The 287,403-nt window shown below is 38.8% G+C and overlaps 15 protein-coding genes across 25 annotated transcripts in view; 7 read left to right on the forward strand and 8 right to left on the reverse strand.

Moving 5' to 3' along the window:
• Positions 1-7,114: 7,114 nt before the first annotated feature.
• Positions 7,115-17,914, reverse strand: chst3a (carbohydrate (chondroitin 6) sulfotransferase 3a). Of its 2 annotated transcripts, XM_014969151.2 has the most exons (4): positions 17,684-17,914; positions 15,888-16,053; positions 13,607-14,158; positions 7,115-13,265 (listed from the first exon to the last, which is right to left on the reverse strand). In XM_014969151.2, the coding sequence occupies exons 2-4, from the start codon at positions 15,965-15,967 to the stop codon at positions 12,569-12,571; spliced, it is 1,329 nt and encodes a 442-aa protein (XP_014824637.1). In that variant the 5' UTR covers positions 15,968-16,053; positions 17,684-17,914; the 3' UTR covers positions 7,115-12,568. The 2 variants fall into 2 exon arrangements, with proteins under 2 accessions (XP_014824637.1, XP_087869240.1); XM_088013114.1 differs by lacking the exon at positions 17,684-17,914 and having other exon boundaries at positions 15,888-16,339.
• A 7,689-nt stretch (positions 17,915-25,603) lies between these two features.
• Positions 25,604-39,166, forward strand: cdhr1a (cadherin-related family member 1a). The gene is made up of 17 exons (XM_014969141.2): positions 25,604-25,852; positions 26,405-26,500; positions 26,747-26,892; positions 26,973-27,023; positions 27,722-27,811; positions 27,911-27,997; positions 28,550-28,666; positions 28,947-29,090; positions 29,438-29,516; positions 29,625-29,725; positions 29,933-30,136; positions 30,757-30,909; positions 31,695-31,859; positions 32,696-32,763; positions 35,415-35,643; positions 35,740-35,997; positions 36,938-39,166. Exons 1-17 carry the CDS (start codon positions 25,792-25,794, stop codon positions 37,496-37,498), a joined length of 2,610 nt encoding a protein of 869 aa, XP_014824627.2. The 5' UTR covers positions 25,604-25,791; the 3' UTR covers positions 37,499-39,166.
• A 3,735-nt stretch (positions 39,167-42,901) lies between these two features.
• Positions 42,902-46,462, reverse strand: lrit2 (leucine-rich repeat, immunoglobulin-like and transmembrane domains 2). Its single transcript, XM_014969147.2, has 3 exons — positions 46,198-46,462; positions 45,183-45,973; positions 42,902-43,716 (listed from the first exon to the last, which is right to left on the reverse strand). Exons 1-3 carry the CDS (start codon positions 46,305-46,307, stop codon positions 42,902-42,904), a joined length of 1,716 nt encoding a protein of 571 aa, XP_014824633.1. The 5' UTR covers positions 46,308-46,462.
• A 749-nt stretch (positions 46,463-47,211) lies between these two features.
• On the reverse strand, positions 47,212-52,660 carry lrit1a (leucine-rich repeat, immunoglobulin-like and transmembrane domains 1a). Its single transcript, XM_014969144.2, has 4 exons — positions 52,240-52,660; positions 51,386-51,846; positions 50,172-50,477; positions 47,212-49,246 (listed from the first exon to the last, which is right to left on the reverse strand). Exons 1-4 carry the CDS (start codon positions 52,359-52,361, stop codon positions 48,189-48,191), a joined length of 1,947 nt encoding a protein of 648 aa, XP_014824630.2. The 5' UTR covers positions 52,362-52,660; the 3' UTR covers positions 47,212-48,188.
• Positions 52,661-54,421: 1,761 nt separating this feature from the next.
• rgra (retinal G protein coupled receptor a) lies at positions 54,422-64,272 on the forward strand. The gene is made up of 7 exons (XM_014969150.2): positions 54,422-54,770; positions 55,059-55,215; positions 58,407-58,528; positions 58,882-59,035; positions 59,264-59,381; positions 61,591-61,704; positions 62,505-64,272. The coding sequence occupies exons 1-7, from the start codon at positions 54,692-54,694 to the stop codon at positions 62,646-62,648; spliced, it is 888 nt and encodes a 295-aa protein (XP_014824636.1). The 5' UTR covers positions 54,422-54,691; the 3' UTR covers positions 62,649-64,272.
• Positions 64,273-70,338: 6,066 nt separating this feature from the next.
• Positions 70,339-72,928, forward strand: slc18a3a (solute carrier family 18 member 3a). The gene has a single exon (XM_014969149.2). The coding sequence runs from the start codon at positions 70,825-70,827 to the stop codon at positions 72,385-72,387; it is 1,563 nt and encodes a 520-aa protein (XP_014824635.1). The 5' UTR covers positions 70,339-70,824; the 3' UTR covers positions 72,388-72,928.
• A 1,369-nt stretch (positions 72,929-74,297) lies between these two features.
• Positions 74,298-85,547, forward strand: chata (choline O-acetyltransferase a). Its single transcript, XM_088013447.1, has 14 exons — positions 74,298-74,345; positions 74,598-74,789; positions 75,803-75,921; positions 76,009-76,062; positions 76,139-76,319; positions 77,102-77,279; positions 77,611-77,780; positions 78,631-78,731; positions 78,820-78,948; positions 79,041-79,163; positions 79,248-79,389; positions 80,612-80,674; positions 80,764-80,901; positions 84,122-85,547. Exons 1-14 carry the CDS (start codon positions 74,298-74,300, stop codon positions 84,494-84,496), a joined length of 2,013 nt encoding a protein of 670 aa, XP_087869573.1. The 3' UTR covers positions 84,497-85,547.
• Positions 85,548-96,229: 10,682 nt separating this feature from the next.
• parga (poly (ADP-ribose) glycohydrolase a) lies at positions 96,230-121,102 on the reverse strand. 3 transcript variants are annotated; one of them, XM_088012816.1, is made up of 19 exons: positions 121,026-121,102; positions 120,910-120,932; positions 120,333-120,384; positions 118,862-119,503; positions 118,638-118,761; positions 117,275-117,397; positions 117,099-117,179; positions 116,568-116,642; positions 112,208-112,300; positions 110,649-110,803; positions 107,080-107,159; positions 106,930-106,990; positions 106,732-106,807; positions 103,525-103,672; positions 100,809-100,887; positions 100,559-100,667; positions 100,295-100,400; positions 98,521-98,649; positions 96,230-97,431 (listed from the first exon to the last, which is right to left on the reverse strand). In XM_088012816.1, exons 3-19 carry the CDS (start codon positions 120,347-120,349, stop codon positions 97,259-97,261), a joined length of 2,271 nt encoding a protein of 756 aa, XP_087868942.1. In that variant the 5' UTR covers positions 120,350-120,384; positions 120,910-120,932; positions 121,026-121,102; the 3' UTR covers positions 96,230-97,258. The 3 variants fall into 3 exon arrangements, with proteins under 3 accessions (XP_087868942.1, XP_087868941.1, XP_087868943.1); XM_088012815.1 differs by having other exon boundaries at positions 120,910-121,091; XM_088012817.1 differs by lacking the exon at positions 120,910-120,932 and having other exon boundaries at positions 121,026-121,066.
• A 1,407-nt stretch (positions 121,103-122,509) lies between these two features.
• LOC106918091 (myoferlin-like) lies at positions 122,510-145,482 on the reverse strand. Its single transcript, XM_014987566.2, has 54 exons — positions 144,997-145,482; positions 144,508-144,563; positions 144,327-144,418; positions 142,118-142,226; positions 141,834-141,924; positions 141,202-141,371; positions 140,721-140,849; positions 139,593-139,655; positions 138,687-138,737; positions 138,512-138,542; positions 138,287-138,402; positions 138,071-138,197; positions 137,888-137,991; positions 137,747-137,815; positions 137,618-137,661; positions 137,452-137,534; positions 137,338-137,373; positions 136,620-136,744; positions 136,415-136,528; positions 136,059-136,236; positions 135,810-135,934; positions 135,614-135,723; positions 135,291-135,483; positions 135,043-135,198; positions 134,106-134,237; positions 133,850-134,013; positions 132,822-132,936; positions 132,501-132,603; positions 132,279-132,418; positions 132,037-132,201; positions 131,708-131,795; positions 130,986-131,063; positions 130,726-130,907; positions 130,460-130,627; positions 130,283-130,384; positions 130,018-130,179; positions 129,562-129,727; positions 129,398-129,468; positions 128,598-128,612; positions 128,418-128,516; positions 127,967-128,095; positions 127,433-127,585; positions 127,192-127,283; positions 126,928-127,098; positions 126,659-126,807; positions 125,390-125,529; positions 125,027-125,115; positions 124,842-124,937; positions 124,596-124,737; positions 124,407-124,506; positions 123,647-123,822; positions 123,415-123,524; positions 123,178-123,325; positions 122,510-123,022 (listed from the first exon to the last, which is right to left on the reverse strand). The coding sequence occupies exons 1-54, from the start codon at positions 145,082-145,084 to the stop codon at positions 122,984-122,986; spliced, it is 6,144 nt and encodes a 2,047-aa protein (XP_014843052.2). The 5' UTR covers positions 145,085-145,482; the 3' UTR covers positions 122,510-122,983.
• Positions 145,483-146,304: 822 nt separating this feature from the next.
• LOC106918090 (centrosomal protein of 55 kDa-like) lies at positions 146,305-151,199 on the forward strand. The gene is made up of 10 exons (XM_014987564.2): positions 146,305-146,444; positions 148,150-148,311; positions 148,446-148,529; positions 148,929-148,988; positions 149,150-149,300; positions 149,533-149,656; positions 149,750-149,939; positions 150,102-150,176; positions 150,404-150,526; positions 150,823-151,199. Exons 2-10 carry the CDS (start codon positions 148,159-148,161, stop codon positions 151,012-151,014), a joined length of 1,152 nt encoding a protein of 383 aa, XP_014843050.1. The 5' UTR covers positions 146,305-146,444; positions 148,150-148,158; the 3' UTR covers positions 151,015-151,199.
• A 1,974-nt stretch (positions 151,200-153,173) lies between these two features.
• Positions 153,174-161,503, forward strand: LOC106918089 (leucine-rich glioma-inactivated protein 1-like). The gene is made up of 8 exons (XM_088012823.1): positions 153,174-154,226; positions 154,433-154,504; positions 155,004-155,075; positions 155,163-155,234; positions 158,188-158,259; positions 158,660-158,829; positions 158,913-159,077; positions 159,160-161,503. The coding sequence occupies exons 1-8, from the start codon at positions 154,030-154,032 to the stop codon at positions 159,975-159,977; spliced, it is 1,638 nt and encodes a 545-aa protein (XP_087868949.1). The 5' UTR covers positions 153,174-154,029; the 3' UTR covers positions 159,978-161,503.
• A 115-nt stretch (positions 161,504-161,618) lies between these two features.
• mark1 (MAP/microtubule affinity-regulating kinase 1) lies at positions 161,619-200,711 on the reverse strand. Of its 2 annotated transcripts, XM_088012822.1 has the most exons (19): positions 199,669-200,711; positions 194,590-194,790; positions 187,585-187,638; positions 175,165-175,213; positions 174,277-174,342; positions 174,057-174,127; positions 172,902-172,958; positions 172,537-172,773; positions 170,259-170,378; positions 169,530-169,629; positions 169,325-169,437; positions 169,079-169,232; positions 168,152-168,333; positions 166,248-166,339; positions 165,961-166,101; positions 165,622-165,873; positions 164,146-164,190; positions 162,959-163,334; positions 161,619-162,702 (listed from the first exon to the last, which is right to left on the reverse strand). In XM_088012822.1, the coding sequence occupies exons 1-18, from the start codon at positions 199,717-199,719 to the stop codon at positions 162,989-162,991; spliced, it is 2,331 nt and encodes a 776-aa protein (XP_087868948.1). In that variant the 5' UTR covers positions 199,720-200,711; the 3' UTR covers positions 161,619-162,702; positions 162,959-162,988. The 2 variants fall into 2 exon arrangements, with proteins under 2 accessions (XP_087868948.1, XP_014843046.1); XM_014987560.2 differs by having other exon boundaries at positions 161,619-163,334.
• A 7,672-nt stretch (positions 200,712-208,383) lies between these two features.
• LOC106918085 (EGF containing fibulin extracellular matrix protein 1) lies at positions 208,384-236,229 on the reverse strand. 3 transcript variants are annotated; one of them, XM_014987553.2, is made up of 11 exons: positions 235,962-236,229; positions 235,277-235,385; positions 235,110-235,155; positions 234,749-235,027; positions 216,942-217,064; positions 216,680-216,799; positions 214,141-214,260; positions 213,903-214,022; positions 213,081-213,207; positions 212,780-212,972; positions 208,384-210,175 (listed from the first exon to the last, which is right to left on the reverse strand). In XM_014987553.2, the coding sequence occupies exons 2-11, from the start codon at positions 235,355-235,357 to the stop codon at positions 210,014-210,016; spliced, it is 1,371 nt and encodes a 456-aa protein (XP_014843039.1). In that variant the 5' UTR covers positions 235,358-235,385; positions 235,962-236,229; the 3' UTR covers positions 208,384-210,013. The 3 variants fall into 3 exon arrangements, with proteins under 3 accessions (XP_014843039.1, XP_014843038.1, XP_014843041.1); XM_014987552.2 differs by having other exon boundaries at positions 235,952-236,228; XM_014987555.2 differs by lacking the exons at positions 216,680-216,799; positions 216,942-217,064 and having other exon boundaries at positions 235,952-236,229.
• A 26,579-nt stretch (positions 236,230-262,808) lies between these two features.
• On the reverse strand, positions 262,809-275,610 carry xpo5 (exportin 5). The gene is made up of 33 exons (XM_014987551.2): positions 274,984-275,610; positions 274,366-274,487; positions 274,214-274,286; positions 273,977-274,114; positions 272,828-273,010; positions 272,724-272,750; positions 272,438-272,623; positions 271,316-271,392; positions 271,183-271,227; positions 270,955-271,045; positions 270,758-270,841; positions 270,473-270,598; positions 270,233-270,323; positions 270,018-270,146; positions 269,686-269,801; positions 269,444-269,599; positions 269,179-269,220; positions 268,987-269,076; positions 268,687-268,886; positions 268,476-268,578; positions 268,174-268,355; positions 267,824-267,924; positions 267,615-267,711; positions 267,392-267,528; positions 267,181-267,278; positions 267,008-267,054; positions 266,699-266,808; positions 266,262-266,321; positions 266,086-266,180; positions 265,880-265,987; positions 265,108-265,245; positions 263,987-264,151; positions 262,809-263,745 (listed from the first exon to the last, which is right to left on the reverse strand). The coding sequence occupies exons 1-33, from the start codon at positions 275,083-275,085 to the stop codon at positions 263,599-263,601; spliced, it is 3,666 nt and encodes a 1,221-aa protein (XP_014843037.1). The 5' UTR covers positions 275,086-275,610; the 3' UTR covers positions 262,809-263,598.
• Positions 275,611-276,280: 670 nt separating this feature from the next.
• tp53bp2a (tumor protein p53 binding protein, 2a) overlaps positions 276,281-287,403 on the forward strand; it is a 25,804-nt gene continuing 14,681 nt past the window's right edge. For 3 of the 5 annotated variants that reach the window (XM_014987545.2, XM_014987548.2, XM_014987549.2), the window contains exons 1-4: positions 276,329-276,426; positions 276,715-276,877; positions 286,216-286,363; positions 287,225-287,338. In XM_014987545.2, the coding sequence (XP_014843031.2) occupies positions 276,851-276,877; positions 286,216-286,363; positions 287,225-287,338 (289 nt within the window). In that variant the 5' untranslated portion in view covers positions 276,329-276,426; positions 276,715-276,850. Of the gene's footprint in view, positions 276,431-276,714; positions 276,878-286,215; positions 286,364-287,224; positions 287,339-287,403 lie in introns of all 5 variants that reach the window. The other 2 variants (XM_014987547.2, XM_014987546.2) reach the window with 2 other exon arrangements.

Genomic DNA, 287,403 nt, shown 5'->3' on the forward strand with positions numbered 1-287,403 from the left:
TCTACTGGATTTTCAGTTGTATCAAGAAATAATTTATGAGACAGGTTACAAGAGATTAACCTCCAATTAGGTGCGAGGCTACAGTAATTTGAGTGACATGTCACAGACAGATTTGTCTCCTCGTATTTTGTAATGGGATAAGACGCCGAGGCCTTCTCTGCCATCTTCTCTGCCTTCTTTTAGGCAGAAATGGAAGGTCAAGAGGGAGTATTTGCAGTGTCATATGCATGGTGTTAAGTTCCTTTTTTGCGAGGATTAGTACATGCACTTAACCTTCAGTCCCATGCCACGGCCCCTTCCCCTTCGGGCTTCTGACCTGAGAAATATGTCTCCTCTTTTCTCTTCCTCTGGAACTTGTCAGCAGGACAATGTGGAAGGAAGGAAGAGATAAAGTTGCGAGGCTCTCCTTCTGTGCAGTGTTTATTTGCTGTGTCAAGAATTGAGAGATTACACCGTTTCTATGCAGCAAGGGAAGAATCTGGTCAAGCATTTCCTCGGGCTAAAGCCGTCATCTGAAGAGGCTGAGAAGGATTACTGACACCTGCATTAGGAGCAAAAATCCCAACTCAGGCCCATTTGCTGGGAGTATAGCGGCTGATCATCAATCATGTATTTAAAGTGTGGAGAAGCCGTTCAGAAGCTTTAGTTTGGGCTGGTAGACAGAAAACTGTGTACAGTATCAAGTTGCTTTTCCCTTCTTTTTTTTTTTTCTTTTTTTTGCCCGTTCCAATTCAGAAATTAAAGTGTTTTTTTTTTTCATTTCTTTCATTGTTTAGAATTTATTAAGTTTCTATACATTAAAATAGCTTAAAAAGTTTAAACTTTGTAATTCTTCAAAATATAGAATCATGAAAAAATATTTCCTTCAAACAATCCTTTAAAGCAAAAAAATAAATGAGGAAATGCTTTTTTCTAGATGGATCATATTTACATAATTGATCATAAAGTGCAGCATGCTTAATTAAGACTCCGACTCTTATTCGTTTTTACCCGTCCTCTGTGTTCAGCCTGCAGACAGCCAGTCACAGGCAGCGAGGATGGTAACACTAACCCTCGTGCTGTCAGCGGTGTGATTGATCATCAGCAGATAAACATCAGATTGGCAAAGAGAACAGGACAGACATTGATCCCCAGAGGAAGAGAGGACTTGTCACACATCACCATACACAAACCTCATGTGAAGCGTCTGTCAGAAGACAGAGACAACAGAGAACTGTACCTGTGTGACTAACATGGGAACCCAGAGACAGCTGTCAGCTGTTTTAGATGCAGACCGGTGACCAAAGAGTACAATTCTGTCTGATTCAACTTAGAAATGAATGTCCAAACTTCCCCCTTAACATCCTCCGAGTCTCTGAAGATGATGAGACAATAAGATTTAATCTATGCGGTGCCTTGCAAAAGTATTCACACTCCTCGAATGTTTCCAGATTCGGCCACAGCAGAACAATCAACTTTACTGGATTTCATTTAGGTTTTATGTGAGAGCAGTGCATATTTGTAAAGCGAAATAAAAATGGCCTGTGACTGTCAAAATGTCTTACAAGTGGAAATTTGAAAAGTTAGTCGTAATGTTTATATTCTCCACAGTTTATTCTGACAACCTGGCGCCTTCAGGTTATCAGATGTGTAGGTAATTTAATATGAGTAAAAATACAGTTGTTCTTTGAAGCCCTCGGAGGTTTGTTAGGCAATATTGGAGAACAAAGCATCAGGAAAACCAAGCAGGTCAGGGGAAACTTTGTGGAGAAGTTTAAAGGACTGTTAGACTATAGAAAAATAACTTAATCTTTGAAAATCTCACACAGCACTGGTCAACCTCAGAAAGAGGACTGCACATTCGCTCTTCTGTACAGACATTATGGTCCACCTGAACTGACACAATGGGAAAGATCTATAAAAGAAAGACACAGCACAACAGGCCCATAGCTACAACAGAGGAGCTACTGTAATCCACAGCTCAGGTGAGAAAGTCACTTGATGGTAACTATATTTATTAAAAAAAAAAAAAAAAAGTTGTTTTATGTTTCAAGACACAGTCAATATGGTGAAAAAGTCAGATTAGCTCCAAATTGAATTACTGTAGGAACGTGGACAAATATATGTAAAACTAGCACTGTGAGCACTCCACAACCTCTGTGACAAACGGTGGTAGCAGAATTAAGCTGTGGGCTTTTCTTCAGCAGCTACAGAGCAGCTAGTCAAATGAATGAGAAGAAGAAAACCTTCCAGGATTGCCCTGCAGAAGACCAGAGACTTGGACAGAGGGTCACAGCAGGTCAACGCCCCCAAGCCTACAGTGGACTGAAGACTTTAGCGAAACACTGTAACTGATTGAGGAGCCATCCCAAGTGAGACACAACGAGCAGATTTAGATGTCCTGAAGTTAACACCACCCTAAAACCATATTTTTACAGAGAATACATTTGAACTGAATTCATAATGATGTCTCACCTGGCTGGGTCCAAAATATATATTTTATTCTGTTTTGTAGCAACAGACCTCAGCAATGAAATGTTAAAGAAAAAAGGAAGGGGGCAAAGAAAATGAACTGAAGTGAATGGTTTTACTGAGAAAAAGAGGCCAACCTTGTGTCGACAGGAAGAAAAGCATTAGCACCCCTTTATGTCCGCATGCTACGCTGTCACTGTACTTTCCCTTTAATTAAAACAGTCACAAGTTTCATTGAGCGGCGATTCAAAGGGTGCCTACACCATAAAGCAGACACAACCCTGGAACCCCATCAAGTGTGTTTGTGTGTGTGTCCACATGTGCCATTTGAGAATCAGACTTGCAGCCACACAGGGACCAGGATGGAGGGAGTTTGAGCTGTAACGATTCCCATGGTCAGTGACTCAGAATGAGTGAAAACATGGCGATTAAGACAAAGAGGAAAGCACAGACATTTAGAAATACTGCATTCAAAGAAGATTTTTTGGGGGGTTTCTTGTTTGAATAAATGTAGAGTCCTGATGTTTGGTACGTTTCTGCCTATTTGGGATTTTTCTAAATGCTTCTACAAACGAAGTCTATATTTCAAAAGTTACCTTAGAGTTACACCATCTCCACTACAGCCTTGCATATAAACATCTACAATAGACTTGCATCTGGACAGTCATTTTTAACCTTCAGATCATAAGAATATTTAGGAGCTAAAGACCCAACAGCTTCCATGGTTAATCATTGATCATAGTGGGGCAATCCTTGCCAGTAACATTCCTATTGTCAATTTAAAAATTCTTCAATGGTTGCATGGCGCTGCATTACTATTATTCTAGCTCTCCCCTTGGTAAGTTATCTGGGTTTGTCTTAACAGGTGGGGATTCCTTTTTTGGGCCACTTTTTCCTTTTAGCCAGAGGAACAAAGAGCATGAATTATGCATGGAGTGTACATAATGGTTGAAATTGCTAATCATAGCTCATGTAACTTGAGAGGAGGTCGGTGAGACTGATCAACAAAAGGGAGCAGCAGAGACAACGCAGGATAAGCTAACAGTGAGGACTGCCCATAATGTGAGCTGAGATGGAGGTCCACATATTATTCAGGATAGAGGTGTACCGAAAGCAACATTATTTTCTTCTTATAAAACTAATTATAATAAGCTACAAATAATCCCATAGTGAAATGATAGAGAAGTAACTTTTTTTTTCATTACATTCCCAACATTTATATTGGAAAAAAAAATCTAAATGGATTTAAATTAAGCAGTTGAGTTCTGTGTAGCTCGGTAAACTTTACAGATTATTGTGTCGGCATTAGGACGGCTTTATCTGACAAAGCTGACATTCCCAGAGCGAGCTTTAATCCACAACTCTGACATCTCAAATAGACTTCTCTGATGGGGCTTTCACGTCAAGCACACATTCAACTGAACACTGTTATATGTTGTTGTCAACAAACATAACCTGACTGTGGACATGGCGTTTAACATATTTAGGAGTGGATGGATGGGCTATTAAAGCTAACCATCTGATACGTTATGTACAAAATGTCTGTCTCTGCAGAAGACGCTGCAGCCAAAGGTTGTGATGTTTGAGTTATATTGGTTATAGATCCTGGCTAATACCCCAAAAATATTTGGGAAATCATCATTATGTGTATTTGTTTGTAACACATGCATAGTTCTTAAAACAGAGCATTGTACATCAGTAATCTATGAGATTGTTGTAAAAGACAACTCAAAATCTATAGGTGGAATGTATTTTTGAAATTCTTGCAAATTAAGACTTTTGTTGTTTGTTTTGTATTGTTATAATTTCTTAGCTTCACTTTTTGCTGCCATTGCATAGAGTGACATTTTGTCTGTTTGTAAAGACACAAACAAACAAAAATAAATCACAAAATGAGTTATATTTGAAACTAGCTGAGACCAGCTTCACATTTGTAAATCTTTGAAGTCATTCAAAAACACATTAGAATCATTAAAATGCCCTCCAGTAAACATGTACCATTCCAACACCATTTCCCCTATTGGATGAAATCTGGGAACAAAGTCTTTGAGTAATACCTCACTATGCTATAAATAAAGACTGAAAACATTTGGAGACAATTGGAGTCAAGTTCTGTGATGTTTAACAAAATTTTGTAAAATTGAAAATTAAAAAAAAGAAGGAGAGAAACAGCTTGGTTGTTTTCAAATTTGCTTTTGTTAAAGTTGTCAGACTTTTGTCTTTTTTTTAGTTTAACTAAATTCTCATTTAAAACTGAAACATATAGTTATCCTGTTTTGTAATTCACTCAGGTTTTGTTGTGTGTATATTCTGGACAACTACAATGGCAGGTGTAATTATGAAATTTAAAATACAGAGTACAGAAACAGTTCCTCACTTAGGATATCCACTAACATATTAGTATTGAACACATTGTACACATTTTTGTCTGTTTTGCAAAAGGAACTGTTTGGCAGTGAGCCTTTGCAGTGTTTCTAGCCAGTCGTCTCTGTCACAATGATGGAGTGTCTGTCTGATGGGAGCTGTGATTTCCCTGACCCCATTGTATTCAAACAACATGGGCTCCTCACACAGGAAGAGCAGCTGAAACAATGGTGCAGGTGAGTCTGGAACAATTTCCCCTGAAGGGTTCTCCACCTGTCATTTAAAAAGAGAGAGAGAGAGAGAGATGTTTGTGTGTTGAGGCTGGTGCTTTTAAATGAATCCAAAACTGAGTGATGTCATTTCTGACTTCTAGCCTGCATGAAAGCGACTCGTTTGGGCCTTGCATATCAAGAGACTGTACATTTAACCCCCCATAATACCTTGCAAAAGAGCTCAAGTTCAATTGAATAGAACGGTAACACATTTTCAAGTTTGCCTGAAACTATTAGTTTGACTTTAAAGTTGGTATTTACTGGGCCATTTTAATGCATGATTATGATTTTGATCTACACCATGCCATGGTCGCTCTGGGTGTGTGTTAAGGGTTCTTGTCCTGCTGGAAGATCAACCTTTACTCCAGTCTTTTGCAGCCTCTAGCAGGTTTTCTCCAGGACTGACCTGCATTTAACGCAACCATATTTTGCGTGAACTCTAATTCCCTCTTGCTGCTGAAGAAAAGCAAACCCACAGCATGACGATGTAACCATCATGTCCACACTGGGGATGGCGTTTTGGGTGATCTGCAGTGTTGGTTTTTCACCAACCATTGCATTCTACATTTAGGCCAAAATGTTCAGCTTTGGTTTCATTTGACCAAAGCAAGTTTTTTTTTTCTTTTGCTGTTTCCCCAACATGCTTGATGTCTTTCAGCTTTCCTTCAACATCCGTTTTCTTTCACCACACTGCCATCAAGGCCAGACATGTGGAGAGCATGACTAATAGTTTTCCTGTCAACAGATTATCCCACCTGAGCGCTGGCTGGCTTTTTCATTTAAAATCATATAAAATGTTTCCTAATCGTTTGTTCAGCTTTCTTTCAGAAAAGCTGAGATTGTAATGTTACAAAACATAAAATTCAAGTGTTTTGAGTACTTTTGCAAGACACCATGTGTTTTAAATTAGCACTCTCTTTCCTCTCCCAATTTTTGTCCACTTGAAAATGGAAAACATCGACATTTGAAAACAAGATGTAAATGGTCAAAACATAATGTTGAGTCTTTAGACCAAATAACAAGACACAGTGTACATCAAGGACAAATCAAGATGTAAGTGAGCTTTGTGCTCCGTGCAAACATACTGCGTCATATTTACACATAAAAAGGCGCATGGAGGAAACAACAAATCTTATTAATATTTAAGCATCTGCTGCCCTCTACAGGACTCAAGTGAGATAACTGTAGCGTAGCAACAGCTTTGCATTTCGTCTTTCAAATATCAGAAACGTGTTTTGAAGATCATTGTAAACCTTCATGAACACCCATGAAACTTCATGGTTTCAGATTTAAATCATGTTAAATCACATGCAGCCTGGCTGAACATGCCGACTGACACAACTAATAGAAGCACAAACAAGGACTCATTGATCATCTGAGCCATATGAGGGCGCTCAGTGTTCCACACCATCCACAGGATTTATTTACCTTCTGACAGGCACGAACAAAGAGTAAATTTAGTGTGCAATGAAAGAGGTACCAAGAGTGTGTGTTTGTCTTTAAAAGGGGAGTGGAAAGCTGAAGTAGAGCATCGTGATGGTGTGACTGGAAAGTGACTGTCATCATCCCAAAGAGCACGAGGCAGAAAAAAATACCTTGTTGATACAGCAACACAATGAAAAAATTCAGTTTTTTTTTTGTTATTCAGAACATTTTTTAATTGACCTTAGTTCGGGTCATACATAAGGGTTTTAGAGAAGACGTTTACGAAAGGCAGAACATGAATTGAAGCCACAGAAGCTGAACAAGGGAGGGTGGGTTTCCTGTTTTCTCAGCTCTTTTTCCTCTCCCTTCTGGAGCACAAGCAGCATCATTGAATCCATGTGTGTTTAAAGCACACTGTGCATCTAAATGTCATAGTGTGCCCAAAGCCAGTGTCACTCAGTGCAAAGAAAGCTGAATGTTGTAAATAATGCTTGAAAATCATCTGAAAAAAGGTTTTTTTTGTTTTTTTTGTAAATACTGAGATGACTGTGGACAAATTTACATATATATGAAACATATTTACTCCTTAAAGATTCCTACCATTGTTTTTTTTTTTTTTTCAGATCATAAAACTAATCTTAACATCAGATGAGAGAAAACCTGAATAATTAACAATATTGAACGAAAAATGCTGAACAAACTTACCCGGTCTTGTGTGAAAAAAAATCTGTGATTAACTGTGATTGATTCAATTTCGCTTACTGATTATTGGCACAAAAGTAAAAATGAGACTTCACTTAAATATAACCCGACTGACAACCAGACGCTCACTTAAATATCACACAAAGTAACACCTCATACCCCAATGCAAAGAAATTCTAGTTATTTAGTGATATCTGTCCGTCAGATCCTTGAAAACTTCTTCTATTTCCAAAGTGCCCAAAAAATATGCCAGAAAATTTTAAGGAATAAATTTCACATGACATTGCTGGAGAATTATCGTGATGGTTTGGATTTGCTTAAATGTTTAATCAAGTAAAATAAAATGAAACAAGACTCTCAAACTCATGTTAGTGTTCCCTTAAATTGATCGACTTAGCAAATGACTTATGTTGCCCTGGTGAAAATGAATTTGCTTTAATTTTTATCATAATATTTTAAAATCTTTTGAAAAAAATCAAGATCTTAGTGTTGTGTAATGTGAAATCTGGGGATAGGTTTTATGATAAAACCAGTCTGACACATTTAGGACACATCCAATACAAATCTGCTGCTGTCCACTACTTTTGATTTTATCCTATTTGCCCACAGGCAGTGGCAGAGAAAAAACTAAATATTGAGTGATACTGAAATTAGGCTGATATATCTGTCAATCCCTACTGAAAACAACCCTTTACCTTAGGTGTATAACAAACTCAGACACACTGACAACTGGTCGCAAATTTAACAATATCTTTGTTTTTGTTGTTGTTGGCTATTCTCTGCACAGATATGACAAAAATTTATTTACATTATCCCCCTTAACTTTTATCTCAAACTTTTTGTTTTGTGTGTTAATGTCAGAAGAGGATCCCAACAGTTTCCGTTTAGCTGGGCAGCTACGGAGTCATGTTTCTAGCCCTTATTAAATAGCAACACTTATAAAGAAAAGAGATGTGCTTGTAGTTATTTGTTGTTTTCTCAATTTAGCAATTTTTACTGGCCCAAAAGCAACTTAAACATTAAAATCTGTGAATGTATTACAGTGGTTATCACATGTAATATAGCCGTAATAGTTGAATAATTAATGTATGAATATCTTCTTTGATACTGACAATCTTTCTCCATAAACAACTTTCTTAAACTCGATTTTTAGTCTCAAAAAAGGAAAACCTATATAATGCCTTACTTGATGTATACTTAGCTGGAGTTATGACATTTTTCTTCCTTAACAAGATTTAAAACACATAATTAAAGGCTGAAATTTGCTTTTGGGCTGGAAGCCGTTTTTGTGACATGCATAAATGGGATCCTGCCATACCCTCATGATTCTGCATGTTTTAATCACAACTTCACTTTAGATCTTTACTCTCACCTCATACATTTCAACTCACTTTCAAACCATGGCAGCTCCCACTTGTGGTAAACAAACTTATCACTGTAACAACTTGCTACGACAAGCAGTTTCAATAAATATCTTCAAAGAACTTTAGATATTTTTAAGCTTTAAAACTGTTGCGATGGCCACCACATGGCTCAGAGGTAGAGCAGGCGCACCATATACAGTCATCAATGCAGATGTCCCTGGTTAGATTCCCGAAAAGGAAACTACTGCCAAAAAAAAAACAAAAAAAAAACACTACTTGTGCTGATACAGAAACATCTTAAGCAGAATGATCTCCTTGACCAGCAGCTGTCGTAACTCCAAAGTGCTTTGCAGCAGCTGGGACGTTAACGACGAGGAATGTGGAGCTGAATGGGTTCCCTGTCTCAGCGTAATTCACACACTGCCAAATGGGGATCGCAGGCAACATTTAAACAATTCTACATTCGTCCTCATTTGATCAATGCAGGCCTCATCCACTGTGCATTTAAAGACTTTTATATGACACAAAGTCAGAAGTTCTGTTATGAAATGCTACATTGTGCAATAATATGTGGATATTTTTCTCTTCTCTGGTCTGGACTGCAAACAGATTTGCAAACAGTTATAAAAATATAGCACGGCTAAGCCACTTCCAAGTATAGGCAGTAAATATAAGTAGGATCACACCATTTTGTCATACTGCGACAACAAACTTCAGATTATTTTTTTATACAACAGATCAACACAGCAGCACACAGGCCAGAGATAAAGTTGTGGGGAATTATAGGGTTAGGTTATGAGAAAACATCCCTTAATGGGGGCTGAATCTGATTTCACAGCACATTTTTATTATCACTCAAAACCCTAATAAAATAATTTGAAATTTGTGGCTGTTAGATGGCAAAATGTGAAAATGTTCAAGGGGTATGAACAGTCTTATGAATATAACAAATAAATGTAGCATTCTCTGAACAGTAGCTCATCATGTGTGACAGAATATTTCTCAAATAGGAAAACATTTCTTCATTGGTACAAACCGCTCACATTGAAAAGGAATTTAATCATCATTTCAGCAGAATAATATTTGCACTTGTGTGATACAGCTCTAATAAATTAGGTGTAATCTATTACTATGCATCTAGGTTCATCTGTAAACAATAAATATGGCAGCAAAAAAGGATAGGCAGTAGTCCAATGCAATGAAAACCAACCCTAGAAAATGATACTCCATCCTCGTCACTTCTAGTGATCACGCAAATAAATATACAAAAAAAAATCTAACAACTTAAAGCAAACATTCAGCAAAAAAATAGGTCCAGGTATAGAAAATGAGAATTAAACTGTTGAGAAATTTTGTAGAAAATGTAAGGCTCGTTAAATATGATGATAACGGAGGAAAACAGGTTTTGCATGAGAGGCTGATTGGTATTAGGTTGGAGTTAGAATGAATCCTGTGTGCATAACCTGAGACAAAATGTGAAAGGCTGGAATTTGGATAAATCAAACAAATATTTGTGTGTTCTTAAGTAAAAAAAAAAAAAAGTGTCATTTTAACAGTCCGCATACGAAACCTGAAATACTTACTTTTGGATTTCAGAAAAGAAGATATAAACTGAGACTTGTTACAGAAAAAAAATATATATTATGGATTATATTAACCCCAAACGAAACTCCCAACAACACTGACAGTTTTAAAGTCAGGTATTTGTGTATCCTTGGCAACCTGGTATGTTAAAGTATTGATTTTAGATTTTTTTTTAGGTGAAAATAATCTGCTCTATATGAATCTCTACAGCAAACGCCTTTCCTTAAGCAGCGTGGCAGCATTCTGGGGTCTCAGCCAAGCTGAACACAAAGATGTCATTGAATCATAGCCACAGTAGTTACCTTTATACAACACCACCTGTGTTTTACAGAGAGATATGGTCTGAGGCATGCACACACATATAGCATTCTGCAAAAAAACACCCCCACATATATTTCTGAAGATTGAATAAATGTTGGTTCTAAATTTTCGTGAAAAATATGATGACCTTAATTTTGCCAGCAAATACAAACCAAACTTAGATAGACAAAATTTCTCAAAGAGCTCATAATGTAGTTTAACAGCTTAATCTCTTGTTTAGGCAGCATGGTGACAAAAATAACATGTTATTAGAAAAGAGGCTTCAACTAAAGCCTCTCATTCACCAGGAGGTAGGAAAACTTTGGCTGGTGCGAGGAAAATAACACTGAACTACTGAAAAGCCATCTGAGGTAAGTGATGTTTCATAGTGTTTCCTATAAACATAATACATGATTATATTTTGTCATTTATAGATCAAGTTCACATGTATTTTCATAAATTACTGCAAAACCCTTAAAAGTAACATTTTTAAAGTTCTGAGTATTATCATATACATACACCTGGGAGCATACTGTATGAATCCTCCTCATAGACGCAAGGAACTGCTGTTTCACTTTACCTGAGTAAGATTTCTAAACTACTAAAACACGCCCCATCTGATCAAATGAGACCTTAGCTGTCTACTCTAGTTTTAATTATAATATTAGTAAATATTTGTGAATATATGATGAATGTCCCAATCTGATTCTAAATATCAATAATCAGGATAGGAGCCCGAGACTGAACTCTGATAGACATATTGATGTAATTTTATGTCAGTTGCACCCCCAGCAAAATGTGCAGATGTGTTTGCATGGGTTCATTTTTAAACATTTTTGTCTGTTTTGTATTGCCTGCAAAATTGTTGTACATTATACATTAATCTGTCCAGCAAATTAATTTGTTAAATGTTTTACAATTATATTAACGATTAAAGAGAAGCTGAGTTGGCTGCAGTGGCTCTCCGTCTGTGTCATTATGGGCCATGTTTATGAAGGATGTCGGTTTGTATGTTTTAATTTCAAACAAAACGCAGTTCACTGGAACTGCACAAAATTATTATCCTCAAGCCATATAATAAAAAAAACAGAGGAATCATGTTAAGATAATCTTATCGCTACAGAAAGGATGTCAGCATAAAAACATTATCATCAGAAGCAAGATTTCAATTTATCGAATTATGTTAGATTTTTAAAAACATGAGATGAAAGCTACTAGATAAAACTATTTCAAAAACATTGAAGCAATTTTCCAATTTAAGCCTTTGTTCAGGTTGCTGTAGGATCCAGAACATTTGTGGTACATGAGTTAAGTTAAACACAATCATTTCAATGGATTGTTTACATTCACTTTGAAAGGGGAGTTGACAGTCATTTATGCTGATTTTATTAAAAGTAATGACGCTTCAGATTGGGACCCTGTAGTGGCAATTGACTACTTAGATTGGTATTTGTGACATCCTAGCAATGTAAGGATGTCCCAGCCACAGTTGCCAGTATTTTACTGTAAATTAGTTGTTGGGGTTTTTTTGTTGTTTTTTTACAGTGTACTGCAGAGGCTATTCCAATATTATCACACTTTTGTTTATCTCTGAAAATGTTATCATCTTAACCTAAAACCATATATCCCATACAGTGACCACTAAAAAATGCTGACTTATCTGATATTTGACTAAAAAAATACCATGCCACAAAGCTTGAGAAACTGGCATCTGAGTGAATACAGCGTGCATATAAAGTATTCCCTTCAAATTGTTGGTAAGATTAGGCACATGGTTAACATGGTGCTTGGTGTTTTGGTTTATATGTATGTATTTGTTATATATTTTTTTTATTGGAGCTGTGCAAAATTTTTTCAATCCTGACCAGCTTCTTTCTACATGTAGCTTGAATGTTCTCCTTATGAATGTACAGGTTCTCCCTAGTTTCCTCTCAGAGGACAAAGCCATGCAAACTAAGTTGTTTGGTCTCAAGAATTGCCTTTCAGGTATGAGTTTCTCTGTGAACGATATTGTTTGTCTCTGTCTTCCTGTGATGAACTGCCAAGCTTTGCAGGATGCACCCCCACCTCATTCCATGTACCAGTCTTTGTAGAAACTCCACTTGATTATGAAAATTGTTTATCCTCAAGCAAACTGGTGGACTTATTACTCAGTGTCTTTTCATCATCCACAAATCTGTACCCAAACAGCTTCATGGCGGGACCGCACACCTTCTGCACAACCTGAACCAGCGTAAAGGGAATGCTAGTCCTCCATTTCTCCGCCTGCTCCGAAGAGTTCTTCTGTGTGGAATATATTCCGCTGGCTTCCTCTGTAGTCTGTGTGTTCCTGAGGATCCACTCCCTTGCTCGGGAGCTGAAAGGTATCCCTGCAAACTTGTACATCTCCTCGGCCTTCTGCATTGGGTACCGAGCAATATCCTCATAACGCACCAACATGTAGCGTCCCTTTAGCCATTGGGGCTTGCTAAGTCCCAATTCTGCAGATGTCATAACTTGATCACAGTTTCCTTTTAGCCTCTTCACCTCCTCGTCGTTTTCAGGCACCTGTCCGTCCTGCGCCCAGGCTTTCCATGTCTGGTATTTTGAGGGAAAGGCCACCATGCGTGAAACTAAGATGGCCCGTGGATCTCGAACCAGCTGGATAATGGCGACGTTCAGGTGGGGGTCCTCCACCAAGGGCTGCAGTGTGTCCAACTGTCGCACACGGACAGCCTTGATGGCATGGTGTTGCTTGGAGAGGCAGGACTCAGATGCGAGAGTCAAGTTCAGTGGTCCACACTGGCGAATCTTGCAGTGATACCTAAAACAATACATACTTTCATCAGACAAATGTGTTTCAGAGAGTTGGTTCTGAGTTTTTACAGGCCATTTAAGCCATAAAAAAGAAATTTACTAAATGTAACCAAAAAGTGTTTGTTAGTTTAAGACCATCTTGAAAGAATAAGTTCAAGGAAAGTATTGCTTTTGTAAAGCACTGTAAATAGATTGATCCATCCATCCATCCACAGTGCAGCCTATAAGATTACTAGAACCTTTGTAAAATTCAATTTAAAAAGAGGCATTAACAACACAAAATATTTCAGATCCCTTGTTCTCCCATTCTGTAGCTTCAAAGTTGGTTTGGTAGTATTTGGACAGTACCTCTCAAAAACATCTTTGAGCACGGGAGTACAAACAGGTTCTTCGCAGAGAGCTAAACTTGACTCTCTGCGGAAAAGATCAGGGGTGACGTGGTTCTGCGGTGATGGAGAGATGAACTTTTCAAGGGGAGAGAAATCACAGAGGAACAGCGCCTGGAGGACGTCCCCGTAGATTCCTGGCAAAGCCGTCGAATTGTTCACCTCTGCTGCTGTGGCCAACAGGCGCTCAACGTGCCACAGAGGCTCAAACAAATAAAACATGGTCTCTCCGTGTTGATTGAAAAACTCCCCCACGAACGATGATCCTGTCCGTGTGCTAGCCATGAGCAACACATGCTTGCGACCACTGCTGCTTCTTTTTACATTTATGTCGCCCGTTTCATCCACTTCGTTCTTTTCTGGGAGATTTGTTTGGTTGTTTTTTGAGGCGGGTTGTTGGCCGAGCAGCACTTTTAGAACATCCACATAATCTTTGGACTCTGTATTGTTGTCATTCTGAGGAGTCTTTGGAGTTTGCTGTGGTATCTGCCTCTGGATCAGCTTATCCGAGACCCTGGTAAAGAAAATAGTTAATTGAGCATGAAATATTAAAATTTATGAAACATTATTTGTCTCAATATAACCACAAACGTCCATGTAATTTAATTTTTAATAGGAATTTAGTCGGATAAACCAACAACCAATGCAAAGCAGTAAGAAGTAACGCATGACCCTAGACAGTTAGCTTCTGATAAATACTCTCCTTGCCACACTTATCAGTTTAGCCCCATGATGATAGTTGTGGTTGTTTCTCTTAAATGAATCATCAGATAACAGCTACTTTGGAGTTGCACCCATCAATCAGCCGAAGATGAAGATTAAGCAATTTTCCCTTCATCAACTTCCATTGGTGATTAGTTGTTCGATTACTGAAAAATTGTTTTCTCCAATTCATTAAATGCATCAAAACTAAGAACCTCCATCTTTTATTGCATGTTTCTTTATGCATTTTTTAGAATTTAGTAAAACTCAGTTAAAGTTAGAGGCATGTTCTTGAACCAATAAGGACAGTCTTCTCGGAATCAGCCAAAAGCTAAATTGACAGCAAAGATATCAAAACAGTTAAGATTTGTAAGAGCTAGTAAAAACCTGATTTCTGCATCTCTAAACTTTCTACATGTAATTAAACACAAAGTTCAACAATGGGGTGTTGACAACATAAGTGGCAGATCAACAGCAAACCTGAAAAATCCAGACTTTTCAAAACTGCGGCAACCCTGACAAATGGCTTTTTCAGCATGCGATGCTGCAGTGTGTAGTAAGAATTACAAAAGAGTAAAAATATATTTTAACTTCCAGGCCAGATTTGAATGGGTTAAGTAATACTCAGCAGTCACTGGACCCTGATAGTGTGGTATGCTGGTATGCAGACATGGCTGCACAACCCAGCAGGAGTTATAAAAAGGGGGGTAGATTCAGATCTAAGAGCTAGGTACTAACTTTTATATAAAAAAAAAAGTTTAAATTTTTCTAGCATGGAATATTAGAGATGACAAATACCAACCAGCACTGTTATCAAACCAGGTAGGCCTTACAAAAATAACAAATAATGGTTTCATTTTAAAAAAAAAGTAGTTGACACAATGCAATAAAGGAGGATATCATTCATAGAATCACAGGGATAAACATTGCAGTGTTTTAGTTTACAGTAATTTCATAATAATGGTGAAAATAATTTGAATCTTTACTGAGATCTGCACATTTGACACCACTGTACTTTGTGTGTAGATATTCTGGTTGTAATGTAATAGGATTCTGACAAAATTACTATCTTGCAGATATCTAAGGGATGTGTACGTGTACAAACATGTGATTTACCGCCACAGTTCAGACGATTGAGAAATAAGGCACACCTGTTTTCTGTTTCGGTCACAGTTTCTTGGTTTGAGGAGGATATTAAATTCTCACGCACATGGCACTTCTAACTGATGGCATCGTGTGCAGATTTCACAGAGGCCCTGATGCATTTAGATTTATGTAGAAAACTTAAGCTTTATCTGCTTAAAGACAACGTAAAACAGTCCAATAATGTGGAAACAAGAGAAGCTGTGGTTGATGGTTACAAAATGTCAAAAGGAAAAGATATGAAGGGGGAGAAATGGGCCTTTTATTAATGAAGGTAAAAACTCAAAATGACTTTTTGGAGAAGTAAAAATGGAATTGTATTTTTTATCTTACTAGACTCAACCATTTTTCTTGAAATTATGAAATTGCAGTAGGTTGTTGATTTTTTTTTTTTTTACCTTGATAGGATATTGCTTTCTTTTTCGATGATGACCAGGGCCACAATGCAGATGAAGATGACTGCATACTTAGTCCTCATTCTTGAGTCCTGGTTTTGGAACTGGAGCTCGAGAGTCTAGTCCTTGTTTTGGTTGTAGGCCGTCATGTAGCGACTAGTGATTCATTCTGCAACATATTGAAGATATGCTCATTAATCGGACAAAGATCATAACTGTCTTATATTCCCTTGATCTGTTTTGATTAGTAATTAACAGACTAAATGCAAAAAAAAGAAAATCTTTTTTTTAAATTCAATAAATGCACTAAGAAATCCAAGCATTTATGGTTTATGTTTATATTAACTGACAAACATTTGGGACATACTACTGGTTTTATAATCTTATTAAACTGTCTGATACTGCAATGTGCCATATTTCAATCATATGATTGTTTTTTTATTAGTGTACATTTGATTTACTGTGTATTTCTAGAATTTAATTGAAAACATGCTTCTTGAAATCGGATTTGTTGTGAATTGGTGCACTATGCATAAGCTGAATTTAATAACTGCAAAATGGCATCTTTTGCTCCAAATCCATTGCATCGTTCCAATGAATACCTATACTATGTTTCTTTTCTGTGAAAAATGGTCTAAAATGTCTAGGTAGTTACCTCCAACATTTTTTAAGTAAAGACTAAACCCAGGCTGTAATAAAGACATGACTCAACAACCTTGCAGGTAGTTGATTTTGTTCAAATCTTGAAGAACCAGTTGTTTTGAATAATGTTCCCACGGTTGAGAAATGTTATCTTCTGACAGGAAAATTATGCCCTGAATCTAAAAGTAGTCCAACCTTTGTAGTAAATCATTTCTATTGCCGTATAAAAACATATTGACAGACTTAGTCCTGCCAAGACAGCTAATAAGACACCCACAATTTTCCAGTAGTTTCTTAGTAGCTGAGAGGTCTTTAACTCTGTTACCCAATATCCCTAAATGAGTTAACCTCAGCCGTCAGAGTGCCGGTGAAACGTTTGAGCAGACACTTCTACATGAGTCACTGGAGTGCATCTGAGTATCTGTTCAAGCAGAAACGCGTATTACTGTTTCTTCTCTCTCTACAAATTGCATCAATGGCTGCCTTCTGAGCTGCTGTCAATTATCATTTCTGAAAGCTTTCAGTTCAAAGGGTTTTTGAAGACTTTGAGTGACTGTTTCAAATTGTATACATGAAATAAAGAATGTGATTTTATTTAAAACCTCTTGATTCATTTTGGATGTTATGGCACTGCTATATTGACCAGCAACCACCATGTGAATGTGGCGTCTGTGTTGCTCAATATCATGCAGTCGTCGAGGGGGAGGGGGCGTCCGCTATGTAAATGCGGGTTGATGACTGACTACTTTTTATACGGTGCTGTCTGGGAAGAAAAAAAAAAAAAAAAAAAGAAAAGATTAAAACTGAATCTAGTTTAGTCTATGTGAAATACTGGTTTGTTGTAAAAAAAAAAAAAAATCCTTCTGCTTTCCCTTAACCATATCTGTATTCAGTACATTAAGATGAGTATACATTCCACTCATGACTGCTACAGAAGAAGTAGAAGTTATGCAGGTTTTATCAATATTTAACATCTCAAACGCTTGATATGCGAACTATTTTTTATTACAAGCTTTCCGTCCCAGGCTGTCGCGCTTCGTGTTTTATTTTCGACCAGCTCTCTCATTCATTTCCTGTCAGAAAAAAAAAAAAAAAACACACACACAAGGGACTTTTTTTTTCTCTTTCTGTTTTTTTAGGTAGCGCATTTAACAAACCTTCAGTAGTGCTGTCCGCGGCAGTCGAGTAACACGTCACTGGTCCTGCGCAAATTCCCGTCTCCTCGACGCATCCTGCAGCTTTGTCTTCTCTGTGGCGGACACACTGCCTCATTGTACTGCATGTGTTGGTGGGACGCGGGCTGCTCTCCTCTGCCGGATGCAGAGCGTCGGCACCGACAAGAATCTACCACCAGGCCAAATAAAGAGAGAGGAAGGTGGAGCGATGAAGCCAAAAATACCTCTGATTTTCACCTGAAGTATTAGGCAAAACGCGGCAATGCCTCCGAGAGCTTGCTTGCACATTTATGTGTCTAGAAATATATTTAAATAATCATTTTAATTTCTAAACGTAAAGAATCGTAGAGCCGAAATCAGATTTTTACTTACGCTGTATAAAAGCACGTGACTTTTATTTCACTGCCTTGTCGAACTAAATTTTGGGTATGTTTAGAATTGCCTATAAATTATAAAATACAGCACAATGGATGAAAGAATAGTGAACTTACCTAATTTATTCTTGAGTATGTTTCTTTTTTTCCTGGCCAAAGAAAATGTTAAAAATACTTTTTTCCCCTAACTTCTGAGGAGTCAAATGGTGAGGTTCCTCCCTGTGAAGAGGTCTGTAGAAAAGGGTGTCAAACTTCCCCCCCAGAAAATCATGTGACAAATTTAAATACTGCTCTTGCTTCTCTTGGGGTCTCATCTCTCTTTCAGTGCACTACATTGTAAAATTGGAGGTACTGTATGTGTGTGGAAGGGCTTCGAGTGATTTGTTGCCAAATGGCAACATTATACCATAGAGGGTTAAAGCAAGGCTGTTTATTCATTTGCTTCAACAATAGCATGATGATATTTTTGACCCACTTTATGACAGAAGGTGTTACCGAGGATGGCTTGTATAGGTCTTGCTCTGATATCCGCTCACATTTCAGGGTTTTGTAATAGCAACTCTTAGATGTGTTGCTGAGCCTTTTCTTGTTGCTGGCTTTTATTTGCTACTTGCCTTAATTGGTATGCATTATGAAGTTTCTCTTTTGTGTTTAGGTTCCTGTTTCAGTTAGGCAGACAGACACCATAGTTAAGTTGTTTGAGGTCGAAACCACACAAAGAATTTTTCATAAAGCACATCTCAGCAACAAAGCAGTTCAAAGTGCTATTGTGTAATAGTGCTGTAGTTGGTTTCTTTCTTTAAAAGGGGTCCATTTCTCTTCAGGTGTTGTTTTGTTTATCACAAGGGCTTGCAATAAGCTAATGGGGTGATTTAATCAATTAGTTTAACTGGCATTAACCATAATGTTTGGAATGGCTTTAAAGTGTATCAAATTGATCTGTTTGCTACATGAATGAATGTGAATAAGATTGTTGGCAGTAGATATGATAATTTGTTTTTCTATAAAGTGGAATGTTATATCTCCATAGATTGTCACAACATAAGCCAAGCACACATCCTGAAAGTGACTCAGAGTCTTCACTTACTTAATGTAGCACAAACGTCTCCAGTCTGTTGAAAGCGGCAATATTACTGTGTTTACAGATTACTAACTACCAAGCTTGTTATTAGAAATACCTTTAAACCAATAGCAAGAAATTACCTTCATAGTGCATAAACAACCTTGGACCACTTGGAGGCAGCAGAGTAAAGTAAAATTATTCAGAGACAACTTGAGCCTTATTTGAACCCTAGAAGGCTTTGCTGTATGCCTGTGTAAGGGAGTGTAGAGCAACTGTGCTTCTTAGCGATGAGTCAGTATTCTGAGTCATCACAAATAGGAAAGATTATGTTATTCTTAACTGACCTGCTTGTAGGTGTGAAAGGAAACTTTTGCCTTCTTTTTCCCTTTCCTTGAATAGAAAACTTTATTTTATCAATTTATACACTATATATAAACTGATGTATGCAATTACTTTTGAATATATCTGTATGGTTGGATTTACTCTTTTTGTAAAGTGCGCGAAGGTGATATTTGTTGGCCCTCCAGCAAGTTGTGGGTCTTTCTCATGACCCCTTTCTAATGGGACATGCCCAGAAAACTGCCAAAGGGAGACCCTGAATGCATCCTGATTAGGTGCCCAATTAACTCAACTGACTCCTTCTCATACAGAGTCGGAGCACGAGCCCACAAAATTCTTGTGTTTGGCATTCAGGTATCCTTCTTAACCTGTCATTCACGAGAGGACCCAAATTTGGGTCCTCTCGTGACAGGGGTGTCAAACTCCAGTCCTCAAGGGCCGCTGTCCTGCAACTTTTAGATGTGCTTCTGCTGCACCACACCTGAAAAGAATAATTAGGTCATTAGCAAGGCTCAGGAGAACCGATCTACACAGGGAGGAGGTAATTAAGCCATTTCATTCCACTGTTTTTTACCTGTGGCACATCTAAATACTGCAGGACAGCGGCCCTTGAGGACTGGAGTTTGACACCCCTGTCATTGTGAATGACAACCTGTGAATGACAGGTTAAAAGCCGCTAAGATACCCCACACTCCCACAATACCCCCCCACGCCAAAGGACACAGGTGTAAGTCCTCTCCAGATCCACAAACCACATATAAACTGGAGAAGCGTTTTCACTTCACTGCATCCAACATCTTCAGGAATTACACAAGGGCAAAGATGTGGCCCACTATTTCACAGCGATGGTCTTTCCAGGCTCAACAATTTAGATAATCTGTTCTTTTTTTTTTTTTTTTTTAAATCAGCAATGCATTCCTTGTGGTTTCATTGCTCAGGGTGATGTCAGCCTACCCATGGCCTACCATCTTGTCTTGTCTCGGTTAAATTCCACTAATCTTATTGTAGTTTTGCCTGGAATGACAATGCAATACTCACTGGAGTCTTCTTGGAAGATAATAAATGTAGACAAGGGTTGTGACATTTCACTGTCATGACCAATATGGATAAAAACACTATACCAATTACACTATACCTGTTTTTATGCCTTTTTTTGTAATTGCATGATGAGGTTGAGGCATAAACTGAAGAACTGAAGGGCTGTGTAATCAAGGTTAGTCAGGAGGAACATTCCAAAAAACTAAAAACTAAAACTGTGTTTAATTCGTTTTAAACAGAGTTTAAAACGAATTTGCATCAAATCCATAAGAAATCGAAGTAAACTTATAAATTTGAAAGAAAAAAAAGTATTTAAGCTATCATCTCCCTCTTTGCTCTGGTTTTTGTCTCATCAAAATTATTTTTGTTAGTGCCAGTACATTTAAAGATGTCTTAAAATGCAAGAAAACTCTCTTTTACATCCCTTCAAAAGTGATATGCCAACGCACTGTCAACACAATCCCACTCTAGGTTTGCACTGATATTTTTACAACACAATACGGCTTCAAAAATACTCATATCTAAAATCATCACTTGATCGTTGTGTGACAGAAAAATGTATTTGAACTTTTACTACAGTGGATTGCCACAATTTTTTCACTAGGGGGCAGCAGCGTAACTCAATCACAACTTGAATTTGAATATCTGCAAGCAATGCAATTTACCTTAGTAATTATTCCAATTCACTCACCAATATTTTTACCTCTCTCCTATAAACTAACATATTATACTACTTTTTCAAATGGAAAAATTTAAGTGTGACGCTATGTTGAAGAAGACATGAAGAACAAATTAACAAATTGGATAGAGATGGGTAGTGATGGGAGCTAGTGCTGAGAACTCCTGCAATCTGGTGCATGTTTTTGCAATTTGTGTACAGGGAAGTTCCTGTATGGAACTAGCGGGAAAACGTTTTGCCACGGCACAAATCCGACCCCGGTGATAATTTAGCTGTCCAACTTACTCCTCCTGGGCTGATTTTTGTCAGCCTGTTGTTAATTTTCTGAAATATTATTTTGCAGAATATTTTCTCCAATATATATGGAGATGACTATTGGAAAATGCAAGAAGACTTTCGTGTCCTTTTCAGTCAGTAATGGGTTTGGAAGCCATTTATGGCATTTATGCTCACTCACTTTCTTTGTTTTGAATCAAGAAAACTAATCTTAATTGAGGCCTACTCTGCTTCAGATGTTGTAGGTTACTCTGTGACCTCTACAAAAAGTAATGGAGTAACTTCGGTGGGCTTCTTACTTATTTCATTGTTTTCTTCATTTGTAGATAATGGTTCATACTGTGGCTAACTGCAGTCCCAAAGCTTTCAAAATAAATGACTGAATGTCAATAACTTTATTGTATGTTTTCAAATATCCTTGAATTGTGGCATTAACGTGTTCCTTTTTGAGGTCGTTTACCCACTTAATATTTTTAGGTGGGTTTCATTCAAGTGATTTCATGAGATTACAGGTCTCCCCATTGGGTGTTGTGAAATTGAACTGATTGATTACAGTCAAATTTATGATTGAATAATTGCTTTTTCCCATAGGAGCCAGATTGAGCTGCATAGCAGTTTCTATTAATAACTGAAGTTATCATTTGAAAGCTGTGGCTCGTGTTGAGCATGTTGTTTTCGTCCCATCAGACATTTACATTACGATCTGAATTATGTGAGCGTGAGAAAAAACTGTGAAAATATTTTTTACTGCATCTTTATTTGGCAAAACGAAACAGTTTAAACCTGCTGCAAATGGATTGTATCTTTTCATTTGTGTAAATCACCATGCTGCTACACTATTTGCTGAGATTCTAGAGATAAAAGTACACATCTGTAAAAAAACAAAAAAACATGGTCAAAGCAGATAAAATACTACAAGAGTGAGTGCGATGGACTTGGATCATATTAGCTCTTCATTGGACAGCTGCTAATAATCATCTCTGTTCATCTGAGTTGATGATGACTTGTCCTGAAGTGGTTTGTCATATCTTTTAGGATTTTGTATGATTTAAAACTGTGTATTCACTCTGCTTTAGCACTCTGGGATTTATGAACATAAAAGGCTGCTAACCTACAGTGTGTTCTGCATGCAGAGATTAAAGACATGACCTAGTTTTAGAGTGAACCGGGACTAAAAGCGGACTTCTGCCCTTGGCAAAATGCACAAGAGATTATCAATAATAATCCAAAATGCTGAAGCTGAATTGGGCGTCTTGCAAACAGGTGCTCATACAAACAGAGGGATTCAATACCAAGACTGGCACGATTCATATGATCTGATGTGTTTTCTGTGCATGCTTGGTAAATCGTGTTCTGCCAGGTAAACTCTATTCAAACAGCAATGATAAACAATAATTCATTTTTCAATATGTTTTTATTCACTCCTAAAATCTCTATACTAAAGACAAGCCAGAACAAATATCTCTTTTTCTTTCTTTAACATACCATGATATCACAAGTCTGGCATTCCTTATGAAATGAAAATCCTTCCTTTAAAGCGTGTGTTTAGGATAGTTTTATTTTTATCTTTGGGAAACTTGTTGCCTAAAATGTCTTTCATGTCTTATAAACTGCTTAGTTGTAATTTACGTGATTACATCAACTTTTTTTTTTTTTTTTTTTTTTTTTGCCCTCATGTTTTAGAGGCACATAAACAACTTTGAGCCAAACTAGTGCAACTTGAAGCTCTTCTTGTTAACATAGCTTCCTGATGAGCAGCCAGGAACGGATAATGTAATCTTACACGGCACACCAAAATAGGAAAAGATATTTTCCCATATGTTTTTTTTTTTTTTTCTATGCAAGAAATTGAATCTGCTTGGGCTTCTTTGGTTACTTTAGTTTTAGTTACCCAGCTCTATTTGTGTAAAGGTGTGTATTTTTTGTTTCATTTTTGTAAAATTATTAATTATGTTCAAAAAAGCTCAAAACCAAGTTCATGCCTTATAACATCATATGATTTCATTTAATCTCTTTGCATTTACCTCATTGTGAATGAAAAGTGCTCTATAGGTAAAGACTGGCTGACTGATGTTTCCTCAGCTGTTCACATGTGAAGGAAAATCCCATTACAATCCATTGCTTCCTCCTCTGGTACTTTTGATTTCTTGAAATTTGTTTGTTTCCATGTTGCATCTAAACCTTTTAAAGTTAGCATATCCTTAAGGTCCATCTGGTGAATTGTGCTATCAGCCAGTGGATGAACACAAATCCTTCAGCGTACACTGCATCTAGGGAAAGACCGTGTTAGCCAATCTCTATCAAGGACATTAATCTAAATCTAGTGTTTCACATGCAGCCATATGCTGCAAAGATAAATATCACTCTTAAGTTTCTCTTCAGGGCAGGGTAATGACTCCGTCACCAAGAGGACAAGAGATCAGCATGTGCTGCACTGATTCCAGTCACAGGATTAGAAACTAAGAAGATGACTAAAGACGAGCAGCGACCTTTCTTTTAAACATTTATTTGAACTCATCCTTGAAAATACATTATAAATATTTGTGTCCATTTACTGTCACATTTTATATTTATTTATTTTTTTATTTTTTTAGTTTAATCATTTTTATAATTTAAATATAAAAGTTTAGCTGAGTTTAAAAACAGTTAGGAAGAGATCTGAAAAGAAAAAAAGTTCACTACTTGCTTGGGAAAATAAACAGTTGCACACACTTGCTGCATTTCCACCAATGTTGTTCACATGACCATACTTTGTATGCTAATTGGGCTCTGCGTTCACGTTTGATGGAGTCTGTTTTCAACATGGAGGGTCTGTGCATTACAAGATGAAGAGAGATTAGAGCACAGTGGGTTAATCTTCAGGCTTGCCATCTGCCGATACCAGGAGAGCAAAACCTGAAGGTGCAGCCTCAACGTTACCAGCGGCACACAGATGCAGGTTAACAGGTGATTGGTTTTGTCAAAGCTGTTAGAGGTCTTGGTGAGCAGGTGTTTGAAAACGCTGTCAAAATGTGAGAACTGTGAACAACTTGGTGGGGATTTGCGAGCTTACAGAAGTTCAGATCATTTTCAAAAATTCTTATTTCGGTCTCCGTGTTTTTTTCTTTTTCTGCACTCAAACTATATGCAGTACACTTACTAAATGGTTTGCCTCTTTTTAACATTGTGAGGTATTTCCTGTTGTCCTCAGGTTGCGGTGTAGATTTAAAATCTTCATGGTAAGTGATAGAATAATGGAGGCAGACCTGCTGATGTATTTTAAGGCAATACAACCACATTGTTTTGTTTGATGAAACTGAATCAGGCAAGAAAATGTCGCTTTCATCTTGTGTAAATATTTGCTGATTAGTATATTGATCATGGAAATGTCCAATCATCTTACTGTTCAGGAGGGAGATTCAATGTTCTAGAAATGGACAGGTTTCGGTGTGAAGAAAGGCAATGTGAACTAAAACCCCAAAATATTTTATTTATTTATTGATTGATTTTGTAAAATTTAGAATCTGTGGGAAGCTAGAGAAAATCTTTAAAAGCTTATCTACTCCACTGACATAAATATTTTCCTTTCTTACCAACAGAATTACATTAATATTATTTTTAACACAAAACAAAGAAAGAAATGTATCCACGTCACCCTATGTATTTTAAATAATACTGTGTGAGGCAAACTATGCAAAGCGACCAATAGAACAAGAGCCAAAGACCGTGTGAAGATGCTGGCAAGAAGCCATTATCCACAGTGAAATGTATTTTGTACCAATATGGCCTGAAAAGCCACTCAAGGAGGAGGAAGCTATTATTCCAAAAGAATCAAAACACCCAGACGACGGCCTACAAATGCAGACACGGACAAAGACCTTCAATTTCGAAGGTGTGTCTGTTGTCTGATGAAACTAAATCAGAACTGTTTGGCCATAATAACCATCATAAAAGAGCAACCAAGACCAAGACCATGATTACGCAAATAACTTTTGTCCATCAAGTCCTTTTCCCTTTACAACTTTATGACTGAAGAATAAAATCATTTCTGAAAATCAAAAAACATGTTTCTGAGCAAAACATGTCCATAAGAAAAATAAATAAACGACCTACTAGCAGAGTTGTTGACATTACCTAATATTTGCCGACAGAGGTATGCTGTGGCTTTCTGCATGATGAAGCCCAGTTGGACTGAGTAAGTCTTAGCAGTCATTGGATTACAAGGTAAGCATCTGCTTTTAGCTTTTTGCAGCCGTTGGAAAACACCTTGCGACTTGCTGCGCCTGCATGACTCTCAACAGAGCTGTATTCATGGTGCGGCCTCGTTACTTCATTTTGTAGAATGAAGAATGTGGAGATTTCTAATTTGCCTCTGCTTTTTGTGTTTGTGCAAACCTGTTTAGGTAAGTTTTCTTCAATATTAGTCAATATGCAGGTGATTAGATAAGATGAGATTGTTGAAGCTTTCAAGAGTCCCTGGTATGATTATTTTGTGGATTTTTTTCATTCAAATAGATTTGTTTTGTATTTACGAATTTATAATTATAAGTTTTGTATGTTTTTTGTTTATAAATGTCAAGCTTATTTCAATATAGTAATTAATTAATTTGTCAAATTAAAATATAGGGGGTCCAGCTATGATTACTTTTGTAGATATATGCTAAATAAATTTTGTAAAAATGTATTGACTGTGTTTAGATGAGGTAGCTAAGCAGGGTGACGTAACCCAGCTGTAATCCCAGCCAACAGGACTTAAAAACAAATGTGTATATTTATGTATATCACATAAGTTTAGCTGCAAAATTAACGAATGAAAGAAAGAAAAAAAAAACATTCAAGAGTTTAAGGAGCTTCAGTTTCTGACTAAGGCTAAATCCAAAAAAAAAAAAAAAAAAAAAAGTTTTGCAATGCATTTTTTTTCACAAACTTCGGTTGAATAATGCTTCCATCCTCAGCTCAGGCAGACTTTGCTCCCTATTTCTACGACAATGGCCCATCCAGCAACAACGGGAATCTGGCCCTGTTCAGCCTCTCTGAGGATACCCCTGTTGGTGAGACAGACCCCACTCATCCACCGCTCTAAAATGATGACAGTCCAGTTTGAGGCTTTGGTAACTTTGGAGTCTGAGAGTTCAGAATGCTAGATAACCTTTGATAGTTGGACAGCTCGTTAAATGCCCTGTCCGTCACCATCTGTTGATGTGAGAAACTGCTTGATCATAGTGAATGTGGTTCACCTTCTATCAGTCAGAAAACTTTATCACTGTGATTTATGATGTAGTGTTTTCTTCCTTTAGGTACACAAATCTATCAACTTAACGGCACAGACCCTGAAGGCCAGGAGGTGAGGTATGGTCTTTCCTTTGACCCTGGGTCACAGGAGTACTTCAGGGTAGACCCAAAATCGGGAAATATTACATTAGTGGAAACAATGGATAGAGAGGTAAGCTCAAAACTGAAACATAAATTCACACAGGCATTGTTGAACCTTCACAAAAGGTCTTTTTCTTTCTTTTTATGTAGAAACAAGATTCAGTTGATGTTAATATCAGCATCACCGATGGAAGAAGCAAGGTATTTAAAGAAAAATAACTAATCAAGCAAACAAACTATTTGCCAGAAATGTCGTTGATATAAGAAACTTGGAGGATTTTTAGACACCTTGTGTAGCTATTTGGAATAAATGCAGCTTTTCAACAATGACATTTTTATCAGGCATGTGTACTCTGTAAATCTTAGAGGTGCACTGATCAGTTTTCTGCATGATTTCAGATCTCTATCGTTTTAGTGCTCTGATTTTATTAATATACCTTAATACCACAATTAACAGCATTCAATATTTGTTTTTCTTCAATATATTAAACACCTCAGTGACAATAAAAATATCAAACTTTTTTCTACAATTGCATATCCCACATCCAAAAACATACTAGAAGCATTATTAGTGTGACTTGGAAAGTCTTGGGTAAAGTTCACAAATTGGAAAAACAACCAGGTTTATGATTTCCCAACATCCAGTTCACGTTCAAGGCCAGTCAAACTGAAAATTAACCAATTCCATCATGTATCTTTTGTAATTATGTTAGAAGACTTGAATCACAGTAAAAATCTACATGTTTGTGACAATTATATATCAGCAGAATACCTGAGTAACCCAAGATATTAAGTGTTGCTTAATTCACCCTTCCGTAGGTTTAATGTTGTGGATGGTTTTCAGGATGAAGTATGGTTGTTTAAATAAATCAGACATCCTTTCATTTTATTCTTTCCAGGTTGTTGAACGAGTCACAATATTTGTGACGGATGCAAATGATGAAAAGCCTGAATTCCAAAACTTGCCTGCAATAATAGATGTGTTGGAAGTAAGATAAACTGATGTCTGAGTTGTAGTTTCACAACCAAAAGGGATTCTTGTCTCATAATGTGATCACATAAATGTGAACATGTCTTTGTCCACTTAGACAACTGAATCTGGTAGAAGTATCTACAAAGTGGAGGCCGTGGACAGAGACACGGGCTCTGGAGGCTCAGTTACCTACCATCTCCAGGTATGACTCATGAACTAAGTAATGTTGATTTGCATGACCAACTCTATGTGTAGATGAAGCTCTTTTCTGGTTAGTATCAATCAGATTTTGTTGTACATTCACATTTGTCCATTTGCTTGCATGTGGTGGTGTTATTTTGAAGGCAGGGATTACATCACAATCACATTAGAGTCAGGTACTGAAAGATTAGAGGGCTGCTTTGGCAGTGGGTGGTGGGCAGTGCTAGTTTGCACTTTGGGCTATTGGGACTACAGAACAGCTGGCCTTAACGTGACAGACAGAGATGAATGCAAAGCGTTCACATTTGGTTATAGCAACCTTCTACAGTCTGCTGCGTCTATAATCACATGAGGTTTAGTACATTCAAATCGACAGATACAGAGATGTTGAGTAATTCAGACAGCTGCGGAGAATTTATATTATTCTTCCATCTGACCACCTCCGCGTGTGTTATAGTTTCTAAGGGTTTTCAGTAACAGGCTTGTATGACTAGATTTCATTCTTGTTTTTGTTGTTGTTGTTGTTTTGTTTATGCTCTTTCCTGTGTTACAGTCACCACACTCCAGTTTGTTTGCGATTGACATAAACAGCGGAGTCCTCCGTATCAAATCTGGACAAATGTTGGATTATGAGAAAACAAAGACACACTTTGTTACTGTCATTGCAAAGGTACAAGTTTTATCAAAATTTATTATTTCTGACTTGCACTCCAACACTCTCCTCACTGGATGAAGCAGTTTTGACTGCGAGTAGTTTTGAATAAGTTAAACCTTCAGCTCCAGGATGTTTTACGACATGTCATCGTTTCAAGTTTCTATTAAAGTGGGTTCTTAGTGCCATGCAATAGAAAGGAACGAAGCATTATTTGACGAAACTATTATTTAAAAATCTCTTAGATGAATTTTAGGAAATAAATAGTTGTTTGAATATCTCAATGTGTTTGTTTCAGGACGGGGGAGGCAACTTGAATGGCAAGGAACAATTCATGTCATCCACCGCGACGCTCACTGTCAATGTGATTGATGCACAAGACACTCCACCTTTTTTTATTGGAACCCCCTACTTTGGCTATGTTTACGAAATCTCGGTGCCGGTGAGTGTCAAAACATCTCCCAAAAACTTTGAATGAAACATATAATCGCACCACATTCTTATTATTAATTTGTCGTTATAACACTATGCATAGAGCACTTATATCTTTTCTAAAGTTTTGACATATAAAAGTGCTAATTAACTCAATTGAAAATGTGAAACTAATTTGTTAAATAAATTCATTACACACATTGTGATGTATTTAAAATATATTTGTTTATTTACAAAACTAATTTCATTATGTCAATTCTTAAAGTACCATAGTTCATTAGATATCAAAATATAATTTTAAACTTGTATATTTCTAAATGATTCTCAGTTGTTGTTGTTTTTTTTTTTCTTTGACAGGGATCTGAAATATTTACAGTTAGTGCAGAAGATGGAGATGTGGGAAACCCAAATCCAGTCAGTTATTCATTCGAAGAGGGTGAGCATTCACAGCAAAAATTTGCAGGGGAACTTACAGCTAAATAAGTAAGAATTATAAATAAATAAGTGTTTATCTGCCTTCCCTCCCCTCCCCCCATCTCTGTAGGTGATGACGGTGTTTTTGGCATTAATAAGACGAGCGGTTGCATCTCCCTGCTGGTTGCTCCCATTCATCTGAAGAGAGAAATCTTCAACATTAAAGTCAGGGTAATGCAAGTTCCAACCAACCCATTTTTCTTAACTTATAAAGAAAGCAAACATTTAAGCTCTTTGAATTACAATATTGCTGTTTGCTTTTGCTTTTATTGAGCATTTTGCTCCTTTGTGACTTGAGATAGCAACTCAGATGACAAATAGATGGTTCTATGTTTATGTTGTGCAAACAAAATCACCCAATATTGTCACCTTGGACAGGCAACAGAAATAAGTCCAGAAGCCAAAGATTTGGACTACGGAGTGACCACAGTGGTGATACGTGTGGTGGATTTAAATAATAATCCCCCAACCTTTTATGGGGAGAATGGCCCACAGAATATGTTTGAGTTGACCATGTACGAGCATCCACCAGAGGGAGAAATACTCCGGGGGCTGAAAATCACAGTTAATGACTCTGATAAGGTAGGAGATCTCTTCTAGAAAACTGTTATAGAAATATTACCACAGCAGATATTATTATGCAGCATTAGCAATAAAACACCATCATCACTCCAGGCTGCCTGGTCTGATTTGTTACATGATGATACTAATTTTGTGAAAGTATTATGTTGTTATCTAATCAGAAGCAGGTTTAATCAACAATGACTGTGTGCTTAGGAGAGTGCCATGCTGTCAAGAAAGAGCTGAAAGCCTACCATTATCAAAAGCCATCCCCATTAATATCCCATGCGCTTGAAATCAAGTCGATAGAAACGGAAAGGTGCACGCTGTGCCATTTGTCAACTTACGCAAGCGCCTTTTGTTTTTAAAAGCTGCATCACTGGATGATGCTGGATGGATTTTCCATGATAATGCTCTCACAAGAGCAGACTCTTTATGTCCACTAACATCATGTTTCACTCAGGGTATTATTACTTAAGCTGTTATCCGAGTGGATTAACTCTTATTACTATAGCAATTAAGGACAAAAAGCTTTTACTTGAACAGGAATGACAGCATGCAACTCAGACTTTTTCGTCTGTCGAGCATAAAAAGTGTTGGATTTTTGAATGGCATGTTGATGTATGTTCATGCTCCTGCAGGGTGCAAATGCCAAATTTAATCTAAGATTGATTGGACCAGGACGAATGCTGCGAGCCGTCCCCCAGACTGTACTCAATGAGGCCCAAGTAACAATCTTAGTGGAGGACTCTGCTGCGATGGACTATGAGAAGCATCACTTTCTAACATACAAGGTAACCTCTTGACAACAAAGTATGGTGGGAAAAGTAAAAATGTTTTCTTAAATAGACATTTTTTTTTCTGACAAGACCACAGACATAAATTTATATAATTGATAACCCAAGTGATCAACACACAATAGAAGCAAACATGTGCATAAATGAGATTAGACATAATCAAGTTAAATAACAGCAGGGAATAATTGTACAGGAAGCAAAGAAGATATAAAAATGCATCAAAAGAAAAGAAGACGCCTGAATCTATCAGGATTTAGAAGAGAGTCCTTTTCCCTGCCAGTGTAAACAATGTCTGCTGGTTATTACCTATTTGATGGGCTATAAAAAGGTTAATCTGGACTTTTCAGAAAAGTCATCCATGAGTCAAAGACCACTCACAAAGAACTTTGAAAAGATCTGAAGTTAGCAGAAACAGCTTTTTATGAAAACAAAAAGCAACATAGTTAAACCTAATAGTTCTCAATGAAATACTGTGAACCTGTAGTCTGATTGGGTGAGACCAAAATGAATGCCTTGGATGTGACTGCACACACCACGTTTGGAGGAGGTCCATGCTTCTTATCTGTGTCATTCCACTTTACTGAACAAAATTATGAGCTGCTGGTGTTTGCAGATTACAAGCCCTGTCATCGACATCTTGTGAGAATTTTATGTACACCCCTCTATTACGATATATTCACTTATAAAACTTTAACATATTCAATAAAATTTTCTTCCCTTCATAGCCCAAAACAACTGTTTTGAAGTTGAAAACATTTCTTAGCTGTTTTTGTCTTTTTCAGCTGCTCGCAGTTGAGATTGACACTCCAGAGAGATTCAGCGCCACAGCGCACATCATCATTCACCTTCTGGACACCAACGACAACGCTCCCAAATTTTCCTCGGACTATTACATCGCCAGAATTCCCGAAAACTCACCCGGCGGCTCAAATGTGGTGTCGGTCACGGTGAGCGACTTCTCGCCTTGTCTAAAAATACATGCCAGCACGGACATACGTCACTCAGAGCTATAACGCAGTGGTGATTTGGACAAAATGCTCAACAGGGCCCTTTAATTCTCTAAATGTAGACTCTTTGGGCCTGTGGGGGTTGGGATAATATGTGAAATCATGTAGATAAAAGCTAGGCGAGGTAAGCTGCCAGATGGCTATCACTTTCATTTTGTTGTGTAACAGCAAATTCCCTGGCTTCACCCCACCCCTCCCCTACTCACCCCCCAACATGTAGCAGGACATACAGCTGCAAAGATATGCCCATGTGTAAGACAAAAAACTTTAAAGGACACACTGAAATGATTGATGTTTGCCGAAACACATCCTCTGCCCTTGTCGGTTCATATCAGATCAAAAGCCACAGGGAGTCCGACTAATAAGTCCTGGCCTTGAGCAAACACCACACAGGCTCTTTGCCTTGATCCCTGGCAATTTCAATCAGATAAAAGAACAGCCAACAAGTGACCTTGGACACATGGAGACACTGAACAGACCTCCCAGCAGCTGCAGACAGACAGATTAGCCGAAGCCCAGGATAATATTCCGTCATCAAACAGGCACTCTTTTCAGGCCTAACCCCTGCAACATCATGTACGTCATACGTATGACTGGTTTATCCAGCAAACTGAGTTGAGTTTTCACGATTCAAAACATAAATATAATGAGATTCTCTTTTTTATAAAAAACTTAACTATTGAGTGTAAGGAATTTCTTCCGCTAATATCATCAGTGCAAGCACACCATTTTTTTTTTCTTCCACTTGCTAATGTGTCACTGGTGATTGTTTTCAGGCTTTAGACCCAGACTCAGGACCCTGGGGGGAAGTCAAATACTCCATCTACGGATCGGGGGCTGACATGTGAGTACTGCCAAGATTTGTAAGAAATTTACATGCTGAAGTCAACATGCTGTATTATTACAGCATGTAGACTTTTTTTATAGCATATTCATCACATTATCAATGCAGTAGTCACCTTGCGCAAGTAAGAAGTTCAACTTTTTCATGTTTTTAAGATAAATAAAACTTAATTAAATGGGAGCGCAGAGCATAATTGTAAAGTAGAATTAAAAGGACACATGGTTTTCAGAAAAATGTAACAAAATTCCAAAAATGTGACGTGTTTATATATAAATCCAGCCATCCACCACTCCATCTCATCCCCTACGCTCTCTCTGAGTCCACACATTTTTGAAGCACTTTCCTATAATCACAGCTGAACACTTTGGGGAGTTGTCTCCACTAGTTTTGCAGACCTGGACATTAAAATATTTGCCCGCTTTTGCAAAATAGCTCAAACCTGGCCCAGTTAAGCATCCGCTTTCAAGTATTACCACATATTTTCAAATAGATTTGGATCTCGACTTGCTTGTGTAACGCCTGCACGTGCTTCAATCTAAACAATTTTGTTGTAGTTCTGGTTGCATGTTTAAGGCTGTTCTCCTGTTGCTCCATCCATCTTCCTATCAAACCTATCAGACCAGCTTTCCTGTCCCTGCTAAAGAAAGAAAATCCCCTCAGCAGGAAGCTGCCACCACCATGTTTCACCTTGTAGATGTTGTGTTCAGGGTAATTATATGGATAATATAATTATTATCCATATAATTATATATGTTTTGCATGTTGACCATACGACCATGGGTAGTACATTAAATCACAACAGAATAAATTGAAGTTTGTGGTGGTAACTTCACAAAATGTGACAAAACTTACGGAGAATAAATACCTTTGCAAGGGAATAAATATTCACATCAATTGCTACTTAGCCAGTCTTATTTGGCAAACAAATTAAGAGTTTTTTAATTGAGATGAATTTTGTAAAAATAATTATATACATTATGTTATGTACTCAAACATCTAAGCACTTTAAAAATTACATTTTGTGGCTTTTTTGTGTGTATTTTGTCTATGTGTGATGAAGTAAGAGATAATTTGTTTTCACAACAAAAACAATTGGCCTTTGTTGCCAATGTCATGATTTTGCAACTGAATAACACAAACTTTTAAACTGATGTGAACCTGGAAATTTCTAGAACAAACACAAGAAACAGCAAAGATATCTGTTGTCATAGAAACATGAAAAAATTACATATTTTATTTCTATTTGTTGTTTTCAAATTTCTTTCCTTTCAATGCCTCTTAGTGCTGTAGCCTGGGGAATCCGCTGATGTTTTCTTGCCTCAATTAGATTTTCATTGATCTAGTTTTAGTTTTCTACTTCCAGGAAAACATCTGAAGGGTCTTTGTTCTTCCTTTGTGAACAGAAGAAAGTCCACCAAATTTCTATTTACTTTAAAATCCCTTCACATGAAGAACCAGGAATCACTTTTCAAAGTGAAAATATGTCCTTTTGTTTGTTTGGATTTTTTTTTATATAAAATACAAATTAAAATAAACTCACATTACGACACATGAGCTCTGTTAACAAGGGCTGCTCTCCATAACCCTCTCATGTGGTTCTTTTTTTTTTTTTTTGAATATTTGATGCAGATTTTGAGCTCTGCAGTAATGAGTTTAAGCCGATATGTGATGTCACATGGCAGAGCAAAGGATTTCCAAAATAAGCATCAGCGAGAGATTTGGAACACTTACGCTTACATGTTTGTTTAATCAAAAAACACTTGACATCTATCCTGTGTTATACTGTTAACAAACTGTTCCTTCAAGGCTAAAACGCCGTGGTTTAGAACAATGGTTACATATTTTCACAGAAGGTTGTGGATGGTTTGGATGTCAGAGAGCAACGCAGTACGTATCAGCCTTGGTCTGCTTTAATCCCTTAATGGGATTGGAGGAGAAAATAGACTGCTCTTTGCTTCTGCATATACCTTGCACTCCAGCAAAATTCACTGTTAGTCAAGCAAACAAGTCAGTAAATAAGACCTAATTGCAAACTGACTGTAATTTCTATGAAAAACAACATTGCTATTTCAGAAAAAAACATAAGCTAAAATGTTTTTTTTGGTTTTGAAGATGGGTGTTTCATATCAACACAAAGCTCACTTAGACTGTGACTCTCAAGTAAATTGATGATAATCTCTAAAATTTTGAGGTTGACTTATCTGCATACATTTTAATAGTTCAACAAAATGAATGTTTAATTTTCTCAAATGGATTTTTTGCAGATTTACAGATCTACAAAGTGTTTTGAATTGCTAGGAAGCAGTATTCTTAATTGGCTGCGCTTACCCATGTGCTTTTTCACAATAAATCACAAACTTCTCTGAGTTAACGTTTAGTTGTTGTCTTTTAATTCACGGTTACATCATGGAGATGGGGAATCATTATATATTTTTTTGCAAAGTTCTAGTTATATTTGACTAGAACTTTATTAAATTTATAAAGAAATGACATGGGGATGTCCCAATTATGGCATTTTTTTTGTTTCCAATACCAATCCAGGTTATTTAAGATTACCTGGTCATACTGTAATAATCTATTAGAGTAACATGTTTGCTTGAAACACTCAGGGAAAGTAAGGAATAATTCTATTTGACTCTATTTATTTGCAGGTTTCTGATCCAGCCTACATCCGGGATCATTTACACCCAGCCCTGGGCGAGTCTGGATGCTGAGGTGAGATCTAAGTATAACTTCTACGTGAAGGCAGAGGACGGTGAGGGAAAGTACAGCCTGGCTGAAGTTTTTGTGACCGTGTTGGATCTGAATGACCATCCACCTGCTTTCAATGATAACTTCCTGGAGAAGACCATGGTGATTGGAGCGCCAGTGAAAATAGAGGTATGCACTGTTGTGTTACTGGACGTAGATAAATTAACATTCAATCAAACGTACGTTTTGGAACAACTGCCGTGTGTAAGAACGGCTTCCCTGCAGGCTGTGGACGACGACGCAGAAATACCCAACAATGTCATCGAGTACGCCATCATGAAGGCCGAGCCAGACAACAACATCTTTGACATAGACGCTGACACGGGAGAAATCAAGTTAAAGTCCTACATCAAGTCAATGGCTATCATTCAGAATATTACCAAGAAGACAGATTGCAGTTGGTCCCTGGTAGTCCAGGCTCGTGACCGGGGTCAGCCGTCATTCAGCACCACTGCCGTTGTCAAGATTGACATCACTGAAGCTGTAAGTCAAGTAATAGTTTGTCTGTAGTTTGCAAACATTTATTTTTTTTTCCTTATTCATAGTTTTCCTCAAAGTTCGACTCTCTTAGAGTGAATCATACATTTAGAAATGATCTGTGTTTGATTTACTTGAAATATATATTTTTGAAAAGTTACAGCTACAATTGTCTCATAGATGCAATTGTGATGTTTTCAGATCAAATCCAGATTTGTCTCATACTTCCTGGGTCTAAGGAAACGTCCCGGGGCAGTGTTTGGGATTTGTTTGACCCTCGTGAGCTTCGCTGTCTGCCTAACAATCGCCATTTCAACCGCTATGTACTGGAAATCTGTGAAAAAGACCCGTGTACAACCTCAGGGCAAGATCAGAAAGATTGCACGGAGGCCTGTGCCATAAACGAAGCTTGCCTTGAGATCATCAGCACAGCAGCGCTGTTGTTTTTACTCTGTGGTTCCAAGAATCTGCAGCTGTTCGTTTTCAGAGGACTTTGTAGTACAGCAAGACTGTGTCTGTAAAAGAGTACACGAGGGAGCACAATCTTTCAAAATGTGCAAATTTGTCGCCTATATTTTGATTTATCTCTCTAATTATGGCACAACAAGGAATTGTTCTTTTTAAGTTTTTGGATTGGATTTTTCAAAGTATATTTTTAAGCTTTTTTTTTCTGTTATTCTAATGTTGTTCCCTTCAAATGCTGAATGGTCTATTGGTTCCTCCATGAACCTCTCTGATCTTGTCTTGTCAAAACCTAAAAAAAGTTAAAGAAAAACTCAACTTGACACTTTGAAGAAACATATTAACCAAAGCCAAAAGTACAGAGCTATAACCAATTCATGGCTTCGAACATATCACCAATCAATCAGTACCAGCACTACAGAACAGTAAATCTTTGTGTGATTTCAGTCCCGTGGATTTGAATTCTCCTTGTGCTCTTTTACAGACTCAACTGAAAGGGGGGCCTTTGGGATCATTTATAGAGCTGAATAGAAACAACTCATTACAAATCATAGGTATGCTCGTTGGCATCATTAGCCTTGTGGTCATAGTCACAGTCATCATCTCCACCGCCACGTTCCTGCGTAACAAAAAGTCCAATCGGATCCTGCCCACCCGCAGAGTCCGGAGAAGGCCACCGAAGCAGCCGTTCTGGAACTTCAAAAGCCCATTTAAGTCATCAGAGACCCCAAGAGAGGATTTCATAGTTCAAGAGGAACAGCAAGAGCCAGAGGTGACTGTGAAGAACGCCAACTACAACAACAATTTCAGTACTGTTGTAAGACACTGGCCTCCACCGCCCTGCGCACCTTCTTTGCCCCCTCCGCCGCCCACCTATGTACCAGGAGAGCGACACTGGACCGTACCCACAGTCTCTGCAGTCGTGGTCCCCAAACCCAGACAGAGGCCGACGATAGACAGTAGGGACACGGTGAACAAAGCACTAGTTTCAGAACTGAAGATGAGATTGGAGCAGAAGAAGATGGCATCACTTTATAACACGTAAAGAGATTGTTAAGATTTTCTTTATTGGTAATAGTTCCTCTATCTGCCATAGACAGATGGAAAGTTTGTAGAACAGCACGTAGGGATCCTAGCACCCAGCTAGATGGACTCCCAGCTTTAGTTCATTTTAGCAAATCAGCTTATAGTGAAACTGTTCATACCTGTGGAAATAAATGCAACAGCAGAGGTTGAAAATATGACCAGCTGTTTAAGCCTTTAACATATACAAACTTGTCATTACAGCCTCAATAGCAAGCTCACGGTGTTTGTATCACCGTGAGCTAAGAGAGATATAAATGATCCAAATGAGGAAACCAGCTGATTTGCATTTGTTGAAAACAAGCATTGTCTTTCTTCTTCTGCCTGAAGTTTTAATTACAGTTTTCTTTATCTGCCATGTGTTTGGTTATGTCACTAGAGTAGGCACAATCACAGTAAAAAAGTTACTGGTGGGCCTCTGTTGGCAAGTTCTTACGTAGAAATTAATGCCACAATGCTTTGCAGATAAGCAGGTTTTGAAGTGGATCAGGAGGTATAAATTGGGCCAATACCATCACATCTATATAAGGAGTGTTTTTTTTTTTTTTTCTATTTTCTACAAATTCACTAATGTGGTAGCTTTCAGATACAGGTATAAAGGAACTATTACAGTTAATAACATCACTACAAAAAGTCTGAACTATTCTTTAGGATTTGACTAAGCAATCTCAACACAATGTCCTGTTGGCAGGTTTTCTGACAAAAATGTATTTTATTGTTTAATCATCACCAGACCATCACTGCTGCTATTTAATCCAGCCAGATGAGAACAAGCTGCTGCTCTTTAAACCTTGTGATGAGATCGCTAATAAAACTGGCACAGATAGAAAGATGAACTCAATCATTAACAGAGCTGTGTGTGTACATGTGTGCACGTTGTTCTGTGTGCATGAATGCAAGCTCTTATAAGTTTAACTAAAATATGAACCTGTTTCATTTCATGTGTATAATGTAATTTTTATAAGTGGAAAAAAACTGCCATGTGTATCATTGTTCTTATTGAAATCCTAATTCTAAATGAATAATCTTTTTTTTTTGTTGTGGTTGATCAAACAATCACACAACTGAGCTCTTCTTTCTTGAATGATGTGTTAACTCTGACATGACATATTTGACACAGCTTTTTTGTTGGCAATATTTTGTTTGCTTAGCATGCAAACAATATACTATATTTTATATCAAGAGATTTTATAGTCCTTCAACTCATAGGGATCAGGCAGAGGGAAGAAAACCAAAGTGGTCAAACAAAGAAGGTCTTGAACATTTTGTGCAGATGTGAAGCACTGCATTAAAATTAATATTCACATTTGATGTATTTACCATTTTAAAGTATAAAAATTCCCTTCTCACCCTCTGTGGGTGGTCTCTTTCATCCTCTGAGCTCGGGTCCTCTACCAGAGGCCTGGGAGCTTGAGGGTTCTGCGCAGTATCTTGGCTGTGCCTAGAACTGCACATTTCTGGACTGAGATGTCTGATGTTGTTCCTGGGATCTGTTTGAGCCACTGCTCCAGTTTGGGGGTGACTGCCCCGAGGGCCCTGATGACCACAGGCACCACTGTGGTCTTCACCTTCCAGGCCTTCTCCAGTTCCTCTCTGAGGCCCTGGTATTTCTCCAGTTTCTCGTGCTCCTTTTTTCCTGATGTTGTAGTCACTTGGTATATATATATATATATATATATATATATATATATATATATATATATATATATATATATATATATATATATATATATTTCAGTAAGTATTTTTTTGTTATTGCTCAAACATTTATGCTTTCAATAAAAAATAAAAAATATTCCTTACACTTAATGTGGAAACATCTTATTTATTTGCATTGTCCATCAGAATTATATCCTTAATGAAACATTTTAACCGTTAAAGGTGAATATGAAGTAAGAGATTAACATTTTACCTTTTATACTCTAGTACTTAGAGAATGTCTAAATCTAATATGCTAAACTGGAAAGATAACATTTTTATAACGGGTCATCAACGATTTAAGGGAGCAAAAGTATTGAAAAATGTGGGAGAAGTGTTTATTACTCAAGTAATAAGGATGAAATGTTAATGTCTTATTTCATGTTAATCGCGTGATGTCAGGCTCAAATGCTTTTGAGCTTGACAAAAAGCTCAAAAGTTATCAAACATAACTTTTGAGCCTTGTCCTTCTTAGACTTAGATAAGAAAGATGAACTCAATCATTAACAGAGCTGTGTGTGTGTGTGTGTGTGCGCGTTGTTCTGTGTGCATGAAAGCAAGCTCTTATAAGTTTATCTTAGATACTGGTGATTGTACTGGAGATCAGTAGGAGGGCAAATAATGTTTACATCATTACATACATCTAACTACTAAGCTAAAAGTAATTTTTTAGAGTAAATGTTGAATAATAAAGTCAACAATACATGAATTTGTTGTAGTAGCAGCTACAACAAATTAAACTGGGGAATAATAAAAGTGACATTTTCTTCTGTCATATGGAGACCAAGGATTTTACAGCAAAAGGCTGCAACCTTACACCACCCTCAAAATCACATAACCACATATGAACAATAACAAAACATCTGCCTAGCAGAAAATGAGAGCCGCCAATCTCAGTCAGCTGTTTTGAGCCTTGATCCTAAATGAATCCATGCGCAGCTGAACTGATCTCTTTACGTCACTGAAGAGAGGAGAGGAAAATGCAAGAGACAGGGGGGGTTGGTTTGTCTGATCTGATCATAAAGTGACGGTGGGAGGGATGTTAGAGAGGATGCAAGTGTTTGGGTATTATGTCAAATGAACAATGCCATTGGCTGCTGCATATCCGAAGTGCCATCTGTCCCAGCCGGTCAGTGCAAATGTAGCTGCAATTTGGAGTTAAGAGAGAGAGAGCTGGTGGAAGTATGCAAAGTAACATTCAATAATTTACATTATTATTGAAAAGTACATTTTATTTAGTACATCGGTTCTCTATGTTAGACACATATGCACAATTTTAAAGCCTTCATTTATGTCACTTATAATTTTCTGTTTACAGCTACATCAGACCAAATTACAGAATCAGGGGTTTAATGAAAACCATACCTGACTTAAAGTTGCTTTGACAAATGAACCTCATGATATTTAGTTTTTTTTTTTTTTTTTTTTTTTTTATAACTGTACATGTACAGTTTTCTTTTATAGACAAACATCATTAGATTAGCTCAGAAATCTGAAAAGTTGTTAGTGTGAGAAAGTAAGCTTGTAGCTGAAATAAGTTATTTTATTTCAGTCAGTCTGTGTTTATAGCATTGTAATGAGCTGCAAACAGTTGTGTTTTTCCTGCCAATAATGGGTCTACTAAATTACATCTTTAAAAGTGAGAAATAGTCTCTCCCCATACAATAAATCCTCATGTTTGTTGTGTTCTTTCTCAAATTAAGCAGAGGTCCATTAATGGAAAAAGCTTGAAAGTAGTTTTTTACTCAAGAAAAGAACATTTTACACACATTTTGTACAAGTCACAAGTGATAAATCAAACTAAATTTTACTTAAAAATCATTCCATACTTGTTTTACTGCAATAGCATGGGAGGTTTTGGCAAAAGGAAGACAAACATAAAATGTTTCAATAAAACCACAGCTAGAAGTTTTATGTATACGTTCTATGAGACAAATATCTAGAGAAATACTACACTATATGAAAAGAACACGTACACACCCTAGTCAAGACATTCATTTAAAATCATTTTTATGAAGCTGGCTTTCTTCTATCAATATGTCTAAAAACTGAAACCAGCTAACAGAACCCCACAGTAGAAGTTTATTCCCATCCATGTCAATCATCGTCAAAGAAGCAAATTCATCATTCAAATTAAACCGGCTCATAAATGATGATGAGCGATATATACACACATTAGAATATACACACGCGTACATTTTCTATACTATTGCAAATCCTTGAAATACACTGGTGACCCAACAGTCATCTTTCACATCTTTCCAACAACCTCCTTGGCCTAGAATGGAGAAAGAAAGAATTAAAACCAAACCATGAAACAGTTTTATTATTTGCTTGTTTGTTTCTACATTACTAGCCTGAATTAAAGATGTGATTAAAATAGTAAATAAAATTACCCAAGGTAATGCGGTATTAATTTACTATTATTATTATTATTATTATTATTATTATTATTATTATTATTATTATTATTATTGTGAAGAATGTTGTAGCTTTTCAAAATGAATAAAGGAAGAAATAAAAGTTGGCTTTTTGAAAAACCAAAGGACTTTATTTATATTTTAAAAATTTAAATTCTTCATATAAACAGAAGCTTATATGAAGATCCTATTTCATTGAGTTCCAGAAAAAGCCATAACATTATGACCGCCAACAGGTAAACAGTAAAGAGAAAGTGAAATATTATACTATATTCACTGAAGAGAGCAGAGGAAAATGCCATCTTGTGGCTTTTGGAGATGGTAATTGGACATTGATCCCCAACTAAAGTATTTGAAAATGTTTTCTGAAGAGCAACCTAATCACATTAGTTATCATGTCCTAAACATGTCCTTACTTTGACTCATCAGTAGAGAGATATGCTGGAAACTAATCAAGGAAAACTGGAGTTGCTAAACTTAAATTTTGCAAAACTTAAATATACTTAAAACACATTAAAATTCAAAGTTTCTTCTGACTCCATTTTTAGCTTGACAGGTATACAGCTCTGGGGAAAAAAATAAGAGACCACTTAAAATGATCAGTTTCTTGATTTTACTTATTTATAGGTACATGTTTGAGTAAAACAAGCATTTTTCTTTTATTCCATGAACTACAAACAACATGTCTCAGAAATTCAAATTTAGTATTTATTTGCAGAAAATGAGAAATGGTCAAACTAACAAAAATGATGTGGTGCTTTCAGACCTAAAATAATGCAAAGAAAACAAGTTCATGTTCTTTTAGAAACAAAAATACTAATGTTTTAACTCAGGAAGAGTTCAGTATTCAATCTTTGGTGGAATAACCAGGAGGTTTTCAGTGGGATTCAGTGCAGTGGACTCTCCATTTTTTTTCCAGAGCTGTATTCAGACTAGTGAAAATTTAATTTTTACCCGTGAATAGAATAGCCTGACCTAAACAATTTCAGAATTGCATAATTGAATTGTGAAATATTGCAGCTGCCCATAAAAGATTTCAACTTAATACTTAATCAGTTTCCTAAATAAAAGCATGATTTAATATAATTTATTTGACTTTGTTCCTTTTTTTTACATCTGATGCTTTTGAAAATCTTATCATTTTTTTGCAATGCTTTTGCAAAAATTCTAACTTCACAAACATCTAAATCATACATCTGGATTTTGGTTACAAGTTGACATGTTTAATGTCAACTTGTATGTTTAATTCAATATAGTTCAGCGGTAAGTCTGCTCTGATCAGCTCTGCCTTTACGCAATCTGTCTTCAGACCTCCTCCTCACCTTTCTGTCTTCATTGAAATCTTTATTGACCAGCTCCTCATCACTGGCGGCCTGCAGGCTGTCAAAAGTGCCATGTCTTTCCCGTTCCATCCCAGACGAGTTGCTTTCTCTCTGCCGTCTCTTCCACGACTCTACGATGACCTCATAGCAGGGAATTCGAGTGTCGGTGGTGCAGACGTACATGCCTATCGGCACGGCCAGCACCATTGCTAAAACTATCACCACTATGTGGATTAGCTTCTCCCTCTGCTCCATCTCTGTGATGTCAGTTCCTGTCACAAACACAATGCACTGGCCTGGACGTGGCATCTGGTTCTTTAGAGTTACACAGATCTCGTATTTGGTGGCAGGCATCAGATCTGAGATGGAGTAGGAGTGAATTCCAGGTCCAATGTAGGTAATTTCTTTTTTGTCATCACCAGCTTGACCAAAGTGAATGGTGAACCATGTTTCGGAGGGCCGTTCTAGGGCGGCGAACCACTCAATAGAGATGCCACGCACTGTCTGCTTGGCGATGCGAATGTCAATGAAGACATTTTGATCAGCAACCCCCGATGCAGCTGGGAAGCCTGCGATGTCATCTCTGCTGTCAGCAGAGATGACATCCAGGAGGACGCTCGCCGAGGAGTTCCCAATGAAGTTCACGGCAGTGCAGGTGTAGACCCCACGGTCTGCTGCACTAAGGGAAGGAATCACCAGATGGGATCTGATGGTGTCATCGGAAACTCTTTCTTGGGACTCTGAGAAAACAACAAAATAATATATATGTGTAGTTACTTAACATTACTGCAGGGCAAAAATATTCTATAATACATTCAAAATAATTTAAAGATTTATTTGAAAATTCATGAAGCGATCTTCTTCTCTAGGATTTCATTAAAGTGAAAGGCCCAAATTTAAAAATCAATTGGAAATTATATTAAATAATGTAGCTGAATTTTAAACTCTCAAAATTCTTGAAGATAGCTTGTGCAACAAAAATATACTTTTCCACATTTCATCTGTATCAGATGTAGTTTTAAATTTGTATTTGTGCCTTCCTATAATTACTCGCGTGAAATGTAAATGGATTGATGGTGATGCTATTCATCATTTGCTTGACCATCATGAAAACGGCTGCAAATGACAACAGGTATGTTATAATTTGATTAATAAACAATAGCTTTATTCCTAATGAAGATAAGATATGCTTTAAATGTTTTTAGCAATATTTCCCTTTGCTTGGGGAGGGCAACTAGGCAACTAAGGCAGGGTTAGTTGCTTATTGGATGCAGAACATGCTGCTGCTCAGCTCTTGTCTTATGTTGAGGGTCTGATTTTCTTTTGGTAGGTTAGTTTAAATAAAGCAACATGGCCAAATAATGCTACTGCAGATACTTATGTTGATACTGTATGAGTGTTTATGTTGTGTCAGTAAAATTGATAAACTAAGAAACCTTTATAGTTAAAGAAAATTAATGTGAAATTCTAATTTTCATGTTTGACACCATTTTAGAAAAGTCAACAGCATCTATAATTAAAAATCTACAATCTTCTATTATTATGCTAAAAGTTATGAATATGAGGTCACCCAGGGAACTTAGACTGCAACCACCTATTATAGTCATCACATTTTCTATGTAACACAGCAAAATTTCATGCTATCGCAATTGTTTAAGTAGTAGTGCTTAGAATCAAATGTTGGGAGGGGCATCCACTCATAATCTCAGCTGGCGGACCAAAGTGGCAAGGATCAGCTCATCGAATAAAGATGTGTGAGTTCCTCATAGTAAATGTATCTCTTGTGGTAGTTGCATAATTTGTTACATTGGAGAATGTTGCAGTTCTCCAGCAGAGAGCTTTGGAGATCAGCCAATCAAACAATGAAAATATAACAATGCACTGGACGCAGATTCTTATTTAAAGTCTTGGACAGCAGGAATCTTTCCATTCTAAAGGTCAAGTGAAATGAGCTTTACTCTGTAACACCATGACCCGACATTATTATGTAAACAGCTGTACTTCAATCTCCAACATTTTAAATGAATGGCGATGTAGAGCGGTCTCACAGCATGGCGCTTATTATTATAAATAGCAAATATCCAGATGTAACTCTTCCTGGCATAAACATGATATGTTTGCGATTAAAATGTAAGTTTAAGTATCTAATTTCACACAATTTTATCGCCTTAGCTGCAGTGTAGCTGACAGTCCATCACACTCTTACCATGAAATCCTCTGATTATCTTCAGACCATATGTCCACCACACAGCAGGGTCCGGCCTCGCCTTGGCGTAGCAGTGCAGGGTGAGGTTGGATCCCAGAGGCAGGCTCATGTTCGCCTTCGGCGTGCTGACCACTGGCTTCGTGCACGCCTGCAGCTCGATCTCGTGGAAGAACTTGCCCGCCCTAAAGTCCGGCCCTGAGCAGGTCAGGTAAGAGTTCATCAGTATGATTGGAGGACTCAAGGAAGCGATGAACTCCACGAGGCCCTTCAGGCGGCAGTCGCAAAGCCAGGCGTTGTCGTGCAGCGCCAGGACGACGTTCGTCCTGGACGCGGTGACGTCCCGCTCCTCTGCATTTTGTATTTTCTGGTAAAGAGGCCAATTCTGGAAGACTTCCTTCGATATGACCGTGAGCTGGTTGAACGATAAATCTAAATATGTGAGCCCTGGTAGAAATTTGAGGGCGTGCTCCGGGAGGACGTCCAGCTGGTTGTGCTTCAGGTCCAGGATCTTGAGGTTCGGCGTGTCCTCGAACGCTGTCCATGGTACTGATCGCAGTTTGTTCCCCTGCAGACGGAGCTCGGTTAGGTTCCCCAAACCCTCCAGACCTTTTGAGTTTATAACTGTGATGTCGTTAAAGTTCAGCCACAGGTTTTCCACTGCGGGTGTTTTGGAAAAAGCTCCCCTGGGGATTTCAGTGAAGTGAGATTTTTCTATCCGTATTTTCGTCAAATCGTCTGGAAGGTTGTCGGGAATGGCCCCGAAGGCGCTTTCTTCCATACATATGAGTGACCTGCGGAAAAGCGTATTTGATCAACTAAAATTGGTTTTAAATGACTGAATGTCACTAGATTACCACTGGTAGAGCATTCCTATTCATCTCTGACTTTCTTTTTTTTTTTTTTTTTTTGGCAAAACTCGTCTAGAAATCCCAGACCCACTTACGGAGACAGATAAGCACATCAAAAAAAATAAAAATAAAATAGCAAGACGGCGCCAAATGAAATCCGGTCTTACCTTCCATGACGGTCATCAATACAGCTGCACCCACTTAAACATCGAGGATAACTTCTACATGGTTCAGCTTTTATTAACATTACAACCAGAAGGTAAATCATTGTGTCCATAGTCCGTGACGAAGTCTGAGGTTTGTATGCGTGGTAAAGAGATGCCCATGGCAGTAGACAACAGAAGCCTATTAAACTTAATCCCTGACATGTTCAGGAAGAAGGAAGGTCTAATTCTTGGGTATCGGCTTTGGCATCAGCTCAGTCTTGTAGGTCAGGGAAAGTACAACTGCAAGGAATTGTATAGAAATTAGCTATACTCCATAGTACAGAGATATAATTGTTTGTTGATAAGTGCGCAAGCCTATTTTTCTCTAAAGCTACATTGGAACTTTCATTAAAGTATTGGGGAATATTGGTTGCTATCTTCTTTTATGGAAGGATGATCACTTTCAGACATTTTTATAAATAAAATGTCGAAAAATGAGGCATTCTTTTCAGTTTCACCACTTTTCCTCTGATTCCCCTAAATAAAATTCAATGGAACCAACTGCCTATGGATTTCACCAAATAATGTGTGATTTATTTTTTGTATAATTTCACCTGTTCTGTAAAGGCCTCTGCTTAAGAACATTTGTGAGTAAACACCAACGTGAAGATCAAGAAATACAATAAAAAGTCCAGGGATAACATTTGGTGACATTTAAAGCCAGACTAAGTTATAAAAACAATAACAAAAACCTCATGTACCATCATGAGATATGGGTTACAACCAAAAGAAAAAAGAAATCTTTTTAGTAAAAAGTGGTAGCAGCGTGATCTGGGTATGCTTTTCTTCATCAGAGTTGATGGAAAAATTAATTCAGGTCACCACTAAAAGGAAATCTGAGGGTCAAAAATTGGTACATTTTGAGCAATGAGAACACACAAGACAGTATAAAAATATGCTGAGCTGAAATATGTTTAAAATATAATATAATTGTACTGAGGTTAAGTAACTCACTAGTATGAACACACAATATCAGGTAAATATATATATAAAAGTTTATTTAATCATCTTTAAATGTGCGGTATGATCGGAATGAAAAGATCTACATTAAATGAGGGTAGTGATGCCTCTAGCTGGCATTGAATGGATACATAGATTTTTTTTATTATTATTTTTTATTACATTTCTCATTGCTGGGGAATAAAAGTGATTTAACTTTTCATTTCCATCTTATTTACATTGTGTCATAGTTCAGTCCTTTCTGTACTTCTCTCCAGCTCCAGCTGCCCTCCATTCACCAGTGTTGAACCATGCCTATGTGTATATCTTCTCTGAACTAATGACAGATATATACAGAGGCACAGAATTAACTGTATATGTAAGTGTGCACGGTTCAGTCGATATTTACAAATCATACACATACATATATTATGTACAATGGAGTGTGTACCATTGTGTTCCCTTTAAATCAGGTTAGATTGAGAAGGTTTTATCACTGGGTCGTGCAAGTAGCTTTAAATGTTACGTCTTTTTTTTTTTCTTACAGTCTTTATGATGCGAACATTCTTCTACACGTAAAAGCAAGTCTTGCCAGTAATGGATGTTTGGATGCACAGCAGAGCATCTGCAAGAAGGACAGGCTTTTCCAGAACGTTCCAATTTTTTTTTCTTTTTTAAACTGAGATTTCCATTATTGTGCAACGTGCAAAAGTCCTTTGATAGAAGTTGGGTCTCTGTGGCGGTGGAGTTGGTGGCAGTATCCAGCGAGGAGGGACCGGTGGAGGGGAATCCCATGGTGTGGGCGTATGGGAGCGTGTGGGAGGAGGACTGACGTCAGGATGTTGTGTGGGGTGAGAGTAAGGATTGTGCTGGGGATATGGATGGGGGTGAAAGTGTGGGCGGTGATGAGAATGGTGCAGATGGGCATTGGGCTTCAGATTGCTATGCGGATGCGGGTGTGGGTGAGTGCGCGGAAGATGGCGTGGAGCGGGAGCCAGAGCTGGAGCATGACGTCAGCAGAAGTACTCATTAGGTTGTCCCTCGATCTTTGCCGTTGACTCGGAGTCCAGGCTGGAGCGGGCTGACAGCAGTCTGTTGGACTCCTCTTGATTCAGTCTGTTTAAGTACTCACCCTCAAGCCCTTTGGCCTTTGTGCCAGGGGACAGTGTTTCAAAAGTCACATATGAGTCTTGAATGTCTTTGGATTTCTTCCCCCAGTACTTTTTAATGCGCCTCTTCAGCGCCCCACAGCACACAATGACGGTGAGGGGCACCGCAATGACACAGGCCACAGTGATCACAATCACATTGATCAGCTTCTGGGTGCCAGTTGCACTAGCTGCTTCATCAGTGGAAAATATCACACACTGTTCTTTCTTGGGAATCAGCCCCTTCACGCACACACAGGCAATATACTTGGTCCTGGGCACCAACCCGTCTATAGTTACACGGGTTTGTCCCGCTCCAACGTTGATCTTTCTCATGTCCCGCTCCCCAAACACAGCATACAGCACACTGAAGGCAGTCGTGTTCTTTGCTTTAGGTGCTCTCCAGTTCAGAGATATTGTATTGTCTGTGTCACCCACCACCTTCACAGAGCGGACCACCCTGTCTGGGTCCTGCTGCAGGGATGAAGTGTTCGCCGCCAGGTTGCTGAGATTTGTCTTCTCCAGATCCAGTAGTGCATCTGAGTTAGGGGAGGCGGAGGGATCCTGGGTGGCTCCATCAGTTAGGCTGTAGCTGACCTGTTCGGAGTCAGCAGGTAACATGTCAGAATCCATAGCAGCCAAAGCTGATGAGGTGGAAGTTGGAACTACGTATCTGGCCACCAGTTTCTCCTGGTAGGCTGCTTTACCCACTGGATTTGGCTTCTTGACTTTGACCTTCTTGTCGGTGTTTGTCTGGTTCCCTTCTGGTCTTGGTGTGTTAGAGACAACCAGGGAAATGACAGCCTCTGCGTTCCCTGCATAGTTTGATGCCTTGCAGATGAATTTCCCTGAATCGCGGTAGGACACAGCTGGGACGCTGAGGATGGACCAGGTGATTCCTTCTTTAGATGTTTCTTGTTGTACTGTGGTAGAAGAGATATATGAATATACTTTATTATTGCAATTATGAATGCAAAACGACATTTTAGAATTGCAACAAATCTAATAGGAACCTGAATCTGAGAGAAGATCTCTGCTAATAAAAAGAAAATAATGCCAGGCAGCTGATTACACAATATTTATTCATCAATTGCCATCTATGTTGTGTAACTGCCTGTAAAGACTGCAGCTGTCAATCAGACTAACAATCCAACTGGATCTAGTAGTAGCTCTTTGTTTAATTAACAACAAGACCACAGAGTATAAAAAATCCTCCTAACGCATGTACAATGCACAGAGAGACCCTGTGGTGGTAGCAGGGTTGCCTGTCCAGGAATACCTGTAGCTGGGCGACATAAACCAAATGCAAAAAAAAAAATAAAATAAAAATAAAGGTATCGCTCAGTTCCGAATCAGAAACTGTTTATTGGTTTATACTTCTGAATGGTTTTTCTGTTGCTTTTTTTCATGACCAGCTGGTAGAGAATGGGAAAGCTCTGTATTGTCTGCAGTGTAAACACTATAAGAACATGTAAGATGAAGTAACATGTCAGAATCCATAGCAGCCATGAGTCTTGAATGTCTTTGGCTTTCTTTCCCCAGTGCTTTTTATTGAGCCTCTTCAATGTCCCACAGCGCAAAATGGCGGTTGATATCAAGTTTGAAACTGGAAATTAAAAGGGCTATCTGAAACACTTTGATCAAACTTGGACCAGGTTATTGAGATTCATTGCAACTATTGTGATACATTAAATCTCCAACCCGTGTATGAAGTACTGTAGATTAATTGGTGATTTGTAAAACCTTTACTCTATTTGTAAATTATAGAATTAGTGGTGAAAAGGAAGAGTTCGATCTGGGCACTGTTGATGCAAGAGTTGCCTCTAATAAGACTAAAGACTAGCTAACCTGTTCCATTAAGCATTTGTCCATCAGCCCTGCGCCATGTCAGATCTGGCACCGGTACTCCAATGGTCCCACAGCGAAGGAGAACATTGTTCCCAACCGCACTCCGGACTCGTGCCACTGCCGTGTGGATGCGTGGGAGCTGACACTGACGCAGCTCTGCATCGCTAAACAAGACCCCTGAGAAACTCTCTGGTGCCGAACAGCGGAGTCTTGTGTCAATAAATGCCACGGAAAGCGTGGGGGACTTCTGGAACTGGACCAGGTCATAGAGTCGGCAATCGCACACCCAGGGGTTGTCATGGAGACCTGTGGATGGAGAGAAACAGGCAAAACTTGAGGAGGAGACAGAAAAGTGCGGCTGTGTGCAAAGTGAAAGAGCGGCCTGCAGATGGCTGATTGTGATGCTATGATGATAATCCTGTAAGAGGATTTACATTTAATTCAGAAACTACATGATTATGGCAATAATGACGATGACGATGATGGTGATGATGATGATGATGATGTGTAAGATATTGAAACAGTAAAGTGTACTAACATTTTGTTGCTCTAATTTCTTTTACGGTCTGTATATTTTTGAGTTTTAAGTTTAAACTCTCAGTACAGATCATGGGCTGTTATGCATGCATGTATTTGAAGAAGTATTTTCACCTTTTCATTTAGTAAGCAAACTGATGGTGCCACAAAAGATGTTAAAACAGTTGAACGATTCTTAAAAATGCCTTATTTGTCAATACACGGTTTGCACCGGCTAAAGTGAAAGACTAACCTTTTTGTTAGATAGGTGTATTTAAGTGTTACTGCAGTCTTAAAGCAGCACATTTTACAAAAAAAAATAAAATAAATAAAAAATACAGAAAGAGATTATTCAGAATTAAGCAGGATATTTTTTTTTTAAATAAATCAAGGTCAGGACTGAGATTATGTGCCGCTTAAAAATATTTTTGTTTGGCCAGCCGCCATCAAAGAGCAACTCTCCATTATGCACAGCAGATAAAATGAAGTGAGCAAAATACACTACTGAGGTATGAGTGTGTCGGAGGGTGGGCATGCACATGTGACATTTACTTATATCCTTGTTTGCATCTTTTAATGGTAGTAAATGAGATCCTATTACTCCCAAAAAATTGTATTATGGTTTTTAAATTGGATGTTCCACCCCAGGACCATCGAGCTCATAAACCTCCTGGAGATGCCCGTGTGTCCCTTCTTACCAAGTATCATCTTGGAGCTCTCGGGGCCCTGCACGGGCTTCGCAGCCAGCCAGTTGGTCAGCACCTCGATCGGCAGGGTCAACAAACTGTTGCTGGACAGGTCCAGGTAGGTGAGGTTCTTGATGTACGTGGTGGCTTCCGCGGGCAGCGAGGTGAGCTGGTTGTTGTGCAAATCGAGAAGTCTGAGGCTGGGCATGTCCAGGAGAGACTCCCAGGGAAAGGCAGTGAGGGCATTCCCGTCCAGACGAAGCTCTTCCAGGTTGAACAGTCCCCGAAAGCTTTCCGGGCTCAGATCCGACAGGGTGTTGAAAGACATCCAGAGGAATTCCAGACTGGAGAGGTAGCTGAAGGCTTCGCTTGGGATTTGCTGGATGGCTGTTTTCTCGATCCGCAGTTTGGATGCGTCAACAGGGAACCCGACTGGCACAAGCGATATGTCGGGATCATTGCATATCACGCTTCTGAAAAGGGCAAACCAATATTCATAAATTATATGACAGGCAGGATAAAAATGTTTTATTAATTGTTAATCTAATAAAACTGGATGACAGCATATGAATTCAGTCACGTCCAAAGGACGCACTCAGAAGAGGTAAGAAAAACAAACAAAAAAAGAAAACAACGTGGAAAATATTGTCGAGAAATATTGCAAAGAATGCTTTTAACAGATAATCTTGTGAAAGATCAAATTTGATTGAGATGAAGTCTAATTTTTCACCGTTTGTACACGTGTTCACAGTTCACCTCTATTGAAGCATCTGTCCTCAGTTTTAGCTCTAATCATCCGAAGAGATGCACCCGTGCGCATAAACCACGCGGGGTCGTTTACATAGTTTGTTCTGTAGTTTCCTTACCTAGCCTTGGATCCGTCACTCAAGTTATGGTAAAAACAGCTGCACTGCGAAGGGCAGGAGCTCACTGGGGAGGGAAGCTCCAGCGTGGCCACGCAGAGCCCCAGGAGCAGGACGCGGAACATCTTGGCCCACTTTTACGCATACGCAGTGTGCCTGTGCGCCCACTTTGCGCCTCACTCAAATTTAAACAGACTTATTTTTTCTCTCTCTCATGTAAAGGACTATCGCCTGCATGGCTTTGTTCCACCGCTTTGCTGTCCCATAGTGATCTGACTGCTGTGAGTCCCGAGATAAAAAGGATAGAGTGGGATTAGAGGAAGAACTGGCGTTCGTTTCATTTTGATGCGTATAGCATCCCGGAATCTGATAGGCTGCGCGGAGACGTCCCTATTTATCATCAGTGGAAAAAAAAAAAAAACACTTCCGAAACGGTCATAATCCACTGGGATGCTTTTTTTTTCTCTCCACTGAATTGTTGGCTGTTCATTTCAGCTTTACTGTGACAGCTAAGATGTGAGCGAACATCTCTTTGTTTTACCACAAGGTGGCTCTGCTGTTGAACGGTTTTTAAAACACGTTCACTGGTCCTGCCAGGAGACCTGAAGGCTTTCGTATGAGAGTTTTAAGGTATGTGTAAATGTATATAAAATGTGCTGTACCAAAAATTCCCATGGATCAAATAAAATCACAATTAGTATAATGTGAATCCATAGAAACTTTTTTCTGATAATTCCATTATGAGAAGAGTAAAACATAATTACAAGAAGAGAGAAAGGAAGATTGGCAGACCTTTTTTTCCTGGAGTCAAAGCTTTGATTGTTATATGATATTTTTTGTGATTCACTTTGACTTAGTAAAATTTTATGAAAAGAGTCGAGTTTGCAACTCTGCACACGAACCGACATTGGCATATTTGTGAATAATCCTGAGTCAAACTGACATAAGTTGGAGCATTATGACCCAAATTCTAGCTGAGAGGCTTATGGAAGAGAAGAGATCAAGCTGCAAACAAACTAAATTATTAAACTGTAAAGGTTCTGCAATTGCTGGACAGAAAAAAAAAACTGTTATTTAGTGACACACAATTACTTCAAGAAGCTCAAAGGATCCTCTGAAGAGCACCAACGCAGCCCACATAACATGTTTTGTAATTTATCAGCATGATGCAGATCTACCATATTCATCATGAAGCATCACTTTTACCGTTTACAGTTTACAGTTTACAGTAAAATGTGCTAGCAGATTAACGTCTTATAGGGTTTGTGCAACTCAAGTTTAAAACATTTTTTTTAAATAGATTTGTCCTAATCTTTTGTATTAATCTTTGTTGGTATCATGTGATTTATAATATCATGTGACTGAACACTTCATATTTCCACCTATACTTCACCAGCATTTTTTTCATGTAATCCTCAGAGCAGCACAATGTCATGCTTGTTTCCCCTCAGCCCATTGGCACGAAAATCTGCAGATGCTTTTAACAGCTAACAAATTGTAAGCTATTTGCTCTCTTGTAGGTTTGGGATGATTCGAACACTTTATGCAATTTACACTGTTTTTAACCAGCTATTTTTTGAGCCATGTTTTAGTCACAGCTACAATGCATCCTGTCTTCCTGTCTGCCGGGGTCACAGCAGAGGAATTTCAGCTTGAGTAAAGCTTTGGTTAAAACATCTGCGGGTTCAAAAAAATCATTTAGTTTTATCCTCTAACATTGTAAACAAATACACGGCGGGCTTAATCCCTCAAAGGTCAATGTGTCTGTCAAAAGTTGAAGCTGCACGAAAAGATGGCTGACCGTTTCAGAGGGCCCTGCAAGTCAGATCAAGGATTAAGGAGGATACAAAACGGCATCTCCAGTGTACTCTGTTGCTAGTTCACTGAAATTACTTTGGGTCAATAATGTTCAAAAATTGTTTGGACGTGCAAACTTGATAGACACAAACCTCAACGGTTTGGCAGCTGTTACCGCAGAGGAAGGATCTGCAAAGTATTGGCTAAGGGAAGTCAAATGCAAATACTCTCGGAATCGTTGCTTTAAACGTGCAGATTTGACTTTGATTGGTGACCGCATCCTCACGGACACCTGTCGAGAACGGCCGACATCAAACCCATTTTCTCAGCGGCAGCGGCTGCATCATCATCGGGACAGCACAAAAGGCTTGTTGTGTAACTCACTGAGGGCTTTATTGTTGCGACGGGAGCAAACGCGCATTAAGCGCTACGGTTTGCGCGGTTATGTTCATTAAGACATTCCTGTGCGGATTGGGGCGACAGACCGAGAGCGAGAGGGAGTGAGAAAGGGAGAGGGTGGGGGGCTTTACATAATAAACGGCATGCTTTTCACTTGAAATGTCCCTTTATAAGCGGACCCTGTACAGTCACACCGAGGCGAACTGTAAACGAGCGGATTGAGCGGACAGGAAACATCCAGCGTCAAATCGCAGCCAGGATGGTCACGCCGTACCCTTTGCCGGAGGGTTTCTCCGAGTTCGATGTGTTCTCGCTGGGATCTTGTCTGCTGGTGGAGGGTGAGTGTTTTCTCTGGGAATCCGTCCAGACGTCAAAAGTGCCCACGATGCTCCACATTAACCTACGCCAGGACCTGTCACCTCTCGGACACTGATCCCATGTAGTGTCAGCGCGTTATTTCTGTCATTTCTGAAAGCTACAACCTCTGGTGGTGTGTAAACAAACAAATGGATGCAATTCATCTGACATGGTGCCGCTGTGTTTGCCTGTGTCGTAATAACCGACGATGTGCGCACTGGCTTTAAATACATACGGCTGTGAACATTTCTTTTCCGCTCTGTCAAAAGGTCTGCTGGGCTTCCTTCTAAACGCGGTGACAATCGTGGCTTTCCTCAAAGTGAGAGAGCTCAGGACCCCCAGCAATTTCCTGGTGTTCAGTTTAGCCATGGCTGACATCGGCATCTGCATGAACGCCACCATCGCAGCTTTTTCCAGCTTTCTGAGGTAAGTTATGTAAGCCTGGTTCTCATAATTGCAAGGGTTGGGCCTCTTGTGGCTATATGTGGAGCGGTGAAATGAGAAAACAATGCTGATTAAAATTAAGAGCTGAGAGAGTTGTTGTCAGTAGACTTCCTCCTGAGATAGATAGATAGATAGATAGATAGATAGATAGATAGATAGATAGATAGATAGATAGATAGATAGATAGATAGATAGATAGATAGATAGATAGATAGATAGATAGATAGATAGATAGATAGATAGATAGATAGATAGATAGAACAACCTACAATTTGCTAAAGCCCTGAGAAAAAAAGTTTGTTTTCAAAAAACATCAACTGAGTTATTAGCTTGCCTTATGTACAGAGCCATCTCATTCCAGAGCGTTGGAGCCACAAGAGAAAAAGTTCAATCACATCTCAATTTCCTCCTTGGCTTAGGAAGCACCTGCAGCATCTGGTCAGCTGGCCTGAGGGGAAATGGAGCATAAGGCTGCAGCCAGCTGAACAAATATGCTGATTTAATGACTTTAAGAGACTTAAAAACAAATAAAAGAACAATAAAATTGACCCTGAAATAATTTTTTTTTTTAAAAAGCCAGTGCAAAGATTGTAACACAGGAGAGAAGTCTCATTGCTCCTCTGTCAAAAATCATATCACCATAGTTTGGACTAGTTGAAGGTGTGACAGAGTGAACTTGGTATGTCTGTTAAAGAGAATTGCAATAATCTAGCCGAGAGACGATGAAAGCATGGATTAATGACTCCAAATCCCTGCTGGAAAAAGAAGAGGTTTAATCTTTGAGAGAGAAGCTGTGCATTTAGTGATTAATGTTACAACATGTCTAGGAAGTCTATGTTCGTCCAGGAGGTCTATGTTCTTTCTACAATAAGAAGACAAAAGGAAACTCCAAGTAACTCAGACCTTGTTGGAGTTTAAAGATTCAGTGGCTCCGATGGAGCAGACTCTAAATGCAACAGCTCTCACATGGGTTCTTCACAAATTAATGCTGGCAACAAGGTCTTAGGATATATAATCTGCAATTCTTTTTGGGGTTATAAGAGAGAAACTTTGCCTTTTGGTAATTAGCTGCACACTATGCTTGGCGAACAGTAAACACTGCATATCACCACAACCATGAAGCATGGTTGCACCACCATCATGTTCTGGGGATATTTCTCAGCAGCTGGCCCTGCAAGGTTTGAAAAGGAAAAGGAAAATCAATGGAGAAAAATATTGCTTTTTTCTCTTTGATTCAGTCTGTCTGATCTACAACTTGGGAAGGGAGTTATTTTTTCCAGAAAAACACTGATTCCTTCCAAGCAGAAGCAAAAATCTAAACAGCAACAGTTTGAAGACAACCAGGTGAATTGTCCTGGAGTGGCCAAGTCAAAGGTCAATGTTGCTGATCATTTGTGGCTGCCTGAAAACATCTATTCACCATAATCTCTGAGCAACTTAAAACAAACTGATCCATTTTGTATCAAGAATAAAGAAAAACTATTGCTTCCCAGATGCTTAATATTAACTTATTTGATAACATCCTGTAAGTATCTGTTTTTGTTTATTCAAATTCTTGTCGAAACAAAAACAAAGAAACAAATAATTCTGACCGTGAGCGTAAAACCTCCAGAGAAGGGAAAAACCTTGGATGAGATTCAAATTAATTGACATGCATTCCAGTTCAATGAAAACAAAGCAGCCAAGTTCAGTTTAACAAGCCACTTGGCAGAGATGGGTAGTAACTCATTTATTCAGTTTCATTTCATTGACTAACTCTTTGAACAAAATGTTCTTCCAGCTATAGTTGTTGCACCAAGCTTTTCGCCTCTACTTGGGTAGTAATATTTTGAGGTAACATTACCCTTACCTTGAGCAACTTTACTAAATGAGAAATAAATATGTTCTAATCAAAAAGTGCATTTGATACAAAGCTAACCGTCAATATTCATATTAAAGTGAGACTATTTGTGTGAGCACAAGTTTCATTGTCATGTTATTCTCTATCTGCTTAGCTTGCTGTGTCATTATCAAGTTGATATGCAGTAAATGATGTATATTGTCACCAGTAGCACTTTATATTGCTCTAGGATATGAACATCGCCTTCTTTAGCCACTGGTTTCAAAAACTGTATGCTTTAAAAACAACTTGTTGGGAAAGTTTGTTTTCTTTCTTGCCTGCCTGCCTGTTTATTTCTAGTCATTCTTTATTTTATTCTTATACCAGAATTGTGACTTTTTTCTGCCTGATTATAAACTTTTATAAATTAAATCAGATGTTATGTTCAAAGAGTTATTCAATAGTTGAGTCACCTTCTGCATTTAGTCGTTGATTGAAGCAATCACCCTCCACTGAGCAAACATGAGTAAAGTGCCTCATAGCAAGAAAACACTTTGGGCAGAACCCAGTTCAGGTGGTCATCCACAGATTAGGAGGTCAAAGGGCAGAGCAGATTGACAAAAAAAAGACAGTGGCACTGATTCAATTTTCATATTAAAGAAAAATTGATTACACAAAGATAGACGTTCCATTATCTGCGTCATGATGAAGCACAGCTATCTGGAGTTTTGAGAAGAAGGATATGAAGTCCCGCTTTCAAAATAAAAATGTAGGCAAAAGTATTAAAAGTTTTGAGAACAAAAGACATGAAATCCTGCTTTCAGACTGGAAGTGTGTGCTCTTGGATTATGGAAGAAAAATTCCTCCATACAATTAAAAATATAAACGCTTAGCCAGTAGTGCATCCTACAGAAAAAAATAAGACAATGGTACTGTCACAGTAGTAGCTCCTTCTATGGGTTTGTCAGTAAAAAGAGATATAGCTAAACCCAGAAGAACAAAGTGTTACGTTCACAAATACAGTCTGAGGTTAATGAAAGTAACACCTCAGAGTCTGGCAATCCGGCCTTAATGTCTTAAAAGCTATTTTTCCTGATCCCTTCCTGTGTTTTTCAGTTCAAAGCTGTGAATCAGTGGCTTATGTTGCCCAAGGCCAACAATCGCTAAAGTGCACAGACTAGATGCATAGCAAGTGATAATTCCTTAACTTTGCCACAGTTTTAAAAGCCTTAATAAGGCTTTCAAAAGCAACCCCAGTTTCAGTAATGTGAGATCAAGTTTAATAAAGCCACAAGGGACACATCTTCTTGCTATAAATTCAAGCTTTTATAACAACTTCACCTCCTCCACGCAGGTACTGGCCTTATGGCTCAGACGGCTGCCAGACTCATGGTTTTCAGGGCTTCATGACAGCTCTTGCCAGCCTTCACTTCATAGCAGCTATCGCTTGGGACAGATACCATCAATACTGTACGAGTAAGTTGACTCCTGGAGGCAATGATCAGTGTCAAAACCTCGCCCGTTTCTTCTCCTGTCCTACACAGAGTCAAACAGAGCTCTGGGAAGCTAGCTTGAGATTTGTCTCAGATTGCTGTTGATAACCACGATGGTAAAGAAGCAGAAAGTTTGTTGCCTTGTTCTTCTCTAAAATGTGATATATTTCACACAAGGATGACTATCATCTTTTTACCTACATCAGTTAGTTCCTCTGGTATAACAGTCTCTAAAAAATCAGTAGCCAATCAAGGGAAGTTTAAAAAGCTCAAGTCTTAAAGCATTCACAGGTTTGATGTACTTAAAACAGACGAGCTGAATCTTTCTTCATCCAGGGACGAAGCTGCAGTGGAGCACCGCCATCTCTCTGGCTGTATTTATCTGGATGTTTGCCGCGTTCTGGGCAGCCATGCCCCTCATCGGCTGGGGAGAGTATGACTACGAGCCTCTCAGGACTTGCTGCACACTAGATTACAGTAAAGGAGACAGGTGCTGGCAATGCACAACCCTTTTTTAATTTTCTGAAGAGAAATGTGCCTCGACCATTTTTTTAACGTGATGTACATTTAAGCAAAGACAGACTTGAGGTTCTGTACAATGAAAGTGCAGAATTGCTTAATAAGTGATAATATATGCATATAAATGATATTGAAATGTATTATTAGATTACACAGAAGTCTTTATTTCCCTGACTGATATTTATTTCTCTTTCAACAGGAACTATGTTTCATACTTGATCCCTATGAGCATTTTCAACATGGGCATTCAGGTGTTTGTTGTCCTGTCTTCCTACCAGTCCATCGCACAAAGATTCAAAAAGACTGGAAACCCCAGGGTGAGTAATGTAATAAAACATGATCCACCTGCACTATTAGAACGTGGAGTCTTCAGTGAGAATTTAACATGCTCTGCAAGAGAAAGGATGGGGACATACACACAGAAAAGTCATATTTAAAGAGGTAGGCCAGGATTTTAGAAGTTAGATTCTGCTACAAAGAAAAAATAAAAGCAATTAGCTGCAAACATATTTTACCTTTATAGTTGTAACTGATGGGTAAATAACTCTGAATTAGCTGGAATGGATATATACCATCCATTAAAGCAAAACATCAAAAACATCACAGAGGTTTATAATTTCTGATGCTTCTTTTCTTTTTAAAGAGCATTTTTAGCACTTTTTTTCATAAATTTTAATTTATATTAGATGGTTACACTTTGAAGAAATGCCTTACCTGTTCCATTCTCAGTAAATGTTCCACACAGGAAAATTGTTTGTTGGAGCCCGATCTCCTACATATGTTTACCTTGTCGTCATCAGCTTCTGTGTAAATAATTGCTCATTGCAGATGTGATAATCATACTAAGGTTGACAAAATAACATTCACATAAACCACCTCTGATGCCTTTGAGATTGGAATTGATGTTCTTGGCTTCCTTTGGATTAGCTGTTAGCTTCATGCCCAACTAATCTGGATTTATTCTAAGTAAGGAAGAATGTAATCTACCACAGCTAAAATATTAATCAAGAAATCTATCTTCATCAGCACAGACAGAGAAGAAAGAGCATAAAATGACTTAAATCCAAAAGTCGTTTTGCAAGTAATGAAACAATAGCAACTGCTAAGTAAATCTTCACAAACAGGCACTACAGAGCTTATGTCTGTCTGCTTTGAAAAGAAATCAGAGTAATCCTCAATGTCAGGCATTTTCCTCACATGGACTCTAGTCAGAGTAACAAGCTATGAAAGGCATGCAGTGTAACATATAAGGGTTGTTGCCTCAAGGGGAGATCGGGGCTTCACTGACACAAACTCTGAATATACCAGGTTGAGTAGAAGAGATCTGCATGGGTTGAATCAGGTTGCCCCAGGTTATATTGCATAAGCCCGTTACTCACAGTTGCCTGAACTGGCAGCGGACACTCTCACTGCAATGTGCTAGGAGTAAAAATGAGCAAAGTCATTTTTCATCACATGCTTACTATTGTAAATGGTAACACTTTATTTGAAGGGGGGGTGAATAAGACTGTCATGACACTTTCATTAACATGACATAACACCTGTCATGAACATGAATAAGCCTTCATGAATATTTATGACTGTTGTCATAAAGTGTCATTCGGTAAATTATGACACTTTTAATACAAAGTTGACATTATTCAAAATGTCGTTGTTATGACATCTTGACATTAACCAAGAAATCATTACTGATATAAATTTGTTATAAAATAATTACTGATTTCACTTTAAAAATCAGGTAACTTTATGTTATTAAAGGTAAAGTTAAACAGTAATGATTTCTTGGTTAATGTCAAGTTGTCATAACAACGACATTTTGAATAATGTCAACTTTGTATTAAAAGTGTCATAATTTACCGAATGACGCTTTATGACAACAGTCATAAATATTCATGAAGGCTTATTCATGTTCATGACAGGTGTTATGTCATGTTTATGAAAGTGTCATGACAGTCTTATTCACCCCCCTTCAAATAAAGTGTTACCTTGTAAATTAACTTGCAACTATGACTATGGCATAGGTCTCACAAGGTTCAAAAGATCACATGTTTCTAATTCATCCATAAGAGAAACTTATTTTGAAATGCCAAATGCAACTTTAAACCACAGAACTTTATTAAAGTCTCATGTTTAGGATTTTTGCACTGTGGAAAAAAATGCATTAAACGAAGCAAAACGTTTAATTAGAACCATTAGATAAAGTGGAGCTGAGAATAACATCTCCATTGACACATTGACACTAGTATTACAGCAACCTCTCCCTTCACTCATTGGCTTCTTCTGATTTGTTTGGTACAATGATCTTAGCACATGCTTTTGTTCTCTCAGACATTATTCCAGGCATGTGATTATTCCAGCCTGCTAGGAGGAAAATCTCATGATGAATAGCATTCTTGTCTGCATCCCTCCCCCCCTGACCCCCCCCCAACCCCTCCTCGGCCCCTCTAGCCAAATGGCTCACAAATCACTCTTCAACTGAGGCTTTGAGTTCTCCATTTTTATGCTTTTGTTACTATTGACCTGCAGTTTAACCCCAACACTCCTCTGAAGACTTTGCTATTCTGCTGGGGGCCATACGGTGTTCTGGCTTTCTATGCTGCCGTGGAGAATGCAACCCTCGTCTCACCAAAGCTGAGGATGGTAAGATGGTGTGAGTTGTTTTGTATTTCAAATGGGATGTACTCACCAAGTAGACTTTTAATCTGAAAAGTCATAATTCTAATTCAGGGGTCTTGATGAGCCTTTTTTTTTTTTTTTGTACCCTGAAACTTGTTTAGAACCACCAAAATTGCCTGGCCTTTTGAAAAAACAAAACAAAACAAAACAAAACAAAAAAAAGACGACAACTTACAGTTTTTGATAAATATCTACCATAGGAAATTGTAGTCATTAAAACACGTACAGCACACAATTTAAGTTTTGGTTTTTAATTTTTAATGCAAAGAGAAACAGATTTTTTTTTTTTTTATTGTTTTTGCAGAAAGAGGATGAATACATTTTCAAGGGGATGTTGATGTTTGGGAAAAATTGTGTAAAAAAAACACACAAAAAAAAACACTTGTAGTCTTCAACCTGGAGACAAGAAAAATATAACTAAAAATATACTTTCAGTGTCATTCTGTTGTAGAAATTCAGTGATGTTATTCCATGAAAAAAGCTGACACATTGCTAAAATTTGCATTTGTTTTTGTGTCTATATTCAAAACTTTAGTTTGCTCCAATGCTATTAAGACCAATACCCAAAGAGCCACCTGCAACCTAATCCATGGAATCAACCTAAAATATAGAATCTTAGTGAATTCTATATTTTTTCTTGAATTATTTCTTCATCTAAAGCATCTATGAAATCCAAGCAATTACATTTTTTTGCACATATGCACAACAAATTATCACACGACATCTCCTCGGCTCTGATATTCGTGTTCCGTTTGTCTCCACAGATCGCTCCTATCCTGGCTAAGACCTCGCCCACCTTTAATCCTCTTCTGTACGCTCTGGGAAATGAGAACTACAGAGGAGGCATTTGGCAGCTTCTAACCGGGGAAAAGATTGCTGTGCCTCAAATTGATAATAAGTCCAAATAAACTGCTTACTGTTGTAGATGTTTCTGTCTGTGGGAGTCTGTACTGTAACAATGTGTCGTAAGCAGCGTGAACGTCTGCGTCTCGTACGCTTTACATCTGCTCTGGGTTTGCTCCTGCATCACCTCTGCCACTGTGTTTATGTGAAGCTGGCAATGTTCTAAAAATATATCATATATATATATATATATATATATATATATATTGTTTTTCAGCAAAACAGTGAATATGTCTCATTTTGTATCATGACGTTTGTGTTTTATTGGTTTAATTTAATTTCAACAGTTCATGCATGGCTTTAATTTTACCTCATTCTATTTATTTTTGGTACGAGTTTCACCCAAATGTTCAAAATGTGGTTGTTGCACGACAAAATAAATAATACAAAAAAAAAAAAAAATACAGTTAAGCAAAGCATAGTTACAAACCCCTTTATGCAAAATGGATTACCAATGTGCATCACTTCACCACACACAACATAAACAAGCAAACATTTCAGCACAGACACTCGTTCTGGATCTTTTCTTCATTGTGGAAGAACTACTGTGTTGGAAAAAGTAGATCAAGTTGTCTGTGGCCAAGGAGGAAATCTCCCCAAAATAATCTAATTTTAGCTAAATAAGTTTTATCTTGACGTCAGGGAGTCAAAAGAGATCCAAAATGGTACTTTATTTAATTTTTTTTGGTAAACATAAAAATGTGTGCAAAAGCCACAGTTATTTCTTTCCACAATGTGACTGATCTCTGTATTCAGGATGAAAATGCAATAGTCCTCTAAACAAAATCTCAATTTTTCAATGCCTACACACACACACACATTTGCACACACACACACACACACACACACACACACACACACACTCACAGATAAGATCAGAAATTATTAAGAACCATTAGATTAACTGGGAAGGTTTCTTAGTTTGACATTCACATACTTATTTTAAAGACAGAGTTCAGTCAAGCAGCAAAACCAATTTGAAAGAATTTATTACATTAGCTGAGCCAGTGTATTGTTGCACATTATACCTAATGGTTGTTCTTTTGTGCTTTAATTTTCTCCAGTGTGTCATACGATTAATTGCCATGTTTACCATTTTGACCTTCAAACATCAATAAATAGTTTTTTTATTTTTTTTCTCACTTTTGTTTCTGCACACAAATTCTAGTTTGCAAAGTTGTCCAAGTGCAATGTTATAAAAACACACTGTTATTTACTGGTTATTACATAATCAAAACTCATACAGTAGGTTTTAAAAACCAAGTATTCAGATCATTTCGATATATTTAGTGTTACAAAGTATGCACAGCTTTGTAAATGCGTCAATGGAAGTCATTGACCTTGAATAAAAGATGGATATTTTTTAACATAGATACATTTTAAGTAAATTCTATTTATAGCTTGTGTTGCACATGCAATTGGTGACCAAAAGCAAATATTGAACAGTCCAACAGACCCATTCAGACAATAAAGTCACATCTTATGAAATCTTTACTTATCGTGTTGCTTTCATGTGCATCTGATGATAAAAGCAGACAATGATAACAGTCTGTATGATGGGATTTGAATGTACACTGGATGTTGTCTGTACAAAATGCTCTAATAAAGTACCGCAGTCACTGGCAAAAAGGAGACATTTTGTGTCTTATGCTTATGGGTGAATAATTATTTCTATGCTTCTATTTCTCTTGTTATACAGTTGAGGTGTATCTTACAAACATTCGCTACTAAGGTGAAAATAGGTTTGCTCCAGTATTGTATATTTGTATGGGTGCAGGAGTCAGTGTGGGTCATTAAGTTATTGATTCTAGTAAGGTGAATATTTTTGAAACTATTAGTGTTTTCATTGTGCCCTTTTTAAGTGGCTTAGAGGTGCTTGTGTATTCAAATAAGGGCTCACATTGAGTTTGTCTTCAAATTTTAGACTTTTTAAAAGATATATATATTGATTTTCCTCAAGTATTATGTTTTTTCTTTTTTTATATATATATATTTAATAACTATCAGACTTGTTAAAACCAAACTCTTCTCTAAAAGTCATATGAACATGCCATGGAAGTAAAAATGCTTTGAGATATGACGCAAAGGTTTCCAAAAGGTCACAAGTCTTCTTTCCTGATGAAGAAGTCGAACTAGAACTAGAAGCTGGAAAAAAAATGTTGCTTATGTAAAATAAAAACCACAAAGGTCTCTCTGTAGAATATATCCAGTAAGTATTTACCAACTAACAAGAAGGAGTGTTTTTTTTTTAAGAGATTTTGTGGAACAAGTGGCCTTTACTCATTAGCAAGTCGACTGGGAGAAGGGCAGAGAGAGAAGGGAAAGAAATGTAGCAAATATCCTGGAGCTGAGAGTCAAACTCAGCAGCTGCTTTGAGGTCTGTAGTTTCCATATATGGCGCTCCTGCTCTACCACTGTGTCTCTTGGCACCCTGATTTTATTTTGAATGTTCTTCTCCATATATTATGACTTCCAAATCAATTCACCGTTAGTTGGGGAGACAGGACTTTGACCTTTTTGTTCAGTGTCACTATTCACTGGATATTCAATTCCTAACCCTGGAATTGAAGAACATTTTGCAAGTAATAATAATAATAATAATAATAACAATAACAATGATAATAAAAGACCTGCAATATCAGTTTATTTTTTTAAAGGCATGCCTACTCTATTATATGAAATAAAAAAATAACATGCAAATGAAAAAAAAAACTGAACAAATTAGTGATTTTTTTTTACAAACTCTAAACTCTAGTTATATAATGAATTAAGATTTTGAAACTAGACACTTTATTAAGTTATTGCTAAAACCTTTTGAAAAAACAATCTAATTTAAGGAGATTATTAGTAGCTAATATTAATGTGTCGTCATACATGATGCGCAGAGATTAATTATTTAAAACATACAGGCTTAACATTTTACATCACATAACTGCTGGATTATGTTATACTTTGAATCCGAATGTCTGGCGGGAGAGCAGGGTTTGCTTTTTTTTTTTTTTTTTTTTTCATCCGCTTTCCCTCTCTTACAATCAAACATATTCAGGTACTTAGAGTTCACTGAGGATTATGTCTGGTCAACCAATGAAGATTTCATATGGGCTTTTTGAGAGGATTACATAGCAATATGAGCACAAGTGCTGCAGAAAAGGGGGAATCTGAGGGAGGCAGGGAGGACTGTTCGAGAAGGAAAAATGAAGCAGCATGAATGAGAGCCATTTTCTGGGCAATGAACAGAGAAAACAGCATTCCATCATCAGCCCAATCAATGTGGAGGTCATGTTGTGGTATTAGCATAGATTGCATTGAGTTATTGATATTGTTTTGCTCGTCAAACACCATGTCAGAGTAACCCAGCTCTGCCATTAAACACCACAATAAAGAAATAATTTGTTGCATATGCTGAAAATCACATTTCCCCCAAAACTGCAATGGAGCCTGCTCCTTTGCAATAAAGAAAAAAAAAAAGAAAACAGTTTTTAAACTGAGTTGCAAAATCTTTTTTGTAAAAGAAAAAAAAATCTGATTTTATCTGGAACACCTCATGACAAGCTTGAAACGGTCATGATGAAATGAGGTGAAATGTCAAACTGACGCATCAGGTTTACCAAAGTCTCCTTCTGTGATAGGGACTGTTTGATGTGAAGCTGATTATATAACAGCAGATACATGCACAGTCATTCAGTATCTTAAACATACTGCTTTGCAGTATCTCTTACAAAGCAAGAGATACTGAATGACTGTATCTCTTGTGCTCAGCTTTAGAAAATCAATTCTAAAGCTGAGCACAGCTGATCTCAAGTCAGTCCAGAGAATCTGCAAAGTCCCACTAGTTTTATGTGTACAGTGAGTACTTTATTTTAATTAATATATCACATTATTTTATTTTTACTGAAAAGCATTCTAAAATCTATGGACTTTGAGCTAGCATTTTTGATTCTGCTTGCAAAAGTACAAATTTATTTATTTGTTTTTTGATGTACTAAGCAATATTCTAATCCTCTCTCTTTAAAACTGTTCAGTTAAACATCCCAGGCCATTAAAAAGCAACCAAACACTGTGATCCCTCGGCTAGTCAGTTAATATTTGATGACATGTCCATGCTGCATGTTGGCTGCTGTGGGTCGGGGATTTTTGCCTGGCTGCTAGAAATTAATACTTTGGCAAATGCTCATGATTACATGGTTATCTTGAATCTCCTCGAACAAGCTTCAAATCACGTCAGGGCAGATTCATTAAAACTAAAAAAAACAAAACATAAAAAAAAAAAAAATCTAAGAGAGCGAGGTTTATAAACTGAATGCCTTTCTTTATCTGTCTCGTTTCTGAGTGTATGCGTGCATGTGTTTGAGATACAAAGAGATTAAGTCCAGGGCAGCCTCCTGGGTGAACCAGCAGCCAATGCTGGAGTTTGGACCTTCATGGCTCTGCCTGTAAGCTTTCCAGCTGCAGTACGTTCACCGAGGGAAACAAAATGTGATTATCAAAGCTGCTCGCCATCTGACGTAACATTTCATCTAAAAATAAAACAGGAACCTGTTGAGCCTCCTTTTTGGTTTGAATCCCAGGATTTATTAGCCGGGTCTTAACTTGTGCACGTCACACAACGTTTTATGTGGGGAAAACAACGATCTGAATTGTGGTTTGTTTTTTGTGGATGCCAACAAACATAGTCGGGGAAGTTTCTGGCTTACTCCTTTCCGCTACTGCTTTTTTTTTTTTATTTTTTTTTTTATAAGTCTACCATTTTCCAAATACCGTCCACTGAGCTAAATGGGACAGAAACTTAGAGGAAGGATAGTGTGTGAAAATGAAATCTAATTTTGTCACAAAGTCAAAATATTTTCCAGGCCCACTTAGGATAAGCTGATTACAGTTTAGAAAACATTCATTTTGCTCAGGTCGAATGCAAATGTTTTATTCCAGAAGTTTAAATATCACTAAGTAATAAGGCATGAGGTCAATGTCAATAACAACGTTACATGTGTGTTTGCGTTGCACTGTGATAGACTTGTGACCTGTCCAGAAAAAAACTCACCCACTGACCAACGTAAATAAGTGCCAGATGACAGAAAGCCTTCCACTCCCCAACCGGTCCCCTCACTATGCCACACCCCTCAACTCTGCATGCTTTACTCAACTCAAAAACTGAATAACTTGATGACTGGAAATAAAAGGGGTATGAGGACATCTGGTGGCTGAACAATAAAATAGTTTCTTTTATCAAGTGGATCTGCAAGATAACAAAATAGGTGTTGAAACCTATTTGTTTACTCCTTGGTGTGTCAGAAAATATGTGCACACAAATCCCTGCTGCAACTCCTTTTGCTTCAAACGAGGCTGATGCTAAATTCAATTAACATATAGAAACTGAATAATTCCTAGATTGATATAAACATTTTTTTTGTACATTGTCTTCTCTACTCAGCTGTACAGTTTTTTAAAACCTTATGTTGTAAATTTGTCTTTAAGATGCATTAATCTATTCTTATTTTCCATTTTCTTTTACCTTTGTCTGAATATTAATTTATCCTAACGAACTGCTGTGACACCCACATTTCCGCAATAAAATATGTTTCTATTCTATCCCATTCTATGCTATTTTTGCCCTTATGATAAGAAAATGCTCCTGCCTCTCTTTATCTGGTTTCCATGGTTTTATGTGCATAATTCACCTCTCACATTTATATGATCTTTTTGAATGTCTTCAAAAAGATCATGTCAATCCCAGCCTGTTCCTTTCTTGTCCAAAGACCAATAAATTACTCAGAATTTACTATGAAGGCGAGTTATTTATGAATGAAAAGCATCTGTGAACATCAATCTTTTTCAGTTCTTGTCACAGACCATCCCAACACATGGATGTGATTTGGCCTAAACTATTTCACTTTATCTATGTTTGTGTGCTAATGCTGTTTAAGTTGCTGGAATGTTTTTCTGCTAGGATCGTTTCTCTTGATTTGTCTGTCATCACCACAGTCTCAGGATTTCTTCCTTGTCTCTAATAAAAAGGAAGACACAAATTGTGTAATCAACACATTCCTCCACCCAATGAAACGCTCTCATCTGACCAGTGTCTTTCTTGTGTGACAAGGTAAGTTTACATGGATTGAATAGAGCTGCAGAGAAGTTCGGATAGTATTTTTGATTTAATGGTGCTTTAAACTCTGCAGCTTTTATCTGTCTACTGAGCTCCTTTGTCTTCAATATGCTGTTTTTGTCCCCCAATGTTCTCTAAAGCAACCTCTGAAACCTCCGAAGTACAACTGGATTCATAGTGAGACTAAATTTACTAATAAGTGACTCCTGCACCGGATTTAAAGTATTTTTAATTAAGCAAATAAAGTCATTTCCTATCCAAAAAGTCAACCCCAAAAACGGAGACCGTAAAAGCTTGCAAAATTCGTCACTACGCGCTCAGAGAATCATTCAGAAAATAAGATTCAGCAACAGCTGCATAGACCTGTTTGTGTCAGTAGATGGCAGTGTCGAAAAGCATTTAAACTCGTCTGTGAGCGGAGTATTCAAGAATACACATGGATGGATGGATGGATGAAAACAGTGTTTTGTGCATCATACATTACGCTTGAACCTCAGAAAAGAACATATTTTTTTTTCATTAGTTGGAGCGGTTATTTTGTTTATTACAAAATGGACGGTGTTTGGAAAATGGTAGAGGTTTCATGTTGAACCTCTTTGACTCACCCCCGCTCTCTACCCTAAATGATACCGAGTTTGCATATTTCTGTTTCAAACAAAGGCTATATTTTTTTTAAACCATGAACACCACGCTACTACTTTTCTGAAGCTAACAAAAGGGTGTTCTTATCAAATCTGTGGATTTCTGGTATGCTGAAAACAAAATATCCTAAGGAAGATTAAGATATTTCAACTTTAGCATCATATCTAATTCAACTCCTAAAATTCTGCTGTGGCTTTTGGTCAGTTATCTTAAAATGAACCCAATCTCAAGCCAAAGCTTTCCAGAACCTTGGAAAACGTTCTGTTAGGGCCTTTGCGAAAGGCGCAGACTAAAAAGTAACAGACTTTTCGAGAAAAATACGTGTAAAAAGGCAGCCAAGAAGAATGTGTAAGATTTAAATAATTACATTTTCAGATGTGGGAGATATTTGATTGGTCATAATTCACAAACGGAATAAAAATCCAAGAGTTTATAGGCTTTTTTATTATTATGTTTTTTTTTTTTGTTTTGTTTTGTTTTTTTCTTCTTTTTTTGTTAATAAAGTTACGACAGACTGATGCCCTAAGTGAGTTCTGCACAAACTGGAATCCCTCTTGTCCGGCAGGAGAACGGGAGAAGAAAAAAATAACTCTGGAGCTGTCCACTCGCGTGTGGTGCTGAAAAGATACGTTTCCATAATTAATCTGTGTACATTTCGCTTACGTTTTGTTGTTATATTCTTAACTACAAGTTTGTTTTTATCTCGTATATATCCATTAAAAGTTACCTCAAATAATCAATTATGTTTGCTGCTGTATAAGATGTTTTAACTTCTTAACGAAAAAAATATATATATAAGAAAAACAAATGCTCCTGAAAACGCATCTGCAGCTCTGCTTTGATGCGACTGACTGGACAGCAGTGCGCACTCGGGATTTTGTGTTTAATTAGCATAAAAGATCTGCTGGAGAGCAGCAGGACGGTGCGTCACAGCCATGGACCAAGATGGGAGGGGGCGGGGGGATACCTATGGGAGTCAACAAGCAGCTGTGTGTATTCCTTCCATCAGCCGACAAAAGCCGAACCCGGATGATGTGAAATGATGACTTAGCTCAGCGTGTTACAGGTGGCTGGAGACAGCTGGGTGCGACCGGGAGCCGGCGAGGCGCAGCAGTAAAAAAACGGACCGCCGATAGAGCCACTGCGCTCCGGATGAAACCCTCAACTTGTGAGTCTTGGAGTCCGGATCCCGCGCGTCACCTGACGGGATGTGAGGCTATGAAGCAACAAGAGGGAATGGTGATAAAACGAGTCCAAGTCACGGAAGTGGAAGAAGGCGTCCGAGGAAAGGACAGCGCAAGGGGAAGAGAACAGGTAAAGGAGCGGAAAGTTATTTAGTTCATCGGGGAAGCAGAGGCAGAGCAGATGTGCGTAATTCTGTAAAAACGAACTTGGGGAGAAGAATTAATACATCCAAAAAAGAGAAGAAGAAAAAAATCATGGAGCCAGAGGGGATCACGGAGGAGCAAGCTACTAATGTGGCACAATCTGCCGCCTCAAAACTGTCCCAGATGGGCGAAAGAACTAAACAGCTGGGCAACGTTATCCAAGACCCAGAACGACAGAAACGCGTAATTCTCGTAATAGTGTGTGTTGCACTTTTATTAGACAACATGCTTTACATGGTAATTGTGCCAATTATACCCGATTATCTGGAGGGGTTGCAAAAAGCAGCGGATCAGGAACAGCTAGCTGCTGCGCCGCACACCAACTCCACCAACAGCACCATCCACAGAGCGGCCGAGGGGAACTTCGACCTGCAGATAGGCGTCCTGTTCGCCTCCAAGGCCATCCTGCAGCTGCTGGTGAACCCGCTGAGCGGCACCTTCATAGACAGGGTGGGCTACGACATCCCGCTGTTCATTGGGCTCAACATAATGTTCCTCTCCACCCTCACGTTTGCCTTCGCCGAGAACTACGCGACCCTGTTCCTGGCGCGCAGCATCCAGGGCCTCGGCTCGGCTTTCGCGGACACCTCAGGCATCGCTCTCATCGCGGACAAGTTCACGGAGGAGTCTGAGAGAAGCAAAGCCCTGGGCATCGCCTTGGCTTTCATCTCTTTCGGAAGTTTGGTCGCACCGCCCTTCGGAGGGGTCCTGTATGAGTTTGCGGGAAAGCAGGCGCCTTTTCTGATCCTGGCCTGCATCTGCCTCACCGATGGAGTCCTGTGTCTGGCTGTGCTCAAGCCCTTCTCCAACAGGGAGAGGGAAAACATGCCCGTGGGGACCCCGATCTACAAGCTGATGATTGACCCATACATAGCTGTGGTGGCGGGAGCTCTGATCGTCTGCAACATACCACTCGCCTTCCTGGAGCCAACCATCGCAAACTGGATGGAGGAAAACATGAACGCCAGCGAGTGGGAGATCGGCATGACTTGGTTCCCTGCGTTCTTCCCGCATGTGTTAGGGGTGTATCTCACCGTGAAACTTGCAGCCAAGTACCCTCACCTGCAGTGGTTCTACGGGGCCATAGGTATGGTGTTCATAGGGGCCAGCTCCTGCACGGTGCCGGCCTGCAAGAACTTCGGGCAGCTCATGATCCCGCTGTGCGGCATCTGCTTCGGCATCGCCTTCGTGGACACGGCGCTCCTGCCCACGCTGGGCTTCCTCGTAGATGTGCGCCACGTCTCGGTGTACGGCAGCGTGTACGCCATAGCGGACATCTCCTACTGCGTCGCCTACGCCCTGGGGCCCGTCGTAGCCGGTCAGATCGTGCACGACTTGGGCTTCGTTCAGCTGAACTTGGGCATGGGGCTCGCCAACGTCCTTTACGCGCCGGCGCTTCTTCTGCTGAAGAACGTGACGCAGATGAAGACTTCTTTCTCAGAGCGCAACATGCTGCTGGAGGACGGCCCCACGGGTCTGTACGACACGATTAAGATGGAACAACGGGAGAAGAAGAGAAAAGGTCTGTGCACAACTATTGATGAGAGCGGCATCGAGACTTTTGTCCAGCGCTCGCACTCGGAGGAGGAATCATCAGGAGGAGAGTACGCGTAAAAAAAAAAAAAAAGAAATACATTAATTAATATAAAAAAAATAAAGACCTTTAAGCTGTATGTGAAATTAAAAAAAAGTGCCAATGTGTGTATATGTTTTGATTAAGATTGTGAAAATATATCAGCGTGCGACAATACCTGTGGGTTTTGTCCAATCAAGTGGTCGCAACTTTGTTTTACAATGGGAATTTAGTAAAAATGAAAAAAATACAAAATGATGAGATTAATGTCTGTTCATCTTCTGATCACTGTAACAGAATCTGACTCTTCAGGGAATATAGTGCAAACGTGTTTTAAGGAAATGTAATGTATGCGTCTTTTAAATGCCATCTGTAATCATGTTGCTTATGAATGAAATATGCAAACTAACGTGTTGAAGGGCAGAAGTACGGGAATTACCTGGAAATCTGCCTCTTGTGGAGTATTTACACTCTAATTTTAAATGAATTATGTGCTTCTGGAATGCAAAGCCTGAAATGATCTGTGACTGTACATACATGTATATTCATGTACATAATTAAAAGAACAATATGCGAACAATACCGATGTTTTATGTCGTTTATTTGTGCAGTAACCTCGATTATTATACAGTGTGCTATATTATCAATTCCTTCAAGTCAAGAGGTAGCAGATGTTTTTCTAAAAAACATACAAAAAAATGTAAAACATGAAGGCATTTAAGGGTTGTATTTTTGCAGACATTTCAAAAAATATATAAACTATAATCATACAGTAAAATAAAAATTCCTCTTATAAAAATGACTAATTGAAGTTTTTAGTAATTTAAGAAATTTTAATTTTTGATGTTGAAAATGCAAATCTTTTCTTAGTAAGAAACAGTTCCATGCAAATAGTGAGGGAAAAAACTGGGAAGTGTCTGATGAAAAGGTGTTAAGATCTCAGTTCCTGGCTGTTGCCTAAATAAGGTGGAGTGACAATCAGAGTTGCCAAACAAAGTTCTCGGCGAATAGCAGGACTTCTGGGAGGAGCCAGGCTGCCTGGAGGCTGAGGGATCCTCTCAGCATCTCTCTTGAGCCAGCAACGGAGTTGTACTGATGCCGTGAAAGGGAGGAGAAAAGATGCTCAAATTGACAAAGGACAGAAATTGAGAAATTTGGAGGATTTTTTCTTCTTCTTCTTCTTCTATTCCACAAAAGACTTCTAGTTATGATGCATCGTCATGAATTCACTGTCTCAGCCTCAGGAAGAGTAAAATTTTCTTACTGTATGTGAGGTGAGTAAAATATTTTATCTCTTTTGATTGATTGTTCTGGTTTCACATGTATTTTAGTTGAAAGAAAACAAATATTAACGATTAAGATTTTGTTGATTTAATTTATTTTTATTAGTTAATTTTTCATTTCACAATTCACCTTATTCAGGTGATATTTTTTAACATTTCTGTGAAAAGGCCAATGTTTTATAAAGGAAAATTACACTATTTAATAGATATATATACATTACTTTACATTGTGTGACAAAATTGTTTGTGTGTTGCTCTACTTTCGTAAAACTAAGACTTAGGTAAATCTCAAAGACCTTCAACCTCTCGATGACCCTTCTTGGTTTTACACACAAAAGGTGTAAAACAATTCAACATATGTGTTACTTCTTCCTTCTACTTTAAAGACTGACACCTGAAATGCAGTCTGCTGAACATTTTTGGTTGCTTATTTACACAGAAGCACCATGATAAAGAAAAAAGAAGTGTTTTAAAAAGCCAAATGAAAGAATAGAAATCCAAATAAGATAATTTACATTAAAACAATGGACGCAATAAAGGTTTTCTCCCTGCAATAGTATTGTTTTATAAAAGCATCATTACATACTAGACCTTCAAAATGTAGTCATAAATGGAAAATTTAAACTCTCATGTCTCTACCTTCTTGACAGTCACAGCGTGTCACCAAGATGCCAATCCGGAACCAGGAGTCTTTCAAAGATTCTGCTAGCGGAGATGTAAATATGGCTTTTAGTTCCATTTAAATGTGAATGAAACAAAAAACTTGCAAAATAACATGTTGACTAATGCCTGAGAAATCTCAGAGTTATTGAAGTTAAATAAGGAAAAGAAAAAAATGTGAATTGTGTTGTCAGACAGAACAAACTAGGGATTTTCTTGATGAAATGAGTGATTGGTTGAGCTATTTAGTTTCAAGTTTTTATGGGTAATGTGTTGCTAAAGCTCACTGACTCAAATATATTGCCCAGGATCTGCCAAAGCTGCCGTTGCCCAGCCTCAGTGAGACTCTGGACACATACCTGAGATGCATGAAGCACCTGCTCACTGAAGAACAATTCAACAAGACCCAGAACATCGTGAAGCAATTTGGAGCTCCTGGAGGAGTGGGAGAGCTGCTGCAGAGCAAACTTGTGGAGAGGAGGGAGAAAAAGGCAAACTGGGTAAATACAACTTTTTATATATATATATATATATATATATATATATATATATATATATATATATATATATATATATAAAGAATTGGAAGTAATGTACTTAAAGATTTAGAAATCTAAAAAGATTTACTGAAAGATTCGTTTATCGACACAACAGCACTTGAATAACTTATAGCCAACTCAAAAGAAGTTTTAACCAAATTTTTATGATAATTGAAGGCACATCTCTGTAAATTCCAATCTGATTATTTCAATAATCCAGATTAAAAAAGGATCATGTTTTATGAGCAGAGAGATAGATTTCAAGTGTTATATTTCTGTTGAAATTCAACATTTAAGGTTTATTTTGAGTAAGGTTATTTGATATTAGACCAATGAAAACTTATTTTCAATACAAAAATGTCAGTCTACTGAAAAGCAGAGCGACTTGATTCAAAACTTATTCTGAGCTCATTTTGTACGAATTACAGCAATAATGGAGAGTAGAGGAGATCAACCTGTGACTCTGCTCAAGGTCTTATGGAAGCACAGGTTGCCTTTGACGTTGCCTGCATTTCTTCCTTCCACTCAACTTTAGTTGTCCTTGTCCACAGTCTTCTGTGAACAGATTGCTTCATCAGAAATTAACATTTGTTCCTTAAACTCCTTTTGGAAGACATCATTTACCATCTGCTGGACAACAGTCACAGCAATTAGTGTTCCTCTTGATTGTATGGCCACATTTCCACGTTTTCTGTATTAAAAATGAAGTTTTGTTGCTCTTATGTAATCCAATAAATTTCATTATTTTTCTTAGCTGACATCAATTATCAACAAAAAAAATGGTCAGAAATAAGAAATATTGAAATATTTTACTGTGTGTTTTGCATTGATGCATCTTCTTTCACTTCTTTAATTTCTGAACTAAATTAATGTTCCGCTTTGAGATGCAACTGTGCTTCTATTCACATTTAGATGTCTTTTTTGTACTTTCTTCTTTTGTTTGTTTGTTGTTTATTTCATGCAAAACTTTCCAGGTTTATGATTACTGGCTGAACGACATGTACCTGAACAACAGACTGGCTCTGCCCGTCAACTCGAGTCCTGCAATGGTTTTTCCCCAACAGAACTTCAAAGCTCCCATCGACTCTTTAAGGTTTGAAACAAATGAAACCGTTTTAAGGACAGGATTTAATGTGCATGCGGTCTGAGCTTTGAAGCAAAGCATGGTTTCTGTTTCTAGGTTTGCTGCACACTTGATTTCAGGGGTTTTGGAGTACAAGACTCTTCTTGATGCGTAAGTCACCATGAAATTATCCTGTTCAGAAAAAAAATACTGAATGACAGTCATAGGCATGCGTTCCCATGTGTAGTCGTGCCCTGCCTGTGGATTACGCCCGGGGCCAGTTGTCTGGTAAACCCCTGTGCATGGAGCAGTACTACCGCCTCTTTACATCATATCGCCTACCGGGGCCTGACAGGGACACACTGGTGGCCCAGGAGAGCAGCGTGATGCCAGAGCCTGAACACATCATTGTGGCTTGTAAGAACCAGGTGAGACACAAAGAAACACATAAGTACATTTATTAAACAGCAATTGCATTAAACCTAATCCAAAGAAAGTATCTTGGTGGTCTGAGTGGAGAAGCAGGACAGAAGCTTGATAAAATTGATTTAGAGTAAAACAAGATCTATTAATATTATTATTGTATCTAGTGTGATAGTCGTTGGGTTATCAGCTTACAGGTTCAGGTTTAATAATGTCAGAAACCCAAAAGATCTGTTTGCTACCTAACTGAGCATCTCCAAGGACCAACAAGGTTTCTTTCATCTTGATGGCAGAATTACAAGATGAAATTTAAAGATTGGTTTAGGGCAGAGGTGTCAAACTCCAGTCCTGGAGAAGGAGGTAATTAAGTCATTTGATTCCGGTGTTTTGTACCTGTGGCACATCTCAAAACTGCAGGACATTGGCCCTTGAGGACTGGAGTTTGACACCTCTGGTTTAGGGAATAAAATTGATCATTTTTATCTGTGGATTGGCTGCAGCCTCTAGCCTTAAAGTTCAGAGAGTCTTTGAGATGTAGAAAATACTTTTTGAGAGAAACAAGAACAGACAAACAGCTGGGGTGTTTGATATAAATATATTCAACACATAATTTCTTGAAAGAATAATGTCACCAAATAGATTCAATAAAATTACTTGGATTTTGCACTCTTTTAATTGTGTGTTGTGTTCATGATACAGAAACCCATCAGCTTGATATGAAGGAGACTGCAGATGAGCCAGTGAGTTAAAAAAAAATCTTCTTATGTCTTATCTGAACCTCTTGCAGTTCTTCGTTCTGGATGTGGTGATCAATTTTAGGAGACTGAACGAAAAAGATCTGCTGACTCAGCTGGAAAAGATATCCAAGATGGCTAGCAGTGAGGATGAGCCTGTTCCACCTATTGGTCTTCTCACGTCAGATGGACGGACAGAGTGGGCGGAGGCTCGCAGTGTACTAATGAGAGGTGCATTTTTTTTTTATTTTTTACAGAATCTGAACTTTCTTATATAAAAATGTTTCTTCCAGCAATGACTGTGTAGGACTGGAGACAGTCAGAAATATGGCCGCTCTCGCGCGCGCACGCACACACACACACACACACACACACACACACACACACACACACACACACACACACACACACACACACACACACACACACACACACACACACACACACACACACACACACACACACACACACACACACACACACACGAGACTGGGGGGAACTTTTATTCAAAAACAAAACTTTAGAAGATCAAATTATAGCTATAACATTTTTCTTCCAACAGAATCAACCAACCGAGACTCCCTGGACATGATAGAGCGATGTTTGTGCCTGGTTTGTTTGGATGACGCAAGTGGATCTGAGCAAAGCGATACGACACGCGCCGCAATGATGCTGCACGGTGGCGGACCGAGCAAGAACGGAGGCAACCGCTGGTACGACAAGCCGATGCAGGTCAGTGAGCAGAATCCCTTTAGTATTCGATATTGTGTGTCCGAGAGCTTTGAGTTAACATGATAGCCCAATGCAAAGGAGCCAGTGTTGATGTGAAGGCAGATGAAGACATGTAAACGCAATCCTGAATGAAAAGCTGTTAGAGACTGAAGGCCTTGAAACTAGAGCAAGGTTCACATAAACATTCAGCCAGAGTTATGTTGGAATGAATTTGGATCAAAGCATGTTTATAGCTAAAGTTCAAGAAAAAGCTCAACGTTAACTGATTAAAAAATGAAACCATACATCCGTTTTGTTTTTTTTTGTCTGTGTTCTGCTACTTTGTGTTGGTCAAGCACAAGCACACACCAATTTTAAAAAAAACAAACTTATGAGTAATTTCAGTGTGACAGGGTTCAAGGAGTATGACAATTTTTGCAAGACACTGTTGTTTAGAAAGCCATGTGTTATTTAAACATGAATTACTGCTTTTTTTAATGAAAAGGAAAATTAAACGATCAAAGATTATTTTGTACTTCAGCAACGGCATTCAATTTATTTTGCAAATCAGTGTAAAAGTTTCATTCTTGAAAGAATGAAATTGGAGAACAAAAGTCTGAATGAGAAATTTTATATTCAGTTTGCAACAGATCTACAGTTTTATCTTGACATAAATGCTTATAAAAGACGTTCAGACATTGATAAATGACATTTACAGGAGAAGTTCAAGGCTTCCTTTTAAATGACTGTCCTTACTGTGCAGTGTGCATATGATACCCACCTAAAGAATCAAACAACGCACCTACACTGAACTGAAGTGTCAAATAATCTTAAGCACATGATGAATCCCACTAAAATGCTTCTTTTTCAGTTTATTGTAGGAGCTGACGGCTGCTGTGGAGTCGTGTGTGAACACTCTCCGTTTGAAGGAATTGTTCTTGTGCAGTGCTCAGAGTATCTCCTTAAATACATGTAAGAAATTATTTTTTATGATGCATAACAGATACCAAATTCTTATTAAAGCAATGCTATTTTTTTTTCTCTCCCCATGTGACATCAGGATTGGCAGCCCATCAAAGCTGGTCAGGGCTGCGAGTGTGAGCGAACTGCCTGCGCCACGCAGACTGCGCTGGAAATGTTCTCCAGAGATGCAAAAACTTCTCACCTCCTCTGCTGACGAGCTCCACAGGTTCACATTCCCTCTGGAACGGCGGAATTCAAAATGTGTTTTGTGGATATTTGTTTTCAATGCGCTGCAAAGTTTATTCCCCTTTTAATCAGACTGGTGAAGAACCTGGACATGAACGTCCACACATTCTCTGACTACGGGAAAGAGTTCATCAAGAAGCAGAAAATGAGTCCGGATGCCTACATCCAGGTCGCTCTGCAGTTAGTATACTATCGGTAAGAAAAAGATGAAAGGTTGTCATTTCTTATGTCGTTTAAACTCAGAAATTAGGATTTTCTTCCTCTGGTTTTTAACTACAGGTGTCACGGCAGAGCGGTGTCAACATACGAGAGCGCTTCCACGCGTCGCTTTCAGCAGGGCAGAGTTGACAACATTCGCTCGGCCACACCTGAAGCTTTGGCCTTTGTTAGAGCAATGACTGATAGGAAGCTCACCTCAAGAGTAAGATGCTTCAAAGTGTTGAAACTAGATACTTAACTATACTCATAATTTGTTTACAGCCTGACATTAAATTAGGCAATCATTTCCTGTGTTTGGAAAAGTGAAAAGTAAATTTTACTTGGTAAATTCCAGATTAATAAACAAGGGGGAAGGTTTTTAAGGATTTTTTTTTTTTTTTTTAGTTTCCATACACTGAGATTAACATTTTCTGAGAGGTTAATCCACAACACTTGAGTCTAATGGAGGCATCTTTGTGGCCTCACCATAAACACACCACTTTCTCGAGTGACAGTAAGGAAAAATTGAAAGAAACCCTGTAAGATGTCACAAAGAGCATTGTGGACCAAAAAAGTGTTACATTCATTTGTTAGGTTATATTAAAGTATCAACCACATGAGAATGTCCAACCTGAATTTTTACAAGTGTGACCTTTAACCTTGATCAAAAGCAAAAGACCTCATGAAAGACGCTGACTGACGCAGATATTTGGCAAAAGGCTTTTTTTCCCCACCACTCAGAGAAGAAGAAGCCATTATTCAAAAGCAACACAAAAAAAGCCAGAAAAACCTTAAGACACAAGCCAGGAAGATAAGCCTTGGATACAACAAGCTTTTCCAAATGGACAAAAATCATATGGCTAGATCAATAACTCCAGCCGAAGGACAACAAAGTCACTGTCTTGGATTGGCCACCACAAAGTACCATTGAAAAGGTGTGTGTGAGCAAGGCGACCTACAAACTTGACTCGGCAACATCAGGAGTAATTCACCAAAATTACAGTAAACTCATCCAAGAAGCTTGTGGAAGGATACACATACACACACACACACACACACATACGTTTTTCAAAATCAAACAGTTCATAAGGCAGTTATAGTAAAATGAAAATAAATATAAAATTCTGAACTAGAAAATAAGAAAAAAAACAAACATTTATTCAGAAATGTATCTCACCCATTGTTCTTGTATTTGGCAAAAACATAATAATGGTGAAAATCCTAACTGATCAAAAACGGCAACGTTTAATCTTATTAGTGAGAAAAAAGTTTGTTTGATTTTGTTCGGTGTGTATCAATGAATGGTTTCAAATGTGTTTAATATTTCTGGTAAATGAATATTGCTGCATAATCAGTCTTGCTCTCATTTGCATTATTATTTTTAGGACACTGTAAAGTTTACTGTAAAATAGCAAAATATCAATTGCTACCCTCTGCACTGGCAGGAAATGGAGAAGATGGAGTTGTTGCGATGTGCCATAAATGTGCAGACAAAGTATACCGTCATGGTAACCTTCTTCTATCATAGCATTTCTACGACAACATTGAATTATTGAATAACTGCAATAACATACCTTTTTTGTGTGCATTCTTATAGGCGATTACTGGGATGGCAATAGACAATCACCTGCTGGGTCTGCGTGAGGCGGCTCGCGAAATGAAAATGGAGAAACCCGAGATCTTCAAAGACGACGCTTATCTCATCAGTAATCACTTTATTCTCTCAACAAGTCAGGTGATTTCAAAAACAATTTTACGATGCAATACACTTTCAGGAGCATAAGTTTATTGTTGGCAATCTGCCAAGGAGTGAGTGTTGTGAAGTGGCTGTTGCCTAAGACCATTTAGTATAGCCATGTAGCTGACCATGTATGAGCAGCCACAACCAGCACTTACATCACTAAGTAAAAGGCAAAACATCAGATTCAGTGCTAGGTTCTAGAGTAGTGGAGATGTTTTTTATTATTATTTGTATTTTATTTATTTTTCTTCAGAGAGCTTAACCATACATGTCTGTCTGGCAAATTAATTCAGACTTGTCTTGGATTGGCCACCACAAAGTACAGTGGCCAATCCACCGTACCACAGGACTCAAATCCTGGCTCCCTTTTACCGGGGGAGATTGGACGGGGGGGACATTACTGTATCAGCAAACCAAAACAGTTTGAATAATTTCAGTAATTTGAGGACGGTCTTTTTCTGCTGGCCCACGCGACTGCACATTGTGCACGAAACGGCATCCATGAAGAAATGGATGAGCAAGTTTGGTTTGAACTTGTCTCCACATAGTCCTGACCTAAACTCAGTAAAACGCCTTTGGAGTGAGGAAGAGCAGAGATTCACCAGTTCACACATGCGCTTCAAGATGAATGGTCAAATTCCCCAAAATGAACTCCTGTAGCTCGAGGACAGTGTTTCCAGTAGAGCCCCAGCTGTAAATCCTGCTGCAGAACACACACACACACACACACACACCGTGCGTCATCACCACTTCCCTCCCCTGACCTGAAAAGCTGACTCACCTCTATAAAAGTCAGCCAGTCTGGGGCTGTGGCTACCTCACCATGTGAAGTCATAGCAGGACCAGACTGACTTGGACCACACTCATCTCATCAATCCCTTCACAAAATACATGCAGAGGGCAAAAAGGCGTTTTAATCCCACCCCGAAGTGTTTTGTGTAGATGGCATTAGACTTTTAAACCTGAGCTAGATAATCCTACACTGGGCAGAGAGTCTTTAAAACACAGCTTGAGTTGTATTATTTGATTTACTGGTGAAAATACCAAAAGGACATTTTTAGTCCTTTTTGAGATTCTTTGCACAGGTACACCTGACCCCCTCACCTTACTTCTCCCTTGGATAGGGTTAATACCTGAACCAGCTACGTGCCCCTCTGGTACTTGGATCCATGGGCGTAGGTTTGGGTAGGGACGGTAGGGACATGTCCCGACCAATATTCACGGGATATGAAAAAGTCCCGACCAATTTTTGCCATATTGGCTCAAAGAACGTGGATCTACGATCTTTGATTAGCAGCAACAGGCGGTGCGCGGAACGGAAGCTTCTTAGTTTGACATTTATTATGAGCCTCCGAGACCGTGTCGGAACGGTGCTGTCGGGGGGGTGGGGGGAGGGGGAGTCAGTTGAATCGTCGGACGTTCTTTGATTAGCTGCAAAAGGCGGCGGCTAGCTGGGCACACGCGTCTCCTTCTGAGTCTCGAGACCATGTCGCCACCAAAAAAGAAAAGGACAGACATTAGAAGTTATTTCGCTACGTCGGCTGTAAGTACAGTGAGTGGACCCATAAGTTAGATATCTATCACGCAACGCATTTGTTGTAAAGTCCGGTGTTTAGTAAGGTCAGCACTGAATGTGAGGTAGAATAGGTCTGTTAATTATGTAATATTTTTTCTTTTTTATTTTATTATTGATTTCTCCTTATCTGCAATTGTGTTTGCTGTATCCAGAGGATATTTCTTTTGATCTTACTTGTAACGTTTGCTGAATTTTGTAAAGGAAAAAGTAAAGTGTTCTTGAACTGATCTGCTGAGTATGACTATATCTGGTTGTATACACAAGATGTATGATATGGTTATGGTTGGGGGGAGGGGGTTATTAAGCCAATGTGGTTTCCCCCCCCTTCTCAAAAATGTTCGGTGCTCTTGGGCATTTCACTGTGCTGCCGGGGGGAGGGGGGGGGGGGGGGTGTCAAGGTCCCCACCAAAACTTAGACCGAACCTACGCCCTTGCTTGGATCCCTGATCTGCCGGGTATAACCCACTGCAGAACTCAGAGAACCTATCTAGCCGGTTTTTTAGAGAAGATTCGCCTGGATTCTGACGGCCTACGTCTGAATGCCTCACCCGGCTTCCTCCCATGTGTTAAATAACCAGCAACCCGAGTTCGATAATTCCCACAGAACACATTCACTAAACGACTGCTCTTCTCACTTCGCCACTGGCTCTTGGAACAGATCCAGCTTTAGTTTAGTGACTTTGTCAAGTCCCAGGAATGTTGTTCTATTTTACAATATTTGGACTAAAAGCAACCTATAAACACCTTTCTTATTTCTTCTAGGATCATGCACCATAGCTATTTTACTGCCATCCACAAACATTACAGTGACACATTCATTGAATGTCCACAACTTCTGAATAATTTTGTATGCTTCTTTTATTAGTAATGCTTTGCAGGAGTCAGTAACATCTTAATTCAGCAGCAGCAATCAGGTGCTAACAATACATCAAAGGAATATGGTAAAATCAACTTTAATCTAACACACCTTCCCCTCACCGCTGAAACTGAGAGACACACTCCTTTCCTTGGTTCCATGCCTCTTGTGCTCTGGCTGATCACCCTTGTTCTCCTTTCAGTTCCTCTTTTTCCTAGTCAGTGCCCTAGACTCTGACAGTTCACGTCACTACAAGTCAACAACCTTCATTAGACTCTGATCAACTTTAACTGTGGTTACATCATTGTTATTTCGCCTTTAGATCCCCCGTGGGAGTAAGGTCAACTCCACTTCCCTTTACACATACCTTGGATTGAGACAAGCATAAACAGCAGCATATAGACTGGAAAAACCTCAATTGAATTATTTTTTTACATTTACAAAGCATTCAAAGCATTTGGAGATTTGAAAAACTATTACTTAAAAAAAATAAATAAATAATCTTACCTTTACCCAAAATGTTATGAAAATGCCATCACTTTCTTGTGAACCCAAGATTATATATTGCCTTTTTGCATAAAGCGAACATATTTTCACACCTCCAGCATGCGTGATGAGGGAATTGGTATCACTTACATACTATTTACTTATCAAATTATAAAAATGATTGGGCTGCGTTGAAAATCTGTGATTAGCACTTGTAAGTCTTTTCCAAACTGTTCTTTATCATAGAAGTGCTTAACTGTCTGTAGTTCAGTTGTAAGTAGTAACTCTTCTCTCAGGTCCCAACAACTGTAGAGATGTTCTGCTGCTACGGACCAGTGGTGCCCGATGGATACGGCGCTTGCTACAACCCTCAGTCAGACCACATCATCTTCTCAGTGTCCAGTTTCCACGAGAACCCGCAGACGTGTTCAGTGAAATTTGTCAAGTGCTTGGTGCAGGGACTTCAGGACATGATGGATCTGTGCAACAGGTGCAACGGTGGCCCCAACCCGGCCGAGCAAAGACGAAACAATGAGACGACGGAAACAAAGGGTAAAACATCACAAGACTCGACCAAGAGTCAACCAACAAATCCACAGGTTCTGGTGAAAAGTCCAGAGCCATCTTTTACAGAGGCCCGAACCCGGACTTCTGCAAAAGGAAAGTTCTAAAGAAAAAAAAAACAAAAAAAACAAAAATCAATCTGAGAAAACTGTGCCACTAACATTACCTGTGGTGTGTGTTGAAGTGTATTATCAATTAATAAATCAAATTGTATTTCTGTAGCACATTTCAGCATCAAGGCATTTCAAAGTGCTTTACATAATTAAAAAAATAAACAGTAAGAAAGAGATTTTGAAAAAAAAAAACTACTGCTAAATAAGAGTCAAAATTATGGTGCAATACTGTATTGCACCATAATTGCACAGTTTTATGGTGCAATGCTGTATTTTTCCACAAAGTAAATGTGATGAAAAATGTTACATTGATGTGTAATAATTTCTGCTGTACTGTGAACTATTATTAGATTTTGAAATAATTATTTTTTTATGGGTGAAGCTTTACATGTGTTGTCAAAAGTATCAGTAGAATAAATAAGTTCAAATGACCAATATATACATATGCATATCTATCTCTAGATATATGTAGATGGGAAAGAGAACCATATTTAAAAACAATTCATATTTTGCACAACCAGATATACTCTAGCCAAAGAAGAATTATGATGTGTTTTAGTTTACACGTTAGCATCATCTTTTAAATGAAGCTTGACTACAGCTGTGAGTTATTGCACCCGTCTGCTTGATGTGATCTAATTGTTCACTGATGTCTAATTATTTACTTTGCTGACTGCAGCCTTCAGTGCAATATATTTTTGCAGTTTTTTACCATTTGTATTGTACCAGCATTGTGCCCTGTTCTGGAGTTTCCCAAATAAGACATAATTTGATGAAATCATTTGTTTTAAATTCACTATGTATCAACTGTGTGCCACACACTGGGACTGACACTGTGCTTATGTACAAATAAAATCAAAGTTTACAGTATTTTAGAAGAGACACTACTAGTATCTACGAGCAGAAGACACAATTTAAGTGCTTTATTTAAATGCAGCAAGCTAGGAGTTGAAGTTAAAAACGTGCAAATGAGAAATTATTGTTGTTCTTTAATGTTGATGTATTGTTATTGTAAAATCTAAGACATTAAAAAAAAGATTGAAACCAGAGCAGTTTTTAGTGACCTTTTATCGAACAAAGAAAGGACTGCTGATAAGATCAGCATTATTTTTGTTATAAAAGTTTCTCAGTAGCACCAAGTTGGTAATAATACCTAATAAAAGTAATAAAAGCTATACAACATCATGACAGTGTTTACTTTCCCTTGGAATAGTTATTGTGCCCTCAATGTTTATGATTTTTAATTAAAAACCACAAACATACTCTATTGGCTCTTTATGTGACACAGAGTGGCACAAAATATTCAAGTGGACGGAAAATAATACTTGGTGAACTGCTTGGTTAGATGTGTTTTCAGGCTGCTTTATAATGATACAACTGGATGCAATCCTGTGCAAACACCTGACTTCCGGAGTCAAATCATCTGAGTGAAAGTTATTCTCGCCGTCAATTCAATAGTTCTGTGAAAGCCTCAGAGGTTTGTAAGAAACAGCAGGAAACAAACAGCAAGTTTTAAAAGTCTCATCTGGCTCTGTTCAGTGGATGAGCTACAGCAACATGGCCGCCTTCTTACGCCGAATGCCAGGACAACATCAGTCAGTCAAACAGTTAAAAAGCATGCTGCATCTTTGAAGGAACTCAGGTGGGGAGAATCTGTTCAAATCACAACTGTTTAAGGACTCCACAAATCTGTCCTTTATGGAAAAACGACAAGATGATAGATTTTTGAAAGCAAGCAATAAGAGAGAGGGAAACTGAAAACATTTAGGCTGTCAGATTAGACCAAAAATCCAACTTCCTGGGCAACTTGCAAAATACAATGTGTGGTATAAAACTACTCAAGCATATCACCTTTAACAAACCATTTGGTGAAACATGGTGGTGGCAGCATCATGCTGGTGAGACTTAATAGGTTATTAGACGGAGGTAAATACAGGGTAATCCTGCAAGAAAATTTACTGCAAAAAGATTAAACATGGGGGTAATTGCACCTTATAGGTGGACAATGAAGCCGAACACAAAGCCAAAGCTGTAATGTAATGGTTTACTTCAAAGCATATGTATGTGTTAGAATGGCCTAGTCAAAGCCCAGACCTAAATCCCATTTAGGAATTTGTGACAAGGCTTGTAAGCTGATGTTTACACACTTTCTGTCTGATCAAAAATGAGCTTGGGGGATTTTGTTGGTAAGTAAAACTACATAAAACCAGACAAAATACATGAAAACTGATATTCACAGACACCTCGACGGGATGGAAAGCTGATGGAAACATAGCATAACTGACCTTAAACTGTAACTGCAGGAACGTGTGGCTTCACAAAGCATCGTTTCTCTGGGTTAAACAGAAAACCACACCAAATTTCATTGGTTTTACTTGTGCAGCCCTTTGAAATCCATGGATAATTTTCAATCCACTTAACAACTACAAACTTTCTGTTGGTTTATAAGGAAAAATCCCAATAATATACACTGAGCTTTGTGACTGTAGTGTGGCAAAGTGTGAAAAATTCAAGAGGTGTGATTACTTTTGAAAGGCATTGTACAGTACATTATCTAGTATAAATATATTTTTACAAGGTTTACATAAGGAAAATTACGGTGCATTTAAAAAAAAAAAAACATGAAAATGTTTAGCAAAAAATCTGAAAAAAAATTAAAAATTGGAACACAAATTAAAAAGTGACTCTTTCACTAACCACAAACTACAGCCTGAGCGTGCCATCTGAACATTTAGAGCTTGTACTCAAAATTTCCAGAGATTATTATTTTTTTTTTTTTTAACTACTCCTCAGTCTCATCTGCTTGTAACGTATAGCAATCCCCATCAGCACTGGGACAACAAAACATTCCTTTAACTATCAAAAAAATAAAGCTCTTCATGCTTAGTCAACCAAGTCCAAACTTTTGGGGGTTCATATAAAAAAAATGAAAGAAAAACAATATCATTCCCTTTAGACGTTATCACTAATTTGCTCTGGAAGAAATTCTCTCATGCTTGGCTAAGCATTGCATTCACAGGCAACAGGGGATCACTTAGAACTGGCAGAAAACTGTAAGAGACCAAAATAGAGTTGTGCATACGCCAAAATAAATCTTCACATCTCTAAACTTTATTTCCAAACTAGAATTTGTATACTAATTAGGAACACACTCAGCAGATCTTAAACATGGGTGTCTGCAAATCTGAGAATCTTTGTGAAATATATTGTAGCTGTAATATGATGAAAAACAATTTTACACGAGTATCCCTGTCACTATGAAACAAGGCAAATGGCACAAAATCAGTTTTCACATTTTTGACAAAAATACCTGTTCTAGCAATTAAATAAAGTCATTTTTAGCCACTAAAAATACTAAACTTTGAAAATGCTAAACTTATTGGGTTAAAAAAAATCTTCAAAGATATCTAATCAAGACTGTACATCACAAATATGAAAACAGAAAGCACTGGCACACTTATCCAGGGAAAACATAGGCAGAGCTCACTCCAGTAATTATGCTGCTACACTTCTCTAGTTTTGTGAATGGCAGCAGAATCTGTCTGAGCACATAACAGTAGTGAGCAGGCGTGGAGAAGATGATAAAAAGCCAGTTACAGTAATACAGTCACTGGACTTTAAAGTCTTCCCTCAAGTGCTTTAGAAAAACGTTAAATAGACATCGAGGCTGTTCTGTTAGAAGCAGTGCTTATGTTTGATTAAACAACGTCAGGTAAATTCAAGGACTCGTTTTTATTATTGCTTTGCTGCACATTGAGGACTATTTTAATCACTGAGTGGATCTTCTGATAGTTTGATCAGCGGCTCACTTAAAGATGGTACAGTAAATGGATTGAATTTACATAGAGTCACATTCAAAGTGAATGCACGAGGCTACTTATGTTCCACCCTTAAATCTTCCCACATAACTTCCAGACGCCTAAATTAGTCTTGAACACTTTCAACACAATGAAGAGGCTTATTGAGAATCAGGAAAAGAGGCAACCATGGCAGCACTTGGCAACACTGTACTGGTTGTAAACAGTTGACTATGGCACCACAACAGATAATAATATTTCTAACAATCATAAGAAAATATTGGTATTCTATAAATTCTTTATGTAGATATTCAATAATATGATCATCTTTACACATATGCAGCAGGCGCTCAGATGGAGCCGATGCCATGAAATCTGAGGACAGATGGACACGTGCAAAGCAACTAATTAAAAAAGCATAGCAAACTGGACAATATCAAGATACGTCTCTAAAGCTTTAATGTCATGCCTGCATTTTGAAGACCATGTTAATTCTCATCATTCCCTCCACTCCCACTGCTCAGTGAAGAAGCAGTAGGATAATACCATTGTGTGGCCTTTTGACCCGACCAGAGCAGTTTTACTGGGCTGCATTGTGAATGTCTCCAGCATAACCATCAGAAAGGACCAGAGCAGCTACATTATTGAATTAAGTGTAGCTCAGTCGCTGGAGGTTAGACTCTTAATTTAATTTTGGTTCCTTTCCTTCACATTTCTCAAACTCCTATGAGTGCAATCAGTGTAACTTACTTTTAACGGCCACTAACCAGTGGCGGTTTCTGATTCTGGGCGACACGGGCAGGAGCCCAGGGCGGCATTAGAGGATTGAGGTCAAAACCACCAAATAAAAAGGCAGACAGGTTATTTCTAAGCTCTGCCATGAATGAGTTTTGTGTTGCAGAACATGCCTGTGCCGTTTGTACCTTCAGTCATGGGGAGTGGTGTCTCACTGCGTTGAGCTGTCACCGTGTTTGCTGCCAAGCAAGGGAAGAGCCGACTTCCTTTCAAACGAGGCTGCACAGATTCCCCCCCCTCCCCCCTCCCCCGAGATCACATCATGACCTGAAAAAACACATACCTGTCCAGGAAAGAATTTTACCTTATTGAAGCACTAATTAAGGCTTTTGGTAAGACATTTAAAAACAACAAAAAAAATGAAAAATAATAATACCCTACTTGTAACTCACAAGAGGTTGCCTGTCAGCACAGACGAGCATTAAAGAATAAGAACCATTCTTGCTGCTCTCCACCAGCTGGTTTTTATGGTACACTTACCAGAGAAAAGCTTTCCTTGGATGAGATGACAGCCCCAGCCTTAAACTGAGCTCACCCTGGTGGCAGTAAACAATGTTACAAGTCAGAGTGAACGGCTGCTGTAAAAACATTTGTTTTACACGCCGTGGCAGTGGAAAAACCATATCTGTTTTGTAAGCAGTTCTCCTTTTTGGAGTATTTGGAGCCTGCATGTGTGGCAGAAAGATGGAGCGTACAAGGGATTACTTCAGTAAAAACTGACACCGTGTCATTACGATTCTTTATTTTTGACGCTAGATGTATCATTAGGCAATACATAACCAGAGATTATATCGTCCATTTGTGTCGATCAAATGATGTGCTTAAATAAAACGATGCTGCTATTGAAGTACAAAAAAAAACCAAAAAAAACTTTAAAGTCATGAAGCTTAACAGGTTGGATTTTCATCATAATTTATTAATGTTTTTTTATATGAAAAGAAATGTTCTTTGTCATTTATCTCTGGAAATGAAAACAAATATTTAACTACAGATAAACACCAACATTTTTGCCTTGGTTTAAAACAAAAGACATCAGTAAATATGTTGGCTAGAAAGTTCAGTTATGAGAGCATCTTGTTCCACATTTTCAAAAAGTTTCCCCTATGTGCAGGACATCTTATGGCTTTTTCTTTTTGGTTCTCTTTTATAAAAGGCCAGATTGTGCTTTGCTTTCTTGCCAAAGGAGCGTTGATGGTAAAGCTTGAAGTTGCAATGTGAAATATTGGGGTATAAATACTTTTGCAAGGCACTGTAATGATTAGCTACGGCAGTTTTGTTCCTCTTAAAGGATTGCACCCTGAAACTTATAATTTTCTCTTTCCATTTATCCTATGTACACACACACACATTCACACGCTTCTGCTCTGCCCCGGGGGCCCCATTAGTCAGGAAAAAGGGGTGCAAGGTGCAACAGAAGCACCTCATCCAAATACAGCTACTGCATCCGTTCGACCATGCCGTTAACGTACATCGCGAAACGCGAGCAGGCTCGCTCATCTGTAACGTGCCAATATGCTCAGCTTCTGAGAACTGCAAGGGGAATCGGCGCTGTGGAGGATGAGGGAAGAGTAGCTTTACAAAAAAAACTTAAGGAAAAGCAGACTTGGAATAAATTCGTAAACAGAGAGATGCGTCCATGCGTCATATTGCAGCGGACATGGAAAGGTAGATGTCAGAGCTAAATGTGAGACAAGAGAAAAGGCCCTGAAAGCTCTGGTTAGTTACTATGATGTATGTCGCTGTGAGCCGGGGGGGTTGGTTGTTGTCAGTAAAGATGGGCCGGTGGAGAAATGATAGGGGACAGATGAGACAGGCACAGTGAAAAGGGGGCTGGTTTTGTTCATGTGTCATTCGTTGCCTCCATACCATGACAACACCATGTGGGCTCTGCAGCTCCCTGGGGACGCGGCGCTGACGTCTTCAGTCTGTTAGACTCACAGAGACTCTCCACACAACCAGTTACTTAATTCATCATGTTTAAGACACTGTCAGTTTGCCCCTAAATCTGGTAGGGTGTAGAGACAGTGGGATTATCAACAGTTTGCTTTTAAATGGCACATTTGGGAATACATTGAATTCATGAAAAAACTCTTAGTTGGCTCCATGATATACATAAGTAATAAGGTGATTAAGTATTATAAAAAAATATATACACCACAAGGTACTTGCTTCAGGTATTTTTGCGTCATCAAATAAATTTCAATATCAGAAAAAGTCTGTTAAATTCTTTAAAGATATATTTTTGTTCATTAAGGAGGGAAAAAACCGATCCAACCAGGATTTATGGTACAAAGTCCTCCAATGTCTCCATATAGTTATTGAACTATATGAACTATAAAGTCAAGTTTATTCTCACTATCCCAAACAAGGCCAGAATATTACCAAACTTATAAAACCAAAAAAAAAGCACCACAAAGCAACACATCATACGTCAATCGGTTAAAATTCAAGAACAGACGAAAAACAAAATTACTGACAGTCTGGAGAAAAGACTCTAAGACTCTGAGCCTCTAAGACTCTGAGGCATTGTACACAAAGAGAAAACAAGGAACATGGATCAACCTTCCCACTTGCTTCAGTTCAGGTCAGTGTTTGTAATTCAGCAATAAGACAAAATGCTAGTCTGAACTTAAATCCAACTGAGATTTTCTGCCACCAAGTTTGACACAACCAGCTAAGTTTAGGGGCCAAATGTTTTCTTTTCTTTCCCACAGGTTCGATCAGCTCGTTTTAAATTGTTTTTTTTATTTTTTTTTTTATCATTGCCTGTTTGACAATCTGAATCATTCAACTGTAAACAAAAGCCCAGAGAAAAAAATCCCCCAGAGAAGTATAGCAATAAGCACAGTGGTCTGAGTGAGCTTCAGTGATAAGTTTATCAGAACTAGAATATTAACTTCTTTTACGCACATTTGACAATGTACAAATATGCGTGTAAGTGAAAATACTTGTTATAATTTTGGAGATCGCTAATGGTTGTTCTAGTGAAAGTGGGAAACTGAAAAGGCAATTTTTCACATTCTACACACTAAATGGTTAATGAATTTATGAAAATTATATGAACTAAAAGATTAATTAATAATCTAAATTACCATTAGTCGCCCTAGAATGCCTCAAAATCCGGAGCATGCGTTACAATTAATTGACTTCAACAATGCAATCTGGGCTGATAGGTTGACGGATGATAAAATGGAGATGGTTTAAAAAACAAAATAAGAGATTCAGAGAATTGAACAGCCAGCATTGTGCATTGTGAAGGTTCATTTTCAGTATTGGTGGACAGACATTTAGCAGGTTCCTGTTCAAACAAAAGCCCACCTGATAGAACTGGTGAGGCTCAAGATCACTGTCTGTATAAGAGGAGACAGGTGCAAACCATATTATAAACTGTGGAGAAGACAAAGAGGGATGAGAATAGATTTGTAGAACAAATAAGGAACCATGACGTCCATCATTAGCTTTCATTAGGGAGCTGCGGGTCTTTGTGATAATAGATAATGCGACGCTACGCCCTGACATATACTGATCTCTGATAACAGCAGCCAGCAGTAACTAGGACTCTGCGCTCACTATTACCGTACACTTCGATCGCCTTCTCTGGTCATCCTGCGTCCTCCGGCCCGCTGTCCACTAAACGAAACGGGGAATAACGAGAGCCGAGTCCGAGATTAATGGCAGCATTACACTGCCCAACACAGGCTTGGTGAAGATTGTGGGAGGGGAGACGCTTTATTCTGAAATTCTTTCACTCGTTCTGAAGAGATACATGGATACGGCAGGTAAAGCTTGGATTCTTTATTTTTTTTAAATCTACTAATCCTCAAGAAGACAAAAGGTTTGAAGCCATTTTTGGTCAGCAAGATTGTGAATGGAAATCTGATCCTGGACAATACAATCAAACATTTTTGCTGCGCATTTCCTTCTTAATTCTAGGTCAAGAAAGATATCCAGAACTGCAAATAAACAATCATCTTCTTTAAGGTCCTAAAACAATTGCAGCTTGGCCTAACTTTCCTTAAAGAAATAATGCAATGAGATAAGCATTGTGTTTAAATAATAATAAAAAAAAAACCTGACAAATTATATGTCATGTTCCACTTTGCTGTAAAACTGAAAGCACCTTTATTTCAATGATACCTCATTGATCAAGGAGTCAAAGCTCTCCTAAGGTTTACTTTAGTGTGATAAAAGCTAATTAATACATGCACTTACAAATTCATACAAGGAGATGAAAAGAATGTAAAGAAAAATAAGGAAGTCTGGCTTTTATCTAATGTTAATAGTTTTTAGCACTACTACAGATTAACTGCGTGCTAACACTGCATTGCACTTACATTTTTATGTGAGCACACACATTTCCGTAAGTACTGCAAACTAGTTGAGAATGAAAAAGACGCCGTTGCCAAAAGACAGAATTTAATAAATCCCTCAGATAGATCCTGGAATTAATTTGAGGCTGCGGAGAAATGTTACCACCTGTTTTGTTTGAGTAGTCTCTTTGATATTCCCCTTTAAAAGAAAAAGGACTTGGATAAAGTTTAATATTGTAATTTGCTAAACCCCTTGCAGTGACAAACAAAATTGCATATTTATTTTAATACAAGTACAGACATCCTATAAGCAGAACAAAGTCCCAGTCGGATCAAGTTGCCAAGTGGAAGTGGATTTTGTGGCAAACGCTTGTAATTGCTTGCAGCTTAAAGAGGTAGATTGTGATTCTGCAGACAGACAGAACTTTAAAAGTGCGTTTTCATTAGTAAATATCAAAACCACTTTGCATCAAACGCTGATGTGAACGCGTGAGTCTTACAGCTGGCCTGGGAGAGCGCGACGCATTTGATCTGATGCGAGTAAACATCCAGGTTGTCCTACGCCTCTTTCTGTGCCATGTCTGGTGATTGGGGTAACTCTCGGCCCCGGAGCAGAGGAAGGGGTTGTCTCTCACCACATGCCTCACCAGATGGATCAGAGCCTTGGATGTTAGGGAAGAAACTATTCAAAGACTGAAAATGCAGAAAAAGAGCTCCAGTGGAGGCCCATGAACATTTCTTTGCTGCTTTTCGACCGAGACGATAGAATCCCAGCACAAACGTTACCACAACTCGTTCTCGCCAGCTCTCCTGCTTTTTCTGGGTCTCTACCACACAAGTGAGACACGGGGATTCCTCATCTCCAGGGCCACAAAGTAAATATTACAAATATATAATAGAAATTGTGTTTATAAGCCTGAGCACCCATTTCTCTCGCAGACACGATTTTTCAGTCTAGGATACATCACATCTTTTTCTTCAGTATTAATTATATAGACCAATTAAACTTTTATAGAGGCTGAACATGAGTCATTTGAGCAAGTGTTTCCAGATTGATGGGCCTCTACCTAGAGTGGGTTAAACAATAAGATAATTGGCCCCCTCTTCTTTCCCTCCAGCAGCTTTTCTCCCCCCCACTCCAACTCTACTCCCCTCATCTACTTTCATCATTCATACTCGTTGGCACATAGAGAACAATACCATTAATCTTGACAATAACATCATTGAGATGGGTAAAAAAAAAAAAAAAGAAGGTGGCAGCACTTGCAGAATGCTGCAGACATATCTAATAAGAGCAAGTTTTTTTTTGTTTTTACTGTTCCGAGATCAAATGCTGCATAAACCTTCTAACTTTAAAGAAATACTTACTCATCAACCTGTTTGCATATTTTTCTGACTACTGGAAACACCAAGAAGGTTTCCTCTTTACATTTTTTTTTATTTGCATCTATTCTGCAGCTGACCTGCACAATGCAGGGTCAGGCAATTATGAATTGAAATGCCACTTTGTTGTAGTGATTTTGTTGCCGGACAGAGATGGAGTGAAGACCGGCTGCTTTGTGGCATTTTATTAATAATGTTTGATGACAAAAAGAGAGGTGCCTCAGGGAAACATTACAGGCATGTCGTTAAATAGGATTCTGTTCAGAATGATCACAGGAGCGAACCGAGTCACCCATTTCACTTTTTGAGTATTGCAAAAAGACAACTTTTTTTTTTTAAAAGTCTTTATGGGAATATACATTTTAAAGAAAATGTTTAAAACTGCAATTTCTATACAATTATTATTACTCATTTATTAAAACGGCCTGCCACATTCAATCCAAATTTGGTGTCTGAATTTTTTTAACTCGCTGTAGCTGGCTTATCAAAAAAATTATCTGGTGCAGGTAAACAAGGCTCGCAGTAGCCCTCAATTGCTGAATCTGCCCAACTAAATTGATTTAGTACATGAGACCACAACTCATTTGGTCAATGCAGGGCACAGTACAAAGAGTCAAGGAGACACAGATAATGTGTAATCCAGTTACCTCAGCCAAGCCTACACACCATTTATGAAGGCCTGCGTCATGGGGTTATGTAGAAACCCTTATTCATCTAATAAAACCACTCTGAAGGCTGAATGAGTTTTTTTTTTTTTCCCTGAGAACTGTAGGTGTACGTCCTATCGAGAAAGAAATAATGGTAACATCTCAAATGATTCAATTATTTATTTGACTTTTTTTTGTTTTTTTAGATCCTTGTACTTGAAAGGCAACAAACTTTTCCTGAACTGATTTTGGCCGTTTTGACCGAGTTATTTCTAAGAAGCATCAAAATGTGATTATTCTTTTTAAATATTTGTCTCATTCTGATGCAACTAATGAAAACCTCCACCAGGAGTGCCTGAGATTACACCTGATTTGCAAAAGCGAGCTTTAATTAAAAATTTTCTTTAGGGTGTTCAATAATTTTGAGGCTGCAGAAGTGATTAAAAGTAGAATTTGGTAATATTAGTTTTATTTTACTATTTAGACAGTTTTGGTTTAATTTGTAAAAAAAAAAAAAAATCCAATAAACCTAATTTGAAATGTGGTCTACAAAAATGTCCAATTACACGTAAAGATAAATGGATCCGTCTATGTGTACCAAGAGGTTTGTAAAAGTATTCCCAAAAACACAATTTGTGGTTTAACACGGCAATACGCTGAAATGTTCATAGGCTACAAATACTTTACCACTTGTCCTGCATTTGCAAAATGATTCTGAAGAGGAAAATTACATCTGAAACCGGCTTATTTTTAACATGTTGATTCTTTGTTGTAGCTTACAAACTCATATAAATCTCAAAGAAATACTCCTTTATTGGGATGTTTTAATTAAGAAATGATAAAAATATTACAACCTAAAATACAACATTCAGCACATTTACATCCCAAATTTTTGTCTAAGCCAATCATTCAAACAAACTGTAAGAAAATACAGCAAATCATAAAATACCATACCCACATCAAACCAAACACTGAGTAAAAACTTTGATAAAAATAATGATTTTCGTGCGCTTCCTTATCTGTTCACAATCTATAAGTAAATACAGTGATAATACTGTGCTTAGCACTGATTATATTTCATAACTGTAAAGTTATTCAGCAACAAAGGTCAACGATGACAGTGACCGTTCATTTCCTGTATATTCCATCTGAGACGACTCTAGCAGTAGTGATTATTGTTGTGACGCTTTGAAACAAGCCTTAAAGACGACATATGGGGTCTTACAGCCTCGGAGTTTATAAAAGAGCAGCAAACATCAGGAGAATATGTGATAAATGTTTTCCATGCATAGACTACAGTACAGCATCTCATTCTCTCTGCATTCAAGAAAACAGAGGAGACAAACTGTTCAAAAAAATAACAACAATGAAGTACAAAAAAACAAAAAACTGGGGGAATTACTACAGTAATTTCCTCAGTTCAACAGTGAAGCTTTATCACAATCATGCATATGATGGATATTTGGCCATATCTGTAATTGGTATTAAAGAAAAAAAAAAAAAATAGATCGCACTTAAGAAAAAAAGGCCTCAAAGAGCAACAAGGATTCACTATTGCTATTAGTTTCAGAAACCTTTCACCAGACGTGGTGTCACAATACGAGGCTCCGATAATACCACCAGCAAAAAGACAAAACCCTGCTTTGGTAGCTTGTGTCAGAACCAAACACCTAAAGGGAGTCTGTGTGTGTGTGTGTGTGTGTGCGTGTGTGTGAGAAAAGGTGATTTTAAGCACAAGACTGAGTATTTGACACCTTCTGAAGCTGTATTTTGTCTCACAGACATATAGAGTGGGACAAAGTTTAAGTTACAGTTCTTGGCTTGTTATTGAGGTTCTGGTGTCACATGTGACATCCTAGAATCCTGCTCAGAGTTGGATGCTGCGGGAGCGGAGACTTTTTCAAAGATGAAACTGTAAAGAGTGACGTGGGGGCGCGTTGTGCGACAGTTCTTGCACTCTTCGTTGAAGTACTGGATGAAGAGGCTGTACAGCTGTCCTGCGATGGGGAAAAGAAGAAGAAGAAGTGCAGCGAAAAAGGATATATGAGCATTTCAGAGACAAAAAGCACTAACAGGTTGAGGGGCAAAGAACGAGAGACTGGAACTAGCAGGAAAAAAAAAATGAAAGTGTGTTTTGGATCATTTATAAATCTCGCACAGACACAGACACGTATAGCATGAGCTGTTTTTTTCTGCACAGCAACTCCACTTTAGGAAATGGATGGCTGGAGGGGAATTTCTCTGAAAGGCTTCAATAAATGTCAGCAAAAAAAAAAAAAAAAGGAAGAAAAGCGGGGAGTAGAGAGCCGATGCTGGGGTTAGTTTGTCCAGCCTGAATGGCTGGGCTCAGACAATAGCTACCGTCTAAAAGACTAAACTTGTGCGTTTCTGTTATATGCATATAGACGATTGTGTGTTGATGACAAAATGGAAAATCTCAGTCGATTACTAACAGCAGCTGTTGTATAGTGTGGGTTCCTAAACATTTCACACGTCAAAATACCACATTTTTCTAATTTAATGTTTCACAAATTTCTGAAAATTACAGTGAAAGTCACAGGAGTACGGGATTGAAAAAATATGTATATTTAAGAGGGAAAAAAAGAAAATATGTAAATTGATTTCATTAGGTTGTATAAAACCAAACCAATCAATAAGATGCTCAATATGTGGCATTTTAAAGATATAGGGTGCTAATTAAATATAAACAACAAGAGAAGTGCTTGTCTAGAAATGTTAACTTTTTTGGCAAAGATAATAGAATTAAAAAAATAAAGTTGAGACACTCACTTATATTCTCCATACTTTGATTTAATTTATTGTGGTAATCCAGATATAGAAGATGATAAAAGTTAAGTCCTGACATTTCCAGATATTTGTCAACTAAGTATTGAAGAGTACCAAAAACCGTAACCTTAAAATAATTAACATAAATGCTGAAATGAGAACTGGTCTTTCTTAAATTGATTTTAGATGAGGGTAGAACTGGACATTTAAAAGGTGCACCTATTCAGCCAACATTAATAGCCTAACTTGACTAATCATTAAGTTTCATGGTTTTTTTAGGATGCATGTCTGTGTCTTACCAACTGTAACTCTTCTTTCGGCGAGGAACGTGTGCATTTCATGAACGTCTCTCATAAGCTGAGCATCTCCAAACGTGAAGTACGCGACATCTCTCCCGGCCTCGGCAGCTGCCATCAGCTGGATCAGAGCTGAAAGGCAAAGAAGCAGCATGTCAAAGGAAAACTTTAAACCAGCAACACTAAACTGGATAAGCTTTAATAATTTCAGATTTGACCACTTCTATCGGGCAGAGTAGTTGGTCAAACGCTGAGAAAGGTGTGGCTTCGGGCAGTAGAGAAAATGAGTGACGGGAGCAATTTGTATGGGAACAGTAAATAATGCTTTGCTAGGAGAATAGCCTCATCAACAGCACTCAATCTTCAGGTCTTTGTAAATGAGGTTTTAAGGCTTTTAAATAATTTAAAACAGCTGCTATAGTTTTCTGATTTATCGCCTCACAAGACCAACAAATCATCTACAGAAAGGTTTCTAATCTCTACAACAAAAAAAAAAAAACAATGGCTTAGTGTTATGTAGTCAACATACGTCAAGTAAGCCATTTTTAATGTTTAATTGTAAATATAGCAATTATGTTCTAAATATACCAGCTCTAGATAGAAATATCCTTTATTCTTAATGTTGGCTGGGGTTCGGAGGCAGAAAGTTCAAATGTCAATATTTGGATGGATTAAGTCCTTGGGAAATATTAAAAGATCAGTGGGTCTATTGATAGCATGCTGTAAATGAAAACCGACATCCACTTGTGACCAGGACTAAACAGTTTATGGTTGGAAACTAAAATCCAGCCTTTTTCTTCCCATCAGTGAGTGGCTCAACCTACCAGCTCAAGTTTTATTCTTCAGAATAAAACTTGTAATTGAAGGAGTAAGACACAGAGGACCCATAATTCATCTTTTACAATGAGCACCAAGTAGTTGAGGTTAGAAGACCTCCTTGCCGTCACCCAAACCTTACAGCTCCCTCCATATATTGTTCAATGGATTAAAGTCACACCCAAGTTTTGTTACTTGCTGTCAAAATAAAAGGGTATGAATGATCAGTGGATGCAGAAATGTCTAAAAGCACTAAAACGGTTGTGTTTCAACTGTTGTGAATCAGCAGTTGAAAGTAAACTCCTAAGAGTTTTTTTCTGTCATGGAGCATGCTAAAAATAAGTAAAAATCACAAAATGTTAGTAAAAAAAAAAGAAAAGAAAAAAGACATTTTTGATGCATTTGGAAAATTGCTTTCCCACATGCTCAGAACTTTAAAAAAAATCCAGAGGTCAGAAAATCAGCCACAAAATCTCTGATCAGTGCATAAAGTAAAAAAAAAAAAGAGTTTGACAAACCAACTGGCCGGGTGAATGGACAGTGTACACTTCCTACTTATGAACCTTCTGAAAGCCTTCACAGAAATAACTGCTTCGACTTACATCGTCTCTTTCCAATAATCAATCACAATTTTAATGGGAACCATCTGTGTTTTTTTTTTTTTGTTTTTTTTTGGGCAGATCCAAAACAGAAAGCAAGTAATGGGAGGGTGACACCTTGGGAAAGCTGCTAATTGACTATCAGACATGAATCCGTTCCTGTGTCTTACTGTACAGGCTGCACAGCAGTGGGATTCCTTCAGCAGGAGCCTTGACGGCTGTGACAAGCATTACAGATGCTTGTCTGTTGTGCTCATCAATCACTCCAATTAATGTAATATATATTTTTTAAACTAGCAAATTGTTTTTAACTACCAAATGAAGTTATTTAGCACACATATGAGCAGTTCAACTAACAATACCTTTCAGGCGCGTGTCTCCACCAAAGGCTCCACAGCCCCAGTTGCCAGTGGCTACAGCGGGGAGGTGCTTGACGTTACTGTTGCTTCGATAAAATCCGCAATACGCCTAGAAAATATGCACAGGGATTAGAAGGAAGCAACGCTTTCTACAGTATATTTACTTAAACATATGATAAACCTATAAAGAAAAAGAAAAATACAATGTGGAAATGAGACATGCAAAGAGCTTTTCAAAGTACATATGATTTATCCTTTTTTCCCCACCTTGTTCAGTTCCCTGGTGATCTTCTCAGGAAGAAACTGTTCCAGGAAGTGTCTGTATTTAACAGCATCAATGGCCACAATCTCTGTACACCTTCTCTGCCAGTCGTCCCTGGAAACATAGCAGTGCAGGAGACGGGCGGCCCATTATCTGCCATTCTTCCTTTACATTCCAAGTGATTACAACCCACTTTCTTTGGATTGTTAAACTACTGAAAAAAAATGACATGTTTTAAACAAAGGTAGAAAATACCTTGGCGTCTCGTCTTTGTAGCTTTTCTGCCACTTGTAACTCTCGGCATAACCAGAATATTTACTGTATTGTTCAGTTCCTGCAGGGAAACAAAGGCAAAGCCAAGGAGCAAAAATGTGTTATTCGGTGCTCGACAGTGGGAGCACACAGCGGGCCTAAATCTGTTTCAGCGCCTTATTTCCTAAATCAGATTTAGTGCTTTCTACGCTCCCTGTGCGAGTGCACAGTATCGGCTTCTATTGGATTGTCATAAATAAACCCCCATTGATTTAATAAGTAATCTTCTTTGGGAGGTTTAAAATTAAAAGCCGTTAGCCAACATAGGAAAGAGATACTCCGGAATAAGGAAACCTTCTGTCAAACTAGATTAATCAAGTATGATACACATGCATATCAGCAAGATATTAACTTTTATTTACAACATAAATCTACCACAACAAGCTTTTGGTTCTGGCTCTAAAATCCTGATGGAACTATTAAAGCTACCGGATGGGTATGATTCAAGACAGGAAGCTGACTCCCAATCGGAAAGTTGTATCCGAATTTCCCAGTTGGTATATCAGTGTCCTTTAAAAAGGCAATGAAGCATTTGTTTTATCTTAAAGCAGAGTTATCACAGAGAAAAACAGTTTAAAAAGTACTGCATAGCCAAAAACTTTACACATCAAGAAGTTGTGTTCTTTTTGCTCTTGTTGCCATTATTTTATATATGACATTGTATAGAAAACTTTATTTTAAAGTTTAAAATGTTTATAGGAATCAAAATGCACTGCTAACATAGACTCATTAAGGAGGACCAACTTTAGGCTGATCACTTATGCTTCCTGGAAGCTGTTGGTGAATGTTTTATTAATATAAAAAAAAAAAAACTTGTTTTTCTTTTTCTTTGTTATTTTTTTAACGCAAGTGCAATAAAACATGAAAATTAGATAAAAGTAAAAATAAGTTAAGCTATTGGCCCATAGGAAGAACCTTTTAGCAGTATCAAAATCTTATTTCTGGCGTCATTTCAAACCCATTTCAAATAAATTAATGTCTGCTTAAGAATCATCAGGATGCACATCGCTTTCCTGGTTCTTCCCAAAAACGCAGCTCATGCCGAGGCATGACAGTCATTTTTTTTTCTCTGAAATATAATTCCTTTACTTTATGAAGAAAAGAGAAATGTAGTGATCATGGCATTGCAAATCCACAGAACAGGCCACCCATATCGCTTCATCCATCAAAGGAACTGACCACCTCCTTCTTCACCTTAATCGAATTTATTTTGTTGAATGTCCGTGACGGCATCCTGCCAGACGAACTTCCATCACAAGATTGCATCAGGGAATCTCTACCTTCCCGTCTACAAACTCACTCGCATCAGCATTTGTATTCCATCTTTCAAGTTATCTCAAGGTAAACTTCTAAATGCTCTTAAGGGGCTCTGTTAAGGAGCTCTAGGGACAGACATAAAGACTAAAATTAGAGTTTAAAAGGAAACGCTGCATACGTGCATAGAATAATCTGGAGGTTTTTAATGAATATATGGCGTAATGGGTCCATTCCATTAGTGGTTGCGATGACCTGAGTTGGGCAATAAATTCCTTTCTGTCTAAATGTAATCATGTTAAGTGCAGAAGGAAAGGGAGGAGGGAAGGGAGAGATGGGAGGGAAGGAGGGGGCTTATCAATGAAGGTCGCTAAGGAGAGTTTCAGAAAAAACAAGATGGCGCCTCAATGGTTTTATATTTTTTGTTTGTTTTAGGGGAATGACCAAAGTGGTGCATGGGCTTAAATATCAGATTCTCCCCTTTAACGTTTACACCCAGCCAATACAAAAGGGAAACAGTGGTGGAGACTCTTGCTTTTTTCTCTGTATTTGTTATTCATTTAGATTAAATGAGCTAATGTCAAACAGATTCTGTCATCTGTCAAAAGATAACAGAATCTGTGAGTTATACTATCTGACGTAATGTGAGCACCGCGTCACCTCTTGTGGAAACAAAAGGACTTCTGTGATAAATTGTTTTCCTAATAAATATCCCTAATGTGGAAATAAATTGGATATTGTCATGAGTGAACTAGCTACTTTGTTAATTAGGTAGAAGATAAATGTGACAAGTCGACAAGGGAACACATCCCCATCTAAAGTCCTGTGTGTGGTTTGGGTTCGGTCACTTTCTGCTTCCAGAGCTACATAGAAATCCCACTGGGTTAATAAGAGTCAACACTATTCAGCTCCATTGATCATGTGCGTCGAGTTGGATTTCAAATTAAGCAATACTGAGATGCTCATTTGAGACAAATTACTAATTATTAATTAAAGGGTAAGATATAGAAAAGCACAATTTTCAGATCAAATGGAGTATTTAGCAGACAGATGCACTGTTCACAGTAAAAATGTGACTTTGGAAAACAAGTTGGTTAAGTAACATGACTTCAAGTGAAGTTTTGACATGGTTTAAATGACCTGGTTTAAAATTAAGACTTATTTTCCAGTTCCAGCACAACAAACGCGTAAAGTCAAGACACATGACTTTATGATAAATATTGTGTCGACGCAATTTGCATCGCATTGACACAATAAATAAAGGCTGATACCTCATAATTACAAAGAAGTGCAATTATGACTTTAGACAGAGTTGTTTCAAGTAATTAAAGTCAAAACCAATTAAAGTCTGAATTCTTATGATTTTTTACTTTTTCTTTTAAAAAGACCACGAGTAACCACACACCTGTTATAATGAGGCATTCATTGTGTTCCAGAGCTTCAGTAAAGAGGCGAGAAACGATGAGCTCAGGATTGATGAGGAACCGGATCTCCTCCTGGACCAGTCCATGTCCTGTGACTCCACCTCCTACATACCTGTTTGCAAAGTCAACCTAATGAGGGGGGAAGGAAAGAGATACAAGTAAGGTGCAAAGACTGACGAAGGAAAGCATGTCCTCCTGTATTTTTAGGCTTTAACACTAAATAATCAACCAGCTCAAAAAGATTGAGATCATATTGTGTATTGGCTTATTAGCTTATTTTATTGCTATATTAAGGATATGAACTTGACATTTTAATATATTTTGTCATAATTATTGCAAACAACAAAAATTATAACTTGCATCCAGTCTTTTTTTGTTGTTTTGTTTTTTTAAGGCTCCTTTTTGATAAAGCTTGCATACAGAGGTGTGTTTTTTCTATCACTAAACTTCACACAGTAACATTAAATCATATTTAAAAAGATGTATTGATATTGTTTATGCTCTTTTGTGTTTTCAGCACTATTCAAACACAATAGCACATACTCATAAGCGCATTTACCAATGCTTCCACAGGAAACGGCCTTATTTGCATTGACAAACAAAAGCTGCTGCCTCATTCAGTAATGGGTCTAGAAATGGTAGATTTTAGTTTGGCTGCAGAAAAATGAAAAACTTATACCGAGTTAACTTGCCAGCACACCCTAATTGACTCCAACTTATACAGTCGCATGTGACACTATAAAATAAAACATTATATATATTTGCACTTTGGGTCGTTTATGCAATGCTGATGACAGGAACTGCTATTGTCACTCATTACTTGAATAAACAACTATTATTTTCCCATTAGCCGTCACCCACAGAGGAGGTTTAATACAAACAAATGTCTAAGGATGACCGTTTCCTCCTTGGTGATAATCAGATTAGAAAATCAAAACAAAAACAATGCACATGAAATTGTAATAGATACAATAAATACCAATGAAATACATAATGTACAGCTGAGCAACTGTGGAAAATCTGAACAACAGTAAAGCTGTGTTGAGAGACTAAGTATTGAATTTTATCTCTAAAGGACAACATTTGACCATCCTTTGTCATTTCCAGCCAGTCAAATGAGTAAAACATGTCATGATCTCAGAAAAAGCCAAGTGGAGAACATTTTATTTATTTCACCAATTAAATTCAACAACTGATACATAAAGTGTGTATTTCTGGTCATTTTTATGATTATGTCTTAAAACTCATAAAGACCCAAAATTCTGTTCCTCAGAAATCTTGCATATTAAATAAGCCTCCATCCAAAACCTTAAAGAGAATCTGGGATATTGTCAAGAGGAGGATGAGAGGCGCCACATCCAAGAATGCAGACGAAACTGAAGGGAGTGAATAAATCCACCTGGACTTCTGCAACACCTCTGCAGTAACACAAACTGATTGCATCCATGCTACACAGCATCGTTGCAGTAATTCAAGTATTGAATGCATTTGGTAGAGTACATGGACATACTTCACTTGTTGAACTGAATTACTAAAAATGTACAATTGTGATGAATTTATTTGGATTAAACTGAACAGAAGTAAACTGCTAAAATTAGAAAAGTTTTTCATGTGAGAAGGTTGTAAAATGATGCTCTCATCTCATCTTTATTCTGAAACATCGCTTCATTATCTGATTATATAATATAGAGCATTGTTAATACATAGGCCTAAATCTAAGATCCAACAATTCTATGCAAAAATAACTTGAGGACGCTCAAATCTCCCACCAAAAATTCTCTTTCTAATCATCTGTAAACACTTCTGGTGTAGGGAATATTTTACAGATGCTACACCGACACATCCTTAAATCGCCATCCTTGTTTGTGTGGTTTAGATAAAAGAACAGTCCGTCCAATCACAGGGCAGATACTTATACATGCTGTCAGAAGTGAGGGTTCTGCTCAGTGGCCCGCAGCTACGTCAATCTGTGTGACAGTAAGTGTGTTTGTATGTGCATGTTTTCTAGCCAGTCACCCAACTCCTCACCTTTATCTCTGGTTCAGCTCCTGACCTCGGCCTCCTTCCCCCCTTCAATCTCACCCCCTGACAGGATGACAGCCTGCTCTGCCCCATTCAAACAGCACACAGCCACTGTCCGGCCTGCTGAGGTAGCCGTCAATTCTCTTGCAGGACTCTTGGCCCACTGGGTCATCCCAGTGCAATGCCTAACTCGCGTCATTTATATTTTCTCCATGTGCCATCTTGCCTCTATCCTCCCACACCCAGGGGTCCTCCCCTCCACCCTTGCCTATCCGAGCTGCTCATGTGTATACAAATACTGTCAACTGCAGTAAAATAATAAATAAATGCAATAGCAGCAAAGGAACACAGAGGAGGAGGATAAAATCCAGTGGGGAGAAATAAATAGCTAATTATAGGTCTCAAAAAAAAAAAGTATAATTTACCACTTTATTTCTTCTTGTTATGAAGCAAGAAGGCTGCTGATTAATGATAGGTGTGTAACCGTGAACAATATCAGTGCAGAAAAGGAACCAAAAAGCTCAAAATCACATAAATGGTTCTAAAGACAGAAAATGGGTTGAAATTTCCGGTCATTGCCAAATTTCTCTATTAAGAGTATCTATTCCCCCTCCAAAACATTTACTTGTATTGTACAAAATCCAACACAAAGTTAAAGCAAAAATTCACCATTTACCTGAAAAACTTAAGACTCCAATTATTTTCTGTTGATCAAATTCTAACGACAGCATTTTGTTGCACAACTGCTGTTTTTCTTCTATTGATCATTTTTTTTATTTATTAAAGTTGTAATATTTTTAACATTATTTCTCCAAGCTGCCACCAGAGGGATTTCTGCTTTTTCCTTTGGTATTTTCAAACACCTGGTAAGATAACAGGATGAGACCGTCCCTATGGGAAGTCGGTGTAGACTGACAGACCTGAAGTATGAATATCACAAGCAAACGAGTGTTAAAATTGCAAACTACAATCTCAACTTGACTTAAGTTTGCAAACTGAACGACACAAAGTTGTATTAAAAAAAAGAAAAGGTATGCACATAAAAGCTGAAACTTAAATTCTGCCTTAAAAGTCTGAAAAAGAAAGTCATTTGTGACTACAGGCAATTATTGAGTCATGATAAATTATTCTTTGCACTGAATGCAAAGCTGCACAGGAATCCTTACCTGAAGCATCCCGTATCCATCATCCTCAATTGTCCCCTTGCAAGTGATATGTAGGCGCTTCAGCTGAGTCTGAGAACTTCAGAAACATTTTCGGTTACCGACTGCTACTTGTGTATGTTGATGAATGAAAAATCCTATATTATTCCAATTTACCAGTCTTGAATAATAGATTTGGTGAATAATACGAGTGGTGTTTACCTTTCCCAGTCTGGTGGACTGGTAAGAGCTTGTCTTGTGAATGTAACAAGACCATTAGGTCCTTGAAAAAGACGCAAAGAATAAAATGGTTCATTAACTCTATAACAAGGACATCATTTAGGTGAAAAATAAATCATTTTGGGGTCTTACTTGTTTCAGTAACTCTCCTGAAGTAACACAGCAGAGTTTTTAACTTTTCAATCTTTCTAGGAGAAGAACCTTCAAACAACCTGAAATGAAAAAAATAAACAGACATTTGACTTCAACAAAGAGCTTTTTCTCCATGACGATGTTAACTCAGTAATTTATTAAAAATTAATAATAAAAGCACACTTTTTATTTTCCGACATAAAAAGAGGAATTCACTTTTTAGAGAACCCTGCAAAAAACCTGAAAAAGATTTGCTGCTCAGATTAGACGAGACCAACATCACTGCATATCAACCTGAACCTTGAAGTTCAGATTTTCAAATCTCTGTACGCATCATCTACAACACAAGCTTTCCAACAAAAACAATGTCTGGTCCAGCCTTCCTTCCTTAATACAGCAACACTGCCTGCCGATGTTTCGGTTTGTGGGAATATAAAACTGAGGTGGAAGAACAAGCAAGGAGTGGTGGACGGAAAGCTTAAATCACCACATACTGGGACACCCTCCATTAAAAACACCATAAGGTCTTGGTTATTTAAATTAATCATTTATCTCCAACCGTTTTCTGTTCAGTTCAGTTAAGATTTAAAGCAGAGGAATGCAATGAAATGAGAAACGTATTGCACTAAAAGCCCTTTAGTGATACACATTTATTAAATATAATTCAAGCATAAATGGACAACTTCAGTTCTCCACCAAGTATAAGAAAAAGATTTGTAACACCCTAGATCGATAACAGCAAGTCTTGCACCAGGGAAAATGAGCTTTAGAGACACAGCGGATGAGAAATAGGTTCAGAGTGATGTTTAAAGTGTTATTAAAAAAACAACAACAATGATTTAAAAGGAAGTTACAATCCTTTTGTATATATTTTCAAAGATAAAAGGGTGCATCCATATTTTTTTTTCAAAATGTCTAAATATAATTAACATTTTTAAATAAGCATACATGCCAATTTAATCAAATTCCTTAATTGCTTCTTAATCTGTTGTATAGAAACCACCATACAGGCTGTGTGAGTTTTATCTTTACTGATCGTATACTTCTTTCACTCAAACAATAAGCAGTGCATCAAACTTTTTCGCCCGTAAAACATGGTTCCTGTCACAGTCTTCTCAAACAGCAGAAAACACAAGTTAAAGAAGTCCGCTGCCTTCTGCGTTGCCCCTCGAATACATCCATCACTTAGAGGACAAACCTTGACAGTTCTGCCAAAACAGCAATCAGCAGATTGCTTGCTGCTCTGCTTGTCCAAGACGGAGAGCTGCTGTAGCCAATAAGCAAAGTGACGGACACTCCCTCAATTACCAGGAGAAAGGGAGGGTCGGTAACGATCCAGGGCCCATTTTAGACTGCAGTGGTTGTCTTATTTCATCTTCTCAGAAAGACCACTGCCAACCCCCGCCCGCTCTTGCTCTGTCCTGCATTTTTGCTGCTGGCAGAAATGCTGATAGGAGGTCCAAGTGGTCCTAAAAAGCCAGCTATGCAATTGAATCAATGTTTATATTATTACAGCATTCTTGCAGATAGCGCATGGAAAGATAGGACCAAAGTACAGACAGAAGCACAACACTGGAAAGGTGTTGTGTGGACTCAAAGAATAAAACAACACTGATCACTGTGTTATTTATTTATCTCTATAACGCTTAAGATTTCTCAAAAACAGCAACTCCAGTCTGTCAGGCAACAACTGGGTGTTATTACATTACTCTTTACTATCACTAACTAGAAGGAGGAGCTCCAAGAAAACAAGAAAATTGAGTTAAAGTAGTATCTGGAAAAGGTATTGTTATAATGAGGCATTTACTGACCAAATTGAGACAAAGCAGGTAGCAAAATCTCACTTTAGCAAAAGTGATATATACCTTACCTATATGGTATATAAAAAAAAAAATCTCACCAACTAATTCTGCAGTTGCTATGGCTGTGTTAAAACTAAATACTAACATTAAGGGGCTTTATGAACAATAAGATCAGTTTTCTGAAAAAAAAAAAAGAAAATTATATATATATACATATATATATATATATATATATATATATATATATATATATATATATATATATATATATATATATATGTGTGTGTTTGAAGTAACAGAAGAAAGGTATTTTTATACTTTGAGAAATGTCTTTAAAAAACCCTGTTAGGTTTTTAGAAAGTTTAACGATTCACTTCAAAGAACAAGACAAAACAGAATACAGAGTTCATGAATGATAAAATTTTAGAAACTTTAGAGAAAACTAAGAATATCCATTTTTAGGCTTTACAAATCACAACACCACACAGAAAATCATCAGTATACAGCAAATAACTTCTTTCTTTTTTACTTCAAAATAAGAGTCCCAAACATATTATTATAACCAATCAGCTTTCAGGGACCCCTGACCATCCATGTAACTTTGTAAAAAAAAAAAAAAAAAAACTTTAGCAATGTGGACTGTGAATGCTGATATTAGTGTTGTGGACATCTGTGCCTCAACAACATATTTTGCACTGATGTGGTATTTTAGGCTTGAATAGCTGCAGTGATAGACCAACTCCTCTTAGCACAACTTGTACAAGCAGGTTTTGCAGATGTTAATTGTGTGTCAAATTTACGGACATACCAGAAATGTAACACAAAGGTTTCAACTCATTACATTTTATGTAAAAAAATAAATAAATAAATTTAGGGCTTTTGTCCTGATTTTTCTATCAATCATCTCTTTCGTCTTGGTTGAATCTAAATAATTTCAAATTTGTATCTGCCTGGGTTATGGATATTATTTAGCTTGAAGGATTAACATTCATCAACACTTGCATCTAAAATTCACATAAACCTCAACATTATATGAAGTCAGAGAAAACCAGGCAAGTGTGTACTTTAAAACAGTCAAGACAAAGTGCTGCAATTAGCCCTCGTGCTTTTTATTTTGTCTTCAATAGACCATTTACTGTTGAGCTGATTGAAAGAGAAAACACCAATTTATAAAACACACCTACTACAATCTTCATCCCACATCGAGGACATAACAGAAGCAGGGGGAAAAAAAAAAGATAGATCTCAGCCCACAGCCTAAAACCTTTTCGAGTGATAGATGAAGTTATGTCAAGGACAACAAAACTAAATGTTTCGTGTCTGTCAGTAAACTAACCTACAAGTTGACATTCTAACTGGAAAGTAATGAATCCGCAGGCCAACAAACAGAATTAGTCAAACTGAGTAAAATTGTCAATGATTTCTATTTGACTGGTTTTCAGGGCAGTAGCTCCCCCTGATGGAAGTCATGTTATCTTGAATGGGAGGAATACAATGAAAACATTGCCTTTGGGCAACATATTCCTCACACTTTCATTAATACTGGTCAAAGCCTTTAATTAAAATGACAGCGTTAACACTTAGCAACAGACAACACAAACTGAGCCCTCCTCTCTCCTGTTTCAAGCAAAGGTTTACAAAAAACAAAATAAAAATTCAACAAGGCATTTATTTTCGTGATGTGCCTGAATTAAGGAGACCCAGCACTGCTTACAATACTGTGAGTGCTGCGTTTCAAGAATCGTGTCTCCATTGGTGTTTGTTTACCTGTAGAAGTTGATCTCGGGATAGTTGCAGTACTCCGACTTGCGGGAGTTGCGTCGAGGGAATGTGCAGAAGAAGGCGTTGGCCAAAAGACAGGCTATTTGCTCCTGAGACAGAGTCAGGGAATGGTTCATACCTGACTTAAGTAAAGGAATTGGCTGGAGGGAGACAAAAAACAGAACATAAACACACAACTTAGAAGCATAATAAGACTAGAAGATGATGTCGATGCAACCACACGAAAGCTGGAAGGCTAAAATACCAGCCAATCAAAGGTGAATCCTGAAAATAGATACAAGGTTTTGTGGGTGCAGCAGTGCAGGTTGGAGGGCTGATGAGCTCAGAAAATTAGTTTAGTGATATAGCAAGCAGGAGATAAGGAGGGCTCCATTAGTTAAATGGGTGGTAGTAATTAAGGTTCCGGTTTTGTTGCTCTCCCTCAGGTTCGTTCAGTCAGACACATGGGGCCCATCAATCTTTACCGATTAGGGCTAAAGAGCCTCCCAAGGCCGCCAAGTAGGCAGATCGATACCACCTCTAATCACACACACATAAACATTACCTTTTTAAACCCAATACTACAGACAATCTTTATACTTTCCAGCTTTACAGTTTTACCAACGGTGGTGAACAGCTGACTTGCTTGGAAAACCACAGGGTTTTTTTTTTTCCCTCTCCTTTCTGAGTGGGAGTTGAATTCAGTGAATTGAATTAACTGAAGACTCTGCAATAGATAATGCAATTACAAAAATACCAATCTTGTAATAATTCCTGTTTCGCTATAATGGATGACAGAGTCTGAAAACAAAGACAAATGAAGATGACATTTAGACGGACCTCTAAGAAGGACCAGCTGTGTGTACCAGGAATTTAAAAGAGGTCTGTGGACTTTAATGGTCAGTGTATCAGGCCCGGTTAGGCCAAATGTATTTCTCAATGAAAGGAATCCCTGGTGCAGAATGTTAACTTCAGCAATGAAAGAATGACAAATGGTCAACAACCAGAGCGTGCAACACCTAAAAACAAACAAACATATGTCATGTGTTAATCTGTTTAATCATAAAAAGGGCTTGATGCAGGGGTTGAAAGTTAATAACTTTGATAAGCCCTGACTTAAAAAAACAAGAAAATTAAACAACACTTAAAATGATGTAAGCTGGATGCATTTTTGGATAATATAGATCAATCATTAAATAAATGAAAAGCAATTATTGGATCTCCTTCAAATATAATAATCATCTTTTGCACAAATCTCTCTTGACACAACATTAGCTAATCTAATGCTAGACTAGATTAGCTAATCTAACGAATATGTACCCAAAGTTTGTAAAACCAGGTTACTCAATTGTTGTCTTTCTTACCTCTTACTACAGGTAATCTGACTCGGTCACACGATTTAATCTAAGACAAAACCTTCAAATTTAAAAAAAACAAGGCAACACAAAACATTTTGAGTGAAATGCGTACAAAAGAAAATATAATGTTTGTATATTAAGAGTATTAAAGAAAAAAAATCAGTCTGCAATGCCATAAACTAAGAATTAAAAGAGAAAAATGCTTACCATTGTGCAGAGGCGAGGTGCACTAAGTGCGAGCTCGACCATATCAGGTAGTATGCCCTCAAACAGCTGTTGCAGCTCACAAAGCTCAAGATACTGAAATAAAGCCAAAATACAGAAGGGTCATCAATTTTTATCAATCTGATATATTCCAGGAACCTCCAGTATTTCCTAGAAATCGTTACATGTACTAACGGCCAAATTTCAACAAAAGGTTTTCTCACAGAGGTTAATATGATGATTATGAACCTGCAAGAATAATAAAGCAAATTAATTAGTTAAAAAAATGCTGAAATATTGTTTAAATTGACATTTTTATTTTATGCTAGTGTTAAGATACCCATTTATTTAATTTACCCTTTAAGTTTGAATCATTTACCATTTGATTTCTTTACACCCGTTTTCCCCTCCAAGCTGCTTTGCTATAATTTTCCCTCCGTTTTCAGATTTGACATGCCTAAAATGATTTCACATTTTAGCATTATATCCAAGATAAACTATTTTTAAACATGTACGATATTCATTTATTTGATAAATAAATAAATATGTCATATTTTTCCCCCCTTCTGCTTTATTTCCACATGCATAATTAATTTACATATTCTTTTTTACATTTCAGTTTCTGGATTTCACTTCCCCGCTCTCTCTGCTGGACTTAAGGAACGACAGGACCAATCAGACTGTTCTGGTCCATGTGGTCTTCCAAAACGTTGCCGTTACCCCTCTTGGACATCAAACAGTCCCAACGTTTTAAAAGGAGAAAAAATAAATAAAAAAATGCTGCCGAGCCACTCGCAGCACAGAACGCATTTTCAGAGGAAACCATCATCAATCAGAAAATGAGCCCGCCGTGACCGAGGCACCCATACTTCAGCGACAGCTTACCTCAGCATCCATGGGCAATTCCCTCTAAAATAAACATCCAGGTTTTCCATCATACACCCAGATTTACAACACAATCATTTATGAGTGTAGTGGCTTCGAATGTCACCGTCATCAATCACTTGCCTTATTCTATCAAGGTAAGCAGGGGAGCTAGCACTGATTAAATGGACCTTCTGGAGCAAAATGCAAATGACCAATTGTGGGGAGAGTGGCAGGCTGGTTGATTTTCAAGAGGAAGTCTTCTGCGGTTGACTTAGCGAGGAGCATTTATATGGCTGCAGAGCAGGTCTGACTAAACGCTGTCAGAAGTAATGAGCTGGCAGACATCATAAAATGCTCCTGTGGGACTAATAGATGGTAGGTGGTGATGCAGCAGGATGATGGCAGAAAGGGGAAAGGACTGCATTTAAACAGCTACAGCAGCACAGTCCCACATGCTTAGGCAAACCATGCGATTTCCATATTTAAACGTCTTAAAGTATCTCCAACAAGTCCTAGTAATTAGAGATTATGGGTTAATGGTGATTTTTATCTTCTGGTTCAAAGGTAAATGTAATTTTGTGAGGGGAAAGACATTACTCAAGTAAAAATGGTTTCACAAACAAACACAAACTGCAGGGTTTTTTTTTTTGTTTCACTGTCAGGGGTTCATTGGTAAGAGCTACATCAGTTATACTTACTCTTGGACTGTTACCCTGCTCTGTCCTCACAAACATTCATCAGATAGTGACATGGTGACAGTTTCATTCGGCTGAGAGAGAAACACTACGACGATTTACAGACAAGCTCTAATTTGGATAACCCCTTTTTTTCCCCCCTCCAATGGCTGCTACACATTGAGAGGAACGTCAATCATTGGCTCCGGGGCAATACGCCTCCACACAATTACCCCCCCCCACGGAACAAAATGTTGCTCTGAATTTAATAAGGCAATCCTGAGTGAGGAGAGGAACAACAGTTTCATTTAAATTCACAATAATCTGCTTGAAATTTAGTTTGTTAGATTAACTAATAGGGTTCCCTTCACATGTTTATTACCAAATGCTCAGATTTTCAACTCAAGGATTTTAAAATACATTTTAAAAGCCACAATGGATAGGTGGACTGACAGATAGGCAAATATAAAAATGACTTTATAGCATGGTGGAAAACTGGTCAAAACAGCAAACCTGCAATCACTGATTAACAACGAAATACATTACAGCTTAATTAGACATAGATATTAGATATAATTAACAGATATCCATGTTTTTAGTATTGCATTCTGTGTATTATGTATTGAACATTGCTCATTACAATGACAACATGTGTTGTGCACAGAGGGATGGATCAATAAATGGAAGAATGGAAGGAGGGAACGATAGATCAACATTATAGTTTCCAGGATAGAAAATAAAAGTCTTCAATACAAATATGTAGCCACACTCTTGCTTCTGTGTCCAAGGTTATTCAGGTCTAGACAGACTCAGTCTATATTAGGTGCATAAGAACCCTGACGTAAAGAAATGCGGCTGTTCTTCACAACAGTAGGTATAAGATTATGCTCAGAAATTATATTGGTGTAAGACCTAAAAAAACTAGACGTCTCCCACAATTGACATCGACGCCACTTGTCAATCAATCCAGTTTGTCAGCAACTGACTAATCGGTGGCCACAATTTGTTCTGAAGTGAAACGCCTCTTAACTGGAGGAACTGGATCCGCTTCATCTCCGACAAGGTTGCCAAAGTTTATCATTAAAACTGTGCTGCGTTCACAAAGATTTGGTAAAAACTAACAGTGAACAAAAAAAAAAAAAAAAAAAAAAAAAACTGTTAAATGTTCCCAGGTGGGAACGTGTACCTAATGCACGTCTTACCCGTAGCATTTAGAGGTTGGAATAAAGTTTATTCCATTTCCAAAACCCAAACAAGGCCTGGAAATATTTAAAATATGGATAAAAGTTTGCACATCATCAATATCACAAAGAATTGCTTTTACAACAACACAGATTACTTACAAAAAGCACAAGCATTCATGCAAGTAAATAATATAACTGACTATGTCATTGTTTTTTTTTTTAAACAGCCATCGATGGACAGTGCCTTTTGAGCATCCATTTCCAGAAAGTTTTGTAATAAAGCCATCATTGTTGCGATGAAAAAAAATATGCTTTATTATTTTCTAGTATCGATACAGACTAGTATTTAAGCAGTGAAGATTACGCAAAAACAAATAATGATGTACTCTCAAGTCTTAATTAATTGAAGGCATATCATCCCAGCGACATTCCACACCTTTATCTAATATTGTACGTTTCCCTGGTAACAGGCAGTCCTGCTTTCATACCTTCAGTACTCTTCATTGAAACATGGAGGAATACTGAAGCTAAAACAACAAAGTGTAAACTGTAATGAGGATTTTGTGCCACCACAGTGTTTCCTGTAGGGTAATACAATAAATTATTGTCCTACAAAAGGTCCACATTCAAAGTGATTGGACAGAAAACATGCTGATCATAGAGGCCAGGAAAGGCAAGTGTCTTGCCTCCCTCCTTAGTGTCTTTACAGATTTAACGGGACTTTTTAATTACATTGAATTAAGCCATAAGAGGCTTAGGTTGCTATTGACCCAACAAGTCTTACTCCGAAAAATTATTTCCCACAAGAGGGAAAAGGAAAATGGTCTGAGCAATTCATCATGAGAGAATGGACGTAAGAAATAAACGTGCTTTTTCTTGTGAGATCACAGAGCCGCCTCTTAGCAGTCGTAGTTAATTAACTCCAACAACTTGACCAGCATATTTACAAAGAAAAACGTTGATGATTAGATATCAAGGCATATACTAAAACATGTTTTCTTCTTAACTTTAGGGAGAATTACAGCTGATACATGACAAAGAATATTCCTTAAGAATGCAAATAGCTCAACTCAAAACATCTCAGAAATCAGTGCATTTCAAAGGAAAGACAATTCCCACCAAAACCAATGCTTCAGTTCGTATAGTAATATTAATATGTGTCAGCATAGTTAAAGTGATCTCAGGATAGAAAGTGAGAAGAGAAAATTAAGATAAGCCATTGCTCTTGTTTATATGCAACAGCTGCTGATGCTTTGATCTGCACTCGTCTGTGCAAACTGTAAGGTGCTCCCAGGAGCCTCTCAGGTACCTTATGGGATGATGAGCAGCAGCGTGTGTGCAGTCAAACGAATTAAAGCAGACTTTCTTTGCAAGCAACTCTAAACTGTAATATGCCTCTAGCTTGTTTCTTTTTCTACAATAAACTAAAGATGACATCATTGTGGCTTAAAAACCGATTACTAACAAAAGAATGACATGTCCACTACTGTTTTTAATTAATATTTTACATAACTTATAAAAACAAAAGCTCAAAGTTTTCACATATATAACAGAAAAAAAGAAAAACTAAGTGGCATACGGGATTGACTATACTTTTCTTATTTACTTTGTAAAACAATCATGTCTAGAACTGCTTACCTCTGTGCAAAAAAGGTTCAAGGCAGTGAAGTCCCACTTCTTTGCATGGGCCGTGTTGTACCTCAGTATTGCATCCTGAGGAAGAGAACGGACGCCATTTATTTTTTTAGAAATTGGCAAGTTAAGGTTGGCCGTCATTGATCTTAAATCGAAAACTCAAATGTCTCAGGATAGCATCGTGTGAGAAGTTTTATATGCAACCTGAAGAATAAGAGTTGCAAACTCTGCCACCATGTGGTTGTTTGTGGTATATGTTCAGACATTCATAAAGTGTTTTAAAAGAGCTAAACTAAAAACCTAAAAGAAACTCTACAGATTAGGCTAGATAATGTTTTTTAAAAAAGCCGTCGTTTTTGGTTCAAGAAGTTTTTTAAACTGTTTAAATAAGCTACAAAATAAAAGATTTTTTTTAAAGAAATACATAAAGAAAAAAGCTGATGGAATAAATTAATCAACATTTGAAATGCTTAGTTTAACAACAATGAGCTGAAATTATGATTGACTAAACACACAAGTCTAAAACACTCTTACCCTGACATCCAGACAACTTTTGAATCCTCTGTGTAAGGCAGTATGGATCAGTTCCCACCGACTCTGGAAACCACTTCCATCCTTTACAGTGATTATTAAAGAAAAACATAACACTTGTCATGTGATTTAAAGGGGGGCTATGTTACACATAAAGCACGAAACAATAATTAACATACCTCAGTCTCCAAAGGAAACAGATTTTTTTCAGAGCAGGGCATCTTAACGGACAAATCGTCCCACACATCTCTGAACTTGGAGGGGTATGGGATGGGGACTTCTCCCTCTCTGAGGAGATCTGTCTGTAACAGGAAAGGCAACAAATCCCATCATTAGCACCTCTTCTGCTTTATGATCTTGTTCCATGAAACCACAACTGAATTAAATAAAATTATTGTCCGAAGCAAACTCAAACACAAACAAATAAATAAACAGACATAATCGATTCAATAATGACATGACTTGTAAAAAAAAAAAAAAAAAAAGAAAAATACATTTAAGATAAAATACACCAAACTGCCATCGCCACCATTAAAAACCAGCATTGAGTCATACGGACTGTTTTTGAGATAATGGGTTGCTATTCAGTGAATTACTGTGATGGTATGAAATGTATCCAAAACGTCCACCCGTGACTAAATAGCTACTAATAAAATTTTTTTTTTTAAAAACACAGTGAACCATTAGTGGTATTAAACCAATGTGGAAGCAACAGAGAACAGCAATACCAAAAAGTGGTAGAGCTCATAAAATCACAGAGCGACGTTAGCAAACGCTGAGGCTGAACAGAAGCCGCCAACTTGCTACAGAGTCAGTAGCTACATGTGAGAAGATGGATAAACAGATGGATGAGCAGATACAACTTTTTGACAATGGGATAAGGAACACAATCTATATATATGTACATTTTTTTATATTTTTTTTATTTACCCAGACCTGGAATCTGCATAAACCAATCATTCATGCTTTACCACAAAATGGAAAAGTGTTATTTTTGCTTAAGTTCTATCAGAAGATAATTATTGCCAGTGTTGTCACTGATTACAACTCTGTTTCTAACAGAAATAATATTATTATTATGGTCAGTGAAATTATTGCAGTTGAGAGACGATAAAGGGTGATGCTCAACACCACAATAATCAGTTTTCAAGCAATAACTATGCGCCGTTATCTAGTTTGGCTGGCCTGGATGTTGATGGTGCGGCTTTCTCGTAGCCTCACACAAGAACATCCAGAGTTCCTGTGGGACAGGCAGCGGAGGACAGGCAGAGAATCTTTACTGACAAGACACCCTGAGGGAATCTCAGAGGACGGCTCAGCTCAGCCCGGTGCCGTCTACTTCATTTTCTCTCTCATGCCGTCTGCGTCTCTACATCTAAAAGAGAACGTTTCACAGCTTCTTGCCACTAATTAAAACAGAAGATATTCCAAGTGAATCGTGCTCTGGAACGTCTGTATTCTTGGTGAGAATAAATTCTTCTTTTTTCCCCCCATTTATTTTTTTTTTTAAATCACTAAATAAAAAAGTGGTTGTTAACTCACCCTAACTGTGACAGTATGATTTGGCGTTGCTTTTAGGTGAGACAGAGGTGGAGCGCATTGAGGTTTTCTGTTGAGCTCATCTATGGGAGTCCCCAGCCATGCTTTGTCCAGGTTACACTGAAAACTGAAAATCACAGGTCAGTGAGAATGGAGTTGAGTAAAATGGCACTGTGTGAACAGCCTTTTCTTTCTAAGATACCAACCACCATCTAAAGAAGTTGTACCTTTTACTAATCGCATCTGGCTGGCTCTCAATTAAGTCCTGACTCATATCAGACGAGCCGCTGCACTCCCCCATCTCCGCATCTTCTTCTTCGGTGCTTGTGGTGACAGGACAGACTTTTTCCTGAGTCAAACTTCCAGAGTGGGAATCTTTGACAACCTGCGGAGATTTTATATCCGGCTCTTTCGCAGAGCCCTCCGCACAGCCAACCGGACCATCACAACAATCCGATAGACTGTTGACTACAGTGTCACACGATGGACTGTCAGGACTCACCATATCCACATCACTGGGTGTGCCAGAAATTTTCCTGGGACTGTTACTAAGACAAAGGGTGAGTTTTGGATTTGACGGGTGTGCAGCAATGCAGGACGTTTTAACTGGGTGAGGACCGGGCGAACTGGCTCGCCTCGATTTTTGTCCATTAGCATCGTGAGCTTGGTCACTTCTGCTTTCTGAAGTGGCCGATTCATCCCCTTCACCTGCAGACACACAATCTGCTGAATTTAGACAAGCCAGGCCATCGGGTGTGTCCTCTGATGGTATGTGGGCTTTAGTTTGATCGGACGTTTGAAGCTCTCCTTTTGCATCAGCTTGTTGATCATCGCTCTTTACGTCTTTTGGCCTGGGGTCATCAGTCAAACTGTAGCAGAACAGGGAAAATAAGAGACTCAATAAAAGAGCTGCTCTCTTTAAAACATTTTGCCAATGCCAATACTGTGCCTCACAAAAGTATTCATACCTCTTAAAAGTTTTAAATGTTATCACAATACAACTACAAATTTCAATATATTTTATTAGGATATAGTGTGATGAAACGCCACGCATAGCTGAAGTTAAGGGAAAGGATGAAGTTTTCTAAAGTTTTGACAAAAACTAATTTGAAATATCTAGAAGGTAAAGAATTCGTTCTTGTCTGAAACCACTGAACAAAATCGAGTAAAGCCAATTCTCTTCAGAAGTAATCCACTTAGTAAATAGAGAAGACCTTCTTGTAATTTAATCTCAGTATAAACACAGGTTCTCTTTTTTTCTTTTTAACACTTTTAACACTATTAAGATTTGGACTTGAGACCGAGTTGCCTCAACAACGCTAGACCTTAAACATACAAGTAGAGCCACAATAAAAAAGGCTTCTTACACCAAACATTTATTTGTTAAAGTAGACCACTCAGCAAATGGTCCAAGTATGAAACTGCGTGGGAACTAACAGGACTTTAGAGAAAAAAAAAAAAAAAAAAAAAAAAAAAAAAAAGATTATGTTCAGGAATGCACTTTACAATTATGTATAATTTACATAAGCATCAGTTTGTGTTTACAACATAAGTACTGAAAAAGTTTGAGATGAATGAGTACTACTGCAGTCCTTTCTCAGAAACAGGCAAAGCAAATAGCATCCATACCTACCGAAAGTTTCTCAGAGTAGAACATAAACTAAGCATGCAATGTAATATATATTTTTTACACTTTACCTGCTTTGATGATCCATCTGTATCAGTCGTTTACAAGTCAAAGCAAACACACCTTTGAAGCAAAACAACAAAGTGAAATTATGAACTGTGCTACAACTACTACAAATCGACAAGAAGCTACTCCAAGATCTTTAAATAAGTAAAACAAGATTTGAGTTGGGTTGCATGTCCCTCACTCTTTAAAGGCTAATTTAAATGGACTGGCCCCCGTAAATATTTCAGAACACGAAGTAATACATATGAAATTGTTAAATAAAAGAGAAGACCAGATAACAAACAAGATGTCAGCAGTAAATGGAATCAGAAACTAAGACGAGCAAGCTAATTGACTAGATAATTATTCACAATCGATGAACCAGGAATGGGTGGTAGAGAATGTGTTTCTGAAGTATTTGTTTTTCTCCCGGTCTGACTGTTAAAACATCTTTCAGTGCACATCCCGACCCGAGTTGTCTTTGACTGGCAGAAAGATTTAAGCGCTTTTAGATCGCATTAGCTTCTGGAATACAGAATATAAACACCCTGAGCAAGCTAGCGGTACTGTCTATTTTTTTTAAACAAAGAAATGTCCACTTACACCGGTGCACCTCTTAAAGGGAGCTGTTCAACGACAAAGCATTACAAAATCATCTTAGTACCTCTGTATGCAAACTGCATCGCTCCAAATATTACAATTTAAACATTAACTTTCACCTCGTTTCTCCAGATTCCCCACCAAATCAAAAATCGTTCTTCTTGCTCGCTTTATAGTGGCGGTTGGCAAACAGCAATCTGGCGCTTTACCGCCATCATGCGGTAAGGAGTATATAACCCGGTTTTCATCAAATAACGTAAAATAACACTAAAGTATACATCATTTTCTTTAAAGATTTATGAGAGTGTGTTGTCCTTTCCTTTTTTATACCCATTAATTCTGTTCTTTCTCAATGATATTTCCTACATGTTCAGTTGTTCCCCTCGAATTTTCATTCCTCAATCATTCTCAGATTCATCTCCCTATTGTAATGTTGCATTAAGTCCTGAGTGTCCAGCCGTATAATGATCTTTTTACATATTCTGTTTCTTCAAGGCCAAACTTCTACAAAGTTCTTTTCTACAAAAAGAACTTTGTAGTGTGGTTAAATGTGGTTAAAATTCTAACCACATTTTAATCTAATCTGTCCTCAATTTTGGCCATTTTTCCTTATTTTCTTGATTTTTTTCATAATAGTTATTTATTAGAGTATCAGGAAGATTTTCTGAATGACTTATTACTAAACTAAGAATGAACTAAAATCTCAACTTAATGGCTAATTATTTTGTCATCTCAACCCGACAATGGAATAATTTCTTCTGTGTCCAGATGGTCCAATATAATTCCCTCCCTATTTGAAGGCTGAATTCTGCAACAATCACTGCTACTTCTATAGTCTCTAGGATTTTTTAACATAATAAAACTGCTTCACACTGCACTGGATAAATAAAATGTTTATTTCTGTTCTTTCTTTTTAATAGCCTCTATTGACATCCACAAGTGTGCCAGGTTAAATTCGAGGTTTTATGGGCAATGGTACTATTGGGTTGATATCTAATTTACTGATTGCATTCTGTATGATTGTCCAACTAAATGTTTAACTATTCCAATCTATAAAACTGAAGCTTTAGTTGGTTTACTTGCAACTGCATTTAACCAAAGCCTGATTTTGAATGGCATGCAATTTACTTAGAAACTGTTTCAGAAGCTAATACATAAACTATACAACCATAAACAACTGTGTATCAAATCACACACCTGACTGCAAAATAACTAAAAGGTACATACTGCCCTCTACTGTATAAGAAAACAGCAGATAGTCATATATCGCTCCTGTCCATGTCTGTCCCTAAGTGTTAGGAAGGGAAGTGTTAGAGCACTTCCCTTCTGGCTCTGCTCCTGTTCCCTCTCTGTTTAATATCAGATTAACTGGATGACCAGAGTCTGTGAACAGCAGTCACAGACTTCCTGTTTTAATAAATACACATTACACACATGGAGAAAATTGTCATTACCCTTTGTCAGTGGCTGTAAAAACCCACAATAGACACTGAAATAACTTGAAACTGAGAAAAGTCATAGTAAATTAAAGTTTACTGAAAACTGACCAACGCAAATTTGACATTGCTTTTGAATTGTGGCTCAACAAGAACAATTAAACCAGTTTTGTGTTATAATATTTTAATGAAAGAGACCACAGTTCAGCACAGAGCTTTTAAATCAAGCCACGACTTTATTTGCAAAAAATGATCATCATTTTTAGATTTGTATCAAATATTGTATATTCCATTTTTTTTTTTGTAATGCTACATTCTTATTAATGTAATGGCGGTCACTAAAGGAAGTTATGATTTTATGTTTTAACATGTGTTATTACTTTTAAATTGTTTATTGCAAGTCTGCAATTCTTGTTAAAAAATAGAAAGGACATTGAACATTACAAAATGTAAAAACATACATTGCATATAAAAACAAAAACAAAATTTTGCATTATTATCATTTTAACATATCAATAATATCTGATGCTTCCTCTTGAGAAAGGAAACATAAAAATGCTTCATAGACAAATTATTGCATATAAAAACACTGAGCATGACTGCAGATTTTGCAGTAGAAATCCATTTTTTCCCCTCTTTTTTTAAGAGAAAGGCTTCACGATCTTCATTGAGATGTAATTCTGCGAAAAAAAAAAAGAAAGAAAATTCAGTGTTATTAAATCTTTGCTGAGATGTTCCTTCTGACATGAAAGCAAAATAAACACTGAACCAGTTTTTGACAAAATGTGATCACTCGTAACTGACAAATAGTGAAAGATAAATGTAGAAGTCTTACAGGGAGGGAATAGAACAGGATTCCAAGGAACAGGATAACCAGCAAAAGGAGAATCAGTCCAAGGAAAACCCACTTGAATCTGCGCCATATAATGAACTTCATGGTCTTGCAAGGATTTGTGAACCAGAAAAATGAAGTATCAGGGCGGCTGTGGCATAAACATAATCAGCAATGTTAGCATCCAGAAAGGTCCTCAAAATAACCCAGGTCTTTGCTTAAGGAGAGATCCATTCTTACTTGGGTGGGTCCAGTTTTGGATTCATGTTTGGCTCGTCTCTGCCTTTTCCAGCAGGTCTCTCCTCCATTTCTTTTTCTTCCACAATTTCCAGCGTCATCTCCACCTTGCCCTAATTAAAAAGAAAAACAAAACAAAACAAAACAAAAAAAAAACAAACACTGCATTTAAAAGTCTCCACATGAAAAAAATTCCAACATAAATAAATCTTGCTCTGGACATTATCAAACATACACCAAGCTCTTGTTTCCCATCTTTCTCGACTGCACACGGCCACCAGCCCCTCACGGACTTTTGGGAGAAAAGCGAAGACGAGAGATTTCTCCTCTTTCCTGACAGCATCTTCAGGCTGCACTTTTCTGGAGTCTTGGCAGGGGGCATCAAGTTGAGCAGGTCAAGTTCAACTGAGCCTGTGGAGGATGATCATAGGATGTTTTGTGCACATGACGCCAGAAACAATGTATGAAAATACCACATATGTCTTGTTTAGGTTATTTTGGATTATCAGAAAGTAAGTGTTTAGTAGTCATCATCACAAAACCCTAATCTGATATGAATAGAAAGGTTGTGGGCAGAGCTGAAAAGATTTACCCAGTCTACAAACCTGATTCAGCTACACCAGTTCTGGCAGGAGGAATGGGTCAAAATTCCAGCAAACTATTGTGACAAGCTTGTGGAAGAATATCAAAAACATTTGACCCAAGTCTTACAGTTCAAAAGCTATTTTACCAAATACTGCGGAATTTTATGTAAACCTCTCGCTTTGAAGAAATGTACAAAAAAATCTAGCTGTTTATGAAAGCATTCAGCAAACAGAAATCATTTTATTAATCCTATTGAACCTAAAACAATAATGACTTAAATGACTGCTTTGATGTCAGACGGTGAGAAAATAATCACTACGTCTGTCTTGTATATATTATGAATAAATGTGGTTTCAACCTTAAGTGAAGATCTTAGAACATATTTTGAGTAAATAACCAAAATATTTTACCCAAGTAATCATCCAGCGAAAACTTGTCATTGTCCCATATTTGGATGACGATTTTAGGAGGAAATCTGTGCTCGGTTTTGTCCAGATTCCAAAAGTGTTCCTAGAAGTGGTCAAATATTTTCTGTGAATTATTATATTTAAACACATAAAATACTGAACGACTTCTTCCTGGCCTGTAGATTCACTTACTTTTCTTGAGGCAACACACAGCTGTTCTGCAGGTAAATAGTCAAACCCAAAGATGAACCTCCAGTTAAAATTTCCATCGCCGTCCAGAGATCTGTAATGGACATCTGTCTTCTGCTTGTCCTCTTCCATTCCTGGCATCCACCTGAGAAATAGTCAAATACCCAAACATGATGTCTTGAGCAAAAATATCTCCTAGTCCAAAATACAGAGAACTGATTTTGGCTAGAGACGACATCGGTAATTTACCCTTTAACGTAAATATCGCTCATGTTTTCTCCAGTGACGCTTGTTTCATCCAGAGTGACCTCCGTCGTGTTCCAGACGATGACTCGAAGGAAGAATCTGTTTAAATACGTCGTCACAGTGTTTTCAGAATTATACTCATTATGTTAAAATGTTAACCTGTACCAAAGTTGTGAAGCTTTTCTTACTTTTTGGCTTTCCGAGGAGTAATAACACATGGAGGTCCAGGAAGGCCCTGACTCTTGGGGAAAATATCTACCCACATTTGAATCTTTCCCTGCATTTGTGAAAAAGAAAACTCAGTCCAACCTTTCAAAATATGTGTTGTTGTTGATCTCACAGTGCCCTGAAAAAGTGCTCATATCACTTGAGCTGTTTCACGTGTTATCATGCTACAGTCACAGAAGTTATTTTAATTTCCCTATTACTAGATTAAATATTCCAAGTGGCAAGATTTATTTATTTTTCAACCACTGCAAATATCAAGTGAAAATTCAGTGAAATTTAACAAATACAGTCAGATTTGTTGTATTTTTTATTTTTTTTTTTACCTGAGGCAGATTGGGTTGGTGTGAACTGTGCAGGGTTCTGGTCTCCACATGTTCAGGAACAAAACCCTGGTCTCTAAGGACATGCAGGGCCAGTCTCTCTCTAGCTGGTCCCAAATGTTGGTGGATCACAGAGTTTCCCTCTGGGAAAAGGATCACACACACACACACACACACACACACACACACACACACACACACACACACACACACACACACACACACACCCACACACACACACACACACACACACAATTCAAAAATAACACATTCATTCAAAACTTTATTAACAGGCTCAGGTCCACTATTACGCAAATAAAATAGGTATATTTCTTATTAAAATGTGAAAATATAATGTGGTTGATGATAGACAAAACTAAAATGAAGAAAAAGGAGTTTTTCCTGATGAACTGTCACACTTAGTTACTAAGCAGGCATTGGTGAGTTCCACTCAAAACAGCACTTTATTAATTCTTAAAAGAACGAGAACAGCAAACAAATATGTTCAGCGTATTTGTACAGTAGATCTGATCTACTGTACTTGGAGTTTTCGCAAACTCCAAGATAAAGTTCAAATTTGTTTTCCTAATAAAACTGCTTTTAATATTCAAACATCTGAATGCGGCAGCCGACTCTGGGTTATTTTGTGTTTGACTTCGATTTACTTAAATACTAAATGAAATATTTAAATGACTTAAATGATCTTCAGATCCGAGTCTGTACGTCATTGTGTGCAAGATGCACTCCTGCGTATAACGGTGTTAAAGTCTTATTTTTCACACAAGAAATTTAATGGGAAACATCGCAGATTCTATTCCAAACGAAAATCCCTCTGCAGGGAAGTGAGGGACAGGGGAATTTTAGACTGCTAAAAAATGAGACAATGAAAAATGCTGTGCTATGCCAACCCAGGGTGACAAAACTTTACAGTTTCTCTTTGTTTAGTAGTTTTGCAACAAAAGCAGCATTTTTATGTCACACCACAAGTTTTGTGTCGTATTAAGTTCAGCTGATTAGACCTGCAGCTCTATAATGTAAATCTTGTTGATGTGGAAAAAAGTGCTACTTGCTGACTCCTGTGTTTAGGGGTATTGTCTTGTTGAAATGTCATTTCTGTTGTATTTCCTCTTTGACACGACCTCCTCAGGTGTGTTGACGGATTCGAGCTCAGTCGATTCAACTGACACTGAAGATGAAAGGCTGGCAAAGCAAGAAGCCTGAAGGCAGAAAACAGCTGGTGAGAAATAAAGAAATCTTAAATAAAAATTGTACCATAATCTTGCAGTTTGTATTGTTTTCCAGCGAAAGAGAGAGAGTTTCCATTTTCGTCTATGTGTGGAGGAAGAAGGGCTTTTTCTTTAGCGAAATTTTGGAGGATCTGGGAAGGTCTCAATTGATCTCTCCACTGATTTATTCCGGACCTACAATCAAATGTCAAATGCATAAAAAAAAAAGATCAATCAAGCCACAGCATCAAAACGACAAGGAGCTCCAACCATCAACCTTTAAACCTTTCTCTGTAGAAGAAAGTTTCTACTTACACACAGTATGTCTCCGGCAGCCCACAGCAAGACCTGAAACAAGACAGGAACCTGTTCTCCAAGTCGATGACCGTCTCGCCAACTTTTTCATCTCTGGTCAGTAAGTCGAAGTCAAACACAGCGATCTTCAGATCCGTTTCCAGAGGGAGGAAGCAGGACAGCTCAAACATCCTGTTTAGACATCAAAAGAAGTGGAAAGATGATGCAGTCATACAGACTAAAATTTTTCTGGTCTTAAGGCAACTTGAGACTAAGAAACCTCACCTTCCAAACTCTGGATTGAGGGTGTTTGGCTTGTAATTATCCCTGTCATCAATTGTTTTTCTCCCAAGCGTAATCTTAATGTACGGGTCACACTGAAATAAACGCGAAGAAACGCAAAAATAATAAACTCAAGACAGAAAGGATCTCATATTCAAAGTGAATTAGCAGAAGAAGGTCAAAAATGAAGTTGTTATTTTATGATCTTAACCATTCTCATTTCATCATTCCATAAGAAGCTCACCAGGCCATTTGTATCCTTGGGTTGCAGGTCAATGCCACGCACCACATATATTCTGACCAGGCACTCCTGTGGTCCGAGCTCAGGACGCTCTCTGAACTGGAGAGGTGGAGCGCGCTCCCCTTGGCCAGGCAGAGGGTAAATCCTGAAGGAACCCTAAAGGTCACCAAAGTAAAACCAAGCAAATGCTTATCACTGGATCACACTTACAATCTCTGCACTTCTTATTCTGTGTCCAGAATAAAGAAGTCCATAAAAAAAAAAAAGAAGAAAAAAAAGACAACACTACGATTTGGTCACTGTAAAGATTTCTAGAGAAAATGTTAATTAAAAATAGTTATTGGCAACGCTATATAACATCCTCTTTTAATTGTAAGATTTAACCAAAGTAACATAAAACACATTCAGTTGCCTTGTTGCTAAATACGGTGCAATACGAATAAATTTGCCTTACCTTATCTTTGGGTCAGTAATTAAACATTGCAAGCCACAAGAAACAATTAAAATCATCTCCTCGTTACAGTGACAGTTTGCTACCTTAAACTCTCCCACCACAGAGGGATCTTCCTCCTCGTCTTCGGTCTTTCCACGATAAAGCTTGAAAGTGCTGCAGAAATCAGTCAGACCCTGGAACTCTGGGACCTCTTCTAATTCAGTGTCATAAACCTGTGAACCCAACATCAACAGTCTGTTGTTTTAATATTCAGTAAGCATGCACATTGCATGAAAAAGAAAAAAAAAAAAAAAACTAGTCATCTGTCTCAGTTCCACATTTCTTGAATCTTGATATCTCTATTTCTGAAAAATATATATCATCTCCTTGCAGGACAATAAAAGGCTATTTCTATCTTCTGTTCTATAACAACAGAAAGAGTCCCTTCATGGTTGTAGACATCAATCTACATGAATTTAGTAAAGACCCCCCCAAAAATCAAAGCCTTATTTATTTATTTATTTATTTTTGTCTGGATTATGTGAAACATTTCACCTGTAGCTTGTCATATCCCAGTTTTAGGTAAGGTCCGCATTTTTCATGCTGTCCAACAGAGGCGTAGAATTTGCTCCACCAGTCCACTGCCTCGTCCTCCTAGTCACAAATGAGGATGGATTTACAGTGTATAGCTTTGCACACACTCTCATATATCATCTGTAAATGGATACAACTTACCTTTGCTTCTTTAATCTGTCAAGCGAAAAGCCAATAGAGAATGTTATTAGTACAAACCAAAATGATTCTTAGTTGTGCCTAAAACGTTTGACAATGTGGGATTTACCGGCAGAGCTCAACATTTTCCAGGTGGTTGCAGTTAAGCAAACTACACAAAAACAGCTTGAATAGTTGAATGACATTAAATTTACAAGGATTTTTGTAAAAGTGTAAAATAAAATTTTACTTTCAAAACCTACTGCAGTCTTTTCAAGCCCCTGAAAAGTTTCTGAGCAGCATTTGCACATCATGGTGTGGCCTTAGACTGTAGAATCTCTGCTTGAGACGAAACACGTTCAAAAACTTGGACTGCTGGCGGTAACATTTCACTGCATGCTAAAAATATGGCTGAGTCAAGAAAACTGTCTTTCACAAACAAGGAATGGGACACAAAAGCCTTGCATTTTAGCAGAGATTGAGTGGTAAGACGCTAGAGTGGCCTTCTTACTATCCTGACTAAAACTATTGAAAATTTCTGGTGCAAAAGCCTGTTGGTGAACATAAACCCAAGAATATTCCTGATCTGGAGGCCTGGGTCCGTCCAAGACTTTTTAGGATCATGAAGAGCTTCAATGTATTTTGGTACTGCAGCAACCATAATTTGGAGGAACCCTTTGTAATACTACTTATGCTGAGCTATTTCACTTGCTCTTTTCTTTTTGTTTTGCATGAAGGTGCTATTTTCCATACTGTGCCAAAAATCCTGCTTGAATTTGAAGCATTATCACAGCAACTGCTGTATGTGGTAACCTTTGCTTTACCTGAGTTTTTAAAACGTTTCCTTCCTCAATGTCTATGACAACATCTCCTTGGGCAGAGGTTATCATGGCCACTATACAGACAAATAGAAAAAAAAAAGATTCTGAACTGTACAGGATGCACAGGATGTGTAAATTTGTCGGATGTAGCAGATGTGTAAGAAGACCTCTGGCTGACATGCAGACATCACTGTTAGGGCGGTATGGATCACAGCGGAACTGCTCCAGACGGTCAATGGTGCACTGGCCCACCACTGGTTTTCTGCCGAACGGTCTGTGGTCGACTACTTTCAGTACAATCGGAGGGGCGTACATCTCTTCCTTAGGCAGGAGCTACGAACACAGCGAGAGAGGACACATCATTCAACAAACAAAGTTATAATCTGCAACGGTTATTCCATGTCAGATGTGTCAGCATCAGAATTCATGTAGTGAATAAGAGATTACGCCTGCTTTGGCTCAAGTGGCCAGCCATTTTTGTTTATCATGCCATTTGAGTCTGAGCTATGATGTCATGATTCAAACAGATTAGTCTGAGCATCTTCCTGCTAACAGAGAGTTGCCATGTTCTACTGTTGTCACATGTTTGCTCAGTAGATAAAAGTAGATAAGAAAGTTGATACCACTTTGAGGAGCAGCACAGATCCAGGGAAGTTTGGATGCTTTTTGAAGTTTTTGATAACAGCCGTTTGGACCATCTCCCCGCCACACTCCACTGTCAGACTGGGTGACGACACCGCGGCCAGCTGAAAGCTCTTCATGTTCCTTAAGCCCCAAGTCAGAACCTAGGATGGGTGAGAGGAACGGACCGTAGTTGAGGAGGAGAAAAAGAAGAAAGCTTCAGGAAAGAATTTAGAAGTGTTCACCGAGGAATCTAAAATACAGTACCTCAATCGCAGTCAGCTGAACGACTGGCCTGATTCCCTGAGGAACCATGTAGAGGTTCTCCCCCCGTCGAGGAGGCACCAGAGGAAGATCCTTGTCGTCGCCCTGTTAAACAGCCAGCTTGTTAAATCATTTATGCAAATTTAAAGGTAATCAGCTACATTTTAGTACATTCCATACCTTCTCCTTTAGTATAAGCTCAGCAGCAACAAGCACCTCTCCAGCACCGCAACCTTTTTTAGTGACTGGAAGCCATTGCAGTTTCAAACTGTCAGACAAACTGGGGCTTTTACTTGGGAGTTTTACCACAGGGGGGCACAGGCAGCGGCCCATCGGCTCATCCTTTCCCTGGTAATTAAACCACATTGGCACACAGGTCTTAGTGAATCTTAATAAATCTTCCACTGGGGCTTTCTAAAATTCCCAAACTAAAACTGTAAAAGCACCACTTGATCGCTGTCATAAAGCTCAAAGATCACATCTGGAGGGTTGCGCTCAATCGTCTGTGGGTCTCCGAAGATCTCGATGTCCTCAAAGATGAGAGTCTGGTCCCACGTGGGGTTCAGTGTGGTTCTTATGACTTCTGTCGTCTTGCTGACATGCAGAAATGACACGTGGGCGTAGGGATCTGGAGTGGATCAAGGCAGAATTTTGTCTTAGTCACATGCCTAATCACTTCAAAGTGTAGTTACATTGTCAGTTTTACCGGAAAAACTGTCCTTGTCCATTGCACAGAGATTTCTCCCTTGGTAGACGTAAACCCTGAGGTGGTAAAGATAGAAACCTGGGGGGAGAAAACACAGCATCCTTCATCCTTACTGGCAACGATGGTAAAGATGACCCAACAGCTTTAAAATAACATAATCTGTAATTGCTGAAGCATAAACTCTAAATTTATGCTTCAGCAATAAATACAACTTTAAATTTGAAGATATTTTTCCAGCAAAAAAAAAAAAAAAAAAATCATGAAATAATTGTTTTTCTTTTAGGAAAATCTTTCACCAGACTCAAATCTTGTGGAAATACTAAACAGAAAGGCAAAGCATTCAGCAGAAAAACAAAAGCCAGGATCTAGAGAACTTTCCAACTTTTTAAATCCTACAGAACACTTAGGTGTTGTTTCATTGAAAAATCCAACAGCAGGTATGCCAACAAGAGAAACACTGTTGATTTTATTTTTTAAAAATTCCAAACATGATTCTTTTTCTCCACCCAATAAATGTACTCAAGTCATAAGTTTTTCTAAATGTTTCAGTGGCAATTTGGGCTGCAGCAATGAAAGATAATTTCTTAAAGGCATTTTACACATTAGTGGCAGTAAGTGTGGAACTGTGTTATCTTTAATTACGAACAGTCAACAATCTGATCAAAGGGATTTTAATCAACATCAACATCCAAGAGTGAATTCCATCTGCCCCAGTTACTCACGGGTAAAATGGCAGGAAACGGTGGGTGTGTTGGCACCAAATGGCTTGGCTGCATCCGTTTTACTGGCCTTTTCATCAACATCAACCCCCTGTTAAGAAAACATATGTCGAGATACTGAAAGGAAAACTCAAGAACACTTTTTAGCAAATTATGAAGCACAGAGTCAAGCGTAACATCACGCTTCCTGAGTTATGTGCCAGCTTTTTCCTGGAACTGGGGAATAATGGGAGGATGTGACACACAGATAGCCTCAGATTATACCAGTTGCCATGAAAGCAGGTTTAATCGTCACATTTTGAAAACTCACTGAGTGTTTCAGCAAAACTCACCAGTGCTCCCTCGAGTCTGAAGATGGCAGAGGCTCCGATGCAGTCCGAAGGGACCATCTTTCTCCTCCAGCGCCGGCGCCGGAACGTGTCGGAAGAGCGCTCCTTTCTGTGAAACTTCCAGCCAATCAGAGAGGAGTATTCCCAGCCTTCTCCCGGTTCTCTTTTCTGTAACAATGAAAATACAAGATTGTATTGTAGCATATTCTATGAGCACTCCTTTTTCTTGTTTACATTTTTCTCACCTCAGTTGCAGTAACTTTGTCAGAAATCTTCCTTCTTTTCCGTTTTAGTCTCCTTCTGCGGTGGTTGTGGTACATCTTCTCTGCTGCAACCCAGGATTTGGGTTTATCATCAGGTGGGATTACCACTCCATAATCCCAACCTAGGAGTAAAAGATGTAGCTACTGTAAATACATTATTTAAAATAAGTGATTAGTTTCAGGAGATTCTTGCAGTCATGTTACCCTTCTCATCAACAGCCCGGTCGCTGTCGAAGCTCCAGACATCTTCCCAGTTCCAACCAGGTGGACATTCAAAGTCTTCGGGACTCTGAGATTTTTCTCCATTCTGCAAAACAAACATAAACACTATCATTCAATTTCTAAGAGCACGCTCATAATTCAATAACAGCAACAGCATGCGAACACTTGCTAACTCTGCTTTAACTTTCAACTCATTTGCATTATCAGACTTCCATATGGACAGTTGAGCGCAAATTGTTCCTACTCCTGGCAGATTTAGATATTAAATTATTATGATTTTAGCAACAAAACCATGCACTGTACCACGTCCGTGTAAGGCTCCGCAGCAGGTTTCCACTCTCCACCTGGGAAACGTGTTTCGTTCTGAAAAACTTCATCTACAAACTCTGTATGCCCTGCGTCGGCTTCTGTCAAGAGGCTGCAGAAAACACCAGCACACCACACCGCAAAGGTTAATGGGAGGCTCACACACACACACACACGCACGCACGCACACACACACACACACACACACACACACACACACACACACACACACACACACACACACACACACACACACACACACTGTGCAGAACAATGATAAAGTTATCCAACCAGCCCAGGATGTTATGCGTGAGCGAGAGAGCGAGCCTGAGAGAGAATGTAAACCACTTCAGAGGACCAAAAGGCAGCTCCCTAAATCACACTTGCCAGTGTTTAAATTTCTATTGGTTTCCTGTGATTATAGTGATAATATTCTGTGGCTAGCTCTACTAACCATTAATTACTTATAAAAGATTAATTCCTGGGAAAATTCATTGCCAGATCCAGCAGAAATAAATTAAATAAACATAAAAAAAATAAAAATAAAAAAATCTTCCTATTTTGGACTCTACTACATTTGGAGTAATCTTAAAAGTCCAAGTTTTTTGACAAGTAAAAGAGGGCAAAGATCGGGAGCAGCAGGAAAAAAGGAAAACTGCTCCCTGTAAAAGTGCGAGGTATGTAAGCTTATCTCAACTAGACTGAAGGTTTAAACCTTTTTAAGAAAATACCTTGTGGGCCTTGTTTGGAGACTTTGAGCAAACAGCTGTTTCTACTTATCCAGATTTAAATCTCTCAGTTAAAAGAAAGGAAAAGATTAAATCAAAATGTGTTGCACTTTGAGTCTGTTTAGCTATCGCATCTTGCAGAAGTAACTCGGCTTCAAAAAACTACACACAGAATCCTTGACTGTGCTAAAGTGCAAGAGAATAACAGGATGTTTACGTGCCAAGTGTGCAGCCAAGACTCATGGTACTGGACAGGACTGTGTGCTTCGCGTGATAAAGTCAGGCTCTTAAACTTACCATCGCTCCGGATCAACAAACCAGTCTCCCTCCCACTCCCATCCTCGTGGAGGCAGAAAGCGCTCCTGTTTGAGCTTCACTTTGCCGGTCACATCTGAGAACTTGTGGCGACCCACCAGGCCGGTGGTTCCCCACTTCCCAAACACCTGAGCCTGGTTCTCATACTGCAGAGAATAAGAGAGGAAAGGTGTGTTTGGCAGAGTTTCGAGAAATATGCGAATGCAAGTTAAATGACAGAGTAGTGTCAGAGTTGTACCATTTCAGCATACACGCTGAAGTTTCCCTCTGAGAAGCTGTTGAATTTCTTCTCATAAGCAGAGAGGCCTAACCACATGTTGATGCGCAACTGAACGGGGATCTTCACTCCTTTGTTTTTGTCCATGGGGTACTGACAAAGCAAAAATGTGATGAAATACTATGCAACAAGAATGGATATAAATATTTTTCACATTTGTCCACATTATAACCACAAACTTGTGTATGTATGTATATTGGGGTGACTTTACTTCACAGACCACCACAAAGTAGTAAATCATTATGAAGAGGAAGGAAAATGGTATACGATTTTCCAAGTTTTTCTCAAATGAAAATCTGAAAAGTGTGGGGAGCATTTGCAACTTCAAATTGGACTTATCACAGCCTTTTTTCAAAAATGACTATTTCTTCTTCTCCATAAAGATCGGATCTGTGGAGCAGATTTTCCTACCTAAACTCCGCTAGAACAATCACTATCATTAATGTCGTCCCATTCTGGCCTGCAAGCTAACGATGGATGACAGTGTTCAGATCGGTTTGCAGTTCTCCGATACACCTGTGTTATATTTGGGTTCAAAGCCTCGAATATTGTTTCATATCCTGAACTCTGCTACAAACGTCTTCTCAACCTTGTCACTGACCTGTCTGTGGTGTATCATGGGATTCACTATACTATCATATTCTGACCTCTGCAAGCAAATGGTTGCACTGTTTTTTTAAAGGTGTGCAATACTTATCAGATTATATTTGCAAAAATACATTTTGAAACTGCTTAATGTTGGTCTATCAAGTACCATACAAATTACCTTGATGTTTGTGCTTATAACATGGCAAACAGTTTAAGGGTTATAAATACTTTTACAAGGCAGTAAGTCTGCAAAGCAGGCTTTCAATGACACATTTTCTAGGAATGCTGGCTGTTTTTTTGTTTTTTTTACCTGCATAAACACGGTTTGAGTTTTTCCACAGTGTTTGCCACAAGCTTGCTCACTATAGTTAGAGTACAGGATCTGGTGGACTGGGACTCGGGCGTATGCCACTCGCTTCTCCCCTCTCAGCATCCATATGATCACATCCGGCATGCTGTTCTGAGCCTGACGTATGAAAGTATTGCTTATGAGTTTTAATCGCATCCTTTTAACATTGCACATTATGTTATCCACGGAGATACAGACGAAGCGAGGACCTCATCTGCAAGCACTTTGATTCTCTCCAGCCACTCTTCAATGTCCCCAACAACTGACTTGACATCCAGGGTCTCTTCTGTCATCTGACAGGCTGCCGCTCTGATGCTGGCTAAAGCAGCCTCGCGCAGACTTTTTATTTGGAGATCGAGGGCTGTGATGTTGTGCTGACCTTCCAGTGTTGGAAGCTGAAGGCTTTTAGGAGGAAAACAGAGGTTTATTCAAAACATCCTAATGTTTAACTAAATGATACATCCTCTGAATAAATAAATAAATAAATAAATAAATAAATAAATAAATAAATAAATAATGGGTCATGTTTTACTTGTTGATGTTCTCAATCAAATGGTTGAGCAGACTGAGCAGAACCTCTGTCAGCTGTGCCTCAGACACTTTGGCCTGGATTTCTTTCCTCAGAGACGCTAGATGGGACTCCTGAATTAAATAACAAAATATACAAAAACTGTAATTAATGAGGAGTATATGGCATGCGTAGACCTTACATCCAAAACTTGTCTCACCAGCTGATCAACAATAAAGAGGAGAACGTTGACAGCGTCCAGGCGGTGGCTGATGTCTTCCCAGTATGACGTGAGAATCACCACCGGCTTTGTGTCCGCCCAGGGCAGGTAATAGTAGTGGTTACCTGTGGAGATCCCAGTAAATGTACCAAGTCATTTTAAACACATGCTCTATGCTGTGGAAACTGTGCACTCCTACTGAAACACTCCGAGTCAGCTGTTTTTGTTTGTGGTTTGTAAGTGTCATACCGTCAAACACAGCGAAGCTGTACTGGGTGGTGGACGCCAGTGGCTTGCAGGTGGAATCCAGTTTGTTGCCATAGTTACCCATGCTGACCTCAAACTGGATTGGCTCACCCGGCTCTTGGAGCATGCAAGCACTGTGGAAAACGGCGCAGAGGGAGTACTTCCTCCTGCGCTGGTATTTCTGTAATTAAAAAGCATGATGGAGAGTTAGAAGAAAAAAAGAAGGAAGAAGCTTCTGACCTCTTTCACTATGGTATTCATGAATATTAATAAAAACCACTTAAGGAAAGAGTGACCAGTCACATCACAGCATTTAATGGTTTTAACAGTATGTCAGGGTTGCATTGCATGACGTTTACCTGTGCCACTAGGATGTCATCACTGCAGATATCATCCACATTCTTATCAACTTTTCCATCCACCTGAGTGGAAAGTTCAACAAGGACCCTCCCCCTATAGGCAACTCCTTCTCCCTGGGACACATCACAAACCGAAAACCTCATTCATGCTTTGTCACATTTTAAAACATCATTGCTTCACTTTGGATCAAATAGTTTTTATTACATTCCCAAAGTTCAGCTCCTCATAAGGGTCGGGCAGGCCGGTGAACTCTCTGGGGCTTCCATACAGGTTGACATAGCAAGGCCCAAAAGCAGGGAGAAACCCCCCCTCTGATGCTGGAGGGCTCACTGTAAAGCACCACATGTTTAAAACCACCTCAACAGTTTTAAGAGTCAGATTTATTTCCTGTTCCTCTAGTATTCTCCCTTCACCTCTCTGCCTTCTTTCTCGCTCCCTCTCCTCTGTCTGGCTCCTGCTTCCTCCACTCACAATCGATTAGCTCATCAACCCCGGTCTTTTATTCCTACATTCAATCTCCCAGTATTAAAGCACTTCATTGTCAGTCATTACTCGTCGGTTCGTCTTGTCACTTCTCGCTGGTTTCCCTGTAATCTTTTCGTGTCTCCATTTGGCTAAGTTTTGGATTTTTTGATTCCCTGGACTTTTGCATTTTTTTCATTAGAAATACGAGAAAACTATTTTGTCTCTCGCCTGCTGCATTTGGCTCCGGATTTAACACATCATGACACGAGACTGATCTAACCAAAAATAATAAAGTAAGACAAAAAGGAGAATGACCGAGAAAGGACTGAAGGAAAGTGACACAAAAACATAACGGACCTAAATAAAAGAGGAACTAAGAAACACAGAAATAACCATAATATTGTATTTAGTTACTTTGTTCAATTTAAAATATATGAAGAGTTAATCTCATACATACATTCAGAGGCTGTGTTTGAAGTTTGAGTCCTGGTATCTGTTTAAAATAAAACAAAGATGTTGAAGGTGTTTCGTACATCAATGTGTAAAATCAAGTGAAAAAAAACATCATTACCTTCTATTTCACCACCGGAGCAAGACATTTTGCTCAAATTCAAAAATGTTGTTCCAATGGCGTCATCCTTGCTTAGACGATCCCTTGCAAATGTAGATAGCAATATTAAATACTGATATTTGCATTTAATCCAAGGATTTGTCTGAAGAATAATGTCAACACTTACCAGTCGTACATGGTCAGTTTGACGCGTTCACACATGGATGGAAACTACAAAAGCAGAGGTTATTTGTGCAGTAATGCTTACCACTATAAAGTTCAGATGATGATGAGCTGCAACATGCATCTTTCTTACTTTGACTTGAAGCCTGATGACTTGGTTCCACTCTGGATTTGCATTTTTTTCTATTATTTTGGTGCAGAACTGAAACATTGTTAAGAGTTAAGAAACGATTGTCAGACACAGACTTATTTTATTAAAGCGAAGATAAAATACCTTCTTTCCAGCAAAGCTGACTTCCAAATATGGATCAACCAAGTTCTTCTTGTCTCCATCCCCTCCAAACACTTGCTTCACTGTCTGAACGAAGGCGTCGTCCACTGTAATGCAAAAGGTTTTGAAACGAGGTCTCCAGAGGGGACCCGACTGAATAAATTGATGCACTTCTATGTCCCTTACTCTGTGGCATATCCTCCGCACGAAACACTTTAAGGCTCAGAGTGGCCCATCGCATCGTGACGCCAGCTGGAACCAAAAGATTACTCTCTATATCATCCTGCTCCTCATTTAACTCTCTTCTCTCACTCTGGAACCAAAAGAAAAGGATATAATAAGAGCTGTTTAAATCATCATTTTAAAAGTTGCTGTAAGATGTGTGAAAATGTTGCCTAGTACCGGTGGGTCATCTCCAGTGCCGACAATAATAATGCTGACTTTCAGGTATCCTCTGGCCCCTGTGCTGGATTCCTCCAGATCACTCAGGAGCAGCCATTTTCTCATTATAGAATGACCTGGAAATGGAGAGGAGAATTTGTTTACATCGGTGCACAAACGTAAAAAAAAAAGAAAAAAAAAAGAAATTCAAATTTTCGCAAAATGCATTTCTTTGGTAAAACTGACCAGGTTCATTATATATGTAGCCAACATCCAGCTGTGTAGAAGAGGAAAAAGAGGAATATTAAACTACTGTCAGATATTAGAATTTTAACTACTCTAAAAAAATACTTTAACATTTAAAATTTCAGCTTTGATATGTGCATATGTTTATATTGGTGTATGAGTGGTTACAGTATACCTTGAACTCTCCCATGAGAGAGTCTGCTCTGAGGGAGAAAGAGTCATAAACCTGTGAAGAAAAACAAAGCATTAATGCTCAATTGAGCTGATAAAAATACCCCATCTACCACTGGGACAGTGAGTTTAAAACATGTCAACTTTTTTCTTAATATGTTTTTCTTTCTAGTGGGCCTGTTGACATGAAATTCACACTATACGTCAGAGGAACTGGAAAAAGTGGATTACTGAATGATAATTCTGTAGGAAATCTAGGTCCAAGAACTGACATAATGCCAAGAAAGCCAATAGAAACAATGAGTATTGATAAACAATCTCTTTTACCTCTCGGTGTATTTAATGCATGTTCTCATATGTTCTGTTGGAACTGCAATACTAAAATAAACATAACATAATTAAACAATTAACTAGACAGAAGTAAGCTTTTGTCACAATATCCCTGAAGTTGTCTGCTTCAGCGCAAGACTCCACTGCTGAAGGAGAAGCCTGGTGAAGCCCAGTGTAAAATTTATTGTAGAACATTTGGACAAGCAAATGAAATACAGGGTCGCTTGTGACCTGATCTTATATCAGCATACGTGCCATGTTCAGAGCAGGAATGGTTTGCAAAGCGCCGCAAAAATGCAGTATCAACAAAAAGTTCGGAGGTGGGAACATTGTTGGGCAGGTGAAGGATAAATGAAGAAATTCATCAAGACCTTCATAATAAGAGTCTGGAGATGAACTAAAGGTAGATTTTTCACCAAAGCAATGACCACAAACACACAGGCAAGGAAATCTCTGTTGGTTTAGAAGAACAAGAGTAAACCTTCTAGACTGGCCATGTGTGTGGATTACAAATCCACAGGCTCATTAGAAATATACTTACTAAGAATGGCTGCTTCATGAATAGAAACATAATACTTACTCGAAGGCTGATGCTCTCATCAAAAAGCTCTGAAGGCAGCATGTTAACATTGTAGAAAAACATCTGAAACAGAGAAAAAATGAAAAACATTTATCTTGCGTAAATATGTGGGTGTTTTAGGGTTTCACAGTGAGACCAAGATTCTCATGATGGCAAAAGCTGAGAAAACTAGAAAAATAGCTGTTCCTTGCGAAACAGCCGTAAGAATGCATATTTGCAGAATGATTGATAGAGAAATCCAAGAAACATGAGAACAAAGAATAAGAAGTAGAAAAAAAGCAGAAGAAAGCTACAGTTATACATTGTAGAAATCTTTTGCTAAGTAATGAAATGAAAGCAAGGGTATATCAGAATTCAGCAGAGGAAGCAGAAGTTTGTGTGCAACCTGAATTATTTGAAAAAGTTGAAAAGTGAAACAGAGCTTATAGCACATTTAGCAAAAGAAGCGAAATTAGTACAAAACCAGAAATATTTGAAAAAGTGAAACATAGCAAAACAAATACCATAAAGGAGCAAAAGAAGCATATGAATGATGGAGAAATGCAAGAAACATGAGAACAAAGAATAAGAAGGGAAAAAAAGCAGAAGAAAGCTACAGTCATATATTGTAGAAAACCTTTGCTAAGTAATGAAATGAAAGCAAAGGTATATCAGAATTCAGCAGAAGAGTTTGTGTGTAACTTGAATTATTCGAAAAAGTCAAAAAGTGAAACAGAGCTTAAGAAAGATTATAATTATCTCAAGAGGAAATTAGTACAAAAACAGAAATATTTGAAGAAGTGAAACATAGCAAAACAAAGCAGAAGGCATACAGAAAGGTAGACAAGCACAATGCAAACACAGAAACAGAGCACAAGAGAAAAATACATTGAAAGAATAGGAGAAGGTGTGACATAGCTGTACTCCAGTAGAGTTTGACAGTAAACAGAAAGAGCTGTAGCAATGATAGTAATAGTTCCTTAAAGTATACATACATGGCTACATTTTAATGCATAAATTATTTCTCTACAGTGAAATATGTATGAACAGAATCATTTTGTTTGTCAAAAAGCATTAAAAGTTCAAAAACGGAAGTTACTAGAGTGCAAATAAAGAATAACAGAGCAGCAAAGACTATCAGTAACTTGCCTCATCGAAGAACGGGTTGTTTCCTCTCCTGATTCTGGTCCTGTGGGTCTGGCCGCAAACATTCACTTTCACCACTGGCTTTACGTTATTGCCTGGCAGCTGACGACCCTCGATAACACGAACGCGAATCTGGATTTTAAAATAGAGAAGAAAAGACAGATCTAGAATGGATTAACTTTTTTTTCATACATATAATTATGCATTGTGGGGCAGCTGTTTGTCAGCTTCTTATTCACTGAAGCTGACAAACACAAGTACTCCAAACGCAAAGGACCAAATGTGTGAAAATATGTAAAACCAACAGATGAATTTTCAGTTTTAAAGAATTACAGAAGTTTTAGTGATCTACTTTCTGGTATGACTTTAAGTCTACATTTAATCTGATTGTACACACACTTGGGCGTCACAGAAACATTCCTGAATCCGAAGTCTAGTTGGTGTTTGCTGTTATGCAGGAAAAGTTATCAAAACAAAACAAAACCTGGAAGTCTTGAGGCTTATTGGCCAGGACCTTGTGCCTCTTTCTATTCAAACGGTGCAACTTATGACTTGGTTTTCCAGGTTGGTTTGGTGAAGGAGGCGTTCCTGAACTTCCAACCTGACCTGCTCCATCCGTAACATCCTCTGTCTCATCATCCTCCTCGTTATCTCCTGAACAACACAAGAGAAAAAGACATGAAACAAGCAATGCAACTATGCTCAGTCTTCTTCTCAACAATTAAATAGTTGGTAGACTAAACAGAAACGCTTAATTATATTCTGGAATATTGTTTTGAATATTTCCCTACCATGAAATTTTTAGTGCTGTATAAATAAATCAAATTAAATTAAATCCTTTTATACATTTCCCATTATGTGGCTATACCACTATAAGAAAAGTTTAAGAAAATCGTTAAGACTGCGTTTCATTAAGTTGGGTCTACTTTATCTTAGGCTGTTATATCACAGAAATTACAAGCCATTTTGAATAAACACACTTCATTATAAATATATATTATAACTTCAGAGGCAAAAGTATAAGTTGAGCATAGACCTAGACAGAAAGACATAACCATTTAATGTCATAATAAAAGTCTGACCATTTTAATTGAAGTGAACTGTTGTGTTTTTTACCTGCTTCCATGTAGGAGACATTGACATTACTGTGATCATTTAGGTCTGGACTAGCCGGTGGCTCATACCCAATGCCCAAATTAATGGTTGCCTGGAGAACAATAAATAAATACCATTATATTTAGACCATATCTTTCAATTAGTATGATCCAATCCATTATCTACTATATGAATATAATACAGTATAGAATAAATTGATACAAGCAAAACTGAAGTTTCAGTGAAGGTCTAACACACTAAAGTTGTAAGTGTACATGGGATCATTTATGAGCGAATTTATTTACCCCCACATTTTGCTGCTTCTCATTGATCAAAGGGACGTTTTTAGATGGCAGGGACTTCACTTGACCACTGGCCAAATCTCTCAGTGAGATTTTTGCAGAGCCAATGAACCTGGAAAGCAATAACATTAATTTATGTTCAGCAAAAAATCACGAGTCATACATGTAATACTGAGTGTTGATTAAAAAAAAAATATAAAAAAAAAACATTGCCGTGAATTTGCGTCACACACAGAACTTCAAGGATGCTATGCTTCAACAAATAATAACACATGCAAGATAAACTGGAACCAGAATAAATGTTTATAACTGTTTTTTGCTCGTTACCATGAATGACTGATACTCTTAACTTCCCAGTTTTACTGCTTCCTGATTAAAGCACGGAAACTTAGTCCCTTTGTGTAAAAAACAGAAGCACTACAGCCATGATTAATGATCACATTGCAACAGCCTGGAAATTCTCCAAATTCATGCCAAGTCTTTCAATTCAACTAAATTCGAACCAACAATGCAATTGTGACAGGATGCCATTGCAAAGGATCCTCCCTGATTGGTCAACAGATGCCAATGCAATTTAAAGGATATACTTTGAGGAAGTGCAAGTAAAACTTTTTTTTAATGTACCACTGGCTTGTGGTGGATGCTTTGTGGTCACTTTAATGACAGATAACAACACAAAATAGTCTGAATTACAAGCAACAAAAGGCACATGGAATTTAGTTCTTTTCTTTCATCATTCTTAACAGAAGATTGAATATATTTAGCTCTTGTTGACGTTAAAAGTTTCTTACTTGTACATTTCCAACTATCAGTGGACAATTTTGTCATTAATCTGGATTGTATTCGTCAAGAAAATCCAATGCCTCCAATGACCTTCAGACATCATCTAATTGATAAATAGAGTCCACCTGTTTGTCTTTTATTCTCATCATAAAACATGCTTAAAACAGGCTTGAGTTATAAAACAATATCCTAAGTTGCCATTGTATTAAGACAAATTGTTCAGGATATTGAAAACTGACAGATAGTTAATCTGAAGATCAGTCAAGAAGTCTATTGTAAGTTTGGGGGAGCTGCAGAGATCCGCAGGGAATCTGTTGACAGGACAACTATTGGTTCTGCCATCCACAAGAATGTAGCAGCAAGAGAAACACCTATTGTTGAAAGAAAACCTTTAGAAGTCCTGGTTGCAGTTTTCCAAAAACCATGTTGGGGACACGGCAAAACTTGTGGAGGAAGTTCCTCTGATGAGATCAGGCCAAATTTGAACTTTTTGGTCTACATTTAAAACGTTAAGTGTGGTAGAAAACCAACCTTTCACATCGCATGCAACTGTTTGAGCTGTGTAATGAATACGTGTAGGTTAGTACTGATAGCATGACAAACTGTGAAAAATTTCAATGGATATTAATACTTTCATCAAAGCCCTTTAAGTGCCATTACTGCCTGAACTGCAGTCATCACACTTCTGCCAAAGACACGTCACCACAAGCTCTGATGATTATGAAGCATCATTCATCATAAGGGAGACAGAAGCTCTGCCCTACCCCACCATCACCTCCCCCTTTCTTGGATTGCAAATCAGTTTACATTGTTACTGTCGGTCACTGGAATGACTTAATGGAAATGTTATTACTTGGTCTGCCTTCTTGCCTGCATTTCATTGAGTCTAATGCACTGAAACTGGTGAAAGAATGTCACTAAGAGAGCAGTAGCTATTTAACCAAAACACTAAAGCCGCAGTCTTTTGTGTTGCTATGGACCTAAAGTTTAGAAAAATAAAAGAGCTCAATCTCTGCTTAAGGCAATATTTTCATTGTCCTTAGAAGAGAAGAAGAAAGCACTTCTTTTTGACAAGTCTTAACATGGTTGCAGTGAGCTTGAGGCACGCAGCTAAGTGAAGTTTCAACATGCTGTTCAGAATATAGAGAAATATTACACTGTCTTCAACAAAGCTTTAAATGGTAATCGCGATCTTATTCCTGGAAACACAAATATTTCAAGAAGGATGTTTCTTTTCCTTTGCCACACTCAGAACTATTTCTGGTTTTCTTTCCCTTCTCTTTTCCCCTTTTTATTCTCCCATCAGACAGATGTTCTCTTGCCCCGCTAAGATATACAAATGACCAGCTTCAAGCAAAATACATTACACTGTAAACTATTACAATCCCAATACAGCATACAAATGTGACAGTGTATCATAAACACATACTTGTGTTTCCCAATTGTCTCATAGTCCTTTACAATCACATCAAGGTAGGAGGATGCATCCAGAAGAGAGCCTTTCAGGTCAAACTCAAGGACCTGTAATTCAAAATGAAGAGCATTTAAAACAGTGCATAACTTGTAAAAGTTCAAAATTAAAGTTAACAGCACTGTAATCTGTGACTTACTTCGTTCCAAACTGGGTTCAAGTCATTGTTAATTGCTTTTGTTTTCTTCTTTTCACCTGAAAGCATAAAAAGGGGAATAATTTATATTTTGGGCTTTAGCAGCTTTAGGGTTTTTATTCTCGTTACTTTCTTATGTTTGTATTTTGAAAGGTATTCAGCTAAACTTGTTACAAACTTGTTAAACTCGCACTAAATCACATGCATGTGCAAATTAAAACATATGAATAAGTCCAAGAACAAGCACTGAACTAAACATAGACATTAGGTTATATTATGACCTTATTAGGATGTATCTTCCTCGTTTTCTGAATCACCGCCCAAATATTTGACTTAAGCCCTCTGGAAAAGATTCCTTCACTCACGACTATGACATTTTTGCAACCAAAAAGGACTACAAAGAAGGTGACTGATTAAAATATAAATTAAAATATGTGAATGACTCGACTGGCTGACACAGAAAAATTGTTAAATTAATATGAGATTTCTCACCTCTAAAAAGAACAGTAGCAATAGGATCTGGGTTTCCTATTTTCTTTTTAGGAATCCCGCTCGCAGACTCGACAATGACCCGCAGCATAGTGACCAAAATCCAAGTTTACTCGGCGACTCGACACATATCCCGTCAGGACAGTTGCACTCCTCAGAGAGAACTGAGATGCAAGGAGGAGAGAACTGCAGAAGAGGACGAGGACAACCTCATTCATGAGTCACAGCGGTCAAACAAAAAAAAAAAAAAAAAAACGAGGAACAGAAATGGGTGTGCACACAACAGCCAGTTTGTAAATATTCAGAATTGCCTCGTCGCTTTTAATCCCCCCAGCGTAGTTATGAAAGGTTATTTCAATTTTGTTTTAATTCTGCGCAACACTGCTCTCTAGCGGACCTATTGGTACTGCCGCTGAAACTCAGAATTAGGTGACCGTCGGATATTGTGACACTAGAGGGTGCTGTTGCTTCTGTTCACTCTCCCTAACTTTATTTGGAAGTACCACTGGCATGAAGCTGGACTGAAACACAGATGATTACACTCTGATGGCTGGTATTGAAAAATGCGATCATGCTGTATTTTTTTTTCTAAATCCAGGTGCTTAACAATAACAAGTCATTGCTATCCTTTCAATGTATAACAATGATTGACAACCACAGGCATATAAAGCTGAATAATAATGATGAATATACCTTTTATATAATTTTAATGGCATTTGCGAGAACTACTGGTGCCAAGAATTCTCTGGCTTCCTTAAATAAATTTACATCAAAATGGCATTATAAAGTTACTTTGACTAAATTGCTTTACAAATAGGATCTGAAATGTCTAATTGAATTTGAACATATTTGATAGTATTGGATAAATTTGATTACATATTTCTAAGAGTAGATATTATTTAGACTGTCTTGTTAAGTGCTTTAAGATAATATTTGCTGGCGAGAGGGATAATGAAGATGCTCGCCTGGTTGCTATTACAATCTCCCAGGCTATAATTCCTGAGGAAAAGAACACGCAGGTATCCTTCATAGATGTCGCTCACAGACTGGGTCCCAAGACGAAAGATCGCAGCGCTCCTAGACCGATCATCAGGTTCCTTTCACGCCGGCTACGTGATGCTGTCTGGAAAGCAGCAAAATAATAATAATAATAATAATAATAATAATAATAATAATAATAATAATAATAATAATAATAATAATAATAATAATAATAATAATTTATTACGCAAATTTAATATCTTGTGATTCTCTCTAGATGATGTTTTTGTCACTGTATAAACTGCAACGGAACTTTGAATTTGTGCCAAAACGTTGCTGCGGTGATTGAACCCGCTGTTTTCTTTTTACAAACGGAAGCTTTCGCGCCTAACGCTTGTAGTGAGTTTCGTTTAAAAAAGGATACCTCAGAAGAATAAGGCCACATTTTTGATAGCAGCAGACGTTTTCAGGTAAAAATTAAATAACCAATTTCAATGGGTTTCGTTTGAAACAGTGTTAAAAACCTTTACATGTTAAATTCCCAGAATACCACCGGTAGCGTTGGCTTAATTTGTTCAGCTAGCTAAATCTAATATACACAATAAGACTGACTGACGAACCGAGAAATTATATATATTTTTAAAAGATCAAGACAGACAGAAAAGAAGCACTTATCAGATCGGAAAATGATCTTCTTTGGGTAAATAAATGTCTAATTTATTTACCCAACGGTTGACTTTCAGTTGTTTACCCAACCGGAAGTCTCGAAAGTCAACCGTCAGCTTGTTTAACGTGCTGAGGTTAGTTAAAAACAAGTTTGTCTATGGGTCACTTTCCTCTATGTTTATGTTTGTAAAAATGAGGCTTTAAAAATGATTGTTTTAGCTAACCTATCTTCTAGAAATGTGCTTAGCTGCCCTCATAGCCTAACCATCGATAATTTCAGATGAAATCAGGTGTTATGTTTTTTTTCTAGAAATATTATCAGTGTTGATTTTTGATTGCTCTTTATAAGACAAACAAAGATTCACTAACTCCTGGTAAAACATTCATTGCCTGGTATGCATTGCCGAGTTACTGGTACCAAAGGTTAAAGGTTCTGAAGAGTTGGTTTCAAAACTACTTAAACTTTCCTTTTCTGTTCCTGTGATATAAATTACTTTGGATGACAAAGCTTTGGAAATGTATATTATGTATATGTGCTATTCTGATAAGTAAGCACTTGTAAATTACAGCGAAACTTAGAAGGTTTTCATTGTCTTCAGTATGTGTTTCAAAACAGCAAATGTTACATATATTACCTGTAATAATCAACTGATATATAATTTATTTAGCAGTAGAAATAAATGTTGACTTTTTTTGTTTTAAACGAAAAAGATTACATAATTTTATACATTTTTGTGTTTGTCTTAGGGCCATTGTATGTAAAAAATAATAATAATAATAATAAAATAAAATTGGCCACCAAGGAAGAAATATCCTCCAAAAATATCAGATTTTTTTTTTTAGATTAATTTTACATTTTATTGACAATTAACATGGATATGCTGTGTTGTTGAAAAGTGTTAAATTTGCAAGATAAACATTGACATTTCCCATTATTAGATGCATATATTTGTCATATTAAAACTAAGGTACTTACTGAGCTTATAAAATCACTTTCTGTTTCTTTTGCAACAGAGATGTACTCATCTGTGGCCATTCTTATTCTTTTGTTTCTTTTATCTAAAATTTCCCTGAACAGGATTTTTTTTTTTTTTTTTTTTTTCATTTTTTGTTAAGATATTATTCTGCTGGAGTCTCATACTGCCCCCTACCTCGCCTACTAATAATTAAATTGTCTAAATAGAGAATTAAGAAAAAAAAGAGTAAAGATAATGCAAAAAAAAAAAAAACACAAAATAATGAATTACGTTTTTAAGCTACTTTAGAAGACACCAATAAGACCAAGATACCAGGCTACGCTTTAGTCAAATGCCTTCGTAGCATCCGAAAGCACCGGGTTGCTTTACCTCAAGTTTCTAGATAAAACGTAATATTGCAAAAGGTGCTTTGAAATACAACAGCTTTGTGGTTTGCACTACTACAGTGTGGGTGTTTTTGTGTTTTCATATTTACAAAACACAGCATCTTCCAGCCTCCTGTTGTTCTACTGGCTCTAATTCTTCTTATCAGGTAATAAAGATGACAGCCTATAAAAGTAATGCCTCACTCAAGAAAAAACTCAGCTTTGAGCTCGTAAGGATCATCAGCAGCTTAAAGAAGGAGAATATCCAGCTGAAGAAGACTCTAGCAGAGGTGTCCCATCATCACGCCGAACATAATAAGCTTGTGGAGGTAAGCACAGCGAAGTTAAATCAAGTTTAGCTATTGTTGGAAAGAACTTCTGAGAGTCTACCTATATTGTTCTATTTATGTTAATATTTTTCTTGGCTTTTAAAACCACTTTTTTGCTGTGGACCTGCTTACAGAAACTCCTCACTCTTGAAACTCTGCAGCTCGAGAGTCGTCAGCAGCTTCCAGCAAAAGATGAAAAAACAACTTCGACCTCAGAGGTAGGGGGTCGCAGGTGTTCACATTTTTTTAACATCGAGGTGAGCACGATAAAAGTCGAGTCGACACCGACTAATTGCTGTGATGTCACAGAAAAAGGAGCAGAAATGTTTCGCAGCATTGCGAAATATTTGAGGTACAACAGCAAAACTGCTAAACTAAGTTATGTTGCTCTCATCTTCTTCTAAGGGAGCTTTTGTCTTACTTGATTTAAACCACTAGATGGCAGCAATTCTTCTTTCTCTTGTTTTGGATTAATCATGCCTCATGTTCGTTTCTGTGAATTTTCACAGATTTTCCTTCCGCCGCGGCTCGTTTTTCACTCTTGCCGTTGAAATTATGTTGACGTTAATGGTTGATTTTGAAAGGTGCGACGCTCTGTGTTTTCTCTTGTCTTGTAGGATTCCCCATCATTCTCCAATGACGAAGCTGTCTCACATCTGCAGCATATGCTCAACGATGCAAGTGTTGTGAAAATTACTTTGCTCGCTTTAGTTTTTCATGTGACAAAGTACGACTGGGTCAGATTCATAGCATGTCGCTAAGTATTTGGGCTTCACATTCCTCTCCTCGTCCAGTTGCCTCTTTGTGTTCTTCTCATTCATTTATCCGATCCTTCAAGGCTTTGGAAAAGAACAAGCAGTGGCTGGAATATGACCAGCAGAGAGAGGCCTATGTTAGGGCAATTCTGGACAAAATGTTATGGCTGGAGAAGCATCTGAATGAAACCAACCAGGCCCACTCAATGCAGCACAATGAGGAGCATTCATATGGTGAGTCAAAGGGACAGTGGGCAGCAAGTATTCACCAGTAATACAACAGAGGGCAGCCTACTATCACAACTAGGTTTTCTAAGACATCTAGATTGTTTTGTGGTATCCCATAGTGACAGTGATCATTACCATCTGCAGGATTTTTTTTCCCAAGATGACATAGTGCCTAGTAAACATGTTTAACAACTTCCATTACTTATCTTTCTGTTGCCTTGTAATCCTTTCAACACAGCAGAGGCAAAAAGACAGGTTAAAGAAATCTATGAAAGCCTCGTGAAAGAGGCTGATCTCTGGCTGGACATGCTTAAAAAACAAGTTGAAGTGACTCATCAGGAGCTGATCATTGCTGAAAAAAGGTACGCGTGCGGCAAAATGAGACCCTCTCAGTCCCGTCTTAAACAGGGAAGATTGCATGCGGTTGTCAGCCACATAAGAACTCCAACGTCTAGGTTCAGGGCAAGAGAAGAAGAGTTGGAGGCTCTCACCCACCACCTGAAGAGTGAAATAATAAGCAAAGGAAGCCCAAAAGAAGAATGTCATAACTCAGAGGAGGAAGAGCAACAGCTGAGGGAGGAGACCCAAGAACTCCAAGCCAGGCTGAAGGAGGAGAAACGGAGGTCTACGAACTTTGAGCTGCAGGTAAATGCTCATGACATGCCGACCTATGATACAGTCCAGTTCTTAAAACTACAATGTTAGTAGCTAGTTTGTAAAACCATAATAAATAAAAAAATCTTTCCATTCATGTCAGAAAATGAAGGACTCTAGACCAGAAAACAAAAATGTCTGCTTGTTTCTCAGGCGAGCCTCTATCAGAGGTACATGTTAAACCATCACCATGCAGACCAGGAAAAGATTTCAGAGCTGGAAAGACAGGTAGGACAGAAACAAACGTTTTCTACTTGTCTCAGTTCTGATTTCTTTACCTACAAAGCATCTGGATGCTCCTAATCCAGTTAGCTGCAGATTAATTTTTACTCCTTCCTTCCATGAGGTTTTGCGTATAAAAAAAGAGCTTTCAAATGTTCTTTCAATACCGCTACACTTTTACAAGTTTCCCTGCATTGGCAATTTTTTTTTTTATTTTTTTTTTTTAATTCTAGATCAAGATTTCTTCACAAGACCTTGAGGATGCAAAGCGGGACTCTTCATATTTAAAGAAGCAAATGATCAGAATTCTGAAGAAGCTTCCTAGAGCTGAAGGCCTTTCCCCAGATCAGGCAAAGGTTGGCATGAATACGGCAAAGAGCTCAGGTTGTAGTTCTTCTCTGTGATGAAACTCAGAGACGCTGAAGTAAGACGCTTTGCTTCTTACTTCAACGTAGGAAGCAAAGCGTCTTACTTCAAAGTAAGGTCAAAGTTAGATTAACGCTTCTGCTTTTATTACCATACACATCCTCTTACTGTGAAACCTGTGCAGCTTTGAGTCTCATAGGATAAGAATTACAGATTCTCCTAGAAGTCAGGCTCAACCTGATACTTGATCTGAACTGACTCACTCTGTTGGCTCTGTTTGTGTCAGAGAGACCAGCAGGACCCGGACTCATGTGAAGAGGCGATGCCGCCCTCCTCGTCCCCCGGTGACAACCCGGTGTCCTCCTCTCACACCAGCGTGCTGAATGAAAGCGTCCTGGAGTGTCCCACCTGCCAGAACGAGTACCCAGCCAGCGAATACAGAGAGCTGCTGAAGCACCTGGAAATCTGTCTGGAGTGAATCTAACCCGTGAAAGTTCAGTTCTGGTTCTTTGTTTAGGAGTCACAGCACATGTTCAATGCCTGTTAATAATCTGCAATTTTGCCTGCATGTCAGTTTAGAACCGCAGTTCTGAAATGATTTGGAATTTATCTTACCTGGAGATTTGTTCTGTTTCTTCGTGAAAATAAATTGATGTAAAATGACTGGATTAAACCTTTAATAATTGATTAGGCATGAAGCTGAGCTCTCTGTGTTCCCCCAGTGGAGCAAGTCATAACAAAGTAAAGGCCCAAGTACCAGAGGTGAAGTGCCTTGTAAAATCTGTGTGTATCATTCAAAGATCTAAAATACTCTCCAAAAGGGAGGAAGTACGTTGAAACAGCTGGAAATGAAGTTACATAAGTCACAGGACACTTGTCCCAAATTCCACTGAAAGAATATGACTACACACTGTGAATGATGACATTTATGAAACTCCACCACCAACCAGCACAACAATGAAATCCAGTGTTCTTCGTGTAGTGCAGCAAAACTGAAAGTGAGAAAAACACTTTGGCTGCTAGGCTTGCCCAACCCGAGCCCACATTTTTCCTCTGAGAAGAAGAGACTCCGTTCTTTCTGGCACAATACACTTGCATACCACTAAATATGACATCCAGACCACCGCCTCCCCTCTCCCCCTCTAAATGCCCTGCTTTCATTTATACAGGCAGAACTGTGTTATCATGGTAAACTGGCACCGGGCATCTAATGGTGTAATCACATCAGGGACAGGGAGACAGGAGGTGGAGAACAGAGTGTATTTATTTAGAGACCTTTTAAAAAGCTTCTTCCCAGACGGATCTGGTGCGCATACAGTGGGTAAACATATTAATCCTACAACTCTAATGGGATCTGAAGAATTATGTAGTGAAGACTCCCAGAAGTCTTCTCGGCACGCATTTCTGGCAAAGAGGAAGAGGTCTTGTCAATGTGATGTTCTGCAGGCAAACGCAGTGGAACCCAAGCTGTGACGCATTTCAGCTGTTTGAATGATGCTAATAATAGCCGAGGATTCAGTTTATCAAAAGATCTGCATAAATCCAATAAAGAACCTATTTTCAACACAGAATGTCAACTGGCAGAAAGATGACTCCATGGGCCCTACCATTTGCACTGATTATTTTTAATTCCTGCATTAGTGCATGGCGGGAATCCGCCTGCGACTTTGCTGAGGTGTTAAGGAAGTCTGGCTTTCTTTTCCAGCAGCTTTGATGCTCTTTACTGTTGTTGCTGAGGTATCTCATCTCCCTCCCAACATTACCTGAGAGATATTGATAGTTTTGCTGTGTCGGCAGGTGTCAGGTCCTGATGGAAAAAGAAATCAGTTTGTCAGCAGAGGAAGCACAAGGTGCGCAAGAATTTCCCGGTAGATTTTGGCGCTGACTCTGGACTTGATTCTGTGGCCCATCAGCATCAGATCTCTCGGCTCCCATATTCATCTGTGTGTTACCTTGTCACTGCAACTGAAACACGTTGGCTTCTGTGTTTCTACTCTCTTCCTCCAGACTCATGGCACCTTCATTTCTTAAGGAATTTGAGCCACTGATAAACAGCTGATCAACAGTCCAGCCTCTCGTTCGTCTCAGCTTAGGTAAGATTTTTCTGAAATTTGTGGTTCTGAAGTGGATACCCCAGGGAGTGACGATGTTGTGGATTATCTCTTGAATACTTCTGCGTGTGGTGGCTCAAAAAAAAAAAAAAAAATCTTCAACAGGGTTTGCCTTACAACCCAATCATCCTGTTTATCCCTCTTGCTTGTGCACATACCTCTACCACTACCACACTTTTTCCTTCCACTCAACTTTCCATAAGTATGCTTGGTTACAGTAGTTTGTAAATGGCCATCTTCTTAACCAATGACCGTTTCTGGTTTCAATGACTGCCTGCTGGGCAGCTGCACATTTTTGTATCAAAATATATTTGACTCATTTTGTATTATATTCTAATTGTCTGAGAAACATGTTTTCTACTTGAAGGTCATAATAATATAAATGAACAGAAATAAATGCTTGAAATATCACTTTGTGTGTAATGAATCAATATGAGTTTGACTTTTCAAATTCAGTTAGTAACTTTTCTGATGACATTCTAATTTACAGAGATGATACTTTAGATTAAAAGGGGCCCTGGGGGTTTTTCTGTTAGCTGAGATGTCCGAAGGACTTCCCTTTCAGCACTGGTCTCAAACATTATGAGCATCTTCTTGTCACCATGGCAACCGGGAAGAAGCCAGGAAATGCGCCAAATGAATATATTATTTATCTAAAACCAAGTTTTTAAATGTAACTAAGGCTAATGGGTTTGTAATAAGTCAGTATGTTGCGGGTGCATTTCCATCAGTCTGCAACAATCGATTCTAACCCGGTTTTCCAAGCCGCTTCCCTCATGGATAGCTTAGGTAGCGTCTGCACCATACAGGCAGCAATCAGCTGGTTCGTGTTGGAGTTTAATTTACAGTGATTGTCTGTACTGTACATGTTGATTGATGGAGGGGAAAAAATAAAACCAGATCCGCCTGCCCATTGGGCGGAATCCTCCAGGAGGTTGACATCGAGCGCGTAGCGTTGGCTGAAACCATAGGCGTGGTTTTTGGATAGAGATGCTCCGTCTGCTCCCGCTGGGATCCCCACCTGCCCTGACACCGCGTCTGTCACAGCGCCAGCTGGCGTTCTCCTCTGCTCCACACACACCACACTTCTGATTAGTTCTCATCTGTGCCACAGAAGATACACGCTCGTGTTTTTTCTTTGTTTTTTTTTTTTTGTTTTGTTTGTTTTTTTGTTTTGTTTTTTCGTCCGGGTTGTGTAATTGCAGATCAGACGGCGAAGAAGGCGCGCAGCCCCGTCGGTGGAGACAACAGGGGCGGACAGCGCGTCGCTCGGCCTCCTGGCAGCAGCAGCAGCAGCAGCAGGGGAGGGAAGCACGGCGGAGAGCCTGGTTCATGTGTAGGGCTGCTCGACGCGCAAGTCGTGCCCGCAGCGGTTCCCAAGGATGGAAAATACATGCAGAATACCCAGGAGATGGCTCTGGCTCGGTTTACTCGTGGTGGCTTCTGTTGTACCTTCAGTGGAGAGCAAGAGAGCCAGGCAGCAGCGCTGTCCCATGTCATGCACATGCACCAAAGATAACGCGTTGTGCGAAAGCGCAGTGTCGATTCCTCGCAGCTTTCCCCCCGATGTCACATCTCTGTGAGTCCTTTTTTTTTTTTTTTAACTAGCATATTGCTTTGTTTCAAACATGTGCGATCAGTGGCTTTTCTGCAGCAGCAACAGCACACAAAAAATGCATTCCCAAAGGAACAGACTGCAATAACTGTTTTATGACAAGTCTGCTGTGGAACTGAACAGTGTGTATTTTTTTTGTTGTTGTTTTTTGTCGCATTTTACTCCCACAGATCATTCGTCAAGTCGGAATTCACCGAAATCGCCAAGGAGAGCTTCATCCACACCCCTGCCCTGCATCTCCTGTGAGAAATCTCTTGAGCTTTTTTTATTTTATTTTTTTTTTAATTATGTTTTGGTTGTTTGTTGTATGCTGTCATTTTCCTGTGAGCTTGATCAACGCCATGTTTAATTTCCCAAGACGTTTTCTTTCACAACACTTTACACTGATTGGAAATGTTAGCACAAAAAGATTCCCTAGTGATGTTTTCTTAGATTGTTTTTTTTTTTTTATCATGGTAGGTTTGATCACTGCTCTCTACATGCAGACAAGTTTTACCACATACATATGTGTGCATACATGCCATGTGGCACCGATGTATTTCAGGGAATTTCCTTCTTGATCTGAGTCATACTTTGGCTCTGACTGAGCCACTAAAAAACAACTGCGTAAGACTGCCTGCAGGAATCCTCAAAATGCTTTTCTTTAGGGAAACATAGTGAGCAGAGGTTTTCTCAATATGTTTTTGTCAGTACGTGACCCTAAGCAGTCAAATACTAAAACACTGGGATCTCTCTGCACAGCCTGTTCACAGCAAACAACTTGGAATCTATAAACGAGGACGCTTTCCTTGGACTTCCTCATCTCGAATATCTGTGAGTTTGTGATAAAATCGTATGTCTGACATTCCTTCTACTTCCACAGTGTGTCTTCTTTGCTAATGCGCATACTCATTTTTTCAGATTCATAGAAAACAACCAAATCCAGTCCATATCACCGTATGCTTTCCGGGGTCTGAAAACCCTGGTGCACCTGTAAGTACTTTTTTTTTTTTTTTTTTTTTTTGCAAAGGATGTAAAAATAGGGGATAAAAACGCTGACAAAGGTTACCGCACAGCTTGTATTGCCACAGAGACATTTCTCTGAACAATGTGCAGCTGGTAAAATGATTAGAAAGCAAAAAACATAACATCCTTGTTACGCAACTGCTCCACATGTTTGTGTTATTCACACAGTGGCTCGCAAAACTGTTCATATCTGTTGTATTTACATTACCTCGTTACATTTTTACTACCTTGTCACATTAGAAACGCTATAACTTCACTGTATTGCTTGGGGATTTTGTGTGATAAAATGTCATAAAGCAGAGCATAGCTGAAGTGGAAGGAAAATTAAACATGTTTTTTAAAGTTATTATTATTATTATTTATTTATTTACAAACTAAAGGTCTAAAAAGTCTGGCCTGAATTTGTAGTCACTGTCCTATTAATCACCTGGGCCCCTAATAGTAAACAGTTCATCGGTGTGTAATTCAATCCAGCGGTTCAGGGAAGGCCTTTGTGATGAATTGAGTTTGAGGTGACGAGGATTTGAGTCGGTGAGACCCACGGTAAGTGGAGAAAAATAAGTTTAATGATGTCCAGGTACTCAGGTAAACCGAAAGGGAGAGACAAAACCACGACCAGGACCCGGCAGAGAAACAAAGACACAGGTGATCTTAAATACACAGAATAATCAGAAGAAGCAAGAGACAGCTGGGAACAATGAGTGGCTAGACACGAATGTCACAGGGACAAAATTAACTAATAATCAGACACAAAACCCACATTCTTACAGCCATCGTTGTTTGTTAGAGAAGATTAGTGAACAAACAGCAACATGAAGACCAAGGAACCCAGCAGAAGGTTCAGGGATTCAGTTGAAGAGACATTTAAGGGCTGAACCTTTGGGGTGGGGACAGCAAATGTGTGGATAAAGGTACTCTGATAATACATGCTACAGTGATGAACACACTATCTCTATGATAAAGCCTGCTGGTGGCAGGATCGGACTGTATAGGTTGGTTTTCTTCTGCAGGGACAGTGAAGCTAGTCAGAGTTAATGTGGAGTGGATGGAGTAATAAACAGGATTATCTAAGAATAAAACCTGTTAGATGCATCACTGCGTTGAAGGATCGCAGGCCTAAACATGCAACCAGAGCTACCAGGAAATGCCTTAGATCAGAGGATATTTGTGTGTTAGAATTGTCTAGATCCAAATCTGAGAGTTTTATTCTTGAAATAAAGTCATGGCAGTTTTCACCACATAAGGAATACGGAAGACTAGCAGTCAACATAGCCCCTAATACACCATCCCCATGGTGAACAACGGTGATGGCAACGTCATGATATGGAGATGTTTTTCTTCAGCAGGGACAAGGAAGTTTGTTAGAGTTCATTATGAGATGTATTGAGCTAAATACAGAGCAATTCTAGAAGAAAATCTGTTGGAGGCTGCAGAGAATTTGAGGCTGGGACTGAGGTTCAGGACAATGTTCCTAAACATACAGCAAAAGCTAAAAATGGAATGGTTTAGATGCTTATCGAGATAGAATGGCCTCCCCCAACTCCAGAGCTAATTCCAATAGAATATTGGTGGCAGAATTTGAAAAGCAATGTTTAAAGATGCTCTCCATCTGATCTGATTGGACTGAGCCATTTTCAAATACAGATAAGTACAAATGCACAGCACATTTGCTTGTGTGTGTGTGTTTGTAGTGAAAACTGTGAATTATTTTTCTTCATATGTACAATTATGTCATATCTTGTGCTGTTCTATCCCACAAGATTCTAATAAAATATATTGAAGTTTGTTGTTACAGCCATTGCAGATTTCTGTTGCTGTGGAAGGTTTGACATGTTATTTCTTCAGACATGATATTCTATTTGCCTCGGTGTAATGATTTCAGCTATTGTTGCCTTTCCGTCACCTCGGACCAGTATGCCCATTCTCCTCCAACTTCAAAAAGACATCAAGGCCAACACACACTGGCTTTAATGTGTGTGTTAAAAAAAGAGAGATGGTTGCGTGTGAAATTTAGCAGATCAGCAGTTTCTGAAAAACTCAGACCAACCCATCAGCATGGAGGCGATCAGCTTGTGGCACTGCGTAGGTGTAAAAATGACCTTGCTAGGCTTCAGGTCAGCTGCATTGTTGGGCCTTGTGTCTCTCATCTTCCCATCTTCAATGCTCCATAGATTATGCGGTTCTGGTTGGGTCAGATTACTGGTAAATGAAGCAAAAAAAGACCATGGTCATTGAACCATGCTTTTGGTACCATCAGCACTGTGGGCAGGTGGCAAGTCCTGCTGGGAAATAAAAAATCAGCATGTCCATACAGCTCGTCACCACAGTGAAGCATGAAATGCTCTAGAATTTCCTGGTAGATGCGTTGACTGTGGAGTTCAGAAAACACAGTGGATCAACACCAACATGGCACCCCAAACCCAAACCATCACGTACTGTGGAAAAAAACCAAAAAAACATTGGGCTTAAAGCAAGAGAGTCCTCTCTTCTCAGATCCTGAGACCTTGCTTTCCAAATGAAATGCAAACTTTACTTTCATCTGAAAATGGGGGCATTTGTATCCTCTCAAGGGTGCAGTCATCCCTGTTGAAAGTACACACTTTCTCCTTTCATTTTCTATGAAAATGTTATAGCTTTTATTATATTTCACAGAATTTGGGGTTTTCGTTATCTGTAAACTATATTTATCAATCTAATAAGAAAAAATGACTTGAAATATCCCAGTGTTTGAGTATTGAACCTATAAAATAATTGAGTTGTACTTTTCAAAAAATATTGAACCTTGTCACAATATTTAAAGTTTGAGCTGTACCTGTTTAAAATATACACATTGCTTTGAAGTTACCTAATTTAGTTAAAAAAACACATTTTTTGTTAAAGATTAAGCTTTACAGTAAAAATGCTCTTTTTTTTCCATCAGGAGTCTGGCCTACAACAATCTGGAGACTCTCCCCAAAGATTTGTTCAAAGGTCTCGAGGCCTTGACAAAAGTGTAAGTATTATTCCTTGTTAAAGACAGAAACTAATAAGATTATACACTTGATACAATCTCTAATGTTGTACAATGACTGATGAGCTGTCCGTACAACTTTCTATTTTTAGAAATACGTATCATTTATTGCTCCTCCTTCACCGAGGTTTGACAAACGCTTAGGCAGCTGGAGCTTTTAGCGCCATTAAAATTGCATGCGCTGGAGGAAGAGAGAGAAAGGAGGGAGAGGGGCTGCAGGCTGTTATCCAGTGAAGATGTTCAGTCTTCCTTGATGTCGATGAAACCTCAAATTGAGGACGTCAGAGAAAAGCCACCATCTGGAGCTTCAGAACGTTAAGCTCACTGTAGAACAGGAGGAGTGATGCTCTCAGATTTTCACACAATGGTTTTCTCCCCTCAGAGACTTGCGTGGGAATCATTTCTTGTGTGACTGCAAGCTGAAGTGGTTAGTGGAGTGGATATACGGCACCAATGCCACCGTGGACCAGATTTACTGCAAGGGCCCGGCCTCACAGCTGGACAAGAAGATCAATGACCTGTCGCCGCAGTCCTTCGACTGCATCACCACAGGTGGAGCATTGACTCCTCACATTAATCCTTCTTTGCAGATTTTACTTGTAAAGATGTTTTTTTTTTGTTTGTTTCCCTCACAGAGTTTGCTCCCTACCAGTCCCTGAAATTTGAGTCCATATCAGTGGAAGCATTTTCTTTCCGGAACGACCAGTATGTCGTCTTTGCCCAGCCATTTATCGGGAAGTGTGGCTTCCTTGAATGGGATCACGTCGAGATGAACTTCAGAAACTTTGACGATATTGACAGTAAGTAAAGTCAATCAGCTGCTTAAGTTTCAAACTAAAATTGGCAATAAAATGGGACCCAACGGATTGCATGTTTTTCCAGGTACATCCACTGTGATCTGCAAGCCTCTCGTCATTGACAACCAGCTGTTCATCATCGTGGCTCAGCTGTTTGGAGGCTCCCACATCTACAAGCGGGACACCTCTGCCAACAAATTCATCAAGCTTCAAGGCATTGATGTCCTGAAAATCCGCAAGCCAAATGACGTCGAGACGTTCCGGATCGATGGAGAGTCCTTCTTCGTCATAGCCGACAGCTCCAAGGCTGGCTCCACCACCATCTACAAGTGGAACGGCAATGGCTTCTACTCCCATCAGTCCCTCCACCCGTGGTACCGCGACACTGACGTGGAGTACCTAGAGATCTCCTCCAAACCTCACCTGATCCTGTCCAGCAGCTCCCAGAGGCCTGTCATCTACCAGTGGAACAAAGCCGTCAAGCATTTCGACAGACGAACCGACATCCCGGAGATGGAGGACGTTTATGCCGTCAAGCACTTCCAGGTCAAGTCTGATCTCTACATCTGCCTGACGCGCTTCATTGGTGACTCCAAGGTGATGCGCTGGGATGGCGCCCTCTTCAGAGAATTACAGACCATGCCCTCCCGAGGCTCCATGGTGTTCCAGCCCTTCACCGTGGGCAGCTGGCAGTACGCCATTCTGGGCAGCGACTACTCTTTCACCCAGGTGTACCGCTGGGATGCCAAGAAGGGCGAGTTTGTTCGCTTCCAGGAGCTGAACATTCAGGCGCCAAGGGCCTTTTCTCCAGTTTCCATTGACAACCGTCAGTTTCTGCTGGCCTCCAGTTTCAAAGGGAAAACTCAGATATACGAGCATTTAGTCATTGATCTGAGTAATTGATTGTTTTTTTTTTCTATTGGGTGGTTAGTTATTTTTGTGATCTTTTTTGTGTACATACAAAAGTCTGTAATAGGAGATTGAGAGCTAAGCAACTCAGAAATTTATGGTCCTAACTTTAGACATTTATATTAACTCATTTTTAAAAATCTATCACAATTTCTGCATGACACGTTTAAAGATAACAAATGCGTTTCTCAAGCCAATTATCTGATTGAGAGGCATGTATCCTAGGTTAGGATTAGATCCAATATGTTCTCAAAACATGAATGCATGAAGGGCCAGAAGCTGGCCATCAACCCAACCCAACAAATCTAAAACTGGCCTTAAAAGGTTGACACCAATTTGTGATCAAGCTTTTACAGTATTTACTAGTTTATACAGTTATCCTCTAATATTCCATAGTGATTTACAGAAGCCGAAATCTACTTTTTAAACTGTTATCATGTTTTAACTGAACAAATCTGCCGAAACACAATGTTTACATTTTTTCTGTCTTTCCATTTGTATGCTGCAAAGATTTGTAAAAGATGCTTTTGTAAGTGTAGAGATGGTCCAGGGCAGACAGGGTTGTATTTGTTAAAAGGAGATAGGATTGTGTTATGCAAAAAAAAATTTGAGAGGAAAAAAAAAACATTTTCTAAGTGTTCGATACCGTTTTACCATATTCCTAAAGTTGAGGTCCAAAAGTTTACTTTAAATTTGTGGCAGATATCACTGCAGTGGCTTCAAGTACAGAGCTGACAAAAACCATAAACTGTAGGGAAGGATGGATGGAGAAATTAGAGCATAGATAGATGATAATTCAGTAGTAGGCAAATGGTTATGCAGGCATATTGATGGATGGATTAAACTAATGCACAGGCGATACAGTTTAAGGATAATGACAAATGGTTGAAATAATGTACCAAAAGATGGACAGAATGGAGTATGGACAAATGAGCAGATGGATGGACCAATAGATGCACAAATAAGTGGATTCGTGAATAGTGAGCAAAAAATGATAGAAGTATAGACATATGGAGGAATATCTGGATGGACAAACAGATGAATGGATGAACAATCATAAGCAAATGGACAGACTGATGAATGTACTAATTGAATGAAAGGATGGACAGACAGGCTGAAAGGTAGATGGACATTGAAACAAGTGTACTGGGAAGAATTTGGATATACACATCTTTCAAGACTCAGCTTTGATTTTCTGTTCCCTTCCAGACTGGGAACACTCCTGAATCTCATTCCAGGCCGAGTAGAAACTCTGCATACAGATATATTGTGAGTCTACCTGTATATCCTTGCGACTTCCGTTTTTATCGTTAATGGTTTGTAAAGTGTTTAAAGTATTGAGCGGTTTTTCATGACTGGCAACTATTTGAACTATTTTCGAGCTCCTTTAAAAAGGTACTGAAATGAAAAAGAGACTGTTCATATTCTTTAACTATCATGTGCGCAAAACTCATCATTTGTGTCACGACTAAGATGAACCTTATGTTATTTGGAGTCAATAAAAGAGTTATTTAATCTGAGAGCTTCCTGCATATTAACTTCAGCGTTACATCGTGAATAGAGGCGGCAGAGGACGTCTGCGCCAGCCTTTCAGAATGTGTCGTGCAGTTGTGATGAAATAAGAAAGTAAATAAATACAAACAAATAAAATTCTTTTAATCTTCTCCGACAAAGTGCACGCCTCAAATCTACAAAGCAGCACATTACAATGTAATGGAATAAATACAACTGAAAAAAAAAAAAAAAAAAAAAACGTAAGGAGATACACAAGTACCTGCACAATCACACGTTTGCAGCGAGTTTAAATCTGGCTCTTTAGAAAGGCTCCGCAGCAAAGCTTCAGTCGTCCGGCTTCAGTCGTCCGGCTCCTCGTGTCGCCAATCCTTTGGATGGAGGCGTCCAACATGTCGCGTCCTAAAGCAAACCAGTTTAAAACCGTGCATCTTCCTTGGAGACTACCAAACTAACATGAAGGAAACAGGTGTGCACTCTCATGTTCATACACTACACCCTGGAATACTTGTGCAACTGCAGCAGGGCCCCTACTGCCAGGAGAAAAATTAAAGTGAACATGTTTTCAGCTTCAACTGAACTTACAACTCAAGTTTGTGTGGTGCAACTTAGTGTTTTGTTTTGTTTTGTTTTTTTTTCCTCCATAGGCAAACATAACACAAAAAGGCAAAGGAACATTGCGTCCCTTCATTATCCACAAAATAATTTAGTCCTCTTTAAATAAAACTGGAAAAACACTATTTTCAAATGGTGGGTCTTACAAAACAAGAAAAACAAAAAAAAAAAAAGGGATGAAATCAATTTCAGACAGAGAGAGGAATGCTCTAGGAGACATGATTTGTAGAAGGAAATAACTCAATCCCATGGAAAAAAAAGACAGTATTAACAATAAAATTCTGTACAGAACTAAAAATTAATATACAGTACAGTACCTGCAGATGTTATGCATACAGTACAATTCTTTTTTTTTTTTTCTTTTTCTTTTTTACATAGTTTTAGTACGAGCTCCAGCCTGATCTATATACTGCCTTAACATAGGTGGAAAAGCGGTTAGCTTTAGCTTACAGTAATTTTAATGGTTATTCAGCAAGGAGAGCAGATCTCAAAGTATTTCGAAAAACAGACTGAAAACTTATTGCCGAATGGTCATCTTCAGTTGCATACTGCATGTGTTACGTAACTGTGTCCTTTAACGTGGAGCAGCAGGCTGATGGGGAGACGGCGTCAATGGGGAGAGAAGAGAGGGAAAAAAAAAGAAAAAAAAAAGGCTAGGTTAGTTGGTTTTTGCTATCTGTCCGAGTCACCCTACCCTGTACAGTACATTCGTGGGCCAGAGCTGCACGTTAGCCAGCCAGATCCACCTTGATTCTGCACGGTGGTGTTGTGCTGGGGCTTCAGTGCTGATTTTGTCCTGTGAGTCAACACTAATCCAGTGATGGGATGAGAGCGTAACCAGAGCTCACCCGAAGGCCCGGGCGGTGTTCCATCTGCCATCACAGTTTGAGCTCGTTGGCAATTTTGCAGGCGATGTTCTTAAAGGCGATGGACGTGCCCGATATCCTCTTGAAGCGCACGCCATTGAGCGAAAGGCGGGGCAGCTTGCACACCTCCATCTCCCACTGGACTAGATTGTCCTGGCGCGCGTCGCCGTGAACACAGAACAGCAGGAAGCGCTCGCGCTGCTCGTAGTCGCAGCTGTTGGCGTCCAGGACCTTACGGATCTCCCGCATCATGTCCGCGGGGTCCATGGAGGAAGTGGTCTTCATGCTCCAGGTGAAACGCAGCGAGCGGGGCTTGGAGTCCCGACCGGCGTCATCCTTGGTGTCGCCAGACGCACTCCTGGAACAGCATTAGATGGACAGGGGGGGAAAAAAAAAAATGAAACTCTTAATGAGGTCAAATACAGGCTCTCTCTGAAATGGAGATGAAATGGTTTTATTGGTTACAGAGATAAAGGTTTTATCAATTAAAAAAAAAAAAAGTCCACTAAAATCATATTTGATGTCCATGCAGATAAAATCTTTTCTTTGTCCCTCAGACAAAGATTGTCCAGGCGCGTGCTGCAAGTAGAAGGCAGTAAAAGGAAATCTGTGATGCTTCAATCATCAGTGTAGCTGTATATTGAACATTTGAAGCTCTCTCAAGTTTTTTTTCGGTTCTTCTAACATGCAAAAGGAAATGACATCTTCCTCTTCCAGCAGCCACTAGTGGTGAATGCTAAGCTAGATATTAGCCAGATGATTAGCTTGTCAGGTTTGTCAGCATTGTAACTCAGCAGGAAAGCCCAAATAAGAAACACGTTGAGTGCAGCCATCTCCTCAGGAAGGGAAGCAGTTATTGGCTGTAAAAATACCTTTGTACAAGTTATTTCTTATTCTCAAAATTAAATTTGTAAAGGTAAACATAAATATAAGAATACAATTACAGATAATATGTGACTGAAATGATGAAAATTACTCCTACAAAAATTACATTAAAGCTGCAGGAATAATGTTGAGGACTCTACTTTGAGAACAACAACTTCACCTGGTAATAATAGCACATTTAGCAAGATTTCAACACACTGTGATAACACTAAAAACAGCGATGAATTTGAACAATCGTGATACAAAAAAATTTAGATTATTGACCTTCTGAGTTCAAATCTCACCTTGGTGTTTCAGTCCTGGCACTGGCCTCGCCCTCACTAGGTACCCTGAAATAAACCCAAAATTCACTCGTTACATCTGAGCTAATGTCGACATCAAATCCCCCCAAACTCACCCGCCACCCGCCAACCGACTGCCAAAACCAGCTCAATCATGACTGAACACAGACGAGGGTGTTGGGCATCATGCCAGGAAAGAATCCACACTCCTGGGTGTCAGAGCTCAGCACACAATGAGATGACCTTTCATCAGTAAAGCCGACATAAACCATATGCATCATCCCATCTGTCGTAACACACCTTTCCTTAATCTCCACTGACATGTAAAGAGAGGAAAAGTGCTTATGCGTGTACACAGCTCGATTTCAGTTCTATTAATCGTCTGTCTCAAGCTCTGCATGAAGGCAGGGGGAAGAGTAAGGAGAGGACAGCTCACAACTACAGCCGTACACATCTAGTGGCTTTAGTAGAGAAAGCTGGAGAGCCGTGAAGTTTGGTCGTTAAGGCGGAGGACAAAGGGGGAAGAGATACACGGCATAACAAGGGTGTCGGTAGGCGAGGATGTGGTGGGCAAGTACATAAAGAAGTTAAAACACACGGGTTGTCGTGGGCAGAGAGGGTTTTTTTTTTTTGTTTTTTTTTTTGAGTTATTGTTATAGATGGGAGGAGAAGGAGGGGGACATGTGCAGCAAGCGTTATGTTCTCCTACCTCCGGGTCGACCTGAAAGACATAGCTCTATGCGGGGAGAAAAGGAGAGAAAGCTGTAAGCTATGAGCAAGGGGCAGCTTGAAAGTGACACTCGCATGAAGAGGCTCAGGATGCTGGTACTGACAGAAAGCTGGCAGAAGGTACGCCACTATACTTTTTAAAAAATAACAAAAAAGATGCACCGATGAAAAACTTTTAGGCCTATTTTATATCTTTCATTTTAAACCAAAGATTTTTTTATTTTTAGTCCATTCTGACTTCTGTTTACCGACAGTAATTTATGAAAAAAATAACAGCAGACAACATATTTTTCTAGCCTTTTCTGCTGTAAGTAGTCATTAAATAAAACTATTGTACATAAAAATTTGCAATACTTTAAAAACAAGGAAAAAATTATAGAATTTAGTATCTTGCATTCCTGATCACCGAAGTTGTGAAAGCATTTCCAACTCTCCCAGACACTGAAAACCTTATTCTAACTTCTTAATTAGCAAAACTTCCACAAGAAAGTGTTTTTTTTCTGTCATAGTAGACATGGTAGCACTTGAGATGCATTAACTGATTAGAAAATTATGGATATTTCAGTTTCCAGCAAGCCTGCCATCTGTCAGGGTCTTTTAAACTAAAGCTATGAGACTAAGGGAAGTTATCAAATTATTTCTTGGTGCATCTTTATTCAGCTAAAAGACTTTTGGCAAAACTATAAAACTGTTCATAGAACCTAAAAAAAAAAAAAAAAAAATGCATATTAGTTGATAGACTTCACTGACCTGCGGACAAACTTTGAGGTGATCTTGCTGATGATTCCCGTGGACGTGCCCCTGCGCTGCTGCGCGAGAGCCCCCGTGTCGTGGGACAGCGTGGGCGAGGCTGGGGGGCCGTTGTACGTAGCACTGCGGCGGTCTCTGAGCTGAGCTCCGTGAAAGGTGCTGCGGCTGGTTGTGCCGCGGGGGAAGCGGTTCTTCTCGGGGGTGCTAATACTGTGCACAGATGGAGAGTTGGACGGATCCCGTGGAGAGGAGCTGCAGCATAAGCAGGCATTAATAATTGACATCTTCCTGAGGTCTTGCATCAGCCTGTGGCAGTGCAGATGTTCGGCTGCTGCTCACCTAGCTTTCAGCTCCGTGTTGTCGTCGATGGGGGGCAGCGTGCTTTTTGAAGGATGCCCCGACGCCGACATGGACTTAGTGTGACGGGGTCGTGTAGAGCTCAGTGCAGTGGAGGGTGTGCTGCCTGACACCTCTGTTAAACTGAAGGTCGAGAGCAGGGAGTGTTACCATGTCAGGACTCAATTGTCCATTAATAAAATAAAAGGAGCCACAAAGTATGTAGAGTAAGCTAGAAAAGAATGGATAAATAAACTCAGACGGATAAAATAATCCTGTGGTTGTCTAACCTGCTGTCTTTGCCATTGGGAATAGCTGAATAGCGATCAGTGGAGGTTCGCTCACACACATACGTGTTCCTGCGGGTCATTGAACCATTGGTCTGTTGGTGAACAGAGACACCAAGAATGATTTCATGGTAATCAGTATATTTACTTTTACACAAGTTACCCATCAGCCTGTTAATATGTATAAAAACCAGAAGACTTAACATTCCTTCTGAAAAAACGAAAACAAAAACAATAACAGATTTATCTTTTTCTCATGAGAATCACTGTGTACTTAAATGTATTATGTTATGAATGTTTGCTCAATAATTTGCAAAATTTACAGTATTGAATCATTAAATCAGTGTCAGCAGTTAAGCCTGAATCAGAGTCAAAACTGTGAAAATGATCAAACTAATGTCTGAACAAACAACCATGAAACCACAGAAGAGAGTCAATTAATAATACCAGACAGCAGAGCTCCTCCTGCTGGTAAAGGATGAAATAATCACAGCTACTAACAATCTAGAAACCCAAAAGACTTAACCAGCTTCTGTTAGAACCATAACACCAAACAACCCCTGGATTTATCTAAAAATCAGGCGCTCAGCAAAAGTTTACAGATACGAACGTTCAAAGATCCCTGTACAAAAACACATCAGAATGGATATCTGACCCAGAAAACATCATTTCAACTAAACATTAACATTATAACACCAGCAGAAACTAAAAACAGGTAACAATCATTAAATATCATCAACTAACAATTAAAAAAAAATGTAATCTTAGCAACTTTTATCCAGAGCAGCATTAGCATTATGCTAACCAGAGCATCAAATAAACTTCTGCAGCTTTCATAACTGATCGGCAGCAATAACTAATGATCAGAGGTGACAAACAAAGCAATAACAGCTAAAAAAAATAAAACAGAAGCTGTAGCTTACTGGCCATGTGTAAATCCTTTGCATTGTCATTGTGGAGAATTTGGTCCAAGTCCTCCCACTACTAGCCTTTATCAACTTTATCACCATGGCGACCCAAAGGTTTCCAGGGAAATTCCGTGTGCCTCAGAGACATTAAATTAAGTGATGCTGACTGGCCAAATGTTTATTGTTTTTCCTTAGCAACTACACACGATTGGCTATTTAGCTTAGCAGAAAACTGACAGGAATCTGATGGGGGAAATTCACTGCTGAATTGTAGTCAGCTGATGGAAATTTTCTGTAAATAATTCAGATCATATTTGGGCACACACTATTAAGGAAAACAGGCTCTTTTAATAATGTTTATAAGTCATTTTTAGATTTTTTTTTTTCCCCCTCTTCACATTAGGGGGGACAATACCAAGCACTTCCTATGGGACAGCCACCACTTGTGAACAAAAGGTAAATAATGACACTTTTGTTTTACTTTTTATCAACATTAAAAAGAGCTGATTAGCACAAATCACAAACAGAACATGTGTGACAACATGAAGTAAACTAATAAAAAATATTAGAACCCATAAATCTTGAACTAATCGAAGAACAAATGGTTAAAAAAAGTGTCTTACTTTTAAATAGACTTATCAACATCACTGTGGCAATCAACAATCGTACAGCAAAGCAGGGCTCAACAGCATGTGGTAAATATGTTGTAATTGCAGTATCAGTGGATGCAAAAATAAAATTGCAAATATTTAGGCTGTAATAAATATTCAATAATATATTTCAAGTGTCCTGAATTCACATTTTGCATCCCAGTATAATATTTAGCCTATTAGACGGAGCTTCACTCAGTAGATGCTCATATCTGACAGACTGGAGCTCAAGATGCTACAGGTTATACAATGCTGGGCTTTAACATTGTAAGAAATATCATTGACAAATAACATTGCCTTCACATCTTGCAGCCCTATACGAAAACTATTTTCCTGCAGTCTTCCTCACCCCCACAGCACTCGAAGTTTTCTTCCTCTCCTGCACCCCCAACGGCGAAGCGGGAACGTCTCCTTTGGAAGTGCTGAGCTCGAGCCGGCGAGCTCCGTCCCACTCCTCTCTGTGGTCACTTTCCACGCTCAGGGCCTGATTACGCTTAGAGTATGACACTGCTGGTGGTACCGACGGACCCACTGGAAGAAACACACACACATTATGTTTTTAGCATGAACCACATAAAAGTCCTTCGACATCTAATATTTTTGGGGGGATAAAAAAAAAAAAAAAAAAAAAAAAATCAACAGCAGACAAGGACAAGGTCTTTACCACAATAGCATTAAGCAAAGCCACTCAAAGCCAGGATTTACACTAGGTAATAGTTTACAGGTATGGTACAAGACAACAACATGTCAAATTTTTGTTTTATTTTCTTTAACATGTACAGCTACAGAAGCCAAGGTGAGCAAGTATGAAGCAGAGCTGCTGTCCCCTCCTCATGCTTTGAGGTTCTGTTCCAAAAACAGCTGCAGAAAAGCAGCCCGCCACAAGATGGCGCCACAAACAATGGCTCCACATGACAGAAGGAAACCGTCTGGCAGAGAGGTATTCAAGCTGAGTCACTGATTTAAGCATCGAGTACGCCGATTAGAAAATGCTCACAACCAATCAGTTGAGATTTCTGTCTTTTTATTATCTGAGTTTGATATTTAAATCTTAAGAAATTATTGCACTTTGAAATCTTGAGTGCATTACTATGCCCTCTTCTGTCCGTCTCAAAGTTGCACGTTCTGACACTTCGTCGCGCCACCAGTGACTCAGGGTAACGTCCTCCTACACAACACGCAGTCCGCAGCACTCTCAGAGCCGGGATGTAAGAGGTTACTTTACTTGGCTTCTCTACGACACCACCACCACCACCACCACCATCATCATCCCCACCATGATCACTGTAGCGGCGCTGCTTCTGATTGGCCGATATGCTGCGCGTGACCTTGGGATGGGCAGGGGAAATGCTGGAGCTGTTGTTGATGTCGCTGGTCGGCCGCTGACGCTGCCCCAGGATGCTGTTGGTCAGCGGCTCGCTGCCCTCAAACTGCAACAAGGCAGAAGAGCGGTGAGGGGTTTTTGGTCACATTAGAGAATCTGTATAAAGTTGGGAAGCAGAGGAGGTACAACGAGCTTCACCTCTGGAGCTTTTCGGCCTAGCAGCAGGTATGTAGCCATGACGTCGTCGTACTTCTGGTTTTGGAGTGAGTCTGTGATCTCTTCTTTAGGGAAACCCATGGTCACCATGAGCTCTGATTGGATGGAGAGGAGAAAAGTGGTCTGAGTCTGAACAGCGTAAAAAAAAAACCCATAAAAAATGGTATCCACATACAGCGGAACACACCTATTCTGGACGAATCGTTGAAATCAGACTCTGGCTCGATGTAGGGTTTGAGCTCCTCATCCTCGTGACCCACGTTCATCCAGTGGTCTTTCATGATTTGCTAATAAGGAGATGAGAACAACATAACTTCTCAACTGCAGTTTGAATCACTAACAATTATTTTAGTTAATACTGACACGTGCTGCAATTACACATGCTCAAAATGCAAACAAATGAGAATGTTTTTACTGAACTCCAGGCTGGTTCTGATCCGTCTCTGCACTTGATGAAATCTTACCACAAAATAACGACTTCCCATCACCGTTTCCCATGGACACAATTTGTTCTACATTTTAAATCTAAGAATAACACCAAAAACATTTCTTTAAAACACCATTTTTAAGCTAGATATTTCCATGTGTCCACTTTCCTCATTTAAGAAAACGCTGGACAGTTGCAAGTCATAAGCTGATAAAAGAAATGTAAAGAAAATCGCCGATAAAATTAGCAAAAAGACCAAAACCTCTAGAAACTTTTGAGAAGTGCTGATGAAGTGGAGCAAAGACATGGAGGGTGGTGATTTGCACAGATCTCTACATTTGACAGGCTATAAATTTAGGGGGAAAAAGTATTTCCAAGTATTAATCAACAACCTCTCTGTAAATCATTAAGTTTCATGCCTGATTACATGCCATTTACAGAAAGTACAGAAGTTAAGGAAGCAGATAGAATGTAAACTCATGCAAATACCTCTAAACTGCCTCGTTTCACAGGGTTCAGCACAAGGAGTTTCTTCAGCAGGTTTTCACAGTCTGTGGACATGTAAAAAGGAATGCGGTACTTTCCCCGCAGAACCCGCTCCCGAAGTTCCTACACCCAATGCAAAAAGAGATTATTAATACAGGTTACAATACTTTTAAGATATTTAAAACCAGAGCAAGACATTGGCTCATGCTCGTGGTTTTAAAGTTAAATCAATTGTTTGACAGAGAAATGAACCTAGAAGAAATATTTCAAGTCATTGATCTGGTAGAGTACAGTATTGGTGCTACTTTGCTCAGCTGCTCTGTACAGTTGAGGGGGAGATAAAGAATCAGGTTTAGATTACATGTAATCAAAAAAAAATCAATGTCCAATTTAAAAAAACATAAAAACGAAACCACTCAACTCGGCTATGAAGACACTTTAAAAATTAATTGTTGAAGCTGATATTGCAAAACCTTTTGCATTATTAAAGCTTGGTGATTCATCTTTACAGCTGCTGCTCCCATTACCTTTTGTTCTCCAAGCAAGTTTAAACTCAAATTTATTTGGCTCAATATGTGAAAACATTTATGTTTAAACTGCATAGCAACATTTAAAAGAATCAACTAAACTAACTGTAGAAAAAATAAATAAATAAAAAACGAGTGAGGTAGAATGCTTTTAACTACTTACTTTCTTTGAGCAAATTTTAATTTGGAGTTACCGTCTGCAGCACAAATTAAAAATCTAAGATACTAAAGAGCTACAATTTTCTTAATAAAACCTATACAGCAGGGGTGCCCAATACGTCAATCGCGATCGACCGGTCTATCGCGGAAAGGTTTTGAGTCGATCTCGGCAGGTGACAAACTGAACGCCGCCAGGACGCCGACACCAGCACTTCCTCTTCTGAAGGGCTTATCAAAAATATTTACTAAGATCCTAAATGTTTGTAGCTTCATTAAAAAAGAATAATTATAAAAAAATCAACAAAACGTGCTAAAATTAATAATCTCAGTAATTACCGTTTCAACAAGGTGTTGCACAATTCAGTGCGTTTTGGTTCTATTAACAAAAAAACAAAAAAAAGAAGGCAACTCAAAGACCGACTGACGAGCAGAGCAGGAGTTTAAATTAGCTACTCAACCACCGATGTGCTCATGAGAGGTTTATTAATAATCGAGAAATAAATATCAAGCCTGGAAACCTAATATCGTAACGGACTGAATGTTGTTTTTAATGTAATCTCTGCTCGGCTTGCGGGGCGCAGGCGGTTGCCACGGCAACGGGTACGCTCAAACGACAAAGAGACAGAGAGTAAAAAGGTAGGAGTGGTTTAGAGTTGATCGTCTGTTCGGGTTGTTTTACCTTTGTTTATCTTTGCTGTGGCTCATCACACCTGCTGTAGTTTCTGAACATTTAATAAACAACAAACTTGGACTAATTACCTCGTTTGATTGTGAGTATACGTCACAACAAACATCAAATAGGACTAATATATTTCATTATATATTTCATTAAGTTTTAACAAATTCTATTGCGATAATTATATCGCAATAGAATTAATTAAATTAATTAAATTAATTATATCCCGGCTTCAGAAGATTTGCCTTTACCTTCACTGGGCTCTTTGGTTCCTTATATCAGTCTGTAGTTTCTCATACTGAGGTCATCAAACCAAATTTCAGATCTACCATGACTGACTGACACCTCCTGGCCTCAGGTCTGCAACCAGCTTCTGACTGAGAAACCAGTAACCTCCTCCCAGTGTCAGAATCTCAATGAGGAAGAAACTGCGTTAGGTTTTCTGTCACTTTATTATTTCTGCTATAACTGATGTATATTCACATATAAAAATAAGTCAATAGAGTTTAATTTGCAATTTTTATGTCTTTGTGTCATGAGGTAGAACTCAGGCGGCTGGTGAGAGAAATAGTAGATCTTGCTCTCAAAAAGTTTGGGCACCCCTGCTACAGAGCATTTATGGAATCAATTGCATATTAAAAATAAAAATATGAAAATATCTCAAGTTACTAGTCATGGGTAATATTTTTTTCTCCTTTTAAATCAGTGTGAAATTGAAAATGAATGTCCTCTTTGTTTTATTTGTGACCTTAGCAAGCATTTTTTAATTACCGGTAGCTTCAACCAGAGTGGACCATGCTTTTCCTTGTAACCATACCTTTTAAGTTGTTACTCTTTAAAGCAAGAAAACTTTCTAGAGAGGATCTGCACCCCTCCGTCTGTGGGACTATGAAATGCTTTCCAGAAAGAAAAGGCCCACCTTTAGGTTCTGTCCGTCAAAAGGCAGTGATCCGCTGACCAGTGTATAGAGGATAACACCAAGACTCCAGACGTCCACTTCAGGACCATCATACTTTTTTCCCTGAAAGAGTTCAGGAGCTGCATACGGCGGGGAGCCACAGAAAGTGTCCAGTTTGCTGCCGACTGTGAACTCGTTGCTGAAGCCAAAGTCTGCTATCTTGATGTTCATATCTGCATCCAGCAACAAGTTCTCAGCCTGATGGAAGGACAGAAGTTAGCAATGTAATAAAATACACTGATATCTGAAGCTTTTATCAGAATAAACTGCTAAAATGTGAGAACAAGACAAGAGAATTTAAATTTGTCACAACTTGAGATTCTCACCTTTAGATCCCTGTGTACTATTCTTCTCTGATGGCAATACTGCACTGCAGACACGATCTGAAACCCAAAAACGCACCACGGGTCACTGCATTAAATACCAGGCCAGAAAAGAAACTTGAATGAGACGAAAGTTTGCAAAAACAAATCTGTAGAAGTCCAGCTGACAACAAGGAAAAGCTGCATTTCACCTCCTCCCTCACCTTTTTATTGTCCCAATTCTCTGTTTCCAGTTCATGCAGAGAGACAGACAGGTCATCCTAACCGTTTCTGCTATGTGGAATAATACTGAAGTATTATTCTTAAAAAGCATTAAAAGGCGCTACTGTGCAGGTCATTAGTAATTTCCTTCATAATTTGTCACCTACTGCCAATTTTGTACTGTATGTCAAAAATTAATTCATAATAATTATGATTTTTTGTATTTATCATATAATTAAAGCCCAATCTAGAATACTGCAAAGGTCAAAAATATTCATACGTGCCTCCACAAAGGAGTGGATGGCATTAATCATTTTAAGAAAATATTTTATTTAACAAACATAAATTTATATGTAAATCATTTCAATAGTTTCCCCAAATTACTGATTTACAATAAGGCCGTCATTGTATTCTACTTTTGAAAGGAAAGGAGAAGTACATCAACAACAGCCACAAATTGAAGAGTTTCTGAGCTAAAAGACGTCTTTTGATAAATCTACATTTATGCTGTTGTTTGAGGAACATTCATATTCCAGAATGTCAAAAATAGCAATCAAACATAAATCGTCCCATTCCCTGACAAACGTCACTCAGCTGTAAGCACCTGTAAACACGTGACAACTTTAAACATTTAGGATTTTGATCTTGCGCACATATATTCCCTTGAGTCCTTTTATCAAGACAACAAATAAAGGATAAATCCTTTTTTTTGTCCCAGTATAGGTAGCCATATCAAAAGCAACGATGACAATGTAAAAACTGATGTAATATTGATGCACATGAGGCACCACTAGGGGTCAGCAGAGACTACGGGGATGCAGGCTTTCTCAGAAGAAGCTGTGTGTGCTCCACCTTCCCTCTGCAGTCAGTGACAAAGCGGGATTTTGGTCTATGCAGTCTTTCTCCAGAAAACAATAAAGTAATGAGGCCTCAAGTGCTGCAACACTGGTGACTCACCTGCCTAAACTTGGCCCTGGCCTCCTTCTCCTTCATCCTGCCGTGAGCCACCAGGTAGTCAAATACCTCTCCTGTGACAAGAACAAGCACAAATGGTATCCATTTGTAAGAATCTACTCATTTAATGCATCCTAGATTTTCAGGGACTTAAAATCATGCATGTAAAGTAAATAAATAAAATGCGACCTAGTTAATGAACATGAATTGAGGCCTAACTCACCTCCACTGGCATACTCCATCACCAAATAAAGTGTCTTTTCTGTTTCAATCACCTCAAACAATTTTACTGCAGAAAAAAAGGAAAACATTAATTAAAACAAACGAGTTAAATTAAGTTCATAGTTGGACTTTACAAAGGGAACCTGTAATTTTAAGAGTTAATGCTGTATTACAAAAAGACGTTGAACAGGTAGCATGTAGCTATTTTATTCTTTTTTGTATCTCAAGGTTTTTGAGGTTTCTGCAAGTTTTAGTTAAATGTACGACTATAGGACCTTTTAATCTTTGTAAAGATTTAACTTTAAGGCACTTGCATAAATAGCAAAAAAAAAAACAGAAAAAAAAAAAAAAACAACAACTGTTAGGCAACGTTAGATTCCATAACAAGAACACAATGTTCTCAATTTTTCTCAATCTTAACAAAGCAATAAAAAGTAATATTAAGCAGCTAAATTAATTCTTGCAGGAAAGAATAAATGCCCAGGTCCAGTAGTTTCATCAATGCATAAAATAAGGGCTCAATTTTAACTAAACGACGTTGCAAATGCATTTCTCAAAGAAATTGTTAAAGCATGTAATTAATTTAAGAAAAATGTTTAATAAAGAAGCAATTTCTGAAAGATTGCTCAAATTAAAAGCCTATTACAGGAAATCTGAATGTATTTAAGGTTCAAAAATTCACATGATTATATACAGACGAAAGTCTGAACAAACCCTGATCAGAGTGAACGCAGGCATAATGACAATCTGAGGATGAAAATCACAAATGGCTTAGATCTAATTAATTAATTTATTTCTTCAGTGAGTTGCAGAGGTTAAGCTAGTTCTACAGTCTTGTTTCTGCCAGTTAACAGATTCATCAGGCTGATTCATCAGCATGTTCACTCACCTATATTAGGATGATTCAGTAGCTTCATTATTCTGACTTCCCTGAAAAGCTGTGGAGACACAGAGGAGCAACATTAGTCCACATCAGATGACTTCATTAGCAATAAAACCTGAGTGCTGCATATTAATGCAACTACAAGTTGTTTTTGAAAAAAAATGTTAAAGTGTCTTAAATGTGGTCACACTGGCAGAGGACATGAGGATCACAGCTCTACTATGCTGTGAAAAGCAACATGACTGATGCCGTGATGCATTAAACCCTGCCCAAGGTGCAGAATTACAACTCCACCGACAGGCTGCAGGGGAAAGAGGCGGCCATGTGGCCAAGACTGCAGCCACTCACACACTGCCAGCATCTGCAGAGCAGCAGCGCAGACACGCCGCTCCGTAACAGCTGTAAAACTTTACAGGCTTTGAGTTTGAGATTCCAGAGCGGTTATATTCAGTCTCTTTTTAAATCACACACGCGCAGCTTTTCTTGTATTTTTCTCAGAGCAGCCTGTGCTTTCAGACGAGTAAATAATCAGCTGGATCTTCTGTTGGAAAAACGGCATCTCTTTGTGTGACTGTTTTATGTCAGCTGAGCTCCCGCAGCCACGCAGAGGTGCTGTTGAATCATTTACATTCTGTTATTTCCAACTCGACGTTTGCTCAAGTGTCGGATTTCAGTAGCGACTAGATAGGGATTTGCGGCTAAAGAACAGTTTGGCCACCTGAGACGACACAGATGTTGGTCTTTGCTGACTTGGCCAAAAAATAAAAAAACCTTCTGAGTTTTTAAAAATTATTATTATATGGAAGAAATCACATTAATCCTTGCTTTGTGAAGCTATGAATCTCTGACTTGTATGACGTTGAGTTATATTTGTGAATGCTAGTAACTTTCTTAATGGTATTTTGGGTATTACGTAATGTCCAGGGTAGTGTGTGTTTCTAGGTCGTCAAACGCAGCTATTATATCAGTGTGAACAGGCCCAGCTCTGCAGGACTTTCAGCTACAGTCTCACTTATTACAAAACAACAAGAAAAAAAACCTCTGCCGCACTAAATCTTTCTCCTGTTCTCTGTCTCTACTTGCTTCTTTGACACCTTTAACCTCATGGATTGAAAATATTGCACAAGAAGCTGCAGCAGAGATATTAAAGGTTCTTCTATTGTTTTGATGGTCCAACAAACGAGCATTGGCTGTTTTTGTTCAAAGCTGGTTGTGGAGTATTCTTCAGCATCACAGAGCTGACATAAGCTACGACAGAAGGCCACATATTCTTCATCATTACAACAAACATCATTTCAGTAGACATAGGATCTCGGATTTATTTAAGATAAATCCTGAACTGATATTGTCTATTTTCATCAGCCTTCTAGCTTATACATTGGAGCTTTTTCTCTTTAAATCACCACAAATCACCTTTTCCTGCCATATAGGATCTTTGAAAGACTTATGTTGTGCTTTATTCTTAGTATATTTTATACCAGTGTTTCTTGTGGTGGACAGAAATGTTTCAAAGATCAATCTCAAAACAGTTGCTTAAGTCTTCTTCATGCTGTTCTTCAACTGGCACTTTTGTAAAACAGCCTTTTCTACTTGAACTTAGTGTTGCCAGGACAAATATTTGCAGAAAACAAGTGTAGTTAAGCGAGATGTTATTTTCACACATAAGCTATCAGCATGAACAACAAGAAAAAGCTATTCTTCAGAAGTTGGCTCGGTTTTGACTCAGCTTCTCAAACAGTTCAGAGCCGACAGACTTCAGCATTTCTTACCAAAAAGCTGAAAACTCAGAGGAGAACAAGCTTATAAGTAGAGGATTTATAGAATTCAAAGCTGTGTTAGAGAGAAAAATATGATGAATGATTTTTTTGAGTCAATCATAAGATATTTATAAAGTAGTGATGCACAAATTAGTCATCCAGTAAACAAAATCCACCAGTTTTGCCTTTGCTTATCTTGTCAAGCACTGAAAAACCAGGTGAGTAGACAAACTGGTACAGCACAAATAAACCAATAAACAGCAGGAACTTCAATGAAAAAAAGTCAGAACTTAAAGTTTAGAGATTGGGGGGTGCCCTGACCATGCATCTGAGTTCTGGTTTTGTGTTCTTTTAACTGATAAATGTGAAACCAGGCACGCTTAGATATACATAAGTAATAGAAATAAAAATATGTTACGCGAACGCCTCAATCGGAATATTCTGATGGGATTCATCTCGATTGGAATAAAATTGCAATCCGAACGAGAGGGAAGGTTTATGGCAACGGATAAGCTGAACTGCGTGAACGTAGACACTCGTTTTGATCATGTCATTCTGGCGAACTCATGACTAATCAACAATCCCATATATTGAGGCAGCACTGAACTTTGAGAGATGCTCTCTCATCCTGCAATGCAGGAAGACCAACAACATACTGCTTAGCCTGTAGCTCAATTAATGAGTGCGGTAACATCTGTTATTAGAACCTGGCACTTGTCCATTCTGGGCTCTCAGAAGTCACAGAACGAACTCATTACTGCATTTGTTTGTCATGTTCAGCACAGATGGAAGTGCAGCTTCTTTGTCTTTTTTTTTTTTAGCAAAATGTTACAACTGTCATCCTGAATAAAGCCTGGTGCATGTAAACCCACACCATGGCCAGATTAACTTTGTACCCATATAAACAATACATTTTGATTACTTCATCAAAATACACTTCAATCCGATAAAGGAATTTTAGACATGTAAACATAGCAACTGAGAATACAAGGAAGTTGTGTGGGTTCCTTTACAGAAATAGGAGTTTTTAGTCCAATTATTCATAGATCATTCATAAAGTAAATAATATTCCCTTAATTTTTAACAGACATTTCCTAAGCTCAAAGCAAAAAGCACATCATAGAACACGTTTCTTATACACATAAGCTACAGATATTAGACTTTTAGAGAGCTGTCATTGTAAAACTGCTTCACAAACTTCACAGCAAAGGCTAAATGATCACATACCAAATGATTACATGTTAAACCACCTTTAGTACCTTGTATTAACTTAGATTTCCAAAAGGTTGCCAACAATGCCAAATTCCCAATACGGCATGTTCCACAATGGAGACTAAAAAGCTCAAATGAGTAAAACTGTAAACTTTTTCATGCTGGAAAACATTCAGCCTTTCTGTTATCTTATTTAAGCATTGGTCTCTCTTATGCTTTAGTAGCCATGCGAGGTCTTGACGTGTTTTGTGCTTCCTCCAACTTTATTTATTAGGCCCCTTACTGATACTGGAATGACCAACTGACCAACTCTTCCTCTGGTAATAACTTCCACACCGAAGAGTGCTGTTAGCACGACTCGTCAGTGCTGTCATATGGTGATCAGAACAAGATCAGAGTGTTGAGTTTCTGTCTGGCTGGTACATTACTAGTTAGAGCTGATTCACTACAATCTGCAGGCCAGACCTCAAAGTCATCTTCCAGAAAAACCCTTATTGTTGTATTTCTAGCTTCATGCATCAGTTTTTATTCAGCCCAGGAGAAATGAAACATTCATGTAAAACAGATATTTTCAAGGCCCCAACTAATTAACAAACCTAGTAGTTTTACAAAAGTTTTATTATAAAGGGTTAAATGATTATTATAAATACTATTTAAGCATAATTATATTGCATATTAATCAAACAATATATAAGTTTTGTAATGAAAGCATAAAAAGTGTTTATAAAGATTAGACGGTTTTGCTATCTGCTCATAATTTTTACGAGGATCCTCTGTGACTCTAAATAACAAACATCTCCTATGTGGCAAATCCTGCTCCATATTCAGCAGCTGCTGCTCCGGCCTGAGAGGTTCCCTGTTGGTAACGAAGTGAGTTAGAGTGGAAACACACAGACATAAAACCCAGAAAACATCCCTCATGACAAGACAAACATATATAAGTCACTGCATGTTCTTTGACATGCCAAGCGTCACTCAGGAGAGGAATCTCTGTTATTAAGGAAGGTGGACTTAAAGGTCCGTATTGGATCTTGAGCTCTCGTCTCCACTGTCTTGTCCCCTCCCTCCCCCCTGCGTGTTGTTTGCGTCACTGCCCTAAAGCTCCTCACATGGGAAGCACGTGTGCAGCCGCTTGGAAACAAAAATTAGAACAAATCTGAGCGGGGCTGTGGAAAAACAACAAACGAACAAGGATCCCGTCGATACCCATTCAATATGGATGTAGCCACCATGAAGGCCAACAGGAGATAATGAGTTTGAGATCTTTGATCCGGTCTGCCATCATTATCGATAATATCTACAGACACAGTGGGGAGTTGCAGTGTGGAATAAAGGCGTTGTGAAGGTGTGCTGTGTGCATGGTGGTGAGCGAGTGGGCTACATTATCCCAGAAATAAGAAGGTGTTAAAGTGATCAATTTAGCTAATAAAAGAAAAAAATTAGAAGAAAAAAAAAGTGCATCATAGGACGCATCACCTTCAATGCGCCTGAATCTGTGTAGTCTGTGCCAGTGACCTACTTCCAGCCACCCAGAGGCACCCAAACTAGCCTTAATTACAGCAGAGTCCGCATGCAGGAGGAGCAGAACAGAGGATATCTGACAGGGGACACTTACAGGAACAGGCTGCACTATTTCAGTCATGGCAGCTGCACAGCTGCTCGTTCAACGTGGAGATTATTGATGGAACGAGGAGCCTGCAAACCCTCCTCCATCCAACGGGTTTCTGTTTGAATGGAACTTAAAAAACATCGTAGCAGCAAATAAATCCCGTTTGCAGTTGCAGTGAGACAAACAGGCAGAAAAATAAAAAGCATCTCTGACAGACATCACAAGTCGAACTGTGATTGTGAATCAAAGAAATCCGAGAACTTTCTACCTATCAGCCACGCCAACCAATAGAACATGCTTTGACAATTTTTTTTGAGTTAAATAAAGATCCACATTAGAGTGATGTACTGGATACATTGTAATATCTTTATTTTCAGTTTAACTCAGAACAAACCTGCACTAAGGGGTGAGGAATACAGTTTATTTCAGAATACATCAAATGCCGACATGGGTGATTCTGATTGAGTAAAGATAGAAAATTAATTACATTAACTGAAAACATAATTTTGACAAGCACAACAGACTTAGAAGAGCACAAGTGAAGTGCCAGGACAGTTTATGCAACGATTGTCACACGAGTATGGCCTGGACGGTGGGACAAGCGTCACACCAAATAGAGGATGTTTCCATATGGAAACTTTTCTGAATGTTTTTGAAGCTTGAGGACTCATTTCTAAAGTTTCCAACTGTTTTATTCTTTTTTCCAACAAGACTATTGTGCAAAATATGTCAAAACTCCCCTCCCAAACTCAGAAAGGTGAAGATAATTTCAACATCCATTGTGACTTTTACTGCGAAGCATTTCTTATGTCTCCATAGCGGGATATTTTCTGAGGAATGAAAGCTAGCACACTGTGTTCTTCAAATAAATGAGGGAAGCACAGGAGCATTTCTGAATGAGCCTTGGCATAATAGGAATGGCAGATCACAAAGAAGGATTTTGTTTTAGTTACAGGTGACTTAAGAGATTTTCGACTGCCAAAGTTTTTGGAGTGGTATTTAGCATATATTGCTCTTTCTTGTTGAGCTAAAAGGTCTTGGATACTATTATTAGTGAAGTAGAGAGAAGAGGTTTGACAGAAGTAGGTGATACAGCCTTTAGAACAAAAAATGTAGTAATTGGTCAAAATCCAGAGGCCAGACTTAAAGGAAAATTGGAAAACTGCATCAGTCAGAAGAAAACAATCTGTTCTGTCCGACATTGAGATGAATGTCCTAACCTGTCCTCGACTCCTGAGGACCTAAAAATAAAACCAGAAAAAAAAAATCCTGAATTACTTTGTTTTCATCTGCTCCAGCAATGCCTTTATTAAGCTCCAACAATATTAGAAAGAAAACCCTCTCCGAGTGTAACGTGTTTAAATAGATTAGACTTATTGAAGTCAGGCAGCATTCTAAATGTCATCAGACATGTGATTGGCTGCATATCTTAGCAGCTCCAACATTTGATTTTGTACTATGATTCAGACAACAGTCCTGTCTGCCTAATCACATTCCACTCATCTGGTCAAGACCAAAGCTCCTCTAGCCAATGAGCTGGGCAGCATTTCATTGGCTAATGCAGAGTGGCAGGAGGAAGACAGACGTGAACAACAGCCATTATGAGAGAGGTTGACCCCACAGTGGGCTTTTTGCAGCAGACGGGGGAAAAAAAAAAAGCAACCTCCCAAACTCAGACATTGTAAAGCAGATCAGCAGCAGCATTTAAAACTGACGATTGGACTTTCTGTTGCTTTCGGTTTATTTACAGATCAGATGAGAGCGCGCTGGCTGGTGGGATGAGTACGGCATTTGCTTAGTGGAAGAGGAGATTAACCCAAGGGCCTATTTTAGGGGCAAAACGCCTTAAAACCTTGACAATGTCAACATCCTGGATCACAGATGACATGTGATGCGTTTCCTGCGGTGGCTGTAAGGAGGAGCTTTAGAAAGCTCAGCTGATCTCATTTCCTGTCCTGACCACTACAAACTCAGAGCCGTGAAGGATCAGAACCGAGGATTATTTTTAACTCATGATTCACTTCTTTAAAGCTGTCATTAAAACAGAAAAACAGAGGTGAAAATACCAGGAGATTAAGAAAAAAAAAAAGAGATAAAACTGAATAATTTTTAATAATAGATTTTACTCTGTGCTGCAATACAGCACAGATACAAAATTACTCGTCGGTTTAGGACAACGATGCTCATCCATCTAGATTAGCAAATGAATGGAAGCACACAGGGGCAGGAATGTGAGCATGTGTGTGAAATGTTGCTAAAACCGTGACTTGCTCTCAACGAGGACCTGCCAGTCCAATGTGTCATGCAGCTTTATCTGCGTGTATAAATGAGCCCATATAGGACCCGCTTGCTGTGCCAGATGGTGAGCCCACAGCCTGGCTCCTTTGGGAGCGCAAAGCGAAAGATCAGTGGCATTTTGACAGGCTAACATGAAAGAGCAACCACTAGCGGTGAGCGGAAAAATCAGATACAGCACACCCACAAAAACCAAGCAACAAGAAAAGGAAAAGCAGCGCAGCAGATTTAACCATGAATACAAAATGTCTCATTAACTTCCAAGTCAGATTAAGAGATGTAAACATTATTAGCTTAAGTGTACAATTCTTGTATTAATTGGTCAGTTTTAGGGCATTGTGTACCTATTGTGCCCTGTTAAGATAGCCTGATATCAGTTTATATACCAAAGACATTTTGCTCCAGATTCAGCAGCTACCTTCATGCTATCAAATGAAAAATATTTACTCATTTCTCTGGTCTTGTTTCTTGCAAAATATTTAACAAAGTTCATTTTTAGGAGCTTTGTAATGGTGTTATTGAACTGTTGACATTGTTCACATCAATCATATGGCTCTAGATCAAATCAGGTGTTTACTGTAAAGAATCTGTTCTTGACCTTTGGCCTCATCTAGAAGACAAAATCAGCTCTTTGGAAGTCAAGTTTAACAAACTTTGGTTCAAAGAATATATATGTATATATATATTTACATATAACGACAACCACTCATGTTAGGAAGTCTATAAATTAACATATGTGAGTACAGTGCTAAAGAACCACTATCATCCAGTCAGAGCTTTACAAAACCTGATGAATAATAAGCAACAAAATTAGGAATGATCCAAAAAAAGAAAAACAGTTTTCCTTAATAATATGTGTGAAAGCTTTCTCGGACTCAACCAGTCTTTTCAAAGGATAAAACATGTACAGGAAAGGTTCATATTAAGCACAATAACAACTGAGAAAATACAAAAAAAATAAAGAAAACATACAGCTACCAGCAGCCTGTTACATTGACACCATATGTCATAACTGACACCCCACTGGAGTTTTCCAAAGGTGTCAGGTGCTCAGCGTTACGGCCAACACTGAGACACTGCCAAGAAAATAATGAGAGCTATGATTTGGCTCAGATGAACCAGAAGTCAATTGGAAGATTCAAGGTACGGGCTGACACATAAAAGATGTTTTTTTTTCTCTCTGCTGGTCTACTTTCCTCACTAATTAGACTTTTAGTGTCTGTAGTTTATGTTAATGATAGATTGACATGTTTTCATCTCTCATGTCCTTCATCACGAGTTTAGCCCAGACTAGGGGGCCTTTGTCCGAACGAACGCAGACAACTAACCAGTCAAATGAGCAAATAACACCCTGAGATAGAGGCAGATTCTGATTGCCCTACATTAATCTGCGGCCTTAGGTTGAGTTGGATGTAATGAGGAAACTGTTCTGAAGTAAAATAACTCAATGAATAGAACTTTCAAATCTGAAAAGTAAAGAGCATTTCAGAAATTTTACTTAGAACGTTTGTAGCAAAAAAGTTCAGGAATCTTTAGGAACTTGGTGAATTGCTTTGATTATGTTTCAGACAGTTTACATTTTACTTTTCGTTTTCTCATCCTGTAGGGATGGATCTCGTCACAAGCAAAATGTGTGAAATTTGTGAGAAAAGGGATTTTCCTCTTTGTATTTAATCCTCACCATAAACTAAACATAAAGGAATGTTAAGATAATCAATTTGAGATTTGTTTATCAAGTCCGAATCATCCACGTCTGCATTAGAAGCAGCAGAAAAATACATTCGTCTTACTCTCATCCCTATAAACAATTTAGTCATCTTTTATCATTGACATTTTGCTATGACTCAACTAAACCAATATGTCAGTGATATATTGGGTGGAAGCGCTGAATATGCCCCGTTAAATTTGAAATTCTTTTGTCACTCCCCTACTATTGTAAAGGTCACAGTGTGAGAACAACGAGCCCAAACAGCCTTGGGGACTGAACTGAAATTAATTATGTCTAGACTTTTTAATTAGAATACAGCCTCCAACAAAACAACCAAAAATAACCGATGAACACAAAAGAAAAACAGCTAAAGAAAAGCTGTATTTATGGATGAGCTTTATTTTCAGTTTACAGAATGTCTATCCAATGTAAATCCAGGCATTAATTTGGAACGTACTGGAAAACCCTGAAAGCCAGTCAAGGAGGCCAATGATCAGACATTGTTTTTTTACAAGCTTCATTTAAATGCATCAACGTCAGAAAGGCAACTAAGCAAAACTGGGTTGGAGTTGGAGGCTCTCTTTACTGTAGCCGCTGTAAAGCTTTCACGAGCGTAGCACAGGACAGGGCGGGTCAGCGAGACAATCGATTCGGTCCAGGAGACGGCTGCTGCATTAAAAGACAGGCTTCTGCATTGCAGATGGCACATCTGTATACTATTACAAAAACCTACAGCACAGAGCGGAGGACATCATAATGGATCACAACGTGCCGGGCAGAAACACAGCTACCTCAAATTCACATGAGAGGAAACAAGCGAACAAAAGAAACGTATCTGCACACACACTCACATGTGTGCTCATGCTGTGACATCAATCCCAGCTCATCTTCCATAAAAAGCTATAAGAGTTCTTCATATTGACCCTCCTGGGTCTGCTGCAGCTGACATATGAAAGGCACGCTGAATAATTTATCACAGCCTTCCTGATTGGTCCACACACTCGCATGGTACGCATGACCTACTGCGTGCATCGTCACCAGGCAGCGGACAACACCGGCAGCAGAAAATAAAATCATTCGCGACCTCGACGAGGCCCAAACTGGTTGAGTCACAGTCACCTTATGAGCAGAATCTCAATGAGATTCCCACCACAGCAAAGGATTCAACAAAAGATTTCAGGTGATGAAATTTCTTTCAGTCGGCTTGGATCGCACTGATTGGCTGAGGAGCAGCAGTGGGATCTTGTTAGGATCTAACACAATCATAGATGTTTATTAGTGTTGAAGAACAAAAAAAAAAAAACGCTACTTCATTATAATCACTGAGTTCTCTCTGTGACTGACTTCCTTTTCTCAGAAAAATGCATAGAACTAGAAGAGATTTTGAATAAATTAATTGATATAGTTTACTTAAACTGCTTTAAGGGAGTTGTGTTTTTTAAGCTTTTACGTTTCTAGGAACCAGTGTTCTGCAATTCAGGATTGTCTGTTTCCCTGAGGAATAAACATAACATAACATGAGGGAAGTAATATGCTCACTTCTTTCAGCGACGTTCTGGGTGAAGACCTGTGTTTATTTTGCCACCACCAGGATGGTATGGGAGAGAAAACAAAATGTCCAAAGCTCAGCAATAGAGAAATGCATCAAAGACCAAGTCTTAATACTAAGCTTTATACACTATATACATTCCACGTTGTTGTTCAGTCATGTTGACGGAAAATAAAAAAGTCTCATCATTCCAACCATTAAAAGTGTAAACATGGAACAGTGTCACTTTACTGTTAACAGTGTGCTTAGCTGAATGAGATCAAGAATCGGCTTTTCAGCAACAAACACTTCAGGTGGATTTGAAGTAAAACTAAAAAAAATTGTCAAAAAAGCATCCCATCCTTAGTGAAGAGGAACTACTATTGGTTAAAGGCTGCAGTGCAGTCAATAGATTCCAAGGATGGAAATTCAACATTTTCAAGTTGGAATAATTAAAAGAATTAAAAGAAAAAGTCCTTTAACTTTTAGTGGGAAAGTTTGAGAATTCTCCCCAGGAACAAACCTCAAAATCCAACATGGCAGATACAACTTGGTGATAAACACAGTAAAAACAGATCATTTATACGTTTGGCATTTGGTTTCTCATGAAACTCTCCATAAACACAGCAATATGCAGCTTTCTATACAGAACTTAAAGTTTTTGAGAATAAATAAAGTGGAGAAATAAACATCTTATTAGCTTGCATTGCTAATAGTACTTAGCCACATGGAGACATCACTAGTTGTTTCTGTTCTCCACTTCAGTTTGTTCTGGGATGTTTACTTTCCTGCACTTCTCTTTGGAGAGCTTTCTGATGAGCCAAAGATCAATATGCTTAAACACGTTTTTCTTTTTCTTTTTTTTTGTTTTACCCACTGGCTCTAAATCACAGTTAAACAGTTTGCATTAACCAAGGAAACCAACTTTTCTATGGAACACCAACAAATGTCTGAATCTCAATGATAACTGCTCACAGACTTTTAGACAAATATCTAAAAAGGTCCTGGTAAAGCATTTTAGGAACCATCCAGGCTAGTAGAAACTGTGATGAAATGGATCAGTATTTTGACATGTAAAAATTTACATTTGTAGTTCAAGGAGTTTTATGTGAGATTTTATTAAATATTTCCATATAAATCTATTAAAGGAGGTGCACTAATGGTGCAAGGGAATAAAAAAGCTTATTTAGTATTTAGTTTTTGTCATTGTGCCACATACTAAGTGCTTTTCTCTTTATTTTCTAAAAAACATTGGATGTCCTAATCGGTAAAACACTCATTCTGTTGTGTAAAAATGTAATTATTTTTGTTCTAAAACCTAGTAGAAGAAAAAAATGGGGTACTTTAATTTAAAAAAAAATGTTAGATTACAGAGACTTTTGAAAGCTTGCCATTTTTTTTATTTTTCCAAAGGCCCTTAACTTATGCAGGTAGAGGCAAAATTAATGTTTCCTTGGATTGGAAAAGTTTCTGACTCCTCATCTAGATCAAACAGGCAAATATCTGTAAAAGAAATTGTGGAACTGGTAAGTTTGTCGAGTTATTTTTCTATATGAGGATTTTTTTTTTTCTTTCTTTTTTACAAATGCACCCAAATTTTAAGGTTTAGACTTTTTGGTTGCCGTTTTCCAGTGTGATTTGTTTTAAATAATTTACATATTTTCATCAGTGGTGCAAGTAAATGCAGCAGACACTATAATTTCTATGGCTCCACTGGATGTACAATAAGGCTTTTTTTTCCCTGTTATTACAAGGTACAGAAAGACAAAGAGCAGCCAGAGCGAGCATGGCTATGACAAAGTCACGACCATGAGATGAATTCCTCAGATCCTTGCACACATGGTTTATTTTTAGACTTACAGTAGGTGATGGTACATGGATAAAGCAGCAGTGACTGCTTTCATTCCACAAAATCTAATCCAATCTAAGAATTCAACTGCATATCTATAGATATATGGAACCATGTATGTGTAATCAGCTGAAAGATCACAGCTGTGACTTGGCAATTTGTCCAAGCTCTTTGTTCTAATTGGTCCCGACTGCCAGACAAGTGACAACCAGGCCAGCAGGTGTATTTTTAGCCGCTCTTCTCTACAAACCAACAGAGCCGAGAGCGACAAAGCAGGGAGACTGAGGTTTAAACGTGCCTTGTGGTCGCTCCTGACTACATCTGATTACATTATGTAAAACAGCGCATCCTGAGTTCAAAGAGCAGAGAAACAGAGCAGCAGGAGTCCGGGAATGACTAATGGAAAAGACTGTGAGCGTTGTAACCAAGACATTAGTGTTTCCAAGTGGCGATAAAACACCAACTCACCTTCTGTAGACTGGTCGGATTCAGCTGGGTTTTGTCTATAATTTTCACCGCTACCTAGAGGAAGAAACAAAGAAGGAGAAAAAGATAAGCTAATTAATAATATTAAAACAAATGTGTGTGTATGTGTGTGTGTGTGTAAAAGAAAATTATCTTCTACATAGTATGAATATTCTGTCAGCACAGACAAATAAAGCAGAATACATAGACTGGAGGTGAGCTATACATGTACAGCAGTCAGGTCAGTGCAGCGATTGACTGCTGGCAGCAGGCTGATCTCTCCATCGCCATAATCACCCCAAAGTGCACAGCGAAACAGACACACTCTCCTCACTTTCTCAGAGCTCAGCAGCTTTCACAAAACCACGAGCTGAGTGATACTGCAGAGTCACCGGCGGACCCACACAATATGCTGATAAGAGATTGACGGAGCACTTTCAACAATCTGATGCGATTACACTCGAGTGCTTGTGAAATGCATACAAGCCTATTGTCCCTGAACAAAAAACAACTACTTAAAAGTGTTTCCCCCCCCGCCCCCTACCACAAAGAGCTAAGTGTCAAGATTGTTATGAATAGCGGCTGTTTTGTGGTCCAACCACAGACAATTAGGCCAAAATCAATTTTAGCCATGTCTCAGGGAGCAAAGGGATGCTTTGAAGGTAATGCAGTGCTGATCTGTTGGTTAATGGCGGGTGCTTAGAGGCAACAGAGGTTGATGGTCTTTATTGGCCTCCCACATTTTTGCAGTTGAATATAAAAAATTAAAAAAAATCTCATCTTCATAAAGAAATATCTGAAAATGAACATACTAAAACTCTTGGAAAGGGCAAGAGTTGAAACTGTTACATTTATGTTTTTTTAAAAAAAAAACTTGTGTGAACTCTGGTCCTCAGGGGCCAGAGTTCTGCATGTTTTCTCATGCTTTAGCACACAGGGATCAATTAGCTGAATTACCTGCTAAGCTATTAAGTTCTGCAGGAGACTGCGAACGACCCATTCACTTAAATCAGCTGTTCAGGCAGGGAAAGCTCCAACATGTGCAGGATTCCAGAAGAATTGAACCGAACAGCACTACTTCAAAAAGAGCAGAGGTTGAGGATTATTTATTACTCTATTTTTCACTTCTTGAAAAAATTCCAAACAGCTCTAATCATCATTTTTAATGTCTCCTCTTTTCCTCCAGCCTTTGAGTACAGCTGACTGTACACAAAAGTGATGGACTGATGCTACTCAGAACTCCATAAAATCAGACAGCATATACATTATGCTTTACTAATGACATGAAACAAGCAGGTAAGCAGTTAGTGTTTATTTTTTATTGAAGTGGTGTTCCTTTTTATGGATCATGTGCAATTTTGGTTTAGACCGGATCAAATGTTTGCATTTAAAAGACCACCAGCACAATTCATTTACAAGCCTTCATATTGCTGTGCAGATGCATGTGTTCGTCCTGTTAAGAAAAAGAGGTTCCTCTCCACTGTCACTCTGTGCTTGATCAGGATCAAAGTCAAAGAATTGATGCGATTTCTGCTGGGATTCCTCAGATAAATTTTTACCAGTCGACTTAATCGGACTCTACTGTTAAAAATAACTGTATATAATTAGACCCAAATCTGACTATCCGACTGTAAAGGAATGAATTGGATGAATTTGAATTCGGAGGATTGCATTCTGTATAACCGATATGAATCAAACCTGTTCGTCTTGTAAAATGTGCTGATTTTGTGAGCTGGCAGTTAATAAACATAATGAATTAAAATTGAAGTAACCATTTCTCATCTTCAAACAAAAATACCACACAAGAAATGGCAGCGCATGTTTATTTCTTTTAATGTATGTTTAATGTTGTTTTCTGAGGGATAGAGGTTCACCTTTTTCAGGTCATTGTTTGAAATCAAGAGCTCGGTTTAATTGTGAAACCATCTCCCAGACTTCCTTTGTCCCTGTGCAAGCTCAATTGTAAGAAGACAAACTGCTTCTGGAGATAGTTTGACAGCCATAATTACAATTTTTAATGACTTTGGCTGGGGCCTTCTGAGAGCCTAATATGCATGCTTCGGTGGGTGCAGATTGTGCCTCAGACCCCAAGCAGCACATTAAGGGGGGAGGGGGAGACCAGCAAGCAAAATGCTGAATCATGGCACAGAGAATGCAGGTTATTCATCACAAACAGGGTTTCCCCAACACCAGCACCGAGATTCAATTTCATCAAACGCCTGAAGCTACACCCCATAATGACGCCGATGTGGAGCTGGTGAACGAAACACAGTCCTGTAGAGGCAGAAAGAGAGCCAAGACTCACAGAATAAAGAAACAAAGTGTGCAGGTGGGGTCTATTTGCAGCTCGTCTGAGGTGGGCAGTTACTCTCTGAGACTTTCAACTTCCTGCGAACCGTCTTAAGAGTTTAAATGTTGGCCTGCTGAATGCTAAAGACGATCCTCTCCCTCTCATTCTGGCATTTTTCACTTTGCAGGAGACGTTTTCATTGTTACACAATGTTCTGATATAATCCTTTTAATCTCATTTGACAGTGACGTGGATGGATGACACAAAGTTTGCATTAAACGTGCTGCATCCGTCTGCTCACGCCAATGGTCTGGGGGTGAATAAATCAACTCCACAGCGACAGAAGGCCAGTGTGCATCTCTGTTAATTATGCAGATCGTTTGTAACTCAGCGGCCATATGCTTGGCGCCGTACGCCAGTCCCCGTCATCGCGCACTCATCTAAAACACGTGCAGAGCCAAGCGGAAGACGTGGAGGGAAAATTTTGTCGTGACGCCACTTAAGTGCTGAAGGCACCTGAAATGGTGTGCTGCGCCTATTTCCCTCCAAGCTCTTGCTGCACAACCACTGGTGCATGATTTAGGACACAGTTACACAATGAAAAGATCAGCATCCCTGCTACTAAAAAGAGACAGCAGTATTTGAAATCGATATTAGCGTTACAACACATCAAATGCACAAGAAGCACATAATGTTTCTTACTCTCAGCTGCAGATCAACGCAGATTATGAATAATGAATGCAAGCTTCTCCTGCAAATATAATATTGATTTTAGCTCTTCCATATTGACATGAACTCCTGCAACTTTGCATTCTTGTTTGCAAATTTCCACTCACTTAAGTTGCTTTCTGTGCTGTATTGAGAAATCTGAGATTCTAAACTGCAGACTAGGGCTGAAACGATTCCTCGAATGATTCGAGTACCTCGATTACTAAAATTCCTCGAGGAAAATTTACCTGCCTCGAAGCTTCGTTAATTTATGTTTTATTAGTTAGCGCACCGTGTTCCGGCCGGGACTTCATTTGCGTTGCGCGGAGCTCTCACTTCCGCCTCTGAGTTGTTGACAAAAGCTAAGTCTCAGCGGCATAAAGTCCAATCTTAAAGATTGGTCCGTGGGGATTTTATTGATTGATGATAATGCCCGACTTTTTATCGTTTTTGGGGAACCAATAAGCACCCTTAAAATGACTGGGGGAATGCCTGGAGTACGGCAGCATTTCTCCTCCGGGGCTGCTGGTTGAAAGCGAACGGCGGGAAGAGCGCTGAGGTGAGCGGATAGACTGAACAGGGCGGGCGGCTGAGTAGCTGATGCTTACCGTGTAAATGTAGCTTTACCGACGAACTGCACAATAAATTTCATATCCCGGTCTAAAGAAACGGGTGGCGGAGCGCATCGTACATGGCTGGTAGATGAGTTTCTGAGTGTGACCAGTGAAGGTGTCGTAAATATCCCGTATTGCTTCCCCCCGTGTTCGTCCCCCGGTCTAACGGTTCGTCAGTCCGCTGGTCTATTTCCTCCCCTCCACCCCATCTTACGTTCGTTCATTCGCCCTCTCCTCCCACTCCAGGCGGCATTTCCCGTATTTTCAAACCCAAAGCGTGACAGGTTAGGTGGCAAGGTGAGTTTAATTAATATATTAAATTCACTGAAGATCAATACATAAACTAAAAGCTGGATTGTAGACATTTTTATAAGCATATTTGTGAGCCTGCCTCTTTGTTATTAAATTCAATATAATTTCAGATTTTTCTATAACTTTTCTTCTGGTTAACTTAGAAAGTGAGCTATTATTGTTACAGGTTAGTTTTCTAAACTACAAAAAAGCAACTGTTAGGGATGCTCAAATATGAAAAATTGGACTGATATTGATATCTGATAGTAACACCGGTATTATGCCAGATTTACCAATATTTCATTTTATAATTTTTTTTATCCGATTACTCGATTAATCGTAAGAATAATCGATAGATTACTCGATTACTAAAATATTCGTTTACAACAGCCCTACTGCAGACATTTAAACATTAAGTGTTTTTTTTTAACTATGCTACAGTAGTGCCCTTAAATAAAGTTAACAGGCAGAAAAATATATAGAAACCAAGCTCAATATGGATGTCTATTATTTTTTTGCTGTGGTTGTGCAAGAATTCAAAATTCAAAAGATAAGCTAAATATTTACTGTGTCTGCAGACGTTTCCATATGTTTAGTTTGTAGTAAACTGAACATGGATAGCAGTTAAATAAACGGCATAATCATGCAGAAGTATGGACGTTTTTAACTGTTTGTAGCCAAATTTGCATCTTGTGCTTATCTATTCATATATGACAGGACAGGAAGTGGTTAGTGATTGGAGCAAATGTTTAATTTTTTAGCTGCATGTCAATATCTTCTCCCTGAGGCAGCAAGATCTGGCAAAAAAAAAAAAATGGAAACAACTCTTCGAGTACATTCAGTCACCTGTAGAAAAAAAATCAAATACCTGCATGGGTCTAATTATGCAAACGAATTTAAAGTTAAAATAGAGTCCTGACAGACAATAGTAAGTTATGGCACCTGGCCCTAGAAAGAGAGGGGTTACTCATTTGAAAACTGTGGACTTTTATTCTGAAGGTATTTTTTTATTGTCTCCTTCTATCTTTCCTTAAAGACCTGACGATAAAAAGTTTAGTGGCAGATCTGCACAATGCGGCAGCCACATTGATAGCTACCTGCATCATGATGCCCATTCACAATTCAAACAGAATAAGGAAACAGGTTAAGGTTAAGCTACAAAAATTTTTTACATTTACTGCAGAATCGGGAACATTTTGGAGAAAATTAAACACAATTGCACAGCGCCAAACCAGGCTTCCTCTGCCGCAGATTTCAGTTTTGTTTACTTTTATGCTTCCTGGTTTGGTAAACACAATCTGATGGAGGTGGTCATCTCTACAGACAGGCTAACAAATATGTCATCCAATAAATTAGGCCAATACCTGAAAATTATTTAAATAAAGATCAATATTTTAGCAGACCATAGTGAGGAACCAATCTCTGCTGCTGGATTCATAGCAGGCTTTTGATCAGCCACAGCTCAGTGAGCAATAAGTCAAGCAAAAGTTGTCAGAGCAAGCAGCGCTAATATCATCATCTGTTCTGGAGAATCTGCCTCTTTCAGAGACGGTGTGCGGAGCAGATCTGTAAACATGATGCAAGTGAGTCACCTGAAATATCTCTATCACCAGATCTCTAGAGGCACAGAAGGAGAGAGAAGCTGCTGTTTCTGCCAGCTCACAGCATCTTGTTAGTGCATGGATGCCTCATACCAAAGGAAACTGTCAAAAATCTGACCAAATGTCAAAGAAACTGGTAGATCAGGAAAAAAAAAGCCCACAAATAAATAAAATAGAGTCCCTGATTTACCTAAATATCTATTAACTTTCAACCATCCATTTTTTTAAACATTATCTCAGTTCCCATCAACCCAAACTGCCCTCAGTCTACTCTTTTTTTTTTTTTTTTGTTTCCATCAAGATGGTCTTACTACTCTCTGTGAGCTCTACAATCTCAGGCATTAAATCTATACACACGTGTGGGCATCATAGGCAGTGAGAGTTAAGGTGGGATGTAAATGCATCACACTTGAAATATAAGAATCTAAATGTTGCATCCGACTGCTTTCAGACTGCACTAATGCACATGCTGACAGCAGCTCAAATCGGATTAGACAAACAGTAAATGAGTGTAGTTAACAACTTAGTCAGTTCCAAACATCTGAAACAAGCTCACAAGCTGTAATAATCCAGCCGTTTGTCTAGATACAATTTAAGTTGCAGTTCAAATTAAAATGTAGCTGGCAGGCCATTGCTTCAGTAGGATTGCATCAGTTTTTATGGCTTCTGTTCTTTCCATCTATTCTCCCTCCACCTCTTGTCCATGTCTTTGCATTTTGATGAGCCAGCAAAGCCTTTCACACACACAAACCGGAGCATGACCTTCTCTTCCAGCACCAGGGGTCACATACGCAACCTGCTTGTTTAGCATTAGCATTGAAAGCCACGAGGCCGACAAACTCATACCCGTTAGACCTGAGAGACCAGCCGTGTTTTTAATACTCTGATAAAACCTCGGACTTCATGAAACTGAGAAGATTAAAGGATGCAAACGGCAAAAGACGCCAACATGAGAACACCTATGAGGTACATAGAAGGTGTAATTACAAACACACACACACACACACACACACACACACACACACACACACCATCACCCCAGCAGGTGAGCACTGTGCAAGCCTGCCTTTGTGTGTGAAAGAAAAGAGATGTGCATCAAAATAAGTTGAGCTACAAGATCAATAATGCAAAGAAAAACTTGTACCTCATCTTTATTTAACATGCATCTAAATTTACAAGATCTACTTGGTGGGGTTTTTTTCCCATATATTTTTTAATTGAAAGTCTTAAAATCTATCTGAGGCTCAAATGGATTTGGAAAAATTAAAAACAACCATACAACGCCTTGCAAAAGTATTCACATCCCTTAAACATTTTCACACATTACAACCACAGACAGAATAAATGTTCGGGGTTTTATGTGATAAAGCAACACAAGCCAGTGCAGAATTAGATGACATGGAAGGAATTTTTTTTGGCTGATTTTAAATTGGAAAAAAAAAAAAAAAACTGAATAGTGTGAAGATCCATTATCATTTCGCTGCAGTATGCAAGTTTGTCTCACCTCTCTCCCAGTCAGGATGTGCCTTGCTAGCTTCACTTTGGCAAAGTTCCCCTTTCCTATGGTCTTAAGGAGGCGGTAGTTGCCGATATGAGGCTGCTCGTCTGTGGAGGTGAAAGAGTTGCGACATCGTGGCAGGCTGTGACGACTCGCAGACTTTGTTGGGGGAGCTGGAGGCTCAACAAAGCCGTCCACCGACGAGTGCTGCAAGGAAGGCACACATAGAGATTAACAAAACCACTCTGCAACTTCATCTTAAAGCCATTTGGGTTTACAAATCAGAAGCAAAGAAAACTTGAGACAATCTTTTGTACGGCTGTCAAAGGAGGACAGACCAGGCACCTCTTTATTTGTAAATCCAAAGCAAATATGCTGGTATCTAGTATCACTGGGGTTGCTGTAGACTTACAAGTATAAATATAATAATAGTAGTTCTCGTCATGGAAGCAAACTTCAACAGTGGGAAAAAAAAAAGTCATGAATACAGAAAGTGGACAAAGATGTGTATCAGGAATTACTTTCATTCTTAGAGATCTCTGTAATACCATTTGCAAAATACCAGCTCTCATGTTCACTGAAAAGTGGAAATACTGGCTCTGAACGCTCACTGTCTGAAACGTCAATAGTAAACTCTGTATAGTCAGTTTGGAAAGTACTTAAGTGTCACAGCCTCTGAACACTCTGCACATCCTTGATTTGGGAGATTCCCCCGCATTCTTCCTGCACTGCTTGTTGGAGCTTCACCCATCCTAAAGGACGAGTCCCTATAGGTGTGAAAACTAATGGCTTTTGAGAATCGCCAGCTTCTATTTTCAAATAACTTTTAGGTGTTTTGACAGCAAATTGTCTGCTTCTGAATTTGCTTTGTATTTTACATTTAAACTGAAAGTAAAAGGCTTGAGATTAACAGAGGGATCAGCTGATGACCAGAAATGTTCAGTGAGAAAGAGAGAGAGCAAGACTTCAGTAGATAACAGGAAGGCTGAACAGTGCAGCAAAAGTACGGTAATCTGTTTAATCATTTCAAGCTAACGTCTAACATGGAAATTACTGGAGTTGGAAATGTTTTGGAAATATCAGAGTTAATCTACGGTGTGCAGAAGAAACAGCCTCATGTTTTTTTTTTTTATGATAGTGATGCTAACTACTCAATTGCAAAAATAATTTTGCCTCTAAAAATAATTGCAAAACCATGGTTAAAAGCAACTGCTCTCTCACAAAGTGGTTTGGTATTCATGCTAAAAACATTACAGCTCTTAAAGAGAAATCAGAATCATCTTGGTGTTGGGGTGTCAGAGGTTTAGAGAAGTCTGAGATCTGAAATCAGCAACAAAACTCTGATTGGTCCAATTCTACAAAAGATTATTTGTGTGACTTTCCTCATCGCAAGCATAATACATATGATCACAGGAGGATATGTGCTTGTTCCATGAAAATATGTGTTTAATGTTCTGGCCCAGAGCATTTGTTTTACCAGCTACTCTGGAGAACTTGGTTCCAAAGCATTTCTGGTTAATTCACTCAGAAACACGTGATTCAGATTTTAGCTATCAAAAGTAAACACTGGGTTTTCTTCATAAAAGAATGATGAACCAGAATACCCCAAGTCGTCTAGAATACAACATACCTTCTGCAAAGTCAACTTTGGCTTCATACATGCATTTTTAGCTGCACTAAACTTATAACTTTAACCTCTACTATTACTGGCCACATGACAATATTTCCTCTTAGTGCCTGAAAATATGCTTTTAAAGTAAAAAGTACATAGTGTTTATAAAGCACATTTCACAAGTAAAAAAGTGCTCACAGAAGCTAAAAAACACTGAACACAGGGACATCCAAAATAGGACACAACAATCTAAACACAAAAAGCTTAAGATGCTAAAAACAACCCATTAATCTGACTAAAAAATCTTAACTTCTCCTACTTTGTAAAAATTCACTTCTACATATTAAATGCTTTTAAACTTTCCTAACAAGTAAAGTTTGAGAACGCCTGCATCCCTCCCTCCCCCCCAAGACGTGAATATGCATCCCAACTAAAACGCAAAAGGCTAATGAAGGCAAAACATATACACTCAATTTATTTTGTCGTTACTTATCCTGGAAATTAATAAATTGCACTAATAAGTAATGTCAACCACAAGCTATGTGAATAAAGACGCTAAATTCAAACAATAACGTGTGTGGGGGATTTTTGGTCATGTTTCAATATTGTTTTTTTTAAATCCTAGCACTCTCTCACTGAGAGTACTATCAAGGAGGAAACAATGCAAGAGAACCCAGTCTCTTCCAAACATAAACGCATAATTACCCACAAACCAGGACTCAGTATCAGAGGAGACAGATAACTTTTGACACCTTCAAAATGTGTAGCACAGAGCCACAACTTTAGCATTATTTGAAGGTGAACAGCTTGCTGTGAAGGCAGCACCGGTGCAGGCCTGGAGCAGTCTCCTCTCGTCTGCCTCCTCTCCTCCACAACAGCTGCTGATGTCAGTCCAGGTCAAAGATCCCATGATCCTCTGCTCCCGAACACCACACCCCGCCGCAGAATAAAGCCTCGGTCGGGTTACCCAGGCGCCCGTGTTCCTGTTTCACTGGGGAAATGCTACACCCTGCAGGGTGTGTGCCTCACCTCCGTCAGCCTCCATCCTGACAGAGTCAGATCTACGAGGCAGGCTCACTTTCGCCGGTTTTGCCGTTAAAAAAAAAAAAAAAAAGAAAACAGTTGGGGGCAGGAGGGGAGGACTTTTGATGGCATGCCAGCGAAGGTCCACGGTCTCGCTTCGCACAAACATTTTGCAAGTAGAACTGTACATAAAGTAAAATAAAAAATAAAAAAACATACATACATATACAGTGAAGTGACTGAGTTCTCATGTTCAAATACTGTACAAATGTTGTCTCTTGTCCCTGGCCAATGACATCCTGTCCTCAGGGAGGCCATACAAAAGAAGCACATATACACAAGAGGAGAGAGAGAGGCCTCTTTATTGCTGGTATAAAAGCCACTCACCTCACTCTAAGTAATGGAGTCTTATGCAATGCAGTTTAGCTGCTATTTTGCCCTACAGGGCTTGGAGCTGGGCTTGTGCGGGTGCAGAGTAGTCCGGCTGACTGCTTCCAGTGATGCTGAGACGGGGCTTTAATAGCCACCTAGTAATCTATGTCTGTGGGAGCAGCTTTTTCCAGACATTTACATTAGCTGCTGATGCATTACGGAAGACTAACCGTGCTCAGCAATGCATCTAATAATGGTCTGAGAGGGAATATAATCACGCAAAGGAAGCTTTGTTAAGCTATGCATCTATACTGCTGAAGGAAAAACACTTTCCTTATTTGTTTTTAACTTCATGATGATCGAAATGCATCTATTCTGAAAGAGAGATGAATAAAGTCTCTAGCTGCTGACAGACATTGGTCTTTTTCAGCTTTTCTAACTTTTTTCTGATCTGTGACGGCGCAATACATAAACCCTAAGAGATCCTGCTGACAACAACACTCTTCGCTGTGGATGGTGTTACAGAGTGGAAAAAGACTTGAGCTTTTTTCAGCGTCAGCCCTCGGTTCAAATCAGAAGAACCTCATAAGGTGTAAGAAGGTTTTTAAATGAGCTCTCTGGTAAACCATTCAGGCTGACAGAGAGCAAGACTTCAACCGATAACAGGAAGGCCGAACAGCTGGCAGTGAATATGATCAGTTTGATCATTTTAGGCTATCCACCTCAGTCTCTCCTTGAATATGTTTGGATTTAAGAAGTCTGAAGCCTTTAGGAAAATCTGAGGTAAAGTTGGGTCCTTCGTTGTTTGTAATGGGGCGACCATCTCTAGTCTTCAACAGCCAGTGTTCTGCATGGCAGAATTACCTCCTCAGCATGATAATGAGCCACTGATTTGATTTAGGAGCATTGGACCCAGGAAACATCTTAACATGCATCAGCTCTTGAAGACTGGAGTTGCTCTAGAATGTGCCGTTTTGTAATGCTGGCCACACAGTCAAAACCTATAAAATGGTCATTTTAAACTCTATAGTTTTGTCTTGTTTCCCAATCATGAAACGTCCCACTGTTACTAATCTAAATGATTTTTGACCACAGGCATTCTTCCAAATATGCCAAAATTAGTAGCTATTAGTAGAACAGGCTGCAAAATTTATGTAAGTTCAACATAAACCAGTGTTGCTAAATTAATTATTAAATGACGCTGTCCTTTTAAGCAACTCATTCCAGTGATTTCCAGTCAGTGTCAACAACATGGCAAGCAGAGGCTTCAGTTTCCAGGAAACATCAGAGGGACCCTCATGTGTCACAGCCAGTGTCAGCAAACACGGCTCAGGCCTCATAGGAGATCATCTCAAAAGATCCATTATATTAAAGAGCTGTGATCGGGATGAGGGGAAATAAACAGGAAAGCACGTTCATAAACATTCCCTCACACTGGGAGGTCTCTCGTGATTTCAGTGATGTCTCTTAATAAAAGCCTGTCTGTAACTCTCCCTCCTCCTCCTCCTCCTCCTCTACACTGAGTGTGCAGTTACAAAAGGGCCCAATGGGTGATGGATGTCACATTGCGATGCTACCAAACGCTGCAACTGAAAAGTAGGGCAACAACCTCCCCCCGTTCACCGACACATACTGACGTTGAGGAACAGAAAATTCCCACAGCTGCACGAGTGGAGCGAGGAAATGTCCCTCAAAGGACACAGAGACAATATTTCATTCTTTACATTAAGCACCAATGCTTTGCTTCTGCCTTAAAGCCTCACTGACGCAGTGCGTTGTTTAGGGCTATTGTGCTTGAGAAACTAGGACAAACATAACAGAGCTTCACCTTTATTCTAGGCTGGTTAACTTGAGCTTCGTGCTTTTATTCCCAGCAAGGGGAAAGGAAGAAAAAAAAAACCCTAAGTGCTCATTGGTGGTGTCGCTGTGCAACACTGAACCCTGCAGAAGCCATTAACCAGACCGCTCCACAATAAATAATAAAAAAAAAACACACAAAAAAAAACCCACCGTATTCCCGAACACCATTGTTCGGCCTCCCTGTCTTCTGAATTTCTGTCTAAAAGAAAAACACTTACATTCTCGGTGTCACGCTCGTTCACTGTGGGCAATGGCGTTCTGGTCGACATCTTGTGAGGCTCGCAGGCCGCTCAGCGATGCAGCGGGCTGGGCAGAGCAGAGCAGACACGGCTCGGTGCCTCGGTCCCCTTCTCTACATCCCCTTTTAGCGGGCCTTTTACCGCAACATGTCGCGGACGGACGGACCTCGGCGGACGCGTCGGATTTCCTTATCGGCTTTGTGCACTTCCCCTTCAGGTGGACTAGTGTCAGACAGGAAAGGAGGAAAAAGAGAGAGACCGACAGAAAGGGAGGAGGAGGAGGAGGAGGGGGGACAGGCCAGGAAGATGCGTCGGTTTGGACGGCTCTGCGCAGCTCATCTCAAACCTCCCACCAGGAAGGATGGAGGATCCCACTCTCTGCCTCTCTCTCTCTCTCCGTGTCTCTCATACACACATTCCCTTTGTTTGCTCCTCATTCAAGTCACCAGAAAACAGTTAAGCGCTCTTTCTGAGCAGCATCCGTCTCATTTAGAGCATATAAACTGCATCTCGCAAATTGCTTTTTGATCCCGAAATGATTCCTGGAAATTTTAATTATTGTACCCTTTCGACATAACAAAGAACAGCAGTATCTATAAAAAACGACTGCTATTTCGTACATGTTTCTGTGATTTAGCTTGATGTTTTTTTTTTTTTTTTTCATTATTATTCAAGTACTCTTAAGTGTTTGAACGTGTATCCACAGAGGCCTAATTCAGGGATAAAGCTTAATTCATTATAAAGTGAGCTGATTTTGCCACCTGTTGGTCTACCCCTGCATTGCACCCTGCTTTGTTCATCTGCCTGCGAATGAAATTGTGACATTTATGAGTGAACAAACAGCAAAACAGATCCGCTATCCACTTCCAGACGAGAGACGTTCTTTTATTTTATCAATGAAGTGGTCACATGTTGTTTTCTGGGTGTGGTTATGCTGCTGTGCGTCCATCTGTGTTGTCACTATCTGTCCACTAGGTGTCAGGCTGCTGACGCACATGTGGAAGCTCATTTAAAGGGACCGCTCAGAGTTTATTAAAACGATGCTTTTCCAAAATTTTAAGTTACTACAGTATGAACTTTATTGTTAGTCATCCTGTGTCATCCCTGTGAATATCTATCTATCTATCTATCTATCTATCTATCTATCTATCTATCTATCTATCTATCTATCTATCTATCTATCTATCTATCTATCTATCTATCTATCTATCTATCTATCTATCTATCTATCTATCTATCTATCTATCTATCTCGTTAGAAAATATGTAAAATGTAAAATCTATCATAGCTGAAGAAACAACCATTGGTTTTAATAGCCAATATAAGAAGTAACTGACAAAAGAAAACAATTTAAATTACCTTTACTTATGATTAAATCTGAAATTGTAAATATATATAATATTAAAGGCATTAGAGTTTGATAAATATACAAAGCAGATGTGATAAATTATAGATAAAACTATATTACTGAATTCAAATTAAAAAATAAAAAAATGAACAATGCGATAGAAAATATCTTTCCTAGCAAGAGTTTATAGAAATATACTGAAGTTGTTTGCAAAACCCCCAATATTTTTTTCTGGATGATTGAGATTGTTACCACTCCTAGTATTTTTTATTCTTTATTCACCAGCCTCCCTCAACAAATGCAGGATTCTAGCGTTCTTCAAAGAATTATTACTAGACTGTTTAGCAGCACGGTTGCAGTATGAATGTTGCTGTTGTAGTAAAGTAACCTGAAGTATTTCTATCTGTAGTTCTCTTACTTCATGCAGTGAAAAACTAAAAACCAAAATGATTATGATGCGCCTTAAATTGAATGATTATTCATGACGACTTCTTCAATTTTCACTGCAAGCACTTAAAAATTTTGTTCACTGCACTTTTCTCTTATGTTTCTGAAGGTTTTTTATTATTATTATTATTATTCCTCTTTGGTTTCAGTCTCTAAGAGTTGTATATAAAATTTAGTACTTGATAATAAATCACACCACAGAAACCCAACTTGTGGTACTTGTAGCACAGTTTGAAAACCATGCTGTAAAAATCTAAAACGTTAGTATTTTATCTGTTATAGGTAACACTGTTGGTGTCTTTCTTTAGTGTAAATCAAGTTCATTTGATCCTAAAGGTTGAATCTAAAGGGGTAGTCCGAGACGGGGCCAATACCAAGGCAGATTGTTCTGATCTAAACAAATCTCCATAGTGGTTAAAGAAAAGTCAATTTTACAAACTTTTAATCCAGTATTCATGTTTTCATTGGGCAGTTATTTACACAGCTTTCAGTGAAGATTTACCAGTAAATACAGATTGGAAAAATAACCTTTTTCTGTGAAACACCTACTGAGCTAGCATTCCTGGTCAGAGTAATTGCTATAAAAAGCAGTTAAGAAGCAAAAGGTTGTCAGTTTAACTGAACCATATTTTTTGTTTACTTTTATGCTCTTTTCCATTAGGTATCTACTCTAACCAGCAATATTCTGTTTTCATTGTTTATTTCACCTAAGAGGATCAAAGATGCCATGCAGCCTTCGACCTCTATTTCCTGTTAAATAATTGTCAGGTTCTGGTAAACAACCACATGTTTGTAATATCATGTTTGCACAAACTGTTATAACACGTTTAGGTCTGAAGCTGGGAGATAGTCACTATGGTCTTGGCATTTCCTCACTTGCTATTTGCCTTAGTCTCTGGGTGGATTTAATCTCGTTTTAAACTAAACGACCACGCCGGGAGAATTATCTACTGCTGGAGAGACATTTGCAGCTTACAGCAACATATTTAAGAAATCCTGGACTTTCCCTTAACTTAACTTTCTGTTGTGTAACAAGTCATTGAACGGTCTGGTGAGTAACATTTTGGTGAGGAACAGGCAGATTTCCGTTGAATCTCTCATGTGAGATGCCAGGTCTTCTTTGTTTCTGTAGTTTTATTGTGGAACTCAGGCAGACAGGACGCCTTACTGGTGTGCTGGTTGTTGTGTGACTGATGGTTTGTCTGTCGCAGCGGAGAGCCCCCAGACCATAACAATGAACACAGCATGACACAATGTGTCACAATAACTGATGGATACAGGACCTGAAAGCTACTGAGATCATTATGTCTGTTTTTGTGGTTTTGAGGAATCTTGGACTGTTTTTTTTTTTTTTTTATCTTCACACCAACCTCTGAACTAAGCTCTGCAAACCGTTTCCCACTTAACCCTGGAATGCTTGAACATGCAGAGTTTGAGACTGTGTTGGGTTGATCATATTTTATGGTTTGCAATCAGAGATATTTCAGCAAAAAAAAAAAAAAAAAAGCAGAAAGATTGCAACACCAAAGCTTGGGGTTGTTGATTGGGCATCTCTGGAATCCTGCATGTGATGCCAGAGCGGATCAGATCCCAGCATAGCAGATCTGATCCCACTGCTCCCTCACAACTGAGACCTGCAATATTACTCCAGCCAAACAAATACTTTCTCCTGTCATTTGTTTCTGTTTAGCTTAGATTTATTACTACTTATCTAGATTTATGTCTCAGTAAAATCATACAATAAAATTAAATGTGCACAGAGTACATTTTTGAAAACAAGTTCAACAGAAGTTCTTTGTGAGCTGTCTGAATTCATGCCTAGGACTTGCACTCTGTACCTGAACTGCTCTGCCATGGAATGTGCTGTAATAGGTGCTGACAATGGTTTAATGAGTGCATGTACACCCTGGGCCAAATTGAATTACATGCTCTCACAAGCAACCATCAAAAAAAGGAGGCAGCTGTTTACAGCCATTCATAGCTGATGGTCATGCAGTTAACTATATTTGTGGAGAACAGGGCGGGGGGTTGAGGGGAAAGTGAAGAAAAATGGAAAAAGAGGAGGGGGAAGGGGCTAAAGTCATTATGTGAGAGATAGCGGAGCAGCATCTGTCAGTACTGGCAGTTTACCACACTTCCCTGTGCTTGAGTCAGATTTACCAGAGTGGGACAAGCTACGCTCTCCAGTGAGTAAAAAATGTTGCACACATCCTGCAAAAGTGTGGGAAACAACAGGAGCAGCGTTGTCACGACAGCGGGTGATCTGTAGAGCTCTGCACAGTTGTTGTTCCTTGTGCATTTCAGTTGCATGAGAAGAAGAAATGCATGAGCATGTAAAACTGAGCAGATAAATATAGGCGATATTAAAGATTTCCTATTTGTTTCACGGGTAATTAAAATTATTCCCTTTTAGGATTTGCTTTCCGTTACTTTTTTAGTGGCAGTTTGGCTGCAGATTTGGGTGTTAGGCCAAAATAAGAAGCAGCCAAAGCCTCTACACTTGTTGCATAAAGATTAAAATGATCAGACTTCAAAACAGCTTCCTCTGTGGTCACAAAAGTATTTAAACACTTTTTTTTTTTTTTACATGTAATACAATAAACCAGTAGCTTTTAAAAGATACACCAATTCAATACAAATAGTGAATCATCTCAGTCATGCAAAAAAAGTAGCATAATAGTTCAGAACTACTTTTGTGTGCACCTCTTATAACACTTTAAATCCATGTTTAGTTTAGACATGTCTTAAGTTCTACCAGGGGTTGTTCCCCCCATCCCCCATAATTTCAATGTAATTTATGTACTCTGTTCCACATTTAGTGTTATTCCATAAAAGAGCCAAATCTCAAATTAGATTTATGATGTAATTTATTTTTATCGCACATTTGCCAAGTACGGTTTAGATAGATACTAAAGTCATAAGTACACACTGTCTTATCATAGCTGATGCATTTTAGTTAAAAACACCAAAAAAAGCAACAGAAGCTAAAGAATTCATCAGTGGACATTCCTGGGTTGAAACCTGTTAAGTGCACACCTTACAAGGCAGAGCTTGCAATCTGCTGTCTGCTCTGACAAGTCAATAAAACCCACTGGTATGCTGAACATTTTTGGAAGGCAAGATAGATATGGGACTGCAGTGGAATTTGATCAGGCAAGGAGCCAGACTGCTCCTCATGACAGCAGACCGTCCCGGGCACGCACACGTCAACCTGGGGAAAATTATTATTGATTGGCATGGCATTAGCCTCTGTGCCCATCCTTCTGGCTTCCCGTCACGGGGCCGCTTTGATCGCTACCACATATACATGTGGTCACACCCACATACACACAAAGATATCATGCACTGTTGTGTCAAGCTCTTCCAAGTTGCACTGGGAGGAATGGCAGGAGAGTGGAAAATATGAAAAGACTTGGAAATACAGGGTAGATGTCAAGTGGAGGGGGTGGGGGGTAACAAATGGGTGTGTTCGAAGCAAACAGCTTGGCTTCAAAACAACTTTTTCATAGTTTCCACAGATTGTTTTAGGAAAATGTGCTTATTAATTTGACTAAATTGCCACTATCATTGATCATTTATGGACTTTGGGTGGGCCACGTCCACCCTTCAATGGTGAGCTGCAGATGGATTTGACGGGGAGGGTAACGTGTGATGAATAGTGACCTTCCTTTTGTGATTATCTCGCTTGAAGTATTTCTTGTTTCATCCTGGCTGCGGACCAATCACAATGCACAAGGCAGAATCATCCAAGTACACTTATGATATTAACTGTTTATTAGCCATTCCTGTTTTTTTTCTCTCTCTATTTAAATAAACCCTAGCTGATTTATAAGAAAAAATTCTTATAAAAAAAAACTGGGTTATTTTAGGATGAATCGAAGAGTATTCTTATCAGCGGAAAATTCCACCTCAAACTTTTATCAACACATAGAGGTAAATCCAAGATATGTGGGGGCATGAGGTTCATCTATGTAAACTACATGGCTAACTCTGCCGTCTGTGGAGGCACAATGTTTTGAAGCATGCAACATGCAGTGTCAAAATGTCAGCTCGATAAACCATTTCCAAAAAAGTTGTCCACCTTGAAGTGATGCTTTGATCCTGTTCTCTTCTTTTGCTTCACAATTTCCACTACATAATGTTAATTCTGGGGATAATTACAGATATGCATGTAAAAAAAAAACAAAAAAAAAAAAACTCTTAAAAATTCAGAAGATTAATGGAAGTTTCCCTTTCAACTTATAAACATACTGTTTTAAATTAAAAGTATAGCAAAAACAGTGGATTTTTCTGGCTGGATGTATTTTCCATTTAAAAGTCTGGCAGTGGATAAATGATCTTTTCAAGTTGTTTACATTTTTACAGCAATTTAACTATATTTTGCTTCAGCTGTGAGTGTGCATCCTGATGTCACATGGGCAAACATCAGTGCTCTGAATAAATAAACTGTTTCACAGAGTGGTCCCATCTGAAGCACCGCAACCCCAAATTGTTTCCTCTTTTCAACCAACGGATAATGACAAACGCTTTACGAGGCAAAATAAAATTATTAGCTTTCCCTCTTCAGTGAACTTGTATCCTCAAAGGTAATGACACTTACCGTAACTGTTCTCTGGGATGATTATTAACTTTGTGAAACATATATTTCCTTGTAATTATGTGATAATTCAAAGGCTTTCCTGAAGATCTGAAAACGGTAAGGCACATCTTCATCTAACAAGCTCCTTTCTGAGGACTGGGCCTAATTATTGTCAGGATATAATTACATTCACAACACCCCAAGGGGCCAGTCCTCTTGCAGTCATCTCAGAGTTACTGCTCCAAACAATAATTAGGGAATGTGATCATACAGGTATGGAGTTCCAGGATTTATTTTTTCAGTCTGACAGAAGGCTGATTGAAACAGCATCTGAAGCTGTATATCAAGCACAGGGTGTTTACGACCTGGCGCATGTTCAACAGGCAAAGTCAGGGGCACCTGGTGGCAAACCAAATCAGAGGAGCAGTTCAGACAGTTCATAAACACACGGACTGGATGCTTGTCAGTTCTGTGATTTCTTAAGTGGCATGCATTTACATCATGCTTTGCCCTGTGAATGTCCCTGTGTGGCACGGTTTCCCAGTGTCAACAAGTGACTTCATGCCATAATGACTTTACAATCCCAAAGGCCTGCCAACGAGCAGCTCCCTTTCTCATAGCCTCATGGACCGACTTTCACTATGAAAACTCCCCTGGGCTTCAGGACACCCCTCCTGAAAAAGGCCAGAACTGGTGGGTGAAAACATAAAAACTGTTCAGTGATTCTGAGATGGTGGAGCTTGAATTTTATGAACCTGGGATTTAAAAAGAGTGGATCAAGCAAACGTCTTGACTGATTTTGTTAAGCTGCCATCAGACATGTTTATATACATATCTGCAAATGTATTTTACTTGAAAAAATTAAGTGTGTTTTGTGAAACAACTGATCCTGCTACATGTGTGAAAGCATACCACATTGTCAAAAATTGCTAATTCATTGAATTCAGGTGTTTCTACAAATTTCTTATTATGAAACTTTGTATGCCGGCTAAAAATGAGCAACATAACAAAATATTACACGATATTGGCCTGATATCAACATATGTACGGTAGCTGACTGACACTGAAGGCCTAGAAACTGGCTTTTGTTTTGCCTCTTAGAGGCATTTATTTCACAAGGTACTGGAAATGATCCTGTCACATTGGACTGTGTGAGCATGACTGCATTACATAATTTCAGCAGATTTGTCAGCTGCACTCGCATTCTGCCAATCTCCTGTTTCCACAACTCCCAGAGGTGCTCTATGAGAATCAGATGGCTGCCAGTTTCAGCTTGGCGACACGGTGCGTTATCATGCTGGAAGCCGTCCTTTCAGAAAATAAATTGTAGCCGTAAAGAGACCTAAAGGTCGATGGCAGTTCTCAGTGATATTCAGGCAACAATTAGTTGGTATTGAAGATTAAAGTGAGAAAATATTTGACCCGCCATTAAAGCACCGCTAACAGCTGCTCACTGAAGGCCCATGTGATTCGTTGATTGAGGAAAAAGAAAAATGAGGATCATTAACATCTTTCTCTCTCTCTCTGATCCTGAGCAATTTGTTAAGCATAAAAACTTTCTTAAAGATATTGCACAGGAGTGATGACAGGAGATAACTATTAAACTGAACGAGCCTCTCCTTTCCTGTGATCTGTAGCCAATAGATTGAGCTTTGATCTGTTCAATAAGTTTTCCTGTGATTAATGAGAAGTCTCACAACAAGCAGGGAGATTAGGTTAATTATACCCAAAATTATCCTGAGTGGAATACTAATCATGGGTAAAGGAACAAAAATGGTGCTCAGAAGCTGTCCATGCGGCTGACCCAAACAGTAAGTGGGTGAGCGGCGTTTACTCATGGGGGTTTAATCGCGCACGAACAAGCAGAAACACAGCTTGGATGCAAGGATCGCCGAGTTTGTCGTTTGGGGAACGATGACACACCATGTATCATCTTTCACATCCCAGTGCTGCTCGGACTAAAGCCTGAGACGGCAAGATGATTGAGTAACAACTGACCATAAGACCGCTCCCATCCAGCTTCATATCTAAATATGATGCGTGCGCAGGGTTCACATTAGTCCCTCGGCACACACAGACTCGGCTGCATTACTGTATCTCCTCTGGATGTCTCTAAACAAGATAGATATGATGCCTTCGGCATCATGCAAGCTGCATTTATCATTGTTAATTTCAAATGAAATCATCGTCAAGCTTCCCTGAAGCATGGAAAGGACGACACAACGATGTTTTTCACCAGTATGTTCCTGTTTGTTGTGTGTGGTAAGAAAAAGCTGTGAATCTGGTGATTGCTTTTCACAGAGAAGAATGAGCAAATCCATATTTTTACATCACATTTTATTTAACAACATAGCTTTTGCTCTTCAGAGTACAATCAATACAAGATACATATGACAAAATATATATTTAAATAGAAACTGAAAAAATCCCAAAACATTAAGGCATCTCATGAAGGAAAGTTAACAGTCTTGACAGCATGAATGATTAGATTAGAGTTGCAGATTTTGTACAGGGATTGAAGGGACTACGGCATAATGAGAGCTGAAACCACACAAAAGGGATTTCTTAAAGCATAGCTGGGTAACTTTCTGCACTTACAGAGTGATGACAACATGTATGTTTTTCAGTGGTGTGAATCAACAGTTTACAGTGTTTCAGCACTGAGCCAGAGCAGACACATGGAGCCATAAGAGGCAGAACAGGTAGTGAAAGATCTCTCCCTCTGCCAAATGTCTGGTGGTATTGTATTAACACTTTAATAATCCCCTGTGTTGAGCATGAACCCGCTCCAGGGCAAAAAAACTGCAATTATCTTTTATAACGCAAGCCAGCCCGGTGCCAGTGTGACTTCTAGACTGGGACCGACATTAGAGAGGCTTGCAGCGACTCTGGAGAATAACGGCAACAGAGAGCCGTCAAGTTGCCAAGGTGTGTTAGCAAAGCCATCATTTCCTGTATGTGTTCTTGAGTTTAAGGGTCTGTGTTATTGGTTCTGTGACCTAAAGCTTGCTGGGATGGCATCACAGAAACACATAAACAGCTCAGTCACATCCACCAAACCCCAAGGAGGAAAAGCAAAGGCTTTCTCATTCTTTCCCCTTCTCTGCCGCCATTTCACACTTACATCTGCATGCAGGCATAAACAAAGCTCGTGGCACACACGCACATGCACTCATCAACATTCGCACATACACAACGACAACTATTGTGTTTTTATCTTTTATATATACATGTTTAAGCCTGCTGTGACACAGAGTTTAACACTCTCTCAACTCGCTGGGTGATTACCTCTCTTTACACTTTTGAACTGTTCCTATAGTTCTCTAGAAATGTTCACTTATCAGACAAACTATAGAAACTTGCATCCCTGACTCCTAATATTCATCAATAGAAGCTCTGAAGTGCAAACAGTAGATTACTGTTGCATACAAAGCTGCTACCCTTGCATATTTTTTATGTGCTTACGTGTTGATTTCTCAAATAATAATAATAATAATAATAATAATAGATGCATCAACAGGTTACTCAAAGCACTTTTGATTTGAACAGAGGCATAAATGAACAACAGGTAGAGCTGAATTCAACTATTCTAGTTAGGGTGTCTACCAGGCCTCTTCTCATGAGTGCCGTCACACTGTTTCCAGTTGTTTGTGATATTGCGAAGAACAATTTATAAAGATTAACTTTAAGATGCAAAAAAACAAACAAAAAAAAAGGCACATCTTTAAAGTTTAGGGCATCCTATCAAGAGCAAGATACCAAGTAGTGATAATATAGCACAGATTTGGTGTGATTTGAGCAACCATATAAGAACTACTTTTGCTGGTGTTTGAACGACGCAGGCTATGCTATTTGAGTAATTGAGAGTGAGAATGTAGAGTATGCTGATACAGGCATTTTGCTATGTTTGCTGAAACCAGACTTATGGGGGCTACTGGGATCTCTAAAGCTCAGAAAGGGTAAGCCCCCACTATGATGGTGAGCCGCAGCAGTGAGCTGGCGCGGTAGTTCATGGTCAGATGGTGAGTGATCATCTCCAGGTCTACCACGTACTCCTTGGGCCCTGACAAGGGCTTGGTAAGCACCAACATGGCGCTCACATTACTGGAACGCTACAAAAAAAAAGAGAAGAGGAGGATGGTTACTGCAGTTTATTTTGAAGGAATTTCGTGTGACATTGAAAGAACGAAAATAAACTACAATAATGATTTTAAAAAAAGCTTCAGAAAATAGTTACCTCAATTACAAGGCCTATAATTAATTCAAAATATTTTATTCACATTACGCCACTGATTACAATACAGTATGAATATGTTTTAGTTTAAGTCACATAATTAATTAGTGGTGGAACCAATCCAATCAAATTGGTGTGGAAACTGATACTGACAATTTTCTTGGATGGGATATTGGGCTGCGGTTACCGATCCATTCATTAACCCAAACAGAACAGCTGTGCTGCCAAAAGGCACATTTTGTCTGATTACAGTGAAACATAAATATTTAAGTTTACAGCTACAAAAAAACCCCTCCATAAATTAGATAAAATATTGACACAAAAGCTGTTTATCAGTGATTCTTGAGAATAGGGACAAAATTCGTTTTAATTTTTCCAATTTTTTTTTAATTTTTATTATTTCTCAACCTTATATACATAAGGTTGAGAAATAATAAAAAAATAATATGAAAAATATTGTTTTGGAAATGTAAAGATGCTCAGGTGCAGGCTCCCAGTGCCAACATTTTTTTAAAAATTAAATTTTTAATCGACCTGACCCAGAACTTTGTCATCACCATCTGACAAAAATAAATATAAAATTATTTTTTAATGACCCTGTTAGTGATGTTTTAACTCATTTTTACAGACAAATGCTTCTCAAGAAACAAAAGAAATATTATTTAAAACAAAAAACAACAAAAAGTCCATCTGACAGAGTTGACACAGAACTGAAGGTGATGACAAACTAGTGAGTAAAAAGAAATACTTGGTACATGTGAAGTAATGCAATTCATGTAAAATACATTAAAATGAATTAGTTGCACATTTAAGTGAGATTTGACAACAATTTCACTGAAAGAGTCAGAAAAACTCTGATGGAGTTGACATCTGACGTTGTTGAAAAAAGCCAAACTACCTCAATTTATATGATATTCTGAAGGAGGTCATATTGTAGCTCATCAGGTCCATGAAATCTTTACATTATACCAAAATTAAGCTTTTATTTCACAAAATTTCATCAAAGTTTTGTAAATTGTCAGTTATGGAGTTGACACATCATGGTTGTGACAAACAACTTAGGAATAAAACAGAAGAAAAAACTAAAGAATAACTTAAGCTAACCGGAGCTAACTAGCCCTCCTAGCAAAGGAAGAGAAAAGACAACGTCATGGGGTCCTCAGAAGTTCTGGTGCCCCCCAATAATGCCTGATTTTTTTTACATTTTTTTATGTCTGACGGTGTTGACAAAAACTAGGGACACATTTCAATGGAGTTGGAAAAATATATAAAAATGATTTTTAATTCAATTTATTGATACTTTTATAATTATTTATATGACTACTTATACTTAATTATCATAATATATTACCTTAGTATTCCTTTAATTGTTTTAAACTACTATAATGTATTGAGTTCTGCTCCTGGACAAGGGATTTTAAAGACATCAGCCACCTACTACAATGTTTAAAATAAAAATAAAAAATTCTGCAAACACAAGGAAACTATACATTGTTGTGCTCACATGACCCAGGTTAGTTTAGTCAGATATTTGAAAAAAATATATTTTGTGTATAATTTATTCAAATTTTGTGCTTTATCCATAGGACCTGTTTTGTCCCTATTCTCAAGAATCACTGATAAATATATGCTTAAAATGTGAACGGATGTATTTTTTTTCTATGTAAAAGATTGTTGAAGCTGTAAATGTATGGGTGAATGCTGCTTCAAAAGTCTGTTGTCCGGTGACATATTTTATTGCTGAGAGACAGAAAGAGACACCATTCAATTAGTTCACTTCGACTACCTGCTTTTTTTTTGTTTTGTTTCTGAAGGCATTTGTCAGAGGTGGTGAGAAATTACTTACAGTTGCACAATTCTTCAAAAAGCAACTGCAAAAATTGTCAAATGGCTAAAACTGCTAGATAGAAATTGTAAAGTTGTCCACAGAGGAGGCTGTCTACAGAAAAGTGTGGCGCTCTCTTCGTGGCCGTCCTTTGTCTATATGCTAAAGGCAGAGGCGCAAAAAGTGGGTATGCAGCGTTTGCAACGGATAGGGGCGCAGCACCAGAGGGGGCGCCAAAACCCCGTCTGGAGGGGGCGACACGCCGATTATGTTTTCCCATACACTTCAGCGCGCCTCACGCTCTTTCACCTCTCGCACATAAACGAGTAAATGTAGCGATTTTTACACTTCATGCAGCGTCGCCTCGGGGGAGGGGCGATTTATATTTTCGCATCCACCTGAATAATGTGCAGTTGCGCCACTGGCTAAAGGCCTGATGTCTGCGCCATGTGGGAAAGGTGTGCGCGAATACGGGATGGCGCATCAGCTGTTTGGCTTTGGGTGAAGCATGGAAGAGCCTTTAGACATGCAATAATTTCATGTGAAATGGATTTTGATCCTCATTAGTGTAAAAAGTTATAGTGAAATAGTAAAAAAATAGTAAATTCACACCTGGAAGTTGTTCATGTAACAAATATGAATCATTTTCAAACTCACCCTAAGGAAAAACTCTCCTCCATCATTCCCAGCTTTAATTCTGAAGCTGTTGTGTGTGTTGGTGTACACAGTAGTGGCTTGAATCTGGAAAATGTCCGCTGGCACAGATCGCTCTGACTGGATGCTCATGTATTTGTAGACTATTGATGGAGGGAGACCCTGGCACTCAGACGGAGATCGACAGATACAGCGACTGCAAATACAAAAAAAAAAAAAATTAGGTGAAAACATTTTTGAAACCAGCTGACAAGATACGCATGACACAGGAGAAGAACAAGAACAAAAAAACCTGTTCACTGACTTTTCAGAGGTCAGGGTGTAAAGAGGCTCGCAGGGGTTTCTAGGGTAACAGCGAAAACCTCCATAATAGTTCCAGCACATTTCATCATCTTGGCAGTCGTGGGTCCCCATCTCGCACTCATTAATGTCTGGTGAAAGTAACAGAAAGGAAATTGCCCCAAAGTCAAAAGCAGCAGGACTTCCATGCACTCTTTATGCACTCAATGAAGCAGATGTTGAAGCTCAATCAACATTCAGGGTCTGTAACTTGTAATTTGCGGGTGGTAACTGCAGAAAAACCTCCATGTCTGCAGTTGAGGAGAAGCCCCTGATGCAATCCTGCACAGGGCAGCAGCTCAAGCTCTCTCAGTGAAGCAGCATGAAAACAGAAACATTAAACGTTCTAACCACGGCGCTATTTCTGGCACAGCAATCTGAATTCAACACCTGGATGGCCGTCAGACCCAACAGGCTGGAGTCATGGTTAAAGGCTGCACCTGATGAAAGGAAAAAAAGACTAACAGCTCTCCCTTTGAAAGAGTCCCACAGCTTCAAATAAGTACATCTACACAAACCACGATCATGCATATGAATTTGATTGATCTGACGCACAAAGCACAAGTGCTCCCTAGCTTTTGCATAACTTCCACGACAGTTCTGCCTGAAAAGTGGAACACCAAATGGTATTTGTGATAAATACTTGTGATCGTCAAAAGCTTTGGGAGCAGGAAGGAAAGATAAAAAAACTTGATGATTATGAGCATTATTTTGTGTAAAAAGATAGGTTAGGACAGACAGGTAAATAAATGACATAAGAGGGGAAATGATTTATGGACCACTTTACCTTGACACAACCTGTTTCCCTGGAGCTGATATCCTGGCGGGCACTCGCACGAGTAACTTCCAGGGGTGTTAACACACTGGTACTGGCACATGTAGGTAGACAAGCTGCATTCATCAATGTCTATTCAAAATATAAACACACAAACACAAATAAAGGCTATGGTACATGTTGAAATATGTTTTTTTTTTTTTTTTTATGTAAATGCCGAATATAAGTGTGGTTTTCTGTATCTGTCCACCTTCGCAGGAGACCTTGTCTGGAGCCAACTCGAAGCCGTGATCGCACTGACACAGGAAGGAGCCAATCAAGTTGTAGCAGTGGTGCTGACATGTAGACTCCGTTTCGCATTCATTCACATCTGAAACAAAAGCAGCAGTTTGTTTTTTTTTTCTTTTTTGCACACATTGATTTAATATGTATATTTCTGCTGAATTCCCGTGGACCTGGTACTGCCAGTGATTATAAATACGATTTTTGCTCTTTGTCTTCATTTTGCAGAATATACAGCAGTTCAATTGTCTTTGTTTAGAAACATATAAAATTATTTGGGTTAATTTTACATGTTTGGGATTTTTATATATTACTGTTTTGTCTCTGTAAGCTTGCTGCTGTTACCTCAGTTTCAGTTTAAGAACTTAATTCTTTACTTAATAAGGAACCAATTAAGTATGGAGAAAGCAGTGTGAAGGAATGAAAAGAAAAATATACACAAGTAAATGTCAAAATTTGATGACATTCCCCCTCAACATTTTTTACTAATGTTTATTTTGTGTGTAACAGTAAATTAATGTTTTTTTGTGAAATATCTTTTTATAAAATCTGCTTGTTGTTGCTGTGGCACCATTTTGCATAGTGCATGTGTATTGGGATGAAAGGTGTAGAACTCATGGTAACTCCATACTTCAAAATGGTATCGTTTTTGTTGCGATGTCACTGTTTCACCCTCCCTTACCCCCCAAAACAAATCCAGTTTGCTTCATGATTTGAGAATTAAAGATTAGTGCTCTTCATACAGTCTATTGTTGCCCCCATGTGGTCAAATTATTCTTAGATGAATTTATCAGAAATTAGGTCAAACTTTTATCAGTTGCCAGAGGCAGGTGAATCAGCGGAGACGGCATTTGTAAAGGGTAATGCAGGATTAAGTAAAGTCAATCTGCCACTGCGGTGACATTTGAGTTGCGTAAATTAAATATGAGTGGCTTTATGCGACGTCCCAGATTTCTGTCTGTATTATAAAATGTTCAATGTACAGAGAGGCAATGCAGGAAGATATGTTGTTTAGCAACATATACATCAAAGCCGCTGAAATATTAGGCAAATATATAAAACACATAATGCGGGCATCAACAAAAGATGGCTTTAACTGAAGGTAACTGTTATTCCAGCAGGTCTAGCATTAAAGTTAGTCAAATACAAGTTCTAAAACCACCAAATCAGTTGGTGTCATTTGACATGCTTTTACTTTTTCAGTAGAATGGACAGATAAAGTGATTTGCAAATTACTGTTCTGTTTTCACTGAAAATAGACATGGTATTCCAAACTCCATGCATTAACCTCTGATAACTGGAGGTCAAAAGAGCACAGTGAAGTTAATAAAATAGACAAACTTGCACACATTCAGCCTAAACACATAGATGCAGGTTGCAGCATAGATAGGGGCAGTTACAGGTCAAGAAGGATTTGCAAGAGATAAACAACTCTCTGTCACACGCTCAGCAAGTCCATTTGACTTTAGCAGAAGATGTGTTTCATGGGTCCTGGATAAAAGCATAGCCGCATGATAATTAAATTCTTTCCTTCCATTTAATGCAGAGTAGTTTACTATATCAATTTGTTTGTTTTAATTGCATTCATTAATTTGAATATAGCAACCTAAGAAAATAGAGAGTAAGAAAATGTACTAATATCTAGTAAACTTTGCTGCTTATTAAGTTGTTCTAATTCAGCTTAGTTTTACTTCTTTTGAGTTTACTTTTCAGTGATATTTGCTTAGTTCAGAAATTTTTGCTATTTTTGTAAAAGAAAAAAAAATCTTCAATAGGAAATTTGACAAAATTATATACCTTTGTTGTTAAGCATTGAGGCCTAACTGATGTAGGTGGGTGGAAGGCAGTGCCGGTTACTGGGATGCCATTAAATAAATGGAAAGGGCAGAAGTCAAACCATAAACGATCGCAAGCAGCATAAAATATTAGTACTTACTGGCACAAACCAGAGATGCGCAAAAAACTAGAGATGCAATGAGAAGTGACCAGAAAATGCTAAATTTCAGCTTGAGCAGCCCTTATTGGAAACTGGCTAGTTGATAATTCAAAAATCAGATCTTTTACGAATCAGTGAATGCACCATATCTAAGTGCAGTAAGTGTTTACAGTAGCATCTTTCACTGTGGATGCTGTTACTGAGAGAAGAAATTTCAAAGCTAGCTATCACTAGCATCGGTGAGGCGTTTTAAAGAATAGCACAGAAGAGAAAGCACAGGGAAAATATTTCTGTTTTCTGCAACAATTTGACACATCTGCTGTTCATTTACACTAGAAGTGAGTGAGAAGAATAGTTGGGCTTTCAGTAGATAACAGGAAGGTATAACCTATTACAATGAATCTTATATTTTATAGCTTTAAACCTCTGTTGTCAGTCTTTTAGAGTTAAGGCAAACATCAACATTCTCCACTCCAAATTAATTTTTCTTTGTTTTAAAATAATTAAAGGAAAAGCAGGAATTCCAATCGGAGTATCTCTAATTATAGCACTTATTTTCTTAATGACTTACCAGTACACGAGTAATTGTTGTGGGCTAATTTGTAACCGGGATTGCATTCACAGTAGTACGAGCCCAGAGTATTCACACATCCGTGCATGCAGTAGTGGCTCAGGGCACACTCGTCTCTGTCTGCATTTGCAAGAGAGTCATGAAGGTACAGGCAGGAAGATTAAAAAAAGAGAGTTACTGCCAAGTTTGTTCGTTTTTAAGTGTTACTATCGCAAGATAAAGTGAGAGGGAAGTGTTATTTTCTTTTGTGTCTGTGGCTCACCAACACAGCTGTCCCCATTCCTATAGTAGCCGAGAGGACACTGGCACGTGAAGGAGCCTCTGGTGTTGTAGCAGGTCTGTTCAGGCCCACAACTGTGTATGCCTGTTGCACATTCATCTATGTCTGCAGTAAGCACACAGACAGACTCACAGAGGAAGCTGAACAAAGTTAAAAATGGCTGCATGCAAGAAAAAACACGGGAAATCTACAAAGCAGAGCAACATGCCTGAACTGCAAGCACGCGATAATGCATTAACTGCTTTAAACAGTGGGCTAGATCCGTGATCACTAACACCATCAAATGAAGCAGAAATGGGTATGCACACACACACGTTCACCTGTGGAGTAGGAGATTAAATAAAGAGAGTGTTTATTCATCAGCTTTGGTTGAAGGGGAAAACACAGATCATATCCTCTACCATTAAGGCAGCTTCTTGATGGGGGAGGTCTGTGTGTATATCTGGGAAAAACAGGGTTCTGTTACTGGCATTAACTTATTGCAAGGCTCCACAGTCATATTTAATAAATTGAACTAATATGTCTTAAGAGTTAATATATTACAGAAAGTTAATTCCCTAGGCAAAACACATTTATAGATTATTGTAAACACCAAGATGTTTTTTACAGCTTTAGTTCTGTTAGATGTGCTGATGACCAGAAGAAATAACATTAAAATGTTACCTGAGATCAACATAAAAATATTAAAACACAGTTAATTGAATATGACTTCACTCATAAATATAATGTATTTGTACCTTTAAATTTTTCGTTTTTTGTTCAATTTAAATGCATTTCATTGGGATTTTATCTGATAGACTAATCCAAGGTAGTGTTCAATGGACAGAAAATGATTCTGGGCTTTTCCAATTTTATTTTATTTTTTTCAAATAAAATCCAAAAAGAATTTCATTCAGGCTTTTTAATCTGATACCCCTAAATAAAATAAAAATAATAATAATAATAATAATAATAATAATAATAATAATAAAAAAACTGCTTTCAAAAGTTACATAATTAATAAGATAAGGTAAGGTAATTTTATTTATGTAGCACATTTTCAGCAACAAGGCAATTCAACGTGCTTAAATCCTGTGGTTAATTTATTCTCAGTATAAATACAACTGTTTTGTGGAGTCTGATGTTTGTCATGAAAACAAAAGAGCACACCAGTCAGGTCAGGTCAGGCCAGGGACTGAAAACCTACCAAGACATTGTTGTTCCCCTAAACCAGGGGTCTTCAGCTCCAGTCGTCAAGGTCCAGTGTCCTGCAGCGTTCAGATGCATCCTTGGACTAACGGTTCTGAATGAAGTGGCTGAATCATCTCCTCAGTAAGCAGAGAAGTTCTCCAGAGTCCTGATAAGGACCTTATTGTTTAACCCAGGTGTGTTGAAGCAAAGACACATCTAAGCTTTGCAAGACACTGGACCTTGAGGACTGGAATTGAAGACCCCTGATATAAGCCGGCAGTGAGCAAGACAAGCATTAATAAGAAAAGCTGTCAAGATAATCATGGGAGCTGCAGGTCCTACAGAGATCCACATCTCAAGTAGGAAAGCTGGTCAGAGTTGATGGAAAGATGTTTGTAGGTAAGGACCAAACTCAATGGGGCTGAACACCAGTGAATACCACAGTCTGTTAGATTTTTTTTTTTGTTTTGTTTTGTTTTGCAAAAGGTATTAGATGTAATATATAGTTTTCTTCCAACTTTATAATTATGCACAACATGGTGTTGGTCTGTAAAATCCCAATAACATGCATTAAAGTTTGCGAATGTAGCAGGACAAAAAAGGGAGAAGCTCAAGGTTAATTAATACTTTCAGAAATAAATATGACAAGTTATGCTTCCAACCCAGGACGTAACCGTGAAATTTCTAACATTGTTCCTGTAAATACATTTTCTCATTTGGTCTGTGCAGATCCAGAGCTTTTTCAAAGCAGCTTTCTCAGCATAACCCACACACATAAATATGTCAGTAGTGTATACTGTTATCCCCGAGGCCCACCAGCACTCCTCTTGGGTGGTCTGATGCAACCCATCATATCCAGACAGCTACTGGGCATCAGTTTAACAGCATGACAGACACTCATCCTCAGTACCACACACACAGCAAGAGAAAAACTACTGTTACTGCATCGCAACCTAATAATTGGTCCGAATGTGATTTTAAACACAAACTAGAGTTGAACTTTGTTTAAAAGACACGGAAATGCCGAACCCAAGCTTGTCAAAAATGAGAGAACGAAACCAAGTTGCTGCTCCGCTAAAAACCTCGAACCCATATATGTTCGTACAGCTGGACAGTTTCACATCCAAGTTCTTCAAGTCCACCGATAATTCAGTCGCTCAACCTTCACTCGGTCAATGGAAAACTTTGCTACAAAAGAACAGAGGGAGAGAAAAAGAAAGGGAAGAAGCCTGAAATGCCCTCGACTCCATGAGGGCACAGTGATGGCATGAATCTGCACCACGGAGGACAAAAGCAAGGTTTATCTGAAGGTGCTCCACTAAGACAACAGGTGCAAACTGCACAAAGGGAGGAATGCACCCACAGGGCTTGTTGCTCACTGAGCCGTTAAGTAAAGAAGGAAGATAAAAGAAGTTTTGTTCTGGAAAACCTGTGCCCTGATGTGGCATAAAACGCTTCTTGAGCAGTGCATCTATCGACGGCACCAAGCAGAAATGAGCAAACAATTTACTGTCCTGACATCATCTATCAATGGATGCGAAGCATCCAGAAATTATTGTTTCTTTATTATGTGAACTTGATGCATTCTTGATACAAAGACAGATTAAACAGGTGAAACAGAAAGCAGATGCAGACAGAAGGTTTCTAACAACCTATGAAAGGAGTCAATAGCCACGTAAACTACGAATCGGCAGAACAATGGGATCTTTCTGTTGTTGTGTGAATACTGAAGATAAACGCAATGTCTGAATGGCTCTAGATTACTTGGACAAGATGTAACAATCAGAATCCTTGATCATGTCCTTGTGAGTCATAAGCCAGCCCAGTTCCTGGAGGTATGCAGTGATTCATGCAGACTGGAAATGCCCTGCCCTCCAGCATTAAAGTAAATTTAAACAAACAGAAGTCTGACGCCTAATGACTAAATTTTCTCGATCTAAAGCCAATGTAGCCTCAGCAAACAGGCAGCAAACCCTGAAGCTAATGAAATGCTGCGGTTTTGGTGACACAATTGGCAAACTTCAACTGTTTCTCAGACGTGTTATTTTAGAGAGGATTTAAGATGCTGGAGTGCATAACAACACCTGTGTTTGTGAGGTTGTGCTTAAGCATACTGTGTTAAAGCTATATCTGTGAATGCATAGCTAAATCCCTGCCGACAGGATTATTCTTTAACTGCAATTATTCTCATTGAACCCCACAGTAGCGCTTAAGGATTATGTGAAATCAGATTTTTTTGATAATCCCACGGGATTTAAATGAATTGTAAAGGCAACTCGTGAAATCTTAGGTGGCACGCTTAATTCTGCCATGAAGGTGTGGCGGGCGGTGTTGAGGGTGTTGGTCACATCTCTGAAAAAGTTCTACATAAATGATTTTTGGATAGGTAATTGTAGCCAGCTGTGGATTTGTGGATCTGCTACAAGCAAGACAAATTGTAGGTCCATTAGTGAATTCCAAAGGGTCCCAAATGGTTAATATTTTCTCATGTGTAATAATGACGTCATTGTGATATGAAAGCAAACGCTTGGCCACGTACAAAATAAAAACCAGAAAGTGCATCTAGGAACTGTGGGGATGTCAGAGGTTTTTTTTTATAAGGCCTGTCACAATAACAAATTTTGCTGGACGATAAATTGTCCCAGATGTTATTGTGATAAAAAATAAAATTGTTGCTTTGAGACCATTTTCAAGTATTATGATGGTAATGGCGTGATAAAGCAAGAATATATTCTTAGGGATCAATAAAGTTTATATTGTGATATTTAACACTGGAAGATATTTTAGATATCCAAAATAAATAAAATGTATCAGGGCCCTGTTATGACTTAGACAAAAAAAAAAAGGTAAATGCCATAGTTCACTTCAGATGCTGTTTACTGTACTCGTCTTCAAATGAAAAAAAAGAAAAAGTTGGAAAAGCTGTGTAGCATGTGCACAACAAACGTCCAGGAAAGCTAAAACAAACAAACAAAACAAAACAAAACAACAACAACAACAAAAAACCCCAAAAAAAAAACAGAAGTACTAATTCATTGCAGCTCGAAAGTTCGTCACACTGAGTGTTACCACTGGAGTCTAAATTCAGACTAACTCCCTGCAGTGCAGAGCCCACAGGAAGACAAAAAACAACAACCACACAATCACTTCTAACTCAAATAAACGCATATCAAAGTACACAAAATAAGTAAAAATAATCATAATGCTAAAACATAAAAGAAAGCTGTGACCAAAAGTACAATATTCAATTTGGAAGAAAATACGCAATAAAATACAACCTCCTAAGAATGACATCACATGACTCCCTCGCGGCGCGCTTTGATCAGGATATAGCTTCGACTGAATATCTGAACCAGGAAAATGTTTCACACTGAAACATACTAGGATGGATATATCAACTGACGCAGGAACACCGTGTGTGCGCCCACGACAGACCGCGCCAGTTTGTGCTGAAACCAAAACGTAAGTTATGTAGGATGTGTGTGCATGTATGTGTGCGCGGGTGCAGTACGTCGGCACGGACTTTACTGTGGGACTACGTCACAGCTCGTGACAGCTCCTCCTTCACACAAAAAAAACAGAAACAACAAATACAATTAATTATGAAATATCAGTAAAAAGATTTGTCCTTGAAAAAAAGGGCTAGTTGAGACCAATGCACCAGAATGAAGAATTGAATTATCTTGCTAATTGCGACAGGCTTATTTTTGATATATCCTATTATATCAAAAATCTTTATCTGGTCATGCTAAATCTGTCTGAGGAGATTTGAAGGTGGATGCTTTCAGTTTGAATTGTTGTGTGATGTTTGAGACACTTATTTTGAAATAAGAGAGGAAGTAGTATTTGAGTTGTCACACTGTACTAACAGAGTTGGCCGAACAGACTTTGTGACTGGGGTGGAACTAAAGATAGCCCCATCACTTTTAAAAGAAAAAGCATAAACAAAAAGCTAAATGAATGAAAGAATGCATGTCTTAACACAATGAAGAATGCCTTCATGTCTCCTTGTAAATTCATCCACCATCAACCTTCACATTTCCCTGTGCTTACATTACTTAAAAAGTACAAAAAGAACGACTTTGAACAACAGTTGTGTATTTTCATCTAGGCGAAAAACTTTTCTGATTTTTATTTTTTGGAGATGTCAACTTTTTATTGAATGATTTTTTTATTATTACTTTTTTTTTGTCACTGTGCATACAAGGCAGTGGGAGGCAGAGCAGCTCCAGAGGGTGGGCATTGACCTCAATGGGGTCCTTTTAGTGGTGCCCCTGAGATGGAGTCCTAAAATGAACAGAATCCTGCTGGATCTGGATCCCATGCAAGAAAATGCAATTCAAAGAAACAAATGTGGCAAACTGTATGTGGCTTAAATATGAAGATGGCAGTTCCAAGGAAATTCTGTGCGTGGAAAAGCAAGAGTCATCTTCTCACTCCCTCAAAAGTAAGCCAAGAGAACTTTAAATAAAGACATATGTGCTGAATGAAGTCCAAAGGTTCATTTTCAAGAATATCTTGTGGTGACTGCTACTTTGTCACTAAACCTCTAAGAAGCTGCCAATACAAAGTTACACAAAAGTTCGTGTGTGGGACTGGGTGGGGTGGGTATTCCACACTGTATCGTTCCCAGCTCCCATAAAACCTTGACCGCTTGCCACATGCTTTACAGTTAATACAGTTTACACGAGAAAACAGATTTTACTGCAACAACCCATCAGGAGTGATGATGTGTTGCGTGTGGGGAAAAATGACTCCTTTCACTGAGGTCAGATTTTTTTTTTTTCCTTTTCTTCTTTTTTTTTTTTTTTTTTTGTGAAATTTATTCAGCATCGCTTACAAGTTCCTTCCAAGTGCGAGCCTGCTGAAACATCACAGGGAAAGATAAGCCTGTCCAGCAGAAGATGTGAAAGGAAAGAATGAGGAGAAAGGGTGGAGGCCGTCTTCCTTTTTTCTCTTCTTTTCAAACAAAAAAAGGGGTTTTTAAGATTTTGAAGCAAGATTTACGGCTGTGTGTGCTTATGTGATGTCAGGGTTAAAAACTCCTTGCTTTTCAGGGAGATTAATTCTAAATGCCTCGCGGGAGCAGGGGGAGTAACGGGAATGGCGGCAGCTCAAAGAATGCGAGTGTGTGTGTGTGTGTGTGTGCGTGCGTGCGTGCGTGTGCGCGTGTGTGCGTGTGTGTGTGTGTGTGTGTGCGTACATCTGAGGTCCTGTTTGAGGTGCACAACAAATGGCCTTTCTGCAGAGCTGTGAATGTTTTATAGAGTGGGCCGGTTCAGAGGAAAGAGCTGCCGAAAAAAAAAAAAAAAAGAAGAGAACAAGTATCTGAAATGGGTACTAGCCATCCTTTGGCCTGAATGCTGAATAGGTTGTTATCTTAGTGACATTATATAACTTGCTGTAATTATCACTTGAGAGCATTTAGTCCTGTTTTCACTGAACCACCGCAATGGAAAGCAGGAGCTGTTCCAGGGAACAGTTGGAGGCGTCCTGCTGCTGTTGGACACCGGCTCCGTTTCCCCTCCGGATTATTGGATAATTCAATCTTTGGGAAAGCAGGGGGCAAAATGTGCAGCGTTAATAACCCATAACATTTTACAACATTTAATTTATCAGCACGTCCAACACCATCCTGAGAGTGGCTGGTGTTGCTCAACCTCGAGCAGCCTAACGCAGTCAGTCGCTGCGCTGGGCGACTTCCTGTAAATTTGGGTATAATTATCTCTGTGATGTAGTGCAAGCGAGTTCAAACAAAATGAAGTGGGAGGGCTGTGTGGGTGAATCAAATAAATCTGATCTTATACTATGCCAAAAAAAAGGGCATGAAGCATTTCCTTATTCCCAAGATTCCCCTGTCATCAGGCACCGATCAAGAGCAGCAAAAGTTGTAGTTACTGTGCCTTTTCAAAGGTGTTCACATCCCTTGAACTTACAACCGCACGCTTTAATGTATTTTATTTGGATTTGAATTTTTATTTGGATTTTTCAGACTTGAGATGAGGAAGGAAAATTCTAGATTTATAAACGTTATTGCCATAAAAAAAAGGAGAAATTGTGGGTATTTCTCTTCCAGATTTGCAGATAGTGACTGATTCAAACAGTTCAGTATCAGTCCGATTAGATGCTGAAGCTCAAGTCTTGCTTCAGACCGCAGATTAAATTAGGTCTGGCCTTTAACTAGGCCAATGTAGCACATTAATATGCTGTAATGTAAACCACTTCTCTTGTAGATTTGGCTGTATGTCCTGGGTTGTTGCTCTACTGGAGGGCGAACTGTTATGCAGCTTCTAGCAAACCTTAGGCCTTCTCAGAAAGTTTAAGGGTGTGAATATTTTTGCAAAGCACTGAAATGTAACACTCTGAAACAAAATATTGGTCTTAAAAATCTTTGCAATGTATCTGCTTCGGCTTTGATTGATACCCATCTACCTTTCTCCACAGTCAATATTCACAGGAAGAAATCTTGAAAGAAATCAGCCACTTTGGCACCCTAAAAATACTTTTCTCAGGTTGCAACAGTTATTGTCATTGAAAGAAAAGAAAGATAGAAATGAATAAACAGGTTAGACTGATTACAGAAAGGGAAGAATCGGCGTGCAAAGCATGAACTCTCGGATCTCATGCAAGTGTCACCCAACAGAGCGAAAAATGGTGATTTATAGCAGCTCTGTTACAAATCACCATTCCCTTCCACCATGAGGTAAACGGAAAGATCAACACATGCGAGCACATCAGAGGAGGAAGCAGCTGGCCGTTGGACAGGCACCGACCTCGGGGAGGATAACAACATCAACATTAAGCACCGAGGAGGGACGGCAAAGCTGCTCCCACTTCAGTTCTCCCTGCCTTCAGTAATGTGATTGCAGCAAGGAGCCAGTGGCAAACCGCACGCATTAACAGCGTACTGCATGGCAGCTCTTCACCGACCAACAGGAGGGACGCCTGCATGATGGTTTGATTATGTTAACCAAAAAGAAAGGCGCTGTAGTCCTCCGTCTGGCAGCAATACAAACCTGATGAAGTACTGTCAATAAGGCATTAAAGGGGGATTGTTGGGAGTACGTCTCAAGAATTGTCTCAACAGATTGTAAAGTTCCTTCTGTTTCACTGTTTGATATACAGTTGCTTGCAAAAGTATTAATGTTGCCTGATTTTTTATTTTACACATTTACCCCATTTTAGCCATTATCTGCAATATATTTTCATAGGATTTCATGTGATAGACCAACACAAACTTAGGTCACACCAATAAAGATCTGAACATCCACCCAAACAGACAGCGTGAGTCAAACTGAAATTAATCAGAGTGAAAAATCGATGTCTAACAAGGAGAATCTGTTGACTAATAAAAATGTCCAACAAGAATAACTAATGTTTCTGAAATTCTAGGCTAATATTTTACAAATAAAACAGAAAAGAAAAACATATAATTTTCTTATTAGTATGTCTGACCATAACATTAATAGCTACAGAGCTACTATAAGTTCGAATGATGATGAATACAGTATGGGACATAAAAATCACTCATGTCAAAGTTTGAAAATGAACGGAAAGAAATAAATCAGATGGACAGGACTGTAAATACAAAAAAAACAAAAAAAAAAACTAGGAATGGGTGTGAAAATGTGATGGGGGGAATCGAATCCTTGATAATCCTTCTTTGTTGTTGCCTTCCTATTATTTTAAAATCTCAGCCTCATCAGGCTGGTAATTATTGATAATAAGTAAACTATCTGGCTATTTTTATAGACTCCTATATTGTGGCACAGCGTTGGTGTACCTATAAACTCTATACGTTAGTTCAAACGTTAGGAACTCTGACACATTTAGAAAAATATCAGATTACGTACTTCCATCATTTGTAAAGCACATAATGTTTAATTATTTTTTGCCATGTCATCACCAACAAAATATTTTTCTTTTATTATACTTGACAATTCATTGAACATCTTGGGGTCAAAGTTGAAGACTTTATTTAGTTTTTAGCTGACTAGATGCAGTCATCTCAGCTACTTCAAAGGTTAGACATGCTGATGTCAGTTAATTGCAGACCTTTTGTAGCATTATTGTCAGGTTATTGATGCAATGTTTGCATAGCTTTCATGTGAATTCTTCTGCAAAGAAAAAGGCAGTCATGCTATACTGAGCAACACTCAGATAATTTACAAAGATGGTTGCTGCATGAAAAGTTGATTATTAGCTGATTAGTTTACAGATGTCTTATAGGCCTAAATTCTGCTTAATTCCTGACATAATAAGTTAAAGCTTATTGTCTGCAAGAATATGAATAATTAATAATGAATTGTACATGTCGCTGAGGAAATTAAGGGTTTTAGAATAAATGCAGCAAATGTGCAATTGTGGGAAGTCAATAGCCAACCAGCCAGCCGTCGCCGCAGAACATCTACTAATGAAAGGCAACGTGGCTGTCGCAGCTAAAGCCGCAGTGCAACAGGTGCAATGAAGTGGACAAAACAAATCCCAGGGCACCATAACGACTGTCTGCACATACATGCATACAGATCCAAGACAGACAAAATCATCTGTCTGACGCTCAAAGGAAGACTGAGGCTTAGACAATAATACACAGGTTTTACTGGGACAAAGGAGTGCCTTGTCATTTAACCAACAGTGAACTACGCATTAACAGTTCACTGTTAATGCGTAGTTTAACGCATTAACAGTGCGTTAAATAAAACTGGTTAGGGTTTTATTTAATTCTAACTTAGTGGAGCAATAACGTTTCTCATTTCATACCAACACCAGGGTTTCCAGGATTATGTTTTTGTGTGTTTGAAAGGTTTCCTCCCTCTGCAATAATGTTTTCTTAATAGCTGCTCCCTATCTTGGTGAAAGTTTTGAAAAAACAAACACAGTCAGATAAAAATCTAAAGGAATTTCCAGGGAAAAAAAACTGTAATGACTTTATTCACGTGGATCCAGAAAGACTCCCGAAAGGGCCTTGTCTTTTGTAGATGCAAACGTCAGGATGACACAGCAACAAGCAGGACTGTTAGGAATTAACCGTAAAGGTCAAATCGTGGCTGCTGGCAGCTTCTTCTCGAGCTTTGCAGCCACTGCTTGTTCTGCTTTCTGCATTCCTGCTTCTCACAGATCGATCTGATCCTTATCTGCACAAAGGTGGTGAGGCATTCCTACCATCACAAAAGATGGGGAAAAAACATAGAAAAAAAACAAACCCACTGACATTCCAGAGATATTCCTCCCAAGTGCATTGCATCTCTGTGGAAAAATAAATTTTATTGCCTGTGCTTGGCCTTGTTTGGAAAAGTACACAAGTTCTCCATCGCGCAGGGTTTAATGGTCTTAGCTTAGCATACTTGTGAGATGTTTCCAACCACTTCCAGGTGAGAAGCTCCCAGATGTGACTGAAAGCAGCCAGGCACGTAGGTGATAAGACTGCTGCATGACCTCAAGAAACCAGACAGCCAAACAAGAATGACATGTTCCTTCATGCCCAATACTGCAGCGCATGAGCATCTAATTTAGACATGAAAAAGTAAACAGGCAGCAGAGGGGGGTAGGTAAAGTCAGGACTTATGAGCAAAACAACATAACCCACAAAGCGTAAAACATGGCATGTTTAATGATCTATGTCATTAAAAACACGGCTAAATCATGGGATTCAAAATTTCTGTGCACAAAAAAGAAAAAAAAATCACTTTTGTTTGAAAAAGTATTTCTTTAGATTTCTCCATTCCAGTCATCATTTAAGCAGTTTTACTGCAAACAGTAAAAAGAACATTAAAAATCATCGTCAGAAAGAGCTAAATATGTGTGTGATGAGATCTATGGACGTGATATTTTAGGGTATTATAACAACAACAAAAACAAATGTTGACTAATGCTGGGTGCACTTTGAATGCATCATTTAATTAAATTGTAATTATGCTCTTTTGACCAAATGTGATTTAGTTTTCCACATGCTCGGACTTTTAGTTGCAATTTTGCCTTCTGTGGTCACTGTAGGTTTAATCTGGTTTCAGTCGGCTTCATTTTAGAGCACAAAAATTAACATAAATTTCCTCAACTAAAGTATAAAATCACAATAAAGTTTTAGCGCATCTTACACTTTGAGAGAAAATAATTTCTTTGCACTTAAATCAGGAGCGCAAGTTGTGTTTTGCACTACACAGAAACAGATTTACTTTAGTCGTTTGTAAACTTCGGTATTTTCTGCACAACTACAATTGTGCAAGAAAAAAAAAAACACGTTGCACATGTATTAATACGACTTGAACTTTAACAGATTTCTGCAACTTCACCAAAGTTGCAGTTGACCTCTTGGCTGCTTTTCCGTCCTTGCTCTCCATGCTCTGCTTGCAAGTTTAGATGGATGGCCACATCCAGGGAGGTTTGCAGTTGCGTTACTCTGTTTCCATTTTCAGATGATGTACTGTACTGCTCTGTTAGGCATTTAAGGCATCTCATTTTGTTTTATTGCATTATTATAGCTCTGATTCACACTTCTCCATAACTTTGTCTATGACCCAGCTGAAGTGTTTATTGATCTTTCCAGTGTTGTGGTACTCGAAGTTGGTCTTGGTCTTAAGACCGGTCTTAAGACCATTTTTTGATGGTCTCGGTCTCGTCTCGGACTCGACCGCATTTGGTCTCGGTCTTGTCTCGGTCTCGGGCGCTGAGGACTCGGCATTTTATTTCAAGACCAGTCAAGACCGCAACTGTGAAAATATCACTAAACGTGCAGCATACTGTCCACTTCATTTGTTAACATCTTTGTTTTCAGTGGATGCAAAACGCACCGATTAAAATCCAAGCAACTACTATTTCTGTTACTTCCCCCTCCCCTCCCCACCTTTTACTCTCCCTCCCCTCCCCACCTTTTACTCTCCCTCCGCCTCCCCTCCCCACTTTCCACGCGCGCGGCGCTCCAGGACATGCGCAGTGGTTTCCTCTCAGCGGCAGAAAATGTTTGTCTAATCGTCAGTAATATAATAGCGCTGCATAAACAGTAAGAAATCCGATGGCCACAGCTAACTCAGCAGCGCTTCGCTTTCACAGACGGTGGGGACAACGTCTAACTTTTTTCATCACTTAGAAAAGTAGCTCAAAGAAGGTAAGCTCCGTTAACGTGATGTTAGCAAAGCTAGCTGTACAGAGACACATAAGCATTGTGATGAAAAATGTTATCACTCACTGTGCTGAATTATTGTGCGGAGGTGTTGACTGACTTGTCGCATTATGAGACAACGCTATGTCCAAAAGTCTGCAATATAGTGATGTGACATTCAGAAACAGTCGATTCTTCTCCACGGCTCTTTACTTATTAGATAGGACTGGAGTGTCACTGAGAGCCGTTGTTCTATCAGATAGCCATACGCTGTCAGGATAGCATACATGCATTAAGCATTAAGAAATCCGACTGTCAGAGGAGTTGTCAGTCCACCATATGCAGCAAGTTATGATGAACATAAGTCATTAAATTGTTTTCAATGATAACTATATAGACATGTGTTGTCATGATTTCAAAGTGTATTTAAAGCAGGGTCTGGCTGCAGCTGGAGTCAGCTACAACACACTGACTGACCTGACAGAACACCCGTTCTTTGTTCTTGTAATGCTCTGTGTACACTGCATTATTATTTTATTTTATTATGTACGTTAATATTTAAATTAACAAATAACTAAAACACAAGAACGAAAGAGCACGCAGAGCATGCACATTGCTCTTTGATTGTTTTTGTTCAAAGTGGCAGCTGTAATGTCTGCCATGGTGTCAGACTACCAGGTTTCATGTACTAGGATAGAGAGTGAGAACAGTCACGATGAGCGCCTTCTGTTTGGTTACTTCTTGCTTGTTGCTCCTTGGTCAGTGTTCATAGTTGAGCGTTATTTACCGTCAGGGCATTGCCTCAATTGCTATGTTTAATGGTGCAGACAGTGGTGGTTTCTTATATGAGCAATATGGGCAAATGCCCAGGGCGTTATGTTTTTAGGGATGGCACGAGACCATCACACTTTTTAGCACATAAATGGAATATTTAATATTGGTAAAATGTATTAAGTATTTAATATCTAGGTGTTTTATGGTAATATGGATCTTTCAGATTATTTTGAGAAGCAATTTTGATCATATTTTACATTTTATTGTGTCATGTAGCGCGGGCCGCTGGTCTTGGTCTTGACTCGGTCTCGACTCCCCTCGGTCTTGGTCTTGACTTGGTCTCGGACCCTAAAAGTCTTGGTCTTGTCTCGGTCTCGATACACTCTGGTCTTGGTCTTGTCTTGGTCTCGGGTTAGGTGGTCTTGAACACAACACTGGATCTTTCTGATGCTGTTTGTTCAATAATGACCTCTGAGGTCTTCAGACAACACCTTGATTTATACTGAGAATAAGCTACAAATGTGGACTGATTAAGAATCAGGTAACTTTTGAAGGCAACTAGTTACACCGGGTTAAAGCACAAAACAAGTCACACTTTTCACACTTTTATTGGTAAACAAAGATTGCAAAGATTGCATATTTCTTTTATCCCTTCCCCCAGCAATGCATGTGTTGGTCTATCACGAACAAATCCTAATAAAACACATCATTGTGGAAAGACGTGAAATAGTTGAGGCTGTATTAATATCTTTGCAAGACAGTATCAATCTGTCTGGATTAAATCTACCTGCTATATGTGCGTTTTGTTTTTATAAACTAATGAAATTCAATCATTTTAGTCATAGCTCAGATCATTATTGGTTCTATTCTGTTTTTGTCCAGAACAAACAGTTGAAGAAAAAACTATTTACCTAATAAAGTTAGCAAGGTCTTAAGTCCAGTCATTTCCATGATTAGATCCCTGTTTTTTTTTTCTTTTATACTGTCGCTAGATTGCATGTATAAAAAAAAAAAAAAAATCTTATTTGAGTTGCACTATAATTTGAACTGCCTCCATAGTAATTACTGAAAGTTTGTGATCACCACAAGAGCCTTTCACTTCCCCTAACATCTGATGGGTGACACAGCACATCTGATGGACAGCCTTCATTTCCAGGAGGATGTGATCTCACCGCTGCGCACAACAACAAACCACTTGTGAGCATCGACCGGCGCCAGTGTGCAGTGTGTGGAAGCAAGCGCCATTAAGCCGTCACATATACAGCAAAGCCTCTCGATGTCTCTGTGTGGCTCGAGGCTGCTGCCAGCTTCCTGCGTGTGTCACTACAACAACACACACTCGAGCTCCTGTTCAAGCTCAGCCCAGACGGTTTTACAAACAGCTGCACAAATGTGAGGGCAAATTGAAGCAGCAATCAAAAGAACATCAAGAAGCTGAGGAACGTTCCTTGTTTTGTGGTTTGTTTTGCTTCTAATCAGCTAAAACAAAAGCGCGCTTTTGTTTGAGACTATATTTTTCTAACAATTGAGATTTTTGCCAGAAAGGCGGCACATTAGATTTAGCCAACTTTGCTTTTTTAAGTTTTTTTTTTCATTTTTATGACACTAGTGACCTTTACACAACAGTAGATGGACAGAAAGAAGTGCAGAGAGAGAAGTGGACGACGTGCAACAAGTTTTGGAGAGCCAGAAATCAAGCCGAGGACTGTAGCCTCTGTCCTCGGCTTGAGGACAGAGGCTACCATGTGGCGCACCTGATTTAGCTGATCTTTCAACAGCTAGCCACAAACCCGGGGCTTGAGCAACATACGAAGCTGGTGCTCCTTGGCCGGTTGTCTACGGCACTTCTGTGGTTATGCACTGAGTGTCAGCCTTTCATCCTCCCCTTTGCCCTACCTGACTCGGCACTCCGGGTTTCCTCTGCTGAGTGGTGAGTTAGCAGGGAAGAAGCCTGATGTAAGCGCTATTTGATACACTGAGGTTTCCCTCTCCGTTGAAAGTTAATGGGAATTCCTTTGCTTGCAAGATACGTAGCTGTGCGGAACAAGAACGAAAACAAAAGGACGACAATGCCGTGTCCAAGAACAATTGGTTGATTGTGGCGAGTTGAAGGTAATGATAGAGAAACCAGAGACTGATGTAAACAAAGATTATATCAGCCTCCAGCGCAAATATAAGCCCACATAACAGTGAGAGACGCCATCCATTTCAAACTGCAGCCGTCTCAAAGCGCCAGCGCTGACAGCAACAGTCCATCTTTGTTTAGCTCCAGCCGAGCAACAGTTCACCACTGAATGGGTCTCCGCCAGCTTGCTTATGTGGTTGCTTCAACTGATATGCTGCCATGTTTTACACTCCAGTAAAACCTAATTGGGTTCCAACTCAGAGAAACACATAAAGCAACTCACACGTATCGTCGCCCCAGGTGTAAAATCAAATTTGTTGCTTTCACTAGAGCCGTGTGACCACAAAAACCCACCACACAGCCACTCAACCACACGCCTCTGCCTGCTGGCGAGAGGGACTCCTCACCAACTAACACTTTGCCTTGTACTTTGCGTTTATGGGACTATACCCCACATATCTCAACAAAGGAGAGGGAAAGAGACTCCCTCTATTCAGATGCTAAAGCGGGTGTCAAGTGTGTGAGTGTGCAAGCGAGACAAAGAATGAATCTTTCAACCACTCCCCATTTCAGAGGATCAAAGAGTCTTGCTCAAACACAACATCACACCCACGCCGTCTCTCTGTGCATCTCAACCTCGCCGAGACCCTGCTTTAGATGCAGAGGCTGCACATCAGCATACTGCTTTCTTGCAATATTGCAAAATCATCTGCTTGATTTTTTTTTCTTTTCTTTTTTTTTTCCACCCCCTGAAGCGATGTACTTCAACACTCAAAACAAGAGGAATTTTAGACAGAAGCTGAACCACGGCCAAAAACATCACGCTGCAAGCAAGCAAAGAGTTTAAAGCACATGACATCACAGGGAGAAGGAGTGAGAAGCTTGCAACACATCTGGCAGCTACGCATAGTTGAGCTGCTGATGGCTGTCAAACAGATGGATGAACGGTTCACCTTTCTAACTCGGTTTATGGAGGCTCCGAAGTAGTTAGAAAGTAATTGTCAAATACCTACAGTGACAGGGAGAAGAAACCTTTCAACGTCTGTCAGAACAGTCGGAAAAAAATAACTGAGTACAACTTTTCAGCTCCCATTTAGAGGGACAGTAATTAATGAAAGGACTTGACTTGATAATCAGAGAGTGTGGCCACCTCTAAATCATCAGGAGCAAACTGGATTATTATTAGAATCTGCATTACCAGGAACCCTCACACTCCGCTGGACCTCGACATTCTTTCAACTGGTGGTTGGCCCATGGAGGGGAAAAAAAAAAAACAGATGCAAAATGGGGCTGCAGGGTTATTGATGGGAAATATATATTTCCTAAGCTATTACTGGAAATTAGACCTGGCTGATCTTGTAAAGAATCGTAGTCACGATTGTTTTTGGCTGATACAAAAATCGCGATTTTTGTAAAGGTATCAGAAGACAAGTTTGGGGAAACAATTTGTTTAGTGCAGTTGAAAAAAAAAGGTGAATTGCCTTAAAACGTAAAATTCCTCCTGATGCTTTCCTACAAGAACTTTCAGTACGACAATTATTTTTACCTTTTATGTGTACCTGTGAACAGACCAAAAATGCTGAATTGGAATACAGTGATTAGTTTCAAAGAAAAAAAAAACAACTATTTTCTGTTTACTTCCTGCCCTCATTGTAAAGGGATCAGCCAGTGGCTTCTTTCTACAGTGTGGGAGTGGGGATGAGGTGGGGGGTCTAATCTCTATCTTCAGTGGTCATTGGGCAAGAATCACGGCACACTTTGGAAAGGTCACCAGTCCATCACAGGGGCAGATATTTCAAAAACGATAATGTAAAACAGATGATTACTTTTTGACAGGTAGACTTTGTCGTTTTTTTTTTTTTTTGAGTCTTTCTTACACACATACCAGAAAAACCTAAGTCAAACCAAACAACAAATTCGAGTAATTATACTGTTCTAGTTTCAATAACAATAATCTACCACTTATTGCATCTAAGAAGTCGTTTGATTTTGGGATTTTGGGTCACACTAATAATAATAATAATAATAATAATAATAATAATAGTGGTAGTGATAGTGATTCAATATACTGTGCAGCTGTAGATCAAAGCTGTTTAAGTACAAAAAGGAGTAAAAAAAAAAGTCAGCATACGTCAACGTTTATAGTTCTTGGTAGTTCATGGTGCATTCACTGACTGGAAAACATTTAGAGGGATTCAGCTAAAAATCAGGCAATTTCTTGTTGCATCATAGCTGCAAATTTCAATGTAATGGAGAAGGGAGAAATCTATGTAGGAGACAAGGAAACTAAAAAGTCATACAGAAAATGAGTATGTCAAAGTTGTTCCTGCCAGTGGTTGTTTGAAGTACTGAATTATAATGTGTGCAACGTTGATAGTCGTTAAAATACTTTTGCAACTAAAGAAAACACTGAAAACTAGGGGGGGGGGATCACATTTTCCTGTCTCATAGGTGGCGAGTGGTCTGAAGTGCAAACACGATTTTAAAGTACAATCCCTTTTAATAAAGTAGAAACCATTTTTATATCATTAAATGACATATTAAGCAATAACTGTTTTCTTTTATATTGGGTATCTGGAAGTCAGTGCTTGTCAACTAAGGTAGCAGTTGTTCTGCTAAGCATACCTCTGCAGATGTTCTGCTCATCAGCAGTGAAGCCAGTCGAACAGCGAATGGTTTGGCTGGCTTGAGAGACCCTGTGGCCCCCCGTATGCCGAGTGTGATGGCCCTGGTTCGGTGGGACAACAGGAACCGGTTGGACCTGCTCGGGCGGCGGAGGCGGGTCCACCTCGTTTGTAACGTAGATGATGGCGCTCTTGGGAAGGCAGAGGTACCCGCCGAAGTGGTTGACACACTGCATCCCTCCTTTGCACGCATCCTCCAGAAGTTCACACTCATCGATGTCTGACAGAAAAAAAAAAAAAAAAATAGGTAAAACAACCTGTATGAAAAGCTGAACAAGTGAGACCACGCTGTCATTTCTTACCTCTGCACTGCTCCCTCACTCTGTCATAGGTGTAGCCTTCTGTGCACTGTGCAGACATAAATCAGGACTCAGGTTTACATTGAACAGCCTCATCTCTGCTCACCGATAGAAGATTTAAAAAAGAAAACGCCAGGCTGCGCTACACACAGACTGGCCACATCACTCACTGAGACTGTAACGGGCTCCTCGGTCTCCTGAGACAGAACCTGCGTGAAAACCGCACACAGACACACGCAGACCCCCAACATTTCGACCCAGTTTGTGAGAAGAGAGGACCTGTAACAAAAGACACGGAGAGCAGGGGAATGAGTGAATCATTTTTCTGCTCGACAAGCCTACTTGTTTTAATACCGGTTATTATATCACTTGATGGCATTGCCTAACGAGTCCCAACATCTCCCGCTGCTGGCTCGGTGTTTATGTTGGCACAGGTCCAGCTGAAATGTGCGACTTAAGCTCAGTCAAGTGTTTTTTCTGCTGTTTTTCTCCAAAAGGGGATTAGGGTGTACACGCGTAAAGTGCGTGCGTAAAACTCGTCTTCATGTGCCAATAAGTGCCAAGATCATGAGCAACCTGTGGAGCTCATGGTAGGTTGTGAATAATAATAATAATAATAATAATAATAATAATAATAAAAAAAAGTATCCTTCAATAATTAGGCGACTCGCTTATAACCTCAGGTAATTTATTTTTATTGAACGCTTCAAAAATAATAATTAAAACAAACTTTCGAGTCATTTCAAACACAAGTTCTCTAATTTCGCGTTTTCAGCAACTGTCACAGTGTTGAATTAATCGGTAATAAACGAGAAATCTGTATGCATCGCGCTTTGACAACCTACCTGCGTTTACCTGCGGTTCTTCAACTCTCCAAGCGGTGCTGCAGAAACCGTCTTCGCGTTACGTAGCCGCGAACCTGGACGTGTGGCGTGCCCGGCAGTCTGCCCGCTACTGCGTAAACTGAGCAGGGGATGTTAGATGTTTGACGGAGAACAAGGTTGTGATGAACATGCTGTTTGAGTACAGTGAGGCGTACTGGAGAGGGAGGAGAAGGGGGGCGGTGTACCGAGCAGGTTCAGCTCCGAGGTTGTTCCTCTCAGCGGCTGTGGTTGAGAAAAGCATGGCTCCCTCTATGGACTAACGGATAGTAAAGGAGAAAATATTTGTAAATTCCTATTTTGTTGAAAAAAAAAAAAAAAAAAACACAGAGGATTGCCTCAATAAATTAGAATGAAAAGGATTGTTGTGCTTTATCTGGAAGAGCGAAAATTATACATGTGTTTATTACACACAGTGACATTCTCCAAGCATTTATTTTTCTTTTTGAATTTTTTTGATGATTATGACTCACCTCATGAAAAGCAAAAGCGATGTGTTTCAGATTTTTTTTTTTAAATGTTCAATATGAACGATAACAAAAGGGTTTTTAAAATAGAAATGTCGTGGTTAAGGACACCCACCACAAGGAGGGTAAGTTAGGAAAAGATAGTTGTGAAAGAAGAGTGTACCCAAGCAGACTCATGGAAAGTTGAGTAGAAGGAAAAAAAGGAAAATTGAAAAAAGGGTGCAGAAAAAAACAGGGATAACCTTCGATATTGAGGGAATTGCAAAGAGTGCAAAGTGCATCTGTGTGCCACCACACACAGATGAATCCAGAACATGGGCTACAACTTTCACATTATTTATGTTAAGCTGCTTTGCTTGAAGCAACCTTAAATGTATAACACACAAGCTAAGGAATAAAATAGGAAAACAAAATAAAAAAACTGGTCCAAACTCCTCTTTTTAGATTAAAATTGTTTTTGAAAAATCAAGGCCCCAGAGTCTGGAGGAAGAACAGTGAAGCTTCTACCTAAGTCGAGTTTTCATAGTCAGTTATGACTTGGAAACCATGTTCTTCACTGATGTTGGTTTGCTGTGTTTTATCAAGTCCAAAGTCAGCAATGGCCCACGTACTAGAACATTTTAAAGCATTTCACGCTTTCTTCTGATGACCAACTTTGTGGAGATGCAGATTTTAATTTCCAAAAGCATTTGGCACATACCCACATAACCACAACTACTCATACCAGGTTGAAATGCCACTGGTGTCGCTGTGATTGATTGGTCTGATTGTCAAAAGGACGAGTGATGCAAACATGCAGAAGCTCCGAAGAAACCAAGACTTCCTTTAGTCTTCAAAATGGCCACAGGCTGAACGCCCCCACACCATTGATAAAGTAATTGATGCAAAAAGAGGTCCAAACAAAGTACCGGCGTTTTGATATTTATATTTGTTGGTGTTAGTATTCTAATTTTGAATAGTTGTTTGTTATAAAAATTAACTTGCAGAAATGCTTGAAATACACCACTAAATCTAGAATAAATTTAGCTTCTGATTTTTACTCACAATAGGAGAGAACAGTTTATTCAACTAAAACAAGTTGCTTTAATGGTAAGACATAATTGAATTAAGTTCATTCAAGGTAATCTATTAAGTTTATGCAACTTAAAAACTTAATACATTACCCTGGATAGTCTTACATGAATTACTTGTTACAAACTGAAGCAATTTCTTTAAGTTGGATTAACTAATTTTCTTTTTTAAGTGTTGAATAAATTAGGTTTTTGATTTCTATCTAGTATTTTGGTGACTTTTTACATAATTAAAGTTGAACATGTTGCACCTCGTATACAACTCTTCAATCAGGCCATTAAAATCCTGCTCTCTTAGTTTTGTGTAAGTCGTTTGTCACCCTGTGAACTTGGTAGTGAAGCCTTTATAAATCCTGCGCTATCGGCTATGTGTGAGCAGCAGGTGGTATAATCAAATCTTGTGTTGAAGATCTCTGTCAGCAACCATTACATTAACCTCCAAACCATTTCATGGTGTTTACAAGATGCCTGCGCTTAAGGAACATCTGTTGGAGTTGGCATGGCTCCTTCGGACTTCTCTCAGGGACGAAGAGACAGCGAGTGATTGCGCGTTTCCGCACGCCAGCAGCTTGCTGATATAAGTAGATTGAACGACACTTGGCACTTCCTCCGTGGATGCTGACCTTCTGCCTTCTCAGAGGGTGTGGACAAGAAGATGGCAGGTAGATTCTGCATGAAGCCATACCCCTTGATGCGAGAGTTTTAATTATGCAATTATGCACTGACATGTTTATAAATAGCATTCAGGATATTTAGAAACATGTCAGTGCAAGGAAATGTGGAAATAAACTAAAAAAAAAAAACTACAATGAAAAACCTTTTACTTTTTGATGAACATTTATTTAAGTTGGCAAGTGATTAAACATGCTACAACAAAGGGACAAACCACAGAATGAATCAAATGCATATCAAGGCAAAAATGATAGGAGATGAGAGAACCTTCCTCCTTCTCATATTCATCATCAGAACTATTTTAGACAGAAATGAGCCCCGACATGGGTGTTTTTGCATACTTGAGCGTGAGAAAGTGTCCTCATGCAACTTACAGTTATTCTCTAATTATTAAAAGTCAATCTAAGTGTATAGTGAGTCTGAGGTGTGGCCTAAAGGCATCCAGGTGTCTAATCCGAACAAGAGAGGAACATGATTCCTCAGATAGCAATGAGATATATTCATATTCGGGTTAGTGTGTCTCAAAAGTTATGACATTTCCGCATTAAAACAATAAATTTAATGCACTTTACTGAAATTTTATGTGACAAACTAACAAAAAGTAGTGGATGAACGCAAAGTAGAAGAAAACAGATGGGCAATTTAAGAAGTTTGTCAATCAAAAATGGGAATAGCTAAGCACAACCGCAAACCTGTTGAGACATCACTATCCACCTGAAAGGCGAGACGAGGTTTAATCAGAAAAGCTGGTGGGAAGCAGATGGCAGCTTGGAAGAGACACGATAATTTCTTCCAAATTTGCCCAGGTTGGAGATTCTGACGGCGAAAAATATATTAGCTGTTTACTCCACAGGTCTCGCAATTATGTAAAAGTGAAAATAAAGAAAGCCATTAGTAAAATAAAGCCAACAAAACGTCTGATTTAAAGCTATAAAAATGAAAGAAAATAGTTCATGGAGACGCAGCAAACACGAAAGAGGATGTTCAATGAATTTAGCATCCCCACTGTAAAACATGGTGCTGGCAGCATCATGCTGTGTGAGGGTGACCTCTCAGGTCACACAACATGATGCTGGGACCTGACAGGTGGTGAGAGATGGAGAGAAATTGGGTAGAATTAAGTAAAGCGCAATCCTGGATAAAACCACCAAAAGACTTGAGACTAGGGCAGAGGTTGACCTTTCAGCAGGACTGTGACCCTGAACTTAGAGCCAGAGTTGCAACATAGTGTTTTAGGACACAACGTGTCCATTCATTACTTAGAATGGCCTAGTCAAAGTTCAGACTTGAATCCATGTGAGTATTTATATCAAGATTTGATCTTTAGAGATGCCCTCCATTCAATCTGACTGAGCATGAGATTTTTCTTTTCTTTTTTGTTTTTGGAAAAAGGAAAATAGGCTAAATGTTCAGTCTCCAGAAATGTGAAGCAGGTTGAGATGGAGCATAATGTAATGCTTGACATTCAAATGCATGGCACAGTTTCAGATTTCTGTTGTTAAACAACCTGCTTGGTTCCAGTTCACAATAATTCACTTCTGTGTGTTGGTCTCTCAAATAAAACTGCAATAAGACACAAAGGAAGTTGCGGCTGTAGGCTGAGAAAATGTGAAATGGTTCAAGAAGCACTACAACTTCTGCAAGGAGGCCACATGTTCCTATTATTGTTAAAATATCAAAGTCTAAGGTTTGGATCCAACGTGCAGTGAAGAACCATGTGAACAGAAATTATTACAGTGTGGCCTGAAGGCACAATGTTTAGACTTGAGGAGGGGAAATATTATACACCAGAGAACACAAACACAGACTTAAATATATCATTCCTATAAGTCGGAAAATGTTCATAGCCATTCCAGCCAGACATCAGAGCTCAGAGGTTTGACTAATGTGTCCATGCACAAATATTTATTTTCAAGCGTGAAACACAAAGAATATCATCGAACAAAGTTTGTTACTGTCTGTAGAAAACCAGTGAGTAAGTTTGATCAAAAACAGCTGGAGTCATGTGACGTTTCTTTCGATGCTGAAGGCCATGCATCAGGTACTGTTGGCAGTGAAGTATCAGCCAATCAGTTCCTGATGCAGTACCATCCACATCAGAAAGCTCCTCCTTTGTGACAACGTCATAAAACTGAAATATTAAGAACAGAAATGAACACATTTGGTTCCATCTGGTACTTTCTAACTTGCACTTAGGACAATCAAGGCATCATTATTCTTTTGATGGTGCGATAATACAATAGGCTGCTCCTGTACAGTACACATCATCATAAGGCAACATGGCAGCAGAAGCATCTGGATGCTGAATTCATGCAAATTTAAAATGGGGCCTGCATTATGAGAGACCTGCAAGAGACGAGGCTGCACTTCAACAGAGTGTCGAAAAGATTTTTTTTTTTTCCAAAAAAGAGGAGAAGCGGAGAGGTGTCTGTGTGTATGTGTGTATGTGTGTGTGTGTGGGGGTGGGGGGGTTAAGAAGAGGAAGAGCAGACACACAGGGTGTCTATGACACACGCTTGTGTAATTGCAGTGACATCTTCATTGAGAGTCCTCCGTCTCCTTTCCTGTGCGCTCCAAAGGGCGTCGTCGATGCTGGTCGATGCGGGGGAGCAGCCGAGGCGCTGCGTTTAGCATAATCCCAGAGGCCATTGTGAGAGCAGCTAGTGAACGACTCACAGTTGCCAGCTGAGATTTCACCAAAACACAGTAGAACACGGTGGAGAACGAGATGAGACAGTGGGGAGGGGAATTGGGAGTGGGTGTGGGGGGAGCGGAGAGGCTGTGGTGATAAAGTAAAAAAAACAAAAACAAATAAAAAAAATACTTGCATAATGGTAATGATTAGAAAGAATCTGAGGAGTAATATGTTGTGCATAAAAGCTTTCTCATGTATAGCATCAAAGAATGCAAAACACATTTTCCTCCAGGTGGACTGCACCTGTTGGCCCTCGTTCTGCACCATAGCTCAATGTTATTCCCTTTGTTCTTCTTTTGACCAGTCATCAAATGTTTTGACTTTTGAGAATCAGACATAAAGATGTTTAAAAAGACTCCTTTATTAACCTAGAAAACAAACCCCCCTTTTTGATCACAGAATCACATATTTAATCAGATTAGAAAAACAATGTGTTTTTCTAATCTTATAAATGAACTATAAGATTAAAAAAAAAAAAAACCTCTGGAAAACCGAGTGCAAGGCAAACTGCAGAATCTCTCCAGGTGATTGTGAGAACAAAATGCATCATCACAGTTGCCTGCAGAGATTACCCAGTTAGCCTTTAGCTTCCTTGCTCGGGCCCTGTCTGTCGTATAAAAGCCGTTTTGCACTTGGGGGCGTCATACATTCAGCGAGTCAATCGACAGCAGATGTCTTACAACAATCAACATAAAGACAACCCTGACCCTGCTCCCCACTGTTCCCTGAAAGGTCTTACGTTACCATGGAGATTAGGCCACGGCACGTGCCTCGCATTGTCGGACCTTGTCCTCCAGGGTCAACCCCGCACGCCCAGCCAGAGGTCAGATGTCACCCAGGCATCCCGCGCAGGTCACCCACTGACCAGCTTTCAGCCTCTGACCTTACCGAACACTGGAATAAATTGAGAGATTGAGAAGGAGACCAAATGGTTATTGTTATACTTATTAATTAGTCAACAATTAAGGAGCACATTTAAATAGTTACTGTGTTTCAGCCTCGCTGTGTTTAGATTTTGCAGTGGAGTTGTGTGTTGAAAAATTATTCCGCACGTTACTGTATGTCTCCCTCTTGTGGTGAAGTTTAAGCTTTCACGATTAACCATTTCAACTGAACGTCATGAAGTTTAGGGGACATAAAATTAAAAGTATAATACATAACCAGATCAATACAGGAACAACAATAAAAAAACTAATTAGTTGAAGATGAATTATTTACTAACTTTCTGACCATTTCTAGAACTAATTTATTCTACTAGTTGTTTTATAGCTGGAAGACAAATAATACAACTCTGGCTTAAGTTTTTGTATAATTGCCCAAAAACCAATCAACTTTTTTTTTCTTTTTTTTTTTTCCATGTTTTAACCACCATGTTTCTATATTCTTTAGGAAGTCCCTGCCTAAAAGGTGCATCCTCTGCCACTGAGCTGGAAGAATGTCGGGATATTCAGGTCATCGAGTTGCAAAAGTGTTGCTCGGGCATTGACAAAAGAAAAATCTTAAGTTTATTAAACGGAACAGGCTGACAGTCCACACTTTGTTAGGCAGTGAATGAGCAGAGTGGTTTTGACAGGCCTAACCTCTTAAGCTTCGGGTCCCACTGAGCCCGGCACAGCTAGAGCTAAATACCATCTGTCCCAACATCATGAGGGCCCCCCTGGCCCCGACACACACACCCCAACCTGTCCCCCAACAGTTTAGGATAAACGTCTTAGAATTGCTAACTAATAAAAAATAAATAAATTGATAAGTATCGTTGTGTTTTATTTAATTTTCAAATGGCTTAAGGTTGAAAAGCTGTGAAAAAGGCGGAACAGTGTTTTTTTCTTCCATGTTATTTGTGTTTGGTTTTTTTTACAGACAAATACAGCAAATATTGTCAGCAAAGCATCTGTGTTTATAGAAAGTAGCTAAAATTGCAATGGAATTTATAATTTGAAATTGCTGTTACCAACTTTTTTGCTGTAAGATGCTTCCTCTTCCTCTTCCTCTTCCTCTCTCTCTCTCTATGCACCTGCAGCTCTGCTCAAAAGCGTTCACTGGCTCTGCTGTGGGGTTCAGTCTGAATAAAAGGAGCTCAACAGCCTGAGTATTCAGAAAGGAGACGGTCCAGGGGAAAAAAAAAAAAAAACTGATCTGAATGGATAGTGATATCCCAGGAATGGAGGCTCCTCCTGTTTTCTGCCATGATCACTACAAGTAAGACTATACAAAGCAATTTCTGCCTTTTAAGTGTGGATCCAAATCTCTGCATCTGTCAATTCTGAGTTAGTGTTTTAAGATTTACTGGTTACCACAAAGAATATTGACCAACAAACTACAAGTAAATAAGTAACTAACTACTGTATATACATGGTATTTTTTCACCGACTGGACGTCGTTTACAGTAAAGAAGAGCAAACGCCCCTCATGGCCTGTCGCCCTGTACCGTTTGCTTCAGCACTTCATTAGAGTCCTGGACATTCGCTGTACAAGCAATTGTCCTCTGCTAATGGAAAAAAAAAAAAAAACAGATGACGCATTGTATCAGTTGGAAGTAAATTTATCAAAGGAGGCTGATACAATAGACAGAGCAACTCAAATTATGAAACATGTCTGTAAGGAGGCTTCCTGCCGAGCCATATTGTACTGCTTGTTGATGGTCCAGTGACATGCGGTGACATCCAGACAGAAAATAACAGAGAAAATGTTGCTGTACGTTCACAGTGTGAGGTTGAAAAGGTGGGTCAGGCCGTAGGAGCTGTGTGAGAGTATGTGCATGGCTTTAACATATAAGAACGCATGCTGGGAAACACACACGAGGAGCAGACCTCTGAGAGCTGCTCTGTGGCTAAAAACAATTGGGATCTGCGTGAACCGATGTGACATGTGTATTAGCCCCTGCCTTTCCGTTGGGAACCCTTCTGTAGAGACAGAAGAAAGAAAGAAAAAACACGCAGGGGAAGAGGAGGGAAAGATGATGACGAGATGGAGGAAAAACAAAAATCTGGGGTGTAGAAACTTAATCTGCAGCAGTCTGAACTGAATCTGAAGGGAGTTTATGTCAAAATGAACAAAATTGTGGTGAGATTAAAAAAAAAAAAATAAATAAAATATGAGTATTCCAGAAGTGGAGAATGCATTAATTTCCTGGTATTTCTCCATCAGAAATACCAACTTCAGAATGTTAACAAGTAATTTCCACAGAAGATCTGGGAACTAATCGGAGAATCTCTTTTGTCAGGCATAATAAATCGAGATGCACTGCGCAAGCTTTATACAGGCCTATGCTAAGGTCCTTTTTAAGAGAAAAATATGTTGCAAGTTCCTTGACAAGAGTATAAGTTTTGAAGCCAAAAAACAAAAAACAAAAAAACTAAGGAATAACAAGCTTATAAAATTAATGCGTCAAAGCAGATGCACCTATCCTTTATTTCATTTGTATAAAGTAAGAGCATACAGCTTTGGTGTGCTCACAATATAATTTTTTCAGTTTATGATGGTCACAAATCAGAGTTGATCAAGGAAGAAAATGGTTGATTTTGATCCTTCCTCTATAGGTTGGGACATCCAAAATTAGTTAAACATTTTTATTTACGTTCTCTAAATTTAGAGGATTTGATGCTGCTTTATTGGTGCATCATTGAAAAAAAAAAAAAAAAAAACCTTATTGACTGGTCTGTAAGTTCTGCAGTGTACGGTGCAGCCACCTTTTCTTGCCAGTCACAGGATATGAGTCTGGCTGCCATTTAGCCCCTGCACTGCAGTCTCACATGGAACGACCCAAAGAGAAAAAAAAAACCAAAACAGCCTACTCACTGTCCACACCACATTTACATCTCATCTCAGTTATTGGATGCATAATTCCTCAATACATCTCTTCAATCTTATATTACCCTCTTGTATCCTTCAACACACACACACACAAAATTGATGACAATTATATGTTTATATGTCCCAGAGTATCAACCGCCGGAGCAATTTTCTGCCGTTTAAATGTGAATTTATGTGTCACGTAAATGAGCGGGGAGTATATTTAGGACCGTCTGAGGAGTGTCTCTGTCCCACTCAGCCTCTGTTTGTCACCTTTTCTTGCAAGACAGGAGCTGAACGGCCCTCAGTCTCCAGAGACGGTCCCAGGCTGTTTGGGGCCCTGAGCAAAGTCTGATTATGTGGTTTTCCAACTAGCATCAATCGCAAAGCTACATTTTACATCCCCTTTGTGTTTCACAGTTTACACATTGGACGTTTAACCTATGGTACAACTCATGATGCTTTTATAATAAAAGACAATCATTTACTGACCTGTCACCTACCACATAAGTGTTGTTCTTTGTGGAGAGCAAGTTGATTTTCATGATAGTTTTATTTTCTTTTGCTGGTTATCTGTACTTTCTAGAAAGGTGAAGTACAAAAGCACCTTCTTAAATGTCAATATATGAGCCATAATTTTAAGAATGCTAATTTAACACTTACTTTAGAGTTTCTAAAGTTACTTGGGTTCTTTTATGTTTGTTTTTCTAATAATTGTTCATTATCACACAAGTCAATGCATTTCAACATGGTTCATACTCACTGCTCAACCAGAAATGACTTACAGAGCGGGAGGTTGCTTAAGTTTTTATTGACTTAATTACTGCTTCCATTCATTTCTGCTAGGCTATTTTTGTTGTTGTTGTAATTTAGTTGTTTATTATTTTTATCTTGTGTGTGAAACAACTGCAATGGCTCCACCCCTGCAGCTTTTAGTTTGTTTTCTGAGGTGTTGAGAGTTAATGTGTTCATCAACAAAAATATTTAAAGTCTGACTACATCAATTTTTATTTAATATGGCAAATATCAAGTATCACAAGTATCACAAGTTTGATTTTGCACTATTACAGGTAGAGGCCTCATTCTACTTGATTTAGTGCAAGTAGAATGAGTAAGTAAGATTAACATTTGTAAATCGTACTTGTGTAGGATTTTTTTGTTTTTTGCTTTTACTTTTGATAATTTCTAGAAATCTTTATGACCCCCTATGGATAGGCCCTATGCTACTTAGGTTGCTCATTCTTTTGGCCGCCTCTGTCAATCTCCCTTTTTTCTTTAATACACTTTACAACAGCTGAAACATAAATGATAAATTTGTTGTTGTTTTTTTGTCCAGTGTTTCCTAAGGAATTTGCATATTCGGATCTGCTATGGTACTTTTCTATACTTAATATTAAGATTTCAGTGATACATTTCCTTAATGTTGTGAGGCGATAAAGTCTGAGTAATACTGAGCTATTCACGAAAAAAAAATAAAGTAAAATAATTGCTAAATTCATTGCAATGTTTTCTGTTTATCTCTTCCTCAAAAAAAAAATATGGGCAGAAAAAAAGTTTACAACTGGAGCTGAACAGGTCATCTGATGTGACCCACAGTTTGCAATATAAAGTGAAATGGATTCACTAATATTATTGCTTGATTAACAACAATGGATTGACATATGTTTTAATAGAACACGTTAAACAACTTTGATCCAGAAAGAACAGTGATGCAGAAACACTTTTGAGATGAAATTTCTCTACAAAAACTTTGACCTCGTTCAGCCGATCAAACCCTGACACTTATCAGAATCTCGCCATTATGCGCTGGCTGTGTCACCATATCAAGTTTATAAGCCAGTATGTTTATGAAGAGTGTGAAGGAGGATTTTTTTCTATTTCCTCTGCTGCCCGATTTCATGTCAAAGTATGAAATCGTTGACATAACACTCCAATTAGGTTCATGTTTCACAGGCAGTTATTGGCTGCTTCATTGTCCACATCACAACAAGCAGTGACCTTTACAAAGAGCATTTCTAACCAGGCCTCTGCATTAGTTCAATGAAAGCCTATCAGAAGACAAGCTTCATTTATTCATTCGAGACAAAAACTATATTTAAGCCAACACTTTTTCTGCTCTGTACAGATGGGAATGTGTTTTAAATATAGCCGACTCACGATATTAAAAAATGAATGGAAAGCTTCACAGCATGTTTTCTCCGACACACATGCATCGGCAGCCGTTATTTTTCACGAGATAAGGGTAACGTGAACCTTTCAGCTGGTCAAACTATATTCGATAAACAAGACCTTGACCAAATGACTGATTGCTTAATCTTAACACGACAAGCAGCCCACCAGCTGCTTATCATCTGTGCTCGTCCAAACTGTTCACCACTACTGCGAAAAGCATTCGTTTCAGCCCGAAATTATTTTAAAAATAGATCTAAAATTATTTTTATTCAACCAAGACGTTTGTTTTTGGGAGGGAATCAGAAGACTTTTCTCAAAAAAATAATAAAAATAAATAAATAAATAAATAAATAAATAAAAACAGCATTACTTTGGATATATAGTAATGCTATATATATATATATATAATAGCTTGTTGAAAACTATTTAGGACCTTCTTAATAATCAGTGGGGGGGAAAAATTATGATTTCCATTACAGTAACCAAACCCCTCATGGATAGTAAAAACTTTATCATGTTTTCACTAGTTTTGACTATCTATCTTTGGTGATGAGCTCCAAGTCTTTGGGGCTGGAAGACCTCATTGCCATCCCCCTCATCTTCAGCTCTGCTGCATAAATTCTGAGTGAGATTCAAGTCTGACTGGGAGACGGAAACATCAACGATATTTCCAGTCACTGGTTGGTAAAATTAAAATATTACTTTTAATGTACTTTAATCTGCCAGCGGCACAAATAATTTTAGGCTTAATACCCAAAATTCATATTTATGCTCATAAAAGAAAAAAAAAAACACAGCAGAAAACAGTACCACTCAACATGGAGTGGTAATTAAATCAACACAGCTTGTTTGGATTAATTAAAAATATTTATAATTTCTTGTATGATCAAAAGTCACAACACAAGTTTAAGGGATGAAACGTGTCTCCCCTAAACAAAGCAGGATGAGAATATTGATTAGAGAATATGTGAACTAAATAGATTGGTACATTTAAGTGAACATGGTGTTAAGCTGGCAGTAAAACTTTGGTAGGCTTACTCAGACAGTTTGCTTTCTACAATAAGAAGATATATTTCGTGGAAGGTCACCCTACAAATTTGAAATGATATATTTTATCAGTATTTATCAATGGAAATTACTACAGCTACAAGCTACCAATATTAGGCACAAGAAATGTTTCAAAGCAGACACTTTGACATTTATCATGTATGCATATCAATATACAAAAGTCTGTTTCCATGATTTGTGGTCAAAGTTTTCCACAGAAATCCTCCCCAAATAAACACAGTGTTGCAGGCAAAGTGCTGCCTAATCCCAGATCTGGGAGAAGACTTGAGGGACCAGCAAAAAAGAGCAAGGCAGCTTACATTAGTGATTGATGGTCTCTGTCTGTGCAATAGCTGACTGAGCAACATGTACACTTCTCCTACTCACACACTTAATGGCTCACCACGTTCTGTATAAGGTGCTTGTCCTCAAATACATGAACCTAAATCCATGGAGTGCTGTGCGCATGTTGAGGACCGAACAGATCAGGGCTAGAGTAGGCTAATTTGGCCGAGGGACGTACCATGCAGTCGCGGCATCTTGCTGTAGAGCGTGACCTGGAGTGCTTTGTTGAATCTCTCCCTTTGCATCCCCTTCTTTTTCAACCGTCCCCCTTATTCCATCACTGTTAAAAGATTCAATGAAGACAAAAAAGAAAAAAGGAAAAAAGACATTAAATGTACAGCAATACTTTGTTGACCACCGGCTTTGTTGACCTGCATAAACTATACTGTAGGAGCACTTTTCTGGCAGTCCTTGATCCTGTCACGTCCCTCGTCCGGTGCCAAGACGTGTCTGGTCTGGCCCTCGGCCAGGCTGGGCTGGACTGGGCTGATCGCCACCAAGGCCCCAGCAGCCTAGCAGGCTGGACAAGCTTAATGCTGACACATCGCTAACATCAACCAGGGAGGAGACCACTGGAAGATGCTGAAACATCAGCACGCCACCATTTCAGAAATGCAGGGGAAGATTAGATTTTGGTCACAATAAGGCTACGTTTGAGAAACCGTCCCAATTGTGCTTAACTGTCTTTTTAGCAGAATCTGATTTAGATATGATAATAATAATAATAAAAAAGACTGCAAGAAAAAAATTGGGAAATGCACAAAAAAGGCCACACCCCTTTACATAAGCCTGCGCTTATTCAAATCAAAGAGCTATAAGTGCTTTAGTAAGACAGACGACCAGCCAAAATAATGATATCCTTCTCAATGTGAGAGATCAGGTTAGCTTATTTAAACATTATTTTACTTACAAAGAGACAAGAGAACAAAACAGATTATAACAAGTTGGATCAGTTAAAAAATATGGTCATTTTTGAACTCGGTAAACAATTACTTGGTAGCTGGAGTTATATGTGCGTCACAGGCAACAAAGGCAAAACGTGCATACCCTGCATCACAACAAGGCTAAAAATGTGCATAGATTTACAGAAATGTGTAAGAAACCGTCGTTGCATACAGACCTTTTAAAAATACCCAAGTTGTTTTCTGCAACTTCTGTTGGTGCTTACCAAACAATGCAAATGAGCAAACGAGATTGGCAGAATGAAGCACGTTATCAATATGCACAGATATAACCAGGAGTGCTACTGATCGATGATTCGAACCTTCTCCCTACAGCCTTGTTTGTGACCTCTGACTTCTCGCCTCTCGAGGGGGTTAAACTTATTACCCTTTGACTCGTGTGACCTCTAGTTTGAAAGGAGCTAGATGGAAGGATGACCACAGCTCGGGTCCTATTGGTCACTCTCTGACCACTCTGCGGCCGGGGGGGGGGGGAGCTGACCATCCGAACCCTTGTGGGATGTGACCCTGGCCCCGCCACACGCTTTGTGGGTAATACCATTAATAGGTCAATACTAACCGCAAAAAATTAGATTTTGAAAACAAGTGAACAGAATGTTGATATCATGTTTTTGTTTTTTCTAAAAGGTGTGCAAACAGCGACACACTTTTTTTTTTTTAACAAAAAGAAGGATAATCTTTTAAAACTCCTTTAAATTCTGCTATATCATCATCTGGATCTAAATGTGTGCAAGGTAAAAAGCTGCAAAAAATGAGCAAAATTTTTATTTTTCAAGCTACTGGCTACAAATAAATCCCCAAAAAATTGCTTGTAACCTGTTCAAAATTGAGCTTTTTATTTTCACTAATCAAGACCTGAAGATTCAACTTAATTCAGAAAGTAAGTGTTTTAAAGAGGATAGTCTCAGTCATAATTTGAAATGAAAGTTGTATTTCACTGCCTCTCCATCCTGAGCAGAAACGGTTGTCCTGGGTGTCTGCCAGTACACCACGTTACATACGAGACATGTGCTCTCCCCTTACACACGCACAGGATTATGTACCAGTTCAGATTTTTCTCCAAAAAAACAAAACAAAACATACAAATTAAACATAAAAATAGAAGATGCTGCTGTGCATATATTAAATGTTTTTATTTCATTTACAAATTTGAATTTAAAAAATATCTACCTATCTATTTGGAATCCATCATTTCTGTAGAATAAATTTAAAAAAAAATCTTTCTACTAAGATGTGTTTCTTTATTGGATTTAAATTGATTGGGAGGTTTCAATCAAACATAATAGCAATGCATATAGATGGCATGCATAATGCGCTTTGTTTTCTCCACCCGTAAGAGTGCCAATAAAAATGAAACTCAAGGCTAAATAGTGCAACAAGCAGTCAAAGCCCTGACCTCTATAAAAATAATAAAAAAAGGTGTGTTAAAATGCAGCAGAAGGTAGTAAAATAAAAATATATATATATATATTACAGAGTTGTACCAACAGGAACCCACTCTGCTGAAGTTGTCAGACCTGCAGCTAACAGTAGAGCTTGTAAACAACTGTGTATGAACACACATTCAGGCTGCACATACACTACTGCACATGCAACCTCACGCAAGCGGGAAAAGCTTTACTATGAGAGGAGAAAAATCTACCATCAAAATAAAGAAGAGAAGAAACAAAAAGAAGCCAAATGTACAGCGTCCTCGTTCAGAATAAAATGTTTGTAGAAAGAAGCGGAAAGGAGCCAGTACCTTCTGGAGCATCCCTGCCTCAAGAGAAGGGTGGGACACCTGCAGAACCTCGCGTGGTCTACCCAGAGCTGCTCAGCGACTGCTGCCTCATGGAGCAGAGAGAGAGTGTGTGTGCCTGCGTGTGTGCATGTGTATGTGTGTGTGTGTGTGTGTGTGTGTGTGTGAGCCACAGGGAGAGGATGCGTGTGTGTGCGTGTGTGTGTGTCGCTGGCTGAGGGAGGGGATCCCTCCACCTCCCTCCTCCTCTTCCTCCTCCTCCTCGGGACTATGCCTCCTTAACTGGATGGACGGGTAGGTGGGGCCACTGCAATAAGCAAACACACACACACACACACACACACACATTTCTCTACGCTTGTTATGTCCTCGCTTCCCTCACTCTTTCCCGCTTCCACACTTCCATCTCTCCGTCTCTTCTCCAGACTTCCTCTCTCCCTCGGAGACATGCTCTTGCCCCTCTTGCCTCGTGCTTCTCCCTCAGTCTGTCTGCCGGACTCTCCTACTCTCCCTCTACCTTTTCATCCCTCGACCCCCCTCTAGCCCCCGTCCTCGTTCACTGGGTTATCGTAGTAACATGCTCTCAGTAATCTGGTGGGGAGATGGGGACATGTGCTGTTTTTTGGGGGGCGGGGGGCGGTGGGGGCTGGTGGTCCTGAAACTCCTGGTCCGGGTTTGTGTGCGTTGTGGTTTTTGATCACATGGCACAACAGCAGAGCTGTAAGACTAAGCTGGATGGTCAGAGAGCATGGTGTGATGGAGGGATGAGGGGTAAAAAGAGGAGGGGTGGTGGCACAGCCGACAGTAGCAGAAGCACGCCTCAGCACTGAGCCACTCACCCTCCTTCTCTTCATTTCATTCATTCATTCAACCACCAAACACATGTCCCATCTGATGCAGAGAGGAGCCATCCCTACATAAATCATTCTCCTATTCCACTGGCCACACATTATATTCAGAGTATTGATTTTTTTTCCCCTCTCTCTCTCTCTCTATCTCTCTCTTTCTCTTTCTCTCTCTCTCTCTCTCTCTCTCTCTCTCTCTCTCTCTCTCCCCCCACCCTGCTGCAGCACTGATTACAAGAAAACCCTGCACACTGATCAAAAACAGGAAGTGAACCACCATGGCAGACACTTTGCTTTGGTGCCAATGCTGAAATGCGGCACTCGCTGTGTAAAAACTTTAGGCAACGTGCACAATGAAAATATAAAAAAGCCGTAGGGGAAACATCAATTTGCAACAATGTTAATTGGTTTCTGAAAAAGCATGGAATCAACTCACCAAGTTTTACTTTGGCCACAGAAACAGTCCTGAACTGCTGTATTTAAATTAGACTGATGTTTTTGTTGTTGTTTTTTTTTAAATGAAGAGTGACCATCAAATGGGCAAAGCTGTGGTTTCCACGACAGCACAGCTGAGGACACTTTGAACCCTGACCCTGTACCTCTGCCTGGGCTGCGGAGCAGTGACCAAACCGAGCGTCCTTCAAAAACAGGGTCAGCAGGGGTCAAATGGTAATGACCTCTCTCTAACTACACAGCACTACCATATCAGTCTCCTCCAAACAGCATCTGAGGATTATTTATCCTAATCAGAGCAGAGCAGGTTTCAAGGTGCCCCTCCATCACCAGAAACAGAACCTCATGTTTCTGGTGGTGGTCCGCACCTCTTAAATTTCCCCACATTATTTATTTATTTATTTATTTATATTTTATACGAAAGGTCAACACACAGAATGGCATGACTGTAAGGTGAGAGAACAAAGGTACATAGTTTTTACTATTTTTGTCAACAAAACAAAAAAAGTGTGTTGTGCATTTGTGCACCAGTCAATTTGGAGTATGTAATTTGAACATAGATTAAACACTATGCAGCAACTGAGAACAGAGTAACATTTTTAAAAAATCTGCTCAGTGGACAAACATTTTGTGTCATTCGAGGTAGAGCGAAACAAATCAAGTCAGATGGATTCAGACATTTTCAGCTTGCTGTGTCTTGTACTCCAAGCAGAGGGAGAAGCTAAACTGAAAACTCTGTTCCCAAATTCAGTTTGGATTCCCATAAGAATCAATATTTAAATGTCATAAGAATGCAATGCATGATGGTCATTAATGTTTTTTTTTTTTGTTTTTTGTTTTTTTAAGCAAACAGCATAAAAAACGGTTTCAACCAAGCCAAGAGGAGCTTTATAAACTGGTTCCATCCGGGGGAGCAAACCTCTGCATATTCAAAGAGGGTCGCTTAGCTTAGCCGCAATGATGGGTGAGGCAACTGCAATCTGTAATAAAACTCAAAGTGCAGGGATGTTCCGCAGCAGTGTTCAAAGTGAGGCCTGAAGGCCATTTCTGTCCCCCGGAATATTTTTGTGTGGCCTTCAAGTCCAATTCAAGAATGGTACAGATTCAACTCACCAGCACAGGCAGTTCGTGTAGACAGGCATTTTAAAAATATATATATTTTACTAATTTGAAACCTTTCAATGAAGATGCAGGCAAATGGTAGGTATAACCCAAGCTGTTGATTTTTAATTAGCCATGTTTTTTTTGTTTTTTTTTTGCTTCCATATTGATTTTACAAACATTGAGCAACTTTTGGACACAACCTTTTACTAAGCTCAGCTAAACGAGGCAAGCATTTTCAAAGAGTGACTCATATCCAGTTCTTGTTGCTCAGAACACACTGAAATGTCTAGATCCAGAAAAAAATAAAGTTGAATGTTTGACCACTCGTAGCCACCCATCCTCCCTCATACTGCTGACATATATTTGTACCCAGTTAGTGGATTGTAGTTGATGTTAGCTATGTTAGTGAGGAGGAATCAACCTTGCAAACTACCGATATTCAGATGACCAATCTTCTGACTGAGTCACAGTGTTTCAGGGTGATGTCCAGCGTTAGTTTTCCTTCACAGAGTCTTGTGTTAATAAACCAAAAAGGTTCATTTTTGTCTCATCTAAGCAGTTCACGAATGCTCCTACTGTGTCCCCTGCAGGGTTTGAGGAAAACTACTAACAGGACATCTTATGGCTTTCTTTCAACAGCCATCTTGTTTTTTAAAACCTTAGTTCAACTGGCCTGCACGGGGAGTTCACCTTGGGTTTCAAAAAAATATGTCTGGGAGAATGGGCTTTGATTAGCCGTTCAACCTTAGTTCAAATAGCAGCACACATTAGCAGCTGGAGTTACATATTTTAACTGAAAATGTTTTGTGAGACACAAGCAACTTTCTGTGCATTTCCATCATGCATAGGGTTCCTGTGATGAGTCAGCAAAACATTTAAAGGGTTTGGCGAAAGGCTCAAAGTAGGAAATGTGAACATTCGCTGGCCGGACCACAACGAGTTGCAAGACAACATCAAGGAATGGAGTTGAAAAGTGTCTCAAGCAACAGTGGAGTTGGTGTTTTGGGAAGGATGACACTGTCTTGAGGAGGAGAAACTGGGTTGGAAGAGATTGGGTGGTGGAGGGGGGAAGACAGATGAAGGGGTGGAGGGACTGATCAGAGGGGTGCCAGACACAAAGAGGCCACGCTATGGCCAGTGGCACGCGATGGGCAGATTAACCAGCGTTTCCTCCCCTAACCGAAGCATTAGGACACCTGACTGATTCCCTCCAATGGCAGCCAGCCAAGGATTCGTGGGAGGGTGGGAGGGAAGACACGCTGGGGCTCGCCTTTCAGCACTCAGGCTCTGCAACAACACAAAGAAGGGTGGGGTGATATTCGCGGGGAGGAAAAAAAAAAAAAAAAAAAAAAAACAGGGGGAGATAGGGCTGGTGGTGGCTTGGAGTTGGGTGGATGGGGGGGCTACAAGCCTTACCCCTCACCATCTGCTGCCCGGGCTAAGTGAGGACAGGGGCAGGGCCCGAGCGTGGAGCAGGGTGGAGTATGAGAGCGTGTGCACAGAAAACACACGTGTATCCGCGTGCACGCACCTGTTAGTATGTCAGTGGGTGGGTGGGTGAGTGGAACAGCAGATGGACAGGGCAAACTCCTGGCACTGCAGCGTCCATGTTGGCCATCCCGCGTCATCCAGCATCCCACACATTTCCCCCCCCCAGCCCCCAAACATTCTTAACCCCTGCTTGCAAAAACACAGTGTGAGACAATTCTTTATGTTTTGCTCAGCTTGATTAAGACATCTACAATTAGAGACATTTCAAGACGGGTGTGTGAAGCGTTTAACTGGGGGGGGGGCAGCTCTTTGCGATCAAAGCCAAACAGGCGCAGCCGCCCCTTTTGCCTCCACGCCACTTTGTTGTTCATGTTCACTTAAAATTTGCAGGTGAAATTTTAGGCTCTTATTAATGGCAGGCAAACGACTGGTGGCCTAAATTACACATGCTGACGCATCCTTCTTTACCGAATTCTCGTGTTTTGCTCAGTTCTGTCTGTTCTCCTCCATCGGGGAGCAGTTCATGCTGCCCCTTTTTAAAAATAAAGGGGGTCAGAGCAACAGACAGTTCAGTCTCGCTTAACAGTAATCTGAAAATGCCTGTAATCCTCCATACAGAGCCCTTCTGGAGAGCGTGGTTGTAGCATTGAGAGGTCTCAGTTTAGCAGCCATGTGTCTGACCAGGCTTGACACGCAAGCAGAGCTTTACAGCTGCCAGGACACACACTGGGACACTGGGACATGAGGCACAGTAAAGCTTCCTCTGTCACTCCCAGCAATTAATATATACCTTTTTTTTGTTACAGTGCAGAGAGAGTCCAGAGCTTATATATACCTCAGTAAAATAAATACGGAAAATTTGTTAGAATAAGTTTTGACTTATTCTAACAAAACTTTGGGGGAAAATTTGATAGATATTCCTCAATACCAATTTTACTTAAACATCAACGAAAATACAACAGGGAGCAAAAACAAAGTTATTCCCTTAAATTATATTCATGGTCAGAAAATGCAGCACGATGGCAAGTCTTTTTTGTGTGAAAGATGACATTATTGGTGTCAGTTGTTATTGTTGTCTACAGATTTGAATAATGTTTCTGTGTTCTAATAAAAAAAAAACACACACACTTTAATCTCACTTTTTGCCAACAGGTATCAGTTTTGTAGGAACAGACGGTACAAAAAGCATTTTTTTTTTAAATTCACAGGCAATAGCAGAACATGCTATCCAATGACCACAACAAACTAGCTGACAATTACAGCGGATCTCAAAGTTTACACGCCCCCGTTGATGTCAAACTGTTGCAACGCACTAAAGTCAGATCACGATGAATCATTTCAATTTTCTTCTGCATGTAAGGTGACATTACTGTATTATTTTAAATTCAACTGAAAAACAAACTAATGCAGTGGTTTGAATACATCTTAAAAATCAAAAAAAGCTGCAGTAGCCTGGTTGCGTAAGTGCACACAACCTTGTCATATGCATCTTTGTATCCAATGAGTACGAGCTTAATTGCCGTCAATTAGACTGAATCTGATGAAGCAGATTTCGCTGGCATTTATTCATTTGCATCCTTCTGCCAGAGTTTGCTGGATATTCATCCAAAACAGAATAACAAAAGCAGCACAGACAACTTTTCAGAGAGGCTCCCAGAAGCCTGACAGGAACATTATCAGCTGTAATGATTGTGTGTTTCACATGTGACAATAATCTTATGGTCTCCATTTGTGTTGGCTAAGAATTGAGATACCATAAGACACATTTGCTTCCAAAGAAAGCATCCAGGCCAGTCAAAAGCCAAGAAAGTGTTATTGGCTGATGATACAGTTTGAAAAGATGTGCTTGGTATAAAAACAACATTGTGCATCAAAATATTACAGCTATGTGGTGGTACTAAATGGAAATGCTCATATATTAAATTATATGAGCATCATAAAAGTCAGTTTTGACCCCAAACTTTCACTTGTGAGCTTCAATTTTTCAGTGTTTCTGACTCCAAGCCTACATCCAAATCATCAATAAACTGGCTGCTCAGAAAGGAAATAAAAAGCTAGAGAAGTCCAATCTGAAATCAGTGGGTTCACCTGAGGAGATCTGTGAACAAGATGTCCTCACATTTTGACAGAATAGGAGAGCTTTTACAAGGCAGAGTGGGTTCGCATTGTCCAGTTAGGATGCAGCGTGTAAAAAGATTTTTACTCGCTCCAATACTGATCTAAAGACGTCACAATCAGTAAACATCAGATTCAACTTGTATTTTGTTGAATTATTCATATTTTTCTGACTGGTTTTATTTCAAGTTTCTTCCTTTTTCTTCTTTTATTTTGTTGCTTAGTTCAGCTTTTTACGACCCATGTATGGACATACTGAAAAAAATAAAATGAACACGTGACTAATAGACACTTTATATCAAATCCACAAATAACTATTAACGCAACTAACAAACAGTTCCTGACTAATTAACTATTTATTAGTTAGTTAGTTAGTTAGTTAGTTAGTTAGTTAGTTAGTTAGTTAGTTAGTTAGTTAGTTAGTTAGTTAGTTAGTTAGTTAGGAGCTGACTAACAATGCATTTAATGATTTGATATGAATATCATATCATGACATGTAAATAACGATATGATTTGCATATCAACCAGAATCATATTATGTTTTGCATGATATGATTTTGCTTTAAACACACAATATTTGGCATCGCTCATTGTTTTTAAACCATTTTAAGAATGAATTTATAATTCTTCAAATAGTATATTCTAAGCCAACATCTGATAGGCACAGCATGTCAGTAATGGTTCTGTGGGTTTTTAAAACAAATATCAATTAGAAGATAGTTCTTCTAAACACTAGAGTAGCCAATGTCTCAAAAAAGGTGCAACTGTATAGTTTATATACCAATAATAACTAAAAAGGTCTACAAACATGTTCTTTTAAAAGGACTGAACATATATATATATATATATATATATATATATATATATATATTTTTTTTTTTTTTTTTTTTTTTTTTTTTCACTTACTGTAAACCTTCATAAGCGTCCTTTTACTCAGCTGTATGAGGAATCCACCTACATATAAAGTCTGGGGCTACTTAAATTCAGATTTGAAATTTAGTTTTATTGCCTAGTTTTTATCTGTTTGCCTAAATGATAAACTGACGGCGCCATAGTACTTTACATCCTTTGTCAGTAATATCTCCAGTTTCAGGTGTTTCATTTAGTTTGTAGTCCATTTTATCTTCATTCAGAGTAGACTTAGCAATCAATCACAAACTAATACTTAGCTGTATGTAAGATGACCTGTGGGAGGTAAAAGGTTAACAGCTTAAAATCAATTACACTTCAAGATCTACAACGATGGTGTGTTTTCATGCTCTCTCTCCATGTGTTTTTACACAGAAAATAGTTCCATTATTAACCCTGTAAAGGTGTTTTGTTATTGTATACTTGCAAACGTATTGTGAGCAGCAAACAGAATAAAAGTTGTCATCATTGAGATCAGGAAGTACCTGAAGAAATAATCTTTTTCTTTAAGATCGTTGTTGAGTTTATCGGAAATGTATTACTAGAAAAAAATAATTAAAAGCACAGTTTTGTTACCACCAATTTTCAAAAATATTTTGTGAGATTAGCCCAGAACTATTAGCTTTCCTCTAACTCTTCTAAAAAATAAAATAAAATAAAAAGTCTCAGGCTTGGCCACCAATTACATTTAAAATATTAAAACATAGCTCTTTTTAAAATGTATGATTTTGCAACAATTGCAGAAGGAATTATTTTCAAAATATATCAATTCTTCATCAAACATGCAGTGTCCTCTACGTTTATACATCCCTGGTAAAGAAGAAGCCATAAAATAAATTAGTCTTTTATTGCAATACCATGATATCAAACTGCACATTGTTGTTTTTTTGTTTTGTTTTGTTTTGTTTTGTTTTTTTGTTGTTGTTTTTTTGTACCAGTGGTTTAAATAAGAACTACATACAAATGCACAGAATAGTATAGGTTTCTGAAAGCGCTTATTTTTTTAGTTTAGCGCTTATTTTTTTAATTGAAGCAAAATGTGTTAAGGATGAAATAAACGAAAACATTTTTTTTTCTGTAAGTCTAACATCTATAACTTTGTAAAATTACATGAAGTTTAAAAAAAGTAAAATGGTAGTAACTGTGTATTGATTAAAATAGACCCGCCAACAGCCGAGCAGCTACTCATCCATTATGTAACCGTGTTCTAACACACATCCTGTTGGTGTGAAAAAGAGACTTTACTCATTTTTTGGAAGTGTCAGAATAATTTTCTTGCATCCACCAAACAAAGCAACTGAGATCTAATGACTGCGATCTAAGCTCAATTGAACAGTTGAATTAAACTGAAGTCCTTTTAAAAGTAGAACTTACAGCTGTGTTCAGCAGGAAATTAAAGAATATTTCCAAACCCTCGAAGCTTTGGAAACAGCTGTGCAGCCTTTAGAAAACCACTCAGTACTGAGACTAAAAGAGCTCCAGTTTGCAGGGGAGCACAAAGGACCAAAAGCGTTGGGAGCGTCTGATTTGGAGCTAGAAAAAAAAAAAAAAAGGTAATGCTGTCGCATGAGTCAAGATTTAACTTCTTCCACACTGATTAGAGAATCATATTAGAGAAAGGGAAATAAACGAAGCGATGTTTGGCATAATCACACATAAAGGTGGCTCAACAAAATAAAGAACTTCTTTCAGACACAAAGTGGGTTTTCATTCAGTATTAGGATGTCACCTATATGGTGGCCAGGAGTGCCAATTTAGAAAGAGATTCCACTTTTTTATCTTTCTGGGAGGAGGCGTTGGAAGACAAATAATATATTTACTCGTTTGAGCAAGTCCTGATTTAATCAAAACAGCAAATTCTTGAATATGTACTGATCAAAAACAGAACATAAAGGATGTAGAATACACATGATACACCCAGAGAAACAATCCAACCTTTAACTTCAGTATATTTATTCAGTGGGGGTATAAAAAAAAATCCCAGCTGAGAAATGATGTACAGCAATTATTGGCAACCTAGCAATGCATGAAAACTAAAAATAGCAAGCATTTTTCTTTAATTACACGTCAGAGAAGAATCAGTGTCAAATAGCTCTTTATTTGTAATCCTTTAATTCTTGCTTCTACGAGATCTAAATATGACTCAAGCCAGTTTCTCTTGCCCAGTCTTCAAAATGCAAAGGATAAAAAAATAAAATAAAACAACACATCATTCAAGTCAGGCAGATGTGGTGATCTACTAAAGTCAGAAAATAGTTTCTTGACTTACAGTTGATAAAATTTTATATAACAGAAGTGACATGGCTGATCATGGAAATATATCTTTATGTCCCAGAACTGAGCAAAGGCTTTATGAGGCCCTGAGCAGAATTTCAATTGGGAACAACAAGCCAATCACAATTACTATAGACTCTGAATCGGGCAGAATTGGTGACATTTATTTTATTTACATGGAGCCATGAGAAAACCAGTTCAGTAGCTGTGCGAATAAAGCATGCCCTCATCTCACACAGAACTAATCAAAGTTAACATTATTTAAAAAAAATGATGTTAAAATAATTCTCAAGGTTTTTCACAGTAGGTATGTCCCATGAAGTCATATTTTCTAGGGCTATCGGCTCCAAGTAGGAATCTTTGCCCAAACTTCATGCTGGTTTTCATATGTGCAAGACTTCAATCATATAAACTTAAGTCTGCTATTCACCGGTTGAGGTTCTCGTGACGATTTAACTAGAAGAAAAATACACTTTCGCAGCATTCGCACAAAATTACTAAGTAGAATTTGCGAAACACGGTCAAGTTACTTTTATTCAAAAAAAGAGTAGCGACTATTCACACTGCTGCTGCTAACAAATTATGTTGTAGTGTTTATTTAGATTTTGATGAAGACTGCACTAACGAAACTTTTGGGAAATTCAGTAGTTTTTTTGATTGCTTCTTGCACAAAATACACTTTTTATTATTACTGACTAGCAAGAATAAAAAGCGACCTGATCAGGAAGACCAAGCTGTCAGACAGTGAACTAATATTCCACCTTATTAGCTGTGGTTTTTAAAATAATTATCTCCACCGGTGCAACAAATGATGCTGCTTTAGTTTTCTGTGACTAGAAATATTTCCACAGCCAAAACTTGTTTTTATTGGAAGCAATAGAAAAATGTTTGACCCTTCTTTCTGTCAGCTGTGTGAAGCAAAAGGTTAAAGACGAGCACATCTACATTACTCTGTGCTCCACACACAAAGGAAACTCCGGTCTCTCTCTCTCTCTCTCTGCACCTTCTCTAGCATATTATTAAAAGCACCGCCGTTTGTCTAAAACAATATGACCGTCTTTGCAGTTTGGGAAACTCGTAACTTTTTAAAATCTGGACATAACTTTAGCTAATCTTCAGGTTTCTTATTGTCCACGCACAACTCACAATGTGCAGATGTGCATTTTATGTGGCAACACATCCAACTACATGTTGGCTTGGATTATTTACAGTGGTTTATGGCTCTTCACAAGAAGCATGTTCTGCTTAATTACCTTCTTTCATTGTTTTACCTGCTTTTAAAGTCTTTCCTCATTTCTATATTTCACTGACGAACCAGTCTGAGTTCGTCTGCGTCACTTTTACAAAGCTTTTCTCTTAAAGCTACTTGTATCTAAATGTCACAGATTTACATCACAAAGGCAGTAAACATTTTCAGGTAAAACTTAAAATTTATTGAAAACTTCTTCTACAATATAATAAACCTTTTAAAACCTAACGTTGCACACTAAAGAAGATAAAATGGAAAAATTGGTGAGGAGATTGAAGAATTAGTGCAGGGTGTACGTATTTCAAGGTTTCTAAGTCCAAATAATTGACCTGTTTCAAGTTGATTGTTTTAACCAACAATATTTACAACGATAAAAGATTTTCAATTATAAACCTATATAAGACTTGCATGTCGTCAATGAGAGAAAATCTGAATTGTTTGTCTAAATGGCAGATGTAAAATCTTGTTTCCCCTTTTTTACAACAAGCAATGTGCAAACACCCAAATGAGGCAGATCGTTTAATGTCACCATGTAGCTCATCTACATGTCACTGCGCTCTAAATGAAAAGAAACAAACATTTCTAACAACAAACATGTCCAATCTATAGCAAAAATATAAACCACATAACATTTTCAAAATTCCCATGTTTGTCTTTGTACAGAAAATCTTAGTGTTGAACAGACATTCCCCCCCAAAAAAAGACCATTTGTTCACACACACACTATATATATATATATATATATATATATATATATATATATATATATATATATATATATATATAAGCTGTAAATCCTTAGATTTGTGGGAGAGAAATATTTTTCAGTCAAACAGTATTTGATATGTAGACCAGTCAAAGTGTATTTTAAGAGGTTCAAGCTGAAACAGCTGCCATATATTTTGGTCTGCATATATAAAACAGTAAAAAAAAAAAAAAAAAAGAAAACAAGGGAATTATGATCTGCTAAAACGGCAACAAACACCGGCCCGAGAAATCATGTTAAAACAATCCTTTAAACAACAAAGGAATATAGCGCCTGTTCATAAAACCAGAACATAAAAATGATCAAGTAAAAATAAAAAATGAATCAGGTAATGAAAACATAGGTATGTGTACTTGGAATAAGCTACACATTTGCTGATCCTTAAATAGTTTTTTTTTTTAAATTATACACAGCCTGTGGACCGAAGTGTCTGCCTAGAAGCCTACAGTCAGTGTTTTGGCACATATATCTGTGGAGTATGTGCGCTGCATTTTTCAAGCAAATCCAAATAAATTTTGGAACGCTCAAGTTGTTTAGAATAACCAAAGTTAGCTTAGCTGTCTGGCAATGTGTGTTAAACAGCTTCTTCTTCCTGTATGAAATGCTATTTTTACCTTTAACCAAAAAAAAAAAAAAAAAAAAAAAAAATCAACCAACACTGTAGCAGTTTATTCAAAGTTTCTTAAAAGTTTTTTCTCTCTATCAAAGAAACGTTGAACCTAAGGTACCACTGATAAACTCCTTCAGAATCAGAAACCGTGTTAAAACTCATCCAGTCACAGGAAACACCCGTCACCAGAACCAGGCACCATTTTTTTTTTCCCCCTTCAGTTTTATCCTAGAATAAATCCTTATTGAATAAATGCCCCACAACATATCTGCCAACTCTAGGCTCAGATACTTAGTTTTTAACACCAAACACACCCAGCTCTGTGCAAACCGCATAATACAGATCTGTTCCTCCCTGTGTGCCTTAAAAACAAAAAATCTCCCTCTTAAACAAGCTACTTCAAATTTTGCTTATTTGAGGATTGAAAGATTTTAAACACTTTTTTCTGAATACAAAAGCTGCAGCTGAGCTCATAATGGAGCTCTTCTTAGTGTTTGTGTAGCTTTAGCTTGTTAAAATGATAAAAGAACCAGAAGTGGCAATTAAGAGAGAAAAGTGAAGTCAGATTTGTGGATTCTTTAAAAAAAATAAATAGTTACTGTGCTCTGAAAAACCCAACAGACAATATGGACTTCTGTTTAATTTGTTTGTCAAAGTTAAATAGTTTGCCGCCGCAAAAAGAAAATTGTGTGTTTGTGCGAGTCCTGCTGAGATGACCCACTGAAAGGCAAGTTGACAGATATGTTGGGCAGCTCCACACGGCTACAGCTGAGCGTTGTGGAGATGTTTAAACGCACAACAAAAGTTTCCAGCCAGTAGAGAAGTCCTTTCCCCCCTACAGCGCGTTGCTCTCCGGACTGAAGAGAGCTGCAAGGCCCAGTTGTTCAGTCTCCACTATGTCCTTGTCCGGCTTCGGCTTCTTGAAGAGTGACGGAAGGTTGCGGATGTGGACCTCCTTCCTGAACTGCTGGCAGAGAGCTTTCTGTGGGGGAGAAAAGAAAGAAATAAAAAAAGTTAAAACAAGAACATTTTCATTAGATTGTTTTGCACCATTGAGCTGGGGGAACATTTCCTGCTGCTGAGAACAGAAGATTTACAGCACAGACAGAACCACACTGCTGATCTCCACTGTGGGGGTCGGGCCTCCGATCCCGTTGGATGAGAATTTACACTGAGGATTGAAAAGTGAAGCGCTGCTCTCTAGTGGTTAAATGTGGCATTACCCCTATAGTTCCTGCAAGGAGCTTCTTGAACTGGTCTCTCCTTTTCTTCTCTCCAGCCTTCTGGGCGTTGGGATCCACCAGCCTTTGATCGTAGAGGTCCAGAGCGTCAATGCTGATGTTTGGAACTTGGGTCATCACTGCCCGCAGCTCCATGTAGCGAGGCCGCTAACGCAATTGGATAGACAAACAGAGAGAGACCCTTCTCAGCAAGGAAACGTGGAGGAAATGCTCAGGTAACAGTAGGGCTGAAATGACGGATCGGATTAATCGATTATTGAAATAACCGACAGCTAATTTAGCAATCGGTTGATCATCAAGTGGAGTACACAGACCAAAAAAAAAAAAAGGGGGCAACATATTCAGAGCAGTAATATGTTGCTAAATTGTTTTGTAAAACTGTACAAAACAATTATACATTTTAGTTTTAAGATGCGGTAGTTTTAGTTTCACCGAATTCAAATTATATATATATATATATATATATATATATATATATATATATATATATATATATATATATATATAAAAAAGGACTAAGTATCTTTTTGCAATAATTTATCAGTTAATCCAAAAAATAATCTAGAGACTAGCCCTACATTGCATTTGTATTATCTTTTACTACAAATAATCAAGCATACACTAGAGGAACACTATGTTACTGCATTTTAGCCAATAAAATTTTTATTTTCTTATTTAAAAACAGAAAAAAAGGGGATTTAATTAATTGTTTCTTTGTATTTTTTATTTATTTCTAATACTGTTTAAAAAAGTTTTGGTAGATAAACGAAATAATAAAAATCAGCAACACCTGACAATTTCTGATAACAGTCAGTATAACTATTAGAATAACTAATAGAATAATCAATTACTAAAAATAATTAGTAATTGCAGCCCTAGGCAATTATTTACGGTTCATAGGAAACTAAATGAAAACACATAATTGGTGATTTAATTGTTATTGAAGGTCATGCTCTTTACAAAAAGAGATTTGACTGGTTCGAACTTTTCATATCAAATCTAGTTTGCGACTACTCCAAGTTTCTGACTTTCTATTAAAGAAATGAACTCATGTAAATATGATTCCTATAAACAGGCATGAAGAGCATCGACATTAGGCTCACCAGGTTTTCGTAGATGAGCATTGCTAGGTTACAGAGGGGAGTGTTGCAGGCTTCGTGTTGTCCGTGAACCTGCAGGGCTCTGAGAACGCTGGTGTAGAACCATGTGACCGCTTCAGGGAGGAGGTTACCTGCTACAACCTGGGGGGGAAACGGTCACAGACGGTTAAGGCCACTTACCTTTACGAGTTTCACTTCAAAGATGGCAAAAAAATTAAGTGCATTTAGAAAACGTCCAAAATAAGGTCATTGAGCTGGGAGGATATCTGGGTCCTGGGTGTCATAAAGAGGAGTCTGGTTGAAGCAATAAGGTGTGGCTTATGTTCACCAAACAAGGAGTTATTATCAGAATCATGGAAGTGCTGCAGCTTAATTTAATCGTTTTGGCACTGTTGCTAGGGGGTAACAGAAACATAAATGCATCCAAAGCTGCTTCTATTGGCAAACAAGAACGTTGCAACTGAATAATGCAGTCATTAAAAAAAAAAAAAAAAAAAAAACTCCATCAATGTCACATAAACGCTTTGTGGCAAAATAGTCTGTAGGACTGTACAGTTTGGCTTTTCCTTATGTTGTTTAAAGACCACTCAGTTTTTGGGACTTTTGTGTATTGAAAATTCAGAATATAATTTTTGAAAATTCTATCTTTTTTTTTTAAGACGTGGACCATTAGATGCAACAAGTAGTTTCAGTTGAAGACAAAAAAATATATATTACAATAAAATCCTAAAAAGAAACAAATAAATAAATAAAACTGCTGCAGTCTGGACTCTACCGGCCGCAGGAGGTTCCAGCAGACCATGGACGCTGTTCGGTGGCAGTTTGTGGTGTCCTTCCAGGACAGTGAGGTGAACGAGAGGGTCAGCAACGACATATACACACTCTGGGAAACCGAATAAAAAAGCAAAACATTACGTTTAGGAGCCCTATTTAAATGTGAACATGGCTTAGATTGTTTGTTTTTTTAAATCTGAAACTGACCTCGTGTTTCATCAAGCATTTTCCAAGCTCACTCAGCTCTTCGGTGGGTTGAGGGGAAGACGCCACCTGCACCGACTCCATCATCACGTCCTCCTCTGCGAGAGCACATTTTTTAGCAAAACAATCCCCCCCGCCCCCCCTCACTTGAGATAAGAAAAGTATAACTCCACTCCTACCATCGATTTCTTCCTTAATTGCTGCTGGTTCAGGCGCTTTTCTGGAAATACAGCTTACATCTGAAAGAGAGAGGAAAGAAGATGGGTGTTATGAAGCCATTATAACTCACGTTCCACTTGGTTGGAGAAAACGCTGATCAGGCAGTTGTGATCTTCCAGCTAGGAAACCAGCTAACTGGTGTTCTCTGGTGTCGTCTGAGCGATCAAAACATCTGCGCAGCGTCGAGTCCGCGGAATCACACGACGTTGGATGCGACGCGACCCGAGACAGAACAACACCCGGTTTGTGCCAAGAAGGTCGCAAAGAAGTTTCTGTCGTCACTTCATGTAAAAAGAAACTCATGATCGCACTCTTTAAGCAATAAAAGAAACAAAATAATGATTTTTTTTTTTTTTTATGTAAAATATGAACAAAAGCAGCGACTTGTGAGACTTACTGAGCAGATCCAGAACCTCCCTGGTGAGCAGACGAACCAGCTGCTCCTCCAACATCTCCTGAGTCACAGCGCAGTCCTCGTAGACCGCCTGCTCCTCCTCATCCTCGTCACTGAGAACAGAGAGGTCAGTTTGAAAATAAAAACACCGATCCTACATATTTAGAGCCCAAATGAGGACTTTGCTGAAATGAATCTCTGCCGTATTCACAAGTTTCAGAAAATAACCCGCTGCTCCTAATTTAAACAAACATCTGCTGCAACAGCGTGAACAGCAGCTGGCTGCCGCTTCATCATTTTGCCACAACTTACTTGACAGACGTCCTCTGGTTGATGACCTGCCACTTTACGTTTAGTCTCTGTGATATAAAGCAGAAGCATCGTCAGGACACCTTGCTGTGAAAATATCTAAAGCTAAATTTTATGCCAAATTAAACAAAAAAAAAAAAAAGAAAAAAAAAAAAGTTTAAAATCAGGGTTCTGACCTGCTGCATGTAGTTGAACAAAGGCCCCAGCAGAGGGCGCAGCAGACTGTCGTGATACTCTGGAGGACATGAGATCACTAGCTGCTTCAAAAACAGCCGTACACAAGAGTCAAGGCAAATCAGTGTCTCCGCACAAAATAAGAGCTTTGCTTTTTGTGTAAATAAAACAACGCGCCTTCTGACAACTTTTTAAAAAGATGACGAAGGATATGAATCATTGAGCGGAGTCTGTGGTCAGGCACGTGGTCGAGGGAAGTGAAGGCAGAGCCGATGATTCCTTCAGCCAGACTCTCCACGGTGTAGAAGTCCTGCAGCAGAGCCGGACCCGCGTTACCCAGGATGTGGAAGCTGCAGGCAGAACGCGTCAGGATGAGATGGCATCAAGACAAAATATAAAACCGTGCAACAGTTTATAGAGCGATAACAAACCATACCAGTTTTCGAACAACGAGTTAAAGAATCCCTGCATGCGATCCAAGAGGCTTTTATGCACCGGAGCGTCATAAATATCCAGAGGAGGCTGTGGGAGACCTGAAAACATTCATTTAGGAAGCTTAATATTTTTGAGTGAGTCTTCACTTAGGCCATACAAAAAAAAAAAAAAAAAAAAAAACAGTCAATACATGGAGGCAGCTCTTCTTACCAAGAATCACCAGCTTATCTCCGTCCATCACATCATAGGCTCTGGAGAAAGTCTCACTGAGACGAGCCACGTTCTCTGGCATGAACAAGCTGTTCTGAGTCCTGCAGAAACACATTAAATAAACAAGCTTTACAATAAAATGTATTAAGAGGACATTATTAACATATGTTACTGACAATCACGTATTGGTCAAGTAATTTCCAAAATATTTTTTCTTCTTTTTAATAGAAATGTTGTAAGTGAGAAAACTTAATATCATAAACAAACTCCATCCGTCCAACTTAGCTGGTTAATCAAAAATCCGCAGTGAAGGTGAGCTGTTGAAGTTATTCGCACATTGGCACGCGCACCTTATTAGAGCCAGCAGGTTGGGCAGGAAGGCCAGAAACTGAGCTGCACAGGGGTTTCTGTAGATGGGGGCTCCGGCTGGAGTGCAGCCCACCACGAATCCGCCGGCTCTCGCTTCTTCCAGGTCTGCAGGCCATCGCGCACGCTTCACCACAGCAAGCATCGCATACAAACAGAAGCTCAACTAGGAGGAAACACAAGCGAGTGATCGATAAGGGAAAAACAAAAACAACCATCCTTCTAGGCGTAAACGACGTTGGGCAGGAGCTGTATTTTATTTTTTATTTTTTTAAACTCCGCTTACTTGACCCCTGTTAGGTCCAGCTGTATCTCTCTCTTCTCTTTGCTCTGTGAACACTTCGTCTGCTCCAACAAACGACAGGAACTTGACAGGATCCCAAAGCACGCTGAAACAAAGGTCAAAGTCAAACATGTTTCAATACATCTAAAAGAAAAAAAAAAAAACAAAAACATGCAGAATTTTACATAAAAAAAAATAAATAAATCACAGCAACCTTGTCATCTCCTCAGAGGTCCACTGAGTGATTATTGGGGCCGTTAGTTCATCTAGGAAAGCCTTTTGCTTGTCAAAGTCTTTAAACTGGTTACTGATGAGCACCAGAGCTTCCATCTGGGAGCATTTCTCCAAGAAAGTCAGCAAGGCTTCATTTGCAAACAACTCTTTGACGTGGTTGTAAAACATGTCGAAGCAAGGCTGCGGAAGAAAAAAAAAAAAAAAGGTAACTGCACAAGTTAAAAAAGGTGACTCAGGTTGATTTTTTATTTTTTTAGACTGGGATAAAAACATAAACTACCAAGATAAACTGCGGGTAATCCCGGCAAATTTTGATGATGGCCGAGCACGCGTGTCTCCGAACATTCTTCACGGCTCGACTCCTGGGCGCCTGGGGAAAAAAAACAAAAAAAGAAAAACGCTGGAATGTTTTATTTACAATTCAGATAAGAGAGATTATGAAAAATTACCCTGCCAAGTCAAAACAACTTACCTTGTTTTCCAAATCAATGTGAAACGTGACGGCTTTGAATAGCTGTGGAGCCAAAAACACAGACAGCGAGAGGTAATCAGTAGGAACAAAGAGACGTGGCTTGAGAATTGTAAAATTAGCTGTAAATGTAGATGAAGGCACATTTATAGAGATGTTTATGTGTAAAATCCTGAAAAAAAAAATCCTTCAGTGGAAAGCAAAATATTCGAAGGGACACAAAGTTTCTTCTCATCTTTGGATCAAACGGACCAATTTTCAATCGAACCTTGTAGAGAACCTGTGGCACAAACTGTGGCCTGTGGGTGACGAAGGGAAAGAGGGCAGAAATGTTGCTCAGCACACAGGACAGGATGAGCGGGTCTCTGGTTTCGTAGTTCAGCACGCCCTGCAGGAGCTCCATGCTCTGGTCTATCGGCAACTTCTGCGCAGGTCAAAGAAGAACGGTGAGAATACATCCCGTTTGCCCCCTTTCCTTTTGTTTCTGTACTGTGATAAACATTTAGTCACCTGCTCATCCATGCTTTTGAAGATCTGATGCATCACACACTCCATGAAGACAGTCAGTGCGTCCCACTGAAGGACGGACGGAGACATCAAGGAACACAGACCCTCTGCAGTCTTCGCTGGAGACAAAAAGAAAGTTTTCAGTGTAGAAGAGTTAGCTACTAGTGGAAAGAAAATAAGGACACTGATTTGTAATTTGACTTCAAAGGAGACTTTATGAAGGCTACAAGTATAAAAAAAAACAAAAAAAAACAACATGTCGCATTTGCTGTGGTGCTACAGATATTCCAGAGTCAAAGTTTTTCTGAGCAAAAAGGAAACGGTTAAACCCTTACACGTCGTTTCTCCAGGATCAACCGGACTGGCAACCTGGAACCGGAGCCATTCTGCTGCGGTGTGGAAAGCTTCTACCGGAAGGATACGACTTAGCGTCCTCAAAACGTCGCCGTGCTGCGACCGATAAGCTTTAAGACAACGCAAAGAAATAAACAGCATCAAAACCAACAACGGAACCAAGGAGCCTACGAGAGAATGAGTTGATAAAACCTACTGGAAAAGAACGAGTTGAAGTCATCGTCGCTGTCGAAGTCCATTCGTGAGTACACACAACTAGGGCTGTCTTGTTTAGAAGGAAAGCCAGTCTGGAAGAAGACAAATAAAACTTTATGCCATGCTGTGAGAAAGTATTGTCATCCTTTCAACTTTAACACATATCTCACAGTACGACCACTGTGCGGTTTGTTTCCTCCATCAGCCCTGTGAACAATCATAAACGAAAGGAGACTCTCACCCTAACAAGGTTGGTTGTCGATACTTTGAGGTATTCGAGGGCCATCTCCACAACGACAGGGACTTTTGACAGAGTCTCGTGTCTGAACAAACTGGCCCATGTTGACACAGTGCAAGATTTTAAAAACTGCAGAATATAAAAGGAGAGGGGGAAAAAAAACAAAAACAAAAAAAAAAAAAAACACATCAGCTAATAAGTACAGCTCAAGCGCAACCTTTTAAAGAAAATTTCAGCAACATTCAAGTGTTAGCCCTCCGATAATTACGATAATTAGCAGTAACTAACCTGACTGGAATGTGTGGTAAAGGCTAATAAGGCTTCGGTGTACTTGGTGAGATTTGGAGGAACTTCAACCTCTGAACACGGACCCTGTGGGGGTGTGAGGGGGGCATCATTTCAGACGGCGGTGTGATCAAAGCGCACGCTAAACAGAGAGGACAACACTCGTACATGTGTGACCACACCGGGGAAAAAAAACTCACCACTAACGAGCAGAGCTGGAATCCTAGAGCGCACAGGACCTGACAGAGCCGCTTCAGGAAAACGTAGCGCCGCTCCACCACCTCCACTTCTCTGAAAGCGCAACAAGCACCGTGATGCACACCGTAGCTTGACGCTAAGAGTAAATAAAAACATCCGACTAATTTTTTTTTTTTCTTTTCTTTTTTTTTTTTTTTTTTTTACAAGGATAGACATGTGACAGAACTCACTGTGGTTTGGAGGAATTTGGACATATCGCTAAACCATCTGCGGATCTGGACACAGATACAGGATATTAAAAGTATGCATTATAAAACGACGCCTTCGGTATAATCGGGAGAACGGAGCAGCAGCTTCACTCACTGGGCCGCGGACAGGATGTACTGGATGGCCACGTCGTTAAACAGCAGCATGAAGGGTTTCCTCTCCTCCAGTTTGCCCTGCAGGAGAACACCATAGGAACTATAAGTACGTTCCACTTGTTCGCCTGATTGCAAGTTATGACACAAATATCTTTACAGCTTATTGAATGAGAGCAAGAGTTCAGCGACGCAGAACAAATTAAATCTGGTCCTTCAAATAGTTTCCTATCAAAAGTCCTCTGCTAAACTGAGAACAGTGTTAGTGTAGTTCAATAAAGCGCTCATAATTAGGCACTGCTTCGTAAAACCAAGGCATGCAAAGCGTCTCAGCTACTTCCATCTCTTTCACCGTCCCGTCATTCCAGTGCTGAGCGATGACATTATAATTTTAAGACATAAGAAAAAGGTCCCACATATTACCAACATTATTAACGTCTAATATTCCTTTTAGAAAGATGCACTGTGGCTCTTTCCTCTAATTGTACCAGAAGCTGTACGGGCAAGTAATAAAAAGGACTAAAATATTACTGACTGAATGTTTTTTTGTTTTATTTTAGCAGCCTGATAAACTTATTGTTGTTCTCCATGTCTAATTAGGCATTAAATGTTTGCAGACATTTTTGTGCTGGAAAATCCCAAATGGATGTTGTGAAGTCTGAAAAATAATCGCTCCTTTAAAATAAACAGGACATTCCTCCACTTGGATATCCCGTTATTAGATTTCAGAGAATCTGTCAGGGCTAATTGCTTTTGTTCATCATTTACAAGTCAGCTAATTGCAACCATTACTCAAAGTATTTAATATTAATAGACCACAGCTAAACAAATGTTGGCCTGTGAATAATTACTCAATATATATATATATATATATTTATTTTTTTTCCAACCTTCAATTTATTATGTAGAACCAGCTGGTTTCAGAAATGAAATCAGGGAAAACCAAATGTCTTTCAGAGTAATAACGATCTTAAATCGTTGTCAAACACTGTAAGGCTGTGGGCCAGAATTACTATAAAGACACCGACGATCTCTGATCAAACCACAGAATTTAAACATTCAAAAAAAATGACAAAGGACGACTAATAAAGCGGATGAATCTCCATGCAGTTTTCCCGCAACTCACCTTCCGGCTTAAAGCAATAAGCAGGCACTCTGAAGCCTCCAGCTGCAGCTCGGGTTCACTCAGCAGCAGACACAGCATCTCCAGCAGCTGGCAGTTCCTGGAAGTGATGTGCACCAGCGTCACCCAATCTACGTAGCCTGCGAGCGTATTCAGCGTGGCCACTGCCACTCGGCAGTGAGCTTTGGCCTGTGTGCAGGTAAAATGTTAAAAATAGACAAGAGAGTACATTGCGAGGTGTGAAATGAACCAAATCCTAATGCGTAAAATGAGGGGGTTTTGTAAATACCTTCAGTTCAAGGGCTGGTTCCTCCTTCTGGAGAAACAAAGTAAAACTGTTCAAGACTGCTACCTTTTGGAGACCTAAAATAATCCAGTCGAGGCTTCACTAACCAATTTGCGGTAGTCCTCAACATTGATATGCAGAATGGTCAACAAAAAGCTGAAGATGCTGTCCATGTTCTGGGTGAGTGTCTGTTGGATGTCTCTACGCCGCTGTGAGGGCAACGTCTGGAAGGTGATCACATCCTCTGCCAGCCTCAAGAGGATCAGCATGACCAGCTCGGTCTGCGCCGCCTACCACAAACATCCATTTTTACTTCACTTAGTATAAAGAAATTATTAATTTTCTCAAAAATGAAAAAAAAAGGGGGGTCATTTATCATAAATTTTACTTTAAGAGCTCCAGAAACTTCATGAACAGAAATTAAAAAAGATGAACACAGTTTCATGTCATAATCACGAACATCAATGTGTTTTATTTCAATTTTATGAGATAGACCAAAACAAAACAGTGCACAGCTGCAAAGTGAGAGCAAATTTATGCATAACAGGGTATTTTACAGCTTTCTTTCAACAGTGGAGTTTTTCCTATATTATATGGGCCAGATTTGTGATAACTAAACTCTTAGCTAGTTCTCTCTATGGCTAGCCAGTCAGTTTTCATGGCAGATTCTCATGTCTGGGTAGGCTTTACAATTGTGCCACACTTATTGCATTCTCAGGTGATGGAAATGAAGCAGTACTCTGTGGCATGTTTAAAGCTGGTATATTAGCTGGAATATTGTTTTATAACCCAAAACTGCTTTAAACGTCTCTCGTGACCCATCTGCTGTGTTCCTTTGTCTCTATGATACCGTTTGCTCACTAGTGTCCTCTAACAAAGCTCTGAAGTCTTCTCAGAACAGCAGCCTTTATGACAGTGTCAGATTAAAAATGAATAAATGTAAATGCATGCTACACTTTTTAGATTTTTTTAAAAGTAGAATTCTTTCTTTTCACTTTCATAGCTACGGCCTACTAGGTATTGGTGAATACAATGAAACGTGTGGTTTAAACACGGCCAATAACGTCAGTGAAAAAATTTTGAGCTCACTTTATTTGTCAAACAAATAAAGTGAGCTCATGTTTGGGTAGTGAAGCGCGGTGAGTATGACTAACTGGAATATATTTGCTTGCAAACCATTACGTAACCCTATTCAAATTAAAATAACGCTGGATAAGGAAGCATGCCACACTTACTGCAGTGTTTATGCCACTCACCCCTTGGCTAGAGAGAGACTCCATCTCTTTCAGCATGTCTGGCCAATGTTGAGGCCATTCTCTTTTAATCATTTCCACCACAATCCGAGATAGGGCATCTTTGACGTGGCTCTCTTCCTCCAGGATAGAATGGGTGCCCTAATGAAACACAGGGACAGCCATCAAACACAAATTGGGTGGTGTTTATCTGATCTAAATGAGATGGTTATTTTACTATCCTTTTACTTTCACACCTACAGTTGCTAGCAGCTGCATGGCACACTCCTTCAGCTGGACCTTTTCTTGCTGCTGCATGTTGTTCCATCGAAACCTGGGAGAAAAAAAATTGATTATCACACCATACTTCTTTTGTCATATTAGGATTTTAAGTACCACGTAAGTAGGCTTACTTGATGACCTGCTCCAGTATCTGCAAGCCAAAGTGTCTGACTACAGCCGGCTGACTTTTGTCTGCTAAGCGTAGGCCACATGGGACACAAAGGGTGCTCGTCTCTTTAAATTCTTCACAAAACTGTTCAGAGAAATAAGTCGGATTACTTTACAGCGAATTTATACCAACTAAATGTTAAAGTGCAATTAAATTACACCTGAATGAACATGCAGCCAGGTACACGTGTTAGGCATAAAATCAACAGCTCGCTCTAAGCGAATAAAATAATTCAGAGCTGTTTAATAAATAGATGATCGGCGGACAACACATGGAGAGTTGATTTGATTAAATTAAGTTTTCGTTTCCCTGTTCCAAGGTCTAATTTCTTATTCATGTGAATGAGTGAACATGAGTCAACTATTCATTTATTCATACTAGGCTAGCTTCCCCAACATTTTAACTTTTTAACATCTAATTCCGTACGACTGAAAAGACGTTTCTAAGCAACAGTTACAAAAAAAGTACTGAATAATAGAAGCAGTTTATTTATAGTTTACAGTCACATCATTATAATCTCCCGATCGTCACAATAAATGACAAGGTAAGCTAACTAGCTAGCAATTGGTAATAGTGCTACCTTCAGGGCCTCCAGACGGTAAATCTGGTTGGTTTCTGCGTCCATCATCACCATCACGGCTTTTATAAGCTGATCACACATGGCGGCCACCTGCTCAGCCATGACTTCAGGTAGCGTCTGTCACACCGTTGAGACGAAAGCAAGCAACTCCCTTATGCAAAGCGCCGCTCTACCGTGGGTAACGTGCAGACAGGGAAACACCGACGTCGGCCAACGTGCGCGAAGAGCGAAGCTGGGGTAAGTTCGAGCCGCTTGGCTTGCCGTTAGAGCGGAATTCTGGGAGTTGTAGTTCTCTTTCCTCCTTTATTTCGTTTTTTTTACTTTCTTTCTTTCCTTCTTTATATTCATGATCTCTATATTTAGCTGTTAAATTATGTATTTGATCGTTTTGTTTAGATTTAAGAAATAAGATTTTTTATTTATGTATTATTTTACTTGAATGCATTTTTTAGTTTTATTGAAATCACTTTGTCTATTCTTTATGTAATTGCATATTTCTTTGATGTTGCCCCTTTAGAGCTCTAATGGAACCTCAGTTTTAAATTATATTTTGTTTCCTTGTTATTATTATTGGTGTTGTCATTGCAAGTAACCCAATCAAAATTATGTATTTGATCAATTGATATATTCAATAATTGAACTTCTTAATTTATTTATATTTTTAATCACATACATTTTTAAGTAAATTGCTATCATTCATTTGTGAAATTATTTATTTCTATTACAGATAGAGTCAGTGAGTGGGACTAGTTTGAAGACTAATCAGTGAATGGGTTCAATATGACAAGCCATAGACAATTCAAATATTTCACGGTAGACTGGTGGATTTTTGCTTTCTTTTTTTTTTAGAATTTCATGTAGGATCAACACAAGTTTTAATAGATAATTTATTCTGTTACTGATTTAATTCAAAGCAGTAAAAAGTATTTTATTCAATATTATCCATATAGTATGTGACAAATTAACTTGATTAAATAATTTGAATTTAACGTTCTAGTTTTAGTTAAGTCATCTAGTAATGACTTACTGGATTTTAGCAGATTTGAGTCTATAGTGTTCAACATTAGACAATGTTTTTGCATGCCAGGCTCCCACACACTTCAATTTTGCATTCTATAGTCGTCACTTCAAGAGAGCAAAACCTTTCGCTGTTTTCCCATTCAATTCATTAATCATTTTATGGTGCAGTACAAGTTTAACCTCCTGCTAGCATCCTTTGGTTTTCCCACACAACGCGTCTGACCCTTTAGCAAACAAGCAAGCTCCTCTGTCCCACATAAACAGTGGGGGTGTCTTCAGCTTCTGACCAGGAAAAGGGGGCGGAGCCTGAATTCCAAAGTGGAACGAACTTCCTGTGGCTACGTCACTTTGGGATCGGCTGCGAGCTGTTGAGCAACGCAGACAATCAGCGGAGTTTCGGGTTTGTAACGTTTGCATCTAGCAGTAAGTAAGACATTTAGAATTTTTATCTTGTTCCAACATATTTCCGCTTTTTGTTTGTGTCCTGTTCTTTATGTTGTATACATCTTTTTGGGGTATTTTGTAGCAGTTACAAGCTGTTTCAAAGTTCTAAAGCGATGCTCGCTTAACAACGGAAACTTTTGTCCCGAAGGCCGTGTTATGTGTAGCAACAGGTCCACGACGCTGGATTCCATTAACATTACTCTGCTTCATATTTACATATTTCAGTAGGAAAAAAAAACAGTATCCTCTTTCTTTTTTTTTTTTCAGCGGAGGTGAGGACCTTCGAGCTAGAGAAAGTGGCCTTGCCTGTTGTCAGGTTTAGGCTGCGGGATTAAAGAGCTCTCCGGTCTCAACGCTTTCGTCGAAACTGCCTGTGGGGATTCATGCTGGATTGGTTAGCTAAATGCGGTACGAAGCTAAAATGATGCCGGTAAGATTGGATTTATTTACACAAGTTTTATCGCTGTGCTGTAACATATCGTGTCTGTTTTCATACTGTACGATCGTCATGTTCTTACGTTGTGAATCACCAGGGTATTTAAATTCACGCAGTAAGCTGATAGGGTAGCTTCTTCATAAGCTTTTGTTGTTAAGTGTTTTTGCGGTGATCGGTGCTTGTGAGTGTGCTAGAGGACGTAAATTGCTTCCTAGGATATGTAGTGTACAAATCAGTCTATTCCCTTAGGACGCATACTTGTAAAGAGTGATCATCTTAAGAGCCTAACTACAGAAGCTTTATCATTTGCATAGTCTGTACTTGGATATTCATATTTCTTTGACCATATACTAGAGCAGGGGGCATATGCCAAGTGTTGTTGGCAAAGGCTAAGCTTAGCTCTGGACTCTTGCCGTGTCATCACTATCATCATCTTCATCATCAGTGGTCCATTGCTTTTGCTGCAGTGTGGGATATAATTTATCAGTACCTCTTCCATGCATGTAGGGAGAGCAGTGGACAGCTGTCAGTGTCCTATGTAGGGAAAATTAGAACTGAAATTTCATGCTGATAAATAATGATTGGCATATTTTATAGGGTGTTAAATGTCAGAACCAATGATTTTTAAAGATACATTTTTATAATGCAGCATAAAATGTTACATTTAATTCAGAAATTAGGACAAAAAAAGATTGTTTCCTAGTTTATGCTGAAACCTGTAAAAACGTTGCTCCAAAATCATGAGAAATAAGTTTTAGATGTTTGTATGAAATGTTCAACAAATCAAATTTGAGTGTTGAACCTTTATGGTGTTTACTATAAATGTCTGTTTTTTGGGGGTTGAGTGACAGAATATTTTTTGTCACAAGGACATTATGCACACACAATTTCTCAACATAAACATCAGTCAAGTTCTTACGGGCCACTACAAGAGATCTATCCTGCTAACAGCCATCACTATCTACTCTTACTCTGAAGAATTTGAATTAATGACTTACAGTAACATTTAATTTCCCTTTGGGGTCAATAAAGTATTGAATTTGAATAAAGCTAAACATTTTTTTTTTGAGTGTATACAGATATGTAAACATTAAACAAGCCATGGTTAGGTTGATATAAAACAATATTTGTTTTCAGGTAACTAAAATCCAATGCTGCAGCCTTGCTAATAGTTAAAGTTGCATTTACCTTTATTCGCCTATTGTCATAAATGCTAGAAAACACAGCATGTGTTGATATAGTGCCAATATATTTGTCATCTCAAAGCATTTTACAAGTCAGACAGGACTTATTTATGTTGAAGAATATATAATACTTTATTTGAATACACCCTACCATGTAAATAATCTTAAATTGCGCACATCCCAGTTCTAAGAAGTCCATCTAAATGTGTTGAATAATCATTAACAGTACAGCAACCCCTCATCTCGAGTGAACATGAGGAATGTGTGAACAGACAACATTGCCAGAAGTTGCCTGACGTTGGTGTCTGGCAACCTCTGACATTGTGTTTTATTAACGTTATTACTATGATTATTTTCATATCAAAACAGCCTTTGAGTTATTTTTAATTAATCGTCTGGCGGCTTAATTTATACCACAGAAGGAACAATTTTTTCCACTCTTGATGTCTGATTTTAAAGTAAAGCCAGACGATTTCAGCTTGCAAATAAGCTGTATTAATTGTTAAAGTTAGCCCTACATTGAACGAGGCTTACTGTTGAGTAACAGGTTGTACAAGACAGAGTGATGTTGATTGTATAAACTCATCATGACGCATCTTACGTAAGCCCTTATCTTGATTAGCGTATCCTTCTTGGCAACCGAGTTGAATTTGAATAACACCTGTTGTGTTTATGACCTCAGCTTGTTAAGGGCATGTAGTCAACATCGTTGCTATCGACAGGCTTCTCTTCTCTCCCCCCAAATGATTTTTTTTCTCATTAATAGCATGGATGGGTGCTGCACGTGTTTTGATGAGATACGGTTTCTTGTGTTTGATTAAGAGAGAAATGGCCTGTGTTCACTCTTTTCTGATGGGAGGTATTGTTTTTTTTTTTTTTTTTGAATTGCAGGACCAATCAGTGACCCAGGTTGTAGAGGCCAGGGCTCGGGGAGGAGTGAGAATGTAGTGGCATAATTGTTGGCTGTGATTTAAATGGGGGTAACGGGGAGGGTCACTGTTTCCGGAACACAATAAAGCAAAGGAGCTCTTCAACACTGTGTGGTGGAAACCACATTGTTTGTGCCCCTGTGCCATGGCTGCACTCCGATAAGGGACACTCGCCCCCTTTATTGAACCAGAGCATCGTGTAACTCATTTACATCCGAGTTGCGGTTATCTCTGCTTAAACAGCTTTGTCGAGCTGCTATTTGTGATTCTCACATTTAGGCTTGAATTCATTCTTGTTTATTGACTAATAACTTTTATCAAGATAATTTAAAGGAACAGTTGTGGGAGAACAAACTTAAAGAACTGCTATGGAAAACATTTGGTTTGTTTTACAAATGTAAAAAAAAAAAAAAAAATCCTGTCGGTTTCCTATTTCTCTCCCATGACAAAAGGCTGCTTTGTGAGTAGATTTTTAAGTTGATACTTGATATGTTTGTGTACATATTTCGGTTATCATTATTCCATCACACATTTTTACCATTTCTCAGTTACACTATCTGCTGTAGCAGATTGTGAGAAAGGGGAGTCATACTTCAGGAAGTAGACGTTTGCTGTGTGTCAATAAAAACCTGAGAAGGGTTTCGCCCTGATATCTATACTCCTTTAACTCTATGGAAGAGTTGTGGTGTTTTCTCAACTACACCATGTGATAAACAAGGACACTGCATGGACTGATGGACAAAAGGACTGTTGGATTTACATAATCTTTTTATGAACTAAAACGGTAATTTCACTCTCTTTTTGTGACACAGAAACTTGGACTCTTATTGGCCAATCCTGCTCTCTTTCTGTTTAATATGATCAGTTCAACGACCTCTTAAGGTACACTTCATGCTATTATAACATTAACCAGTTAGTATTATGGAGTTCAACCAAAACACTTTGTTTAGGAAGTAAAGAAGTAGCTGTTTCTGCCAGTTTTGTCTGCAGACGATTAACTGAATTCTCAACCAATTGGATCACTGCCTCAGTCTCAAAGATCATCAGCAGAAACGAGATGTCTGTAGTGAACATGTTTTTTAAGTGATAAGTCAGCTGATTGTTCAGAAATGAATGATGAACGTGTGTTTTCAGTAGGCAATGTGATGGAACTCTATTAAGGAAGCCACATAAATAATAAGATTTTCTCCTAAATTTGGATGGTTCTATTTAAAAAAAAAAAAAACTTTGTGCAAAAATCCTTGTTGTCAAAGTAGTTATTCAAAAAAAAAAAATAATAATAATCAGCCACAACATAGATGAGTCTTAATATGTAAAGCTGCTATTAACATTTGGACATGGGTTCCAGATTCAGAATCATTTTTCTCCAGTAATTAAAACGTAACAGTGTTCTTTTAATTATTATTGTTCAATCCCCACTTGTAAAACTGGTACGCTTGCCAGATTTGTGAACACTAATTTTATATTAACTGTACTTATATCAGCCAGCGTCTATTGCTCAGTACTCTGCTTGTTTTTATGTTTTGCTGTTCTGGTTTAAAATTTGTTCTGCATGTATTTGCTCTCTTATTTTATTGCTGGTTTTGATTAGTTTCACTCTTTAAAACCCTGACTAAATTTCTATTTTTCCCTATTTTTAATTGGTCAATCAATGAAATATTGCTCTGATATTATTAGTTATTTATTCACTGCTCAACATTGTAATAACTTTTGAATGTTTGGAATCACACTGGCTATGAATGTGTTAAGGAATGCTCTTCTACTACAGACTTTAGTCAGGATTCATTCCATCGTCCATGAAGATGTTATACCTGGAAACTGGAATAGTTCCTGCAGCGGAAAAGGCCATTTCATCCGGGAGTTTGCCTTCTTCACTCGGTTTTGCATATGAAAGATTAAATGCCACAAGGGCATCATTCAGTGAGTTTTCAGGGAATAGTGATGGCTAAGTCCGTCTCCCCCGTTCTCCCCAGCTTATCATATTTTACATAAATTAAAAAGACCTCAGATATTTAGTATTCATTGATTACTCATACAGTAGGTTATTTTCTGAAAGGTGAAGTTTTTTGTTATATATTTATAATAACAGTCATATTCAAGACCAGTTGAGTAATTTTGTTTCCTGTGACCTCGGTCTTTTTCAGAATCGTTCAGTTCAGCAGTCAGGGCGTCTCCACAAAAAGTAATAATTCTCCTCTGCTTAGTTTCGACTCCATTTTTCCTTTATCTCCCAGATTGCCTCTAAGTGGGAACCGTCTCATCACGTAGACCAGAGAGGGGAGGATATTGCGATCATCAAGCGATAGGCTGAGTGCTGCAGTGCAGAGTATGAATAGAGATTGTTCAGACCAAAGTGGCACAGTTTGTTTTAGTGGTGTATAAATCCCTCCTTGTTTTTTTTTCTAAATGCTGCAGCTGAACGACGGCAAATGGATGTTTGGATTCCATGTACTGTCTGCAGTTTGTTACTCCTGACCTTTTCTCCCTCCTTGCCTCATCCTCTTGTGCAGCCCGCCGTTTCAGTGAGTAGGTGAATGAGATGAAGAGAAATAATGCAGAAAGCCATTAGGGGGGGGGGGGGGGGGTTCTGTTGCCTCACCTTTCTGAAGGACTGCCATGCTGGAAGCGAGTCAACTCTTGGAACTGTGGAGCGCACGCACACATGCACAGACAAACGCTGCTGCAGTCTGTTAGAATCCCATAGATATTGGATTCAAAAGGTGACTTCATCAACAAAACGTGGCTGATTCATTGGCTTTGCGAGTTGAATTGAAAGCATGGATGTGGACGTAAAGCACAGCAGTTGTGAAGCGAAGAAGCTTTACAGATGGGTTAAATTATAACCCCTCCTTCCCCCCGTTATGCCTCTTAATGTCTCCTATTTAATCAGTTTATTCACCAATTGGCATTTGATAACATCTTGGGTACAACTAGTAGTAAATCTCAATGTATTGAATTGAACTTAAACATTTTGCGGACTACGTCCATGTTCTTTTAATGTGACAACATAACTGCGGAGCAACAATAAATATCGTAGGTAAAACGGAGTGGAGCGTTAAATGTTTATATCTTGTCTAAGTAAAACGGTGATTTGACATTGTCTTAAAAAATTTAAAACAAACCGTAATATGATTTATTATTATTGTGACAGTTAAATTATTTTACTTGCAGCATTTATTGTTCTCACTTGCGTCATGGAGGAACGATAAATCTAACATCACTCTTTCAGCCTGCTGAGCAGCTGGATGTGGCAGGGGCACGGAAACGGAAAACAATTACTGGACCTTAGTGCTGAGACTTCTGAATAGAAAGAATTTGGAACGTCTTGCTGGGCGCCGTCTGCTGCAACCAGCATGGGTTTAATAAAAAAACATATCAGGGATGTTTTAGATTTAATTTTAAACACGCGTCTGACCCCACAGATGCGTTGCCTCTTACACCTCGCCCCATACAGAACAATACTGTCACATTAGCCTTTTTCTCTGACGTCTCTGAAATTTCTGTAGTTTTGAAACCGCACGATAACTCCTTCTGTCTAAGAAAGACACAAATTATAGGTTGTCTGTAACTGGATGGGTTTTGATGGATTACTTTGCTATTGCAGAGCAGTTATACTAAAGCCCTGTCATTAGCCTATGTCTGGACCTTGTGAAACCGTCCAGAGAGCAAAGCAAAACAACAAACCGTTTTGATCCACCTTATTCAATATGTGAGCTAATGGACTCTGATCTTGAAGTGAAGGGCAACAGAATTGACTCCCAAGGTTCTGAGGTGGAGCAGACGGATTAATAGACTTTTAGGATTGTTGGAAGTAATTTATTTAATAATCCTGTAACCTACTTGGTCTTTTTTTTTTTTTTTTTTTTTTTTTTGACGATAAAGGAGTGTGCCACATGTAGATGATTGAAAGTCTTGTTTAGATCTGTAATAATTGACATTTCTTTAACAAAACCCCGTATGCAGTCACAAAGAACAGGACATAAATCATCTCTTTATCAACTTTATTGCTCAGCCTTGCAGCCGCTTCATCTTATGTAACCGTATTCTTGGCAGAAACACTGACAAGAAAAAAAAAATGGTGTTCTAATACAGCAACGCAGAACAATTGATGATGTATATTTGATTTTCAGTCTTAGGAGCCTTTGAGCTCCTTTCAACAGGGAGCTTAAGCACTGCCAGCTGCAGTCTTTCTGCTCCTCTAGATGTGTTCTTATTACAGCACCTTTTGTCTGTGGGTTTTGATGTTGCAGCCTTTCATCTTTAAAATACACCCAATCCTTTCTGTCTCCTGCAGAGAGAGGTCCTACAGCTGACCTCCAAGACTGTGAGGTTTTGTTCTGTCCAAGTTATTACAACTTTCCCTTTAGCCCAGGTACAGAAATGTGATCCAGATAAGGAATTTCTGGATTTCATATATATATATATATATATATATATATATATATATATATATATATATATATATATATATATAGCACAGCGAAGATACTGCGCAGAACCCTCAAGCTCCCAGGCCTCTGGTAGAGGACCCGAGCTCAGAGGATGAAAGAGACCACCCGCGGAGGGTGAGAAGGGAAAAAAAAAAAATAATAATATATATATATATATATATATATATAAATAAAAATATGGGTTATATTATGTATAGTAAGGTATTGGCTATTGCTCTTGTGCGTGCTTGAGAAAATAAGCTCATATTGTGTCTCAGAGACAGCAAACTGGTAAGAGGCTATATTTTTATATAGCAGATTAGCATAATCCCTATGATATACCCCCAGTGACCTTGCCTTATAGCTTCTTCAATTCTAGATAACCAGAGGACAGGCTTGCACATTTCTTTAGATTGGCAGTCATTTTCATTTTGTAATTCTTTACCGTCACACCAACGCCAAGTGCTGGGAAATGGCTTTGACTTTGCTGATGCTATAATAGAATAGCAGAGGCTGCTCGCACCTTCTGCATTCCTGGCCAATCTCTCAGACAGGAAGGAAGTGCAATTCAGCTTCTGATCCGCTCATTTGCTTCACATCTTATAGACGGAAGGCAAACGAAGCAAGTCTCTGCCAAATGTTTTCGTTTCCAGTCTGCATTAGTTTTTCCCGGCTCCGAGTTGTTTTAAGGCCGTATGAAGCTAGCGAGGCTTTCTGGTTATCTGCAGAGTAGCTTTTAATTTGCCCTGCAGTGAGACCATCAAGCTGTTATTGAGCTGTTTCATTTTGCTTGGTGTTGTCTATGAATATTTAATGCTCTCAATTTGTCCAGCTCAGTCAAAACAGGGACTCCAGATACTTTTTTTCCCTCCTCTTCGTCATGCATAGCAAGGTGATATAGTACTTTTTTTTAATCATCAAATGACCCACAATCTATAATAATGTGAAATATATTTTTTTTCTTATTGATTTCACTTTTTAAAAAGTACAAACTCTACATAAATTCCTTATGTGAATCTAAAAATTAACTATATCATTTGAGGGCTTCATCATTATAGCCTCATCCACAGGATGCATGATAAAGTTGTAACTCATCCACAAGGTTTCTGGACCCGGTCACTGTTGGACCTGGTTCATTACCTTCAGCGCTGGAAAGAAGCTGCTTTCGGTGTCAGAACTGCCACCCAACACTATTCTCCTCCTATTGATTTCTTCCACCTTCTCTCTCTCTGTCAGTCCACCATGTTTACACAGGCAGGTCATGTGTTGTATGTCCTCTGGGATGTTGTGAACTGCTTTGGATTACTTCCTTTGGAACTTGGACCTCTTGCTTGTACGATGACGATGTGGGACGTCAAGTCATTTTCAGTCAAGTTGAGCAGAACCGTGTTAGAGTCACCAAGCAGCCATAAATCCGCCTTGGTTCCACCGGGTGATCTTTCACTAAAAAGGAATAAAAGGTTAAATCTGGTTACAATAGTCTGCATCACGCATTGCAGGAAGGGTGATGCTCTCTGTGCTGACAATGATGACTCACCAACTTTGTCAATGGAGTCTTTTCACTGACATCTTTATTATTAGTCCGGTCCGGGCCTCTGACTCAGCACGCTATTCTCCCCTCCTCCTTGCATTGTCACTATAAAACTGTTTGTGTGGTACGATTATCGGAGACTGGCACCAATTCATTCACTCAAGAACCTTAGTTTGTGTTCTGACTGAGTCAGAACTGTTTGTTCTCTTCTTTTTGAGTTTCAAACTTATACCTATTTCCATAATGTAGGTAAGACTGATTTTTATAGAAGCTTTTTCTTTTCAAATTAGACTTTAGATGGAATCCTAAAGCTTCCAGCTTGTTAGAAGCTCATCGTGCTTCTGATTCTGTGGTATAAAAGAAAACCTGATTAGTTGTCATATTATCTTATTATTCTAGTATGCTAGTTTAGATAACTTCAGACTTTGTAAACTATGAACTAGATCAGGTGCTTTTCATCCACCATGTAGCTCAACCATAGCCAGCCGTTAAATGACGGCAAATATGAATGACTTCAGCAGCGTCCAGTAACATGCACACATGGCTCTGCAAACTCCAGGCAGTCCTCTTCTCAAACAGAAAACATTTATGGAGAATTGTTGTAGTTGTTGTTAAAAAGTAAAGAAAAAAAAAAAGAAATAAAAATAAAAATGGGAAAGATAAATTAATAAAAAGATGGTGACATAAAAATAGCGATTTGGGTGGATTTATATAGTCAGGGATTATGTTTGAGCTTCTGTATCAGTGTACAGAATCAGTTTTTATCTGTAGTAGCTGAAGGCTTTCGCATTCCATCCCACTTTCAGATGTGTGTAGGTGATAACTTTACATCTTCCCCATAATGCACATTGATCTACAAATCAAGCTTTTCCTGAATCAGCTGTGTGGAGCCGGTTTCCGTGTGTTGGGTTCCAGGGATCTCTCTCAGGGTTTAGCTGGAGTTGAGTTCAATGGTGTGAAGTTAATTGGAATTTTGGAAGGTTTTTTTTTTTTTTTTCCCTCCTGTTGACAGATAAACGGAGCATAGAAATGATATACTGCTGGTGAAGGAAGTAGACATTGTATACACACACTCACTGTGAAAAGCTGACCCATAGGGGAATTCTGCTCTAGCTCTCCAGAACTGTGGTGTTTTCTTTGCCATCATCAGCTCCGCTTGGTACCAGGATCCTTACTCTCACGTTCCTGTTTAAGTTATCTCTGCCTAACATGCTTGGCTAACTACTTCTCCCTCCCTCCCTCCGCCTCCTTTGCACAGATGTTCTTGACTGTATACCTCAGCAACAATGACCAACATTTTTCTGAGGTTCCCGTTACCAAGGAGACACTGTGTCGAGATGTGGTGGATATGTGCAAGGAGCCTGGGGAAACGGATTGCCACTTATCCGAGATGTGGCGCGGATCTGGTGAGTCTGGAACAGAAGATTTTTCAGGTCTATTATCCTCGCAGTTGGGTTTTCATAAAGATGGTGTGTTCATTTGAGTTGCTTCACAAGAGCTCATCTCAGTATATATCTGCAAAGCAAATTAGGTAGAAACTATAACCACCCTGACAAGAACAAAGCACCTTAATATCTCCTACATCTCCAAAGCTGGAGGTGGGGGGAGGGTGGGGTTATAATTTCAGCCTCCTCTATCCCCTATCTGAGACGTAATGACTATTCAAAATCAGAACTCGAGTAGCAAGGTTTTTGAGCCGTTTCCATGGTGAGGCTTCAATAAGAGTGAGACAAGTGCCAATTATTGCGTTCGAGTACCTCCACTAGTAGTCTGAAATGAAATCTCAGGATAATGAAACGGCAGTCTCATTTTACAGTTTTCTACTGGCCACTTTAGATTTAAGATGTTAAGATTTAAACAAAACACTAATAATGATGCAATTTTTATTTGCTGATTTATTTGGCTGTTCTGCCATTACTACGGATCATTTGATTGACCTCTGCCTGACTGCGATGTAACGCCCCTTGTGCAATGAAACAGGCTTAGATCTGCTGATGAAAATGTCACAAGAATTGTTGATGAGCCCTTTAGTGCCACGTCAGCCGAAAAGAATGAACAGCACACTTTTTTTTTTGTCATTAAGTTTGTGCCAAGAGACCTTATGCCTTTGTGCCTTTCAGTGCAGGTCAAACAACATTCTCTAAGCAAACACCACATGTACGCTTGACCAGCCTTGTTTTTGTCACGATTAACTCGAACTGCTTTTTAATATTCTCTCTCTTTTTTTTTCTCATTTTTGTATAACCTCTGATGCCCTCTGTTCACAGAGAGGCCTGTAGGTGATGGTGAGCGGATGTGGGATGTGCTCAAAAGATGGGAACCGCACAGAGGGGAGGTGCGCTTCTTTCTGCGCCACAACCGTGCACCCGGCAGAGAGTCCGGTACGTTTTCAGTCTGTAAATTAAAGATAAGTAGAGGTGTCGGTGTTCGTTCACTTCTTCTACAA

The sequence above is a fragment of the Poecilia mexicana genome, unplaced genomic scaffold (assembly GCF_051168715.1).
Source record: "Poecilia mexicana isolate PSO_F unplaced genomic scaffold, ASM5116871v1 scaffold_15, whole genome shotgun sequence".
In the NCBI taxonomy this organism is placed as follows: domain Eukaryota; kingdom Metazoa; phylum Chordata; class Actinopteri; order Cyprinodontiformes; family Poeciliidae; genus Poecilia; species Poecilia mexicana.

Coding starts and splice junctions, on each gene's coding strand:
- chst3a (XM_014969151.2), bottom strand. CDS start 15,967: ATGAGGACTAAGTATGCAGTCATCTTCATCTGCATTGTGGCCCTGGTC. Junction 14,159..15,887: donor GAAAGCAATATCCTATCAAG/GTAAAAAAAAAA, acceptor TTTCTTTACCAG/GGTCTCGGATAAGCTGATCC. Junction 13,266..13,606: donor CTCAAAGATGTTTTTGAGAG/GTACTGTCCAAA, acceptor GTATTGTTTTAG/GTATCACTGCAAGATTCGCC.
- LOC106918091 (XM_014987566.2), bottom strand. CDS start 145,084: ATGCTGCGGGTCATTGTCGAGTCTGCGAGCGGGATTCCTAAAAAGAAA. Junction 132,419..132,500: donor CCGGGCTGTTGATGAGAAGG/GTAACATGACTG, acceptor TTTTACTCCTAG/GTTGGGATTATGGAGTGGTA. Junction 129,728..130,017: donor CTGTGCTGCTCCTCAAAGTG/GTATCAACTTTC, acceptor CTGTGTTCGTAG/CTCCTGCCTAAGGAAGAGAT.
- slc18a3a (XM_014969149.2), top strand. CDS start 70,825: ATGGAGCCAGAGGGGATCACGGAGGAGCAAGCTACTAATGTGGCACAA.
- rgra (XM_014969150.2), top strand. CDS start 54,692: ATGGTCACGCCGTACCCTTTGCCGGAGGGTTTCTCCGAGTTCGATGTG. Junction 58,529..58,881: donor ATACCATCAATACTGTACGA/GTAAGTTGACTC, acceptor TTCTTCATCCAG/GGACGAAGCTGCAGTGGAGC. Junction 59,036..59,263: donor GATTACAGTAAAGGAGACAG/GTGCTGGCAATG, acceptor CTCTTTCAACAG/GAACTATGTTTCATACTTGA.
- cdhr1a (XM_014969141.2), top strand. CDS start 25,792: ATGAAGAATGTGGAGATTTCTAATTTGCCTCTGCTTTTTGTGTTTGTG. Junction 25,853..26,404: donor GTTTGTGCAAACCTGTTTAG/GTAAGTTTTCTT, acceptor TTCCATCCTCAG/CTCAGGCAGACTTTGCTCCC. Junction 30,137..30,756: donor CAGTTAATGACTCTGATAAG/GTAGGAGATCTC, acceptor ATGCTCCTGCAG/GGTGCAAATGCCAAATTTAA.
- LOC106918085 (XM_014987553.2), bottom strand. CDS start 235,357: ATGTTGGGGGTCTGCGTGTGTCTGTGTGCGGTTTTCACGCAGGTTCTG. Junction 214,261..216,679: donor CAACAATTACTCGTGTACTG/GTAAGTCATTAA, acceptor CTTTTGTTTCAG/ATGTGAATGAATGCGAAACG. Junction 210,176..212,779: donor GAGGAGAGTTTTTCCTTAGG/GTGAGTTTGAAA, acceptor TTTTTTTTGTAG/CGTTCCAGTAATGTGAGCGC.
- LOC106918090 (XM_014987564.2), top strand. CDS start 148,159: ATGACAGCCTATAAAAGTAATGCCTCACTCAAGAAAAAACTCAGCTTT. Junction 149,940..150,101: donor CTACGAACTTTGAGCTGCAG/GTAAATGCTCAT, acceptor CTTGTTTCTCAG/GCGAGCCTCTATCAGAGGTA. Junction 150,527..150,822: donor TTTCCCCAGATCAGGCAAAG/GTTGGCATGAAT, acceptor TGTTTGTGTCAG/AGAGACCAGCAGGACCCGGA.
- lrit1a (XM_014969144.2), bottom strand. CDS start 52,361: ATGTTCCGCGTCCTGCTCCTGGGGCTCTGCGTGGCCACGCTGGAGCTT. Junction 51,847..52,239: donor AGTGACGGATCCAAGGCTAG/GTAAGGAAACTA, acceptor TGCCCTTTTCAG/AAGCGTGATATGCAATGATC. Junction 49,247..50,171: donor ACAAATGCTTAATGGAACAG/GTTAGCTAGTCT, acceptor CTTCTACCACAG/TACAACAAGAAACATCTAAA.
- mark1 (XM_088012822.1), bottom strand. CDS start 199,719: ATGTCGACCAGAACGCCATTGCCCACAGTGAACGAGCGTGACACCGAG. Junction 165,874..165,960: donor AACACGGAGCTGAAAGCTAG/GTGAGCAGCAGC, acceptor CTTATGCTGCAG/CTCCTCTCCACGGGATCCGT. Junction 163,335..164,145: donor GCCAGGACTGAAACACCAAG/GTGAGATTTGAA, acceptor ATGCTGTTCCAG/GAGTGCGTCTGGCGACACCA.
- LOC106918089 (XM_088012823.1), top strand. CDS start 154,030: ATGGAAAATACATGCAGAATACCCAGGAGATGGCTCTGGCTCGGTTTA. Junction 154,227..154,432: donor CCCCCCGATGTCACATCTCT/GTGAGTCCTTTT, acceptor TTACTCCCACAG/ATCATTCGTCAAGTCGGAAT. Junction 155,235..158,187: donor CTGAAAACCCTGGTGCACCT/GTAAGTACTTTT, acceptor TTTTTCCATCAG/GAGTCTGGCCTACAACAATC.
- parga (XM_088012816.1), bottom strand. Junction 103,673..106,731: donor ATGGATACGGGATGCTTCAG/GTAAGGATTCCT, acceptor CCCCCTCATTAG/GTTGACTTTGCAAACAGGTA. Junction 97,432..98,520: donor CGAAAGAAGAGTTACAGTTG/GTAAGACACAGA, acceptor TCCCCATCGCAG/GACAGCTGTACAGCCTCTTC.
- lrit2 (XM_014969147.2), bottom strand. CDS start 46,307: ATGGACACAATGATTTACCTTCTGGTTGTAATGTTAATAAAAGCTGAA. Junction 45,974..46,197: donor ATTGATGACCGTCATGGAAG/GTAAGACCGGAT, acceptor GCTTTTCCGCAG/GTCACTCATATGTATGGAAG. Junction 43,717..45,182: donor GATAATCAGAGGATTTCATG/GTAAGAGTGTGA, acceptor TTGTTTTCTCAG/AGTCCCAAGAAAGAGTTTCC.
- xpo5 (XM_014987551.2), bottom strand. CDS start 275,085: ATGGCTGAGCAGGTGGCCGCCATGTGTGATCAGCTTATAAAAGCCGTG. Junction 268,579..268,686: donor ACCTCTGAGGAGATGACAAG/GTTGCTGTGATT, acceptor CCTTTGTTTCAG/CGTGCTTTGGGATCCTGTCA. Junction 264,152..265,107: donor TGCTCATCTACGAAAACCTG/GTGAGCCTAATG, acceptor CAATTGCGTTAG/CGGCCTCGCTACATGGAGCT.
- chata (XM_088013447.1), top strand. CDS start 74,298: ATGCCAATCCGGAACCAGGAGTCTTTCAAAGATTCTGCTAGCGGAGAT. Junction 77,280..77,610: donor TCGCAGTGTACTAATGAGAG/GTGCATTTTTTT, acceptor TTCTTCCAACAG/AATCAACCAACCGAGACTCC. Junction 78,949..79,040: donor TCTGCTGACGAGCTCCACAG/GTTCACATTCCC, acceptor CCTTTTAATCAG/ACTGGTGAAGAACCTGGACA.